This window comes from Chlamydotis macqueenii, chromosome Z (assembly GCF_036417535.1).
Source record: "Chlamydotis macqueenii isolate bChlMac1 chromosome Z, bChlMac1.mat, whole genome shotgun sequence".
NCBI lineage: Eukaryota > Metazoa > Chordata > Aves > Otidiformes > Otididae > Chlamydotis > Chlamydotis macqueenii.
The window spans coordinates 7,992,455-8,219,703 of NC_141593.1; the positions used below are offsets into that span (position 1 = coordinate 7,992,455).

The window sequence follows — 227,249 nt, forward strand, 5'->3', positions numbered from 1 at the left end:
GGAATGGCTCTGCTGTCATTTGGGATTTCCTTTAGCTGCTCTGTGCCTACTGTAGGAGGAAGCACAAAAATACAGATCCCCCAGGCAGATCTTGCAGTCTGGGTGAGGACAGCAGCAGCACCCAGGGGAGAAAATCTGGGAATGGGACAATTTGAAGTCACTTGGGAGATGGTGGACACCTCACTTTGGGGCATTTTTCCTTTGATTTGTCTTTTAAACAATCTGAGGGAGTGTACCCAAGACTTGTGGTACTTATTATGAAAGGGATGGAGACAAAAGGGAAACCATCTTCAGGTGATCATAACAATATCAGGTCTCTGTGTCCATAGGAGAAACAGCTGCGCAGGCTGGGACTCTCCTGTCCCCAAAACATATCCATGGGAAAGGTTATGGTAGACCCTCCAAAATTACAAGGGGCAGAGTGTGGTTCGATAGGAAAGGACCACTCATCATCTTCTCCACCATGAGGATGAGGGCATCAAAAAAACTAGCAGGTGACAGGATCAAAACAAACCAAAGGACATTATTCTGCATCCAAACAAGTCATTAGGCTGGGCAGCTGTTTGCCACAGGATATTGCAAATGCTTAAAATGAACCCAGCTTCAAAAATAACTAAACAAATTCATGGGAGAAAAATCTACTGAAGACTATTAAATACAAGGACACCTCTGACTCAGGGAGTCCGAGTCACAAAAAAAAATGTTGGGGGTCAAGGAAATATTCTGGGGAAGTATCACTTGTCCTTACACCCTTCCAAGGGTGGACTTCCATGAAGAGAGGTGCACAGCTAGACAGGCCATTGGGGGAAACATCTATATTTAAGAATATAGAAGCACCCAGTGCTGAAATACGGCGTCAATTGTGATAAGTTTCTTACCCACCTGCAAGAAGCTGCCCCAAGACCTCACTGCTGTGCAAAGCATCTCTTGGAGGCATGGGCTCTAGGGGGGGACATGTGGCACCCAGCAGGTGCGGAAAGGAGATAGCGCCCAGCGGGACCTGTGCCCACAGGTTCCTGTAGATAGGGCAATGGTGGGGAAATCACTCGGTGCGGTGCCTTGATAGAGCACCAGCTGCTGGCTCTCGAGCCGAGAAACCAAGCCTGAAGGCCATGAGATAAGGTGAGGGCAGAGGGAAACCAGCCCATAACACAGCAGTGAGAATTTCCAAATCTCCTTTTTTGTCCCTGTGATGCAGGAAAACAAGATCAAAAAGGAAAATATTCAAAGAAATTAATACATGTGTGAGCAGGCACACCCCAGCTGGTCTGCCCCAGACCCAGCTGTGGGGTCAGGCTCTGAAGGGGTGAGCAGGGCACGGCATGCGCAACATCCTCATGGTCTTCATGACCAGGATGCCCTGAGAGCTGGATGGTGAAAGGACTGGTAAGAGCTGGATTCAGAGCCATCCCAACAGATGGTAGCACCTTTCCATTTTTTGGGCTGCTCTCACATCTGTGTCTGTGAAAGAGACAAGTCCGTTGCCCCCAAAACAGCCTCCAAGTCTTCAAGTTATCCATTACCCCCATATTTACTGTGCATCCACTGAATGGAAAGAGCACCATCTTCACACCAAGGGCTTTGCAAAGCGTTACCATCCCTCTCTCTGTGTGCAGAGTGCCTCCCATGAAGCCAGTGTCAGCATCAGCAGAGAGCCTTGAGGTCTTGGGCCTGTCTCTGCAGCCATCTCTAACGCCAATACAATGCTGCTGGCCACATCACCAACCAGATGCCCACAAAACACAGTCCATAAGTGAGAAGCCTCTTGTTTTCTCCTGCTTTTCCAAGCCTTTGGAAATGCCTCCAAGGATAAGAGCAGCCAGGAGTGTCACATGTTATATATATTCCTGTGTTCTGTGTTCTGAGTGCCCCAGATAAAATATTACATGAATGTTTTTTATTATTTATTAATCATCAGAATATTAAGAGTAACAGCAGAGTATTTTCATTGTGCTCCTTTATCATATCCTCAGGCAGCTTTCACAAATTTTTAGACAGCAAGTGGATGTGAAAGAAGCATATATGTATATATATTTCAGATATATGTGGAAGACGTGATGTTGATGAGTGTAAACAAAAAGGACGGTAGCGCAGCAGAATGAAAAGGACAATATTTTCACATATATGAAAAAAAAAACCACAGAAAAATGCTGTATGATCAAGTCAAGCTTGGAAATGGCTCTGGAAGGAACAGCTTTATGCTGTTAGAGGACAAGCTAGGCAAAATACTATTAAACCCTCCTTTCTAATTTATTTTTCTCATAAGTGAACAAGTAAATGAAAATATGTCTCACTCCAGGGAAAAACTCTGCATTTCTGAAGCTGCGCATGTGTTCTGCTGTCGAGGGAAGGATCTGAGTGCCCTGGCAATGCTCACCAGTGCTGCACTTAAAGAAAAAAATAAAAGAGACAAATATATTAAAAATGGATGCTGACAGAAAACACACTTGAGATGGAGAAAAGCTTTTATCCCAGTTGTGCAGCCTTCATGGTATTTTGGCTGCTTCTTTGCTAAGAGAAGGATTCACTCCCTGTAAGGTGCTTGCTGCGTCCTCCTGCTCCCATTTTGCAGCCCCTGCTCCAAACCTTTTCCCTGTGGAGGAAGATGCTTTCAGGCCTCCAGCCCACAGGGCTTCCCTGCTTTGCTGCACTCACCCCCCTCTCACTCCAGAGGGGCAGGAGGAAGAAGGAAATGGATAAAACTTGCCCTTTTTTGTCCTTCCTGCCAGCTGCCAAGTGCATTCACGTTTATTTTCTTCCCCAGGGCAAAAGCAAGGAAAGGCCCCTTGATTATCTCAGAGATATGGAGAGCACAAACCAGGCGGGACCAGGACAGGGCTGCAGCCACCTCACCAGCTGAATGCCTCCCCTGCAGCACCAGTGAATGTGTCGCCCTCTCCCACCCGTTTCCCACCCCCTACCAAAGATAAGAACAAGAGCATTTTAATTTAAAGCACTGCGCAAAAGAGGGTCCAGGTGCAAAGGCTTGGGTTGGCTCTCCTACACTTCTGGACCCTCAGGACATCCATGCAAAGACAAAACAAACCCATTTGTGATAAAAAGTGAAGCCAACGTGGCTTCACTAAGGGCAAATCCTGCCTGGCAAATTTGGTGGCCTTCTGCGACCAGGTTACAGCGTTGGTGGATAAGGGAAGAGCAACTGATGTTGTCTACTTGGACTTCTGCAAAGCATTTAACACTGTCCACATGACATCCTTGTCTCTACACTGGAGAGACTGGGATTTGACGGATGGACCACTCGGTGGATAAGGGATGCCCATGGCAGGGGGGTTGGAACTAGATAATCTTTAAAGTCCCTTCCAATCCAAGCCATTCTATGATTCTAAAATCCACAGCTGATAGTTTGGAAAGCATCAGAGCCTTCACCTTTAAAATTGGGATTCTTCTGCAGAGGGGACTGGCCCTGATGCACAGGAAGTGTGCCATGTGATGCTGGCTCCCTTTTCATTCTGTCAGCCCTTGAATTAACAGCCAAGCTTCAGAGAAGAGGAATAACCCATCCTACAGGCCAGGCAGAGGATGCTGAGATGGGCTAGACGAGACAAGGATATGAGATGTGCCAAACTCACCGCGCATTGAGAGCTTCAAGTTGGTGCGGCCAAGGGGTTTCCTGCAGGATGGAAAAGCATGGGGGGTAATTAATGGAAATCTCCTGGCAGGTAAACAAGTCTGGAGGAGACTTACCTTCCCCCGGGGGCAGCTGTAGATGAGGACTGAGATTTTGGCACAGCAAGGCACTGAGGCACAGCACCTACAGGGCACAGCCACCCTCTGCCCCATACACAGTTCCCCAGGGACCCTCTCACAGGGCTGAGCCCTCCAGCCACAAAAACAGGGCAGGGACCTAACTGGCATTGCCCCAAGGACTACAACAGGGTGCTGGTGCAGCAAAGGGGACCAGCGAGGAGTGGCTGGAGGGGACATGGGTGCAGGGGAACTGGTGGGGCGAAGGGATGGAGCTTCAACCTCCAGCTATTGCCTCCTGAGCCCTTGTCCCTGCAGTCTGGTGTTGAGGTGCCTGTGCCTCCATGGGCCTCCCATCTCCAGGAGGACATGTGAGCACTGCTCTCCCACATGGACAACGCTGGAGGGTTTCGGCCTTGTGAGATCAGAACAGTAGTTTTCTCATTGTTTTTTCCCAAACCCTTTAAAAGCTCTTCCCAAATTTCCACAGGATGGTAAGCACCGGGGTGGAGGTGGCTGCGCTGCTCAGTGCATTCAGGCCAAGCACTGAGGCTTCTCCAAACTTGTTCACCTGTCTGGAAAATTTGCATTAATTAGCCTCCTGTTGATTCAGGCCCCTGCAGGAAAGTTCAGCCTCCTCCTCACCACGCCACGCTGGGGCACACAGAGCAGTTAGCAGGGCCAGCGCAATGGTCTTCCCCTCTATCCAGCCCAGGGCTGCTTCACACCCACCGCAGTGTGGTTTCCAGAGCTTGTAGCCTATCTGTGCATACAGATGACTGAGACATTGCAGCTACCACTTGAACCCTGCAAGTATGTTTTTTTCAGAAGAACTTCTCATTGCCAGAGGAGGTTTAGATTGAATATCAGGAAAAATTTCTTCACTGAAAGGGTTGTCAAGCATTGGAACAGGGTGCCCACGGAAGAGGCTGAGTCACCATCCCTGGAGGTATTTAAAATAGGTGTAGGTGTGGTGCTTGGGGACGTGGTTTAGTGGGACTGGGCAGTGTTAGGTTTATGGTTGGACTTGATGATCATAAAGTTCTTTTCCAACATAAATGATTCTATGATTTTTATAGGAAGCTGGAGGCTCCGAGGGAACATCTGCCCCATCCCCTCCCTGGACCTTCTCACCCAAAGGAGTCTCTGATGTTCAGCCACCCAAGCCTGTTGCCTGTGGCCAGAGCTTGGTGCTTACACTGCAGTTCGGTTTCCTTCCTCTGAATGCGTTCAAATTTGTTGTGGGAAGAGTCATGAAAAGGCCAATTTCAGCCTCAGCAAGACACGGTCCAGCTCAACTAACTTGGCCCTCCCTGTTTCCTAATGGAAGCTCTTCCTTGTGGTCAGTTTTCAAGGCCCTGTCCTTCCTGTGCATCTTCAGCTAAGCCTAGCTGGCCGCGCATTTTAATGGAGCTACTGGCAGAAGATGAGCGCATCGCTGCTGGAGACCAGCCCATGGAGGCCACCAGAGTTAGGGCAGTGAGTGAGAGTGCTTGTAAGCTCAGCTGATAGCAGCTGATGAAGTGAAAGGTCTCATCCCAGCATGGATCATGGTATTGATGTGCAGCCAGTCCCTGAACCAGGAGCGATGTGAGACCCAGAAGAGCTTCCCCCTCCCCGTCATTTGCCTTCTGCAAAATGCTGTCCTTTCTCCTCCATGTGGCTTCTGCCTAAATACAAGGAGCTGGCTGCTCTGAAAATAAAATCAGACTCTGATGGACCCACTCAGAGGTGCACCAGACAGCTGCTCTGTGGGCTCCTGTTCCCCCACACCACTGCCAGTGCCTGCCTAACCCAGATGGCTCATCCCCAGGCACAGGGACAGCCAGGAGTCCCTGCTTGATGGTCACCCATTCTCAAGGGAAGGACAGTCCTGCAGAGCTGACACTGCAGCAGAGGTGAAGGTGAAGCACCAGGGACATCAGGTTAGGCTGGTGCCTCTCCCAGAGGGCAGCCAGGGTCGTACGCCAGCTTGTGCCAGTTATCCTGATGGCCACACCATCTCAGCCACACTGTAATACTTGAGACAGAGATGTCCTGTGCAGCAAGAATTACCTAAATTGCCAGCCCCCAACACAGAAACTATTGCTGGGACCAAACTATATGGATATCTCAGTTACATCCCCATCAATAAAGCAGTACGCCCCCCCAGATTGCTGCTTTAGAGGGTGAAAATGGTCACTTCAGGCTTCCACAGAAATAACATCAGGAGCCTCTGAGGACCACAGCACATAGCACCGCTGCTGTGTGCAGCTGGAGGACTGTCCCCATAGCTGGCAGGTTGAACAGGCTCAGATATTTCTGCCCAGTGAGCCCAGAACAGGAGGTGTGAGATGACCGGAACAGCTGGTTACACAAACTCTTTGGAAATGCAAACCACTGTCTGACAGGTGGAAGGTCACAGCCGTCACCCTCCCCAGGCCCTGGAATCACAGCTGAAATAGCATTGTAATGCGCTTATAATTTATTCATCAGCTGAATGAGAGCAGCAGCAGGCATTTTGATGGCACTCTTTTATCAAACCCCTGCGATGGACTTTATCCACTTTAAAAGAGCAAACTAGAGTAGGAAGGAAAAAAAAACTTCATTCAAATTTAAACAAGCAGGGAAAAGGGCAAATCAAAATAAGGTTAAAAACACCTCCACTAAAGATATTTTTCTCTTCATTTTTCTTTTGCTTTGTTCTGAATCTTCCAAACTTTGCATTTCTCTGCCAGTGGCTACTTTGATGCAAGAGGCTCCTGTTAACCCAGATACTGCTGACTGATGCTCAAAAGCATCTTTTCATCCCTGTGATGAGTCCTGCCTGAGGATCGGCTTGCCCCATTTTTAGGTGAAAGAGAGCCAGAAGGTGAATTGTGGACAGACTTTTATTCTCAAAGATTCACAGTTGCTTCCCTTGGGTACTCAGATGCTCTGCTCCCCAGATATCAGAGGACTCTTGAAGGCCCGTTCTCTTTTTTGGGAGGTGAGAATCAACCCATGCAGTAATACTGCGTTGCTCACGTAGGCAGCAGAGCAGATAATTGCACTTTGATTTCCCTCGTTAAATGCTCGGGGAGTTTTGGGGGGAAATCTTTCCTTGGCAATAAGTGACTGGGCTGAGATCCATCACCGTGATCCTTGTCTGCCCTTGGGTCTGGGACTGAGGTATCCCGTGTAAATAAAAGAAGTAACACCAGATTCTTCTGTTGCTGGTTCCTCTGGGGCTGGGAAACCAGCCTGCAAAGCACCAAGTGCTGTTTCCCCTCGGCCCACGGGCAGCGTGTGCTGCTGCGGTGGGAATGATGAGCTGCCAACACCAGTAACAGCCTTGGCTGGAGATCTGCATCCAGGCTGGGCAACAATGCTCCGGGAAGGAGCTGGAGGAAATAATCCTGGCCACTGTCTCTATCTTCCATATCCCCATAGTGGTCTGGACAAGAAGAAACGGGATGAGACTCGGGGGTAGGGGGGCACCTAACAGGGTGGTGAGCTCAGCCCAGAGACATGTTGACCTAGGAGCAAGCAGATCTCTTCTTTTGGCACTCTGAAGGACAAATATTAAAGAACTTGTTGGGCAAATATGTCTTGGGCTGCTTAGGATAAGCAGATACTTCCTTGGGGCAAGAGAGCACTGAGGTAGATCTGCCCTGCCTCAGTACAGCCCAAGGAATAGCTGTCAGTGGTTTGAGTTACAAGGGGCTCATGGGGGGGGGCGGGGGGGCGGCTGTAAGCTGAGCAGAGCTCCTACCCCCTGCCTCATCTTCTTCATCACAGGAGCAGCATCTGACGTGCTGGTGTTCAAGTCCAGCCCAGAGTCCCCAGGATCCCTGATGATGCCTCACCAGAGCAGGGGAGCAGCGAGGAGGCAGCAGGAGAGGAGATGGTATCATCTTTTAGCCCAGGCAAGTCCTGTTTCTTAGAAGAAGGAGCAGATGTCTCATCTTTTGAGCCACTCAGGCAAGAAATTGGCTAAAGTGCCAAAGAATATCATGTAAGATGATCCTGCCTCAAGAATGGAGTCACACAGGTGGAATCTGCCCCATCTTCCCACCTCTTTTCCTCTCTCTCTGCCAGCTCATGGGGCAGTAACCTTCTAGTGTGACACTGAGACAGCGTTTCCATTTTCAAAGCTTCTGCTGTTGCTAAGCAGAGGAGTTAACTCTCCATTTGTCATCCTCCATGAACACGGCTCACAGGAAGGAGGAAAGAGAAGAGGAAGAGAGTTATTAAAAATAGATTACGAGAACAAAGCAGAAAGGACTTGAAGAGAAGTTTTCATCTCAGATTTACATAAGGTGCCAGTGGCATCATAAGGTCCAGTTTACAGAGGCAAGTTCCACTGCTAGGGGCTGGATTATTGGCAGATGTGGCCTTCTCCTCTCCTGGGGAGACTTCCCCTTCCTGGAGCCACGTGTTCCTATGCCAGACCATATTTCTTGTTCTCTGAGCCCAGAGAACAAACTGATTCATTCAGGTGAAAAATAAAAAATGGAGATCAAGAAGAAAAAGCATGGTTTGTGGCTGAGCACAGCCCATGGAGAGCCCTCCTTGCCGGCAGCCAGTGACCGTCCATGGGAGAGCAGCTAAAGGAGGCAGAGGACAAGGCTTCATCCTTTCTTTGCGATATATTGGAGCTGATTAGGGGGGAGAAATGCCATATGATAAATCAAAAAGTTACATCAGCCTCAGGGCAGCCTGGGCCAGGGGAAGGGGACACCAGGCAGAGCAGCTGAGTTTCCTCGGAGCACGGGCAGAAATGCAGGCAGGAGCCTCCAAAGGGGCTGCCCAGGCTTCAAAGGGCTTTGTTGCCTCCCTGGTTTCTATTTTCTGTGAGCAGTGGATGTTTTTGTAGGAGAGGAAAAAAAAAAAAAGTTCAGGGGAAAAAGACCAATATTCTATCTAAAAGCAGGCCTGATGGAAAAATTTCAGCCTGCCCTATTGAATACACCAGGGCTTTCTTTACTTTCTGCCTTGCATGATTACCTCTTTGGTTAGCATTCGAGACAGGCAGCAGGCGGAGATAAGTCCTGAATAGCTCCAAACTTTGCTTCTCCCATCTCTGCCAGCGTTCGGCTGGCTCAGACGAAGCCTGTGCTGGAGGCTGGCTGCAAGGAAAGGTGTTTCGATTACCATAGAAATAGGGGCAGCGCAATCTCAAAAGGGCTTAGGCTCCCGCACATTGAATCAACACAACATTTTCCTCCGAGTCTGAGCAAAGCCCTGTTTCACTAGCAAGCTGGGATGCCGCATTAAGGGAGCGGAGCAGGCAGGGCTTTGCTGGCTGACATCAAGGAGGAAGGTCACAGCATGGCCCTCCAGGTTGTATGCATTATTAGACTCATTAGCAACAAAAATGGGCATGTGGAGGGGCAGCTGGAAGTGGGTGCTGAGGCTGAGGCGTTTGGGAATGATGGTGGCCATAACATTAAACCTGACCGTTTGGGAGGTGAGGATGGAGGTGTGAATGGGACTGATAGGGTTTGTGGAGCAGGGAGCAGTGATGAGGCATGGGCAGCTGGGACTGGGCTGTTGGGTTTGGGAAGGGCTGGGATGAAGACAAAACCTCATTGCTGACCCCTGTGACAGGGCCTGGTGGAATGGGGTGGGTGGAGGTAAAGCACTTTCTCTCTCCAGAAGAAGCACTGGTGGGAGCATCGTGTCTGGAACCCTCCCAGGTGTGGCCCAGATGTTAAGGCACTGAAAAAGGTGGCCAAACCCAATGGTGATGGAAGTACCTGCCACCTAGGAAGCCTGGCACCAAAGTCAGAGCTTGGCTCCCACCCACGTGTCCTGCCAGTCAACTTGATCCTGTATTGACAAAACATTACATCTGTCAACCCAAGACATAAATAAGAACATGGATCTGAGCTCCCACCAGAAAACACTCCCAGCTGCCGAGTAGCTCCTCCAACAAACAGCATTTCAGTCATGTCAAGCTAGAGTATTTAGAATAATGGAATAATTTAGGTTCGAAAAGACCTTTAAGACCACCGAGTCCAACTGAGGATAGCCTTGGAAGCAGTCGCAAGCCCTGGACCAGGTACCAGTGCTGGTTCTGCAGCACCTTTGGAGGAGGTGATGGGGGCTTTCTTGAGGAGACAGGGGGATGGCAAGTGGAGCAGTCACACTCGCCATGCTCACTGCTGGGCCAACAGCAAATTTGTCTTGGTAACAGCTGGTGCTTGGGGAAAACCATCTGCCTCCTGCTCTGTTCCCTGTGTGAGAGTCTGGAGAAGGAGCCAAGAGACTTCTAGGTCCATGTGCAGCGCAGGCCACCCCAGCCACACTTGGAGGCCACTCCCTCCACCAATGCAGGGAACTCCTGCTGTCGGTCCCGTGCCTTCGGGAATGTCCATGGCTCTGGAAAAGGTAGGAGACAGGTGTAACGCTCCCCCTCCACCATGGGGCTCTCATCAAGATGGGAAAGCAGTGAGAGGTGACGGAGGCAAGCACAAGAAGGTTAAAGTTAGATAAGGATGTAGGGATGATGGGGCATCTATTTTAAAACAGAAGGAGGTAGATTCAGATTAGATATTATGAAAAGAATTTTTACAGTGAGGGTGGTGGAACACTGGCACAGGTTGCTCAGAGAGGTGGTGGATGCCCCATCCCTGGAAACATTCAAGGCCAGGTTGGACGGGGCTCTGAGCAACCTGATCTGGTTGGAGATGTCGCTGCTTCTTGCAGGGGGGCTGGACTGGATGGGCTTTAAAGGTCCCTTCCAACCCAAACTGTTCTATAATCATCCAACCTGATTGGATGTAATAAGGGCCTCTGGGAGGTGGACTGAGCCCTGCCACATGCAGAAGGATGAAATGCCAAGCAGAAATGGGTTAAGATATCTCAAACAGGTGGTGTCTGATGAATCCCATTCCTTTCTATGTGGTACCTGTGGTACTCTTGTTATTGTCTAAATAAACATCCAGCCCATCTGAATGTCGATAAGTTGTTGGACTGAGCAGTGAGTCCCACAGTCTACTGGAATAAGTATTCCTGGTCACTGGTCCCTATTTCCTGGACAGTCCTTGATGACTCTCCCCTTGTTCTTGCTGTCGTTGATCACTTTATTCATTTAATCCCTAAAGTGAACCTTCCTCAGTCCCTCAGCAGCATCTCAGGGCTTTTACCATTTCAGCCCTGGGCTCCATGTAATCCAACAGATACATACTAAGGCATTACATGATTTTCACTATTAATTCATCCACAAATTTTATTTGACAGCACGTCCGCAGGCAACAGAGGTTTCCTTCAAATAACTCTGACATTTTGAGGGACATGGCAATTAATGCAGAACTCATCACAGCCTATTAGTTGTTTAAATTATTCCTGTTAAAACCACATTAATTCTTTAATTCAAGCAACACCATTGGCTTTGCGCTGTCGGGGCTGTTATGTCCTCATTATTTCCTCTCTCCTGGCTGAGATAAGATGTCCAGCTTGCAGTGACATCCGCGCTGGGTATTTCTCAAGCGTCTGGGTGGTCCCCTGTGCTGACGGGCAGGTGCGTGCGTGAACGTTCCCAGAAGCAAAACCCAGATTTGCACCATCTGGGGCTGCGCTGTGGTGTTTATCCTGCCCCCCGGGTAATCGCTTTGTTCTTTTTCTTTATTTATTTATTTTTGTAAGGAATTATATTTACGTTGTTCATTAAAGAGGTGCTAAGGAGTAAGCGCTTGCTGAGGCTCGCAGGTACCTCGCTGCCTCTGCATAAGTTTTTCTCCCTCAACTGGATTGGGGAAGGGGAGAAGGGACCGAAATGGCATTTTCTGCCTCTAGCACCTCTTACATCCACGAGAAGGCAACACCTGTGGGACGGGGGTAACTCCCTGTTCCTCTCCTACTGCTGCTTGGGGGGCTGCTGCAGGGATTTTAGGGGGCCCGGGGTCCTGCAAGGTCGCTCCTCAAAACCATCTTTTGTACAAAACCGGCCATTTTTTGACCGTGGGTGCCTGCCCGTGCAGCAGCGTTCCCTTCCGCGCCCACCCGCGACCCCCGCAGCGCAGCCCAGCCCACGGCATCCCCTCCTCCCCGCCCCCTTTCCTCGCGAAGGCAGCGTGGCCCCTTTAAGGCCGCCGTGAGGGGCGGGGCTTTACCGTGCGGCGGGGCGGGGCTTTACCGTGCGGCGGGGCGGGGCGCGGCGCAGCGCGCTGAGGTCAGCGGCGAGCGGGCGCCGTCACAAAAGGAAGTGGCGGCAGCGGCGGCGGCGGCCGTGAACGCGGGGAGGGGCGGGGGCCCGCGGGGCAGCGCGGCAGCGGCAGCGCGGGGAGCCGGCGGCGGCGGGTGGGCGGCGGCGGGGGCCGCGCCATGGCCCAGCAGCAGATGAGCAGCTCGCAGAAGGCGCTGATGCTGGAGCTGAAGTCGCTGCAGGAGGAGCCGGTGGAGGGCTTCCGCATCACCCTGGTCGACGAGTCCGACCTCTACAACTGGGAGGTGGCGATCTTCGGGCCCCCCAACACCCTCTACGAGGGCGGATACTTCAAGGTACGGCCTTCCCTCCACCCCGCCGGCCGAACGGGCCTCCCGCCGCCGCCGCCGCCGCCGCGGTGGTCCCGGGGAGCCGCCGCCGGGGCCTGCGCGCCCGCCTCGCCCGCCGGGCCTCTTTGTCGGGCTCGGAGGGGCCCCGGTGGGGCGGGGGGGGGCCGCGGCTGCTGTCAGGGGGTCGGGGCCCGCGGAGGGGGGGGGACCTCCCCTCCCTTCGCCCTCGGGGTGCGCGCTGGGGAGAGGGGGCCGCGCCGCGGCCGTCTCCGTTCTCTTCTTTCCTCGTTTTAACCGCAGAGGAAGGCAGGGAGCTCACGGCAGGGTGCAGATTCTTCCCTTCCACCCCGAGTGGTCCGCGTGGCTCCGGTCTCTGTGGATTTGTTTCAAAGGAAGGGGCTTCCCAGCCTTCCCCGAATCTCTTCGCTCGTCGTGCAGGAGCATCCTGTGTGGGATGACTAATTCAGGATAAAGGCTGTGTTTTCCTCAAAACTTCATGGTGCTTCAGGGCCGTTTTTAGTTGGGTTTTTTTGGTTTTTTTTTTTTTTTTTTTCCCCCCCTCCTGTTGTCCTTTTCTACCTCTCCAAACTTGTGGAGGGCAGCCTTCAAAGGGCTACAGCAACACTTAACTGGTGAAGGTAGATAAATCTTTCAGTTCCTCTCTCGGCCTTCCTGTTAACCCAAACAAACTTTTGTGGTTGTTAGTTCCCTTCTTGTAACTACAGTAAACAAGAAATCTGGCACTGCTTTCCCTGAAAGGATCTGCAGGTAGTAGACTTACATTCTCAAGACAACTGGAGGAGGAGGAGGAATTGCATGTTTTTCTTAAAAGAAGCAGTTAAAAAACCTTGTTGCCAGCAGAAGACTTGTTGCATTGGGCCTGCCCCTTTGCATTTGATGTCCACTTGGTCTCTGGCAAAATATTGTTCTCTTCAGCTTGCATCTCCCCAGAGTTATCGTTTTAGTAGTGACTCTGGTATCTCCCATTTGATGCCCTTTGGCTTCTATCAAACTGAAAAAAAAAAAGAGGATGATCTCTTTGCTTGGCTAACTTGCATCTTCAGTGCTCCTTGACCTCTCTGGGTCAAGGTTTGAGAGCTTTGTTCCACAAAATGAAAATAACCTGTAGCTTGGGGAATAATGGATTTGAGTCACGTTCAGTTTGGCCTCATTATTTTGAAGGAAGGGAAGACTTTGGCACAAGGCTCGCCTTTTGTAATGAGTTGGCTGGCTTACTCATGTAGGTGTGATAGGTGTATTCTTAGACTCACCTCCATTATTACTTATTCAGGAAGTCACTCTAGTCTTTAGTTGGCAGCTGGGTCATTTTTACATCCAAATGGTTTGGCGACCTCTTCCTGCACTTACGTTAGTCATCTGTTTTTTTCAGAGAAATCACAGTGGGTCAAAATATGGTTGGTTGGTCAGGGAGCTCTCTGGACTGTATGTTTGTAATTGTTCCTGGAAAGAAGCTGAAGCTGGCTGTGAAATAATCCGATCTTGTAGATCTAGGCAAGGTTGCCAGTTGCCTTACCTCAGTAATATGAATGTGCTGTTTGATGTCCTTGAACTGTTTGTTGTGCTTTTCTTCTAATTTTTTTTTTCTGAAAAATGCTTATTTTGAGAGTGGGAGACCACAGTCTCTTGATACCTTCACCCCTCTACAGCACAGGGTTTCCCTTCCAGCAGCATGGCTGAAGTCTGCCGTATGTCGTTCCTGTCTCATCTTTCCTCCATGAGAAGCTGTGCATGGTGGTCTTCTGTTTTGGCAGCATTTGATCTTTCGCTGTGCATCCAAAATTCTCAGCCACTGGAAAAAGTGGTCTTAGACCCTTCATTCTGTCCCTAGGGAAAAGGAGTCCTGTTGGCCTGAGAAGTGATGTTCTTGGCTTTCTTTGTATTGGGCCTTCAGGCAAACCTTTAGATGTGTTAGACTTGGCTTACTGAATTGTTTAGAGATAAAGTTAGTAGCCTAAACTTTATTTGGTGGGGTAAATTCTGTAATATATTTCCAGTATATGCAAGGTGAGGACTAGTTCAGATCAGCATCTGATTTATTTTCCAGGTTTCTTGGCGAGATGAAATACCTAGTTCCATCTTGTCTTGTATTTTTAGGTTCCTAAGATGAGGTAAGGAGGATTAGAAATATGCACTCACAGGATGTAACTTTTTTAAACTTTGTGGCAATGAGAGTTTGGGAATTTTCTTCCACTTGAGGTATGGTTTGAGGGTAGGAACTAGAGGGAAAGTACAAAGGTTTCTAGTTAAGCTGAAGTATAAATATTTTGAGGAAAATCTGTGTTTAATGTGACCTTAATAAAGTATTAGTGGTGGTTGGTTGGGAATCCAAATGCTTGACTTGTGCTCATGGAGCTCTTGGAGCTGGTAACATCAGCTTTTGGCACCTTGTTTATTCTTGGAGAAATACGACCTTTCTCTGGGCTGTTGAACTAGCTGAATAAACTGAAATGAGGAAAGTGCTCTCTTTGCACCTCCTTGACAGGAGCTACTGCTGTTAAAAGCTAGTTCAACATTTCAACGGATTCTGGTTTCAGTTGCTAATCCTGTAACTCTAGTATTTGATAAATTAAAGCAGAAAACAAGTCCCACTGAATATTTGTTTAAATTATAGGTTATCAATACTTTAGTAGTGGCTGTAATAAAGTCAGAGACTTCTTAAAAACTCATGCATGGTATCTAAGCATATTTTTATCAGCTAGTATAGCGTGCTCAGATCTGCTGCAGTACTTCCATTGCCTAGGACCTCCGAGCTAGAAGGAAAAGGCTGCAGCCTTGAGAAGTGACCACTTTGTGAAGAGCAGCTTGTATCAGTGAGGGAGAGGAGCAGTCCTGAGCTGCAAGCCCTCCCTTTGCAGTCAGCTAAAGGTGCACTTCTGCAGTGGAGGCTGTCACGAGTCCGGGTGTTTCTGCATGGCTGTCCTCATCCCTGCCAATCTTTGCCGTCTCTAGTGACTTTACGTAGGTATTCAGTATGAACTGGAATCATCTTCTGGGCGGCTCTTTGTTTGAATTCCAGATTACCATGCCCAAGGAAGGAGTTGAGCTGTTCTATGGACTGATTACCTCCTGTTCCTTGCTCGCAAGGGAAAAGTAGCTCAGGGACAGTGATGTTAAGTCCTCGGAAGAGGTCCAGTGATAAGAGAAGATGTCTATCCCTCAACTACTCTCAGCAAGAAATTGACTTATGTTCTGGCAGAATTTGTGTTGGGCTACAGATATTTGACTGCAATAAGTGGACTTGGTTTCTGGTCCCTGGCTCATTCAGGGCTTGTTTAAGGGTGAAAAGTAGGTAGACATTTTGTGACTATGATGTTGATTTCCTCACAGCTAATTCAGTTCTTGAGTTTTTTTCAAGTGAAAAGAGGGAAGATTTTTCTCAGAATGAAATGCTTTGTGTCCTGGTCATAGATAGTGCCAGTTGCTTCTTTCTTAGCGCAGCCAGGTAGGACATGGTGTGACAAGACAGGTCTTTACATCAGACTGCACTAGGCTGTGTGGTACTTCTGAATTGCTCTGGAGATGATGGGAATGTGTTTTTCTGGTTTTGCAGGCAGTATCTGAGCAGAAGAGAACCAGATCACGCTGTAGTCTGCAGAACTGCATGTGAGCAGTTCGATACCACCTTTATGACACAGGCAGCTTCTTTTGAGAGAGTTCTTCGCTACATGGCAGGAGAACTTCTTCACTTTTGATTTTGGCAGCTCATACTTAAATGTGGACTACCACAACAGAAGTTATTAAGCTATAACCTGGTGATGACGGGATGCTAGTTGAGAGAGAGTTCAGTGGCTGAGGGTTGTGTGTGGTGAAAGTTCCACCATCTCAGTTGACCATTAGTTTGTTTCTCTGTCTACCTTGAAGTCCAGTGTCTTACTTTGACGCTTGGGCCTTCGGAGCGTGGCAGTTGATAGTGCTCTGCCCAACGCCTTGATCAAGCAATGTTTTCAGGACGCTTGCAGAACTGCTAGAAGATGCTTCCTGGTGGCTTACTCAAAGCTTTCTGTATTTAGTGCAATTGCACCTTAGCATCACAGCTTTTCATGGTTTTTAAAAAAGGAAATGCTTCTTATTTTTATAGTTGAATGATATTCTTATGCTGGGAGCTAACCTTTCAGAGAAGGTGCAAATGAGAAATTATACTAATAGAAACTTTATTACTAAACAGATAGTACTGCCCAGCAGCATGGTTTGACCAACTCTGCTGTGTCGAGAAACATGTTTAATGTAGAGCAAGAGTCAATATTAAAAGCTTCTTCAGAGGTGATTTAGGCTGGGTAGATGATAATAAGTACACCTAACGTGAAAGGAAACAAGAAAAATTAACTGCATTGTTACAGTTGCTATTTGATAGTTCTTAGGGCAATTTATTTCATAAAGTATTTCTGCAACTTGAAGGAGCAAGTCTTGACATATAAGTTGGAGGAGGGGGGAAAAAAAAGGCATTATGCTTAGTTTTTTCAAGTAATTTGGGGGCTAAATACTTGTCAAGGTATTGTTTTCCTTGCTTTTTGTAGCTTATTAACTGTGTGCTGTTTAGAGTTCTGTATTGTTGGATCTCAGCTTCTTCAAAGTGATTTGTTCTGATTTCAAAGCAATTTGCAATATGAGGGAAAAACTTTTTTCAGAGCAGGAAATCAATATGGAACTTATTTATGGATGACTGGTGGCAAGAATCAGCACCATGTTTAAAAGTTTGATATTGTAGGCTACTTCTCAGAAATATTAAAATTAAGCAAATAGAAGTTTCTTAATGTGGTGGTTTAGCCCAAGTCACCACACAGTTTCTCACCCTCCTCCTCCCCAGTTGGATGGAGGAGAGAAATTCGGGGAAAAAAGGAAAACTTGTGTGTTGAGATGAAGACAGTTTACTAGAATAACAAAGGAAAACTGAAATAATAACAACAGAATATAAGGATACTAAAATATAGAAGATTAACAAGGAACCTGAGGAATCTAAGGGTGCACAAGTCCATGGGACCTGATGAAATCCATCCGCGGGTCCTGAGGGAACTGACGGGTGAAGTTGCCAAGCCACTGGCTATCGTATTTGAGAAGTCGTGGCAGTGTGGTGAGGTCCCTGATGACTGGAAGAGAGGGAACATAACCCCAATTTTTAAAAAGGGGAACAAGGAAGACCTGGGCAACTGCAGGCCGGTCAGCCTCCCCTCTGTGCCTGGCAAGGTCATGGAGCAGATTGTTCCGGAAACCATGCTAAGGCACATGGAGAGCAAGGAGGTGGTTGGTGACAGCCAGCATGGCTTCACCAAGGGCAGATTGTGCCTGACCAATTTGGTGGCCTTCTATGACGGGGTGACAGCATCGGTGGACAAGGGACGAGGAATGGATATCATCGACCTGGACTTGTGCAAAGCTTTTGACACTGTCCCGCATGACATCCCTCTCTGTAAACTAGAGAGACATGGGTTTGATGGACGGACCACTCGGTGGGTAAGGAGTTGGCTGGATGGCTGCACTCAGAGAGTGGTGGTCAATGGCTCGATGTCCATGTGGAGACCGGTCACGAGTGGCGTCCCTCAGGGGTCCATGTTGGGCCCAGCCCTGTTCATCATCTTTGTCGGCGACATGGACAGTGGGATAGAGTGCACCCTCAGCAAGTTCGCTGATGACACCAAGCTGTGTGGTGCCGTTGACACGCTGGAAGGGAGGGAAGCCATCCAGAGGGACCTTGACAGGCGGGAAAGGTGGGCGTGTGCCATCCTCATGAAGTTCAACCAGGCCAAGTGCAAGGTCCTGCACCTTGGTCATGGCAATCCCAGGCACAAATCCAGGCTGGGCAGAGAATGGATTGAGAGCAGCCCTGAGGAGAAGGACTTGGGAGTGCTGGTGGATGAGAAGCTCAACATGAGCAGGCAATGTGCCCTTGTGGCCCAGAAGGCCAACCACATCCTGGGCCACATCAAGAGAAGCGTGGCCAGCGGGTGGAGGGAGGTGATTCTCCCCCTCTACTCTGCCCTGCTGAGACCCCACCTGGAGTACTGTGTCCAGTTCTGGAGCCCCCAGCACAAGAAGGACATGGACCAGTTGGAGAAGGTCCAGAGGAGGGCCACAAAGATGATAAAAGGGCTGGAGCACCTCTCTTATGAGGACAGGCTGAGAGTTGGGGCTGTTCAGCCTGGAGAAGAGGAGGCTCCGGGGAGGCCTTATAGCGGTCTTCCAGTACCTCAAGGGGCCTACAAGAAAGATGGGGAGAGGCTGTTTAGTAGGGCCTGTTGCAATAGGCCGAGGGGTAATGGTTTTAAAATAGAGGGGGGTAGATTCAGGTTGGAAATTAGGAAAAAATTTTTTACAATGCAAGTTACAGAACACTGGCACAGGTTGCCCAGAAAGGTGGTGGAGGCCCCATCTCTGGAAGCGTTCAAGGCCAGGCTGGATGAGGCTCTGAGCAACCTGACCTAGTCAGGGATGTCCCTGCTCCTTGCAGGGGGGTTGGACTAGATTACCTTTGAAGGTCCCTTCCAACCCTAACCATTCTATGATTCTAACAATGCATGATTTCTCACCACCCAATGTCCCAATGACTGATCCAGCCCGTCCTGAGCAGCGATCACAGAAACGAAACCAAGCAGCAAGCAGACAAGTGAAAGCGAGCCTGCAAGGTAGAGGGAATGATGCCAGTGAGCAAGAGAGGTACAAGATGGAGAAAATGGGTGCCCTCTCCATGGGCAACTCCCTACTTGTCATAAACATCACTGAGCATGATGTTTATTGCATGGAATACTCTCTTTGGCCAGTTTGGGTCAATTTTTCTGTCTGTCTTTCTCCCAGCTTCCTGCACCTGAACGTTAGTGAGACCTGGAAAGCCAGACAGTGCCCTTGGTCTCATTAGCAACAACTCATATCATCAGGGTGTTTTATCAACGTTCTTCACATCCTAAATCCAGAACACACTGGCTACTGAGAACAAATTTAACTCCACCCCTGCCAAAACCAGGACACTTAAGCACTTGGAGTTATGTAACTGTAGAACATTTAACTCCACAAAAATATTCCTTGGTGCCAAGGAAAAAACACGTGGTACTCTCAGCACAAAAGCTGCCTTCTGCAGGCCTTTGTGTTGCAAGGTGCTGGAGAGCTTCTCTCTGTACTTAGTCTTCTATCTTTGTTGCCTTTAGGTATCATTGATGCTGATAAATAGAGATTTGATGCAGCAAAGGGATTCAGAACTGCAGGTGAATAGAGCCTGGAGTTGTTTGCTCTGGGTCTGAAGAGCTCTGGTTCAGAACATGCTGTCTCCAAAGTGAAAGAGCTGCTAAGCTGTCTGCAGGCAGGGAGGCATGAAACTTCTGATGTTGTTTCACTGATCATAAGCACACCTTCTATACGCCTCTGCTGTTGCATATAGTTTTTTGGATGGCTCCCTCTCTAGGCCTCCAGAACCCCCCAGACAACTCACCCAGCCTGTAGCTTGTTTTGGATAACCGCTTAGCCTCAGCAGGCAATGGGCAAGGTAATGATGGTAGCCAGCTCCTGATCCTTTTCCTAGGGCTCTTCTGATCCAGTGTGTATACTAAGAAGTACAGATAGTGATTTCCAGTTCTGATACTGTCTGAAAATACAAGGTCATGTGCAATTAGGTCCTGTTGGGTGGCAGGAGGAGAGCTGTAGCAAAGCGCACTTCTGCCTTTGGAATGAAAATAGAAGGGGAAGGCTTTCCATTTGGAAAGATCGAGCACTATTGATTTGCATAATTTTTCCATTGTTTGGCTCTGTTTCCATGAGTTTGTGCAGAATGATCCTTGGATAAGGTAAAAGATCACACTTTTTTTTTTTCTTGGAAAACAATGCAAAGAACTGTGCCTCTTGAAATTTCTTGCCTGTTTGTTCAAAAGACAGTAACTAAATCATGTAGCTAGCTATAGATGTGGTTCATATTATATGAATTAGTGGAAGTTTTGACTCTGTAGTGTTAGAGTGGTTTTTTTTTGTGTGTGTGTAAATCCTTAAGATCTCCAGTGTTGCAGTGATGTTATGCCAGTGTTTGAGTGTGCGACCACATCTGTAACTTCTCAAAAGCTCAAACATGTTTTTACCTCCCTGCTTCTGAAGTCATGCTTACACTGCCTGGTGTTTGATGTACTGATATGTCCATACTGCATATCTTCTCTTAAATAGCACTCTAGGTCTACTGTGTGATGCTCATTTTGCATCTAGAGGGTATGAAATGTCAGGTAAAAAAAGACTGAAGAAGCTTAACTGATCTTTGACATGCAGTTTAGCTGTGTAGTTTTATGGCCATCATCAGGTGTTCGTTGTAATGAATAGTATGGACTAAATTGTGGAGATTTTATGTTTAATGTTTAACAGTTTAAGTTGGAAATACATCAGTGTTACAGATGGACTGCAGTGCGGATGCACTAGAGGTTATGTGACTCGTTATAAGAGGACCTGCTATATTATTTGAGCTGCATGTGATCAGATGTGTGCATGCACATATGCACGTGCACAAAATTAGCTTGCTATTTCCAGAGTGCCACTTCATTTTTAAAACCTTAGTGTTTTACATAGCTTTATGAGTTAGAGGAACTGCAGTTAGTCTTACTAAGCTTTTATGGTAGTGAGTTACTGAGAATGTCTCATCTCCAGTTTAATAGTAATAACTTTGGCATTGTGTACCCTTCTCTGAAGCACTACTAGCCAAGATGAGCCTAAGTGATTGATTGCAAGTCTCCACACTTTCTGAAATAGTCAAAATCTTTAAGTATTTGCCCAAAGTGACCCACAAATAGGGGGGAAAAAAAAAAAAGATAAAGCTACTGAATTGGGGTACATGTAGGATATTTTGGAATCTTGCTTGACTTGAAGAAATGTGACCTTAAGACTTCCTGATGCTTGTTTTTTTTTTTTTAATTGAGGGTATGACCTGGAGAACAAGGGGAATGTAAAAGAGCTGTCTTAAGTGGGTGGCACTTTCCAATATCATAATATTTGTGATTAACAGAGAAGGCTGCCTGGCAGGCAGGCTGTGTTTTACTCCTTGAGGCATGACATGATGTGTTCCAATTGATCTGTTTTGTTGTCTTAAAATTATGCAAATAATTTAGAAATTCAGGTAAAGGGCTTTTGCCTGAGAGATGAAACTTAAGTTGATAGCAGCAGGAGCATGTTTGCAATAGCTATGTGACTTCCCCAAGTTAAGATATGTATCCTAGTTAAAGTATTTAAAACATATGTTTTAATGTTCATAGTTACAAAATATTTGGAGGGATTAAGATGCGTAACCCTTTGCCAGAGTATTGGAGCAGTGTAAGGACCAGTGTTTAGCCAGTTGTGCCACTTGGGTCAGTTCTTGTGTGATAGACACTTGTCCATTGTGCAAAAATTCCTTTTAAATGGATCCTTAGACATGTCTACAGCTGGAAGCCTTTGGCTGTCAGACCTAGGCAAAGGCTGAAATAAGATTCTCTTTTGCAGCACCCTCTTTGGCCTTATCAAAGCAAAAGCCGTGCAATGGAGTAGCTTTGACTTACCGTACATCCTACGAAGGCACATTTGTTCTTGCATAAGTCTGCTTGTGTAGGCCTCTAATTCATGGCTGTAAACTATACTGGTGTGCAAGTATTTGCTTATCTTGGCTAGAATAACTATCTCTAAAAGCACTCACCTTTATTAAAAGAATGGGCTGCTTATAATGTATTGAAGAATGGGCTTCTTACAATGTATTGAAGAAAACTGAATTTCATCTCTGCTCCCAATGACTCCTCTTGCAGAATAGTAACCATACCCACACTTAGTAGCTGAATGCCTTTCAGTGGTGCATTAAGCAGTATAACTTGAGAGGTTAACATCTCTTCTGTACCTTTCAAGTGTATTGTAGCTATTATCTCAATCCCTTCTAATTTGTCATTCATGTGGTAACAAAATGCCCATATCCAAATGTTTCAGATAAAGGTGTGTGGCACTTTTTGGGTAAGGTGGAAAGAAAAGGCCTTGTCTGTTCTTAATGATATTGCCACTTCAGAGAGATCTCTGCCTAACCTCATTTTTTTGTTGTTGTTGTTGTGGCCGTGTTACTCAACGCTAAGCAAAAAAGGCATTGAGGCTCAACTCTTGAAAACTTAATGTTCAAATTCAGTAGATGATGGTAATGTTTCTTCTCCTCTTCTAAGTAAGTGTCAAGTTGCTGTTTCTTGAGACAATCACAGTCATGTTTAAATGATTCTCTATAGAGGACCTGTTGTCACTTTTTTTTTGAAAGTTCTAAATGAAACTAGACGTCTTATATTGCTGTATGATCTTTATTGGAGCATATAAAAATGAAAGTTTTGAGACCAACATATGGAATTATTTCCATTTCTCAGTGTCTGCCAGAAACCTGAAAGCTTATGTGCTTCAAAATTTGACTAATATGCTTTCTGTGAAATTTAACTGATTTTTTTTTTTTTCTTCCCCCCCCAGCTGGTAGCAGTCTTTCATTTGTGTGGAGGAAGCTTGGCTGCCTTTGGCCTGAAATACAGCAATACCAGCACTTCTGAGGGAAGCTGGATAGGTGGGGTAGACTCACTGAGGCTGTGAACAATTTAGGCTTTTACATTCTGGAATTGGCTGGATTATTTTTGAAAATTTATTAATCCTGAAGTTTGTTTTGACCCTTGGAGGTTTATGGGCAGGCTCATTTGGAGCTAAAGACCAGCTTTGGCTGGGTCATTGTGGCATGTTACTCTGGAAATCTATTGTACATGGTCATAATAGCTGAGAGTTCATGGTCTTGAACCCATATGATCCATTGGCTATTTTCCACTTGGAAAGAGATCATAGTTGTGTTGGCTGCTACTACGGAGGGATGGGGTAAGAAGGCTGCTGGTCATGGCCACTTTCTTCTGAATGTTACGGATAAGTCTGGCTTCTAGTGCTGTTAGAGGTGATAATCTGATTTCACTGATTTGAAGCAGTCTGCTTAATGTTCAGCTTGGACACCATATTTTGCCTGCAAGGGATGATGAAGTAATGTGCTGGCAGCTGACAAAAGCTATGAAAAGCCATGCTGCTTAGCGGCAATGTCCATGGAGACCAGACCTAGGCTGGCTGCTGTAGGTGTGTGCTGCCTACCTTAGCTGGGGAGCTTCCTGCTGGGAGTTGTAGGTGTGTTGTGAAGTGGTGGGTCAGGTCAGGTTGGGGTAAGGGTAGTGAGTAATCATCCCAGAGCATGGCATTGCGTGTTCCCAGGCCTCAGTGGGGTGCAGTGAAATGTCACAGTGGCATATTTTCAGCAATCTTTGGCGCGTGCACCATACTTGAGATTTTGCCTGCTGTCCAAGTAGGTAATGCCACATGCTGTGAGGTCAGTTCTTTGCAATGGCAGGGGCATGGAGGAAGGTTCTAGTATGCTTGGCCACAAAAGACCTGTCATTGTGGTGCCACCAGGCAACTTCATCTGTCTTGGAGGCTCTGGGAATCCAAGCCCATCTCAAATGTCTCTGTATTCCTTCATCTCTTTTCCTGTACTCGACTGACTGTACTTCGGGGCATGACTGAGGGCTGATGTAAGGTCACCATGTGTGACCTGATTAGAGCTTCTGGTGTCTCAGCCTTGTTCTGTTTCATCCTCCCCTCTGCAGCCATCAACTTTGAGCGTGTGAATGACTTTCACCTATTTCCAAGAGAACAGTAATTTTTGACCTGCCTGCTTCTAACCAGTAGTTCTAAGATGGCTAATTTCTGCTACTGAAACGAAAGTAAGCTTACTGGTGATGCTAGGGAGAGCCTGTGAGTTATACTTTAGCAAATCTGGCAAAGCTCTGGGTGGAGGGTGGTGGACAGAAAGACACTCTTCAGACGTTGGTACCTGCATCAGTTCTGTCTTTAGCTCTTCTGTGCACCAGTTTATTTGGGATCTCCTAGCTCGTTTGGTTTTTTTTAGTGTGTATTAGTTCATAGCTGGGATTATAAGTAAGTTTTGGGGGTTTTTCTTCCCTTCTTTTATTAAGTATAGAGCAGTGGTGACTTCTGTACTCTAGAAAGCAGAATAGATGCAGTATGTTTCCTGGAACAAACTCTGTATCAATTGTGGTTTTTGCATTGTTGTCCTCTAAACTCTATTCTAATCTTTCTATTAAAAAAATACTATGAAGGAGGCGTTTTGTGACAGATGAACATGATGATGGCACTGGCAAGGAGATTCCTTATTCTTGGAAAGGACTTCAGTTTTGTTAGACTGCTTCTGTGTGATACATAACTTGTACAACTGTAGTAATGCAGAAAAACGGGATGACAAAACTTGGGCTGAGCCTTGGTTGGTGTGTTGAATTTTGATCTTAATTTGTCAATTAATAACTAATGATGTCAACCTGAAATAAGAGAGTTATGGGAAATCAGCTTCTAAGAAAGGCCTGTGTCTGTTACTAGATGCTTTTATAGCTAACCAAACATTGTCTTCTGCTAGGTAGCAGCCAACAAACTTTTTTTGGTACGTGTTTAGTTGAGCTTTGTTTGGTAAAGCTATTAAATATTGCTGTCACATTTACTCTGAACATGAATTGCTGTGATCCGATGTTAGACTGGGTGAACAGGATGCACAGTCCAGAATTCATCATCCATTAGGCTCTTTGTGTGGGTGAAGCGTGGCTCTTGTCGAGAATAGTCTGCGGATGCTACACAAACAGGATGAGAGAGCCAGTGCAATGCATTGTTCCGCATCTGCTGGTAAATGTAAGAGGTGCTCATCTGAAGGACACAGGGCCAGGATCGGAAGAGTCGTGTAGAAGTGTGAGGGGTTTGTACAGCTTTGAATGTAAGGTAGGGCCAAAATGTTCCTTGACAACTGTAAGAGGCAGTATAATTTAGTGAACAGGATAGGAACTAAAAGTCTTCTAACTGTAATGGGCTCATAGTCCTGATCCTGGAAAAATTAACATTTTCATGTAAAATGAGTGTATCTTATAATAGTGTGGTTGACTAAATCTGTAGGTAGAAAGCATTTTGCTTTTTATAAATAGCACATGGGAAAGCTTTCTTCCAAAACAAATTCAACTTGTATGTTTACAAGTACAGTATTTAAATTTGGAGTAGCTGAAGACATCATCAAGTGAATGGCTTTCAGGCTGCTTAAGCACAAAAGCAAAGAGATTTTTGGAATAAGAACTTCTACTTCTCCCTGGTTTTTAAAAATAAAAACCTGAACAGTTTCCTGAAGTGCCTCAGCACAGATCCTGATGTACTGACAAGTCACAACTCCTCTGCACAGACTTTGTCCGTGAGGCAGCTGCAGCAGTTCTTGAAGAGCAAAAAATAAAGCTGGGGTTGTGTAACTTAACCTGGGGGAGGAGGGGGACATTCCTGGTGTTGAAGAGAAAGCCATCAAGTCAAGGCCTGGGTATGTAGGCTTGCTGGGGGAGATGCATGCTATGCAGACTTCACAAATAATTCTTAGAGCGTCTTGGAGAGAATCTGGGTAAACTTCTTGTTGGAGGAGGGCAAAGCTATGCCTTGGCTGCCTCACTGTTTGAAATGTCAGAGGGATCTGCACTAATTTCAGAGCAACCCAGCTTTTTTACCTCCCACCTCTGGGATTTCTTTCTTGTACTGTCTTAATTGCTTCAGTTCCTGTGCTCTTCTACTGCAGCTGCCCCAGGTCTTCTCTCCTGTGCTTTGAAGATTAGGTTCAAAATAAAGCCTCTCGGCACAGTGAAACCAGCGTGCGGGATTTGATGGCAAGTATGGAAGTGTGAAGTGGCTTGCAGCGCTATAGCATGGCCAGGGAAAGAGCCCGGCATGGCCCTTTGTGGAGCCAGCCTGTTCACAGGGCGAGATTTGGTTCTAGGAAGTTAAGATGAGGTTTAGGGTATATTACTGACGTACCTCTGAGTTCTGTTGTGCTTGTCACCCCAAGTGCAATTACCTAGGCTATGCCACAACACTGCGCTTAAAAGACATGGGCAGAAAGCCAGATTCTACGCTTAGCAAGCACTTTAAATAGAAAACTACTGCGCTACTGACCTGCAGGTACCTTTGGTTTTTATAAGGAAAGCTACTGGTTTCTAACTGCTGGAGGCTTCTTTGCTTTAGTTATAAATGCATTGATAAATGCTGTTGTATAACACATTCGCTGAAATAATGTTTGGTCACAGCTCAGTGTGATTGCCATGTAGAGTTTGAGTTTCAGGCAGAGTATAAAGTCTTTTCCTGCTCTAGTTGTTAACCTTGTATTAATAGATGAGGTGAAAGGAACACTCAGGGCTGTCTCCAATGACACTGTTAACCATGGCAAGCCACCAAGGTTCACTGTACTAAACCGTTGAGATAAACACTATAAAATTAAGTATGTCTGCATTGCAGCAGTGTCATACTCGACCTGTCTTAAGCACAGTAGTGGTCTGGTAGCGACAGCACGATATTTAACACCAGTTGTGAGTTGACCCAGCTTACAAGTTGGTTTTGCAGCCCATGCTTAATCCCACGTTGCCATGGTTAGGCTGCTGCTGCAATCCACGCTAATGGATGCAAAGCTGGTACAGTTGCAGCTGTAAATCTGTAAGTCACAGCAATGAGGGCCATGTAGACATAAGCTTGGGAAGCTGCTCTTCTATGACTTCAAATGCTGACAGTACAAAAGATGCTGGTAGCTTTGGTGGTAGAACTTAACCAAACATGGCTTAACTGTTGCTGTTGGCTTACTCTTTATTTTGTAAGGTGTAAATCCGGATCAAAGCTCTTGTTGTGACGCCTTCTTTTTTGTATCTAACAAAGATGGATTGGGGGAAGGAGAGTGCTCTGCAGGGTCTTATTTCCCTACTTTTACTGTTGTGAAACTCCTGGAAACGGTATTAGATCTTCTGAGGACTTTGCTGCTTGCAGAGCACAGCTGAATTGGCCACTGGGTTTTGTGCCTGCCACAACAGGAGAGTCTGACAGCTTAAGCTTCACTTAGTTAAACATGCATATAGCTATGGGGATTATTTACTTACTAATTTCTTTGTGGAAGTTCTGTGATTTTTTTTTTCATAAGAGACCTATATGGGCATGCATTTCAAGGCCTAGCTGAGTTTGATAAGTATTACAAGAAATATTGAGTCACACTCTGCTTCTCTTGGTAACAGAAAAAAAAATAGGAGACTTCAGTGAGTTACTGAAAGTGACAGCATAGACGTGCATAAACCTGATTTGGATGTATAACTCTGTAATTGCATCTTCCCCTTTATCGCCTCAGTGCCTTGGAATTTATGCTATCGAACTTCTCTCAGCTTTACACGAAACCTCACTTCTAAGGGTATAATTAAAACAAATCTGTTCCTATTGAAGGAACTTGAGATTCTTAGGATAGAAAATCTCAAAGGCTACTAAAAAATTTAAAAAAAAAAAAAAGTCGGACTTCAAAATGAGTGTTTCTGGCAGCTGATTTCCTAGAAGTCATGGTGAACGGAAGGGAAGCCCAAGATAGATGAGCTGAGGTGCTGGTGTTGATGAAGTGGTTGTCTTGGTAACTGTAGTCACTTAAATATCTCTAGGAAAATAGCTAGCAAATGTTAAGATTGAGAAATGGTGGTGGGTTGTCAGAGGAACCAGAAGCAATGAGCAGCTTGAGGGAATTGATTCGACTGCAATAGGAAGTCGCTGTTTACAGTGGTGGGATCCTTCAGTGATACAACCCTGATGGTTCTCCTGTAATGACAGTGTATCTGGCAGCCCTCTTGCTGCATAAAGAAAGACCCTTGGGGAGAAACACTGACCTCGGAGGGTATATTCATTCCCAAAAAAGTGGCAGGTGAATGTGGTGTGAATTCAGATACTACTGGAGTGCTTTTTCTTGCAGCTGTGCTGTTTGGTGTTGTCTTACAAATATTGCAGCAAAACCCAGTGCAAAATAAACCCTGCATGCAAGCAGATATATGCATGAGAATTGTATTCCATGTCACAGCTAAATTGTGGAAGCTGCAACTGTGTCAGGGATTGTTTTAGGTCCTTGTAGCACTTATTGTGGTGAAAAATTGAGACATCTTAACCATGTGTGTTTTGCTAATTGTGACTGCGTGTGCTGTTTTGTGGTTCTGTAGGTAAAACTAGTAAGTTTTAATCTTTTCCTTTCCTTATGGAGCACTTAATTTTTTCACCTTGGCACACAAAACAAACCCCAGAGAAAGCCCGATTGAATAAAACAAGTGAAGTTTGAGCCAATTGTTTCCTGCTGCCACAAGCATATTTATAACTGCCAACTATGACAGGTATTTCTACAGGCACTGAATCTTAAGCAGAACACCAGGTCCTCGGAGAAGATTCAGAAGACTAAACGTACACTTTCTGCCTCTTGTCTAATAGCTGGTTTCTGAGCTTCTCGTTGTGTAGTAGCTTGTGAGAAGCTGTAGTCAAAAGTCTTGTTCAAATGGCAGTGGAAAACTTACTTCTTGCTGCAAAGAGCAGTAAGTGGTGAAAACTGGTGGTAGGGTGAAACTCCTATCACACTTTTTTTTTTTAAGAAAAAATCCTACCCTACAGATATAGGAACAGTCACTATATGTATGTATTTTATTTTTTTTACCTGTGTATTTAAAAGCTACCGGCTCTACTTGTAGTGGTCGGGATCCTAGGCAGATTTGATGTTTTGATGATGCAGATCCAGTTGGCACTTCAGTTAATTTACAGCTTCCATCATTTGACCAGCTATTTCTGCTTAGCCACATTTTTCAGCACAGGTGAAATCACTTCTAACTTTCTCTACTAGCAATGTAAGCCAGTGTTACAGTTAATAGTTGATTGGACTTCTGAAGCTTTGCCAAATGAGAGGGAAGTTTTCCTTGGCGAGTGACATCAGCTTCTGCAGTATGGAAATGCTAAAGTGAAAAATTACGGTCCCTAGTGTAATGCAGATACTGTAGGGTTTGGGGTTTGTTTTTTTTTTTTGGCAGGTAATGCAGGGTTTTTTATTCATGAGTAGCTTTTGCTGAAGGAGCAATGGCAAAACCTATTTAGGTTTTTCCCTCTTTCTGACTTACAAGCTTTTAACCTGTCTTGCATCTCCTCTGACCCTTCAAGGTGTTCTTGCACTCATTTCAGATACAGAACTTCAGAGTTTTTAAGGCTTCTGAAACCATCTAACATCATGATCAACAGATTAAAGTTCACAAATCACCTCTGGAAGTAGTGGTACATTTTATGAATATTTCCTATCATGGCTGAAGAATACTTAATAAAACAGTGATGGAATATGGGATGAAACCTGGGTCACCTGATGTGAACTCTTTGAATTCTGTTCTAATAGTGAGCTGCTCTGCTGTTTGGATCTGTTCATAAATCTTAGAATGGTTTGGGTTGGCAGGGACCTTTCAAGGTCATCCAGTCCAACCCCCCTGCAAGGAGCAGGGACATCTCCAACCAGATCAGGTTGCTCAGAGCCTCATCCGACCTGGCCTTGAATGTTTCCAGGGATGGGGCTTCCACCACCTCTCTGGGCAACCTGTTCTGGTGTTTCACCACCTTTATAATAAATCTTGTTATTCTTTTTTATTTTGACTTTCACTATTTTAACGGCTAAAAGTTCCAAAAAGGTCTGGTACAATCAAAACCACCCTCGTGTCAAAATGAAGCTTGATATAGGGAGCTTTGTAAATTAGGCACATGAATAGTCTATGTTTTCTGAAGAAAGCATATGATAGCTGACACTTCAGCTGGAAATGACTTGGTCTGAATCCCTCTATTTCATGGGGCTGATGGCAGATTAAGCTGCTCTTTGTAGATGCAAGGAAAGGCAGGCTGCTAAAAATATTTGGTTTCTGCACATCTTTAATTGCTCTGTCAGACTTGTACTGGACCAAAAGCTTGGAGTCCGAGGTATGAGATCAAAGTGGTTAAACTCTCTAGAAGGAGTGAGTAGCCCTACCACCAGTGACAAACCTTCTTCTCAATGGAGAAGGATCTCAATTGTCTTGATCTATTTTAGGACAGGATGTGGCAAGCCTGTTGTTAGAGACTTGTTTTTTCTCTCGCTTCAGGTAGTAGCTAGTTGCTGAAATCGGAGAATTGCTTACTTGAGGGTTTTATTGTGATGGTCTGGGTCTTTCATTGTAATGATCTGGCCTTGAGGGTGAGTCACATCAACTTCTATGACTGAAATGTCTCAATTCTAGTTTAATGATGCAGGCATTCATTAATATAAACCTGCTAAAGTTTGGCCTGAGTTGCTTTTATTCCAAGATAAATGTAATATACAGTTGAACAAGCTCAGTAAAACTTGAACCTGAGCAAGTGAAATCTAGTTTTTGTTATTTGTAAGCTGATATTTGCAATGTAGCTAACAGTTGCTAGAACAATGGGCATGGTTTCTACTGCTCTACACTAAGCAAAACAATCAGAAAGAACAATTTATCTATGATATAGTGGCTGACTCATGCCACAAGGCTTGGTATTCCTTTAATCCTTTTATAAACTGTTTTATCCTAGCTAATGTAATTGTGGATGTTCTTATTACCCATATAATGCCTAATCCCTTTTGAGTTCTACTAAACTGTTGGCCTTAATGTTGCTTAGCAATAATTATCAAAAATACAGGTAGTTTGTGTACTGTTTAACTCTCGATCAAGCCTTTTTACAGTTTTGTTTGTGCTGACCTGTTCCACTTTTCTGTTGGTAGTACTTCCAGTGCTGAGCAGTGAGTGGGAACTCGTTCAGATGAATGCTCACATCAGCCTGATTGCCAGTCCTGAGCCTGGATCTTTTCTTAAGCTTGTCTTCAAAGCTCTTGCGTTGTGTTCCCACTTGACATGGCAGGCTTTTAAGAGTGCTTGATATACTCCATACTTTGGAAAGGAGTCTTTTTTAGGAAGCTTCACATTCACAAAGAAAACAAAGCATCTGTGTCCCTTTTTATGCAAAGTTCTGGGTTGTATTTCTGGGTCCCATTCTGCTACTTTCAGTTTAATCATGCTCTTCTTACACATAGCTGTGATAAAGAAGGAATGGTAGCTGGGGTTCAGACATTTTGGAGGTCTCATCTGGAGATTGTTTAGCTTTGCTAGGATACTGGGGAAACTTTCACTTTGTTATTTTGATTCCTTATTCTTCCTTCCTCAGATGCATTTGTTCTAGGCAAGTTTGGTTGTTCAAGGCCAAAGTTCTACTTAAAGAATAATACAGCCTTCTTAAATAATCCCTGCTGTGCTTTTGTTGCTATATTTTTATGCCATATGATCTTGCCTTGCCATGCGATCACAGTTTTAGAGCAATCTGTGGTAAGTAGGGTGAATAAGTAAAACTGCAGAGGTGCCTGAAGTTTCAACAAATTCAGTATAGAATAGTGATGTCAAGGGCCACCCCAATTTTAAGTGCCCAGCTTTGTAGTGGGACTTGGAGGGGTTCTGCCATCTCTTGTCAAGGCAAAAATGTGCCCTCTTCAGGGCTTTGGCTAGTGCAAGAAATTTAATTTGTGGCACTCAGTCAAAAGTACTGGTCAACCTTGGCTTATTGCTTGGAGATGTGTTCAGTTCCCTCTTCATCCTGAAGAAACTAAACCCATATCCTCTGCGTTTTTTTGGGCTAACGTAGTCATCAGTCAGTAAGTTTATACTGGGGAATCCTTCCTTCCCCTTGTTGAAACTTTTGCCTCCTGGGCTGGGCAGTGGGGTAGGGCCAAAACCCAGCTGGCAGTGAGGGAAGGTGCCTCTAGCCTAAGGTACTCAGCTGGAAGGAGGGATTGCTGCTGTTTATCAGCTCACTTTTCATGTGAAATATTTATAATACTGACAGCTTTTTCCAAGCTTTGTGCTCTGAGCAGTCGGGCTCCTTTTGTTTCCTGGCTTGGGCTTTTGCATTCCTGTCTGGGCAGTGGCCTGAAGCCAAGGGAGAGCTGGAGAGCGGTGCTTAATGCCCTTTAGGGTAGGGCATCCACCCAGAAGGCGGAGGATGCAAGTTAAAGTGCCTGTGCCTTTGGGCTAAGTGCCCCAGTGCCAGCTGACTGAATAAAGTGTCCCAATTTTAGCATGGTTTTTTTTTTCATTGTTGGTGGGTTTTTTTTTTGTTTTGTTTTTGGGGTTTTTTTTTTGTTTTTTGTTTTTTGTTTTTTTTTTTGAAAATAGGACAATCATCTGAATCAAATGCCTAGTAAAAGTGGTCATGTACAGGGTTTCAGGCTGAGTCAGCCTCATCCACACACCTGCATGTAACCCGGTGTTCAGTGTTCAGGACATGGCAGGGCATTTCCTTTCTTGTCAGTTCTGTTGGGCAGGCACTACTGAGAAGGAACATTCGGGGAATCCTGGGTTTAGACCCAGGGTTGGCATCCCTGAGTCAACACTGACTCCTGAGATGCACTTTGCAAGTACCAAACTTGTCATGGTCACCCATGCAATGCTTATTGTGTGGCTCCTGTTCTAGCAGTGTCCAGAAACTCAAAGGACAGATAAGCTACTTGTAAGTAGCTATTAGTTAGTCTCTTCTGCAGAGTGCAGGATCCTATTTTTCCTGTTTAAACTTCTGTTCTTACCTTTTTGGAGGACACTTCTGTTACATATGGGGTAAGGAGGTAGCCTTAGCTAGTTCCTCTTCTCTGCTCAGTGGCTAGTAATGTGTTTATGGGAGAAATGACAACATGACTTTAAAATCCATCCTTATAAACACTTTGTCATTAGCTGACTTTTTAACATGTTCTTAGGTTTTTTTCCAGTGAAACTTTCTTATTAGTTTAGTGTAGTCAGTTGTCTCTTGGATGAAGCTATGATTTTAAAGGCATCACTTCACACTGGAAGCAACTTTAATGTCCTATGATAACATGTACAGGAATGTCAGCTCAGTCGCTGTTTAATTTGCAAATTGAAAATCTTGCTGTTGTGGCTTTTTGTGTTAAACTGCTGAACTGTAAGGATAATGAGCTAGCGATGCAGACTTTCATGATCGTTAATCTGATATTGCACTGGCTGTGCTTAAAGCTAACTGTTCGCAGTAAAAAAAGCAAATGAGCTATGTGTTACCTTAGATATAATTAGATATGCTGCTTTGTATGTTTATTTTGGAGATTAGAGCAGAAGCATAAAAAACCCCTGTGATATAGACTGCAATGCCCAGTGCAGAAGTGATCGTACAATTAATGTGAGCTCTACAGCACATATGGCTTAGTGCACAGTATGGGTTACCCTGCTTTGGGTTTGCTGAGAAATTTTTTTTTTCCCCTCCTAATAGGAGAATGGCTGTATTTTACTCCTGATGGCTGCAGCCAGTACAATGGCCCTACGTGAAATATGAAATCTGCTGTCCACAGACATAGTACCCTGAAAGGCCAGGCAACTTTGCAGCAAACACGAGGGAGCCTGTGCTGCGTATATCACTGCTTGGATAATCCTGAGGTCACTTGCTCACCATCCAGTTCCTCAGTTTTCCCTCTGAAGATGATCAAGACTGAGCATGAAAAGCTGTCTTCTAATGTGCTCTTAATATAGGCTGTAAACAGCCATTGTGTTCAACCTTTGTATCTTGAAAAGATGACATGACTTCGCTATCAACACTAAACAATAGTTAATTATGTAGATGTCTTCTAGATATTTGTTTTGAAACACTTTGAAGCCATAAAATATACTGTATCTGCAGCGAAGCTGCCAGTATATTTGCTGGGCCCGGCCCTGTTCAACATCTTTGTCGGCGACATGGACAGTGGGATAGAGTGCACCCTCAGCAAGTTCGCCGATGACACCAAGTTGTGTGGTGCCGTTGACATGCTGGAAGGGAGGGATGCCATCCAGAGGGACCTTGACAGGCTGGAGAGGTGGGCCTGTGCCAACCTCATGAAGTTCAACCAGGCCAAGTGCAAGGTCCTGCACCTGGGTCGTGGCAATCCCAGGCACAAATACAGGCTGGGCGGGGATTGGATCGAGAGCAGCCCTGAGGAGAAAGACCTGGGAGTGTTGATAGACGAGAGGTTCAACATGAGTGGGCAATGCGCCCTTGTGGCCCAGAAGGCCAACCGCATCCTGGGCTGCTTCAACAGGAGCGTGGCCAGCAGGTCGAGGGAGGTGATTCTCCCCCTCTACTCTGCCCTGGTGAGACCCCACCTGGAGTCCTGTGTCCAGTTCTGGAGCCCCCAACATGAGAAGGACATGGACCAGTTGGAGAGGGTCCAGAGGAGGGCCACGAAGATGATAAAAGGGCTGGAGCACCTCTCTTATGAGGACGGGCTGAGAGAGCTGGAGCTGTTCAGCCTGGAGAAGAGGAGGCTCCGGGGAGGCCTTATAGCGGTCTTCCAGTACCTCAAGGGGGCCTACAAGAAAGATGGGGAGAAGCTGTTTAGTAGGGCCTGTTGCAATAGGACGAGGGGTAATGGTTTTAAAATAGAGGGGGGTAGATTTAGATTGGAAATTAGGAAAAAATTTTTTACGATGCGAGTTATAGAGCACTGGCACAGGTTGCCCGGAAAGTTGGTGGAGGCCCCATTCCTGGAAACATTCAAGGCCAGGCTGGATGAGGCTCTGAGCAACCTGATCTGGTTGGAGATGTCCCTGCTCCTTGGAGGGGGGTTGGACTGGATGACCTTGAAAGGTCCCTTCCAACCCAAACCATTCTATGATTCTGTGGTTCTATGATTCTAGCACAAGAGTTGTCTTGCCAGTGGGAGAAAGAACTTTTTCCTACAAAGCCCAAATAGACTCAGGTTTTTGGTTGGCAGGTTTTTTTTTTTGTGTGTTTTCATTGAAAGTATCTGGAACTGACTTTGTAGCTAGTGATCCAGTGTTAGTTTCAGCATCTGATTCTTTTTCTGCTTTCATACAGTGATACTTCGAATGATGCCCTGTTGGGAAGAGGCTAACTGAAAATATTGCAGAGTAACTTGAGCAGCAAACCCAATGGTACTCAAATGAGGCTAACCTCTGTCTAACAAGAACCAAGGAGCATATTTTGAAACTTGTCTCCTTTTGCGGGCTGCAGTCGGTGCTGGTGGTGTATTTTAAGGGTGAGATGTGTTACTGCTTGTGTAATGTCCAGTACAGTGAGGCTGTGACTGCCTAGGTGCTCTCAAACCTGCAAAGCTAACCCAGCCCACAAACGCAATGAGGGGTTTGTGGCTGCTAATGATCTGCAAAAATGATGGTTATTGTACAGCTTGTGGTATGCAAATAAGTAAATTAGAGCTCTCTCGAAAGCCCAGCATACTCTGTAGGGTAACGATGGGTGCTTTTTTTTTTCTGCTCTAACTAGGCTGTGTAAGAGCTGGCTTCTGGTGAACACTTGCTTCTTCCACTCTCCCAAAAAAGTTAAACACGGGATGTTAATGACACGCTCTGTAAAGATACATGTGCTGCTAAAGCCGTAATTTTAATTTACATTGTAAATCAGGTGATCACTAAGTCTAGTCAAAAATTGCTGGCTTGGCTATCTTTATCACTAAACAAGCAAGTAAGTCACTAATTCAGCTTGCTTAGATTATTTTTGCCTGCTGCCATCCCCCTGCACTACAGCTGCCAAGGTAGTACTCAGGTATTAGGATGTAAAAGGAAAGAAAACTTTGGCTGTGTTTTTTTTTCTTCCCAGAGTAGAAAAGTACTGATAGAGTATATGTATGCATGCATGTGTGCAGTTTTCAGATTATCAACAGATTATTAACACTTAAACCCACGGCTGACAGTAGAGTTTTCTACTAGGAAAGGTAATAGGCAGGATTTCAGTAGTAGCCAAAGGCTCCTGGTTGAGATTTTCTCCTGCACGTGCACTCCCACACTTACTGAAAGAACCAAGTGGCTGCTTTGTCTGAGTGTGTCCTGCTTAAACTGTTGACATTTAATTACAGAAATAAAGGTCTAAGTGGTCACTTCTTGCAAAGTAAACCATTTAAGTTAAAAATTAAGGACTTTCTGGCAGTTTGTTACCTGGCTGCATAAATGGTGATGCCAGCTATGGTACCAGGAGGGGTGGGAGGAGGCACCTCTGCTGTGATTGTGCTGACTTTTCTTCTTGCTTAGGGCTCATGGTGTTTGGATGCTAAGGTATTTATTTAGGATTTATCAGACATGTAGTTGAGTGTAGGAAGTAGGAAACAACAGTTGATGCACTTTCAGTTTTTGGGGATTCAAATGGCAATGAAAATGCTGCCCACACTGTCATTATTCATCTGGTTCTTAATAATCTGTCTGACATAGTAATTCTGATTGCTGCTTGTGTCGTAATGTGACACCACGTTCACTGTGGTGCTTGACCGGGACCCTGAGCTGTCCTGCTCAGTGTCAAACTGATGAGCTGCTCTTACAATACCTGCGAGACCTCACTTTTTTTTTTTTTAAAGGCTATACGTTGAAACAAGCTCTCAGACTGTTTTGGCATTGAGCTTCCAGTGCTTTGCAGTTTCCCTTAGCAGTTGGTACACTGCAGCTGTTCTGCACAGGCATAACTGTACACATGAGCATCGTAATAGCTGCTACTTCAAGTGTCTGTAGCGGTGGAGAGAAGCCATGTTGGTAGTGAGCAGGCTTGATACTGAGAAAAGGTATGTGATGTTCTTTAAAGATAGCTGGGGAAGGAGGACATCTTCATTAACGGAAAAAATACAGACACAAGTTCAGATTTCTAGGGATATTTTGAACTTAGTTCAATAGCAGTTTACCAGGTAGTGGTGCAGAGACTTTCTACCATTGTTTCTCCTGGGCCACTGTAACAAAGCTTACAAGGTTGCTGCTTCCTCGTTGCAAATACCTTCTTGGAATTGAAATATCTCTCCTCAACTGAGAGGTCAAAGCCACATCTTTAGTCTCCTTTTAAAACTAGTTTTTACCTCTGCACACCATCTAGTACCCCTTGAGCTTCCTCAGTGCTTCTATGAGTTCACTGTAACATTTTCTGCCACTTTAAAAATGCCTCTGCACTGTTGACAGGCTCTTCATGCTACAGCACAGTGAAGTTGACTGCATGGAAAATTAGCTTGAAAGAATCTGCAGATCTGGTTTTGGCACTAATATGAGGTTACTTGCAAACAATTGATACTTGAATTAAACTGTCGTATTTTAATTTGTTGTCCTTCCTAATACTGATTTATGCACTAAATCACAATTGCTTATGCCTGCGCAGTCCCCTGTTTTGTTACTGCCTGGTAGGGTTTTTTTTGTGTATTTTGATGAGGAGGAACAGAGCAATGAAATAAAGGCTTTGGATATGGTTTGGCCATCCCTTGTAAATGAATGTAGCATTTGTGCGAACAATTAGCAGCACATGCAGATGAGATGCTGAAAGTAATGTGTAGAGCGGCAGCGTGTCCCCCAGAGATGGACATTAGAGGATCACCTGTGGTCTCGCGAGCATTCTGATTGAGAATACCACAATGCAGCTTATACTCCTGATCTTTCCTGTATGCGATGTAACTTCACTGAATTTCCCAGTTGACCTTGTGAATCTTAATTTCCCCTGCAGCAAAATTTTATTTTGCGTTATAACAGTTTGATAAGTACCACTTGAACTGTGTAGCACACTGAAAAATAATACTGGATTAAATACAGCTTTCTGAGAAGAATCCAGGAGTCTAAATGCTGACTTCTGGAGTGTGGGTAGTTGGTTTGGTGTCTTCTCTTCTGTACAGACAGATAAATGCTTCAAGGCTGTGAAGTAACAGCCTAAACTGGCGCACACAGTACTTGAAGTAAATTTGGATTTTTAGAGTATTCTAGGCCATTTAGCCTATTCTAGAAGCTGGAGACCTAATTGTTTAATTGGTAGAGACCAGGGCTGTTAGGACATTGAAATTACAAACTAGATACCACCAGGTAGGAAGCCTTCCAGCTGATGCTTTTTGCTTGCATTTTGGTGAAGGACTAAATGTGTTTAGTGAAGTTAAGGAAGTTTTCTTGAGTCAGATGACCCAGAGGTGGCTGGGGTGATGCCAAGGAAGGGAACTGAGTGACCATCTAGCTTGGGATACCCTGGCATCTCGTGCTCCGTTACTTCATTAGGTGTCCCTGTGCAAGTGAGCTAGGTTTTACACTGATGTCTCTGCAAATCTCATCTAGTAAGTGTCTGACCTGGCCAAAATATTTCTGACTTGGGAGTGCCCTGACTCCCTAGAGATAACCATGCTTCTCCGTGTGCAGTTCATGCTCCAGATTCTGGAGAGGAGCTGCTGCTCTGCTTTGTTAACTCTACTTAACAGTTGCAGAAATGCTGGTTATTAGAGCTGGGTTGCAGACATTTTTGCCATAGTACACAACTTGAACCAAGCAGCTGCAGCTGGTTTCCTGGGATACCAGAGCAGAAGCCACAAATGCACAGATGATGTTCCCCTTTCGGTCTTGGATTCGTTGACTGGGTTGTGAGAGTGTTGTGAGAGAACCTCACATTGCAGGTTTGTTCAGAGTGTACGGTACTTGGAAAGGATTAGCAAAATCAATATTATGTAATTTATTTTGTGGCACATGAAGTTGAAGATTAGTGATGCAGTCAAAGGCAGGCATCTTTTATCATTCACTCTGGTTTCTATGGTAGATGCAGATCATCTACTTGAGTAGCTCTCAAGTATCCATGGTAGGAAGGTTAAAGATTCCTGACAACACTGTATATTAGGGTAAGTGTTGTCTGTCTTAAAATGAGACAAAAGGAATAACTTGTCAAGCATTCTAATATTTTTTGATACTTGGATGAGTTGTATGCTGTTTTACTTCAGTACTGGTGCTGAAATTGAGCAAGCTTTGACCTGAGCTCTTCAAATGCTGGGAATATCAAAAGGTCCCTTGAAGAAAAGTGATCTTTTTTAGAGGTTCTCTCTTCACATAGTGAATACTGAACAGTAACCTTCAGAACAAAACTTGCATGCTTCCTGTAGGAAGAATTTGTAGGAAATCTCTTGCCATTTGTGGTGGTAATTGAGGGGTGGAGGGGATGACTTGTGCAAGCTTCAAAGCATAGCATGCTAATTTGGAACTGTGTTGAGTGTCTTGAATTGCAGACTGTTTGAGAGACAGACCCTTACTCTGCTGCTAAAACCTAGTTTGGTTAGAACGCAAATATTTAATGTTGATGAAACTGATAATGGACTGAAGTCCTTCAGCAGCAGTGTGGCAGAGAGATGAGGAGACTGAGCATCAAGGAATTTCTAGATGAAGGTACCCTGTTTGGGAGGGGGAGATCTGTGGTGAGAAAGGTGAGGTTTTTTTCACGTCCTCTGGTTCTGAATCTAACTTGAAACGAGAACATATGTCACTGATGTCACAGGTACTATATGTGGATTCTGATGCTTTCTGTGATAGTAATGGGCTTTGATTTCCTCTCCTGAACTCACATGGCAGTGCTAAGTGAGCTGTCTTGCTCTCCAACAGGTTTCAGAAAGCACTAACATCTGCTGACCTAATTGATGCCAAAGGTGATAATTAAGCTTTCTAAAAAGCTCCGAAGGCAGTCCTATTGGAGTAGGTATTCATGACTGTACTAATAGGTGGGTGCTAAGTGGGAGTTAAAAAGGGATTCTCTTACTTTTGTGTGATTGCTTGGCTGTTGCTCTGCAGGGGAGAAGAGCTCCTCTGTTACTGCAGAGCACCTTTGTAGTAGGGAGATGTTCATATTGAAATACAGGCATTGCATCTGGGTGTGTTCAGGTGCACTAAAGTGTGTTTTAAAAAAGTAGGGGATTGCAGTTTTATTTTTGTACTTCCAATAAATTTGTCTGTTTGTAAGATCAGTTTGTCTGTTTATAAGAGCAGAGTGAAGATTTTCTTTAAAATTAACAAGTTCAAGATGGTAGGACTTGTGGGAACATTAAAATGAATGCTAATGACGTTGCTTGTCCGTGAGTCTGGTGCATAGGAAAAGACGCTGCGTTAACGTGTGCCATTTTATTGAACCACTCTGTCCTTTAAGGTATGAGAGTTGTTGAATTTGAGGTATTTGGCATTTAAAAAAGCAAGCTTGTTGGCCTTAAGCTTTGAGTAGCATGATGTAAACTGCTTTCAGTAGGATGGTTAAAGGCCAAGTAGTTTTGAACATCTGCAGGATATTCTGTTTTGCACCAGAAGCAACAGTATTGAATATAAATCAGTATAATCCTGAGGAGGCAGCAGTAATTTTAAGGGTCAGATATGCAGAGGTCTTCAGAGACAGTTGTGCTGCTTGGTTGAGCTGTTTGTGTGCCTGATGCAGAAGATGTGTGGTGGCATGGCCAAGGTTTCTGGCTGTTGATCCTTCTTAATGATAGGCATGAAAGTGTATCTTACACTGATCACCCAAAATCCTGCCTCGGTATACTCTGTAGGCGTTGGTGGGTGTGTTCTGAAGAGGTGCATAATCTTTGTTTCACGGAGCGAGTTCATGATTGGAGGGATGTGGACTCAAATGGTACTGATCTGTGAAATGCACAACCCTTTGGGTACAGCAAGGAAGGCTCTTGGACCGGATACTCCTCGGACTGCCTTCAGTGCCAGTGAAGGTTACTGCTGTTGCAGTCTCTGGTGAAGACTGTTTGTCTTAGCTGAAAATGCCTTTCCTTAGATGCTATGAAAAGTGGGACAAGGTAGAGCAGGAGGGACTGAGCAGTGATTCTAGTGAGTAATACTGAATGTCCAAGAATGGAAACAGAAGGAGCTCTGTGGGTTTTTTTTTTCCTGGGAAAGTGCTTGGAATGAGTTCCTGCAGTTCTCCCACACGCCACCACCCTTGTCGTACAGGTACTTCCCCCACATGTTGCTCTTTGCAATATGACAGGGTGCATTACCCGAGATGTTTTTGTGAGCTGTTATGTTCCATTATTGCCCCTTGTATGGCTTCAGTTTGAAAAGTATCTAGCCGTATGTATAGTATAAAGCTTTTCTTAGACTAAGATTTCCAGCTGTTCCTGTACAGAAACACAGCTGAGAGAATGCAAAATAAAGCAGCGAGAGGAAAACCGTTCACTCTTCTTGGTCACCTTGCAGTGTTCTCCCATCCCAGTCAATACCGTCATCTCCCCCAAAATCTGCCAACACTTACAGAGCTCTTAAATGCACATCATTGCATGTTTGCTCCACAGTAGCATCTTAAGGGTTTTTTTTGGGGGGAAATGAGTTCCGTGCAGGAATATAGTTGTAACTAGGTAAAAGCATAGCTTTGTAGGCTGCATAGGAGGGAAATAAATTGTGTTTGAGTTCCAGTCAATTCACAGTATAGTTTTCAGACAGATCTAACACAGCTGTGTGGTTTATTATATTTATAGTTTTAATAATATATGATGATGCTTAGCTTTTTATTTATTATTTATTAGACAGAGAATGCCTTGAGGGCTATACTTCTTATTTCATGATATCTGGGTCTTCTAAAGCAAATGCTGCCAATTGGCAGTTACTGTAACATACTGATCACACGTAGGTGGTGTTTAAGTCAGTTTGCAAGCAACCAGATAACTTCTGGTAGTATTTGAAAACAGAAATGAACATCAGTTCTGTTAATTATTTGATTTGGGGGAAATTTTAGCTTGCATATCAGATGGAGTCATAAGGAAGGACGACAGAGACCTACAGTTGTCAGACAAATCTTTCAGCTGCTAGAAACCAAATGTCTGAACTACTTTGACAGTGTGTAGTCTGCAATTGTTGCTTCAAAGTGCTGAAGCAGCATTAACTTTTTCAATGTCTCAAGCTTTTAACAACCAAAAAAACTTGGCTGCTTTGTTCGGTACCTGATGCCAGATGAGCCTTTAAGTCCTCCACTTCTTTAGGGGCTCTGACTGGAACCTAAATGATATGTGAGTGGATGCAGGCAAATCGCCAAATGTGGGGTTTTTTGCTTTTCTCTTATGCTAGGCTAAAGAAAGCAGTATTAATACTTATCAAAAAGTGTAATGTTTCCGGGCTTCCTGAAAGAGTGAAACTAGCTTTCCACTTTTTATGTGCCATGTCAGTGTGGCTGCGACAGGTCATGAGATTGGAGAAACCGCACAGTTAATGATACCTGCTCTCACGTTTACCAAATGGAGTGCAAACAGAACTGCTTCCAGTTGATACTGTCAAGCAAAGTTCATATTCTGGACAAGTCATTTTCCAGCGGCAAAACACTCTCCAGTCTTAGGGCAGTATCTTCCATAGATACCAATGTAAAATTACTCAAAGGATGTGTTTCTGCAGTGCAAATCTTCAACATTCTTACCTTCTGTGTATGTAGACACAATTTATTTAAAAATAATGATCTAGCTGTGTCAGTATGTAACTTGGTGCCAAAATCAGGTACAGACACTGCTCCCTGTTCTAGGAAACTTTCAGAAGTCTTTGTTCAGTTTATGTGCTAAGTGTTCTCTATAAGCTGAAGAGGACCAGAAACAAGCTGGTTTGTTCCCTTGTTGAATCAAGGCAAGTTAGAACTTCTAGGCAGAGCTCTGTTTAAATCATCCTGCTTGGTTCCAAATGTGTGTGGCTTTCAGATGCCGGTCGCTGGTAACCTGACTAGGAGTAATACATCTGTAGGCTAGTGTGAATACCAGCAAGGCTGTGAGCTGATACTCGAGCGTGTTAGTTTACAATCACATCTACTTTGTCACCACTAGAGGCTCCTCCAAGTCATGCTTTGGATAAGTTTCTGTGTCAGGAAGCGGCTCATGCTCTAAGTAGCATGCAGATGTCTGAATCTGTTAGCGTAACACTACTTTACAAGCAATGAATTAATATTTTAAATCAAGATCAGTCGTACTCCTGATGGTATGGTTGAACCTGAATCATCAATTTGAGATAGTTACTGGTCATTAACCAACTGATGAACTTTAAAACAATGTTGACTGGAAGCTTGTGGTGTTGCCTGCTAGTAACTGGAAAAAACAAGCATGAAATTACTTGCAATGAGGAGTGTGTAAATAATTTTCTTATAACATCAACATATTTTATCCCATCATAGATAGGGCTATAATTACCAACACAAATTATTTTAGAGTACAGATACTTCCATGTATGTCTGGGGTAGGTTTCCCATGACAGGGCTGTACTTATGCTTTTATTCCCAAAACACTGCCAACTTTTGCTGCAAACTGATTATTACTGCGTCGTAATTTGATAGAGAGTAGGCATCTTGCATCAGGTGCAGTGTGTCAGAGATACAGGCTCTGATCAAACAGCTTAGCAGCATTAAGACTAAGTTTTAAAGAATTAATCTTCTAAGATGGGAAAGATTATCATCATGGGATCATGGCTAGCATACAAACATGGGTGAATTTTCTGTTCCCTGCTATTCCTGGGTTTTGGCTTGTTCCATATATAAGCAAGCAAGTCATGTGCTCAGATTTTAGGTTTTTGCAGATGTATGGGCATGATTTTTCTCTAAACGGAGTAAGATAATCCTGTTCCTAAACTGAACATGTGTATTCTGCAGTTTTTGATCGTGGCGGTGCACTAGACCACTATACTGGAGCTCTTGGGAAAACAGCTTGCATATTTTGTAGATTAAGTATCAGTAATCTCTAGTCAGATACTCACATGTGATGATCCTATTTAGAAAGTGGAGGAGCTTTTACATGAGCCTTTGCAGGAGGGCAACATGATTTCTTTCTGTAGAGGCTTCAAAATAAGATGCTGTGTGGCTACTGGTGTACATATGAAGTCCTGTCAGAAGATTATTTATCTGTTTCTCCAGCCCTCAGCTAGTGTTTTTAAGCTTCAGGACCTTAAAAGGGAGGGTTAAAGCAGAAAAATAACTTGCTCAAAATTCACCAGAAGGTAGATATCAGAAGGATCTAAGTAGAAAGTGATGTCTCAGTGTAAAACTTGCTGCTTTGGTTTGTGTTTTTTGTTTTTTTTTTTTTTTTCTTGAGGTATCACCTGTTCATATGAATCTCCATAGCCATAGATGCAGCACCTCTTGCAAGAGCTCTTACAGTCATTCTACTACTGCAGTTCATCTTGTTGCACAACCCAAACTGCTCTGGTTTTTTTTGTGTTGTTCCCCCCCCCCCCCCCCCCCCCCCCGCTGTTTTGTTTGGAGGCTTTTCTTCATCCACACTCCAGTTCTCACTAGAAGCAGACTGTCCATCTCCCATAGATCTTGTCTTTTCTCTGGTGTGCCACTTAGGGGAGGTTGCTTATCTGTCACATAAATTTCTTCTGAAGTTAAGTCAGATATGCCACTTCAAATCAAGAATAAGATCTATCACATGCTTAAATAGAAAGAAAAATCAAATGAGTGTTATTTTCCCTGCAGTTCCTTTCTTGGTACTGATAGGCAATACTGCTTAGTGTTAAAGCTATTTAAGCGTTGCTTTCAGTCACACAGTTGTACAGGTTTCCTCTGACTTACCTACAAGATCCAACCTTCTGTGTCCCAACGATGAGATCTCTTGCCTGTATTCTCATCTTACATCTGTCTCATTAAATTTCTGTCTTGACCTTGAAATCCTCTTGATCTGCTGTAGTCTGAATGGTTCTTCCTGACTGCTACTCTTACCCTGTATGCCTTCAAACTTAATGTAAATGGTTACAATTTATTAGATTCTAGCTTGAATTTCAAGGATGTTCGTTTGTGTACCAAGCTTAGCGCGATTGAACTGGTTCTGCATTTATCTGAACTATAAAGGGCACCTTTAAATATCTCTCTGCTGCACTGCAGATGAATCAAGCTGCTTTGCACCCTTTTGCTGGCCCTTTCAGGAGATATTTCAGCAAACTGAGGGTTCTGGCTTTATCTAGATGTCATATTAGTCATTGACATGGCAACTAGTTGGAACATAGGTAGAGATATCAATGCTAGCTTTCACTTCAGTGTTGTAGTCTCTCTTGTGTATCCATCTGGCCTGAAAGCTGTCTTTTTAAGCACTGTGTATTAACAATCATCAAGAACAACCATTTTGTAGATGCCTCTTGTGTAGCCATGTGTAATTACTTTTTAAATGGAGGGAGGTGATCTGCAGGAGATGAGGACTGTATGTGAGGGGACATGTTCTTCAGTAACTGTTTCCTTGGGGCCACATTGGGTGTATAAGGTCTATGTGATACCCAACACAAGGCAACTTGAGATGTGGTTCAAACAACAGCAGTACTTCAGGGCCACTGAAAGCCAAAGCAGTTGAGTATCTTGTCCTTGCGACTACAGCAGCAGTGCTGTCTGATCTGCTTTTTAAAAAAAAATTTTAAGTAGACTTTAGTGTAAGAGCTAGTCATCTGCTTGGTGTAATGCAGCTGTTACACACGTGTTTGCAGGAGCTGGTACTGGGGCAGGTTTGGGCTGGCAGCTGCTGCTTTTACCCCCCAGCCCAAGCGACAGTACTCTGTTCTGTGAGAAGCAGCAGCTTCATACTCGGCAGGCCTCAGTGATATGCTTCTGTTTTGATTTTTTTTTTTTTGTCTTAAGATGGATGTCTGTGTTTTGAAGTAATTAAATGAATTAAACATATAATTTGAACTAGGCTTCTGTTCCTTAGCAGGTCAAAGAACAAATCGAGACTATAGCACTTCAGTAATACTGTGGAATTTAGAATCATAGAATAGAATCATTTGGAGGAGTTGTTGTGTTTTGAAAAAGTAAATGTGCGATCTGAGCTAGGATTCATCTTTAATTCTCATCCCTTGTGGTGCAGTTTACTGTCAACCAAGTTGTTGCTGCTAGTGAGTAAAGCTACACTGATTGTAATGCTCTGAGCTCCAAATCATCTCAAGCACAAGGCAGGGGTGAAAAGAGGTAGAGAATGACAGAGTGGTGAATACCTCTTGAATTTGGCTCCTCACTAGCAAACAAAAAAAAAAGACAAACCCAAAACCTATTACTGTAGGATGGGTATGTATCAGCTAATGCACTTATTTTTAGCTTAAACTTTAAACTTTATCTGTTTGAAGCGGCCTGTGATAATGGAGCTGACAGGTTCATCATTATGCAGGAATGTGAAAATACACTTCTGTGTCTCAAACACAGGCTTCTCGCTAGCGAGTGCCTGCTGACAGAGTGCTGGTTCCTGCAGTGAACTGGAGGATGCTGGGCAGGGAGACAGCCTGCATGGGTGTATCAGTCCTCACTGGCTCATACAGGATTATAGACACTTGCACACTGGAGCTGTGTGTACTAAACCTGTATCAGCATTGGATTGTAAATCTAGACCAATACAATGCTGATCGTGTCTCCGCACTAGGAGATGGTGCTGCTGTGTTTTGCTCTTTGGTCGCAAGTGGTACAGCGCAGCAGGCTGACTTACTACTGCTGAGTAAGTGTTACCTGCATCTACCTAGTTTTACTGCTTGTGAGCAGCTCCAAACAGGAGGGTTCATGATCAGTGGCAGGAAAATAAGTAGCAGGGCTGCATAAGTGCTTAGTTGGCTTCTGTGTGGCAGCCAGCATAGGTGAGATTTCAACTGCAATTCCTAGGTGCTGCCATTTGGTTTCTAGAGACCTGCATCCCTTCTTTAAATAAAGGCTGGTATGCTAGCTTGAGAAGTCTTGTCAGAAGAACTGCTGCCTGTCTTGCTGAGAAAGGCGAAGTTGTGTAACACTGCAGCACAGTGCTGTGGTTTACACTTACAGTGCTATAAATATTCCTTTCCCCTTGCTGCTTATGAAAGAGGTGACTGCATCAAGACCTGCCCTGTGTTTTTAGCAGAACATGTGACTGGCTGTCCCTTGAGGAGAGCTTTCCTCTTGCATCCAGCCTAGCTTGCATATGAAGAGAATCAAGGCAATTAGTCATTCACTGACTCATGAATGGTGCTTGTTCAAAGAATTGTCTAAAAATAGCTAAAACATGCTGAAGGAAAGGGTGTTCATATATTGAGCTAGCTTAGACATATCTTCACTCAGCAGATGCAAGTGGTATGGCTTGCTTCACCAAATGAAGTTATCTGCTGTGTTTTGGTAAGTATGCAAATGGGGGAATGAATAGGTGACTCCATAGAAACCACGCCAAGCCTGATGCGAAATGCTGCAAAACCAGGATATGCTTTGGTCATGATTACTTGAATTTGAGAAAACTGAACTATAGAAATGACCAGGATAAGTCTGAAGTATAGCCTACTGTTCCATGCTCAACTGTTCCATAGACATGCTTCAAGAACATACATTACTTACCCAAGTCATGAAAGTTCAAAATGGATGCTGAAGATGTGGTAGGCTAATGCAGCTCTTAATAAAAGAGACAATCTTCTGTACCCTGAAGCCTGGCAAGTGGAGGCAGGTGCCTGGAGTCTCAATCCCTGTACATACTTAGCAGGAGGACTTCCAGCCATGATGCCAGTAATGTAGCGTGATACTTTGAATAAGCAGCTTCAAATATTCCCGCCACTGCATTAGTGAAGCTGTTGTTATTTTCGCAAATAGTAGATTATTTTTTTCTGAAGTGAACACCGACTGTTTCTAGAGCAGCTACATTAATGTTGGAGCTCTAGCAGTTCAGGTACCAGCATCCTCATTTATACCTGCAGTAGGGCTATTTCGTGTGCCAGCTTCTCCTCTAAAGTGGAGACCTAAAAGGGGAGAGGTTTGATTTGGAGTAAACTTCAGGTGCAGTATTGCCAAGTATCTTTGGCTCCTTCAGCAAGTATTAGACGCTATAAGGAGACTTTATTTTCACACATTTGAAATTATTCTTCCTATTCTGTCAAACGCGGAAGTCAGTGTGTTTGTACAGATATAAATAAGAAGTGAGTAATCTGTTTCTGCCCGGAAAATAGTCGCACAGACTAGCCTTTCTGCATAACACACACTCACTGAGTCTGACTTCAAGCCATGCAACTCATGTACAGTCTGTGGGCAATCAGAAGGCATCACATCCAAGAGCACAATCTCAACACGACGCCTTCAATGGTGGCAGAAATCTCACATCTGGCCTGTCACAATTACTAATATATTCAATCTTAATTTTTTTACTCTTAAAAGCAGGCCTGATCCTGGCGTAAAGGTTGAAGTGGGAGTGGAATCTAGTAATATTTCAGCATGGGAATTCCTGGGAAAATACGGAAACCTCAGTATGATGTCAGCTTTCTCACATGGAAATCTGAAACGACTTTAGTCCTCAACTGCTGTGGTCAAAACTCAGTAAAGCTGTTGGGCCAGCAGCTTGTGCTACAGAAGAACAACAAGTAGTTCTGTTTGGTGTTAGATCTTATACAGATGCTGGAAGTTGCCTTTTCGGTGATGAGGTGGCAGACAAATGCAAAAACTGAGTTAAAATGGAGAGGTTATGGAAGAAGTACTTGGATGGCTCAGGTTGCCACCATTTCCAACTCAATATCTCTCACTACAACTCCTGCAGTTGTTGCAGTGATGTTTTCTGTAGTGTTGTAAAGTCAAACTGATGTTAAAAGTAGTGGAAGTGAACCTGGCAGCTGATGGCCTAACATAGGTGAGTGCTCCTGTAGTCTGTTCCTTCGCCTGATCTTTGAGGGCACTGACCTGCAGCTTTGGGAAAAAAAATTGTCAAAGTGTTACAGTCTTGGGGATTTATACTAAGGAGTTCAGAAGTCTGGCCTTGTCTGGAAGTGCTCTTGCTTTGCTGTTACCAGCGTGGGACATAGAGCCAAGGCAGGAAAAATATCTGTCAAACCATGGGCATTGAAGGACTGACTTGTGCACAGCTGGAGATGGGCGCCTGGCCCTGTGCTGGTGGGGCTGTGCTCAGTTGTGTGACCAGGGAGTGGAACAGCCTCCAGAGCATTCAGGTGCCCTGTGGCCAAGGGAAACTTCTTATTCGCCTTCCAGCCTGTCCCCAGCTTTCTGTCCTCAGAAAGCTCTCCAGATGTGAGGGTTTACAGCTGCCCTGTCTGAAGCTGGATGATCTCTGGCTCAGGAGCACTGACAAAGAGTGTTTTTAACCAGAGCCAAAGTGGTTGTTGCATGGTTGAGGCTAAACGACACTGTTAGCTGGGCAGTACCGTGGACTGTCCCTGCAGTAAAACCTACTGCAAGAAGGAAATATCTTCTCTAACTGCTGAATTGCTTGAGATCCTAAACACAGCTGACTTGTGCAGGATAACTCAGTCACTAACTGAGAAGCAGCTGCCAAGAGCAGTTATCATCATGAAGGCTAAAACCTCCAGACTGAACTTCTAGGTTATCAAAGGGAGACAATACCAAAAAAAAAACCAAACCCAAAAATCAACAAAACAAAACCAACACAAAATCCTTTTGTTTCTTTTGAGTAATGTTAGAAGAAGATGGCTCGGCTTCCAGCACTGCTTGTTCTAACACTGTTCAGAGCAGTTTTGTTTACTTGGATTCCTTGTGAGATGGCCCAGGCCAACAGCAATGTGAATGTGCAAGATCGCAGGAGCTTGGGTGCAAACCAGCTGAACAGGGCTGTGGTGAATCTCCTCTCATAATTCAGCTCAACCCTGGTTTCATGTCTGTTGTTAGTCCTGATTTCAGATCTAAGGAGCAAAAAACTAACATGTGGGTCAAAGCCCTTTCTTTAAAGGTGTAATTCTAACTTTAACTGTTGTATCACAGACTTTCTGCCTTAGTCAAAGTTGAGTGGCTTAACAACAGGCGTAGCTTTATGAACGGAGAAACACTTAACGATATCCTGTTAAAAGAAGTGTCAGCAAAAGGAAACCCAGTTTTCAGCAGAGGAGTCTTCCACTGGAAGTGACAGCTTTTAGTAATGCCCCAGATAGCTAAGTTAGGAAGTGTGTATGAGAGATGATTTAGTGTGAAGCAAGAATGGGTTCCTGCCTGTCAAACCAGTCTCTGATTTTGTAAGTTAACCTCACTTCTTGATTCATCTTTCCCCTGCTGACTTATGACTCTATTTTCTTTCTTGTTTAGAAGCTTAATGTCTTTTTTTTTTTTTTTTTTTAATGAGATCTATTTCACTCTTCACATTCAGGTCTTCCTGATTTTTAAATTCCTTCTGAAACAGTGCAGGTAACACAGAATATAAGGGGCCTATGGCTGTTAGTGTTCCTATGGCCATTGCAGCAGCCGGCGAGTTTTCAAGACTTGCATGAATTAACTCACCTGGTCACTCATTCTAATTTGGATCAGAGATGTGATCCTTGCTCTCTAAAATCATAATGAATGTCGGTAAGCAGTGATATGGTGCTGCTGGGAAATGAGGCCATTACTGGGACTAAATTACCAGGCTACTGCCCAGCTCTGCTGCAAGAGATGGCTTGGGTCCAAAGTCGTAATACCTGGAGCTGAAATAACAACGTTTTACTTTGTCACATAGTTGACAATGTGGTGTGGCTAGCTTTAATGCTGCTTTACAGGTTCTGAACCCGGATGATACCAAGGTGCTTTAAATCTAATTGATGTGAGGAACAGGCTGCTAGTATTTATGGCTGACCTCTACTGAACACATTTTCTGGTGCATGGTATTTAATACAGCTTGCGCTAATCCAGGCTTAATGTGGAAGAGGAAAATCCATTAGATGAATGGTATAAATGCTTGATGCGCTAGAAGCAGTAAAGGGTATTTTGTGGGATTAGATACTAACACTTAACCCAGCAGTTAATTCCTGTTCTTGCTGGCTTTCCTGTATGTTAAATGTAGTTAGCAGTGTGCTGGCAGGAGGCATTCATTAGGCGTGCAGCTACGGGAAGTGATGATGTGCACAGCGAGGAGCCTGGTTATGCCTCTTAGAAAGAAAAATGAGGAGGCCTTGTGCTGTCTGCAAGTGCTGTATCTCTTGCTGGGGCAGGGTGGGTTATCTGTAGGAGACCTTGGTGGTACCAACACATAGAGTCAGTAGGAGCTTGTCTGTGGGCTGGCTGTAGCAGATAATTATAGAAATACAGAAAATATTTTTTAAAAAAATCAAATACTTCCTTTGTATCCGGACTTAAGTACAGTTTTCAAAGGATGCTCAGTTTCACTGGTGCTGCACTTTCATAGGGCTTGCATTAAGCTTGTGGTGCTTTAAAATAAAAATTAACTTTAACTGGCACTTCCAGAAACACCAAGCAGCTGCTTATGTTCCATTGGCTGCTGTAAGAGTTGCTGGTGCTCTTGATTTCCCCAAATCGGGTCAGTTGTGATGCTGGTGGCTTTCCAGGAAATGTGTGCTCTTCCCCCCACTGCCTTTCTGCAGTGGGCAGATAGGATGGATTCGTTGTTCCTGTCCTTGCTGCCTAAACATCAGGGATCTAGGTTTTTGTCAGCTGAGAGAAGAAATCAGTGTCAGACTACAGAAGTGTCATATGCACCTAGGCTGGAATAAATACTAAATTTCTAGATGGCTGAAGCTAGGAGGGAGTCCTGCCTCTGTTGGTGCTCGCCACCAAGAGGGAGATGGTGATAGTATGTAAGTGTCAAGTCAAGTGCATGGCAAGATCTCCAGAAGCAAAGTTGCTGTAGTAGTTATCTGTAGTGACTGGAGTGAGACTTCATTCAGTGGTTGGTAGAAACATTAGGTTTGTACTTTCAGTCAAATAACATGGTGTCTAGTAATACTATTTTTCTGGCATACATAGATTTCACTATGGCTTTGCCTTTCCGGAACAGAAGAAAAGTAGCAAACCTGAAGTGCAGTCACTAATGAGGATGCCAGGGAGCAAGGCAGTAAAATATGGAACAAATTGGCTCTGCTAGTAGCAGTGTTCTCATAATGTGTTGTGGTGTAACTTAGAGGTTCAAGTTCTTGTGCACTAGCTGTAATGCCTAAAGGACTGAATCTTCTGCCAGGCCTATTCAATGTAACATCAGAGGAGTTCATTCTTTTTCTAAGAACTACAAATATGACTGGTTATAAATTGGGGAAGGGCTGATGGCTGTGGTCTCCACCTTCCTCGCTACTGAGTTTGTTCAGTGGTGTCAAAGAGCCATAGCAAGCAGGCAGCTAAAATCGGGACACTGAAATAGGATCACTTCTGTTCAGTTGAAGCTCAGGTAGATGAGTCAAGCACATGATGAATGAAGTAACCTTTGGGTACTTGCAGGTGGGGGACTGAGCTGTATCGTTAGTCCTCCTAAATCAGTTTGTCTGGCTATAACTGAGCTAACAACAAGCTGCCCTAAACCTCTGCCACTCCCTAGTACCTAGCAGCCTGGCTGAGCTTGCCAGAAATAGGCTCAGATAGCAGACTTTGCCTTACATCAGTGAAACTGAGGGAAGAAACCTTTCTGTGAGGTCTATTTAAAAATTAAGTTTATTGCCTAATCCTATCTTTCTCTCTTTTAGAATTGGACTTTTAGTGAAAAAACTGACCTATAATTGTGGCTGTTGCTGCATCTTTGCAAGCACTCTTGCAGCTTGTCTTGGAAATTCTTGGTTTGCTTAACCCACTCAAACTCAAATAGCGTTCAGTGAGAGGAGAGTGGGTTTGTGTAATTTCCCATAGTTTCTCTTACAGAAGAGACGCGGAGTAATTCTCTGAGACTTGTTTCTAATGCCCTGGAGAAGTGCTTAGTTTCACTTTTCAAATTCTGGATGATCTCAACTTAGGGACCTGAAAGCGATGTGGTTTTTTGTTGTTGTTTGGAAAAAAAAAATCCCTGTGGGGATGTGGGGTTTCCTAGTTCAGTGGCTTTTGGCTCTGAAGTCAGGTTTGTAGAGAAGCTTCACTTGCTTTGTGCTCCAGTACAGCATCTCAATGTGCTGAACACTTGCAGGCTTGTTAGAAATGGCTTATCAACAAGTAATGTGATTCTGATTTCTCTAAATATGTGACTGGTTACAGGCAAGCTTGGGTCTCAGTTGCCTCCACATGAGAAGAAAAGATTTTTCATAATTTCTCTCCAGTTGTGTTTTCTGGTGCCAGAGCTCAAGAGACATCATTCATGTGGCAGAACACCAACTTTATTTAATTCCGTAGTGACTTTTATTGCAGGCCAGCAGATAGCCCTTTTCTATTAAAGAGCTGCGGCTGCAAAACAGGATGTAGAGGTTTTGAACAGTCTTCTAGGGTCTACAGCTTCTGCATGAGTCTGCATCACATTTAGAGACCATAACTGGTGCTCCAGGCTCAGCCTTTGCAGTGGTGGTCTTGAGACAAAACCCTCGGGGACAGACAATTTGAGAGCAGAGGGTTTTTACTGAGACGAATGAGAACTGCGCCCTTAGCTCCATGACCGTGTGTGTGGGATATAAACATGGTAATGCTGGTACGCTATTGGCAGTATGCTTTTTTTGGTCACCTAGAAACTATACCTTTGTAGAAGACAGGTTCTGCCAAGGAATCTTGTAGCTAGCTCAACCCTGAGTTTTGTGGTCCCTTCCAGTTTTAATCTCAGGCCTTGGGCTGTTTTATGTCTTAGATCTCATGAAACTGCATGTAAGCACAGGGATGGGCTTTCTTGGGAAAACCCCGGTGATCTAGAGGAGCGTGCAGCTACGTGATGCAAGCATTTGAGCTAAAGTGAATCTGCTCTGCCCTGGGTAAATCTCTGCTCTGCTCCCAGTGCAGGATGGCACATCACAGAGCCAGGCATGTCCTTGCTGCAGCAGCCGCTCTCTTCTGCAGTGCTGTGGTGACAAGAGGCATTCGCTTGCTGCTCTTGGAGCAATGCCATTCGTGTAACTGACCTTAAACTGTGGGCTGGGGTTGTTTAAGCAGATCATAAATCTTTTAGCTGAGAGCATGCCATGCAAACAACTGCAGGGTGAGGACTGAGTGCTGCTGTAACATCCCCACATACAGTCTGTGTCATGAACTGACACGTGCAGAACGTAAAGCCACGTGAGCTGCTGAATTTGTTTCATAAAGGTTAACGAAAAACCTTCTTCTCTTGGCTACCTGGCACTCTGGCCCCATAAAACTTGGATTGCAAGGCAAAAGCGTATGCCAATCTATAAGTAAAACTGTAGCCAGGTACTTAATTGCTCAGTAATCCAGTTTGTTTGGTTACCTGCTGCTGTATCTGGGAATAAAACTTCCCATAGTTTGTCCTGTTGAACCAGGTTAACACTCTGTCCAGGAGGTGATGTTGGACGCTGGAGCAGAAGGAGATGACCTGGGATTCTGTTCGCACTGTATGCATCTTGCTTCTGGGGTATCTTAATGTGTTCTCAGTTGCACATGAGCCTGGCTGTGGTGCAGGGGCCAGGAGAGGCTTCTCTGGAGATCCCACACTAGACTGTTGGTCAGACTTTTTTGGTGAGTTGAGCAGTGCTAAGGGAAGGGTTTGTGCTCCACAGTGCAGCAAGCAGTGTCCAAGTCCCTCTTTCAGAAGGGGAGTGGTTTTGGCACTTAATCAGCCCAGATTCAGCCCTCTTTCCTAGTGCCTGGCTTTTCTGACTGCTGTGAGCAGCAGAACAGCACAGAGAAGTTAATATCCAGTGTTGGGATCTCTGCAGTCATCTCACAGCTCTGAGACAGTTGTGGGTCTTGCCCCACAGCTGGCTGCTGACCTCGGAGGCACTGGAAGGTGATGTTTACTGTCATCACCCGTCGATGTCTGGTTCATCAAGTTGCACTGATTTATTAAGCAGACACAGATGGTATTCTGACTTGGGAAATGCTTGTGGTGATGAGAAATGTAGTATTAGGAGGGCAGGTAGATGGACCAACTTAACTCTCGCACAAAAAAAGGCAAAGAAGCTTTGTGTCTCACTAGAGCAAGTATCTAACTTTTTTTTTCCCACACAGAATAATTAAAATATTTGCATTGGCAAATGTAAAACAGATCTGTTCACGTTAGGAAACATTTTTAGCCTGCTTCTGAACCCAGAAAGACAGCAGTATTATATTGAGTTCCAGCTTTTCAAATCTATTTTACCTTGTTTAACAACTGTTGTTGGATAGTGCTTCTTGAATTAGGATGTGATAGGTACCTTTTGACTTGTTTTCTGATCCTTAGCAGCCCAGGTCAGTCCTGATGTTTACATTTTTCTTGTTCAGTTTGTGTTTTGGTCATAAGAAATTGCATAGAGTTACACTGTGGGGCCACATGGGCACTAGTATATAAAATGAACAATTTAATGGCCTTTATCAAATTATGTTTTCTGGTTTTTCAGCGTTGATTGTTGATCTTTTTTTTTCTGTTCTGTTTGGTAACGAAAATATTTTTCTTTTTTCCAGGCTCACATTAAATTTCCTATTGACTATCCATATTCACCACCTACCTTCAGATTCCTGACCAAAATGTGGCACCCTAACATTTATGAGGTAAGGTGTTTTTTAAATAATTTTTTCTCAGGCATGTGAGAAGGCTTTCTACTTCCTTAAACTTCTGGAAATACTGGAGGTACTAAATGTCTCTAGCCATAACTAAAGTGATTAGCTGTTGGTATTAAACATCAGGGTCATGGTTGAACAGTTAAATCTAAATGTTGTAGGAAATGCTGCTGTTGTAGGCAGAGATAGGGTTGTTCTCATACCTGCAAGTGCAGCAGGCACCCCCAGCTGAAGTGCCACACCACAAGTGTTGGCAGTTCTGGGGGATTCTTAGATCAAGGGTTGTGTGTTGGGTTTTAATCTACTGTGATACTTAGGCAACTAGTTGCTGGTTTGTGCGCAGTTTAAGTACACTTATTTTGGGTATATCCTACAACATTGTGTGCTGAGAGAAGAAGAAGTAATGGAAAACAGTCTTCTGCAGCCGTCAGCCTACAAATGAAGGGATTTGGATTTAGGGTGCTCCAACTGCAGAAAGGACCAGAGCTGGGCTTGAGTCCAGCTTCGGGAGGCGTCATACACAGCCCAGTCACCCTGGGACCGGATTGAACAGATCCCTCTGGACTTGATGGCCGCTGGCCACTTTGAAGTGTCCCTTAGTTCAGTGCATAGAATCATAGAATCATAGAATGGTTAGGGTTGGAAGGGACCTTCAAAGGTCATCTAGTCCAACCCCCCTGCAAGGAGCAGGGACATCCCTGACTAGGTCAGGTTGCTCAGAGCCTCATCCAGCCTGGCCTTGAATGTTTCCAGGGATGGGGCCTCCACCACCTTTCTGGGCAACCTGTTCCAGGGTTCTATAACTCGCATCGTAAAAGATTTTTTCCTAATTTCTAATCTAAATCTACCCCCCTCTATTTTAAAACCATGTATGGGTCGTGTTCAGCAGTTAATGCTGTGGGCTGTCAAGTCCATAACTGGATCATGGTACAACTACCTAGCAGGTCTAGAACGAGAATGACTTTATAGCAATCAGTTCAAAATTAGCAAATTTCAGAGCGCTGTATTTGAAAGCTGAAGGCCTGTTTTGGCTCAAAGCTTGACTTTTAGTGGAGGCCAGTCAAATGCTTGCTAAACTTCTGGATATCCTAGACAAGTGTCAGCCTGCTAGGACTACTGGTTGAATAATTTGAAGAGCTAAAGGCCTTTCAAAATATTCCTGTTAGTGCAGCTCTGTCATCTTATCACAGATCTTCCTATGAGAGATTCTGTAGGCTTCCTTTGGGCCCCACTTCAAAACAGGAATGTCACTTTTCTTCCTTGCTGTGAACAAATAATGGCTTCACTTTGATGCCTTAGGCTTGGAAAGCCCTTCTCTAACAAGTTGTTGCTGCTAAATGTCCAGCCTGGAATGAACACGCTTCAAATGTCGTGGTGAAGACCACACTGATGGTGTAGTAATAAATCGCCAAATTTTGGACTTGGCACAGAATCTTGCATGTAGCCAAGGGTGATGTTTCTCTGTAAGACTCTATTTCAGTTACATGGGAGTCTGATCTATAAATAAAGGCAACTTGGAGACCTGCAGATTATATTGTGGATGTTGATTCTGAATCCAGAAATTCTCATGCAGGAGGCGAGTGGGAAATGGTTACCAAAATGGTATGTACAAAATGAGTCTTGGAAAGGACCTCTCCTAGTCCTGGTGGGAAAGATAAAAAACTTGTTCTAGAAACAACTGAAGGTAGGAGGAGAAACTAACCCAGAACTTGATGGGTGTATTTTGGGGTTACTCTTCAAATACTCCAGCTCTCAGCTTTGTACTTTGTTTGTAGCAGTACTTCTTGGAGCTGAGGGAATCTGAAGCAGCTTGCAGACTGTTTTGGAAACAACATTTAAGCAATGAAGATGAAGCACTGGGATAACTCCAAATGAAACTGAGAATAGATCATCAAAGGGCTTGAGGTTTGAGGCTGTGTCAGGAGGAGGGGAAAAAAAATCTCTCCATGTAAGAAGAAAATAAAGTAGCAGTGTACAGGATCTGTGTGGGACCAGATGGAGAGGTTGAGTCTGATGTTCCAGTTCTGAGCAATGAGACTTGAGCAACTTGTGTTTTTTCCCCATCTCCAGTTTACTTGGGTCAGCTAGTTGAATTGTGGTAAAGCTGCATTCACTTGTTTTTTTTTTAATGACATAACACTTCTCAGTCGTAATGGAAGTACAGGCTTTTTCCTGTTGGCAGACGATACCCAATCGTTCTTGTTTTGTCTTTTAAAAACTTACATAGGGAAAGGCTCTCGCCTTGACTGCAGTGATCCCTAAAACCTTGTGCTGGTCTCATCGGGCCCCATGACACCTTTACCCTTCCAGACTTGTAACACTGATTGTTGCAAGAGGAAAACTTAGAATAGAATGCAAGAATACTTCTCACACAATGCAAGAAAACTTCTCACATCCTTGCTTCTTTCCACACCTTCATACTGTGAAATATCTGCTTATCCACATGCTGCTGACCTGATTGTTTGGGGAACTTCCTCCAAGTGCTGTGATGCTTTCTCCTGGCCACCAGCACTACATTCTCCCAGGAGGTGGTTAAAGGAAAAACTGGATAAACTCATGGAAACAATTAAAAAACCCAATTGTTTTGTTGGGTTTTTTTTTAACATAATCTAGCATTAGTAAGGTTAACTTCACCTTAAAATGATACTAAAAAATATTTCTAGATTGCACAAGCCTGTTGGAGTCCCAAAAATGAAACTGTCTTGTTATGGCAATCTGTTCCAGAAGCTCCAGGTGCTATGTTGCTGTGTGTAGTGGTGTTATTGACAAAAACATGCTTCAAAATGATGAGGGCCTGCTAGATTAGCATGCCTGGCAGGGTTAATGAGCTACTGAAATCTGGGTACTGATCACAAGCCTCCAGTATTGAAGTAGGATCTCGTTTGGCTATGAAACAAATGTCACTGTTAATCAAGGTGAGTTGAAATATTTGGGAGGCCCTTCAGGTGAGCTGCTGCTATCTGTAGCTGTGATCACTGGCTTGGGCTCAAAGGCACAGATGCTATCGCTGTGAGCAGCACTGCTTTGTGCTCTGGCTTCTGTGTGACAAGCAGCGTTGTGGAGGTTCCTCGGGACACAGCTGAAGACCGGGTGTGTGGGGAGCTGCCAGCCTGCAGTGTCAAACAGAACTGATCCACAGCTTCTCTCTTGTTCCTGTCATCAACCTCTGTGCCTTGGGTCAGGGTGGCAAAGGACAGTGTGAGTGCTGCCCGTCAGCTGGGGCTATGGCACCTGAAGGTGTGGGGCTGCCTCTGGGAGCTTGTAGGTCATCCCAGCAGCTGGCTGCAAGAGGCAGCAAGCCAGGAGGGGCCCACAGAGGCCAACATCTGCTGGCCAGCCTGAGGCCCCACCTGCACCTTCACCCTGTCTTGCAGTAAGGCAACTGGGTCCCCACGAGCCCCAGGAGGGTATTGGCTGTGGTGAATATTGCTGTGGCACTCCTGCAAAGTAATCATGTTAGAGTGCTGTTGCTGATGGAGAAATAAGTTTACAGGCTTCTTAAAGTGTTTATAAATGGTCGGCATTATGGAGCTTTAAATCTACGTTCGGCTGTAACCCTGGTGAGTAAAACACAGATTGAGGATTACGGGGCTGTATGGCTTCCATGTGCTACCAAAATATTCTTGCATGCTGGAAGGGATTTTCAGTGAAACCTTCAGAGAGTACCTCCTGCTTTTTCACCTGATACTTCAAGCAGCTGTGTCCTAGGGGAGCAGTGTAATCCTGCCCCGCACTGTCTGCTCAACCTTCTTGTGTCCCAGGAGAAGCGTTATTTTGATACCTGAGCTAGCAAAGAGTGCAAAACCCTTCAATTAAAAAATTCCTGTAGCTAAACTCAGCTACCACGGGGAACAAAAAAAATTTTTTTAACCCCTGCTTTAGATCTCCTGTGGCTAAATCTTATTTCCATCACTGTGACAGTACTTGCTACCTAAAGACCATTTAGTTTTATGTGACTTTATTACTAGCTTTGCTTGCTTTGCTACATTCTTTAAACTTCTTGACTTGACATTGTTTTGTACAAGTTTGCAGACTAACCCTGTTTAGCAAGGGAAACTTAGACTGTATAAATGGAGTAGACCTGGAAGGAATTGAGAACCATTTCCAGTTCTTGCATATTTCTCCTGGCACTGGGGGTGTTCATATCACCAAGGTTAAACTGCTAAGAACATAGCCAGAGCAGTGGAGTTGAGTCGTCAGACCACTGTCCTAAGCCAGGCAATACTGAATTTTTGTTTCTGTCTTGCAGAATGGAGATGTATGTATTTCAATTCTTCACCCACCTGTAGATGACCCACAGAGCGGAGAGCTGCCATCTGAGAGGTGGAACCCTACCCAAAATGTCAGGTAACTGTGAATCTGATCTACAAAGGTGACCTCAAAGGCCTATCATCTCTCTCCAAAACTAAAGCCTGTGTTGGGAAAGGTTCGGAAGGGAATTTAAGACTTTGGAGGCTTTCAGGCTTAAATTGAGCGGGAACCAGACTTACCAAGCTGTCTGAAGATACTGGAGTGCTGTGTGTCCTGATGCCAGGCTAACAATGTGGAGACTTCTGTCCTGTTCTCGGGGTTTCATGCTTTTAAAGCAAGTTCTCAAATGTTTTAGCCTTTCCTAGTCCATGTTATCTTACGCTTAGGTTTTTCAAACTGCTGCAAGATCCCACTAGCAGTGAGGAACATTTCTGAGTATTCAGGCCCGGTAGCAGTAACTTTGTGTAATCCTACCTACTGTTTGCCTTGCACTATTTGTCTCTGTCTCCTGTCCTGCAGTGTGGTATCTTCAGCAGTTAGCCAGGTAGTTTTCTGCCTGCCAAAAAGCTGAAGGATCACTGAGTACCAGAGGCTTTCAAGGCTAACCCCTTTTTTGAAACACCAGCTGAATTTCATTCTCATCACAAGATGCTGCCAGTAAAGAACTGAAAACTTTTACCAAGTAGCAGCTCAGTGTTGTGTGCCGCAGCAGTAGTGAGTGACGTAGTGGAAAAACCTTGAAGTAAGGTACTTCCTGTTCTCGCTTCTTATTTGGGTAATGAATCAGGTTAAAGTTAAAATAAATGCCTGTAGATTTTTAACATATCATAAGGGAATTGTGCTTGCTTTCAGGGTGATTTATTAGATGTTGATTGCCCAGCTTGAAATGTCAGTTATTTATTTATAAACCCAGCTGGGGATCTCAGCACACCTGAGGTAGTGCACTGTTTTGAAGAGGGTTATCTGATAGTTTGACTCAGCTTTCATCTGACTTGGCTTCGTGAAATTCATTTGATAAGAGCCTTTGTCAAAGCACAGATCTAGCAAGGGGGATTTATTGGATTCTTGACCCTTGGAATGGGATTATAACACACACACACACTGCAAAGTGCTGAACCGGAACTAACGTGGCAGGAGACTAGAAATTGTAGCGGTCAGCAAATTATAACAACTGATGTTCCTCCTGGAGCATGCTACTTCAAGGTTAAAAAGGCTCAAGAGAAATGGTGTGTCTTAACTTTGTGAAGTTGTGAAGGGCTGGCAGTCTGACCTTCTGAGCTTGAGGTAAACGTTATCCGATCCCTCTGTACCAAGTACAAGCGAGTATGAAACAGCCTCTCATAAAGTTCTAGTTCAGATTTTTAAAAAGGAAAGAAGAGCTTAAGTATTAAGTTACATTCACCTGTCCCTCTGCTCACGTGGCTATTAAACTGTTTTTTCATACGTCTGATACGGTTTGGACTAGATGACAAGCCTCAGCTAATTGTTAGGAAACAGCTTTGGGCATTAATTATTTCTATCACAGACATATTTTGAGTACTTCATTTTATACAACCCTAAAGATTGACATGAAACTTCTCATGGTGCTAGTTTTTAGATTTCCACTCTCCCTGACCACGGTGCAGGTTTTGGTGCTTACTCTCTTGGAACACGTTGGGCTTAAGGGTGACATTTGGGGAGAACATTCCTCAGCTGTATCAGCAAGTGGAATAAAACTTGTTCTTAACTGCTACCCTGCTATGAGCATCACCTGTTGAGCTCGGTGCTGACGGAAATGCACCCTGCTGAGGTCCCATCTGGCTTTGCAGGGCTCCAGAGTGTCAGACAGGAGGCAACAGGGCTGAAGGTGTGGGAGGGGAGCATGCTTCTTGTCATGAGCGGCATGTGTAACGTAGGGCTTGTCTTCAGCTGCTGAGTTTTGTAAATCCTGCTGAGTATAGACTGTTTACTACAAAGGACTGTGGTTGAAGTATCTGCAGGGGGAATGTCATTCTTAACTTTGAGAGCACTTGTGCTTCTGCCTCTAATGGTGTCAAGCATGCCTGTTAATTTTTTTTAAACACAGTCAGTATGGACTTTCCCATCACTCAGAGCCAGGTAAGGCCGGTATAAGTGAATATGGCAAACATACAGCAAGATGTGAAGGAATGCAGCTGTGATGTGTGTGGCAGAGGACACCACTTTTTCCCAGGTCCCATAAAGCTGAGGAAGTGATGGCAATGTAAACACTTAAAACAAAGTGGCGTGGTAGCTGACAAGCTCCCTGTTCCCCATAATGGGGTGAAGACATGTAAAAAAGCAGGATTAAAATCTCTACTTGTCATGGAGACAACTTGTGTGAAGCAGCATGCTGGAACAACCTTGCCCAAGGGAGAAACAGATCCCTGACAGTATTGCAGAGGGTCAGGCTGTAGCCAGTCTGGTGCTGTTTGTATCTCATGCTGAGGATGTTTTCTGTCACATATGGTTCAGCTTTTTTTTGTGATTTTGGTCCTGTCAGATCCCATGTGCTGGCTTGCCTTCTTGTTAGTCTACCTTGTTCACCGACCTACTGGGGGTACACCTTGTACCTTACCCACAGTAGCAGGGTTTGAGTCAGGGCAGGCTCTCCAGCTCGTAAGGTGCAGGCAGTGATGGAGCTGATAGAACATGCTAGTTGGAAATGAAAAATGTGGAAAGTGTCACCTCTAATAAACTGTTGCCTTGGTGCATTTAAGTAGCTTTACCGTGACTTCGGAGTCTGGGGCACCAAAGTGGCAGTCATTTTCTCATCACTTTGATGGAAGTGTGGTAGAGCAGATGCTAAATCCAGACACAAATTCCTGTCCTTGACCTTCCCTAGACTTTGCTTGCTGTGTGGTAAAGCTGCTGTGATGATGCAGGAGCTGATGTGCTGGCTTTACAGCCTGTTTGCTGAGAAACAAAGGCTTTTAAAAGAATTCTTGTGATGAAGTAGAAGATTCTCTCTTCTACCCATCATTCTAGTCTGACCAGACAGTTTTGTTTTTTTTTCCAGAGCTGCTATTCTCTTTTCCTCCTGAATCATATAGTTTGGAAAAGGAACTGTAGAATATTCTCCTAATAGCTGTGCTGAACAGTCTGGCCAGGCACAACTGTTTAGTTTCAAAATCTTTCAAGAAACTCAGCATCCAAATGACCAAGCACTTCCAGGAAATGTATCCCAGATACAGGATCTGGTAGATGTGCCCATAAATCAATGCAAGTACAGCTGGGGCTGGAGTCTCCTTTAATCAAGTTCTGCAAAGCAGTTGCTATGTACTGCTGTATTTCAAGGCTTATTCCTTGTCTTTTGTTTGTGTATTTTTGTTCTTCCCTTCTACTTAAATTGAAAGCTGTTGCCAGCAGGACCACCTCGGACACGTGAAGCCAGGTGGCTGGCTGCGTGGAGCTGCCTGATGTGACTCGCTGTTGAGTTTTGTGCTGGTTGTGGCACTGTGTGAGGAGCGAAGGGCTGAATCTCTGAAGTGCAAAGGGTTGTAGAAAATGCAAGAGAAGAGTCTGGATGAGGGAGGTAGTGTTTGTCCCTGGTAAATGCCAGCAGAGTGGGACAGCTAGCAGTTCTGTGCTGCTGCTAGAAATCCAGGAAGGTGCTCTGTCTGCTGGGGGTTGTGTGTCTGGTTCCTGCTGGATTTGCTGAGAACCAGCAGCTGAACCCTGCTGGGCCCTTGGCAGGTTGCCTGGGTATCAGAAAACATCTGCTGCTGCCTTCCCCTTGCTGTCCTCGTGTACTGTTACGGCAGCCTTAGCTGTGCAGGGGCTGAGGAGAGGAGAGACCTGGCCACAGCTCTGACCTCCCAACACCCAGTGGGGCAGGGAAGGCAGCGTGGCCTCATCTGATGATTTTGGGTCCTAGTGGACCTCCTCCCTACGCAGGGGGCAGGTGGAAAGGCTTGTTTTCTGATGGGAGGCCAAATATCACCAGGAACAGGCTCACCAAGCAGGTTTCCAGCCGTGCACCATCCATGGGTGGCATGGACAAGCTGAGTTCAGGTCTGATCCAAGCTTTAGCTGCCACCTCTTCCCAAGAATGTGCACAAACACTGTGATCTGTAGTCATTTTAGGTCTTGGAGATTTGTATTGCATCACCTTCCCTGCCCCGATGGCCAGGGTTCATAAATGTCTGCTCTTACTTCAGCTATTATCCTTAGCTTAAGTTTTGACTTGAAACAAGTTTGTGATGCATCACGTAAAGAAGTTGTTGGCATCCAGAATCCCTGAATGCCTGAGCTCTGACTCTGCTGTTGTGATTACCTTTTTCAGGACTATCTTACTGAGCGTAATCTCATTGCTTAATGAGCCCAACACATTCTCTCCTGCCAATGTGGATGCATCAGTCATGTTCAGGAAATGGAGGGACAGTAAAGGAAAAGACAAGGAGTATGCTGAAATCATAAGGTAAGCTTTGTCATGTGTGATGCTGTGCTACCAGCCTCCTGCTTTGAATCCTATGAAATAAGCTGCTTGCAGAATTTGCTGAAACCAGCTTCTCACTGTCCTTGTTTCTTTGGAAATGAATTTTACAGTCTTATTCCAGGCGCACACTTCTGGTCCCTCTAGGTTTTTCAGCACACAGAAGCAGTGCAGACTTCTGGAGCAGGGGGACTGGGATGATCTGTCCTTGAATTGTTCTTTTTTTTCTTCAGACTAATCTGGCATGATGCTCTGCAAAACCTATTGGCTCCTAGTAACTCCTAGTTGAAGTCCCCACTTGCCTTTGAGCACTGCCTGCGTTGCTTGGGATGTAATTCAAACTGACTGCATCCGACTAATTCTGTGCTTAATGCACTCATGAATCATAACCGTGTCCCTCCAATTTGGAGGAATATCAGGGGGATCTGGCAAGCATTTGCTTCCAGCTAATCAAACCCAGCTTTGTACTGTTCAGTCTCGCTGAGAAGTTCATGGTTCATCAGGTGCTGTAGGGAGATGATGTGAACTTGAGCCAGGGTTGCTGTAGAGCAGCGGTGGGTGGTGGGCAGCTCATAGTGCAGTGGGACCACTGTCCTGCTTGCCTGGGGCAAGACCACATCTGCATTGACTCTGCCAGCTGGGTATGCAGGGTATAGCCCTGGTTGGAGCCACACAGGACAGCCAGTTGCTGACCTGAGCTGTGCAAAGAGCCTTGCTGGGAGGTTCTTGGTGCCCTCCGGCTCCCTTGGCTTCAGTGGAGCTGGATGTACTCCATAAACAGAGTGTGGCAGACTGATGGGCAGGTGGGGGTGAAGGGGCAGGCTGCCATCTGCTCCCCTCCCTGCTGGGAGGCAGCAGCCAGAGCCTGTCCTGGGGTGATGGGAAACACTTGTCCCCTGCCAGCCCCAGGCAGCGCTGGGGTTATGGCTGCGTCTGGGTGTGCAGACACATGCTCTGACTGCTCTTTGCCTCCAGTGGGAGCTCACAGCTGCCGAATGCTTGTGGGAATTGCAGTTTTGAGCACACTGGAGCAGAGTCATCAGAGTCAGTCAGTCATCTCAGGAAATCCCTGACCATCCCTTCTGTAGCAAACATAGCGAAATTTGCTGTGAGCTCTGGCAGGTCTCTAATGCAGAGTCCTATCGAAGAACTAATTTCATATGTTGCTGAGAGCATCTGTGCTGCAAACACCCTTGGAGCGCTCCCAAGCCCTGGGGCTGCAGGAACTAAATCAGTTTCTAGTGCTGCTCATGGTGCTTCAGCCAAACATTGGCTCTGCTGACTCTGAGCTGCCCGGAGGGCTGGGCTGGGGCTGGCTGGGAGGTGGGGATTTGGGCCACGCTGCTGCTGGCACACAGCCTTGCTCACGTTACTGTGTTGTCCTCCCCGCAGGAAACAGGTTTTGGCTACCAAAGCCGAGGCAGAGAAGGATGGCGTGAAGGTCCCCACTACGCTGGCAGAGTACTGCATCAAAACTAAAGTGCCTTCCAATGACAACAGTTCAGATTTGCTTTATGACGACTTGTATGATGATGACATTGACGATGAAGATGAGGAGGAGGAGGATGCCGACTGTTACGATGATGATGATTCTGGCAATGAGGAGTCGTGACCTGCTCCCTCAACGCCCCTGTACTGCCCTGCCGACTCAGGCCAGAAGGGAGCAGCGGTAACCTAGCAGCAGTCCAGCAAAAAAGTAGGGGGGGGGGATCAAAAAAAAAAACTGTCTCCTGCTGTCTCCTGTTGTATGGATCTGTTTGCTCCTTTTTTTATGGACCTCTTAGAGACCCTCCACAGAATGTCTGAATTCTTGCATTCTTAACCCTTTCATCACTGTATTATGATTTCTTTTTAAAAAAGAAACTCCCCTTTTCACTTCTCTACAAAACCCTCCCAGCGAAACAGGTTTGCTTGCGTTTAGATTCTTGAATTAAATACAGTCTTGCATCGAGGTGTTTAATGTATTTAAAGCTGGAACAAACCCATTGGAAGCTGGGTTTTCGGGAGCTCAAGTGCTGCATTTACTGGGAAGAAAAAAAAAAATCCACACAAAGCAAATTGCCAAGGTTTAGCTGCTCCATTTACAATAATAGCGTGTGTACATTCATTTAGCCTTGTGGTGGTGGCTTTTCCTTTATAAGGTGCGGGGTGGAGAGTGTAAAGCTACTGTGTGTTGAGCTTGATGGGATGTCACTGAAAGGTACAGTATTCCTTTTCAGCCTGCTCAAGTTAGGAAACAGCTGGCCCCTGGAGCCCCAGAGGGCACAATCAGCTTTGTCTCTGAAAAAGGCTTGTGATATGAACCCTAAAATAAATACTGAAGACTTCACATCTGTACAACTGAGCTCTGGGTTGCTATTTTTTTTTTAAGACTAAATTTGAGTTAAAAAAGTTCAGTTTAGCTGTGCTGCTAAGATCTGCTGCCAGCTGCCCCTCTTGAGAAGGAGGAGGGCAGACATGCGTCCCGCTGCCCAGCGGGCCAGCATTTACCCTGAACTTTTTGGCAGCGGGAGAGACTGATAGCCCCTTGCCCCAGTGCTTGCTAGCAACCCTTGCTTCCTGCAGCCCCAATCCAGTGCTGGCCTGAGCCTTCTTCCTGTTGCTTACCTAGGTCAGGCGTTGGTAAATGCAGCTCTGCTGCAGCGCTGTGGGCTCTGCGGAGTGGACAGAAGCCAGAGCTGCCTTTGGTCCCTGCCCGAGACAGCCAGGCTGTCCCTGTCACCGCGGTGGCTGCTGTGGCTGGGGCGCAGGGGAGCGGGCATGCGTGTGTGCTGGGCTCTCCCCTGCCTGCCTGGCTGGGGCACGGGTGAGTGTGTGCAGCCCCACAGGAGCTGTACCCCACAGGGGTACACAGCGCGCTCAGGCTGGAAGAGACGGCCAGCGGCAGTTTGACAGACTATTTAGCAGCATGCTTCAACTGGTGCACTGAGCTTGACCTCCTGCATGTTTTTGGGAGTTCTTGGCAGAGCTTAGGGCCCTCCCACGTGGGCGGGGGGGGATCCTGCATGCTGTTCTCTGCAGAACCCTCTTCCTCAGTCCCTCAGCACCCTCACCCCATTGCAATGTGCTCTTCTTGTTTGGCTGTGGTGCAGTGGCCTGAATTCGCCTTTCGCATGATCCCTTGATCAGCAGCCAGCCCTGCCCTCCCGCGCTGAGCCCTGGCACCTCCAGGAGCAGATGTGAGGCGCTGGCCCTGCTTGGGCGGGACCCTCCATTCCCACAGGTACGGAGGCAGTTACCCTGGTAAGAGCTGCAGGCTGGGGCATTTGTTTATGCCTTCCCTTGGTGTATCTCAGGGTTTTCAATGGTACGTCACCAGCTGCGGTCCCTCGAGGGGTGCTTTGGTGGGAGTAAGCTTTGTTCTGCAGCTCGGTGGCTGCGTCCTGGGGTGATGAGACTGAGCAAGCTGAAAGCCTGCTGTGTGGAGGGAGAGGAGGGGAAGGCAGCTCCTGGGGAGGGGAGGAAGGCTGGTGGGGCTCTGAAGTGAGCGAAGTGTTTTAAAAAGGTGACTTGGCTGGGATTTGCTGCAGCAGGAGCAGTGCCTGCTCCCCTGCCCCAGGGAGTGCTGGTGGTGCATCCCTCTGTGGAGCAAAGGCAGCCCGAGTGGTGACACCTTGTCCCACAGTGCTCCCCGCAACCATCTGCCTTCCTGCTGCATGTTACCTGGGGAGGCAGCTGGACCCCTCCCAAACTGTCCCATACGGGCTGCTTCAGCTCATCCTTCCAGCAAGGCGTGACTCAGCCCCTGGTGCTTTTTGGAGCCGGCAGCGGGGCTCCGAGGCATCTAGTGATGCTGTGGGGCACCCCAGCTTCACTCCAGCCCTGCAAGGGCTGTGCTGGTGTTGGCAAAGGCGTCCCTGGGCCTCCTGGCTGCAGGACTGGTCTCAGGGATCCACCGGGATGGGGACAGCAACCTCCAGCTTTCGGGGGGCTGCTGGGGGGCGAAGGAGCGGAGTATGGCGATGCTGGCTGTGCTGATGGCTTGGTTGGAAATGAGGATACTGCATCTTTCAGGATTTTCCGTGTACTTTTGACCGTCTTCACTGTATACTCTCCAGTGACTTGTATTTTCAAGCTTGGTGTTGTAAGATGCATTATCATGACTCTTCTGTTGCCCTTTTCTAAAGACGAAAAGCAACCTATTTTGAGAGCTCCCACATTAACCAGACTAATTTTTCTTCCCCACTATCCTGTGCAGTGTCATTGCTTGTTGACTTGCTGGTTTCCTTTTTTGAGATACAAACTGAAGTATGGGGTTGGTTTTCTGGGTTAGCGGTTCGGGTTTTTTTGTTTTGTTTTGGGTTTTTTTTTTTTTTGAAACTATTTAAGAGATTGCAGAAAAATGTTTACCTGCTCTGTGTATTCTGTTTTTTTTTCTTAACCCTTTTCTCCTATCTCAGCCAATATTAGTGTTTACATTTGCAACTACAAGCCCCTTCAAATGCAGTTTTCAACCATTCTGAAACCAGCAGGGTACACTAGATTTCTTAGTAGTTTTCTTAGCTAAAATCCCAGATGTTTTCCTTTTTTTTTTTTTCTTTAGTATATTTTACCAGAAAGAATTAACTGATGCATTTTGTGTTGTCTTCCTCTTCAGTAGTTATATTTTGTCTTTTCTGCACATCTGTCTACTAATAAAAATGTGAAATGAAAATAGCCCTGTACTGTTACTGCCCTGTTACTTGAGCTGCTCTATTTGCATGGGTTATTTAAAGCTTGGAAAAACAGCTGTTCACAAGTTCAGTGCTGCTCCTGTATCAATGCCTACACATAGACATAAATATCTATAGGGTTATTGGAAAATAAAGCTGCTGTTTGACAGCTGCCTGGCTGAACCCAAGACTAAAGAATGAGCTGATGTAGAGAAGTACTTCAGCAAAAGTCCGTGGGCCTTGCTGTTTATTTTTCCTAAGTCAGGAAGAGGGGAGAGCAAAGGGAAGAGGGTTCATGGTCTCAGAGGACAGCAGCACATTGCTACTGGGGTGGTGCTGGTGTTGGTTCCCTGTCAGGGCAGGAGCAAGGGTTTGGGGGAGCTTTCTTGCTGGGACAGGGGCTTTGACCTCATACAGGAGGCTGGCAGAGGAATTGAGGTCATCACTGCCAGGTCATCAGGGTGCTTGCCCTGCCTGGCTCATGCTGTTCCCTGCAAGCTCAAGAGATGAGAGTTTTGTTTTTGCTATGTCTCTGCTGCAGTCAAGCTATAAGTAGCAGGACAAGTGTACAGGGTTGCACTTGCTGCACTTGGCATGGTTTGCAGTGCAGCAACTGCTGAGTCAAATGTGGTTGTGGTCTGCATGCTTCTGCTTCACAGCCATGGTGGAGGAATGCTGATGGCATTTCACAGCTGCCTTCCCCCAGGAGTCTCTGTTTTGGGAAATGTGACTGAGGGAAATGATGCTGTTGGACTTTCTGAGGTGGATCAGGCTGGGCTGTCCCTCCGGCCTTGCTCCTGCAGTGCTGGGCAGCCAGTAGCAGCTTCATCCAGCAGCAGGAGTGGTGTCACAGGCAGGGCAAATGCTCCAGCACTGGGTAAACCTGGCTGCCACTTGTGCAGGGTGTGATGTGTTGGGTTTTTTTTCTTTAACACTCCCCCCCGCCTTTCCTTGAGAGTTGAATATGGATGAGCAACCTTGGCTCCACCCCCAGACTCTGGAACAGGGCACTTGCAAGGAAATGGCTGCAGGAGAGCCCTGCTGGAGCCAGCGGCATGAGGAAAGGGGGAAGATCCAGCTGCTTCTGCACCCTGACACACACAAGCAAGGGCTGACCTGCAGCAGTGGGGCAGCACTGGAGTTTTATAAACAAGAAATAAAGTGTGTGAACATGGCTTGGGAGAGGTTTATTTTTCAAAAAGGATGGTTCCTGTGAGGCAGCAGCTCTGCCTGTGGGTAGAGGAGGTGCCATTGCTGTAAGCCCTGGGGCTCAGCTGCTGGTGCAGCCCTAGTACAAGCTGGCACTAAGGTGCCAGCCTGCAGAAACGTGTTTGCCCTCTGTGACAGTCAGACCCCAAAGCTGGGGCTGCCAGGAGCTTGCAGCAGCTGCTGACATGTGACCAGTATCAAAGCTCGAGCCAGAGCAGGGTTTGTTTTGCGCTGCTCAGATGTAGAAGGGCAGGGTGACGTGCTGCAAGCTTCCAAGCCAACAGGGTCTCACCAAACCTGAGAGCTGGTTGAAATTGTGACTCTAAGACAGACAAGTGGCTCAAGCGGTTCTCATAGTATAGACAGATGATTTTTTTTTCCTTTCTTCCTTGTGAGTCTTTAAGCAGAATTGGAAGCGAGGAAAGAAAAGTAAAAAACAAACAAACAAAAAAAAAAAAAAAAACACCCCACCAACCACAATGCCCCCCCCCCCACTCACCTGCTGCATGGCTATGTACAGCTTCACATTTACTCACCCCACCCAGCAAGCAGGTGGTGACAGCTGGCATGGCTTCACTACGGGCAGACAGTCCCTGACCAATTTGGTGGCCTTTTATGAGGGGGTTTACAGCCTCAATGGAGTGCACCCTCAGCAAGTTTGCCGAAGACACCAAGCTGTGTGGTGCCGTTGACACGCTGGAAAAGAGGGAAGCCATCCAGAGGAACCTTGACAGGCTGGAGAGGTGGGCCCGTGCCAACCTCATGAAGTTCAACCAGGCCAAGTGCAAGGTCCTGCACCTGGGTCATGGCAATCCCAGGCACAAATACAGGCTGGGCGGGGAATGGATGGAGAGCAGCCCCGAGGAGAAGGACTTGGGAGTCATGCTGGGTAAGAAGCATGTGCTTGCAGCCCAGCAAGCCAACTGCATCCTAGGCTGCACCAAGACGAGCATGGCCAGCAGGCTGAGGGAGATAAACATGTTCTGGTGAGACCCCACCTGCATTGAGTTCTGGAGCCCCCAACATAAGGAGGACATGGACCAGTTCGAGAGGGTCCAGAGGAGGCCACGAAGATGATCGGAGGGCTGGGGCACCTCTGCTGTGAGGACAGGCTGAGGGAGTTGGGGCTGTTCAGTCTGGAGAAGAGAAGGCAGTGGAACAGGTTGCCCGGAGAGATGGTGGATGCCCCAGCCCTGGAAACGTTCAAGGCCAGGCTGGATGAGGCTCTGAGCAACCGGATCTGGTTGGAGATGTCCCAGCTCCTTGCAGGGGGACTGGACTGGATGGCCTTTAAAGGTCCCACCATTCTACGACACCAGAGGCAGAGGGCTGATGCTTATGGCAGGAGTCAGGGGGCTGTGTGAGACCCTGTCCCTGCTGCAGGTGCCTGTGAGCTCTCAGCACCAGGTGCACTCACCTTTGTCACGGTATTCTGCATCCCCTGCAGACCCATCTGCTGCTCTTGCCCTCACAGCTCAGCTTTTGTTGCAGGAGCAGGTGAAAAGGGAAAGGCTGTAAAAGCAAAACTGCTCCTGGAGCCTTTGAAAATGCAGACAAACACCAGTGATACGCTCAGATCTTTATTAGGTGGGAGAAGGGCTGAAAAGAAATTCAACTCCTAAAACATTCACTGCACTGGTGCAGGACAAGAAGGACCAGGAGTTGCCTCCAGGGTCTTACTTTTGAAAAAGAGTGAGGAGGGACACGTGAAGTTTCCATCCAGTAGCTCTCTCGTTCCTTGGCAGGGTGGCTCAGGGCAAAAAACAAGTACAAGACACAGCTTATATTTTTATTTAAGAAACCACTACATAGTTTCTGCCTCTAATGATGCAAAGGAGGTTCCAGGACACACTGAGCCATCTGAAGTCTCTTGCTAGGGAAACAAAAAAAAACCAACCCCACAAACAGAAAATAAACCCCCTTTTTTTTTTTTTCTTTATTATGCAAAACTTGAAAAATATAAAGGTGAGGCTGCAGCTCAGGGCCACAGTGACCCAACTGCCCACAAGAGTTTATCTTCCACAGCAAGAGGGAGGGAGGAGATGAAAGAAACAGGAAGGACCACAAAATATTTTTTTTCTTTCTTTTTCTCTTTAAAGTAATAGCTCTACTGGGGGCAGAAATCAAACCAACAGGACACATCTTGAATCTTTTTTGGGGGGAGGAGGCAGGCCTCCTTATTTGCCTGAATTTAGAACTGCATTAAATAAATGGGCTCCAGCTCGAAAAAAAAATGGCACAGTTTGTCTTTGACAGAGTTATAAAGCCCATAGAGCTTAAAAAAACAAGGAAGGATGCCCTGGTACAGATGGGAAATGAATAATTAGTTTTCCTTCAAAGAAAATAAAACAGGCTGCAAGATGCAGAAAACCACATTTAGGCTCTATTACATTTACAAATACATACATAAATATATTACATACAACAGCAACTCAAAGAGGAAGCGGGCGAGTCACACAGAGAGGATGGCTGGCTGGCTGCAGTTCTCCCCGCACAGACATTTGGCTGAGCAGTTACTTCTTCTGATAATTCCAGGAATGGGCTTCGGCTTTTTCTCTTTTTTTTTTTTTTTCCCCCCTCTTTCTCCTCCTCCTCTCATTTCATTCTTTCCCCCCTCCCCGGTTTCAGATTTAGTTTGTCCAGTATGGAGAAGTGCCATAGGCGGTTTTGGTAGCCTGAGACTTTTGCTGCATGGTGCTGGGTTGGTTGCGTTGACCAGATCCACCCTAGAAATAAGAAAAGGAGACAGGAACATCAGCGCTCCCAGGAAAACAAGCCCATGTGAGCATCATCAGAAGAGCTGCCACCCCCAGGGACAGCCCTGACACCCACCAACGCAGCAGTGCTTCCCCTGAACAGGTCTGCTTCTGCTCTGCAACACCTCCACATCTCACAATCCAGGACGAACGGCCAGAGAGACACCAAGCAGGAGCGCAGGGATGCACCATCCCACCCCCTCGCCCCTCCAAGACAGGTTCAAGCACAAGGAAGGAGAGGAGCAGGACTGGGGACAGCAAAGGAACTCTCAAGGTGTATGGAGGCGGTGCGCCAGCCAAGGATGTCACACCCTGGGAGAGAGAAGTAATTTCCTATTTCTGGTCTCTAAGGCAGAACACTTTTTTTTCAGGGAACAGTTATAGTGAGGAGAGGAAACACACAGGCTGGTGAAACCAGATCAGACAGCAGAGTCAACATGCAAGCTGCAAGGGGATGCTTGGTATTTTCCCCCAGAGTTACCAGCACTCACATCCTGCTCTCCTGTCACAGTCAGGGGACAGCAGCACCTGCCTCAACTTCACACCTCACAGCCCACCTCTCCACACCCCACCCACATCAGGATGGCCTTTTCACAGAATCACAGGCTGGCTTGGTCACCATTCCAGTAAAAAAGTGTTTCCCGATATTGAGAGGGAACCTCCTGCAATTCAGTTTGTGCCCATTGCCTCTGTCCCTGTCACTAGGCACCACTAGGCACTGGCTCCATCCCCTTTACACCCTCCCGTCAAGTATTTATATACATTGGTGAGATCCCCCGCCGAGCCTGCTGTTTTCCAGGCTGAACTATCCCAGCTCTCCCAGCCTCTCCTCATAGGAGAGAAGCTCCAGTTCCTTCATCATCCTTGTGGCCCTTTGCTGGACTCTATCCAGTATGCCCATGTCTCTTGTACTGGGGAGCCCAGAACTGGACACGGGACTCCAGCTGTGGCCTCACCAGTGCTGAGCAGAGGTGAAGGATCATCTCCCTCAGCCTGCTGGCAATACTGTGCCTAATGCAGCCCAGGACACCGCTGGCCTTCTTGGTGGCAACGGCACGTTGCTGGCTCACGGTCACCAGGACGCCCAGGGCCTTTTCTGCCCAGCTGCTTTGGCCCATAGCATATACTGGTGCATAGGGTTGTTTCTCCCCAGGGGCAGGACTTTGCACTTCCCCTTGCTGAACTTCATGAGGTTCCCTCCCCAAGATGGTCAACGGCATTGAGTCTGTCAGTCTGCAATCATTGTCAAGGCCCTCTCCCAATAAGCAAATCAAATGCCAGAGGGAAGCACAAACCCCCAAGAGCTTGCTGCGATGTAGCTGGGCACAATCTGCCCTCGGGCATGCTGCAGAGGCAGAAGGCGCCAACTCACCTGCCCATCTTGCTGAAGATGGTGATGCAGCATCTGGGAATGAGGCTGCTGATGCGCAGGCAGGATATGGAGAAACGGGGCTGGAGCATAACCCGGGGCAGCACCAGGGTTCAGGGGCCCAGTCGATCCGAGAGCAGACGGCAGGCTGAAAGGAGGCGGTGTGCCAGCATGGAATCCCTGCTTGTCAAACGTCTGTATGGGAGGCGAGGGGGACGGCATCAGAGACTGGTGTGAGCGGCCCCACGGTGACCAGACAAGAACAAGACTGGCCCAAACACATCACCTGAACCTTTCACCAACTCCATGAGCAAGCCAAGTCACATCAAATACCTGCACGCACTTCAGCAGGTAGTTTCAGCTCCTGTTCTCACCCATATTTCTGCACCAATGCCTCCAACATTTTATTTTATTTTCACAGCTACTGTGTTTCATTATTTCCCGGACCTCTTTTTACTCAGTAGGACATGGGATGGCCACAGCTGCCTGAAATCAGTCCTTCACACATTGTCGTGCCATCACACTTCATTTGGACCCCGGACACAGCACGCGTGGACAGTGTAGAGCACTACACCTATGCCAGCAGCTGCTGCCAGAAGCTGGCATGGCAGAAGTGGTGGGACAGAGGTGAGACTCCTCTCCAACAGCAAACAGCCAGCATAAGAAATGCCACAGCCTGCTGATCTTGAGACCAACTGGCCTGGGAACAGCCCCAGCACTCCGCAGGAGCAGCTATCAGCCCAGCCTCAGGCCATGAGGGAGGAGGGTCCAGCATTGCTCACCTGAGTCTTGTTATAGACTGAGCCACTGATATCAGGCACACCTGTGTTACTTGAGGTCACAGAAACACCTGGAAAACAAAAGAAGCCACCAACAATGAGAAAGTCAAACACCACATGCCCTGCTGTTGCTGCTGCCAGCCCAGCAGGCTTCTCCATGTTCTCAGACCCACAGCACCCCCACACAGGAAGAGAAGAAAGGGCTCGGTTCCTCACTGCTGCTGCAAAGCAGGAAACTCACCCGCGGGGATAAATCACCCACATCCACGATCCAGCAGTTACCACTTGGATTCAAATGCACTTCACCAGGCAGCAGCTGGCTGCCCTGAACACTCTTTTAAGCTCACGAAAAGGCCAGCTTTTCCCTAGCATTAGGGATGCATTTGGCTCTAGCGCAGCATTCAAGAGCTTTCCAGTAGTGAGCTAGGAGACTCAGCATCTGCTACACATCTGAGCCCTTACCCTCTCACGCGCTGCAGAAGGGTGAGGTCTGCAAGGCTCCTCTGCCCAAAGAGAAAGAGCATCACTGATTCAGGCTGGCTTCTACCTGGACTGGCTGGTGCCACAATAGGCTCAGAAACACTCTCTTATCTGTGAGGTAACTCTCAAACCAGCTACTTAGTCACACTTTTATACGGACTGGCTCTAATAACTTCACTTGGATCAGAATAAAACCAGCTTTGAACCTTTGGCTCATCCAGTGAATCAGGCGACTTGATTCAGAGGGTGTGCACTGCTCTAAGGTTGTACCCATCCTAGGGTATTGCTCTTTTTTGGATTGCTCCTCCACAGAAGAGAGTGTGATCAGGTCTTGGCTGAAGACAGTCCAGTTGGTGTTTCAAATGCACAGCGAATGCTTGGAATTTGCTTAAGCCCAAGGATGAACTAGTTAGTGCTAAGCAGTTCAGTATACATTTCTCAGGTCTAACCAGCATGTGCAGAAGAAAGCTTTCAAATAAGCTTTATAATTTTTTCAACCTTTAGGGTCAAGAAGGAAACACTTCCAGGCATGAAAGAATGCAACAAGTTACGGGGTGTACAGACAGCAGCTGAAACAACAGCCCAAAGATGGGTGAAATGCCCTGCTCGCTCCTAACACATGGCTATCTCAGGTGCCTACCAACACACTCAAAATCATGTCATCATTTGGCAGAGGACCATTTCAGTAGCAGCAGCCAACTGCTTAGGCTTCAAAAACACGGCACTGCTGCATGACCATTGCTCTTCAGCAAAGGAAACTCTAGCAAAGGTAAAAGCTCACCACTTCTCCCATGTGTAACTGTGGACAAAGCTGTGCACCAGCCACACAAATCTTTATGCAAAGTTCAGCCATGAGGTTCAGAGGGAATACCTGGGCCATTAAAAAAGCATTTTGTATACGGGAGATGGAGAAACAGCGTGGACTGTGACCCTGTTTAGAGCTGGCTGCTGTGCTGACTGCACAGCACTGGCAATACTGGGAGTTTGCCCTACTAAATCCCACTCGAGCACCTTCAAGTCTCATGTGTTACCTTTCCCAGGTCCAGTGCCAGCAGATTTGTTTTGTGCTTGAGATGACCCACTGTAGCCTCCTTTGCTGTAATCTCCAGCTGCCGTTCCCTGCGTTAAGTCATCATAGCCTGCTGGTGTGTACAAGACAAGGTGTTACAGTGTGCAAGCAGCTCTGCAGATGCCCACGTGAAAAGCCTGGTGGTAAGCATACCTGTTCCATAGCCGTGTTGCCCATAGCCACTCGCTTGCTGGAAAGGAGTCGACGCGGTGTTCAGGTTGACTCCATGCTGTTTAGCAGATGCTGGGGGTACCTGGACAAAGGAAGGGAACAAAAGGCACCGTTCACTGGGGAATGGCACTCAAAGCACAAGCACCCTCTGCCATCTAGTGGGGAAGGCATTTCCACCTCACACTGGAAATTTAATCCGGAGCTGGGAGCACTGGGACTTCCAGCAGTAACTTGCTGTAGTGGATTTCTGCAAGCCCCAAGTTTTCTGCTAGAGCCGCCTCTCTGATTGCAGTGCAATGCTGTCTCGGAACAGGCTGCGTATTTCTTTCATACGCTCACTCTAAACAGCACATTCTTACCCACAAACCCAAGAAGGAGCAACCACAGTGCTCTCCCTCCAGAATCAAACTGAACTCCCAACTGCTGCCTGAGGCTGTTTCATAAAACACACTCCTACAGGGCCTTAAAATTGACTTATCTACCCTTCTGCCTGGAGGATCCCCCTCTTACCAAATAACATTCTTACTCCTGAGACTACCAGCGCTGCTCTCTGACTCAATGGAGTTTCCTCCATCCTCAGAAGATTTCCTAGGCACTCTCAGCTTGCTGACTCAGCTCTGGGCCTCCCTTTGACTCCCCAGAGACTGGTAAGGGCTTTCAGGAACACTGAGTCCATGAGCTGCAGCTGTCTGCTATGTACAGTAACCTGTGCAGGAGTCCATGTGTTCTAGCCTTTTAGATTTCCTGTTTTCTTCAGGAATGGATTGCAGCTATGTTCTCACGCTTGCACGTTTTTGGGAGATCCCTTGCAGAGTTGGGAAGATAACACTACTCCATTCTTTTGAAATCCCACCTGCAGTACTGCATCCAGCTCTGAGGTCCCCAGGACAAGATAGGCATGGACCTGTTGGAGCAGGGCCAGAGGAGGCCACAAAAATGATCAGAGGGCTGGAGCACCTCTCTTATGAAGAAAGACTGAGAGAGTTGGGGCTGTTCAGCCTGGAAAAGAGAAGGCTCCAGGGAGACCTTAGACCAGCCTTTTAATACTTAAAGGGGGCTTACAAGAAGAAAATATTTTTACCATGCCCTGTAGTGATAGGACAAAGGGCAATGGTTTTAAATTGAAAAGGGGGTCAAGGGGCAGGTTTAGATTGGACATAAGGAAGAAATTTTTTTATGACAAGGGTCGTGAGACACTGGAACAGGTTGCCCAGAGATATTGTGGGCACCTCATCACTGGAAGTGTTCAAGGTCAGGCTGGATGGGGCTTTGAGCAGTCTGATCTAGTGAAAGATGCTCCTGCCCATGACAGGGGAAGTTGGACTAGATGATCTTTGAAGGTGCCTTCCAACCCAAACTATCTTGTAATTCCAAGACGTAGAAGGTTTAGACTGGAGGGAGTGAAATCAGAGAAGCATGGAAGGAGGGGTTACAGTTTAGCCTGTCACACTTACAAACATGGTTGGCCCATACTGGAACGCACTGGGTACACCGGGCACACCAGCGTAATAAGGTAACCCAGTGTAGCTGTACCCTGGGGGCAGAGTCGGGTTGAGGAAGGGCTGCTGAGTCGTATGGTGAGTCTGCGTCTGGTTCTGCTGCGGCTGGGCGAGTGTGGTAGCAGGAGCAGGGGAGGCAGAATCCCCACGGCCAAATTTTGCTACATCACCTGCGAAAGAGAGAACTAATCAGAAAAGCTATCAAAGCTACTCCAGAAGTGATGGATTCAAAGGATTCAAATCCTTTGAATACAAGCAGACAACTACAGAAGAGAGCACATCCTACACTTGGAAGCCTGCAGTTGTTCATGGGAAGCGCTCTCCTGGTCTTTGTTCCTGACGGCCACAGGAACATTGCCTGTTTGCGGCACAGAACTTCGTGCCATGACTAATCCATTGACAAAATGGAGATACCAATACTTACCTATCTCACGCAGTCTGAACAGCTTCATCACTATCAGATCATTGCAATAAAACATGCTAAAAGCAGAAGTATGGTAAATAGCCAAAGAGCCAATGGTTGCTGGGTTAAGGTGTGACTCTCCTGGAGGTTAAACTGATTAGCTAAGCTTCACTGGGCTGAAAGCAAGTTAGGATTTACAGGCAGTGATGGGCATATTTTTGTCAATGTCTGTTTATTCGTCAAGCATGACTAGTTAGATATCTGATTCCTCACACCACCAAAGTTCTGGAGACAGTAGCTGAAGGCCAGGAAAGCAAGGCTTGCATCGCAGACCACCTTATTGAAGAAGTAGGAAGGGAAATTTCGTTATTAACTCAAAAGTAGCCTCCCAAGAGAAGTGATTACGAAGCAGAAACCTCCCGAACACTTGCATTTTTCTGGCAGCCTACAGAGCAGCATGTTCACATGTTTTTTTAGGGTGCTGACATATATGAATCACATCTCTCTCATTCTCATTGTTGGTTACCAAGAAGTATGACAACACTCAATACTGGCATTACAGGATTTATAATACCTATGGCTACAGTTTTAAGCTGTAATCAGATGGTAGTGGAAGAAAACCACTGGCTGAAAATCCTTGATGGCATTAATGCCATCTTTGCATGATGATAACTGAAGAGGAAGAGCAGGAATGAGGAATGGCTTCGTAGACCCCATGCTTTTGGGAATGGAGTCCATAAGATTTGAGGGGGGCGGGGTGAAGGGACAGCATGCTAGATTTGGCTCCTACTAGGAACGCACAAGTGCTAAAATGGCAATAATGAGGTACAGGGAGCTGCTGAGAGGGGTCTATTCCAGGGCCAAAAAAGTAAAATAAGCCAGTCGAATTTCAAGAAGAATCATTAAGCTATGGAATATTTTTAGCACCTGTGCATTGTTGGGAAGGGCATCAGATGACACTGTCGTTTACATTCGTAACAATTTTGCACTTATTCTCAAAGGCTATTCAACTTAGTCTCAGAAGTTGTCACGTATGAATTACTGACCAAAACCATTAAGAAACATCAGTGTCAGAGTTGAAAGGGAGATACTTGCTTGTGTTTTACTTGTTTGGACTGATGGGTTTAACTGCTTACAGAAGGGAAAAATGATTGCTCTTTCAAGCAACAGCAGGATGACCTGCATTTAGAAACCAGCACATCTCACTCACCGTCCTCATTTTTAAATAGCACTCACCTGAGTATGGGTTGTTAGCAAGGCTCCCATCTCTGCCTGTCAAGGTTGCAGGAGCAGGGAATGTAATTCCATAGTAATCCTTGGAAAGAAACAATATCATTTATTAACAGTTGAAACTGTAACAGAGCTGGACAGCTCTGATGAGCCCTGTATCATATGCATAAGAAAATTTAAAAAGGAAGAACTAAAGGAAGTTTGGGCAGAAGTTGACCTTATCGCCTACAGCAGAGCTGAAGATTTACCTGGATTCTCAACTTCCAAACAAACCTACTTTTTAGATATGTTAAATATTATATACAAATACTTCATCTCTTAATGGTAAGTTAAAGGCAATGACTAAATACTTTCCCCTCCAAACTGGCAACTCTCAACAGTCATCTTCCAGCAACACTACACCTGGAAGAGCAACAGATCACCAGGGACCAAAGACCTGGGGTCAGATCAGGACTGTAATTGCTATGTGGATGTACCGTAAAAGTATTACCCTTGTACCATGCCTGTTTTCTAAGTGGAAAAGTCAGCTAGGAAAACAGCACAAACACTTTAAAAAAAGGGGGGGGAAGAAAAATATTTACTATCTGATGACTGGAAAACTTATTTATACTACGTTACAGGAGACTTCAGATCAGTAGTCTCCAAAGTAGCTTGCGTGTCATAGTTTAGCCCCACTCAGGACGAGTTGACACAGTCTCTTCCACTCCTCCACCCTCCGAGGGAACAGGGAGAGATAATATAAGAAAAAGGCCTGAGGTTTGAGATAAGGACAGGGAGAGACATTACAGTTACCGTTACGGGTAAAACAGACTTGACTTGGGGAAAACTATTTGTTTATTATTAAAACCAAAGCAGGATAATGAGACAGAGAACAAGATAACCTCCCTCCACCCTTCCCTCTTCCCAGGCTTAACATTACCTCTAACTCCTTCCCCGCCCTGAGCAGCACAGGGGAGAAGAGGGAATGGAGATTGCAGTCAGTTCATCACACGTTGTTTCACGCCGCTGCTTCGTCATCAGGGGAAGAACTCCTCACATTCCTCCCCTGCTCCAGCGTGGGGTCCCTCCCACGGGCTGCAGTCCTTTGTGAAACTGCTCCGGCATGGGTCGTCTCTTCCACGGGGTGCAGTCCCTCCCAAACAGCTGCCCCAGCGTGGGCCCTCCACGGGCCACAGCTTCAGTCCGCATCCGCCTGCCCCGGTGTGGGGTCCTCCCCGGGCTGCAGGGGGATCTCTGCTCCTCCGTGGGCCTCCATGGGCTGCAGGGGCACAGCCGGCCTCACCATGGGCTGCACCACGGGCTGCAGGGGAATCTCTGCCGGGAGCAGCGTTACTGCTGTCCCTCCTTCTGCACTGACCTTGGTGTCTGCAGCCGTTCCTCTCACCAGAAATTCTTCACAACCGGCTCAGGCAGACGCCTCTCAGGTTCTCTTCACACCTCCTCTCCTCTCCACTTCTTGCAGCCGGGCCGGGCCGAGTTGGGCCCAGTCGGCCGCCCGGCGGGAGGCCAGAGGGTGAGGGCTGCAAGGCCCACAAGGCTCACGCCTCCCCCTCTCTGGCCCTGCTTCTGCTTCTTTACTCTTTTTTTTTTTTTTTTTTTTTTTGGTTATTTTTCCCTTCTTAAATACGTTATCATAAAGGAGTTATCACTGTCACAAATTGGCTCGGCCCTGCCCAGCAGTGTGTCCACCCTAGGCCTGGCCGAGTCCACTGGACAAAGGGGAAACTTCTAGAAGCTCCTTCCAGAAGCTGCCACCGTAGCCCCCCTTCAACTAAATAAAACCAGGACAGTGCACAAGGCAATCTACTGGGATGCATGAGGAAACTGTTTTTGGTATAACTAATAAATAAAATTTTAAAAAATTAAAATAAGTATTTGTTTAACCTTTCTCTCACCCTTTTTCATTTTATTTTTGTGTATGTTTTATAACATATGTTATTAGTACAGTAGTATATGTATAAATTTAGAAATAAAAATACATTGTGAGCAAATGCTCACAAATGTTTTTACTGATGGAGTGTGTGATCCAAAGAGGTGGAGACCACTGCCTTAGGTCATTCTTCCAGGTCCTTTACAGGAAGGCAAGACAGTCCTCACCCTAGAAAGCTTGCACTCCGAGACGACAGGAGATGTCAGCAAAACAAAGTAGCATTTTGTCTTCAGTTTGGGAGAAAAAGAGAAAAAAGTTTGCCCTTCCCTCTCTGGTTGAACTCCACATGTGGGGCTTTTTTTCCTCCTAATTCTCATGGTTTACTCCTCACTACATCCAATCCATTGGAAGTTAATGCTTTAATCACTAACATATCCATTTTCACACATTCTCCACCACTGGAAAAACATCCTCCTCCTTCACACTCCTCTCTGCAAATTCCCCAGCACCTCAAATGTTTTCTCTGAGTTGACAGCGCCTTCCACCTTGCTGCATTTCTGAGCATGACACCCGTTTCATAGAATCATAGAATCATAGAATGGTTAGGGTTGGAAGGGACCTTCAAAGGTCATCTAGTCCAACCCCCCTGCAAGGAGCAGGGACATCCCTGACTAGGTCAGGTTGCTCAGAGCCTCATCCAGCCTGGCCTTGAATGTTTCCAGAGATGGGGCCTCCACCACCTTTCTGGGCCACCTGTTCCAGTGTTCTATAACTTGCATCGTAAAAAATTTTTTCCTAATTTCTAATCTAAATCTACCCCCCTCTATTTTAAAACCATTACCTCTCGTCCTATCACAACAGGCCCTACTAAACAGCCTTTCCCCATCTTTCTTGTAGGCCCCCTTGAGGTACTGGAAGACCGCTATCAGGTCTCCCCGGAGCCTTCTCTTCTGCAGGCTGAACAGCCCCAACTCTCTCAGCCTGTCCTCATAGGAAAGGAGCTCCAGCCCTCTTACCATCTTCGTGGCCCTTCTCTGGACCTTCTCCAACTGGTCCATGTCCTTCTTGTGTTGGGGGCTCCAGAACTGGACACAGGACTCCAGGTGGTTTCCTACACCCAGTCCTCCATGACTGAGCATGAAATAACCCAGCAAAGATTTAGTATTGCAGCCACCTTCTGTAACATGAAATGGTGCCATATTTCATCATCCTTTCCTTCTCAGGTAATCCCATGTTATCAACTCTGGCATGAATCACTTAACAAAACACAACCAAATTCACATTAAAAGTCTTAGCCAGGCTACTCAAAAGCAGTGCTCCTGTCTCTTTTTGAGGAAAATGCCACAAAAAGCAGGTTTGGAGAAGAGATCTGAACAGGATTTAGTGGACATGAACTGGAACTGACACACTAGCATTTCCCCCTATATATAAACTGGACAAAATATATCCAAATTCACATAAGAACAAAGTCTAAGGATTGCAGTTATTCCCCCTGTCTCTCAGGTAGCGGAAAACACAGTGCTGAATATCCCTATCCCACACACCTGTGCAGATACACATTAAAAAAAAAATCAGAAAATACGAGCACAAGTCAGTTATCTTTGCACTTCATGCCCACCCATGGGAAAACATGCAGAAGAGGCAGTCTGCTTTTCAAACAAAACGGGTATTTCCTGACCAACAGAAGTCATGCAGGAAAAGATGCCCAAAGTCAAAACTGAAATGCCAGGAATAGACTCAAAAAGCGAGAAAGGAAAGGACTGAAAAACGTTAAGTGATCTGACGTAATAGATTTAAGCTGCTCGCTAGGTACCACACACACCAGCTAAAACATTTGTAAAATCTCTGCTGCACAGACAGCTTGCAACAGACCAACAGGAAAGATAGCATATCCCGATGTAATACACCGCAAAATAATAAACATAGTGAGATTCTTTACATCATCGACATATATATTAAGAAATTGAGTTAAACTAGGAAAGAACTCCCTCTTACACCGCAGGGGAAACTCCTTCTCGCTGTATCAGCAGCCACTGGTACCTCTGGCTGCTGGAAGCTTCCCAGGAAGCAGTGATAACACGCACTTGGGACTCTGCCCCACTTTCACTTTCTAGATGTAAGCAGACTGGGTCATCAAAGACAAATATTCCCACTAGCTCCTGCCTCCCAAACACCACGCTGCCCAATTTCTACAATAAACCCAAAACACAACAAAAACCCACAAAATCTAGAAATCACAATCATTGATGAAAAATCCTTTGTGACATTTATGCATTTATTTTTAAATATCAGTGAGCTCAGGATAAATAACTTGGGGGGGTGGGAGGATGAGAGATGACCACAAAAGTATTCTGCAAGATGTTTGCAGAGAGAGGAAAAACTCTCCACGAATAAAGCTGCAGATGCTATAGAGAAAGGGGAAAAAAAAAAAAAAAAAAAAAAGGACTGACAAACTAAAAATATTGGTCAATAAGAAACAAAGGAAAACATGCATTAACTCATATAAACAAATATTATCAAAGCATTAAAAAAGAAGAATAGATGTTGGTAGGTAGAGGAACTTGCAAATAAAAAGGAAGAAAGGCAACTCACAAAAGAGAGAAAAGAAACCCTGAAATGCACCCCCAGCACAGCTGCCCCAAAAGCCTCCGCTGCCATGTTTTCACATCTCCCCCGGAGCCACAGAGGAGCTGGGCTCTCCCTGCACCTCGACAGCAGCCCTGGGAAAAAAACAGCTCCTCTTCCGTACGGCAGGGCCACCTCCTGCTCACACTTTGACAAGCACAACAAAAGGCTCCAGGAGAAAGTAAACAGAAAGCAAAACTGAAAATGGAAACAGGGAAATTCTGTCTAGATGATGATGATGATGAAAGGAAAGCCGGCGCACCGCATAAAGGCGCTCGGCCACCCAGCAGCACCCCAACCACAGCGCCCACCCGCACCAAGCCCGACTAGGCTCCTGCCCGGCACGGCTCAGGCACCACAGGCGGCTCCACCATGCCTGCGCCCGCAACCCCACAGCCCCGCCTGACGCACTGCGCACCAACCCTCCTGCTCCTCCTCACCGCTCTCGCCACCGCCCTCGCCTGCCACCACCTGCGGCCCCGCCACGACACCTTCCCCTGGGACAGCCTCCAGCTCCTCCAGGCCATGGCTCCCAGCCCGCCACAGCCCTGCCAACGCCACCACGCGCCCTTCCTCTTCCCCAACACCCTCCTCCACAACAACCACCCGCAGCAAGCCGCCGCCACCGCCCTGCGCATCCTCCAGCACCTCTTCGCCACCCTCAGCAGCCCCAACACCCCGCAACACTGGGACCACCACGCACGGCATCACCTCCTCAACAACATCCAGCATTACATTGACCACCTGGAGCACTGTGTGCCAGCCAACGGCATGCTCTTCAAAAGGCAAGGCCCACGCAACCTGGTGCTCACCATCAACAAGTACTTCAGGGACATCCAGCACTTCCTCCACGCCCACAACCACAGCGCCTGCGCCTGGGACCACGTCCGCCTACAAGCTCGCATCTGCTTCCAACATATGGACACACTCATACGGCAAATGAAGAGCCGAGCTGCTCCTGCCCTCGGTCAAACCTACCCGCGCCGAAGGCCCATCCTCAGTCAACGCCAGCGGGCACAGATCGAGCAGAGGCAGGAGCAGTCTGGGCTGGGATTGCTCAGCACTGCTCACACCTTCTCCAGCCAGGAGCCTGGGCTGACGAGGAAATCGGCATGACTGCGGTGAGGCCAGATCCAGGCTGCGGCACAGCTTGTGCACCCACACCGCAGCCACACCTTCGCTGGAAAGGAAGGAGGAGGAACTTGCTATGCTGCATGCACATAGACAGCTGGGAGGCAATGGGGAGAGGGCTAATATTTATTACTCATGGCGTTATCCAGCCTGTCCAGACTGCAGCCTCCCCGGATGGAGGGGAAGGTCTCCATGGACACCACAGGACTCTCACGCCAATGACTATTTATCACAGAGCTCTATTTATTTATTTATTTATATTGCAGACCGTCCACTTATTTATTTATTTATTAACTTGTTGGAAATAAAGACTTTTTGCAAAAACAGAAGAAAAAAGAAAAGAGGTGGTCATCATGTATGTACTTGACAGGCAAAGACAGGGGCTCTGCATGTCACCAGGGATGAGTTTCCCTCCTGCAGCCCGTCCCACCGATGCCTCCTGCCCCAGTTGAAGGCTTTGGATAGCCGGCCACTCTCAGGGACCCACCACGGTCCTTCAAGCCCACAGGCATCTCCTGCCACTGCCAGACCCTCAGAGCACGCACTCACCCAGGTGATATGATACTTGCCCTGCCTGCTCCTCCTTTCCCACCACCCACCCTCCTCTCCCTTCCCAATCCTCTCCCACTGCTGAGACACGAAAGCCACCTCCATACCACCACCCCACCACAAACAACCATTCAGCAATGCATGCGATTGAAGTAGGGTGGCATGGACAAGGTGCACCTCAAAGAGATAAGCAGGGGGCCCACCAAGGTTTGTGGAGATTTGGAGAAGGAACAGTACCCCAGTGCTACCAACCCTGCACAAGAAACAATAAAAAGCCACGAAAACCACAGAACATGCCCAGGACCGCTCACTGCTCTCCTACAACCATGACAACTGGCCCCAGATGTTCCTGCCTGTGCTCACACACCAGTGACCAAGGGGAACTGCCTCACTACATAGAGTACATGGGCCTAGGCCTTCTTCATCCCATCCTTGGCAAACAAAAAGATACATCCCCCAAACACCACCACCCAACATGGTCCAAACCAACCAGCACAGAGCAGCACAGCATTCTCCATGAAGGAAACTGCCCACCCATCACCAGCACCAGCTGCTCCTTCGCCCCTGAATGACCACTCCAAAAATATCTGCCCTGGGTGTTTTGCCCTTCAAAGATAAACCTGAGCAAGATAGCACAGAAGTTCAGCAGCTTTGGCCTCCTCCTGGAGGGGACAACAAGGTTGTTCTCCATGCTCCACCACCTCCACCACCACATCACTGCAAGGACACTGCTCTGTGCAAACACAAATGGCAACTTGCCATGAAGCAGAAGAGTGAGAAAACAAGTAGGACCAAATATATTCAGATACACAGCAGGATCCCTTCAAGATGCAACTTCCAGGTTGTACTACAGTCCTTCTGATGTTCCTTCTAACCAGAAATGCCCTGTGACTCCAAGCAGGGGGGGGATCTCATTGGCTCTGTCTTCTCTGAAGTGGCTGAAGAAACCAAACCCTCCCCAGCCATAACCACAGAGGAGGAGAGGTAATGACACAAGCTGGAACATGGGGGAAATCAAACACGAAAGAATAAACACATTATCTTTACCATGAAGGCAATACAACATCAGAAGAGAGCTAAGGGAGGTTGTGGGATGTCCATTCCTGGAGATATATCCAAAAGCATCACTGGGTAAGGCCACTGACACCACTTAACCTCAGCAACAGATTGCATGTGGGACCACCAGAGCAAGAGAGATCACTGGAAACAATTTAAAAAATGGAAGAAAAATGATGCACAAACAGCGATAACAAAAAAACACAGCGAGAGAAATCGACAAGTTCCAGTAGTATGAGGGCATAACGTAAGACACATGCGTTTCATCATGCAAACAATGAAAACTGAATGGAATGGAAAAATTTCAATGGAAAATTTGAATTGTTTGTAGAAGATATTTTCCTCTGCACAGCACAATGAGACAGCACTCACAAAAACTTCCTGAACAGGAAAAAAAAAAGGCAAAAATTATCCTATGCAAACATATTTTTGGCAGGGTTTCCTTCATTGTTCAATAAGCAACAGCTTCAACAAGGCTTCTTATGCACCATCACAATGAGGTTCAAACCAAGGAAAGGGAAGCAGAGAGACTGTAGAAGTTTAAACATTAAGTGCTGAATTGCTTAGAGCCAAAGCAACCTCCTCAAAGGACATCCAGACTTAGAGAGCTCCTGAGACTGCTAAGAAATACATCACTTCATAAATCTCACAAAGTAAAAAAAGAAAATATGGAGTCATATGAAAACAAAGATGACAAACATACCGAAAGTAGAAAAACCACAACCAATATAAGAGCATTACATAGGGAAAACAAACTTGGGCAGGAAAGGAAATTCAGTAAATGAGAACATGCACGAGAGCTAGTACAGGAAGGAAAAGAGAAACCACAGGGAAAAAAAAAAAAAAAAAGAAAAAAAAAGAAAAAAAGAGAGCACAACTGCCTCATGTATTCCTCATCCGGGACTTTCATATCTCCCATTAAACCACAAAACTCAACACAGATTAAAAAAAGCTTCCCACCAATGAACAACAAGAAAAGCACTGTCATTCCCTTCCAATGCACAAGCACTCCAGAAATGCACTGTCATAAGATTACCACAGACAGACACCAAAAGTAAAAACCACAATCGGAACTGTAACCTTCCTACGCACCAACCATGCACAGCAAGCCGCCAAAACCACTCTGAGCATCCTCCAGCACTTATGCACCACTTTCTCTCTGCAGAACCTCTGCCAGCCTTTCCCCATCCTCACCACAACCACCTCCCTGGCCCTTGTCTCCTCAACATTCTCCGCCTTCCACCTCTACTTGAGACTGACAGGCGGTCAGTTCTGCAAGCGGGTCGCTACAAGGAACACACGCACCTCCTGGAGCCGCTCCAGAGGAGGGCCACACACACCAGCAGAGGGATGGAACGCCTCTCCTCTAAGCCAAGCCTGAGAGAGTTGGCCCGATTCAGCCTGGAGAAGAGAAGGCTCCACGGACACCGTCTGGTGCCCTTGCGCATAAGAAACGCGGCCTACAACAAAGACGGGAACCGACTTTGTCACAGGCTCTGCACTGACAGCACAACGCGTAACCGTTTTAAACAAGACGACGGTAGAATCCTAGAACGGTTTGGGCTGGAAGGGACCTTCAAAGGTCATCCAGTCCAACCCCCCTGCAAGGAGCAGGGACATCTCCAACCGCATCAGCTTGCTCAGAGCCTTGTCCAACCCAGCCTTGAATGTTGCCGGGGATGAGGCATCTCTGGGCAACCTCTTCCAGTGTTCTGCTACCCTCATTCTAAAACCTTTTCTCCTAATATCTAATGCACCTGGACACCGAGCCACTGACCACCGCTCTCTGAGCGCGGCCAGCCAGCCAATTCCCTATCCACCAAGTGGTCCATCCATCAAATCCATGTCTCTCCAAGATCTCCAAGAGACAAGGATGTCGCGCGGGACAGTGTCAAATGCCTTGCACAAGTCCAGGTGGATGACGTCAGTTGCTTGTCCCTTGTCCACTGATGCTGTAACCCTCTCACACAAGGCCACCAAACTAGTCAGGCACCATCTGCCCTTACTCAAGCCATGCTGGCTCTCACCAGTCACCTCCTTGCTCTCCATCTGCCTCAGCACGGTTTCCAGGAGAATCTGCTCCAGGACCTCGCCACACACAGAGGGGAGCCTGACCACACTGTAGCTCCTCACGCCTTCCTTCTTCCCCTGTTTAAAAACAGGGGTTACCTTACCCCTCTTACACTCCTCGCAAACCTCACCACACTGCCACGACTTCTCAAATACAACGCCCAGCGGCTTGGCCACTTCGTCCACCAGTTTCCTCACGACCTGTGCACGCATCTCATCGGGTCCCATGGTCTTGTGCACCGTCAGGCTCCTCACACATTCCCGAACCTTCTCCTCTTCTGCTGCACTCATAGCTTCTTCATTTGCCCCGTCCCTCATTGTGCCTTCCACAACTTGGCTGCCGTGACTACAGCCCTTCTCCGGGAAGACTCAGGTCAAAAAGGCACTAAGCACCGCAGCCTCCTCCATGTCGCGGGTAACCAGGACACACGTTGCCTTCCGCAGAGGGACTACATTCTCCCTCAACCTCCTTTTGTCCCCAACGGACCTCTACAAGCTTTTCTTCTTGCCCATCATGTCCCTGGCCAGAATCAATGCCATCAGGGCTTGAGCCTCCCTTTCCTCATCACTGGCCGCTCGCACAACCTCTCTGTAATCCTCACACCTTACCTGTCCGCGCTTCCACCCTCTCTAGCCTTCCTGCTTTATTCTCACGAGGTCCAGGAGCTGCTTCTTCAGCCACACAGGCCTCCTGACATCTTTGCCCAACTTCCTCTCCGTTGGGATGCATCGCTCCTGAGCTTGGAGGAGCTGCTCATTGAACATCAAACAGCTTTCCTGGGCCCCTCTTCCCTACACGGCTGCATCCCATGGCACTTGGCCCACGAGATCCCTGAACAAGCCGAAGCCTGCCCTCCTCAAGTCCAGGCCAGAGACCTGCTGTGCAGTCTCCTCACTGCCCCAAACGTCTCCAACTCAGCCATCTCATGGTCACTGCAGACACAGCTGCCCTTGACTTCCACATTTCCCACCAGACGCTCCCTCTTGCTCAGAATGAGCTCCAGCGTGCCACTCCTCCTCGTTGCCTCCTCTACCACTTGCAGGAGGAAGTCACAGAATCATAGAATGGTTAGAGTTGGACGGGACCTTCAAAGGTCATCTAGTCCAATCCCTCTGCAAGGAGCAGGGACATCCCCAACTAGATTAGGTTACTCAGAGCCTCATCCAACCTGGCCTTGAACGTTTCCAGGGATGGGGCTTCCACCACCTCTCTGGGCAACCTGTGCCAGTGTTCTACAACCCTCATTGTAAAAAAGTTTTTCCTAATGTCCAATCTGAATCTACCCCCCTCTATTTTAAAACCATTACCTCTCGTCCTATTGCAACAGGCCCTACTGAACAGCCTCTCCCCATCTTTCTTGTAGGCCCCCTTGAGCTACTGGAAGACCGCTATAAGGCCTCCCCGGAGCCTCCTCTTCTCCAGGCTGAACAGCCCCAACTCTCAGCCTGTCCTCATAAGAGAGGTGCTCCAGCCCTATGATCATCTTCGTGGCCCTCCTCTGGACCTTTTCCAGCTGGTCCATGTCCTTCTTGTGTTGGGGGCTCCAGAACTGGACACAGGACTCCAGGTGGGGTCTCACCAGGGCAGAGTAGAGGGGGAGAATCACCTCCCTCCACCTGCTGGCCATGCTCCTCTTGATGCAGCCCAGGATGCGGTTGGCCTTCTGGGCCGCAAGGGCGCATTGCCAGCTCATGTTGAGCTTCTCGTCCACCATCACTCCCAAGTCCTTCTCCTCAGGGCTGCTCTCAATCCATTCCCCGCCCAGCCTGTATGTGTGCCTGGGATTGCCATGACCCAGGTGCAGGACCTTGCACTTGGCCTGGTTCATGCACTTCATGAGGATGGCACACGCCCACCTCTCCAGCCTGTCAAGGTCCCTCTGGATGGCTTCCCTCCCTTCCAGCGTGTCGATGGCACCACACGACTTGATGTCATCGGTGAACTTGCTGAGGGCGCTATCTATCCCACTGTTCATTTCGCCGACAAAGATGCTAAACAGGGCCGGGCCAAACACGGACCCCTGAGGGACGCCACTCGTGACCGGTCTCCACATGAACATTGAGCCGTTGACCACCTCTCTCTGAGTGCAGCCATCCAGCCAACTCCTTATTCACCAAGTGGTCCGTCCATCAAACCCATGTCTCCCTAGTTTAGAGAGAAGGATGTTGTGCGGGACAGTGTCAAAAGCTTTGCACAAGTCCAGGTAGATGGTATCCATTCCTCGTCCCTTGTCCACCGATGCTGTCACCCCGTCATAGAAGGCCACCAAATTGGTCAGGCACGATCTGCCCTTGGTGAAGCCATGTTGGCTGTCACCAACCACCTCCTTGCTCTTCATGTGCCTTAGCATGGTTTCCGGAACAATCTGCTCCATGACCTTGCCAGGCACAGAGGGGAGGCTGACTGGCCTGGAGTTGCCTGGGTCTTCCTTGTTCCCCTTTTTAAAAATTGGGGTTATGTTCCCTCTCTTCCAGTCATCGGGGACCTCACCAGAACGCCATGACTTCTCAAATACAGTCGCCAGTGGCTTGGCAACTTCATCCGCCAGTTCCCTCAGGACCCGCGGATGGATCTCATCAGGTCCCATGGACTTGCGCACCTTTACGTTCCTCAGATGTTCCTGAACCTGCTCTTTGAGCACAGAGGGCAGTTCTTCATCATCGCAGTCCCTGCTTCCACCTTCTACAGCTTGGGTGGTGGGACAAGAACTCTTGTCTCTGAAGACGGAGGCAAAAAAGTCATTGGGCACTCAGCCTTCTCCATGTCCCGGGTAAACAGGACACCAGTTTCCTTCCGGAGGGGGCCTACATTTTCCTTGGACTTTCTTTTGTCCCCTACATACCCATACAAGCTCTTCTTGTTGCTTTTTATATCCCTGGCCAGATTCACTTCCGTCAGGGCTTCAGCCTTCCTCACCCGATCGCTGGCCACTCGCACAGCCTCTTTGTAGTCCTCCCAGGCTACCTGAATCCGTTTCCACCCTCTATAGGCTTCCTTCTTTACTTTCAGTTGGTCCAGGAGCTCCTTGCTCATCCACGCCGGCCTCCTGGCCTTTTTGCCCGACTTGTTCTTCGTCAGGATGCACCTCTGCTGGGCTTGGAGGAGGTGCGCCTTGAATGTGGACCAACTTTCCTGGGCCCCTCTTCCCTCCAGGGCCGCCTCCCATGGCACTTGGCCCATCAGGTCCCTGAAGAGGCCAAAGGCCGCCTTCTTGAAGTCTAGGGCAGAGAGCTTGCCATGTAGTTTCCTTCCTGCCCCGTGGATCTTGAACTCCACCGTGTCGTGGTCGCTGCAGCCAAGGCTGTCCTTCAGTTTCACAACCACCACCAGCCCCTCCCTGTTGGTGAGCACAAGGTCAAGCATGGCACCCCTCCCTGTCAGCTCCTCTATCGCCTGCAGGAAGAAGTTGTCATCCACGCATTCCAGGAACCTCCTAGACTGCCTGTGCCCTGCCGTGTTGCCCCTCCAACAGATGTCAGGGTGGTTGAAGTCCCCCATGAGAACCAGAGCCTGTGACCGTGAGGCTGCTCCTATCTGGCTATAGAGTGCCTCGTTTGCTCTGTCCTCCTGGCCAGGCGGCCTGTAACAGACCCCCACCCTGTCCCTACCTTTCCTCTGATCTTGACCTGTAAGCTCCCTCTCAGCTATTTTTCCCTCCCCAGCAGGACCTCCACTCACTCCAGCCAGATGCTGACTTAAGTCATCATCCACGCATTCCAGGAACCTCCTGGATTGCCTCTGCCCTGCTCTCTTGACCCTCCACAGATGTCAGGTTGCTTCAAGTCCCCCATGACAACCAGGGCTTGGCACTGCGAGGCTGCTCCTAGCTGCCCGCAGACGGCCTTGTCCGCTCCGTCCTCCTGGACAGGTGGCCTGTAGTAAACACCCACTGGGATGTCCCCTGGCCCTGCCTTTCCTCCTGACCCGGAACATATCAGCTCCTCCTCCACCCCCGACGTGGAACTCCACGCATTTCAGCTGGTTCCTGACACACACAGCGACGTCCACTCCTCTTCTCCCCTGCCTCGCGTTCCTAAAGACCCTCCATCCCTCCATCCAAACGCTCCAGTCATCCTCCATCCCAACACGCCCCCGTGACGCCAACAAGCTCAGAGCTCTGTGCGTCTGCACACATCTCTGCTCTCCAGCTCTTCCTGGTGATTCCCCACGCTACCAGCGTTGCCGTAGACCCACTAAGCCGGGCATCCGGCTGCAGCAACAGGAATCCACACCGGACACAGAGAAGACATTTCTTACCAGCAGCCTGCTGAAACGCTGCAACACGTGGCCCACACAGGTGCTCCACACCCCAGCCCTGAAAACATTCAAGGCCACCTTGCACGGCACTCGCAGCAACCTCACCTTGCTGAAGACGGCCCCGCTCATCGCTGCCCGGGTGGGCCACATGACCTGTAAAGTTCTCTCCCTACCCAAACCATTCCACGACTCTGCGAAGCACAGCCACGGCACAGATCCCTTTCCTTAGCCTGCCTTCGGCACCCTTGCCACTTCCACCATCTCTCACGACAGACGTTGTTCTTGCACTGCTTGGAAACACCTCGCAGCACCACCTCTTCCAGCCCAACACGCACAAGCTCCAGCCATGAACCTCCAACATCAGACACCTCCTGCAGCGACACCACCTACGCATGACACAAGCAACCTGCACGTCTTCCCGCTCCAACCACAGCACCCACCAACGCAACCTTGCCTGATGAGCCTGTGGCCCGCAGCCTGACACCACCACCACGCACACCTTGCCCCTGCTCCAAAAGCTTTCACAGCTCCACACCCACATCACCTGCCTCAGCTCCCCCTCCACAGGGTTCCCCCACAACCCTCCTTCTCCCCACGCAGGGGCTCCGGACAGCCCAAACGCAGCACCCTCCGCCCACAGGGGACACTTTCTGCTTTGCTCTCCTCCACCGCAGCCAACGAGCCACGGAAAACACTACAACACTCCTGCTACACGGCCACACGCGGGGGACCACAGCCAGGGACCCAACGCAGCACCAGGACAACCACCAAGACCATTCCCTTTCTGCTCTTCCTTTCTCCTCAAGCCTTTCCTCCTGCCTCGCTTCCCCACTCTCCTCAGCTCCAAACCGCTTCACATCTCAACCGCCTGCACCCGCAGACACCTCCTCGCAACACGACGCCACCCAAAGCCCTTGCTCCACCAAGGGGCTCCCCAGCCTCTCCAAAGCGACATCACTCCACAACCCTGCCCACTGCCAAAACGCAACACCCGCCAGCGGCCAAACGCACGCCAGCCACAAGCCAAACAAAAACCGACCACAACCAGCACCGCCGCGCGCCCGCCGCAAAAGACACTTGCCCACGAAGGGAAACTTCAGCTGCAGGCAAGAGCCACCACAGCTCGCCCCGCAGCCAACAGGGAAACCCTGACACACCTCCCCGACACAGCTGCCCCCAGCACTTTCGCATCCCCCGCTCAACCGCTACCGCCAGCCTCCCCACAACACACCGCCACCACACCACCGCCCTCCCCACGCACGGACACCCCACCAACGCACTTCCCCACCACCACCACAGCCACCACACAAAAATGAAAACCCACGCCGGAAACTCGCCGCAACCTGAAAGCGACAAAGGGAAAGCCGCCGCAACGCATAAAGGCGCTCGGCCGCCCGACACCACCCCAACCACAGCGCCCACCCGCACCGCCAACGAGCCTCACCGGCCTCCTGCCCAGCACCGCTCACGCACCACACGCGGCTCCACCATGCCTGCGCCCGCAACCCCACAGCCCCGCCTGACGCACCGCGCACCAACCCTCCTGCTCCTCCTCACCGCTCTCGCCACCGCCCTCGCCTGCCACCACCTGCGGCCCCGCCACGACACCTTCCCCTGGGACAGCCTCCAGCTCCTCCAGGCCATGGCTCCCAGCCCGCCACAGCCCTGCCAACGCCACCACGCGCCCTTCCTCTTCCCCAACACCCTCCTCCACAACAACCACCCGCAGCAAGCCGCCACCACCGCCCTGCGCATCCTCCAGCACCTCTTCGCCACCCTCAGCAGCCCCAACACTCCGCAACACTGGGACCACCACGCACGGCATCACCTCCTCAACAACATCCAGGACTACATCCACCACCTGGAGCACTGTGTGCCAGCCAACGGCACGCTCTTCAAAAGGCAAGGCCCACGCAACCTGCTGCTCACCATCAACAAGTACTTCAGGGACATCCAGCACTTCCTCCACGCCCACAACCACAGCGCCTGCGCCTGGGACCACGTCCGCCTACAAGCTCACGACTGCTTCCAGCACCTCCACAACCTCACCCGCACCATGCGCCACTAGCCCAACGGCCACCAACGGCCCGCACGGCCCCACGCCCACGCCACCGCCTGCGGCCTCAGGACTCCCCCGGCCCGTGCCAAGCGCTGCTGCCACAGCGGACAACGGCCTGGCACCCTCAGCCTCTGCTGACGGCTCCTCTATTTATTGCACCGTGCCTATTTATTGCCACAACCGCCTTCACCTATTTATTCCCCTATTTATTCCACACTCAATAAAGACCTCTTGCAAAAACTGTTCCCGTGCCTCTTCTCTCACAAGCGCAGACGCCGGCCTCGGCGCTGGCGGGAAGCCGCCTCCGCTCAGCACCTTCTCCAAAACCATTACTCCTCGTCTTATCTCAACAGGCCCTACTGAACAGCCTCTCCCCATCTTTCTTGTAGGCCCCCTTGAGCTACTGGAAGACCGCTATAAGGCCTCCCGGAGCCTCCTCTTCTCCAGGCTGAACAGCCCCAACTCTCAGCCTGTCCTCATAAGAGAGGTGCTCCAGCCCTATGATCATCTTCGTGGCCCTCCTCTGGACCTTTTCCAGCTGGTCCATGTCCTTCTTGTGTTGGGGGCTCCAGAACTGGACACAGGACTCCAGGTGGGGTCTCACCAGGGCAGAGTAGAGGGGCAGAATCACCTCCCTCCACCTGCTGGCCACACTTCTCTTGATGCAGCCCAGGATGTGGTTGGCCTTCTGGGCCGCAAGGGAACATTGCTGGCTCATGTTGAGCTTCTTGTCCACCACCACTCCCAAGTTCTTCTCCTCAGGGCTGCTCTCCATCCATTCCCCGCCCAGCCTGTATGTGTGCCTGGGATTGCCATGACCCAGGTGCAGGACCTTGCACTTGGCCTGGTTGAGCTTCATGAGGATGGCACACGCCCACCTCTCCAGCCTGTCAAGGTCCCTCTGGATGGCTCCCCTCCCTTCCAGCGTGTCAACAGCACCACACAGCTTGGTGTCTTCGGCAAACTGGCTGAGGGTGCACTCTATCCCACTGTCCATGTCGCCGACAAAGATGATGAACAGGGCCGGGCCCAACATGGACCCCTGAGGGATGCCACTCGTGACCGGTCTCCACATGAACATTGAGCCATTGACCACCTCTCTCTGAGTGCGGCCGTCCAGCCAACTCCTTACCCACCGAGTGGTCCGTCCATCAAACCCATGTCTCTCTAGTTTACAGAGAAGGATGTTGTGCGGGACAGTGTCAAAAGCTTTGCACAAGTCCAGGTAGATGATATCCATTCCTCGTCCCTTGTCCACCGATGCTGTCACCCCGTCATAGAAGGCCACCAAATTGGTCAGGCACGATCTGCCCTTGGTGAAGCCATGCTGGCTGTCACCAACCACCTCCTTGCTCTTCATGTGCCTTAGCATGGTTTCCGGAACAATCTGCTCCATGACCTTGCCAGGCACAGAGGGGAGGCTGACTGGCCTGGAGTTGCCCAGGTCTTCCTTGTTCCCCTTTTTAAAAATTGGGGTTATGTTCCCTCTCTTCCAGTCATCAGGGACCTCACCACACTGCCATGACTTCTCAAATACAGTCGCCAGTGGCTTGGCAACTTCATCCGCCAGTTCCCTCAGGACCCGCGGATGGATCTCATCAGGTCCCATGGACTTGCGCACCTTTACGTTCCTCAGATGTTCCTGAACCTGCTCTTTGAGCACAGTGGGCAATTCTTCATTCTCCCAGTTCCTGCTTGTGCCTTCTACAGCTTGGGTGGTGGGACAAGAGCCCTTATCGGTGAAGACGGAGGCAAAAAAGTCATTGAGTACCTCAGCCTTCTCCATGTCCCGGGTAAACAGGACACCAGTTTCCTTCCAGAGGGGGCCTACATTTTCCTTGGACTTTCTTTTGTCCCCTACATACCCATACAAGCTCTTCTTGTTGCTTTTTATATCCCTGGCCAGATTCACTTCTGTCAGGGCTTCAGCCTTCCTCACCCGATCGCTGGCCACTCGCACAGCCTCTTTGTAGTCCTCCCAGGCTACCTGTCTCCGCTTCCACCCTCTACAGGCTTCCTTCTTTACTTTCAGTTGGTCCAGGAGCTCCTTGCTCATCCACGCCGGCCTCCTGGCCTTTTTGCCCGACTTGTTCTTCGTCAGGATGCACCTCTGCTGAGCTTGGAGGAGGTGCTCCTTGAATGTGGACCAACTTTCCTGGGCCCCTCTTCCCTCCAGGGCCGCCTCCCATGGCACTTGGCCCATCAGGTCCCTGAAGAGGCCAAGGGCCGCCTTCTTGAAGTCTAGGGCAGAGAGCTTGCCGTGTAGTTTCCTTCCTGCCCCATGGATCTTGAACTCCACCGTGTCGTGGTGGCAGCAGCCAAGGCTGTCCTTCAGTTTCACAACCACCACCAGCCCCTCCCTGTTGGTGAGCACAAGGTCGAGCATGGCACTCCTCCCTGTCGACTCCTCTATCGCCTGCAGGAAGAAGTTGTCGTCCACGCATTCCAGGAACCTCCTGGACTGCCTGCGCCCTGCCGTGTTGCCCCTCCAACAGATGTCAGGGTGGTTGAAGTCCCCCATGAGGACCAGGGCTCGTGACCATGAGGCTGCTCCTATCTGGCTATAGAGCGCTTCGTCTGCTCTGTCCTCCTGGCCTGGCGGCCTGTGACATCCCCACAGTAACGTCCCCGGTGCGTCCCCGTCCTCTAATCTTGACCCGTAAGCTCTCTGTCAGCTCCTCCTCCATCCCCAGGCAGAGCTCCACGCACTCCAGCCCGCTGCTGACGTAAGTTGTCATCCACGCATTCCAGGGACCTCCTGGATTGCCTCTGCCCTGCTCTCTTGCCTCTCCACAGATGTCGGGGTGCTTCAAGTCCACCATGACGACCAGGGCTTGGCACTGCGAGGCTGCTCCTAGCTGCCCGCAGACGGCCTTGTCCGCTCCATCCTCCTGGACAGGTGGCCTGTAGTAAACACCCACTGGGATGTCCCCTGGCCCTGCTCTGCCTTTCCTCCTGACCCAGAACCTATCAGCTCCTCCTCCACCCCCGACGTGGAACTCCACGCATTCCAGCTGGTTCCTGACACACACAGCGACGTCCACTCCTCCTCTCCCCTGCCTCGCCTTCCTAAAGACCCTCCCATCCCTCCATCCAAATGCTCCAGTCATCCTCCATCCCAACACGCCCCCGTGACGCCAGCAAGCTCAGAGCCCTGCACGTCTGCACACATCTCTGCTCTCCAGTTCTTCCTGGTGATTCCCCATGCTACCAGCGTTGCCGTAGACCCACTAAGCCGGGCATCCAGCTGCAGCAACAGGAATCCGCACCAGACACAGAGAAGACATTTCTTACCAGCAGCCTGCTGAAACGCTGCAACACGTGGCCCACACAGGTGCTCCACGCCCCAGCCCTGAAAACATTCAAGGCCACCTTGCACGGCGCTCGCAGCAACCTCACCTTGCTGAAGACGGCCCCGCTCATCGCTGCCCGGGTGGGCCACATGACCTGTAAAGTTCTCTCCCTACCCAAACCATTCCACGACTCTGCGAAGCACAGCCACGGCACAGATCCCTTTCCTTAGCCTGCCTTCGGCACCCTTGCCACTTCCACCATCTCTCACGACAGACGTTGTTCTTGCACTGCTTGGAAACACCTCGCAGCACCACCTCTTCCAGCCCAACACGCACAAGCTCCAGCCATGAACCTCCAACATCAGACACCTCCTGCAGCGACACCACCTACGCATGACACAAGCAACCTGCACGTCTTCCCGCTCCAACCACAGCACCCACCAACGCAACCTTGCCTGACGAGCCTGTGGCCCGCAGCCTGACACCACCACCACGCACACCTTGCCCCTGCTCCAAAAGCTTTCACAGCTCCACACCCACATCACCTGCCTCAGCTCCCCCTCCACAGGGCTCCCCCACAACCCTCCTTCTCCCCACGCAGGGGCTCCGGACAGCCCAAACGCAGCACCCTCCGCCCACAGGGGACACTTTCTGCTTTGCTCTCCAGCCACCGCAGCCAACGAGCCACGGAAAACACTACAACACTCCTGCTACACGGCCACACGCGGGGGACCACAGCCAGGGACCCAACGCAGCACCAGGACAACCACCAAGACCATTCCCTTTCTGCTCTTCCTTTCTCCTCAAGCCTTTCCTCCTGCCTCGCTTCCCCACTCTCCTCAGCTCCAAACCGCTTCACATCTCAACCGCCTGCACCCGCAGACACCTCCTCGCAACACGACGCCACCCAAAGCCCTTGCTCCACCAAGGGGCTCCCCAGCCTCTCCAAAGCGACATCACTCCACAACCCTGCCCACTGCCAAAACGCAACACCCGCCAGCGGCCAAACGCACGCCAGCCACAAGCCAAACAAAAACCGACCACAACCAGCACCGCCGCGCGCCCGCCGCAAAAGACACTTGCCCACGAAGGGAAACTTCAGCTGCAGGCAAGAGCCACCACAGCTCGCCCCGCAGCCAACAGGGAAACCCTGACACACCTCCCCGACACAGCTGCCCCCAGCACTTTCGCATCCCCCGCTCAACCGCTACCGCCAGCCTCCCCACAACACACCGCCACCACACCACCGCCCTCCCCACGCACGGACACCCCACCAACGCACTTCCCCACCACCACCACAGCCACCACACAAAAATGAAAACCCACGCCGGAAACTCGCCGCAACCTGAAAGCGACAAAGGGAAAGCCGCCGCAACGCATAAAGGCGCTCGGCCGCCCGACACCACCCCAACCACAGCGCCCACCCGCACCGCCAACGAGCCTCACCGGCCTCCTGCCCAGCACCGCTCACGCACCACACGCGGCTCCACCATGCCTGCGCCCGCAACCCCACAGCCCCGCCTGACGCACCGCGCACCAACCCTCCTGCTCCTCCTCACCGCTCTCGCCACCGCCCTCGCCTGCCACCACCTGCGGCCCCGCCACGACACCTTCCCCTGGGACAGCCTCCAGCTCCTCCAGGCCATGGCTCCCAGCCCGCCACAGCCCTGCCAATGCCACCACGCGCCCTTCCTCTTCCCCAACACCCTCCTCCACAACAACCACCCGCAGCAAGCCGCCACCACCGCCCTGCGCATCCTCCAGCACCTCTTCGCCACCCTCAGCAGCCCCAACACTCCGCAACACTGGGACCACCACGCACGGCATCACCTCCTCAACAACATCCAGGACTACATCCACCACCTGGAGCACTGTGTGCCAGCCAACGGCACGCTCTTCAAAAGGCAAGGCCCACGCAACCTGCTGCTCACCATCAACAAGTACTTCAGGGACATCCAGCACTTCCTCCACGCCCACAACCACAGCGCCTGCGCCTGGGACCACGTCCGCCTACAAGCTCACGACTGCTTCCAGCACCTCCACAACCTCACCCGCACCATGCGCCACTAGCCCAACGGCCACCAACGGCCCGCACGGCCCCACGCCCACGCCACCGCCTGCGGCCTCAGGACTCCCCCAGCCCGTGCCAAGCGCTGCTGCCACAGCGGACAACGGCCTGGCACCCTCAGCCTCTGCTGACGGCTCCTCTATTTATTGCACCGTGCCTATTTATTGCCACAACCGCCTTCACCTATTTATTCCCCTATTTATTCCACACTCAATAAAGACCTCTTGCAAAAACTGTGCCCGTGCCTCTTCTCTCACAAGCGCAGACGCCGGCCTCGGCGCTGGCGGGAAGCCGCCTCCGCTCAGCACCTTCTCCAAAACCATTACTCCTCGTCTTATCTCAACAGGCCCTACTGAACAGCCTCTCCCCATCTTTCTTGTAGGCCCCCTTGAGCTACTGGAAGACCGCTATAAGGCCTCCCCGGAGCCTCCTCTTCTCCAGGCTGAACAGCCCCAACTCTCAGCCTGTCCTCATAAGAGAGGTGCTCCAGCCCTATGATCATCTTCGTGGCCCTCCTCTGGACCTTTTCCAGCTGGTCCATGTCCTTCTTGTGTTGGGGGCTCCAGAACTGGACACAGGACTCCAGGTGGGGTCTCACCAGGGCAGAGTAGAGGGGGAGAATCACCTCCCTCCACCTGCTGGCCACGCTTCTCTTGATGCAGCCCAGGATGTGGTTGGCCTTCTGGGCCGCAAGGGAACATTGCTGGCTCATGTTGAGCTTCTTGTCCACCACCACTCCCAAGTTCTTCTCCTCAGGGCTGCTCTCCATCCATTCCCCGCCCAGCCTGTATGTGTGCCTGGGATTGCCATGACCCAGGTGCAGGACCTTGCACTTGGCCTGGTTGAGCTTCATGAGGATGGCACACGCCCACCTCTCCAGCCTGTCAAGGTCCCTCTGGATGGCTCCCCTCCCTTCCAGCGTGTCAACAGCACCACACAGCTTGGTGTCTTCGGCAAACTGGCTGAGGGTGCACTCTATCCCACTGTCCATGTCGCCGACAAAGATGATGAACAGGGCCGGGCCCAACATGGACCCCTGAGGGATGCCACTCGTGACCGGTCTCCACATGAACATTGAGCCATTGACCACCTCTCTCTGAGTGCGGCCGTCCAGCCAACTCCTTACCCACCGAGTGGTCCGTCCATCAAACCCATGTCTCTCTAGTTTACAGAGAAGGATGTTGTGCGGGACAGTGTCAAAAGCTTTGCACAAGTCCAGGTAGATGATATCCATTCCTCGTCCCTTGTCCACCGATGCTGTCACCCCGTCATAGAAGGCCACCAAATTGGTCAGGCACGATCTGCCCTTGGTGAAGCCATGCTGGCTGTCACCAACCACCTCCTTGCTCTTCATGTGCCTTAGCATGGTTTCCGGAACAATCTGCTCCATGACCTTGCCAGGCACAGAGGGGAGGCTGACTGGCCTGGAGTTGCCCAGGTCTTCCTTGTTCCCCTTTTTAAAAATTGGGGTTATGTTCCCTCTCTTCCAGTCATCAGGGACCTCACCACACTGCCATGACTTCTCAAATACAGTCGCCAGTGGCTTGGCAACTTCATCCGCCAGTTCCCTCAGGACCCGCGGATGGATCTCATCAGGTCCCATGGACTTGCGCACCTTTACGTTCCTCAGATGTTCCTGAACCTGCTCTTTGAGCACAGTGGGCAATTCTTCATTCTCCCAGTTCCTGCTTGTGCCTTCTACAGCTTGGGTGGTGGGACAAGAGCCCTTATCGGTGAAGACGGAGGCAAAAAAGTCATTGAGTACCTCAGCCTTCTCCATGTCCCGGGTAAACAGGACACCAGTTTCCTTCCAGAGGGGGCCTACATTTTCCTTGGACTTTCTTTTGTCCCCTACATACCCATACAAGCTCTTCTTGTTGCTTTTTATATCCCTGGCCAGATTAACTTCTGTCAGGGCTTCAGCCTTCCTCACCCGATCGCTGGCCACTCGCACAGCCTCTTTGTAGTCCTCCCAGGCTACCTGTCTCCGCTTCCACCCTCTACAGGCTTCCTTCTTTACTTTCAGTTGGTCCAGGAGCTCCTTGCTCATCCACGCCGGCCTCCTGGCCTTTTTGCCCGACTTGTTCTTCGTCAGGATGCACCTCTGCTGAGCTTGGAGGAGGTGCTCCTTGGATGTGGACCAACTTTCCTGGGCCCCTCTTCCCTCCAGGGCCGCCTCCCATGGCACTTGGCCCATCAGGTCCCTGAAGAGGCCAAAGGCCGCCTTCTTGAAGTCTAGGGCAGAGAGCTTGCCGTGTAGTTTCCTTCCTGCCCCATGGATCTTGAACTCCACCGTGTCGTGGTGGCAGCAGCCAAGGCTGTCCTTCAGTTTCACAACCACCACCAGCCCCTCCCTGTTGGTGAGCACAAGGTCGAGCATGGCACTCCTCCCTGTCGACTCCTCTATCGCCTGCAGGAAGAAGTTGTCGTCCACGCATTCCAGGAACCTCCTGGACTGCCTGCGCCCTGCCGTGTTGCCCCTCCAACAGATGTCAGGGTGGTTGAAGTCCCCCATGAGGACCAGGGCTTGTGACCATGAGGCTGCTCCTATCTGGCTATAGAGCGCTTCGTCTGCTCTGTCCTCCTGGCCTGGCGGCCTGTGACATCCCCACAGTAACGTCCCCGGTGCGTCCCCGTCCTCTAATCTTGACCCGTAAGCTCTCTGTCAGCTCCTCCTCCATCCCCAGGCAGAGCTCCACGCACTCCAGCCCGCTGCTGACGTAAGTTGTCATCCACGCATTCCAGGGACCTCCTGGATTGCCTCTGCCCTGCTCTCTTGCCTCTCCACAGATGTCGGGGTGCTTCAAGTCCACCATGACGACCAGGGCTTGGCACTGCGAGGCTGCTCCTAGCTGCCCGCAGACGGCCTTGTCCGCTCCATCCTCCTGGACAGGTGGCCTGTAGTAAACACCCACTGGGATGTCCCCTGGCCCTGCTCTGCCTTTCCTCCTGACCCAGAACCTATCAGCTCCTCCTCCACCCCCGACGTGGAACTCCACGCATTCCAGCTGGTTCCTGACACACACAGCGACGTCCACTCCTCCTCTCCCCTGCCTCGCCTTCCTAAAGACCCTCCCATCCCTCCATCCAAACGCTCCAGTCATCCTCCATCCCAACACGCCCCCGTGACGCCAGCAAGCTCAGAGCCCTGCACGTCTGCACACATCTCTGCTCTCCAGCTCTTCCTGGTGATTCCCCATGCTACCAGCGTTGCCGTAGACCCACTAAGCCGGGCATCCAGCTGCAGCAACAGGAATCCGCACCAGACACAGAGAAGACATTTCTTACCAGCAGCCTGCTGAAACGCTGCAACACGTGGCCCACACAGGTGCTCCACGCCCCAGCCCTGAAAACATTCAAGGCCACCTTGCACGGCGCTCGCAGCAACCTCACCTTGCTGAAGACGGCCCCGCTCATCGCTGCCCGGGTGGGCCACATGACCTGTAAAGTTCTCTCCCTACCCAAACCATTCCACGACTCTGCGAAGCACAGCCACGGCACAGATCCCTTTCCTTAGCCTGCCTTCGGCACCCTTGCCACTTCCACCATCTCTCACGACAGACGTTGTTCTTGCACTGCTTGGAAACACCTCGCAGCACCACCTCTTCCAGCCCAACACGCACAAGCTCCAGCCATGAACCTCCAACATCAGACACCTCCTGCAGCGACACCACCTACGCATGACACAAGCAACCTGCACGTCTTCCCGCTCCAACCACAGCACCCACCAACGCAACCTTGCCTGACGAGCCTGTGGCCCGCAGCCTGACACCACCACCACGCACACCTTGCCCCTGCTCCAAAAGCTTTCACAGCTCCACACCCACATCACCTGCCTCAGCTCCCCCTCCACAGGGCTCCCCCACAACCCTCCTTCTCCCCACGCAGGGGCTCCGGACAGCCCAAACGCAGCACCCTCCGCCCACAGGGGACACTTTCTGCTTTGCTCTCCAGCCACCGCAGCCAACGAGCCACGGAAAACACTACAACACTCCTGCTACACGGCCACACGCGGGGGACCACAGCCAGGGACCCAACGCAGCACCAGGACAACCACCAAGACCATTCCCTTTCTGCTCTTCCTTTCTCCTCAAGCCTTTCCTCCTGCCTCGCTTCCCCACTCTCCTCAGCTCCAAACCGCTTCACATCTCAACCGCCTGCACCCGCAGACACCTCCTCGCAACACGACGCCACCCAAAGCCCTTGCTCCACCAAGGGGCTCCCCAGCCTCTCCAAAGCGACATCACTCCACAACCCTGCCCACTGCCAAAACGCAACACCCGCCAGCGGCCAAACGCACGCCAGCCACAAGCCAAACAAAAACCGACCACAACCAGCACCGCCGCGCGCCCGCCGCAAAAGACACTTGCCCACGAAGGGAAACTTCAGCTGCAGGCAAGAGCCACCACAGCTCGCCCCGCAGCCAACAGGGAAACCCTGACACACCTCCCCGACACAGCTGCCCCCAGCACTTTCGCATCCCCCGCTCAACCGCTACCGCCAGCCTCCCCACAACACACCGCCACCACACCACCGCCCTCCCCACGCACGGACACCCCACCAACGCACTTCCCCACCACCACCACAGCCACCACACAAAAATGAAAACCCACGCCGGAAACTCGCCGCAACCTGAAAGCGACAAAGGGAAAGCCGCCGCAACGCATAAAGGCGCTCGGCCGCCCGACACCACCCCAACCACAGCGCCCACCCGCACCGCCAACGAGCCTCACCGGCCTCCTGCCCAGCACCGCTAACGCACCACACGCGGCTCCACCATGCCTGCGCCCGCAACCCCACAGCCCCGCCTGACGCACCGCGCACCAACCCTCCTGCTCCTCCTCACCGCTCTCGCCACCGCCCTCGCCTGCCACCACCTGCGGCCCCGCCACGACACCTTCCCCTGGGACAGCCTCCAGCTCCTCCAGGCCATGGCTCCCAGCCCGCCACAGCCCTGCCAACGCCACCACGCGCCCTTCCTCTTCCCCAACACCCTCCTCCACAACAACCACCCGCAGCAAGCCGCCACCACCGCCCTGCGCATCCTCCAGCACCTCTTCGCCACCCTCAGCAGCCCCAACACTCCGCAACACTGGGACCACCACGCACGGCATCACCTCCTCAACAACATCCAGGACTACATCCACCACCTGGAGCACTGTGTGCCAGCCAACGGCACGCTCTTCAAAAGGCAAGGCCCACGCAACCTGCTGCTCACCATCAACAAGTACTTCAGGGACATCCAGCACTTCCTCCACGCCCACAACCACAGCGCCTGCGCCTGGGACCAGGTCCGCCTACAAGCTCACGACTGCTTCCAGCACCTCCACAACCTCACCCGCACCATGCGCCACTAGCCCAACGGCCACCAACGGCCCGCACGGCCCCACGCCCACGCCACCGCCTGCGGCCTCAGGACTCCCCCGGCCCGTGCCAAGCGCTGCTGCCACAGCGGACAATGGCCTGGCACCCTCAGCCTCCGCTGACGGCTCCTCTATTTATTGCACCGTGCCTATTTATTGCCACAACCGCCTTCACCTATTTATTCCCCTATTTATTCCACACTCAATAAAGACCTCTTGCAAAAACTGTGCCCGTGCCTCTTCTCTCACAAGCGCAGACGCCGGCCTCGGCGCTGGCGGGAAGCCGCCTCCGCTCAGCACCTTCTCCAAAACCATTACTCCTCGTCCTATCTCAACAGGCCCTACTGAACAGCCTCTCCCCATCTTTCTTGTAGGCCCCCTTGAGCTACTGGAAGACCGCTATAAGGCCTCCCCGGAGCCTCCTCTTCTCCAGGCTGAACAGCCCCAACTCTCAGCCTGTCCTCATAAGAGAGGTGCTCCAGCCCTATGATCATCTTCGTGGCCCTCCTCTGGACCTTTTCCAGCTGGTCCATGTCCTTCTTGTGTTGGGGGCTCCAGAACTGGACACAGGACTCCAGGTGGGGTCTCACCAGGGCAGAGTAGAGGGGGAGAATCACCTCCCTCCACCTGCTGGCCACGCTTCTCTTGATGCAGCCCAGGATGTGGTTGGCCTTCTGGGCCGCAAGGGAATATTGCTGGCTCATGTTGAGCTTCTTGTCCACCACCACTCCCAAGTTCTTCTCCTCAGGGCTGCTCTCCATCCATTCCCCGCCCAGCCTGTATGTGTGCCTGGGATTGCCATGACCCAGGTGCAGGACCTTGCACTTGGCCTGGTTGAGCTTCATGAGGATGGCACACGCCCACCTCTCCAGCCTGTCAAGGTCCCTCTGGATGGCTCCCCTCCCTTCCAGCGTGTCAACGGCACCACACAGCTTGGTGTCTTCGGCAAACTGGCTGAGGGTGCACTCTATCCCACTGTCCATGTCGCCGACAAAGATGATGAACAGGGCCGGGCCCAACACGGACCCCTGAGGGACGCCACTCGTGACCGGTCTCCACATGAACATTGAGCCATTGACCACCTCTCTCTGAGTGCGGCCGTCCAGCCAACTCCTTACCCACCGAGTGGTCCGTCCATCAAACCCATGTCTCTCTAGTTTACAGAGAAGGATGTTGTGCGGGACAGTGTCAAAAGCTTTGCACAAGTCCAGGTAGATGATATCCATTCCTCGTCCCTTGTCCACCGATGCTGTCACCCCGTCATAGAAGGCCACCAAATTGGTCAGGCACGATCTGCCCTTGGTGAAGCCATGCTGGCTGTCACCAACCACCTCCTTGCTCTTCATGTGCCTTAGCATGGTTTCCGGAACAATCTGCTCCATGACCTTGCCAGGCACAGAGGGGAGGCTGACTGGCCTGGAGTTGCCCGGGTCTTCCTTGTTCCCCTTTTTAAAAATTGGGGTTATGTTCCCTCTCTTCCAGTCATCAGGGACCTCACCACACTGCCATGACTTCTCAAATACAGTCGCCAGTGGCTTGGCAACTTCATCCGCCAGTTCCCTCAGGACCCGCGGATGGATCTCATCAGGTCCCATGGACTTGCGCACCTTTACGTTCCTCAGATGTTCCTGAACCTGCTCTTTGAGCACAGTGGGCAATTCTTCATTCTCCCAGTTCCTGCTTGTGCCTTCTACAGCTTGGGTGGTGGGACAAGAGCCCTTATCGGTGAAGACGGAGGCAAAAAAGTCATTGAGTACCTCAGCCTTCTCCATGTCCCGGGTAAACAGGACACCAGTTTCCTTCCAGAGGGGGCCTACATTTTCCTTGGACTTTCTTTTGTCCCCTACATACCCATACAAGCTCTTCTTGTTGCTTTTTATATCCCTGGCCAGATTCACTTCTGTCAGGGCTTCAGCCTTCCTCACCCGATCGCTGGCCACTCGCACAGCCTCTTTGTAGTCCTCCCAGGCTACCTGTCTCCGCTTCCACCCTCTACAGGCTTCCTTCTTTACTTTCAGTTGGTCCAGGAGCTCCTTGCTCATCCACGCCGGCCTCCTGGCCTTTTTGCCCGACTTGTTCTTCGTCAGGATGCACCTCTGCTGGGCTTGGAGGAGGTGCTCCTTGGATGTGGACCAACTTTCCTGGGCCCCTCTTCCCTCCAGGGCCGCCTCCCATGGCACTTGGCCCATCAGGTCCCTGAAGAGGCCAAGGGCCGCCTTCTTGAAGTCTAGGGCAGAGAGCTTGCCGTGTAGTTTCCTTCCTGCCCCATGGATCTTGAACTCCACCGTGTCGTGGTGGCAGCAGCCAAGGCTGTCCTTCAGTTTCACATCCACCACCAGCCCCTCCCTGTTGGTGAGCACAAGGTCGAGCATGGCACTCCTCCCTGTCGACTCCTCTATCGCCTGCAGGAAGAAGTTGTCGTCCACGCATTCCAGGAACCTCCTGGACTGCCTGCGCCCTGCCATGTTGCCCCTCCAACAGATGTCAGGGTGGTTGAAGTCCCCCATGAGGACCAGGGCTCGTGACCATGAGGCTGCTCCTATCTGGCTATAGAGCGCTTCGTCTGCTCTGTCCTCCTGGCCTGGCGGCCTGTGACATCCCCACAGTAACGTCCCCGGTCCGTCCCCGTCCTCTAATCTTGACCCGTAAGCTCTCTGTCGGCTCCTCCTCCATCCCCAGGCAGAGCTCCACGCACTCCAGCCCGCTGCTGACGTAAGTTGTCATCCACGCATTCCAGGGACCTCCTGGATTGCCTCTGCCCTGCTCTCTTGCCTCTCCACAGATGTCGGGGTGCTTCAAGTCCACCATGACGACCAGGGCTTGGCACTGCGAGGCTGCTCCTAGCTGCCCGCAGACGGCCTTGTCCGCTCCGTCCTCCTGGACAGGTGGCCTGTAGTAAACACCCACTGGGATGTCCCCTGGCCCTGCTCTGCCTTTCCTCCTGACCCAGAACCTATCAGCTCCTCCTCCACCCCCGACGTGGAACTCCACGCATTTCAGCTGGTTCCTGACACACACAGCGACGTCCACTCCTCCTCTTCCTTTCTTGCCTTCCTAAAGACCCTCCATCCCTCCATCCAAACGCTCCAGTCATCCTCCATCCCAACACGCCCCCGTGACGCCAGCAAGCTCAGAGCCCTGCACGTCTGCACACATCTCTGCTCTCCAGCTCTTCCTGGGGATTCCCCATGCTACCAGCGTTGCCGTAGACCCACTAAGCCGGGCATCCAGCTGCAGCAACAGGAATCCGCACCAGACACAGAGAAGACATTTCTTACCAGCAGCCTGCTGAAACGCTGCAACACGTGGCCCACACAGGTGCTCCACGCCCCAGCCCTGAAAACATTCAAGGCCACCTTGCACGGCGCTCGCAGCAACCTACCGTTGCTGAAGACGGCCCCGCTCATCGCTGCCCGGGTGGGCCACATGACCTGTAAAGTTCTCTCCCTACCCAAACCATTCCACGACTCTGCGAAGCACAGCCACGGCACAGATCCCTTTCCTTAGCCTGCCTTCGGCACCCTTGCCACTTCCACCATCTCTCACGACAGACGTTGTTCTTGCACTGCTTGGAAACACCTCGCAGCACCACCTCTTCCAGCCCAACACGCACAAGCTCCAGCCATGAACCTCCAACATCAGACACCTCCTGCAGCGACACCACCTACGCATGACACAAGCAACCTGCACGTCTTCCCGCTCCAACCACAGCACCCACCAACGCAACCTTGCCTGACGAGCCTGTGGCCCGCAGCCCGACACCACCACCACACACACCTTGCCCCTGCTCCAAAAACTTTCACAGCTCCACACCCACATCACCTGCCTCAGCTCCCCCTCCACAGGGCTCCCCCACAACCCTCCTTCTCCCCACGCAGGGGCTCCGGACAGCCCAAACGCAGCACCCTCCGCCCACAGGGGACACTTTCTGCTTTGCTCTCCAGCCACCGCAGCCAACGAGCCACGGAAAACACTACAACACTCCTGCTACACGGCCACACGCGGGGGACCACAGCCAGGGACCCAACGCAGCACCAGGACAACCACCAAGACCATTCCCTTTCTGCTCTTCCTTTCTCCTCAAGCCTTTCCTCCTGCCTCGCTTCCCCACTCTCCTCAGCTCCAAACCGCTTCACATCTCAACCGCCTGCACCCGCAGACACCTCCTCGCAACACGACGCCACCCAAAGCCCTTGCTCCACCAAGGGGCTCCCCAGCCTCTCCAAAGCGACATCACTCCACAACCCTGCCCACTGCCAAAACGCAACACCCGCCAGCGGCCAAACGCACGCCAGCCACAAGCCAAACAAAAACCGACCACAACCAGCACCGCCGCGCGCCCGCCGCAAAAGACACTTGCCCACGAAGGGAAACTTCAGCTGCAGGCAAGAGCCACCACAGCTCGCCCCGCAGCCAACAGGGAAACCCTGACACACCTCCCCGACACAGCTGCCCCCAGCACTTTCGCATCCCCCGCTCAACCGCTACCGCCAGCCTCCCCACAACACACCGCCACCACACCACCGCCCTCCCCACGCACGGACACCCCACCAACGCACTTCCCCACCACCACCACAGCCACCACACAAAAATGAAAACCCACGCCGGAAACTCGCCGCAACCTGAAAGCGACAAAGGGAAAGCCGCCGCAACGCATAAAGGCGCTCGGCCGCCCGACACCACCCCAACCACAGCGCCCACCCGCACCGCCAACGAGCCTCACCGGCCTCCTGCCCAGCACCGCTCACGCACCACACGCGGCTCCACCATGCCTGCGCCCGCAACCCCACAGCCCCGCCTGACGCACCGCGCACCAACCCTCCTGCTCCTCCTCACCGCTCTCGCCACCGCCCTCGCCTGCCACCACCTGCGGCCCCGCCACGACACCTTCCCCTGGGACAGCCTCCAGCTCCTCCAGGCCATGGCTCCCAGCCCGCCACAGCCCTGCCAACGCCACCACGCGCCCTTCCTCTTCCCCAACACCCTCCTCCACAACAACCACCCGCAGCAAGCCGCCACCACCGCCCTGCGCATCCTCCAGCACCTCTTCGCCACCCTCAGCAGCCCCAACACTCCGCAACACTGGGACCACCACGCACGGCATCACCTCCTCAACAACATCCAGGACTACATCCACCACCTGGAGCACTGTGTGCCAGCCAACGGCACGCTCTTCAAAAGGCAAGGCCCACGCAACCTGCTGCTCACCATCAACAAGTACTTCAGGGACATCCAGCACTTCCTCCACGCCCACAACCACAGCGCCTGCGCCTGGGACCAGGTCCGCCTACAAGCTCACGACTGCTTCCAGCACCTCCACAACCTCACCCGCACCATGCGCCACTAGCCCAACGGCCACCAACGGCCCGCACGGCCCCACGCCCACGCCACCGCCTGCGGCCTCAGGACTCCCCCGGCCCGTGCCAAGCGCTGCTGCCACAGCGGACAACGGCCTGGCACCCTCAGCCTCCGCTGACGGCTCCTCTATTTATTGCACCGTGCCTATTTATTGCCACAACCGCCTTCACCTATTTATTCCCCTATTTATTCCACACTCAATAAAGACCTCTTGCAAAAACTGTGCCCATGCCTCTTCTCTCACAAGCGCAGACGCCGGCCTCGGCGCTGGCGGGAAGCCGCCTCCGCTCAGCACCTTCTCCAAAACCATTACTCCTCGTCCTATCTCAACAGGCCCTACTGAACAGCCTCTCCCCATCTTTCTTGTAGGCCCCCTTGAGCTACTGGAAGACCGCTATAAGGCCTCCCCGGAGCCTCCTCTTCTCCAGGCTGAACAGCCCCAACTCTCAGCCTGTCCTCATAAGAGAGGTGCTCCAGCCCTATGATCATCTTCGTGGCCCTCCTCTGGACCTTTTCCAGCTGGTCCATGTCCTTCTTGTGTTGGGGGCTCCAGAACTGGACACAGGACTCCAGGTGGGGTCTCACCAGGGCAGAGTAGAGGGGGAGAATCACCTCCCTCCACCTGCTGGCCACGCTTCTCTTGATGCAGCCCAGGATGTGGTTGGCCTTCTGGGCCGCAAGGGAATATTGCTGGCTCATGTTGAGCTTCTTGTCCACCACCACTCCCAAGTTCTTCTCCTCAGGGCTGCTCTCCATCCATTCCCCGCCCAGCCTGTATGTGTGCCTGGGATTGCCATGACCCAGGTGCAGGACCTTGCACTTGGCCTGGTTGAGCTTCATGAGGATGGCACACGCCCACCTCTCCAGCCTGTCAAGGTCCCTCTGGATGGCTCCCCTCCCTTCCAGCGTGTCAACGGCACCACACAGCTTGGTGTCTTCGGCAAACTGGCTGAGGGTGCACTCTATCCCACTGTCCATGTCGCCGACAAAGATGATGAACAGGGCCGGGCCCAACACGGACCCCTGAGGGACGCCACTCGTGACCGGTCTCCACATGAACATTGAGCCATTGACCACCTCTCTCTGAGTGCGGCCGTCCAGCCAACTCCTTACCCACCGAGTGGTCCGTCCATCAAACCCATGTCTCTCTAGTTTACAGAGAAGGATGTTGTGCGGGACAGTGTCAAAAGCTTTGCACAAGTCCAGGTAGATGATATCCATTCCTCGTCCCTTGTCCACCAATGCTGTCACCCCGTCATAGAAGGCCACCAAATTGGTCAGGCACGATCTGCCCTTGGTGAAGCCATGCTGGCTGTCACCAACCACCTCCTTGCTCTTCATGTGCCTTAGCATGGTTTCCGGAACAATCTGCTCCATGACCTTGCCAGGCACAGAGGGGAGGCTGACTGGCCTGGAGTTGCCCGGGTCTTCCTTGTTCCCCTTTTTAAAAATTGGGGTTATGTTCCCTCTCTTCCAGTCATCAGGGACCTCACCACACTGCCATGACTTCTCAAATACAGTCGCCAGTGGCTTGGCAACTTCATCCGCCAGTTCCCTCAGGACCCGCGGATGGATCTCATCAGGTCCCATGGACTTGCGCACCTTTACGTTCCTCAGATGTTCCTGAACCTGCTCTTTGAGCACAGTGGGCAGTTCTTCATTCTCCCAGTTCCTGCTTGTGCCTTCTACAGCTTGGGTGGTGGGACAAGAGCCCTTATCGGTGAAGACGGAGGCAAAAAAGTCATTGAGTACCTCAGCCTTCTCCATGTCCCGGGTAAACAGGACACCAGTTTCCTTCCAGAGGGGGCCTACATTTTCCTTGGACTTTCTTTTGTCCCCTACATACCCATACAAGCTCTTCTTGTTGCTTTTTATATCCCTGGCCAGATTAACTTCTGTCAGGGCTTCAGCCTTCCTCACCCGATCGCTGGCCACTCGCACAGCCTCTTTGTAGTCCTCCCAGGCTACCTGTCTCCGCTTCCACCCTCTACAGGCTTCCTTCTTTACTTTCAGTTGGTCCAGGAGCTCCTTGCTCATCCACGCCGGCCTCCTGGCCTTTTTGCCCGACTTGTTCTTCGTCAGGATGCACCTCTGCTGGGCTTGGAGGAGGTGCTCCTTGGATGTGGACCAACTTTCCTGGGCCCCTCTTCCCTCCAGGGCCGCCTCCCATGGCACTTGGCCCATCAGGTCCCTGAAGAGGCCAAGGGCCGCCTTCTTGAAGTCTAGGGCAGAGAGCTTGCCGTGTAGTTTCCTTCCTGCCCCATGGATCTTGAACTCCACCGTGTCGTGGTGGCAGCAGCCAAGGCTGTCCTTCAGTTTCACATCCACCACCAGCCCCTCCCTGTTGGTGAGCACAAGGTCGAGCATGGCACTCCTCCCTGTCGACTCCTCTATCGCCTGCAGGAAGAAGTTGTCGTCCACGCATTCCAGGAACCTCCTGGACTGCCTGCGCCCTGCCGTGTTGCCCCTCCAACAGATGTCAGGGTGGTTGAAGTCCCCCATGAGGACCAGGGCTCGTGACCATGAGGCTGCTCCTATCTGGCTATAGAGCGCTTCGTCTGCTCTGTCCTCCTGGCCTGGCGGCCTGTGACATCCCCACAGTAACGTCCCCGGTGCGTCCCCGTCCTCTAATCTTGACCCGTAAGCTCTCTGTCGGCTCCTCCTCCATCCCCAGGCAGAGCTCCACGCACTCCAGCCCGCTGCTGACGTAAGTTGTCATCCACGCATTCCAGGGACCTCCTGGATTGCCTCTGCCCTGCTCTCTTGCCTCTCCACAGATGTCGGGGTGCTTCAAGTCCACCATGACGACCAGGGCTTGGCACTGCGAGGCTGCTCCTAGCTGCCCGCAGACGGCCTTGTCCGCTCCGTCCTCCTGGACAGGTGGCCTGTAGTAAACACCCACTGGGATGTCCCCTGGCCCTGCTCTGCCTTTCCTCCTGACCCAGAACCTATCAGCTCCTCCTCCACCCCCGACGTGGAACTCCACGCATTTCAGCTGGTTCCTGACACACACAGCGACGTCCACTCCTCCTCTTCCTTTCTTGCCTTCCTAAAGACCCTCCATCCCTCCATCCAAACGCTCCAGTCATCCTCCATCCCAACACGCCCCCGTCACGCCAGCAAGCTCAGAGCCCTGCACGTCTGCACACATCTCTGCTCTCCAGCTCTTCCTGGGGATTCCCCATGCTACCAGCGTTGCCGTAGACCCACTAAGCCGGGCATCCGGCTGCAGCAACAGGAATCCACACCAGACACAGAGAAGACATTTCTTACCAGCAGCCTGCTGAAACGCTGCAACACGTGGCCCACACAGGTGCCCCACGCCCCAGCCCTGAAAACATTCAAGGCCACCTTGCACGGCGCTCGCAGCAACCTCACCTTGCTGAAGACGGCCCCGCTCATCGCTGCCCGGGTGGGCCACATGACCTGTAAAGTTCTCTCCCTACCCAAACCATTCCACGACTCTGCGAAGCACAGCCACGGCACAGATCCCTTTCCTTAGCCTGCCTTCGGCACCCTTGCCACTTCCACCATCTCTCACGACAGACGTTGTTCTTGCACTGCTTGGAAACACCTCGCAGCACCACCTCTTCCAGCCCAACACGCACAAGCTCCAGCCATGAACCTCCAACATCAGACACCTCCTGCAGCGACACCACCTACGCATGACACAAGCAACCTGCACGTCTTCCCGCTCCAACCACAGCACCCACCAACGCAACCTTGCCTGACGAGCCTGTGGCCCGCAGCCTGACACCACCACCACGCACACCTTGCCCCTGCTCCAAAAGCTTTCACAGCTCCACACCCACATCACCTGCCTCAGCTCCCCCTCCACAGGGTTCCCCCACAACCCTCCTTCTCCCCACGCAGGGGCTCCGGACAGCCCAAACGCAGCACCCTCCGCCCACAGGGGACACTTTCTGCTTTGCTCTCCTCCACCGCAGCCAACGAGCCACGGAAAACACTACAACACTCCTGCTACACGGCCACACGCGGGGGACCACAGCCAGGGACCCAACGCAGCACCAGGACAACCACCAAGACCATTCCCTTTCTGCTCTTCCTTTCTCCTCAAGCCTTTCCTCCTGCCTCGCTTCCCCACTCTCCTCAGCTCCAAACCGCTTCACATCTCAACCGCCTGCACCCGCAGACACCTCCTCGCAACACGACGCCACCCAAAGCCCTTGCTCCACCAAGGGGCTCCCCAGCCTCTCCAAAGCGACATCACTCCACAACCCTGCCCACTGCCAAAACGCAACACCCGCCAGCGGCCAAACGCACGCCAGCCACAAGCCAAACAAAAACCGACCACAACCAGCACCGCCGCGCGCCCGCCGCAAAAGACACTTGCCCACGAAGGGAAACTTCAGCTGCAGGCAAGAGCCACCACAGCTCGCCCCGCAGCCAACAGGGAAACCCTGACACACCTCCCCGACACAGCTGCCCCCAGCACTTTCGCATCCCCCGCTCAACCGCTACCGCCAGCCTCCCCACAACACACCGCCACCACACCACCGCCCTCCCCACGCACGGACACCCCACCAACGCACTTCCCCACCACCACCACAGCCACCACACAAAAATGAAAACCCACGCCGGAAACTCGCCGCAACCTGAAAGCGACAAAGGGAAAGCCGCCGCAACGCATAAAGGCGCTCGGCCGCCCGACACCACCCCAACCACAGCGCCCACCCGCACCGCCAACGAGCCTCACCGGCCTCCTGCCCAGCACCGCTCACGCACCACACGCGGCTCCACCATGCCTGCGCCCGCAACCCCACAGCCCCGCCTGACGCACCGCGCACCAACCCTCCTGCTCCTCCTCACCGCTCTCGCCACCGCCCTCGCCTGCCACCACCTGCGGCCCCGCCACGACACCTTCCCCTGGGACAGCCTCCAGCTCCTCCAGGCCATGGCTCCCAGCCCGCCACAGCCCTGCCAACGCCACCACGCGCCCTTCCTCTTCCCCAACACCCTCCTCCACAACAACCACCCGCAGCAAGCCGCCACCACCGCCCTGCGCATCCTCCAGCACCTCTTCGCCACCCTCAGCAGCCCCAACACTCCGCAACACTGGGACCACCACGCACGGCATCACCTCCTCAACAACATCCAGGACTACATCCACCACCTGGAGCACTGTGTGCCAGCCAACGGCACGCTCTTCAAAAGGCAAGGCCCACGCAACCTGCTGCTCACCATCAACAAGTACTTCAGGGACATCCAGCACTTCCTCCACGCCCACAACCACAGCGCCTGCGCCTGGGACCAGGTCCGCCTACAAGCTCACGACTGCTTCCAGCACCTCCACAACCTCACCCGCACCATGCGCCACTAGCCCAACGGCCACCAACGGCCCGCACGGCCCCACGCCCACGCCACCGCCTGCGGCCTCAGGACTCCCCCGGCCCGTGCCAAGCGCTGCTGCCACAGCGGACAACGGCCTGGCACCCTCAGCCTCCGCTGACGGCTCCTCTATTTATTGCACCGTGCCTATTTATTGCCACAACCGCCTTCACCTATTTATTCCCCTATTTATTCCACACTCAATAAAGACCTCTTGCAAAAACTGTGCCCGTGCCTCTTCTCTCACAAGCGCAGACGCCGGCCTCGGCGCTGGCGGGAAGCCGCCTCCGCTCAGCACCTTCTCCAAAACCATTACTCCTCGTCCTATCTCAACAGGCCCTACTGAACAGCCTCTCCCCATCTTTCTTGTAGGCCCCCTTGAGCTACTGGAAGACCGCTATAAGGCCTCCCCGGAGCCTCCTCTTCTCCAGGCTGAACAGCCCCAACTCTCAGCCTGTCCTCATAAGAGAGGTGCTCCAGCCCTATGATCATCTTCGTGGCCCTCCTCTGGACCTTTTCCAGCTGGTCCATGTCCTTCTTGTGTTGGGGGCTCCAGAACTGGACACAGGACTCCAGGTGGGGTCTCACCAGGGCAGAGTAGAGGGGGAGAATCACCTCCCTCCACCTGCTGGCCACGCTTCTCTTGATGCAGCCCAGGATGTGGTTGGCCTTCTGGGCCGCAAGGGAATATTGCTGGCTCATGTTGAGCTTCTTGTCCACCACCACTCCCAAGTTCTTCTCCTCAGGGCTGCTCTCCATCCATTCCCCGCCCAGCCTGTATGTGTGCCTGGGATTGCCATGACCCAGGTGCAGGACCTTGCACTTGGCCTGGTTGAGCTTCATGAGGATGGCACACGCCCACCTCTCCAGCCTGTCAAGGTCCCTCTGGATGGCTCCCCTCCCTTCCAGCGTGTCAACGGCACCACACAGCTTGGTGTCTTCGGCAAACTGGCTGAGGGTGCACTCTATCCCACTGTCCATGTCGCCGACAAAGATGATGAACAGGGCCGGGCCCAACACGGACCCCTGAGGGACGCCACTCGTGACCGGTCTCCACATGAACATTGAGCCATTGACCACCTCTCTCTGAGTGCGGCCGTCCAGCCAACTCCTTACCCACCGAGTGGTCCGTCCATCAAACCCATGTCTCTCTAGTTTACAGAGAAGGATGTTGTGCGGGACAGTGTCAAAAGCTTTGCACAAGTCCAGGTAGATGATATCCATTCCTCGTCCCTTGTCCACCGATGCTGTCACCCCGTCATAGAAGGCCACCAAATTGGTCAGGCACGATCTGCCCTTGGTGAAGCCATGCTGGCTGTCACCAACCACCTCCTTGCTCTTCATGTGCCTTAGCATGGTTTCCGGAACAATCTGCTCCATGACCTTGCCAGGCACAGAGGGGAGGCTGACTGGCCTGGAGTTGCCCGGGTCTTCCTTGTTCCCCTTTTTAAAAATTGGGGTTATGTTCCCTCTCTTCCAGTCATCAGGGACCTCACCACACTGCCATGACTTCTCAAATACAGTCGCCAGTGGCTTGGCAACTTCATCCGCCAGTTCCCTCAGGACCCGCGGATGGATCTCATCAGGTCCCATGGACTTGCGCACCTTTACGTTCCTCAGATGTTCCTGAACCTGCTCTTTGAGCACAGTGGGCAGTTCTTCATTCTCCCAGTTCCTGCTTGTGCCTTCTACAGCTTGGGTGGTGGGACAAGAGCCCTTATCGGTGAAGACGGAGGCAAAAAAGTCATTGAGTACCTCAGCCTTCTCCATGTCCCGGGTAAACAGGACACCAGTTTCCTTCCAGAGGGGGCCTACATTTTCCTTGGACTTTCTTTTGTCCCCTACATACCCATACAAGCTCTTCTTGTTGCTTTTTATATCCCTGGCCAGATTAACTTCTGTCAGGGCTTCAGCCTTCCTCACCCGATCGCTGGCCACTCGCACAGCCTCTTTGTAGTCCTCCCAGGCTACCTGTCTCCGCTTCCACCCTCTACAGGCTTCCTTCTTTACTTTCAGTTGGTCCAGGAGCTCCTTGCTCATCCACGCCGGCCTCCTGGCCTTTTTGCCCGACTTGTTCTTCGTCAGGATGCACCTCTGCTGGGCTTGGAGGAGGTGCTCCTTGGATGTGGACCAACTTTCCTGGGCCCCTCTTCCCTCCAGGGCCGCCTCCCATGGCACTTGGCCCATCAGGTCCCTGAAGAGGCCAAAGGCCGCCTTCTTGAAGTCTAGGGCAGAGAGCTTGCCGTGTAGTTTCCTTCCTGCCCCATGGATCTTGAACTCCACCGTGTCGTGGTGGCAGCAGCCAAGGCTGTCCTTCAGTTTCACATCCACCACCAGCCCCTCCCTGTTGGTGAGCACAAGGTCGAGCATGGCACTCCTCCCTGTCGACTCCTCTATCGCCTGCAGGAAGAAGTTGTCGTCCATGCATTCCAGGAACCTCCTGGACTGCCTGCGCCCTGCCGTGTTGCCCCTCCAACAGATGTCAGGGTGGTTGAAGTCCCCCATGAGGACCAGGGCTCGTGACCATGAGGCTGCTCCTATCTGGCTATAGAGCGCTTCGTCTGCTCTGTCCTCCTGGCCTGGCGGCCTGTGACATCCCCACAGTAACGTCCCCGGTCCGTCCCCGTCCTCTAATCTTGACCCGTAAGCTCTCTGTCGGCTCCTCCTCCATCCCCAGGCAGAGCTCCACGCACTCCAGCCCGCTGCTGACGTAAGTTGTCATCCACGCATTCCAGGGACCTCCTGGATTGCCTCTGCCCTGCTCTCTTGCCTCTCCACAGATGTCGGGGTGCTTCAAGTCCACCATGACGACCAGGGCTTGGCACTGCGAGGCTGCTCCTAGCTGCCCGCAGACGGCCTTGTCCGCTCCGTCCTCCTGGACAGGTGGCCTGTAGTAAACACCCACTGGGATGTCCCCTGGCCCTGCTCTGCCTTTCCTCCTGACCCAGAACCTATCAGCTCCTCCTCCACCCCCGACGTGGAACTCCACGCATTTCAGCTGGTTCCTGACACACACAGCGACGTCCACTCCTCCTCTTCCTTTCTTGCCTTCCTAAAGACCCTCCATCCCTCCATCCAAACGCTCCAGTCATCCTCCATCCCAACACGCCCCCGTCACGCCAGCAAGCTCAGAGCCCTGCACATCTGCACACATCTCTGCTCTCCAGTTCTTCCTGGTGATTCCCCATGCTACCAGCGTTGCCGTAGACCCACTAAGCCGGGCATCCGGCTGCAGCAACAGGAATCCACACCAGACACAGAGAAGACATTTCTTACCAGCAGCCTGCTGAAACGCTGCAACACGTGGCCCACACAGGTGCTCCACGCCCCAGCCCTGAAAACATTCAAGGCCACCTTGCACGGCGCTCGCAGCAACCTACCGTTGCTGAAGACGGCCCCGCTCATCGCTGCCCGGGTGGGCCACATGACCTGTAAAGTTCTCTCCCTACCCAAACCATTCCACGACTCTGCGAAGCACAGCCACGGCACAGATCCCTTTCCTTAGCCTGCCTTCGGCACCCTTGCCACTTCCACCATCTCTCACGACAGACGTTGATCTTGCACTGCTTGGAAACACCTCGCAGCACCACCTCTTCCAGCCCAACACGCACAAGCTCCAGCCATGAACCTCCAACATCAGACACCTCCTGCAGCGACACCACCTACGCATGACACAAGCAACCTGCACGTCTTCCCGCTCCAACCACAGCACCCACCAACGCAACCTTGCCTGACGAGCCTGTGGCCCGCAGCCTGACACCACCACCACGCACACCTTGCCCCTGCTCCAAAAGCTTTCACAGCTCCACACCCACATCACCTGCCTCAGCTCCCCCTCCACAGGGCTCCCCCACAACCCTCCTTCTCCCCACGCAGGGGCTCCGGACAGCCCAAACGCAGCACCCTCCGCCCACAGGGGACACTTTCTGCTTTGCTCTCCAGCCACCGCAGCCAACGAGCCACGGAAAACACTACAACACTCCTGCTACACGGCCACACGCGGGGGACCACAGCCAGGGACCCAACGCAGCACCAGGACAACCACCAAGACCATTCCCTTTCTGCTCTTCCTTTCTCCTCAAGCCTTTCCTCCTGCCTCGCTTCCCCACTCTCCTCAGCTCCAAACCGCTTCACATCTCAACCGCCTGCACCCGCAGACACCTCCTCGCAACACGACGCCACCCAAAGCCCTTGCTCCACCAAGGGGCTCCCCAGCCTCTCCAAAGCGACATCACTCCACAACCCTGCCCACTGCCAAAACGCAACACCCGCCAGCGGCCAAACGCACGCCAGCCACAAGCCAAACAAAAACCGACCACAACCAGCACCGCCGCGCGCCCGCCGCAAAAGACACTTGCCCACGAAGGGAAACTTCAGCTGCAGGCAAGAGCCACCACAGCTCGCCCCGCAGCCAACAGGGAAACCCTGACACACCTCCCCGACACAGCTGCCCCCAGCACTTTCGCATCCCCCGCTCAACCGCTACCGCCAGCCTCCCCACAACACACCGCCACCACACCACCGCCCTCCCCACGCACGGACACCCCACCAACGCACTTCCCCACCACCACCACAGCCACCACACAAAAATGAAAACCCACGCCGGAAACTCGCCGCAACCTGAAAGCGACAAAGGGAAAGCCGCCGCAACGCATAAAGGCGCTCGGCCGCCCGACACCACCCCAACCACAGCGCCCACCCGCACCGCCAACGAGCCTCACCGGCCTCCTGCCCAGCACCGCTCACGCACCACACGCGGCTCCACCATGCCTGCGCCCGCAACCCCACAGCCCCGCCTGACGCACCGCGCACCAACCCTCCTGCTCCTCCTCACCGCTCTCGCCACCGCCCTCGCCTGCCACCACCTGCGGCCCCGCCACGACACCTTCCCCTGGGACAGCCTCCAGCTCCTCCAGGCCATGGCTCCCAGCCCGCCACAGCCCTGCCAACGCCACCACGCGCCCTTCCTCTTCCCCAACACCCTCCTCCACAACAACCACCCGCAGCAAGCCGCCACCACCGCCCTGCGCATCCTCCAGCACCTCTTCGCCACCCTCAGCAGCCCCAACACTCCGCAACACTGGGACCACCACGCACGGCATCACCTCCTCAACAACATCCAGGACTACATCCACCACCTGGAGCACTGTGTGCCAGCCAACGGCACGCTCTTCAAAAGGCAAGGCCCACGCAACCTGCTGCTCACCATCAACAAGTACTTCAGGGACATCCAGCACTTCCTCCACGCCCACAACCACAGCGCCTGCGCCTGGGACCACGTCCGCCTACAAGCTCACGACTGCTTCCAGCACCTCCACAACCTCACCCGCACCATGCGCCACTAGCCCAACGGCCACCAACGGCCCGCACGGCCCCACGCCCACGCCACCGCCTGCGGCCTCAGGACTCCCCCGGCCCGTGCCAAGCGCTGCTGCCACAGCGGACAACGGCCTGGCACCCTCAGCCTCCGCTGACGGCTCCTCTATTTATTGCACCGTGCCTATTTATTGCCACAACCGCCTTCACCTATTTATTCCCCTATTTATTCCACACTCAATAAAGACCTCTTGCAAAAACTGTGCCCGTGCCTCTTCTCTCACAAGCGCAGACGCCGGCCTCGGCGCTGGCGGGAAGCCGCCTCCGCTCAGCACCTTCTCCAAGCCCTGCTCCAAACAGGGCTCTGCACGGCCCGGGCACGCTCTCCTCTTTCCCACCTCCCCAAGCACGCGCTCTCCTCCATCTCTCTGCAGAACCTCTGCCAGCCTTTCCCCATCCTCACCACAACCACCTCCCTGGCCCTTGTCTCCTCAACATTCTGCACCTTCCACCTCTACTTGAGACTGACAGGCGGTCAGTTCTGCAAGCGGGTCGCTACAAGGAACACACGCACCTCCTGGAGCCGCTCCAGAGGAGGGCCACACACACCAGCAGAGGGATGGAACGCCTCTCCTCTACACCGGCCTCGGTGCACGTGGGAAGCCGCCTCCGCTCAGCACCTTTTCCAAGCCCCGCTCCAAAAGCTTTCAGAGGCAGAGACATCTCTCTTGTCCTTCTTGGAAACACCTTGCAGTAACATTATTCTAGGGAAACACATGCATGGTACAAATCCTTACATTTTCTCCTCTTCAGTATTACTCTTGAACTTCATGGATATATTTTTTTTCTCCATATGCTTTACTATATTTATTTTTGTTTAAGTCACACTCATTGATTTTTTTTCCACTGTATTTGCTTCCACAGAAATGCAAAAGCCCTCAGAAATTCTCATCTCTTTACCTCATCAGAACCAACCCTGCCCACCGATACACATGCTTTGCACCAGCCCTTGCATGGCCCTGTGGTACAGATACATGGAAAAAATCAGTCCTGGCCAGAGAGCAACAAAATACTGAGTAACGCACAGCAAGCACAGGCTGGTAACAGTTGAACTGCACTCCTAGAAAACATTTTATTCCCTACTAATGTAACTGTATATTAGGCTTGCTTTGCAAAGTTCTGGCAGTGAGGGGCTACTGGGGTGGTTTTTGTAAGAAGCTGTCAGAAGCTTCTCCTGTATTTGACAGAGCCAACACTAGCTAGCTCCAGAGCAGTCCCGTGCCATTGGCCAAGGCCGAGCCTATCAGTGACAGTGGTAACGCATCTGTAATTATCTATTTAACAAGGGGGAAAAATTCTAATGCAGATCAGCCATCCAGTAAGAGGAGTGAGAATATGTGAAAGATGCAGCTCTGCAGACACCAAGGTCAGTGTAGAAGGAGGGACAGCAGTAACGCTGCTCCCGGCAGAGATTCCCCTGCAGCCCGTGGTGCAGCCCATGGTGAGGCCGGCTGTGCCCCTGCAGCCCATGGAGCCCCACGGAGGAGCAGAGATCCCCCTGCAGCCCGGGGAGGACCCCACACCGGGGCAGGCGGATGCCTGAAGGAGGCTGTGGACCCATGGGAAGCTCACACTGAAGCAAGCATAAAGAGGACCCATGCTGGAGTAGGTTTGTTGGCAAGACTTGTGACCCCGTGGGGAACCACGCCGGAGCAGTTTGTGAAGAATTGTGGCCCATGGGAAAGATTCTCGTTGGAGAAGTTTGTGGAGGACTGTCTCCCATGGGAACAGTGAGAGGAGGAAGAAGCAGCAGAGATGTGTGATGAACTGATTGCAACCGCCAATTCCCCATCCCCCTGCACCACATACGGGGAGGAGGTAGAGAAAATCAAGAGCAAAATTGAGCATAGGGAGAAGGAAGGGGTGGGGGAAAGTGTTTTTAAAATTTGGTTTTATTTCTTATTTTCATATTCTGATTTGATTGGCAAGAAATTAAATTAATTTCCCCAAGCCAAGTCTGGTTTGCCCGTGACAGTAATTGCTGAGTGATCTCTCCCTGTCCTATATAGATCCATGAGCCGTTCATTGTATTTTTTTTCTGTCCTTTGTCTAGCTGAAGGGGGGAGTGATAGAGTGGCTTAGTAGGCACCTGGCATTCAGACAGGGTCAACCCACCACACGATGTCATACTGTTGCTACAACAATTACAAATTCCTCCACTCAAAAGCAAAGAGCACACTGGCAGTTACAGAATTTGCAGATGGGAAAATGCATGATGCAACAGTTGCTCTATCTCAATTTACACCATCTAGAGAAATTGTTTGTGGATATTTATAAGAAACAGAATATAGAACATAAGCTCTTAATCACCATTAAATGAACCAATTTGTGTTGCACACATTGACGATAACTTGTTTAAAATTAAATAAACCAAGCCATTTACTTACCATTGGCAGCCTGGATTGAAGCATCTGGAGATCATCATAACCATAAATCTGCTTGAAGACAGATAAAAATACAACATAATTATAACACTTTTCTCTGACGCTGACCAATTTGGTGCTTTAAACAGAGTTTGACCTAGGTCCACTCTATTTTAAAGGTGTACAGTTATACATTGCACTGTGCCATCATGGTGCACCATAGCATTTTAAGGCTAGTAGAGCTAAGCTTAAAATGGCTTGTCACTCTGATGGTGTTTCTTGGTGACTGTGAGAAGGTTTCTTGGTCCTGTGAGAAGAGTCTGACTGTCCCATCTTCAATGTCATTTTCACCAATGCATCATTCATCAACTTGTGAAAAATCTACAGGGCATTCAGATTTGGGAGTAAGAGCACCAACTGCCTTTGCTGCAATCTTTACTTCTGAGAATAGCAGGATTTAAGATTTCATGGCTAGAACACAAAGCAACCTACGGTATCCCCTTGCATTCAGTGTGATACAGAAAAACCATTAGAATAAAGTTTCTGATTCAAAAAACAGATAACCAAAAATACATTGATCCTAGTCAGACCTCAAAAATCTCAGTCTTTACAAGCAGGAGAGATAGGACACATGTCACATTTAAATCATTACTATAGTAAAACTATTCAAAGTACAGAAACCTGCATGAGTCTAATTTTACTCAAAGGGCCTAAAACCTGATACGACTGAAAACCATAGCAACACATATGTTCAGCTTCAACAGCAGCCAAATCAGGTCTGTACCAACAGTTTTGCAGTTTGTTAGCAGCAGTAAACCCCCAATGAATGTATTTCATATATTCTTCAACATTTGGAACAAGAATTCCAGGTGCAACATGTGCCAACAGAAATGCCTTGGCACAGACAGCAGCAGGTCTGGAGGGCCCATTTGCACCAAGGGTTAAGCAATCAAGGACAGGAACAATTAAATTGCTTACTGGGTAGGCTGGCAGAAGTCCTCCAGGTCCCACAATATACTGGTTATGCAACAAGGGTGGTACACCTTGGGGAAGGTTTGGGGGAGCTTTGCCTGTGAAATCAAAATACAGACACTTTAACAAGCCTTTAGAAAAGAAAAGGCTTCAGCATTGAGACAAGATAGCTCACAAGCCCTGGTGGCTGCACTGTCATAGTTTGTAAAGAGCACAACTATGAAGAAGAATTTTATGCTGATTGATGAAAATGCTCAAAACAGCCTGAAGAGTTTAGCCATGCCTCAAGGAAAGGAAAGCACAGGCTGCTTAAGACTGCAATCAATCCCCTCAGAGACCAGTCTGATTTTGTCATTTACATTGTCCAAAAGAATTACAGAAACTTCTCCTTTCTTCAGTCCTCTACCGATGGAAAAATCTAGGCATTGTTCTCAATCTAAGGGCAGAAACTCTCTCCTTTCATTTTCTGTTCTGTCAACACATTCCCCCTTACAGCCAGCAATAGACTGGAAAGCACTAAATGCTGCTAGCATACTTTTTGTGGTGACTTATTGCAGCTGAGAATAGCAAAGAGAAGAAGATTGAAATAGTTTCAGTTGCCTCCATGAAGCAGTGCTAGGAAGCAGAAGAGTAAAAAAAATGCACTTGGGCCAGTCATCAGACACCTCATGTAAAAAAGGTATGGTAATTTGAAATGAGGAATCCTTCTGTAAGTTTGATCTTAATATTTAAACCATTCATTTCCCTTCACAGGATTTCCTTTTAGCAGTTCAGGTTGATTAGAGAAACAAGAGAAAACTTAGCATTGCTCCCACTTCAGTGCAAGAAGGCTCCCCACTTTCCCTCTCTGTGGACCCATTTCTGAAGTGCTATTTGCTGTAGAATGACCCAGACATCTGACACTTTTTTTCCTTTCTGTAGATGTGGCAGTAGAGAGGTGTATATGATAATGATGACATTGGAGTATATTTTGAGAGTGCCAAATGAATTCAAGTCACAGAGGAGGCTGAAATTAAAGCTAATGTGAACTCACAGCCAAGAGCTGATCACAACCTGGAAAACAAACTGGGCAAATCTCCTAGCCCAAAACTTCCAAAGTCAGAACTTCTCTGGTGTCTATTTACAAAGCTCTTCGGGGATGGAATGTGCTACAGAAATGCCACATAACAACCTAACAAACATTTCAAATACACAAAACCAGGCAATTTTATTTTACGAGCCAGCAAATAAAGCATGCTGAAAATGCTAGTCAAGAGTGTGGATTTCTTAGTGTAGTTACGGCTGTCGAGATGCTCAACTGACGGCCCTGCTGACTGAAGTCCTCTGTCTATCCAAGTGATCCATTAATATTGCGAACCTGAAGACACTAAGGGAGCTGCCCGTGTGCTAGCAGCTGGTATAGACACACTGGTAACGCTCAGGCCAAGGCTGTTTGTAGTGTTCATACTGCTTGCCATGCTGACAACTGAAGAGGTGGTGCTAGTGGCTGAGGTTGAAGCAGTTGAAAAGGTTGTTGAGGGCTGGAGTGAAGTTGTGTTCTCAACACTTGTGTGCTAGAAAGGACACAAAAAGAATGAGGATCACAGAGCAAATAAACCACAGTGGAAGAAGCTGGGGAAAAAAAAATTAAAAATCCAACAATATTTTAAGTAACAGGAGCACATGCAAAAGATATGCAACTAAGTTGCATGCTTGTGATTTTTAAGTATTCAATGAAAACTATTTCACAAGAGTTAATTCAAACCGCTGCATCATCACAAAATTATACCACAGTAACTATAATGTCCCTCCACTGCATTATTTCTTGCCCTTTGCTTGTATGCTCTGTTAAGCTAGTACTTCTTATGTTAAACAAACTCATATATTCTTCCAAAGGACAGTATTTGTTTTCAAAATACAGGACACTGCTATTGTGATTTCCTCAATGCACTTGTGGAATTTAAAAGATTAAAACTGTAGTGCCCTATAACAGAGCCAATGTGGAAAACTCAAATGCAGACCAGATGTATTACGCAAATACATAAGGATAAAGCAGTTCCTCATTCAAATACAGCACAATATAGTGTCTTCGCTGTAAGGTGATCACATTTGAAAAACAGTCATCAATACACAGAAGCCAAAACTACTCTGACAACAGAAAAGGCCATTTGGATAAGTGTGAATTTTTAAGTGACATATTCAGCAGGGATGCAGTATTACAAACCAAAACACAAGCATAAAGAAAAACAGTAATCTACCTGCATACCCAGACTGGGATTTTACAGAAGTACCCCACCACAGAATAAGGCAGTGTCTCTCTCATTTGTGCAACCTCATCTAGAGCACTGTGTTCAGTAATATTTGCCTTGTTATCTCAAATCCACTAAATACACAGGTGGCAACAATGTCAAATGGTAAACTGGAAAATCATCTGTCACAAGGCATTTGTCATGATATGTACCATTCCATCACCTGCATTTTGCCAGCTAACTGCTCCAGTGAAGACTGCTAACAGTCCACATTTGGAGCAGCTTCAGACAAACACTTCTAAAGACATTTTTTAAAATACGTTTGTTCAGTAAATTCTTTCTTTATTCCATGCTCCCCTGCTGGCACGAAAATTTTCTCTGTAGTTATGTGACTAGCAAGTCTCTGTAACAGCAATTCCTTATTTAGTACAGATCTCAAGTGTTAGACTTTTTTACCACCACAGGGCTAGCAGGTCCTTAGAGTACCGAGACACAACGAACTTTAAGAGAGGGTCTTAATCACCAGACAAATTGACTATAAGCCAAACATCTGTTGAAATGCAAATATGACTTACTGTATGTGACGTGCTTGAAGACAACACTGAGGCAGGGGAGAGGCTGCTTTGATGACTGGAAAGGGAGCTAGAAAGAAATTGCAAAGAATCAATGAAAAAAATAATTTTTCCTTTAACTATTTTTCACATATGTATATCTACACACATATATACAAACACAGAGTAGGTAGTAGGATATTAAAGAATAAAAATGGTAGGGGTGTGTATACACATGTGCACAAACAGCAGCATAATAGTTAAAGAAAAAATGTCTATAAGAGTGTGCATATATAAGTACACGTAAACACATGCATATATATATATAAGTGTGTGTATCTACACACACACTTCTACAGGCATTTTTTCTTTAACTAATATCCTACTACCTTTTAATGAAAAAAAAAAGGAAAAAAAAGAAGTACAGAGACAACTATTACTAACAAGAAACATCCAAAACATCATTAATTTGTATTTATAAATTTACTAGATTTTTAGAAAAACTCAAGTTGCTTCAAGAATTATGTAACAATGACTCCCAGGCACATGAAGCCCAAAACCAGAAGATGGTTCACATAACAACCAACTTGTTTCTAACTCCTTCCCTGAGCAGCTGCTGCTGCCTCTCACAGGGCACAGGTATTAATCAGGTGAGGCAGTGCTTTGGTTTGACTCACTATGGTATTTCTTACATTTTAACCTGCATAATATTAACTCTACCAATTAGAACTACAAGGTATTTGCCCCATAACTCTGCCAAAAGCCCTAACACACTCTCAAAAAAAAAAAAAAAAAAAAATCAACAACCCCGTAAATGGAGAACATCTGCGAAAGTTCCAAAATCATCCATACTGCTACAGAATCTGGCAATTTAATCAAGGCCAGTTCATATCACTACATTGCACCAAAATACATTTCCTCTTTGAAACGATGAGTCAGAACTATCAGTTCAGTTTTATATATACACTGTACAATATGAAAATAAAGAATCCTCTGCAGAAAAGCATCTGCAGATAACTTTGTTTCAGGAAGCAACTCTGCTTTACCACTGCCTTTTTTCCCTAGCTGACCAGGCCTCTGAACTCTTGGCAGCAACAGTAGCACCGACATTCACCTGTAATCCAAAGATCTTTAAATGTCTCCCTGAAAGGCGACTGAAATTGGTTCTCAAACACTTACACTGACAAAAGTTATACCTTACATTCAAGATCAAGAATGTAACTTAGAGTACAGTACGAAATAAACAGAATGAACACTGATCAAAAAGTCATTAAAAACATGCATGGTTTGATCTCAAGCAGCCCCTCCTCATGTGAAATTAGAAGCAAGAGAGATCCTAACCATAATAAATATGGAAACAGCCACAAGAAAATACAGCAGTTTTCATAACAAAGCTGTAGGTTAAATTATATGCCCTAATTTAAGGGTAAACACTTCTGGCAGCTCTTCAAGGTATGGGACCACGATAAATCTTGGCAGTTTCATAGATTAATTTTACTTTGATTCTTTAAACCAGTTCTCCATCTGCAGGAACTACAATAAGAGCACTTCAGGCAGCAAGGAAATAAATAGTTCAGTCCAACATACCGTTTTAAACCATGCCCTCGCCCACGCTCCCTAGCTGTTCTAATAAGCCTTAATTCACCATCTGACCTATGTCAGAGACACAGACAAGAGCTGCCAGCACAACCAAGTCAACATGCTTGGAGTTTAGGCATCATCTTTTCACAGCACTTGGTATCTGCCCAATAGCATCAACCTCCTAAATAAAATTTCAACCAATTTCAGCAAGCAAATGTGGGGAGATGATGTTTCCAGTTTGAGTGGAATAATTGATGTTATTTGACATACTTATTTTATTCAACAGAAAACACTAGTGTATTAAAAGAGAATCAACCATCACCTACCTGTGGAACAGGAAAAAAAAACTAAAACAATATCCCATCTACTTAGTTTCTTACATTAACAAATACAGTACAAATATAAGTATTAAACAGGTAACTCGTACAGTATAGCCTCAGGACGTCACCTGCCTGAGGATGAAACTCAAGTAACAGGCACTGAAAAAATCAGACAGATGGTGTAAGTGACCTAAGCCGTGCTGAATGCACTTCCATGAACATCAGTCTGGTATTTCAAAGTGTCTTTAGGAAATGACTTAGAAAAAGGAAAAAATTCACAGTGTCTCTGGAATTTTTTCAATTTTTTAATTTTAAGAAATACATATATAAATGAAACTACTGTATTTCAAAATTAGCCAGGAAGTAAACTGTTATGGAATTATTTCAAACATACAGCACTAAACAAACAGCAGGCACTGTGGACAAAGTAGGGAAAACAAATGAGAGGAATCAATTTAGCTGGCATGACTGAAATAAGAGTCCCTTGAAACACAAAGTTGTTTATACACCACAAAAACTTGAGGGCAGCAGCTGCTCTATCGTTAAGTGGCACTGTTCCCTTCTGAATTGCGCTCCTAATGGTAGTTAATGTCAGAAAAGGGAACCCTAGCAGCTGATAGCCCCCTTATGCTATCACCCTCACGTTTGCCCTTTCCACAAAATTGAACTCCTTTCAGTTTACCACAACTCCTACCGTACCTGCTTAACTGGGAAAGCGAGCTGCTGGCCAAATCACTGGACTGAGGCAAGCTGGGCAATGCTGCCACGTGCTGCGATGCTGAAGGCAGAAGCGAAGCAGTGGTGGATACCACGCTAGGCAGAGAACCAGCAGAAGGTATTGAGGGAGAAGGCTCTGTCTTCGGCGCTGGAACTGATGAAGTAGCTGCAACGAGTTAAACAGAGGCATTCAAAAACAAATTCCAGCATACCCGACATCCCAGCCTGGATTCAGGAACACAGTATTGCTCTCCCTCTGGTTTACAAAAACCTCACCATTAAGAACCAGTAAGAGTATCAAACAACCTGACTATTAAGGAAAATTCAAACAGCAACAGAACTATCATTTTTCCCTTTAAGATCTTTACCTACAATAGATTTACAATTTTCACTGCTACATGTGTAGTGAACTCCATCCAGTCTTGTGAACTTCACTTCCCACTATGTGAATAACTAGCTTTTGCTCACAAGTCAATCCTCATTTTAAAATTCCTTCCATTTGGTTCTGCAAAAGTAATCTGTGCTTTTCAAGGCACTGTACAAATCTGCTTTTACCTACAGCTCTGTTTCTTCATTCCAATCTACACGGAACCTTTGATGATTGAGACTTAGATCACTGCAGTACAAGGGCACATAAAACTTATCAGGAATACTCAGTCAAATACGTAATGCAGGAGAACAAAAGATGCTACAATAAAAGGCCACAATTGAGCATAGCATTAAGTATTTTTAATGGCTAAAGAGTTGTCAAATATTGACTTACTTCATTTGACCTAGAAGTAAACAGGTCAAGTGTTGAAAGTGTTGAGCTTTAGTATTACTTTTTAGGCTACACAGAGTAAAATGTGTTTACCGTAGATGTGCCTTTCCAAAGGCTCACTACAGTATAAGACACTGATACTGGCCAACATAATTTTCAGCTGTTTCTAAGCTTATTTCTTGTCCTGTAAATATAATGCAATAAAACTCAGAGATAGAGTTGAGCCCTGCCTTCTGCTGGGCCATCACACCCAAGACCACTACCCAGTGGATCATCAGTAACATGCAATGCATGTGAAGACAGTTTGAGAATGGTCACCAAAAGTCAGGTACATGCTTGGAAGTTACACATCTCAGTTTGCTCACATTATTGGTTTGGTTTCCTCACTAACCAACTCAAGTCAGGTTGCTGGACTGGGTGCTATGCAAACACAAATCAAGAGGTCTTGGCCTTGGCAATAAGTATGAGAGTAACTGACAACAAAGAAGGAAACTCAAGTGACAAACAGAAACAGTTATGAAGGCAGCAACTATATCACCTGATACCTCCTGTCAAGATTCATGTACAAATAAGTAAACAACATTAATAACTGGGGAAAGGCTGTTTAGTAGGGCCTGTTGTGATAGGACGAGGGGTAATGGTTTTAAAATAGAGGGGGGTAGATTTAGATTAGAAATTAGGAAAAAAATTTTTACGATGCGAGTTATAGAACACTGGAACAGGTGGCCCAGAAAGGTGGTGGAGGCCCCATCCCTGGAAACGTTCAAGGCCAGGCTGGATGAGGCTCTGAGCAACCTGATCTAGTCAGGGATGTCCCTGCTCCTTGCAGGGGGGTTGGACTAGATGACCTTTGAAGGTCCCTTCCAACCCTAACTATTCTATGATTCTATTTAGAACTCTCACTTAGAGCAGGGTTCCCTTCTTGAAGTAAAAGTAGATATCCTCAATAAAAGGGACAGAGTCACCATCTTCATTAAGACCCCTTACAAGATGCCTGAACACACAAAAAAGATGGGGATAAATTCTTTAGCAGGGCCTGTTGTGATAGGATGAGGGGTAATGGTTTTAAAATAGAGGGAGGTAGATTCAGACTAGATGTTAGGAAAAAATTTTTTACACTGAGGGTGGTGGAACACGAACAGGTTGCCCAGAGAGGTGGTGGATGCCCCATCCCTGGAAACATTCAAGGCCAGGCTGGATGAGGCTCTGAGCACCTGATCTGGTTGGAGATGTCCCTGCTCCTTGCAGGGGGGTTGGAGTGGATGGCCTTTAAAGGTCGCTTCCAACCCAAACCATTCTATGATTCTATGAAAAGATGATGTGCAAGACAAAGAAAACCACAAGACAAGTAGGATAGTCAGAATTATAACACACCAGTCATGCTTTGAACTAAGGGTTTAAGGAGCTTGAGATCTGGATATTAAAGGACAACAGTAGCAAAGATGAGAGATTAACAACTAGGAATATTATCATCACATACAGAAGGGAAAAGGTCAGCACTTCAAATACTAAGAAAAAAGAATTTCAAAACAGTTTGGATGCATGAAATAGATACACGGAACAAGACTGACTCCCAGTTTATGTGCTTGAGATACAGGAAAAATGAAAAGTGTTCTCAAAAAAGAACTGGCACAGAAAAAGGGACTAATAAAGCTGTTAGAAAAATATTAGGAATTCTCAGATCTTTGTTTCCATAGCAAAAAGACAAGACCTGTAGTGACACCCAAGGGCGTTGGACTACATGACCTTTGATGGTCCCTTCCAACCCTAACCATTCTATGATTCTATGAATTTCATAAATTGTTTACTAATTCTGTACAGGAGAATCAGAAAGTTTTCCACTTGAAAGGTTGTCTTTATATATAACAATCTTTTAAGTGGTAATTGTTTGGGCGTATACACTCCTCCTGCGCATTTAAATTGTAGTTAGCACTAACAAAACACTGTTTACAGGTCTGAATATTCAACTTCTTTCTACTCAGAAGTAAAAAAAAGTCTGCCCTACTATTGACCTACCTGAAGAAATTGAAGAGGAGGATAGACCTAAAATTGAAGTGTTAGAACTCCAAAAGTGTTAATTCACACTGCTGCCCTTGAAACTTCCACAGAGAAGCACATGAAGGTCAGAAGAGTTAATAGTATACTTTAATTATTTTAAGTCCAGAAAGAGCGCTGTTAGGGGTGCTACAAGTGAAATATCACAGTAGAAACAGGCCAAGATGAAGATAACAGTAAGGCCTGTATCAGAGCCAGTACTGTGTTTTCTTCACTGCAAGGCAGCAAGTTACCCAGCAGAGGGAGCATGTTAGTCACTCTTATTCCCACCAGGCTTGTAACAAGAAGTACCTCTATATACAGTGAGAGAGGTACATTCAAAGAGTGGGAGTTTGTTTGATTACAGCTAAATTGCAGCCTCCCAACTGAGAACTGGAAAAATTGCTAAGAAATTTTGTATTCATTTTTAATTTTATATTATATATCAAATAGTTTTTGGCAGATAAATTCAAAAGGAAAAGCAGGAGCAAAGTAACTTCTCTACTTCTAAGATTGCTTAGATTTATAGGGCTGCTTTCGTACTTCAGTTGTAGTCAAGAAGCAAGCAGTATATCCTATGCAAGTACAGAATAAACTCAAATGGATCAGCCAAAAATTAGTCATTAAAAACAATATAAAACCTTAAACCAGATGTTACTGCTAGACTTGTGTGCAAAGCAAGTAGTAAGGAAAGTCCTGCGCACAACCAAGCTTTGTAAACTTACTGTCAAGAGTGGCCTGTGTTCTAATACTGCTGTGCCCATTCTGTAAGCAAAGGAGAAAAGAATGAATAAATAATGTCAGAAGTATATTACATTTTAAAACTGAATCACACATTGAACATGCTTCATGCAAAATTCTATATTCAGTCTAAATTGAAAGACAAAAAAGGTAGAAAAGTAACTTTTTACTGCCTCTAGCAAAACCACATAATAGTTGTCTCAAGTGCAAGGTGACCTTAACATACAGATTCCCATACACTGCCCATACTACACCCATCAGCAGGAGACCTTCCCATGTACTGTATATAACATAAACCTCAGGCGCACATCAATATGAAAGAAAGAACTGCATTAACATATAGGAAATGGTTGTGCTTTTGATCTAATGCAACTCACAATTTTAACTATCCAAGTTACACAGAGACGCCAATTTTTTTCCATTGAAAGATAAGACTTGAGAAGCACCAGTTGTTTTTTGGATAACGCTGGAGTACAGAAGTGGACAGTCTACGCTTGATCCTCACCAGTACATACGAGCTAGTGCAGAAGACAAGTGTGACTGAGCCATTACATAACAAAGGCCAGAAGTAAATAAACTTACAAACTCTCACAGTTTCCTTAAATATTTAATAAATTCTCTTAAAACAAACCTACATTCCATATATAAAGAGAGTAGGCGCTTTTGAGTCTCCCGAGATACAATCTCTCTGTCCTAGATTAGACCTCTCACTATGCTTTTTAAAATATGGAACTATTTCCCAAAGGTCTTTAAATCCAACAAAAGAGTAATGCCGGAGGGGCCACAAACAGTTTGGGATCCATTTTAGCTACCATATAAATTTAATATTTGGATATTTGGATAAAAACTGTCAAGTTTTTGGATAAAATATTTGGATAAAAACTGTCAAGTTGTGGCAAAATACCATTACTTACATTTACATACAGAGACAGTTTCTTTTTTAAAAGCCAAGTTTCAGGGAAGGAAACTCAAGTACAATGTTAAGTGTTACTAAGAAAAAAAGGTCAAACAGCAATTTAAAATGACAGAACCCATAAAATTAATGGCACTTATATTCCAAATATAGTATGGCCAAAAACAGCTACACAACAGGAAAAGCAAAACCAAACAACAAGGTGGGCTTAGGAATCAAAAGTGCCGCTTAGCTTGGTTAACAGTATTAACATAGCAGAGTAATACAAGTCTAACATAGATAAGAACATTTCACCTTTTTCAGGTCTAAATTCTGAAATCCACTCACCGTAACTGCAACAGGGGTTGATTCAGACGGAGCCAAGGAGCTTTGGTATGCTATTCTACTATGCACAGAAGTCTGGTCATATGAGGAAGTTGTCATTACTGGGCTAGTGCTCTGGGACGAGCAGGTCAGACTAGAAGAAGTAATGGCAGAGCTTGTGTAGGTGGACTCCTGTACTGTATTGGATATTGGCAAAGAGGTATTCAAAGGATCACTGGAGAAAGTAAAAATCAATTATCACCTTGGTAAACATCTCAAACACCTTCATGAAAATATCAGCTCCTATACAGACATCTATAACCACCTTAAACATGCAGTCAAATCTACATTATTTATACTAGAAAATCTAATAATGAAAAAAATATATAGTTTTGCTTTGGTCCCCAGTAATCACTGCTTCAAAACGATCAGCTGCTCTAAGCAACATTCACCTTCCTCCTGTCAGCCCAACCAAAACAAGGAGTTTACACACCACCACTTTGTAGTTATGTTACTTCCACCTTCTCAAAGCGTCGATTAATGATCATAATCTCTCTTTTTTAAACAACTAGATCCATCAAGTCTGGTATACAATGAGAAACACTCAGTCTCTTTTTACAATGAAATTCTAATGTTACAGGCACAGTCTAAAAGAATGAACTATGCAAAGAGGAAAAAATACATTAAAATAGGCAAGTTTTTTGCTGTCTAAACAGCTTAAAACATTTATAGAACTAGTAATGAATGTGAAAGTTCACTTTTACTAGTATTTCTGAATTAACTTCAGGAAGCTTTTTACTGACACCAATTTTTTAATAACTAAGGAAGAAAAACATCGGTTACTGGTATGTTGCCGTTCATCATTAGCTATTTTAGCACTTCAGTAAGAGCTGCAGCATACTGAAAGCCTGGCTGCTTTTCTCATTCCACAGGAGTATCAGATCTGTAATCTGGTGCCAATCTACTAACATACATACATGGTACAAGGGTCTTCTCTCTTGGATCAAAAGCATAAAAATTCAGGTTGTGAAGTACAAACACTTCAACAAATTTGAAAATCAGGACAATTAAAAATGATAAAGCAATTCTGTAAAGGGTAGCTTATCAAAGTTATTTTCATTCATGTCATCTCCATCACATCGACTCATCATTCAGGGAGATTTTTATTGTCATTAGAAAATAAATTTCTCTTTTAAGATGCCATCCACAGAAAACAGTCATCCTGTTCCCCCTCACATTACATGGTAACTATGCTTTAATACTTTTGGCAGATTTGACCTCCTAAAGATAAGTAAGAATGCACAAGGGGAACTCATACGTACTTTATAGATTTTGAGTACAAGCTATTGTTGGTCGCCTGGCTGGTATTCTCACTGCTTGAAGTTGATCCAAACTCTGGGAGTGCAGGCTCTGATCCAAACTCCAGAGCTCCAAACTGAACATTTAACCCTGTCACATCCGCTGATCCAGGCATCTCCACTGCAGAGGCAGGAATCTTAAAGCAGGAAAAAAAAGCCATAATTTTTTTGCATGCACTCTCTGTATTAAAGGTATTAGTAACTGAACACCCTTTCCTCCCTTAACTACAGGCTACTTCTGCTAACTAGATCTGCGACAACCCTCCAGCTTACATCACCTAAGTTAACTACATTGTTATAACCTGAAATTAATTCATTGATTCTGTGCCCTGATCTGGAGTTGAAAGAGTAAGCCATACTATTCTACAATACCCAAGTGTCATCCATGTCCATCCTCCTTCAGCCAACATTCATCTTGTGGCTACTAAGTCCACACAAAATCACTCAGCAACAGTCATTTTCCACACAGAGCAATCCGATATGTGCTTGGAAAAGACATCACTACATTTTGAACTTTAAAAACTTCCCAGCTTAGAATTTCCTGCTTTATAAACAAGAAATACACCATGGTCTTTGCTCTCCTTCTCCCTAGCAGCTTACATATAGAACAGAGTCACAGAATCATTTAGTTTGGAAAAGACCTTTAAGATCATCAAAACCTAACACTGTCAAGTCCACCACTAAACCATGTACCTAAGCACCACACCTACACCTCTTTTAAAAACCTCCAGGGGTAGTGACTCCACCAGTTCCCTGGGCAGCCTGATCCAATGCTTGACAACCCTTTCAGTGAAGAAGTTTTTCCTCATACCCAATCTAAACCTCCCCTGGCACAACTTGAGGCCATTTCCTCTTCCCTCTTGTCCTTTCACTTGTTATCCCAGAGAAGAGATCAACACCCACCTCACTACAATCTCCTGTCAGGTAGTTGTAGAGAGCAATAAAGTCTCCCCTCAGCCTCCTTTCCTCCAGGCTAAGCAATCCCAGTTCCTTCAGTCGCTCCTTGTAAGGCTTGTGCTCTAGACCCTGCACCAGCTTTGCTGCTCTTCTTTGGAAGCACTTGTAGTGAAGGGCCCAAAACTGAATACAGTATTAAAGGTGCAGCCTTACCAGTGCTGAATACAGAGGGACGATAACCTCCCTAGTCCTGCTGGCCACACTACTTCTGACACAAGCTTTTGTTACGTTTATATGTTTACTAAGGACAAGCCACCACTCAATTACCCACCTTGGATGCTGGAGTTATCCTCCGTTTTGGTGGTTTTATTTGTTTCTGCTGGGTTTGATGGGCAGTCACTGCCTGATTATCCATAGATATAGTGGGGAGCTGTAACATTTTGCTAACAGCTGTAGCGGTGTCTACTGGTGATGGTTCGCGGAGTTTTACCTGGGAGGAGAAGGACTCCAGCCCAGGAGGAGGAACAGGAACTGCCTGCGTTTGTTGTTGCTGTCGCTGGGTCAGCTGGCTCAGAACTGGGGATGGTTCAGGCTGGGATTTAAAGTCTGGTCAGTGTCGAGAAAAAAGAAGTATAAAAATTAAAGCATTAAACTCTGCTCTTCACACTTCTACTCTTTATGAAAGAATCTGAGTGACTTGACACACTCAACAGTCATGATTTTACAGTGTATGCAAGTCCCTTTCAGATGTCACACCAGTTTCACATTGAACATCACCACTGCAATAACAAGGCCAATATTTTATATTCTCTGAATAAACAGTTGTGGGCAAGCACTATTTAGCTTTCTTCAAAAATATGAAAATAAACCTATCTGTACAGTCACATAATGTTATCACATATTAAGTCTCAAAAACTGTTACGGATTATTTTAATCATACACTAAGTTCCACTGCAAATAACTGTGCCCATACATAGTGATTTCTTCCAAGAGATCTGCAGTTGCAGTTTAGAGGTATTATGAGCTAGGATTTCCTGCCCCTACAAAGGAGATATTAAGCACAAATAGGAAGTCATCAACCATCTCAATCTGGCTGAAAGTCAAGATATGCTGGACATCGACAGTTTTTTTTCCCAAGCCTTCCCCATTCATATTTTTCAGACACTAAAAGCCAGGGAGTGCTCAGAGCACTGGTCAACCACAACAGATTCACAGCATTTGCACTGCGAAGGTTTTTTTATTCAGTTGGTAAAGTGAATTTGAAAGCAACTTAAAATTTATGTAAGCATTTTTTCAGAATTGCTGCGTGTAAAAGATTATAACTGCTATCAAATTGCGTGCTTATCTATCTGAAAACATATACACATACACATGAGATAGACAGAAAAGCTATCACTTTTCACAGCGAGAATACATTAGGGACTACACTGCAAGAAAACAAGTTTGTGTCACTTTCAGTGTTTCTACTAATTTTACTCAATTAATTAAAAATTCCATACAATTACCAATAGACAAAATGGGTAACCTGCATCACTCTCAGCACTAGGAAAAGAATGCTGAGATGTGATGCATATTATGAAAAAATTACACAGTACTCAAACTTCATGTAATGGTTGGAAGAGAAAAAACTAGGGAAAAAGACAAAATACAGTACAACATTATACTCAGCTAGAAGTAGCACAGGTGCAATGAAAATAAGTATTTTTCCAGGATTTGTTGAGAAACAAAGTCACATCAAAGTTCCACTTCAGTATTCAAGCACATTAAATCAAAGATGTCATTACATGAAGGCTCAACTTCTAAAGATGCAATAATGACATTTATGGGTAGGCTTAAGTCTATCAAAACTTAGTCTGTGATACACTCACAATGTCTGCTACTAGCAAGTAAGTGTAACTCTTACAGTGTTGTAACCAAATGTATTATTAGCATTATATTTTTTAGAAAAAGTCTTTCATTAAGGCCATTTAAATCTGTCATTGGTATAAAGAAATATTACAGGCTAACAGAGAAAGAAAGAGAAAGCCGTATCAAAGCACTTACCAAACTGACTAAGGACTGAGGACTGAGTAATGGGTGGTTTTAGATCCCAGGATGATGTGGTAGTTGTGGTAGTGCTGGTAGAGCTACTGTTGTTTTGTTGAGAGTTAAACTGACCCAATCCCGGAGATTTCAATTGGTCCAAGATTTGGGATCCAGTAGAGTTTGCCAATTTAGAGGATCCGAGTTCTCCAAAGCCAGAACAAAGTACTGCAGACTACCAAAAGACAAAAAAGAAGAGGGTAAGGAGTGTAGTTAAGTATTTCATAAACAATTTGAATCATAGGGTCAATGACTACAGTTGCTATTTGGCAGCAACTAAAACCTCTTCAGCCCTAGACTACTAATAAATGACCAACAGAAAATTCAGCAGTTGTAGCATATGGCCAGATATTCTCTAGTTATCACTGACACAACTTCCACCACTGTGATTGCAACAATACTGATATACTTGAATTCACGCATCTTGAAATAGCATATATTTACTAATAGTTGAATTGATTTTCAGAGAATAAATATAAGCGTCCAATTTCAAGTCCTTATAATTGATCCAGAAATAGTCAGGTTTCCACAAAAAGCAGACATGTGCTTGGAAATAACACATCATAGTTTTCTGGCATAGAACTCTTCACTATAAACAAATTATTTTATCCTAAATCAGCATGCAGTAAACACATCTGCTCTCTACTCAAAAATTAAAACAAGTACTTCATGTAAACTGAGAAACAACTACTTAGCAAAACCAGAAAAAAGTAATCCCTTTTTGTGTGTGTGTAAATGGAAGGAATGGAATTCTTAATTCCATTCCTTCAACATTTGCAACCTGAATTTTACAAATACTGAAACATTTAATGAAATTACCACACTGGAAAAGTTGTTTAACCTGAAATAGTTACTCATGAAGAATATTTAGAAAGTATAAGATAATTTTACCAGACTTTGAGGAGTATAAGAGTTTACAGCACTGGAGCTGCCAGTTCCTGATGCCATCTGGGTGCTGTGCTGAGAATTAGTGAAGACTAGGGCTTGACCAAAGGTCTGCTGCTGGGGAGCCTCAAATGAGTTGCTTTCTGTCTCTTGGGCAGAAGTCACAGGCTTTTGAAGCAGTGTTACCAAATCAATGCTGTAAGAAAAAGCAAAGTTTGGCTGGAATAAACATGATGATTAGGCTGCACTGAAACTGAAGAAGGCACTAACAACACTAAACCTGCCATGATGGCAATAGAATTATTACTGATTAAGAGTCTTTTCAAATATCGTTGTCTGCCATACAAAAAGAGGTAGAACAGAGGTTTTACCCAGAAAGTAACATTCTGTTAGCTGAGACCTGCCACCACAGTTACAATTTAAATTATTTTTGCATTCTTTTCAAACATTATCGGATTTATGACATCATGTATCATATAAATAACCTATATGGTTAATATAACCAAGTAACAGGAGACAAGTCATAAAAGATAGATTATATTCAGGTAGATTCTGCCTGCAGCTCACTATATATATATTAATAATCCACATTCTCTGTATATCAATCAATCCCTTTAAAAAGAGCAAAGGACGAAAGTTCTACCTCTGTACAGGGTGGATATGAGGACAGTAAAGAATAAAGTCACATATGCAGCAATTGAATGAATATATGATGACATGGAAGTCACAAGTCCAGTAGAAATAAAAGCTAAGTTTGTCAGATAGTAGCCACATATCTGAAATTACTCAACCACAAATACCTGAGCAGGATGAGAAAAATTAATTTTCTTACATTTAGCATGGCTTACTAACCCCTACTATATGTTTAGCACAGGTTTATTGAAGGAAAAACAAAGCATTCAGACAATAAGAGACATCTACTCCAAAAATTCTGACTTAAGTTTATCCTAAATATATTTCAGGCTTGGGCTGAAAAGCTGCTTCCAGCACTTTCAATGGCAAAGATTTCTTAGTGCCCAAATCTTTCTTACTGCAAGTAAAAAAACAAAACAAAAAAACAACAAAACAACCCACCATCAAAATCCCCCAAACAAATCCAAAAACCAGAACACCAGTATTTGTGTTGATGAACTACAATATTTTCTAACATAATTTGAGGGACATCCACTGGAAAAATATTTGCATCAGAACAATGAACACCTGAGCATATCACCTTTAAGAAGGAAAGGGATATAAAGTGTAGACCAACTGACACCATGCCTCCTCCAGATCACATTCATGTTATAAGGAGAATTTTGCTGCAGTCTGGAGAACAGCAGTACAGCTGCACCAAGATGACTTGGACCTTTAGGCCACCCGGTTTTCAGATCTCTTGTTATCCAACTACCAAAGTCCTCATCACACAACTTTAACCTGCTCTCCTGGAACCTCAGGCTAACACAGGCAACTGACTCCACATCATCATCGACCAGGCATTTGGTGAAGCTGAAGGCAAGCAAAGGAGGGCAGCAAATGCCACATTTTTGACTCTCTATCCGAACTCTGTATCATCAGCTCAGGTAAGTAATTGTGATGCTTGCCAGAAAATTCACCTTCTTGACAAGGCAAGATTTTCTGTTAACGTATCTGTCAATGCACTATGTTTTGAACATTTTCTGCATCTACAGGGGCCAGTTCTCCATTTTCTGGACAACAAATCCAGAGCTTCCTTTTCAACAGCAGTAAACTTTTATTTCCAGTTACTTTTGTTCCTGCGTGTAAGCAGTCCCTGTGCAGAAGACAGGGTCTTCTCAGTACTATGCTTGTGGATTTGGCAAGTTTGGCTCCACAGCCACAGTCATTAATAAGTAAATGTTCTGGTTTTGTTTAGTAAGGGGGGCCTAAGGTGCTAGCTTCTGTAAGAAGCTGCTGGAAGTTGTTTCCCCTTTGTTCAGTGGACTCGGCCAGGCCTAGGGTGGACCTGCGGCTGGCCAAGGCCGAGCCGATTGGTAGCAGAATGTCCCGTGATAACGCCTCTGCGATAACGTATTTAAGAAGGGGAAAAAGGAGGAAAAAAAAAAAAAAAAAAAAAAAAAAAAAAGGGAGAGAAGATGTGAAGCAGCTGAGTAGGCGCAGAGAGGGGGAGGCGCGAGTCTTGTGGGCCTTGCAGCCCTCACCCTCTGGCCTCCCGCCGGGCAGCCAACTGGGCCCAACTCGGCCCAGCCCGGCTGCAGGAAGTGGAGAGGAGAGGAGATGTGAATGAGATGTAAAAGGGATCATGAGAGGTGTCTGCCAACCTCTTGAGAGGAGCAGCTGCAGACGCCAAGGTCAGTGCAGAAGGAGGGACAGCAGTAACGCTGCTCCCGGCAGAGATTCCCCTGCAGCCCGTGGTGCAGCCCATGGTGAGGCCGGCTGTGCCCCTGCAGCCCATGGAGGCCCACGGAGGAGCAGAGATCCCCCTGCAGCCCGGGGAGGACCCCACGCCGGGGCAGGCAGAGGCCTGAAGGAGGCTGTGGCCCGTGGAGGGCCCGCTGGGACAGCCGCTCCGGAGGGACTGCACCCCATGGAAAAAAGACCCACACCGGAGCAGTTTCACGAAGGACTGTGGCCCGTGGGAGGGACCCCAGGCTGGAGCAGGGGAGGAATGTGAGGAGTTCTTCCCCCGACGATGAAGCAGCGGCATGAAACAACGCGTGATGAACTGACCGCAACCCCCATTCCCTCTTCCCCCCTGTGCCGCTCGGGAGGGGAGAAGGCAGTAGAGATAACGTTAAGCCCGGGAAGAGGGAGGGGTGGGGGGAGGTTATCTTGTTCCCTGTGTCATTCTCCTGATAGTTTTAGAAATAAATGAATAGTTTTCCCCAAAGTTGAGTCTGTTTTGCCCATGATGGTAACTTGAAGGATTTCTTCCCATCCTTATCTCAAACCTTGAGCCGTTTTTCCTTATATCATCTCCCCCTATTCTCTCGGAGGGTGGGGGGAGCGAGAGAGAGACTGCGTAGTCTGGTCCCAATGGGGGCTGAACTACGACAGTAACCCAGGAACCCATGAAACTAACGATTTGCAAGCAAGGCTTTCCCAATTTCAAAAATTAGGTTGACCAATCTCTCACCAGGGCTGCCCTGTGTTTTATTCAACATTTTACACATGCAAGCAACATTGCTTCACCAAGCAGGTTTTTAAGGTATAGGGCAATGGTGGAAGAAAAGCTTACCTTTGCCCAGGAGTCACATGATTCTCAGTTGGAACAGAGGAAGCCGTGAAGACTTTTGTTTCAGAAAGCTGAAAAAGAGTGGTGGGGGAAGATATTTTAATCATACACATGCTCCCACTTCACTGCTGCAACATCTGCAGAAATTCCATCTTGGCCATGCACATTCAGATAAAAGTAAAGTCAAACTACCATTCCAACCAGTTATGCTGCAGCTCTGCTTAGAAAGACACCACCATGTAGTCAAACTTCAGCAAAGTCTTCTCCACAGAATCAAGTACCAATTTAATTAAAGAGTTAGGGAATCCGATCTACTGAACACACACAAAGGTATACCAATGTAACTACATCAGTTTGGACAATAGCTTAACTGAAAAATATACCAGTAGAAACTAATTAATTATTCTGGTTTAGCTCCAGTCACCACACAGTTTCTCTCTCACCCTCTCCTTCTCCAGTGGGACAGGGGACAGAATTGGGAAGAAAGGAAAACTTGTGGGTTGAGATTAAGACAGTTTACTAAAACAGCAAAGGAAAACTACAACAACAACAAAATATAAGGATATTAAAATATACAAAAGGAACGATGCACAATTTCTCACCACCTGATGTCCCAATGACCAATATAGCCTGTCCTGAGCAGGAATCATGGAAACAAAACCAAGCAGCAAGCGAAAGAGCAAAAAGGGAGCTGGCAAGGTAGAGGGAACAATGCCAGTCAAAGAGAGAGGGATGGATACCAGGAAGGCAGATACCCACCCTGGCCAACCCCCACTTATATACTGAGCATGACCTTTATTGCATGGATCATTCTCTTTGGCCAGTTTGGGTCAATTATTCTGTCTGTCTTTTTCCCAGCTTCCTGCACCCGCACATTAGTGGGACCTGAAAAGCCGGACAGTGTCCTTTGTCTCATTAGCAACAACTCATATCATCAGGGTGTTTTATCAACATTCTTCACACACAAAATCCAAAACACACTGGCTACTGAGAGGAAAATTAACTCCATCCCTGCTGAAACCAGGACGCTAGCGTGAGAGCTGATGTATCACCACTGTAAAGATACCTTGTGCAGACATGATTTAGGACTCGATAGAGCAGCTCTGATAAAACTTGTTGCAGACATCTTAACACATTGCATTGCTCCCTTTCACTCATTTAATGTATCTCTGTGTTTTACATTTCAGCTCACATCACCAGCGGAGGCAGGTTTGCACTCGGGTATGTAATTGCTTACACTAGTATAACCAGTGAGACTATCCAGAGCAGAAAAACTGTACTGCTTTCACCACGCTGTTACAATAAAGACAGGTAGCTGGGAAGGGACGGGGGCGGGGGGTGCTGGTTGGTTGGGGTTTTGGTGGGAAAGGGGGTGATTTTGGTTTGTAAGGTTTGGTTTGCTTGTTTGCTGATTTTTGTGCTTTGATTTGGGTTTTTTTTTTTTTTTTGCTTGTTTGTTTTTTCAAAGCTTCTCTTTTTTAAAAATAGTAGTTAAACAGCTACAGCTTCCTAGGGCTAATTCATTTCTATTGACAGGAATACTTGCAAACCAGAACAGGTCTTCAGCTAGTACAGGTTAGGTTATAGATAAAGATAGAATGGTTATGTTTTAAATTAAATTAGCACAAAATCACTCTTAACTACTTTGGTGTAGCTTTGTATTTAGACTAAGGAATAACTGACCTATTCAAACACACACAAAGGATCTCTTTAAAATGTGCCATTTCAATACAGCTCTTCCAGGAAATTATACATTTTTACTTGCATACATTGCTAGCAGCCCAGTTTAAAGGACATCCTGGACATTAGCCAATTTAATCTGCCATCCCACGGGCAGCCCTACTGAAAACACGTATGTCCCTGAACACGGCCATCTGACTGGGATTCTCCTATGAAACACTGTTGACTTAAGTAGGACGCAGAAGGGCTGACTGGGAGCAATCACTTACCACTCAGAGGCAAAGTTAAAATGTTCGATGTACTCTCCTAGCACCCACTTATACGTAGCACACTGTGTCATGAAAAAATGAGTACCACTACAGTTCTTCCCTCTATTTCTTTCTCTTCCCTTGCTGCCAATACAACGTACTTTAATCCTATTTTTCTGGAACACAACTCTATCCTGTGCATAATACTGCCAGACTGCAACTGTATATACTGACCAAGACAAAGAAAGAAGACTCAGCTCAAGCATATTTCCAATTAAAAAGGCTGTTCCTCTATTGTTCAGCCCTTTCCCCTAGCCCAGTACGTGTTATTTTAGAACAATGCCTACTGTACTTTTTGTAGTGTTATGAGACTGCTGCATTATATGGCACAAGGAGGTCAGCTAATGGCAGAAGCAGCAGTCAAGGTCTGTACTCCCTTGGTTAAACATTAAAATTATTTGTAATGTCAACAGTTTCTTGCGCTCACATAAGCCAGGATAAGACTAACTGTGGCCAAAACACCGATGACTCTTGAAAACTAAGCAAATCAAGGAGCCTTAGGATGTTTGTGACAACACAATAGCATGCTTGACATATGAGAGGAAATGTTCTCAAGTGAACCAGCGTGCAAAACAAAAGTCTCCAGCTACCAGCTCAGCCACACCAAAGTTTACACTACACCCTGAGGTAAACTCACTGCCACAAGCTCCAATCAAGCACCTAATTCAGAAATCTGCTGGGATTACGGTATTTGTCAAAACACATACTTTGTGCAGCAGTAGCTGAAAACTTTTATTACATAGATGTATTTAGTATTTCTTAGAAGTAGTACTATCAGCTCCTAACAAGGTTATTTAAGCTCACCATACACTACATTCACAAATCTTTCCCTGAGGCTCTGGCATCTTCCCAGAACTGAATGAACCGTCATGAACCATTTGAAAATGCTGGCCTCACAAGGGTATTTCTTCCATCTGCAGTGAAGTGCCTCTGCTTTTCAGCTCCTGTTCCTATGATAAAAATCATTCTCCAATCACCAAACAGACAATTTATTTTAACAACTAGCTAACAGCTCCTATGGCGAGTTGATAGGTGAGGAAAACAGGAAAATACACTCCAGCATCCTCACAAAAACTCAACATCAACAAATCAGAAATAACAAAACCTTATTACTGTTTGGATACGAAGTACTGAAGTTAAAGTAATTAAAAACAAATTCTCAGGCTGCTTCTGGTAAAGGAAACACTCCCACTGAAATGCATTTTTTCCTTTTCTTTTTTTTTTTTTTTAAGTGTTGCTGTTGTTTCAAATAAAAACAATGACTAACAGTATCATACAGAAAATGTTTGCCTTCATCCACTTTCCAGCAATTTGTATACATTCCATTCCTCCCCTTCTGATAGTTTCTATAGTTAATTTTCTTTAGCCAGGAGAATATGATCACAATAGTAACAGGACAATCCAGAGCCATCTACAGTACCTCAACATTTGTCTGGTCCTTCCTTGGCCATGCCCTGAATACCCCTTTAACAAAATACAACCTCCTATTTTCACTGCAAGTAGTTTCCACTCTATGTAAGAGCACGCTTACAACCTATTTTACTTGTTCAATACTCACTAGTATAGATAAATACTGCAGGACTATTAGATCTCAAAAATCTAATCCTTCTCAGATCAAACAACATTAAATTTCACTTACCTGCTTGTAACTTCTATCTGACTAGAGACAGTAAATTTAAACAAAAATATTATTCAGAAAAACACCTAGTCTTTATCTATAGACAACAAATACATCAGCCTCCTTGGCTGTTCTAATCATTATCTTCAATTGTTTATTATACATTTAATGCACAGCTTCATTTTCCACCCATAAGTTCATATTCTGCCTTCCATCTGCTAGACTAAAACCACAACCCATTATACACTAATAAAGTAACATTTTCAGATTCAGCAAACTAAAAATCTCCTCAGTCTCAAGCACCTCTTCTATCAGTAAATAATTTCCAGCTATTTTTCATAACTTTTGTTTCGTACAAGTATTGAATAATTGGATGCAGTACTTCAGAATCAAGTTCAGGCGAGTCCACATATAGAAATACAAATCAAGAATGATTAAGAGACAGGGAAAAGTGCCTACAGGCAAAAAGACTACAATAGCTTTTTTGCCACAGTACCCAGCCCTTTAAGAGATCATGCTGAGCTGTTTTTTTTTAATCTTCCACTACAATCCTGAAAATTTTTCAGTTGTTGCTTTCCAGAAAACAGCCCCTTTTTCTGAAGGTGTGCCCTTATTCCTATAAAACAAACGGGCACTTGGCTACATTAAAGCATTTTGTATTGGAACAGGTGAAGTCTAGCAGATGTCCAGATTTCTCTGCATGATTAGCTTGCTTTTAATCGCCATTCCAAATTTTTTTTTTATTTCTCCAACATTTTATTAGTAGTGATTTTATTTTTACTTCCAAATCATTAATAAAGACACCAGATGGCATCTAGCCTGGGACTGGATTTCTTTACAGCCCTCCTAGAAATGCTGATGTTTGGTAACGGTCCTCCTGCAAAAAATTAATTTGCTGAAATTTGCAAGGTAGATTTTAATCCACTTAATGTATTTTGTGATAGCATGTAATTATTTTTAGAGCAAGAGATGTAGATCAAATTTCTTACAAGGACATACTCTATCTTCACAGACAACTTGTAGTTTACTTAAAGATTAAGATCAGATTTCTTTGAAGTGGACCTATTTTCTACTACAATTAATGGCACAGCTGCATTCTTATGCTTCTATTTTTAAATCAGACAATTCAATTTTTCCTTTATTTTTCCCCCAGGCATGTTTTCAGCTAATTTGCCTACAGTTCTGCATTTCATTCACTCTTTCTGAACATCAGCACATGAATGACTTTCTCCCAGATTACAGGGATTTTTCCAGCACTCTAAAATCTATAAAAATTAACAATAAGCTAGAGATTTCATCTGCTGCTCTTTCAAGATTCATGTGCACATTACTCAGGTTTAATTATTATTTTTAAAAAATTCCATACCTAGTCAGTATTGCTCAGCACCCCTCCTGTACTACAAATGCTCTATTGTACCAGCAGGGGTGGTACCAAACAGGGGTGAGAAACAAGGCCAGAAGTTTTCACTATCGTTAGCCCACTTCTAGCATATACTGCAGAAATAGAGGACAGGTTTAAAAAGATGCCAGCTTTTGATGGCAGTAACTGATACAGGAAGTCTAGAAATCTTAGAGTTTCTTTTAAATTTTCTTGAAAGACATAGCCCCCTCACTAGGTAAGGACAGAGTTTTCATATCTGCTCTAACAACACATTCACATATTTCTAGGGATAACACAGACAGGTCACTCTACAGGAGGCAGCAAAAGGGATGATGACTTCTGAGAATCTCTTACTCTTCTGAAGACAAACATGAAATAACGGATGTTGCTATAAAAGATGAAAAACTTCTTAAAAGCTAGGTTTTCCTTTCCACATTTCTTGCTATTTCATTTGTTTTCTGGGCTGCTTAAGCTTTAATACAATAACTGAAAACTTGAAATCACAAATATGATTATGACATGTGACAATGACAAATTTGAACATTTTGCAGACATGAAGACACCTCTTGTCTGATAAAGAATGAGAACCAAAGTTATTTTAGTACTTTAGACAACACATAGAATTATAGAATGGTTAGGGTTGGAAGGAACCTTTAAAGGCCATCCAGTCCAACCCTCCTGCAAGAAGCAGCGACGTCTCCAACCAGATCAGGTTGCTCAGAGCCCCGTCCAACCTGGCCTGGAATGTTTCCAGGGATAGGGCTTGCCTCTCTGGGCAACCTGTGCCAGTGTTCCACCACTCTCATAGTAAAAAAAAAAAAAAATTCCTACTATCTGATCTAAATCTACCTCCGCCTATTTTGAAAACATTACTCCTTGTCCTGTCACAAGAGGCCCTACTGAAGAGTTTTTCCTCGTCTTTCCCATAGGCCCCCTTTAGGTACTGGAAGGCTGCTATAAGGCCTCCCCCCTGGAGCCTTCTCTTCTCCAGACTGAACAGCCCCAACTCTCTCAGCCTGTCCTCATAGCAAAGGTGCTCCAGCCCTCTGATCACCTTCATGGCCTCCTCTGCCCCCTCTCCAACTGGTCCATGTCCTTCTTATGTTGGGGGCTCCAGAGCTGGATGCAGTATTGCAGGTGGGGTCTCACCAGAGTGGAGTAGAGGGGGATAATGATGAGACACCATGATGAAACAATAGGAATGAAGCAATTAAGTGCCAACTTCAGCATACTACTAGCTCCTTTTTTTAATATTATGAACATGAAGTGGACTAAGTGGCACAATTATGCAGATTTCACACAAAAAGCATCAAATGAGGAGTCTAAAGTTGACAGTAAGCTTCAGTGCTTAATTACATAAAAGTTTTGTTATAGTATGGCTTTAAGTTCCTGCACAATAGCATGGGGAAGTATGCAGTCAACATCCATCAGCATTAAGCAGTGGAGAACTAACTCACAGATACTAAATTTGGGATAAAACTTAATTTTACTATGCATTGTTCACCCAGCAAAATAAATTAATATTTCTTGATTCAATTTTATTTAAAACATAAGCTTGTCCAAATATCTCTATATATTTTAAACAGAAATAACAGCAAGAAACACAGTAAGAAATACCACTGCATGCACACAGCAAAGTATTACTTTGAACATTTAGTTTTTGAAGACAACACAGAAACTCTGAAAATAAGCAATAGGTCTATCCAACAAGGTACACTTACATCTTCATTCCAGTCTTCCGCTGTCCATTCTTCTATTGAGTTTTTCCACGCTCCTATTGTAATTTGAGGAAGGAAAGAAAACAGTCACAAGCTAAAAGCACAATGTTGTATTTCAACCCTTCTGCTTCATAAGCAATCCTATTTTCATTACTAGTGGAATACAAAGTGAGGAGATGGTGGCTGGAAACATGGGAAGCTCTAGAAAATTGGTCTGCAAATTTAGAAGTTCCGGAGGTTTTGGGTTCTTTTTTTCCCCCTCTTTAATTTCTGATCTCAGGAATTTCTTAGCCACTATGGTACCAGACATAATTTGCATGAACACATGTCTGCAACCAGTGATTAATCCCAAACACTGGAAGAACTTCCTCCTATGTCCCCAACGACAGTGAGAGGTTACTCAGCCCTCCCATGGGATCTCCCAGCTTCATGCACAAATTCATACAGAGCCTGAACAAAACACAACCACAACATCTGCTCCAAAATCCATAATCCTGCTTTTCAACATATGCAAACCCCAGACCCAAGCTATACCTCTGGAGGCTCCTTTCCAACCTGTTAACTCTCTCCTCAGAGCAGAACAACGCAAATCCCTTCCCTGATGGAGCAATTTTAATTTAAAACATACATAATTCATATAATGGCAGCAGAAGAGTCAATAAGCTTCCATTGTAGCTACAAAACTCATCTTCCTGTAACTTGTGGCAGAGCTTATTTGGCAAACTTTGGAGAACAGCATGCAGTCCACAGCATGTGGCAATACAAGACTACAGGAAACGATGCTACAGAGGCAAAAACCTGATACCTTCTACAGGAAACAGTAGGCACAGACATGCAAGAGCAATAAATGGACTGAAGGCCTTGCCCACCAGCACAAGCATAGGGAAGGTTAACCCAGCAACAATCAGAGCTTTCATTTAAACTACATAACCACAAGCAGAGAAAACACCAGCAGTAAAGTTCCTGCTACCACCACATTCAATCAAGTACAAAAGCAAAAGATCTACTGTTTTAATAATCTCCTTTTACTTAACCAGGAACCCTCTGAGAGACATTCATTCTGAAACAAGCCCCCTGAAGAAAGCACAAAATCCAGTTTGTACTAATGCCATCACTGCATTAGCGCATTCTTTTGTACACCTTTACAAAGCAGCATCTTGGGCAGCGGAGGGTCGAATGGCACTAATGTAGTGAGGCAAAAAGGCCTACCATGAAGATACACACATAGAGGGGAAGAGAGAGGGGGTTTATACCTTGGAATCCAAAATCATTTGGCAGGTCTTGAGCAAGGTAACATCCGCTCTGTGTTGGCTCTGTGGAGCAATACAGAGTTGCCTGAAGCATCTTGTGCTCACATTTTACCAAACAGCCCCTAACCAGGAGGTTTCTAAACGCTGCAAAATATCAAAGCACTTGAAAAAAATCTAATAATCATATTTGAGCACAGCAAAATTACTAGACCACCTTAATTTCTAGACTAATCCATACATTTTCACAGAAATTTTGGAAAGGAGGAAAAGCCCAATGAGCAGCAGTATTTAGAGAAACAGCTGGTTTTCCTTCCCTTTGCCTGACCAGCCCAGGATTCCTTCCTCTGATATTTCTTATTTAAAGAAATATATTCTAGCACTTGCCCTGCTTAAATTTATCTCTCATCACATAGAGCAAGACCTGCCTATGTAAAAGACAAACATTGTGTTGGTGTCAGAACTCTGATAACACAGCTCGAAGTCCACTAGAAAAAAAAAAAAACAAAAAAACCAAAACCGAGAAGAGCTCAGACAAATCAAGCACAATTCTTGAGTTTTCCCACCACCTCTGGGAGACTGAACCTGTCTGAAATAATACTTGGTATAATCTCCTGACATTTAATTTAAACATTTATCTGTTGCTCCTACTTAGCAACACATACTGTGCATTTATTCCTTTTAAATACTGAACACAGCCCTTCACCCTGTTACTAGTTTACCCAAGCTACTGAGTTCCTTATTGTTGTTTATTAACACTCTACCTTCCCAACTCAATCCTTCCAGCCTCAACTGCTCTTCTCTGCATCACATCCACCTTCCTCCTGCGGATAGGATTCTAAGTCTGATCTTGCCCCAAGTATATCAAGTTCCTTTTAGTCTAAAATCCACCTGGGCATTATTGCAACTCTATATATCCTCTTCCCAACCTTTACCCCCATGCCTTGCAAAGCATCACAATTTAAGAGTTCTCTTTTTTCCCACTGAAATTATGCTTTGTGTTTTCAAGGATCCTTGTCATACCAACTTCAACCTAGACAGCTATTTGTGACTCTTTCCTGTTTCCCTTTGTGGTAAGTCCAGCTTTAGAAAGTTATAAAGCAAATAACAAAAATACAGTATACATTTTAAGTCTTCACCTATTTTCCTATAGTTCCTCAGTTCCTGTCACATTACTTGATTTTTTTTTCCTTTCCTTCTAATTTCCAAGCTACACAATTCCCTTCTTGCTCTTTGACAGTTACACTGTAATTTATTTTCTCTTTCTTGTCATTCTTCAGTTTCAGACTCATTTAAGGTTGCTCATAAACAAGATAATAATGAACGAAGATTTTCTTCGTATGAAACTGAAAGTAGAGGTATCAGTAAATAACCAGAATACAGTAACACCGCCAACACAATTTATTTACAAGAACCGCTGCGATTTGTTGTTCAGGATCTCTCACTGTCTTGTATATCACAAGAAAGGTAAGAGACTGAACACTCAGCATACCGAAGAAAATATCAATCCCGCTCTTCAAGTTTACTCCCTTTCAGATGAGGACTGGTAATTTGGCTCTCTCCTACCTGTCCCTTCTCTTTGTCTTTCAGTTGTACATTACTTCTACAAAAATAAGGATGTAGGAAACCGATGCTGAATTATTTGGAATACAATTACACTTAAATGTTACAAACCATTACAGATTCGCCCTTCACTTTTTTTTTTTATTTCAGCCAACAATGCTATATTTTACCTCCATAGAACCAGCTACCTTTTCTAAAGAATTACATGATGGTGCACCTAGAAACGCCTTTCATTCAGGCTGCTGAGATTCCTCTGTCACTTGCAACAATTCAGGACAAGAGGGTCCAGATCACTTTCAGAACACATGTTGGGGACAACTACATTTTGGAAACAAATAGTGTATTTCTTTTTATTTGAAAATGTTGATCTTGGTCCTTTCCCAGCACTGGCTTAAAGAGCAAATACTTAGTAAATACTTAGCTCTCCATACAGAGTTTATATTTGCATGATGTCTTTAGAAAACATTTTGATAAATAAATTGGTTTTGTTTCTCCAGGTAGTTGCCCAGGTATCTCCTTTTTAGTGTAACTGCAGAAGAAAGACACTAGTTTTCCAAGTAGCTAGTATGAGTTAACTTTCTTTCCTTTCTTTTGGGATTAAAGAATAAATGAGACTGGATAATGAGGAATAAAAAGAGGTATTTCCATCCTGCTTTTCCTCTACGTATACTCTTATGTGACATCTTTCATTAGCCCAGTGCAGGCTTTATGGATTTCCATCCATATACATCACTGTCATTCACATCATCAATAACTCCACATCGGTAACTTACTTATTACTGGGACTGTTGATATGTAACTAACATAATAGCACTGCAAATTAAGGAAGAAAAAAAAAAAAGAAAATGAATATTTATAAGCCAAATCAACAGCTCAACATTGTACAACCTGCTTGCAGCCCCACACTTTGTCTGGCACTGCTTCTCCCTACCTCTGCCTTAATCTTCCTTCCCAGTACTCTAGCTTCTACTTTAAAACTACTATCTTAGCTGCAGTCTCCTCTAATAATCCTCAAGCCACTTTCCATCACAAGGTTGAAAGTGCTTCCCACTTGGGCAAAACGAAGTGTTTCAAACTTAAAGCCTACTCTTTTTAAAGAAATTTCTTTCTTTTGGGTCAGGGATTATTTCTGACTTTTCTACAACTTGTCTAAAGAAGAAACCCTGTAAAGTAAAACTCTCTACCTGTAGGCATAGACATTTTTGTTTTGTCAGTTATGGTGCCTTTTCCATCTGCACTAGAAGTAAAATAAGATTAGCAGCAAGATGGTACTTAGTACCCCAAAAAAACTTTCACACTTAAGTAGTTTACTTTAAATTTCCATCAGACAAATGATTTTGCAGAAAGTCCCCACACTGATACTCACTCACTCATTCATACCCCTAAGAACCATTAATCTGATGAGGCCAGGGGAAAACTCCAAGTGCTTTCTCTCACCTTCTCCATACCCCACCTCGCAACTTTCCATACGTGCCTCAAGTTGTGTTACTGAAGCTCAGTACAGTTCTCTGTGGCACGTGCAGAGCTTAACCAGCCAAACTGCACTTGGCGTCCAAACAGAAGTTCCCCACGTCAACTAGTACACTGTTTTTCCACCAGTTTGAATAGATTTCCTCAGCAACAAATCCCTTAAGTAAACACATTTTTTACAGTAATCTTTTTAGCCACACCAACCTACTCTTACTCCTAGGTAGAATTCTTCCGTTATTGAAGACTGGGGATATGCCTACAATGAATAGACGTTGCCATAGGGGAGGTTGTGACTCTCCCAGTGTTAGCAGGGAGGGTCACAAAACATTTAAGTTCACTTGGGAAGCGGAGCACAAGTCAAAGTTGTTCGTAAGCCACAGCCTTACAGTTGCATTCATTAATAACTAACCAGTGAATTTTCTACCTCTGGTTTAGTCTCCTCATGCCTTTCTTGCATGTCTTCTTTCTTTAGTCAGTTAACCTCATTGCTTCTGCAATACTTGTGACAATGTACCCTGCCCTCTGCTCCCATATAGCAAACAGCAGTATCAGTATTCTTAGGGGAATTTTCAAGTCATTAAGTGTCCTTCTAACTCATTATCTGACAAACTTATTTGAAAAACTAACATGAGTAAAAGGCGCACTTCTGTTTGCGCTGTAGCACCAAGTCACTTCAAAAGTAACTCCTTGGAAAGATGCCATATTTGGCAAAAGAGCTCCCTTTCAGTAACCATTAATATACTCAGGGCCACTCTCCCACACTGGACTAGAAGGCACTCAGAGTACCTAATAAGCCTTCCTAAACTCTGAGCCCGTTTTGTCTTCTGTGGTTAAGTGGAAAATGGCTTGTATGAAGTTTAGAAAGCTGCATCTCAAGTGGCTCACTGCAGAGCTCAGTGGAGCATATGCTGGCCTCAAGTATCAGTCTCTTCCTTCCACACTTGACACAGGAGTCAATGAAAAATCATCCAAGTAGACTCCAGCAATGAAGAGATCAGAAGAGTTACCCTTTGCTGGGGTTAAAAAAAAAAAATCTCTCCCATCACTAAGTGGTTCCCAAGTGTTAACAATAACATACATAAAGTTCTCTGTCCTCACACATTTCCCTTTTCTTCATCTCCTGTCACAGAATCTGGGAAGCAGCAAGGTATCCTGTTTACCCAAACACAGACAAGCAGGTCATAGTCTTTATTTCTGAATCACCACAAGACCACTATTAAGTGGTTCCTTTCCAAACTATGTCTGCCTCTTGCCTTTAAGCCAGAAGTGCATACTTCACCCTTGAAACTTTATACAGAAACACATAGCTGCCTCTGTCTTCAGACAGGCAGACTGCTCTTTTGGCTTCCATTGAAGTGCCTACTTGTGCTTCAGTTAATAATTCTTCTCTTCAGAAGTGGAAGATCTTGGAAGTCTCCTGCAGCCCAGAGACTCACATCCTTATATTCCAGCGTTGCACACGTGGGGCTTCCAAAGCCATCCCAGTGTCACTAAGTGGATTCATATTTGTAAACAGTTTTTCCTTCCTTTTTCTTCTAGTGAATACCTATGTGAAATAGATATTCACACTCTATTGCCCAGTGCCTGTGGACCAATCACTTTTAGTAGGACTTACACTCCTTAACTACATGAGCTGAGCTCTTAAGTACTACTTAAGATATCTAAAGTGTTCTTCACATACAAGGTTCGTCCAATAACTCTTGAACTTCCTTTGTCTCTCAAGGGACTGTTAGTACTAAACCAAAAAAATTGCAACTTGCCTTTCCTTCATTCTAACCAGAGAGTCACACAGGCTACATGTGCTCTGCACATTAGTAGAAGTTAAGCTATAAAAATGAACTAAAATCTGTGTTATGTGAGATGTATTCACATTTTCAGAAGTTAACTGAACACTAACAGAATGGTTATTTTAACCACAATTTGTTACAGGTCTTCATTCCAATCCTTCCACTTCTTGAAGCATCTTACCAGTTCCATCATCTGCATCATTCTGACCAGACTCCCAAATCTCTGATTTTGTCCCAAAGCCATCAGAGGCAGAAGACTCCGTATAGTCTGCAGGGTTAAATGTCCTAGAGTTTTAAAAGTTAAGAAATGGAAGAGAACACATGGGTCATTCAATGAACACAAGTGTCACCATTTTTAGTTGCTGTTGTATTAGATTTAACATCTCGATTTCCACATAATTTATCTTGATAGATTTTCATTTCAAAAGAATTTTTTCCTCTATGAGTAGACACAGACAAAAAAGGGAGAAAAGAGAAAAGAAGTACGAGGAGAAAAAAAGTGAGGAGATTGGGAAAAAAAATACTGTAGAGAAACTGAACCAAAACAACTCCTGAAAAAGCAGTTAACAGCATAACTATTCATTCCAGACATATAAAGCATTAGTTTATACGCACAACAATAAGCACCTCTGAGCTGACAGTTTCTCAGCAGGTGGCTGACTGATGAGAAACAAGTATCGTGTCCTTTCAGAGTACGAGACCTGTGCAGGGCAGGACTCAGAACATCAGTAAGATTATTTCAGAATGCACTCCTGAAACTAATGCCCAAACATACAGATGCAGCTAAAAGGTGAAAAAAAGATCATTGAAGAAAAATCACTTTTCAGTTTAGCATCTAGAAGTATGAACAAGAAGGAGAAACAGAATGAGCCTTTCGTTCATCATGGCATCACTGATACTACATGAAATGTCATTAAAGGCAAACATGAATGAAAGTAAGGGAGGCTACACCTATGAAGCAAGTTATTCCAACAAAACTGAGAACAAACTTTAGAGCTGCTTAGTAACTTCTTTTGATTCTGTTTTAGGGTCCATGTATGTCCAAACAGCTAAAGCACAAAACTTCAAAAATAGGAGGAAGTTAATAGTGGCTAGTCTCTTTAGTTTTATATAGAACTTGTACGTTCTACATTACACCAAAACAAATAAATTTTTACATTGACCTAGGACTATGGGCACCACACAGAACTTTCAGCCTCCTAGGCACTATGTGGCTGCTACTGATTGGTGCAAACAGTTTCTCCAAGTTTGAGATATTGAGTGAATTTACATAAGGTTTGTACAGGTGTGTCTAGTTAGAAATACTGGATTAAGACAAAAATAATCCAGTAATCCTCTAACAGATCTATCAATTTTTGCATCCATATTGGTTTATCAAAAAAACAGCAATACGTGCAGTGGCAATATTATTGTCAGTTAATATTGCCACTGAGTTTGATCCTTGCCAAAATTTGTGCTCTGCATGTTTCTTACCCCATGCCTTGGGCTGAAAACCTCCCCGCTCCTCTCCCTCTGCCACGTCCAAACCCTAGGAGAGAAAACACCATTTAACAGCAACAGCAGAGGAGCCACCCATCGCTAGTCTGTCACATTAGAAAATACTATGGTTGAAGAAGAAAATTACCATAGTTAAAGCTAGATATATTTATTTCCCAAATTTCCTCACAGGAGAATTTGTCTCCCTAACACATGTAAGTAAGCCACAGTTCATCTGAGACTACATGTTTCAGTAGGACTTGCAATTTGTTGCTCTCTTTTCTCTATCTAGTGAAGCAGCTCCAAATACCAAGAAAAGGACTTACCTAAAGACCCATCCCACGTGAGACTGCTATTACCAAATCATTAGATGTTGTTCAAAATTTCATCCCTACTTTTCTCACTCTTGCTTAAGATGCTCTAGAATCCCAGCCTCCTTGCATACCCTGATCTCTCAAGAAATTCCCTGTCACTCCTTGTCTGTGAGGAGAAAGTTTAAATACTCCAGTTGTTTCCTCCTCTGACTCACCTTACCTGTCCACCCCTACCCGCCCGTGCTTTAGCCAACCTGCAACCACACATTCCTTCTGTTTCTCCCTTAATCATAGTTACTGGCATGAAAATCACCCAATTCAATTTACTCAAACAACTTCCTTGTTATCACGGACACTAATATTCATTTCTCTTTTAACAACAACAAATATTTGTTGCCTCCAATTTTCACTACCCGTCTCAGTTTACAAGCTTCTTGATACAGTGAATGGCTTAAATCTTTGCATGTTGTATAGTGCCAACAAGGTATGAAGATTTTTGTATTACTTAACCATCTATAACGCACACATCTATGTAACTGTTAGAAACTATTTCTTACATGCAGTATATTTCTACAAAGATTTCTTTTTTTCCATTTTTAGGACCTCAGTATCTGAGGCTTTTCCAGTTTGTTGGTTTTTCCACAGAAGAATATTAATACTGTTTTGTATTATAAGAACAGGAGGAGGTCAAGAGCTGCAGACGGAGAACAAAGCAACTCTTATTTTAACAGCAAAATGATGTGATAACTTTAAGTCACCAAGCTACTACACCTTTACTAGAGCAAAAAATTTGGAATTCCAAGTCACCAATACACTGCTTGTCCAAACGTCAGAATTACCTACAAAAGGCTGTTCAAATTTCTATCCAAACTATCCCTTATTTTCAGGGGACCATTTAAGAGTAAGAGCAGTGCCTCTAGGACACGGTAAAACCAGCTTAGGAAGTTTGTATTTTAATGACTTTCCTTTCCCTCCCCTCACCACTCATGCTTACCTCTGCCCTAGTTCACTGTCCAAGTTTTAAAAGACATTTCTGAACCTCTAAAATATCTACTAACTACATTTCCGAGGACTTCTTAGAAGTATTAAAATAGCAGGATAGCTTCATCCACATTTTGATGAATGAGCTGTACCCATACCCTATTCCAGATGACAACGGCTAGCACAACAGGCCCTGCTAAAGAGTTTCTCTCTGTCTCTCCTATCAGCCCCCTTGAGGTACTGAAAGGCCACTATCAGGTCTCCCCAGAGCCTTCTCTTCCCCAGGCTGAACAGCCCCAACTCTCTCAGCCTGTCCTCACAGCAGAGGTTCTCAAGCCCTCTGAATATCTTCGTGGCCTCCTCTAGACCCTCTCCAACTGGCCCATGTCCTTCTTATGTTGAACGCCCCAGAACTGGACACAGTACTGCAGGTGGGGTCTCACCAGAGTGGAGTAGAGGGGCAGAATCCACTCCCTCGACCTGCTGGCCACACTTATTTAGATAAAGCCCACCATGCAGATGGCCTTCTGGGCCGCAAGTGCCCATTGCCGGCTCACATCCAGCTTTTCATCCACTAGCACCCTCAAGTCCTTCTCGGCAGAGTTGCTCGCATTGCCTTCATTCCGCAGCCTGTATTGACAGCAGAGGTTGCCACGACCCATGTTCAGGACCTTGCACTTGGCATGCTTAAACTTGAGATTTCCATGGGCCCACCACTGCAGCCTGACAAGGTCCCTCTGGATGGCATCCCTCCCCTCCAGCGCATCAACCTCACCACACAGCTTGATGTCATCGGCAAACATGCTGAGGGTGCCCTCTATCCCACTGTCCCTGTTGCTGACAAAGACGTTAAAAAAGGCCAGGCCCACACCTGACGAACGTGACTCCACTTGGACATCGAGCTGTTGACACAACTCTCTGAGTACAGCCATTCAGCCAATTCTCTATCTACTCTGCAGCCAGCAAGTCGGCTTTGTCAGGGGCCCAGCTCAAGTGTCTCTAAACCAATGCACGCAGCATGGGGAATAAACAGGAAGAGCTGGAGATGCCTGCACATGAGCAGGCTACCACCCATCAGAGACAAGATGGAACAACTCGTACGACTGGAGGGGTATAGGCTTTTTAGAAAGGAGAGGAAGGGGAGACGAGGAGGGGGTGTCGCTCTCTACATCAGCAACCAGCTGGAGTGCGTGGAGCTCTGCCTGGGGATGATGGAGGAGCTGACAGAGAGCTTACGGGTCAAGATTAGAGGACGGGGACAGACCGGGGACGTTGCGGTGGGGGTCTGTTACAGGCCGCCTGGCCAGGAGGACAGAGCAAACGAGGCACTCTATAGCCAGATAGGAGCAGCCTCACGGTCACAGGCTCTAGTTCTCATGGGGGACTTCAACCACCCTGACATCTGTTGGAGGGGCAACACGGCAGGACACATGCAGTCTAGGAGGTTCCTGGAATGTGTGGACGACAACTTCCTCCTGCAGGCGATAGAGGAGCTGACAGGGAGGGGTGCCATGCTCGACCTTGTGCTCACCAACAGGGAGGGGCTGGTGGTGGATGTGAAACTGAAGGACAGCCTTGGCTGCTGCCACCACGACATTGTGGAGTTCAAGATCCACAGGGCAGCAAGGAAACTACATGGCAAGCTCTCTGCCCTAGACTTCAAGAAGGCGGCCTTCGGCCTCTTCAGGGACCTGATGGGCCAAGTGCCATGGGAGGCGGCCCTGGAGGGAAGAGGGGCCCAGGAAAGTTGGTCCACATCCAAGGAGCACCTCCTCCAAGCCCAGCAGAGGTGCATCCTGACGAAGAACAAGTCAGGCGAAAAAGCCAGGAGGCCCGCATGGATGAGCAAGGAGCTCCTGGACCAACTGAAAGTGAAGAAGGAAGCCTATAGAAGGTAGAAGCAGAGCCAGGTAGCCTGGGAGGACTACAACGAGGATATGCGAGTAGCCAGCGATCGGGTGAGGAAGGCTGAAGCCCTGACAGAAGTTAATCTGGCCAGGGATATAAAAAAAAAAAAAAAAATCAAGAAGAGCTTGTATAGGTATGTAGGGGACAAAAGAAAGTCCAAGGAAAATGTAGGCCCTCTCTGGAAGGAAACCGGTGTCCTGTTTACCCGGGACATGGAGAAGGCTGAGTGCTCAATGACTTTTTTGCCTCCGTCTTCACCGATAAGGGCTCTTGTCCCACCACCCAAGCTGTAGAAGGCACAAGCAAAGACTGTGAGGATGAAGAACTGCCCACTGTACTCAAAGAGCAGGTTCAGGAACATCTGAGGAACGTAAAGGTGCACAAGTCCATGGGACCCGATGAGATCCATCCGCGGGTCCTGAGGGAACTGGCGGATGAAGTTGCCAAGCCACTGGCCATCATATTTGAGAAGTCATGGCGGTCTGGTGACGTCCCTGATGACTGGAAGAGAGGGAACATAACCCCAATTTTTAAAAAGGGGAACAAGGAAGACCCGGGCAACTCCAAGCCGGTCAGCCTCCCCTCTGTGCCTGGCAAGGTCATGGAGCAGATTGTTCTGGAAACCATGCTAAGGCACATGAAGAGCAAGGAGGTGGTTGGTGACAGCCAACATGGCTTCACCAAGGGCAGATCGTGCCTGACCAATTTGGTGGCCTTCTATGACGGGGTGACAGCATCGGTGGACAAGGGACGAGGAATGGATATCATCTACCTGGACTTGTGCAAAGCTTTTGACACTGTCCAGCACAACATCCTTCTCTGTAAACTAGGGAGACATGGGTTTGATGGACAGACGACTCGGTGAATAAGGAGTTGGCTGGATGGCCGCACTCAGAGAGTGCGGTGGACATCAACGGCTCGATGTCCATGTGGAGACCAGTCATGAGTGGCGTCCCTCAGGGGTCCCTGTTGGGCCCGACCCTGTTCAGCATCTTTGTCGGCGACATGGACAGTGGGATAGAGTGCACCCTCAGCAAGTTCACCAACAAAACCAAGCTGTGTGGTGCTGTTGACACGCTGGAAGGGAGGGATGCCATCCAGAGGGACCTTGACAGGCTCGAGAGGTGGGCCCATACCATCCTCATGAAGTTCAACCAGGCCAAGTGCAAGGTCCTGCACCTGGGTCATGGCAATCCCAGGCACAAATACTGACTGGGTAGAGAATGGATGGAGAGCAGCCCTGAGGAGAAGGACTTGGGAGTGCTGGTGAACGAGAAGCTCAACATGAGCCAGCAATGCGCCCTTGCGGCCCAGAAGGCCAACCACATCCTGGGCTGCATCAAGAGGAACGTGGCCAGAGGCTGAGGGAGGTGATTCTCCCCCTCTACTCTGCCCTGGTGAGACACCACCTGGAGTCCTGTGTCCAGTTCTGGAGCCCCCAACATAAGAAGGATGTGGACCAGTTGGAGAAGGTCCAGACGAGGGCCACAAAGATGGTAAGAGGGCTGGAGCTCCTTTCCTATGAGGACAGGCTGAGAGTTGGGGCTGTTCAGCCTGGAGAAGAGGAGGCTCCGGGGAGGCCTTATAGCGGTCTTCCAGTACCTCAAGGGGGCCTACAAGAAAGATGGGGAGAGGCTGTTCAGTAGGGCCTGTTGCAATAGGACGAGGGGTAATGGTTTTAAAATAGAGAGAGGTAGATTCAGATTGGACATTAGGAAAAAATTTTTTACAATGAGGGTGGTAGAGCACTGGCACAGGTTGCCCAGAGAGGTGGTGGAAGCCCCATCCCTGGAAACGTTCAAGGCCAGGCTGGTGAGGCTCTGAGCAACCTGATCTAATCGGGGATGTCCCTTGCAGGGAGGTTGGACTAGATGACCTTTGAAGGTCCCTTCCAACTCTAACCTTTCTATGATTCTATGATTCTGACTGAGTGGTCTATGTGTCAAATCCACACCTCTCCGGTTTAGACAAGGATGTCATGTGGGACAGCGTCAAATGCTTTCCACAAGCCCAGGCAGATGACATCGGTTGCTCATCCCTTATCTGCCAATGCTGTGAGGCTGTCATAGAAGGTCATCAAATTGGTCAGGCACAATTTGCCCTTACTGAAGTCATGCTGGCTGTCACCAGTCACCTCCTTGCTTTCCACGTGCCTTAGCATGGTTTCCAGAATGATCTTTATTTCCCCTTATAAAAATGGGAATTAGTTTCCCCTGTTCCAGTCATCATCCTCTTTTCTAGTTGCATCATCAAATGAAAAAAAACATTCTAATGAAGACAAAAGGGAAGCACTTAACCAGTGAGGGTGCAGAAAGCACTAAATTCAAACTATAAAAGACACTCACAAAGTACTAATGCAAAATATGGGACAGTGAGTACTCACCACTGAAAGACCACCCTAACTTCAACACAGAATCTCATACATCATGGTCATTAATGTAAGATGTCAGTGAGAAGGACTGATACTCTCTTTGACACAACCAGATCACTATTTTATTCTTAAATTTTCACACTAAGGAAGTTAATTCTCTCAGCTGCCAAAATTAAAATATGGCCTTAGAAGACCAGGCCTTCTCATTGTTTTAACATAGAGAAGTTAGTCGTGATGCAGCTATGTATTTGCAAACTTACAGTGCTTTTTAACAGTGACTAAATGGTCAGTGATCAAATGAGGTTTCACACTGCATTTCAGAGCAGGGACCCAAATTCGAAGCATGCAATTCCACAGTAACTTAAAGCTATTAAAATATAAACTATTATGACGGAAGTCTTCCTCACCAGTGATCACAAGCTCTGCTCTCTTTCCTGCACTGGGAGGTTTGCACTTAGCAGTGAGTGCATACAAAACTATCATCAGAAAACAAAATTATTAGTTCACTGTTGAGCTCTCCAAACCAGTTCCCTGCTTCTTAAATACCAGAAAACTAGTCACCTTTACACCCGGAAAAGCCACCAAAAAACATGTGTTGTCCCCAGCTATCATGCTACCTGCCCACTTTTTTCTTTACTGGCTTGATTAGTTTTAAACTTAGATCAAACTTCTGATACAGTTCAAATGCATCAGGAGGGAGACAGGCCCTATTCCTCCCAGCACTAATGCCAGTTTATGCTTGTCATGTAAAAACCATAGCTTTAACACTACCCTAAAAAGATGTGTATATATGGTTTAGATTGCAACAGTCAAAGTGTACAAAATATTTTTTTTTCCCTGTGGTAATTCACAATCAGCAATTCTTCTATCAATATTTTTACCTGTCCCCAAAAAGAGAACAAGTGGCTTGGTAGCAGGTCATTAAATCTTCTAGTCAGTCTAAAGGAAGACGTTTTCTTAGAGTCAATCAGGACATTGAGCACAATAGCAAATGACAGATATCAGTTAAAGAACAAAATTACTGCCCTACCTCATATAAACCATTATAACATTTCTTGACATTCCTTTTAAACTTGGATATACAAACAACAGATTCAAGTATCCAGGCACCTTTGCTTACTCATTCCTGTTCCAGGAAACCAGGACTGGGGAGTTAAGTTTAAAGCTGATTTTGGTCAACATTCTTGCTACTATCCCTATCCAACAGCATTTTCAACAATGAACTATTTAAAACATGATTTTGTTTCCTCTAACATTGTAATTCTGTTCAAGTGTGTATTGTTAGGCTTTTTTTCCTGCTCTCCAGCCCATCTCCCTCAGTTGACTAGGTTCACATTGATATCCATGAATGAAATTTTTATGAAATTTACATGAATAACTTTTTATTAAATTTTCAATTAGGCAAGGATAATGAATATTTTGTGAAACAGAAATTGACTTAAGCAAGCCAAGTTCCTCAGTCTAAACAACGCATACTCTGCTAAACACTATATCCTTGAAAAGAAACTGAGAGACTGATAGAAAAGAAACATCTTTCCCCAGAAGGCACCAAAAGCTGGCTGATTGTCAAAGAAGCATGAAGTAAGCAAGGATCTGCATGGGCAAGAGAGAACCAAGATAAGAAAGAGCAACATGGCAGACATGGCCCTGAAAAAGCAGAATGATGCTGTAAAATCTGCCAGAACAAAGAAACACCAAGACAGGCTCAAGGAGAGCAGACCTGCTGAAGAAGCCCAAACAGATAAGAAGGGACCCGGAGCCTGAAAACATTTATTAAACCAACCTTGCACGTGCATAACATTGAGAAAGGTTGTGACAGGTCAACAAAATTCCACTAATTAGCATCCTCAAAGTGAACTCTCTCATTATAACATGAAAACCACATCCCTAGTGCTAAAATCACCCCCTCCTCAGGTAAAGACCCCTACTCACTGAGCATGCAGAGTAAATTTAAGGAGTACTGTATCTTTAAACTAACATAGGAAAAGAACTAACCAACTGCAGTTAAGTGGGTGTGACCAAAAGGTGGAACTGTTATTCTGAATTGTATAAATACGTAAGGCAATTGTAAGCAGGTGTGCTAGCTTTGTGGATTTACCACCTAGCACCCATCTCCGTGCAGAAATGAAATAAACAAATACCTCTGCTCTGTGTGTAAGACTGGTGCACTGCACATCGGGTAAACGAACCCAGATTTGGGAAAACATTAACCATCACTTAATCAATTTACATTTTTCTTCTCTGAAATGAATTTTAGAGAAGTCAACACTTACACCCAGGCAGGTGGTGTGATTTTCCGTTTGCACTAAAACCCATTGGGAGTTCAAAACACTCACAGTCACACAATCACGTCTTCACTCTTGTACCATCCAAGTATGGAGAAAAACATTTATCTCATTCACAACATTTCTTCTCCCAAAACAAAACACACACTATATGGGAGCATAAGAAAAGTGTGTAGTATCACACTTCGAGTGGGCTATTAACTTAATAGCCTATTCTGTAGAAAATCCAATTAGCTGAGCTTGCAGACCTAAATCCTTCCACTGCAACACAGGCACTTTATTTCAAAACTCAGATTTTCACACTGACAGGTTTAAATTAGATGAAAACACTTTAAGCTTAAGAAGGAGGCCTAAGAACAGCTGAAAGAAAATGGAAATACAGACTGGAAGGGCAGGCAACACCCTAAGTTTGTTCTTATCTCTGACCACACAGTAACTGAATAGCTCAGGTCTCTGCTCTGGAAATGCAGAGCCAGCCATCCTCCCAGCAGACACTAACGTGATGGAGGCCTAAGCCTTATGAAGAGATAAGGAGGCTAAGTATAGAAAGTTTGTATTCTAGATATTCCGTACTACCAAAACAAACACTGAAGTTATATTTACTAATTCAGATCACTTATGTCTTACTAGTCACCATAAAGCTAGAAGCATTGGATCAGTTTTATATACTGGATGTACTCCAATAATCATTTTTAGAATCACACGCAGAAAAACTTTAAACTCTAAAGTTATGTTTAAAGTAAAATACATAACTTATGTTAAAGCTAAGTTCCAGTTAATCTCAAAAAAAAAAAAACCAAACAAACAAAAAACCCACAAAAAAAAAACCCCAACATGACACACACAGCTTCTTTACCAATGCAGAACCAACTACAGCAAAACTAAACGGACTTCAGATTGTGACCTCCAGAAGGCCTGCTCCACATTCATGTTTTAGAAAAACCAACATCCTTTCTAGTTCTGGCAAAGGAAATTCAAAATATATCATGTGCCAACTGTGCTAAGCTTTTAAAACAAGAAAACGTTTAGGCATGTAATTCTGGTTACAGAAGGTCAATTTTTTTCAAGGATAGCATAGTTCTATCTAAAAAATATTTAAAACAAGAGATCAAAAATACAAGCTGGACTATAATCAGATATTTACAAAAAGGGTAAGCTGCTTTTCTTTCTTACACAGCCAGCAGGAAAAAAACCCCAGATTTTGAAAGCCTCCTTGTCACGCTGTTTGTCCAAAATGAACCCATGATGTTTTGCTAGAAAAAAAAAATTCCCTATCAGCATCCACATTTATGGCATGCTTATGCTGCTCTGGAAGAATGAAGAGAAAGAGAATGGAGGAACAGAAGTAAAAGCAATAAATTCATTTTTACTTTGCCAGTTAGGATAATTGCAACATCTGAATCTGTAACAATTTCTATGTTCAATCAAGTCCAAAAGTCCATCTACCTGCTATCCCATTACCAGCTATGGTCAATTAGCTTTCTGGGGAAGAGTACAAGAAGTGAAACTGCAATGCAGTTTCTCTGGACACTCTACTGCTCTTCACCTATTTGTGGCTCAGACTTCCTCAGCCAAAGATAATAACCCTCAGTGTTTTTCCCTTGTCTTGTTGTGGTTCTTTTTTAGGATTAAATTGTCAAGTCTCCCTGTGTGCAAATTCTCAGAACGCACAACACCTCACTGAAAGGAATTCCTCAGGTTAACTTTACATATGAAGAACCACCTCCATAAGTTCATTTTGAACCTGTAACCTAACAATTGCATTTTCATTTAACATTCCCTCACTTATATACTTGCTTGGAGTGATCAATTGATATCCCACACTACCTTCTCTGCAAAAATGTATAGATCTGTACCACACACCCACACTCAGCCTTCTCTTTTGCAAGTGGAGAAGTCCTAGTCTGCCTGTTCCTCAGACTTCAAAAATGCAGTCTTCCCAGTACCTTCAAAAGTCTTTTCCAGCTCCTCCACATACTTTTCAATATGTAGTGGAAGACAGTGGGAGAAACAGACCTGTACTTAAAATTTAAGATCTCTGATCAGTACAAAAAAAGTAGCATTAAAAAAAAATTGTGCCTCTCAATTTGTATGTAACTCTGCAACTGATTAAAACACAGATGAGGAAACGTTTCCACAGATGACAATTTGAAAAACACAACCATCTTCCTCCATATTTCCTCCAGGAGATTCCATTCCAGACAGTTACAAATCCTTGCAATACTAACACACAAATAAAATCACTTTGATGCAACTACTAGCCATCACTATTATAGTATTTTTTACATCTAAATTAAGCTCATTCAAGAAATTCAGTTCTGAAAAAAAAAAAAAAAGACTGATGGGAAGGCCAACTTATAAAAAGAAATTCCTTGACTTCTTTCCAAGATAAAGTTCACACTCTCAGCTCAGCCAGCAAAGACGAAGGGCAGAGCAATTCCAGCTGGGATGTGTCCTGAAACACATCCTGTGATGCATTTTTGCTTTCTGTTAATCAGTCAATAACACATATCTACTTCCATTCCCTGACTTCCTCCATACCAGCAACCAGTGGTGTTTGTACACTGAATACCTATACCCTATAAAGTTGCAAGGAATGTCACACAGTCATTAACAGAAGATCTACTGCACAAGGAAGCTAGTGCCTACAGCACCAAGGCTGAAATGCTCAGTATCAGGGTTTTTCCCTCCTCGGTAAACAGCACATTATCACCCCAGTGTCAATCCCATTTCTGCTATTTTCAGTGCATATCATTTCTTAAAATTAGGCTGTTCTACAGCGAAGCAGTAATACGATGGCCCAGCAAATCTTCCCCTAGAGCGCCGTCAGTAAGATAACTCCAGCCTGAGAAGGTAGCTTAAAATAGAGGGAGTGCGTTGCTCAGACATTAGCTGACCCATAATTTTGCATCCAATGCACTGTGAGTCCTACACACAGACACTCTGCATAAAACATTTCTAAAAAAAGGGTTCTGTGGTGATTACCAGCAATTTATTTACTCTCTACTGAAGTACTTTACCCTACATTTGACTATTCTGTGTAACAGAAAAGAAAGACTACTAAACGAAATGGCACAAAGCTTTTTTTCATTATTTCTACTAATATTGAAAGAAGGAAGTCTATGCATCCCTGAATACAGAGAAGTGAATGACACAGCTTTATACAACTCCCTGCAGATTTCAAGGGCTTGCGTTATAAAATTAAATTAGGTATTTCCTGCCACAGAATACACACACTTATAATATAATGATCCTGAAGTCGTTCAACAGGTTTATCACAGACAGCTGAGAACACTTCATTAAGATACTTTGCTCACATGAATGTAGTGTCTAACACATTTGGTAGAAAGATACAGTGATACTATGCATGCTAAGCCAGTGAACAGAAATTGGTTGAAGTTGTTCCTATTTCTTCAGTCAGATACGTCCGTTTGATCTGATGATTAAGTGATTGAGACATATGATATTCATCTAGAGAGCTATGGTCCTGACAACAAAAGCAGTGTATTGTTCATAAGGCTACAAAGCAGAAAAATAGACTGCATTAACCTCTAAGTTTCACCCAACAATTTATTTTAAATCCTACCTTTATAATTTGAGCAGAAAGGATTATTTTATAAAACAAGTACTGGAAGACTTACATTCCATCTATTAACAGTATTGATATACCAAAAACTGTAGCTGTGAACTACACCACATCCTCCCCTGCAAAGTTACCTGTCTGCACACACCATTTGGTATTTGCAGATTCACAGGCACAAGCAAGTCATCCTTGCAAACCTCTGGAAGCTGCATGTCTTTGCATCTTTCCACTCCTTCAAGATGCAGATCTGGAGACAACAAACTTGGATGTGCCTGTCTTTGAATGCTTCGCTACTGGATATTCCAAAGAGAAGAGAGTTCTTTGAAAGTAGAATTTTTCTTGAGACAGACCTTACCTATTAAGTACAATAGCTCTCCTATGTGCTTTATCAATTTAACTCATTTAATACCCACTTTCCCACACAATTTAGGCTGTACCTAGGTTGCTCATTTTCATTCCTCTTCCTCTAAGAAAAAATAAGCCTCTTTCCAGTCCAACCTGTGAAAATCCAAACCAACTAAACATCCCTTGATACCATATCAAATCCATTATCAACATCTTTCCTATTTCTTATACAGGATAGGACTGGAGCTGTACCTAAGACTCTGTAGCATTCCTTTGCCACAGTTCTCATCAATTCCTTCTCTTGCCAAAATGCCTTTAAGGTGGCGTGTACTTTCTCTGACTGCATACTGAAAACAGAAGGCAAGCCTGACAAGCGGATCTACCCCAAAGAAACAGCACAAGTATACACCAAATCCCTCCCTGAGAGTCTTGCAGCTGGAATCTTGTACTCTCCTGCTGCCAAGGTACATCCTGAGGAGCACAGTGCACTCCCACTTACAGAAGGCTGGCAAGAGTTGATCTGGGAAAACAGCTCCCCATAGCCATAGCACACCAGCCTGCTACACAGGAAATTATCACAAAGGTGATCTGTGTCAATTCTTTTAAGTTTTTCTGAGACCAAGACAAAACAAGGGGTAAGGGAGGGGCATGTACCTAAATTAAAGGTGGCTGAAGTGCTTATGGAATCAAAAGATAGCCAACAAATGCTTACGAAGAAGCGTTTAAAGAAATAAATATGATAGTTCCATCTCAGGACATGAAATCAGTGCCAGTCCCACACCAATGCCACCATCTCACCTCTCCCACGGCCACGCTTCCCACGGTCTGAAGGCCTGTCTCCTTGATTGTTGTCCACTCCATTCTCTTCAGCTCTAACTGTAGAGAGAGGACAACTTAAGGGAAGTTTTAGAGACTCACACATGAGACAATATATTCGTCTACTTAACCTGAACCTCCAAAGAAAAGGTAAGATTTTAAAGTCAATAGATCTCAGTCAGCTCTCTTTGGGGGCCTAGCTACAAGGAAGTTACGTTTACTCTGCATTGGACAATTACGAACCAAAATATCTAATAAGTGGGAAATGTCCCTCAGCAGATATACTTCTGGTTTTGGGAAAAAAAAAAAATAAACAGCGACAACAACAAAAAAAAGTAGTGCAGTGTTCAGTAGCCTACACGATTAAAATTAATTATGGCCTCACCTCTTTAATGAGGTAGGAAATACAGCTGCCTCATACTACGCTTCCTTGACAATACGCTGGGTGAAAACAGTGAAAGAATGAGCGATAACCAAGAACACCAGCTCTTCTCCTGTCTGCCCATACCATGTTCCTGTAGAACCAGGGAAACTTAAAAGAACTCTCCCTTGTATTTACATCAGAAGAATGACGACTGGGTGAAGGTGAGGCATTAGGAAAGCACTGCAACTTCACTATATTATGGAAAACTCCTGAGGAGGTACTCTGAAAGATGGCTGGCTCCTTGAAGGGAGAAAAAAATAACAACAAAACTGGCCACTTAAAACACGCTGAGATTTTGTACTACACAGCTTCTCCTAATGGCAGCCACAAAATCATTAACGCTTGGACATAAAGCTAGGAAGAGAACAACAAGATTTGTTAACCATCTGAAAAATCTTTAATTCCAGTCTACAAAAAGAGATGAGCAGCATCCGGCTCTGGTAAAAATTTTGCCACTCACTTTCCTTTTGATGGATCAAATTTCCATTTTTTCTAAGCATAGGTGCAAGTTTTATTAATATTTTTTTCTATCTTGATGTTGCTTTGTTCTACAAAGGTTCACTATGTCTTCATGGGCACAATATTTGAATATATTCCAATAATGAATTAGAAGAGTTGGCTAATATTGTAAGTATTTTTCTTGCTTTTAAGTGAAAAGCTAAACATTGTTTTAATTCTGGTTTCTCTGCTCATCTGTCAGTGTTGTGTACTGCCCTTACAGGCAATATATACAGCTTTGATACTGTAGATAAAACTTGAAAAGAAAAAAAAAAAAACGATGTGCATTCAATGGTAATCTACTGTGATTCTACCTAACCTGGAAACAGTTGTTTACTTTTGTACAATGTATTACTGCATCTGTATAAACTGTAGCAAAGTTTTTAAATGTTTTAACTCACAAAGAATTTTCTCTGTTGTAGAAACTCACCTTTGGTTGACTTATGTGAGTAATATATGCTAGAGATTAATAATGATCCCAGTCATTTCATTCCCCTTATGAGAAGATGAGAACATCTTCAGGTTCTCCCACTCATAAAAGGAGATGGAGTCAAAGCTGGATAATTTTTTCATTAAAAGAAACAAAAAAGTGTATCAGCTGTGCATCGACATACTTGCTCTCAAGCAGTCTTACAAAGAGTTAATTCTAAAACTTACATAAAGAATAGCAATTTGGACAAGATCAACTAATCAAAAAAGGATAGACATTTAAATTAAATTGAGTGTCCCTGAGCAAGCACAGACCATCCCAAAACCAAATCACATAGACATATCAAGTATACTTGTGACACAAACAAGTCAGGATCCCTTCAGCACTGAGCTGTAGCTCAGACAGACTTTACTCCATTAAGCGTTTGCTCTTAACTCAGCCATTTTCAGCTGCAAGGAAAGTGTCAGAATCTTTAAAATTGAACCCCTATACGTACACTCTCGGCCACGGCTGCCTCCTCTTCCCCGTCTGTTTGAACTTCCCCGTCCACGACTCACTTCTCTGTCCCCTCGTTTTTCTCTGTTCTCTTTGTTTTCTGAACTTTCCTTTCCAAGGCTTTTCTTCTTCCCCCCTACAGTCTCCCAAGAAGTCTGTTTGGATTTAATAGAATTAGATACAAAAGTCAAAAAGGAAGAGACAGCTGTCAATGAATATTTGCACCTCACATCCCTCCATCTTGGGGGGGGAGGGGGGGGCGCAGGGGCAGACACACGACACCTAACCACATTTGCATAACATCTCTTCCGTAATATCTTACAAATTACACTGGTACAAAGGGAAACTCAGGCTATGTTTTTGGGAAGAGATGAGAAAGAAACAAGTTCTAGAAGTTGGATTGTTTTATGGAATGTGAGAAGTCCAAATATTTCTGGCCATAAAGGACTTTTACTAGTTCAAGGAAGCCTAGACACAACCACAACACAGAAAATCTGCAAAATAAGCAACAGTTTTCCTCTCAACTACCTTCATAAATCTAGAAATGGAGCATCCAGAGCTCTTTTTCTCCCAAGGAAATGAAAAAATGCTTACAAGCATCACTGACATGAGACTGACGAAAATAAGCAGGTGGCCTAAGGTGGGGGTGGGGGGGAGTGGAGAAAAACCATTATCCAGACATACTAGAATTCAAGCATCAAGAGACAGAATGGCAGAACAACAACTTGGGAAAACTGGAGCCATGATAAGTCAGACCATTCTCTCTTAACAGCTACAGCTCATCACACAGAGCAAAATACAGGAAAAAAATATGTCTGAACAAGACGAAGGACCAAGGTCCAAACATCAGGCTTCAGCTTTAACATTAAACTCCATGTTTGAAATAAATTCAGGGATTGTAGTGGCTCTATAGAAGTATCTGTAGGAGCTGAAAATAAAATGACTAGAACACTTGCTAAGAATAGCCCAGCACCTCGTATATTATGCAATTGCATGGTTAGTCTATTGAGCCATAGTTGCAAAGCAAACAAGAAGAAAGGTACTATTTGCAAACTATTAAGATGGCAGATAGGCTTATATGTATGTCCCCACCTCTAGAAACTTATAGTTTAGGGAAGGTATTTAAGCAGGAAATTTGCATATGCAAATAAGGTGCCATTAACTGTGAAGCACTAAAGCCGTTACCTCTGACAGGCATCTGCATAAACCAAAAAAGGCTGGCTATTCATATTTTGAGGTCCTGTCCTATCTCTTCTCAATTCTGACAACAGAAACTCAGAAGCCGTCATGAGGCAGGCAATGACCAGCTAGTCCAAGCTGCCCAGAATTGGGAAAACTAATGCTACTGAGAAAGCAGGTAACAAAGTAGTTTATAAGTGCAAAACCAATGTTTCAGTGTCTCCTTTGAGAGAATAAGTACTAAGAGAATGGTTACTCTCTCTCATTTCTTGACATAGTATAGGTGAAAAAGAAGGCTGAAATCACTTTTCAATATCATTTCTAGTATACAAGACTACCCTGCCACAAGCCAACTTAGGTGAGGCACAGACAGTATGGATCAGAAGTACAAAACTATGCATTTCAGCAACACCATGTTATTTGTGTGACAGTAAAATGTTTCCTCCAGTAACTACAATATGGCCTCACCTGCTGTGGCCCATGTAACTGTATTACACACTGAAACACTCCTAGAGCTTTAGAGAAGGAGAAAAAATAACTGCACTGACAACTGAAGAACCAAGTCTATACAGTTCAAAACGCACTACTATTTCACTGATGGGCATGCTGTCAAAACATCTTTGACCATTTTTAGAAATACTCAGAACTGGATGATCTTGCAAAGCTTACTAAGGAAAGGCTGCTTCCTCTTAAGGCTTTACATGAGTTAGGAAGGATCAGTAAAAGGACAACTATGAAAGCATCAGATCCATGCTCTCCCACAATATAACTTTGAGGAAAGCCTTGAGAAGTTGGGCATATCCTTTAAGAGAGAGGATAGTGCTACCTCTGGGTATGACAATTCACCACAGACTATCAAAGCCGTCTGTTTTTGTAAGAGAACAAACTGATTACAATTTCAGCTGAGAGATGCCTGAGGCAATTCAAGTGACAGTTGTGGGCCTGACCTTCGAAAATAAGTAACAGACGCCTCCTTGCTGGCCTGATCTTAGATAGAAAGAATAATAATCTGAAAGGTCCCCTTTGTTCTATCTTCAAAGGTTTAGGAAGTAAAACATGATCAAGCATAAAATGGATCCTGTAGGAAGTTAAATGAATAGAAGTCTTGAGCAAAGAAACATGCCTTCTCTACTCTCATTCACAAGCCTCTTTCAAAAGCCAGACTGTCACAACTGTGGCAAGCAAAAAGTCTTCATTGTGATTAAGTCACACAGCATAAAGTCTTAAAGATCACGGCATTAAAAAAAAAAAAAGGAAAAAAAAAAGACAGAACTAGCAGAGCTGCCTGAGTATCAAAGAAATTATAAATAGACATTCAGCTATGACTCCTTGCTCTTCCAATTCTTCAAATTGGATACACATATCTTCTTCCAAATTAGGTAAAAAACCCCCGAACTTTTAGTGCATCAAAGCAGAGCAAAACTAGAAAAAGAGATTTGGGAATCTGCATTCAGAACTAGTAGTAACTGCTTCCAACCTTATATCAAATCCATGATTAAACTGTTCTGGAGTATACTGGCCTTAAAACAAACCTCTCAGGTCAGAGGCCCACAAACTTTAATAAAGAAGAACAAATTTCTCCATGCCCTTCAATTAATACACCTTTCTACTTCAGCCTTCGAAGTTCCCTGTGTTTTTTTCTACTTTGTCTATGGAGAGCAGGGGGTTCAGAGGGACTTGTCAAAGGAGCAGCACATTTGGGTATGTTACTTCTAACTGATGAATGAGTTCAGAAAGTTTCTTTCATGTCACAATCACTTAAAACAACTTGCTAAAGTAAGAAAGCATTTAACATTATCTATCAAAAGGAAAACTATTTTCAACTAGAAAATGGCAAGTATGAGATGTACAAGAGAACACAAAACCAGCACACTACCAACACATATTGAATCAAGGTGAGATGCTCCCTCCTACTTCCAATTTGCCAGCTTGCTCAGTATTGTGTACTTCTGCGTTTTGGATTACCTCAACTCTGCTAAATGAAAATGGGAGAAAAGAAAGTCCCCGCAGTCAGAACAGTATGTGCCCCAGAATTTTTTGGGGGGGTGGGAGTTTCCTCATTAACAATAAGCCAGAGTACACATCCTGACAAATCACAGGAAATACTGAACATTCAGCATTGAGAAAGGAAGTCCAGGTTTCTTTCCCAATTTAGATGAGATGGAATCTAGTTTACTGCCTCAAATAAATTGTAAGAAGGCTGTTCAGCAAAAACTTCAACCGCAGCAAGACATATTTTCCTGATATCTAAAGATTTAAAAAAAAAATGCTCCCTGCAACATTCTAAGTTACATTATTTCTTGTTATATACACGTTGTTTAGTCTCCTCTTTGTGTTTTTCAATGAAGGCATGCAAATGAGCAACACAGTGAAAAAAGCAAATACTTGCTGCATCCTCCTCCGCCATTAGTAGCACTGTTAATGTAACCTCCAGATGTGGAAATCTCCTCCAAGTGCAATACTGGCAATGCACACCTACAGAAGTTGCACAACTTAAAATATCTGCCTGCCCTTTAGGTTTATATAGATTGTCCTTTGTGGCAAACATTTGGCCTCAGGTCTCCAGGTTGTGGAGGTGCTACAGAGTAACTACAAACACGGCAGCACAAAACAGGCCCATGAGTGACAGAGTACTGCGTTCTGCTGTAAAGTTAAAATTGCTGCATGCAAATGAAAGCCTCTGCAAGAGATCAGCTGAACACCCACAATATTTTCACGTTTCAGCCTACTCTAAGGTATGTATGCAACAGAGAAGCTGCCCTGGTCTTCATATCCTTCAAACAATTTGAACGGAGACATGGAAATCAAAAGCTTCCAAAATACAGCTTTCCCAATCATTTCTTAGAAGTAGAAAGATGAAGCAAAAGGAGGAGTTGTTTAATATGGAAGTAAAACCTTACCGTGTCTGAACTTCCTTCCAGCAGTATGTTGATTGCTCTGTTCACATCCCCGTTACAATCATGTAGTGCCACTATGCACTCATCCTGGTTTTTCCCCGTCACTTCCATAAGCTGGCAGTAAAAGTCAGACATGTTAAAATATCTAAATTATCATCACAAGAAAATAAGAGTTAGTACCACCACAGATTCCAATAAAGTGCATAGCTGCAGTGTCAGAGCAAACCAAAATCCTAAATAAAGGTATCTGCATTTTACAGATCTGCTTGGGATTCAAACAAGAGACAGGATGAAACACAAATTAAATGGTAATCAAGAAAGCACTCTTTCACATTTTTTTTTCCTTTATGCTTGCAGTAAATGCTGTCACTCAAGAGACAGCAGTATATAAGAGCAGGATAGCTCCAGTATTGTCGTCCTCTCTTCCTCCCCATCAAACATCCCCCTCTTTATCCCACTGTGCAAGAACAGACATAAGGTGAGTCACAACACAGAACAGATCCATCTGGAAAAACACCCAGACTAAGAAAAAGGTTATTTTTCAGCCAGATCAGCTCCCTTGATCCATTTCAGTATAAGGCCACACAAAAGGCATAGGCGACGGCTGCTTAGGAGATCTAGTACTGAATTTATGCTCCGTGGACCTGCAGTGCACATCCTGAGGAGTGGGGAATGGAAATAATCAGTCTGTCATGGGATATCCAGCAACTTCACCCAAAGGAAAAAAACAAATACGAGCGGGAAATACATATACATAATGTAAAATACTGGAGAATTCCTATGCTGAACGTCATTCTTATCCTTCCCACAAGCAGAGCTACAGGCATTAGTGACGAGTGGCTTCAGGAAGTACAAGACTTCACTTCTGGCACAGCAACAGAACAAGTTTATAACAACAACAACAACAAACACTTCAGAGGAGGTTTTACAAAGCAGAAGAAATCAAGAAATCTGCTCCCCTGACGCATTAATGCATTCACGCTAATTCTTCTCTCCTGGGTGTACACCTAGGTTCCTTGTGAGTTGTGATGTGTTCACTAGGACAAAATCACCACAACAGGGAAACGGATTCTCAGCACTGCTGAATTAACGGTCTTAGCTATAACTAGGTAATGGAAGCTTGAACACCCACATTCAAGACTCAGCACAGTAGAGGAAATCATGTGAGATTTCATTTTTACAGTGTGACTCTATGATTTTAATGCATATACAGATCTGGGAGGTCAGATTATTTTTAAATAACACTTCAATTCACCTTCAAGCGATGACTAGATTTTAACTTTTCCTTAAAAAGAGCCAAGATATTAGCAAACTCAATTTACACAGGTGACATTTTTCCCACGTGCATGTACAGGTGGACAAGCTGAATGCACTCCTTATTCCAACAACCATTACACATCAGGACCATACTAGAGAGAGACATCAGCACAGATTAGTTTTATCTTAAAGGTTTGTCTACAAAGAAAATACACCGAACTAACTATACGGCCAGAGCTATATTTTCACACAGTTTCTCACACAGACTTTACAGTGTAGTAAGAGTACCTTTTCCTAGTTAAACTTATGTCCTCATGAAAAACGTTTCATCTAAATCAGAAACAGATGGTCCAGCTCCAAAATGCAAGTCAGCTTTGGAGCACCTTATTGCAGGGGAGAAAAACTCTGTACCATAAGAAACATACTTGTTTCACTTTATCTTCAAAATCTGCATCATTCTTATCGTAGATCATCTGAGCAAGGCGAATCTGTTCTGCAGTTGCCTGAAAAATGCAAACATCCAATAAAGTAAACAAAAGGTAAAAATACATTTTTTAAAAGTATCTTTGAGCGTCACTGTACTTTTCTCCCCACTTTCTCAAAAAAAAAAAACCCACATACACAACAAGCACAGAGGTGCTATGAGGAAGGAATTAACATATCCTCTATGCCCATTTTATAGTGAAAAAGTTAGCCAGGACAGAAGCAATTTCAACATGTTCTAATGTGTTTGAATGACAGTTAAAGGTCACCACAAAGACAAGAAAACCATATAATAAAATAGAATGTACTGCAGAAGGCTACACTTCGATATTATTACTCTGACACATTTATTTAGTATCTACCATTGCAGAGTTAGAGTTTTATAATAACAAATGGGCAATGGTATTTCTAATTTAACCACATCTCTGATGATTCCTGCTCACATCATGTTCCATGACTCTCCCAACAACAACCTGACTCTGTATCTTTATGAGCACTTTAAAAGCGACAGACTCATGCCTCAAGATTTTTGCTCATGAACAGCTGTGCTTATTTTCTTTATCTTGTCATGGTTTAACCCTAGTCAGCAATGGAGTACCACACAGCCACTTGCTCACTCTCCCTATCTCAGCAGGACAGGGGAAAGAATCAGGAAGAAACTTGTGGGTTGATACAAAGACTGTTTACTCGGATAGCAAAGGAACACGACAATAAAAATGAAATATAGAGATAATAAGATATACAAAAGTAATGATGCACAATTTCTCACCATCTGAGAACTTATACAACCCATCCCAAGCAGTGATCACAGAAACAAAACCATAAAGCAATCCCAAAACAATTCCAAGCAGCGAAAGAAAGAGACTGCTGCTCAGCTGTGAACTCCCATTTATATACTGAGCATGGCATCTATGGTGTAGAATACTCTCTTTGGCCAGTCTGGGTCAACTGTACTGACTATACTCCTCCCAGCTTCTTGCACCTGCACATTAGCAAAACCTTGGAAGCTGAGAAAAGTCCTTGATCTCTTTAGCAATAACTGACAATATCAGTGTATTATCAACGTTCTTCACATACCAAATCCCATACTAAATCCAAATCACAATAGCTACTGGGAAGAACATTAGCTTCATACCAGCTGAAACCAGGACACAAGCAAATACCGGTCTCTGAAAATTGTTAAAGGATCTTGTTACTGATGAAATATTTGGTGCTTCTGTAACATTTCTGGACCACAAATCCATGCTGGTAACCTCTCTGCCCTAGACTTCAGGAAGGCGGACTTTGGCCTCTTCAGGGAACTGATGGGCCAACTGCCATGGGAGGTGGCCCTGGAGGGAAGAGGGGCCCAGGAAAGTTGGTCCACATCCAAGGAGCACCTCCTCCAAGCTCAGCAGAAGTGCATCCCGGTGAAAAACAAGTCAGGCAAAAAGGCCAGGAGGCCTGCGTGGATGAGCAAGGAGCTCCTGGACCAACTGAAAGTGAAAAAGGAAGCCTATAGAGGGTGGAAGTGGGGACAGGTAGCCTGGGAGGACTACAAAGAGGCTGCGCGAGTGGCCAGGGATAAGGTAAGGAAGGCCAAAGCCCTGGCAGAACTGAATCTGGCCAGGGATATAAAATGTAACAAGAAGAGCTTTTATAGGTACGTAGGGGACAAAAGAAAGTCCAGGGAAAATGTAGGCCCCCTCCAGAAGGGAACCAGTGTCCTGGTTACCCAGGACATGATAAAGGCTGAGGTTCTCAATTACTTTTTTGCCTCCGTCTTCACCGACAAGAGTTCCTGTCCCACCACCCAAGCTGTAGAAGGCACAAGCAGGGACTGCGAGAATGAAGAACCGCCCATTGCACTCGAAGACCAGGTTCAGGAACATCTGAGGAACTTAAAGGTGCACAAGTCCATGGGACCTGATGAGATCCATCCGCGGGTCCTGAGGGAACTGGCGGATGAAGTTGCCAAGCCACTGGCTATCGTATTTGAGAAGTCATCGTGGTCTGGTGAGGTCCCCGATGACTGGAAGAGAGGGAACATAACCCCAGTTTTTAAAAAGGGGAATAAGGAAGACCCAGGTAACTCCAGGCCGGTCAGCCTCACCTCTGTGCCTGGCAAGGTCATGGAGCAGATTCTCCTGGAAACCATGCTAAGGCACATGGAGAGCAAGGAGGTGGTTGGTGACAGCCAGGATGGCTTCACCAAGGGCAGATCGTGCCTGACCAATTTGGTGGCCTTCTATGACACGGTGACAGCATCAGTGGACAAGGGACGAGCAACGGATATCATCTACCTGGACTTGTGCAAAGCTTTTGACACTGTCCCGCATGACATCCTTCTCTCTAAACTAGAGAGAAATGGGTTTGATGGACAGACCACTTGGTGGATAAGGAGTTGGCTGGATGGCCGCACTCAGAGAAAGGTGGTCAACGGCTCGATGTCCAAGTGGAGACTGGTCACAAGTGGCATCCCTCAGGGGTCCGTGTTGGGCCCGGCCCTGTTCAACATCTTTGTCGGCAACATGGACACTGGGATAGAGTGCACCCTCAGCAAGTTCGCCGATGACACCAAGCTGTGTAGTGCCGTCGACACGCTGGAAGGGAGGGAAGCCATCCAGAGGGACCTTGACAGGCTGGAGAGGTGGGCGCGTGCCATCCTCATGAAGTTCAACCAGGCCAAGTGCAAGGTCCTGCACCTGGGTCATGGCAATCCCAGGCACAAATACAGGCTGGGCGGGGAATGGATGGAGAGCAGCCATGAGGAGAAGGACTTGGGAGTGCTGGTGGATGAGAAGCTCAACATGAGCAGACAATGTTCCCTTGCGGCCCAGAAGGCCAACCGCGTCCTGGGCTGCATCAAGAGAAGCCTGGCCAGCAGGTCGAGGGAGGTGATTCTCCCCCTCTACTCTGCCCTGGTGAGACCCCACCTGCAGTACTGTGTCCAGTTCTGGAGCCCCCAGCACAGGAAGGACATGGACCAGTTGGAGAAGGTCCAGAGGAGGGCCACAAAGATGATCAGAGGGCTGGAGCACCTCTCTTATGAGGACAGGCTGAGAGAGTTGGGGTTGTTCAGCCTGGAGAAGAGGAGGCTCCGGGGAGACCTGATAACGGTCTCCCAGTACCTCAAGGGGGGCCTACAAGAAAGATGGGGAGAGGCTGTTTAGTAGGGCCTGTTGTGATAGGACGAGGGGTAATGGTTTTAAAATAGAGGGGGGTAGATTTAGATTGGAAATTAGGAAAAAATTTTTTACGATGTGAGTTATAGAACACTGGAACAGGTTGCCCAGAGAGGTGGTGGAGGCCCCATCCCTGGAAACGTTCAAGGCCAGGCTGGATGAGGCTCTGAGCAACCTGATCTGGTTGGGGATGTCCCTGCTCCTTGCAGGGGTTTGGACTAGATGACCTTTGAAGGTCCCTTCCAACACTAACCATTCTATGATTCTATGATTCTCAAAAAGCTAAAAGACTGAAATGGATGGATATAGTAATCCGACATAAATAGAAATAGGCAATGGCTGCCCCAGAGAGAAAACAACTCAAGAACACTAGTGTCCCATCATACAGGCCACGCTTCATCCTGTGGCATTTGCAGCCTACTTGAACTGCACTCCGTCGAAAATATCAAAGATAACTCTATGTTACATGATCCTGGACCTAATTTGATTTCTGCACAAACATAAGAGGCTTCCATCTCACGCTAGAGAAGGCTGATATTGGATAGAGTCAGGACCCAAAATGTGAGTTATTGTGCTGTGGAAGACCCTCATCGAAAAAGGGACCACCTCATTTACTGAAATTCTTGATGGAAAGCATTCATCCTTTTGCCGATTGAATCTTGACCTTTCGAAGTCTCACTTCACAGGATATCTCACAAGTTCAGATTTTATCAGCCTTAAACTGCTTCGTTTTTGGAGTTTAGCACAAATACAAGTTCTAGAGGAGGTCGCCAAGTGTAAATGCTCAGAGAGTCTAAAAATTACTCTACCTTATACCATCAGCTGCTTATTTTCTGAGAAGTTACTGCAGCTGTTCAGTTCCTTGAGGGAAGCAACATTTGCTCTGCTCATAGGCGACATTCCAAGATAATTAGCGTTCGTAACAGACTTAAGTACTCCGTGCTACTTCGTATTTTCAAAGATCCATGGTGACAGCTTCATACGTCAATCAGTAACACAGAGAGACTGCTCTGGAATTCCTCGTGCCAGTCCTGGTGCGACCCTGCATGAAAGTCTCCCAGTCAGTGCAGCACTCTGTGTGATGGAGCTTGCTCTTCATGTCTGCTGAGAGCTCAGCAGAGAGCAAAAACAAAAAGTCTGCTGGTTTCAGGAATTAAGCCTTGTTGATTCCTTTTCTTGCTCCGACTTCAGCCTCCTCAGGCCCACTGCACCCTTTAAGCTAGGGAAATTATTTCCTTTAAAGATATTCAGAGTAAAAACATTCAGATAATATAATTTCTGTAGAGACACGACGGCATATTTGACCAGAAACAGGAAGCCATTAAGATTCACTTATTCCAACTTCTTTTCAAGTCCACATTAGAAGACAAAAATGTACCAATTTTGTAACAATATCGAATGTGTGACAGTATCTTCAGTTTTCCTGTGTAAGCAGAAAGCTTGTAGAAACAAGTAGGTGCAATACCGCTAATATTGCAGTGGATCAGTCCCAGACGTAACTGAAGATTTAGAAATTAAAAAAAAAACAACAACAAAACCTTACAAGATGTGTTTACTACTGTCCTGTTTCAGTTGGGTTGGAGTTAATGTTCTTCCCAGTAGCTACTGTAATTTGGATTTAGTATGGGATTTGGTATGTTAAGAACATTGATAATACACTGATGTTGTCAGTTATTGCTAAAGAGATCAAGGACTTTTCTCAGCTTCCAAGGTTTTGCTAATGTGCAGGTGCAAGAAGCTGGGAGGAGTATAGTCAGTACAGTTGACCCAAACTGGCCAAAGAGAGTATATGCTCAGTATATAAGTGGGAGTTGACCAGTGGGCAGCTCTCTCACTCTCTCAAGATTGCTCTCCGTTCTGTTCTGCAATCGCTGCTCAGGATGGGCTGTATCAGTCATCGAGTGGTAAGAAATTGTGCATTGTTTGTTTTGTATATTTTATTTTCCCTGTATTTTTTATTGTTATCATTATTAAAATGTGTGGTTATTATTATCCCTTCCTTTGCTGTCCTAGTAAACTGAGTTTATCTTAACCTATGAGTTTTCCAGATTCTCTCCCTCATGCCCCCGGGGCAGGTAAGTGAGCAGCTGCGTGGTACCTGGTTGCAGCCTAGGGTTAAACCACAACTACACAAACACCAAATCAGTGTCACAAAAACTTTGGGTTTTTTTTCCCAGCCAGTGATTCTTCTTCATTTTTAAGGCACTACTGTCACAAGTAACATTGTAGCATCCCATAAAAGAGTATAATTAAGTTTTAATTGCAACTAAGAAAACAGTAGCATCTTAAGACAGCTAAAACTTTACGCAATCTTACAAGATTGCCACTCTTTGTGGCATAACAGAGTGAAAGAAATTTTTAACAGCTTCGAACTACCACAAAACAGAAGTGTGTAAACCACAAAACTGACAGTAATAGGCCTAGATCTTACAATAAAATGGTATATTTATTACCCAGAAGCAATGCAAAAGAACTGCAATGTAAATTCTTAAATAACTTAAATGAAGACCGATGTGATATTATGACAATGAAATCTCAATTTGGGGAAGCAACATTATCCTACATTCAGAAAAATGAATCAGTGGTGATTAAACAGTAAAATCCCACGTTTCTGCTGATCCGTAAAACCTGAATAATCAGTAAGGTCCATCTGATATCTAAACAATAAAAAATATGGTGCACTAAAATATAATTGCTATGTATTAAATAACCATCTTTTCCACTGAATTGACCAAACTAGTATCTATTATGCAAGAAGTAGAATAAGTGGACAAAAATGCAGAAAAAGGTCTGTAAGACTTAATGCTTAAAATCAATGAATCACATCAGCTGGAAAGGTCCTCCAGTGCTAATGTAAACTCCCACCGAGAGCACGTTCCATCAGAGGAGCTGCCTGGGGCCAGACAAAGATCGCATCTCCTCTCTAATCCATGACCATGTTGATGATAATTTTTTTCCTTTTAACAGCTGGAATTTCCAGTGTTCCAACTTGTGCCATTGTCTCTCTGAGAAGGGTCTGATTTCACCTTTTCTATACCCTTTCATGAGACATCTGAATAGAAGAGACGACTCTGCCTTGCCTTCTTAGGGCTGAACAAATTAATTTCCCTCAGCCATCACCCATTTATCCTACACTCCAGCCTCTGAACCATCTTCACAGCTCTTCGCTGGACTTGCTCCCATCCGCCAACATCTGTCTTGTGCCAGGGAACCCAAAACTGGGCAGAGTACTTCACTGCTGTCTTGCAAATGTCAAAAAGGGGAAATCACCATTTCTGTCAACCTGCTCACTATACTTCTGCAGCCTTACTTGTTATAAAATAAAAACAAATTCAACCTCATCAGTTGAAAGTCACTTTCTAAATCAACACATAAGTATGAATCACAACTACCCAAAATGCTGCAACACAAGGAGATGATAAGGGCTCGAGCTCACATAATTAATACTGTACAAAACAGAACAAGAGCCTCTCCATGTTAAAGATCAGTCTAGAAAACAATAAAAGACAATTTCCCAGGGGAGCATCTCTAGATTGATGTACTCTGAACTGAGGCAATTCCTGAAGTGAGTCCAATTTTGAGAAGTATCTGACAAGACAATAGTGAGTTGCTAGGAGCAGAGATATTTTGCACTCTCTGTAACCCAGACAAGCACACAATCTAACTACTCTGCTAATGAGAATCAAGACAATGGTGTCAGAGCTTAATTTCAATCTTACAGATACTCAAAATAATTTCAGTCCACTAGTGGACAACCACGTTCATTTCACTTTGTGAGGACACTGCACCAGAAGTTTTGGATTTTGTGACTTGCAGATATGACTAATCATGCTGTAGAACACAGCACACACCTAACGAAGCTTTTCCCACCCACCCAAATTCCTCTATTGATGAGAAATTTTCTAGTGGCAGGAGGCTGGCATTTGGAAGAGCTGAGATCTGAGGATACTGAGGTCACCGGACAGAAATCCTGACACAGGCATAGAGAACTCCTCACTGACGGGAAATGTTGCTGAAGAACACGAAGCTCCTTTAGAGACAAGAGTACAGGAACAACTTAATGCTGGGCTGGATTACTGAGCAATTAAAGCAAGATATCAAATATACTCTTCCAAAATAAACCATGATTTTTCCTCTCAACTTTTCTCAGTTTTTACTGACTTAGAGAATAAATTAGTATCATTACATGCTCACTTTCAACTCAAAGAAGATTATATAGTATCACATACCTGTACTACTTGTTTCTGTGGCTGTGTTGGCTGTGTGGTTGAAATTTGCGTTTTGTCCCGAGTGCCCCGGGTACGTTCACTGCCCACCGAAGTCATCATATACAGTATATACAAAACAATGTATGTACAAAATAGAAAATCTGAAAGGGGAGAAAGAAAAAAAAAAAAAAGAGCACGAGTTAAGGCCAGTACTGATTCAATACCCAGATAATACACAAATGCAACAGCTTGAGCTCTTCCTGTCTTTACCACAAACTCTACATGGAGACCCCTGAGAAAGCAGCTTTAATATACTATTATTGGATTTATCGCAGTCTTTACAGTAAAGGGGGAAATGCAGAGGAAAAAAAGCATTTTTGTCAGCTGACTGTGATCTGTCTAGATCTATATTTCCAGATGACATCTAATCTCACAGCTTTTTCCAGTTATTTAACATATAGAGTTTTCTACCTGCTATTTTGATGACATTTCAGCTCCAGTCATATCACTCAAATTTCTGTAGTACCTACTGTCTTGTTTTGATGCCTGAAATTTAACCACTCTCATACGCTAACACAAAAATCATATTCAGAAACTAGGCAGTTCCTCTCTTCCCTATTATCAAACTGTATTCCTACACATATACGAAGGTCGTGGCCAACGCCCACTACTTCTCACCTCTCATATATAAGAGAAATTATGATCCTTGCCTTTAAAGCCAGCCTCTGTAGCCAGTATTCTTGTTTTGTTCTCTCTAATAATTACAGAAATTATTTACAAAACTACCTATTACCCTGCTTTAAACATACATTTGTTGTACGACAACAAAGAAACTGAAAAGAAAACCCAAGTCTGACACACTCATCAGTGCTATCCCATTTATGGCAGTCAGCTTTCATTCTCTTTCATCCTCTAGTATTAGAATTACTTTGAAACAAGAAATGTATTATTCCCATTGTATTTCTACAGCATCTAACACAAGGTTAACTGATGAGTATGGTTTATAGTAGCTACGATACCTGGAAACAGATCTCTCAACTGCTCAGCACAGTCATGGTCAACTGCCTGGTTTCTGTCCCCATGACACTAGGAAGTAAAACTGCAAATTCAGGGAACTAAGGACAACCTGTAAACAGTGCACCTCGGCAGAAGATGTGCAAACAAGCAGCAAAGCACTTTCACTGCAGCCCCAATGCATGAATGTGCCGCAGCACACAACTTGTCAGAGCAGAAGCTTTGGTGCAAGCTGTCTATCATGGTGTTCAATGCGCAATAACGCTCAGATGAAAACTGAGTAAACTGCTGTGACTGCACGGAGGAGGAGGTGTTCAATATCCAACTGGTCACTAGCATTGACAAGTAACGGGTACTCAACAATTAAAGTTGTAATGAAATGCTTCAGTTTAAACATTGATTCATGATGCTCAGGAGCCTCATCTATAAACAGAAAGATAATTAACCCCATTATCATTTAAATATCTTCTTCACTTTAGAAATACATTTTTGTTGGCCAAAACTAAACCCTGACATTGAATTTCTTTATGTGTTAGAGCATTCGATAAAGTCTGAAGAGAAAGTATATTTCCATGAACTCTTACATATTTAACAAGAAAAGGCCTGCCTTTCCCAGGAACTGACTGTAGCATGAGCTGAACTGGAACAATGTGTTTCTCCAGCTTCATTAATGTATTTACCAAAGCCAATCTGTCTCCCAGTCTCTTAAGACAGTCTAACTTCGTTGTCTTCCAAGCCCCAGAACACACAGACCTTCAGGGCACTGCACTTGATACCCATGACTCCAATACAGTCATAACAGAAGTTACCCAAGCTCGTGACAACGTGGCTCCTGATAATGTGTTCTATGGAAAACAAAACATTAAGTGGAGACACTCTGAACAGCAAGTTCAACACCTATCGCTGACCATCCGGTTACGGCTGTCCACTTATATTTTTAATTCATTATGGACAGTCTTCAGTTCAGTTTGCAGTAGAAATTACTTTTGCTTTTTGTCTTAAAATGTGCTTTATAAGCCTTGCTGTCTTGACTGCCAATGTTTGAAAATTAACTTAAAATTTATATACACTGATGTTAGCCTTTGAGTTGTTTGGGGTTTTTTTTTTTTGGCTTTTTTTGTTTGTTTGTTTTTTCTAGTATCAGTCAGCTCATCATGATTTGAACCTAGCACAATAATTAATGGAAAAAAGCCCTAAACACAGAATATGACAGATAGCACTAACTTCTCTAAAAAAGAGTTTCAAATGTGATTGTCTGGCATTAACCCATTGTGATTTAAGATATGCTGAGAAATTACAACTCCATTGGGTCGCAATCTGTTCATAATTTCTGAATTAACATCATGTTTACACAGATTCCAGTACCTAGAAATTCTGACATACATTTGACTGCTAATTTCTCCAATTTCACCAAATCTACTCAAAATATTGCAATCCATGTTTCAAACACCACAGCAGTGCACATACTTTAAAACAAAGAGGTTTCCATTTGTTAGTAAAATACACACTGAACTAGAGCCTACCCTTCTTATAGCCAGGCAATCTATGGTACCTGAAGAGGATTGTGTCTTTTCTTCCTCTCCTAAGACATATTTTATATTGTCTCTGTGCTACAGTTCTTTAAGCCATATTTGTTTTTCAGGATGAAAGGATACTTCAAGGAAAAATGCAGGCACACAAATGCTTGAAACACTCCTGAGGAACAAAGTGGCACAACAAGATCAGTCTGCTGGTGGGAACAGAGCCCAAACAACCTCAACAGTATAACGGGATCTTTAAAGAAGATCCTCATCTTGCTGACCACGCAGCCCAAGAGCAGCACAATTTGGCAACAGGTCCAAAGAACAAAACGAGTGAAGGCAAAAGCCTCTTTCTGGCAGTGGTACAGATTTGGCACTTGCTTCAGACAGGTGTGGAAACACACCCTCAGCTTGACATTCCCCATCAAGACAGCATGGGCATGTTACAATTTCAGACACAATCCAGTCTTCTTAAAAGAACTGGCAGCTTGATACAAAAAGAATATTCCTTTAGTTGTCCTTTTAGTTGTCTCCCACTATCCAGAGGCAGCATCCAGACAGAGCAACCAGCCCAGCCTCAGCACGCACAAGCAGCAGCTGAAGGGCTCAGCTCATCACTGATGGTGCTCTGACCACAGAAACATTGCACCTCCCTGGCACAGGGATGCCTTCACCATGCTGGGCTGAGGCTTCACACCCTACCACACCTACTCTTCAGAGTACAAAAGCAGCAGGCAGAAGGGAAGTAGATAGCCACTGCCTTCAAATTACCATAGTGACTACAATTTTGAATGTTAAGTGGGATATTACTAATTAATAAGATTGGGCTGAACAAGAACATTTCCTTGCTTGCAAGGCAGCTTCTTATTCTCTCCAATTCCTCATATTAAAGTCTGTTTGGTAGGCTGTTGTCATAGCAATAAGTAGGATATCACAAACTGATGAACTTAATTTTAACTGCAGATCAAATGAGGAAAGAAGATTTGAGACTGGAAGACAACTCTTAATTAAAATCTGTTTAATAAAGATTAAAAAAAAAAATTCAGACAAGCAGATGTTTCAGTTTCCATGTCAGGGTCTCCCTCAGTGCAAAAGTCCCTCATCAGCAGTTAATAATTCACCTTGTAGACACACTAGAACTCTAGTAAGTAGCCAAAACATCTGTATTTTGAAGATATAGATATGCACTAAATGAAACAGAATCCTGGAGCACTAGCAAAGAAGGAGGACAGAGCACTGAAGAAAAAAAATGAAGTTCCCAAAATTGTGTGTAAGGGTGGTCACACTTTCTTTCATGACAATAAAAGACAAAAGTACAAGATTGCTGTAAACCTTTTATTTACTGATATAATCAAGTACCTCCAGAGGAAGGTTGTCTTTACTTCTGCTTTAAAAAAACACAACAAAAACTCCGAGCGAAACAAAAAAAACCCTTGTTCAGTAGCTAAGAAAATTGTTCACTTCAAGTATGTTCAGCTTCTCAAGCACTAAGGAATTCAAATTTCAGCACTTCCTCATAAAGTAAATAACTAGACTTAAAAATGGAAAGCAACAGACGCATTTAGGAGGAAAATCATCCCATATCTCAATGTTTTGCTTGTTTTAGTGTTTCTGTCTGTACAGCAAGTTTAGCCCAAGGACCTACACTACATCAGCACATACAGTATTCCATAATAAACCATCACGAGACTGGTGATCAAATAGCAACAATCATTCTAGTTTCCAAAAGTGGTACCTAAGTATGGTCTCTCACTGCCCAGCTTTCCCAAAGAGACCAAATCCCACTCCCTCCCAAAGTCTCCACACCATAAGTCTTGTTCAACACATTTAGTTGGGTTTTTGCTCTGAATTTTAGAAGGGAGAGAAAAAGGCAAAGAGTCTCAACACCTTTAAAAACCTACTTTTTGTGTATTAACACAAAAAGTAGGTTTTTAAAGTTATTATAATGCTTCCTTTGATCTCCTGTTCAACTTTCCTTTGGCAAGAAATCTAGTCCTTTTAGACTCAAGATGTCAGAAAAGCTAGAGATACACAGAATACAAATTGACTTGACAGGGTGGCAAGCCCTACAAGACACAGTAAATCTGTTGCTGAACTTCCAGGGACAGACCATGCAGTGCAATATCATCTGACTTTCAAGAATCCTTCTGAAATTAAATATTCACTTCCATCAGCTGAACAAAGCATTCACAGTTTCAATTCTTTTCCTGAAGCAGTCTCAAAAAAGTTATTTTCTTGACTCTCTGGACAAGACGCTGTGATCAAGAACACTGCACAGAAATCTCTGAACACCTTGAAAGTGTGATTGCTTTTTTATACTCTAATCTCAAAGCTACTCAGTCAAAGATTTCTCACAATGACAGGGATGGGAAAAGGCTGCAGGACATAGCTTCATGATGGCATGACCACTGTATGTGTACACTGAGTCTAGATTTTACTGCTATGGCAGTGGTATAACATGAACACAAGGACAAAATTACGTCTGCAAAGCACCAATGCAATGCATTTCCCTCAAGTGCTGTTGTGTGAAGAATCTCACCACCTTTATCACTGCTTGAAAGCAGAAAAGAGTTTGCAAGAGTCAGAAGTTCCTCAGGAGCAGCACTGATTACTCGGTGTCTGTACTGCCCCAAATCAACAACACTGAACCTGAGCTTATGGACCCTGGGAGGATTCATATCTCATCTTACCATCTTCTACAGTAAATAGGAAGAATACTGATGGCCAGAACTAGACCTGCATCACTCACAGGCCAACACAGAATAGAGAAATTGTACTGTTTGTTTGCTCTCATGTGCTACCAAGAAACAAGGACTCCTGGGAGTGGCAAGAGTACCAGCACAAACGCATCGACTAACACATATGCTTCCAGTCGTGTTAGTAAAGCATACTGAATAAACAAGTGAATACTCTTACCCACCTTTCAATACTCCACCCACTGAGCTGGTAGTTGAAATTATTATTCTGCCAAGTCAATCTATAATTAGCTAAGAACACATCCCAATCTACTGAAATCAATAACTTCTCATTATAACAAAAAAAAAAAAAAAAGTTAATTTCAAGGGACTGGTACTCCTAAGCAAACGTTACACAAAAGGAAGACAAAGAAATATACAAATATGTCTTACAAACAAAAGAAAAGACAGTATCATTTTGGAAGGGAAAGAAGAGCTCATCTTCAAAAGACTGGAATTAGGCAAAAGCTGAACAAATATCCAGAGTCCCCTTCAAAAGCATGATGTGGAAGGGTGTTCTGGTTTCGGCTGGGTTGGAGCTAATTTTCTTCCCAGTCGCTGCTGTGATTTGGATTTAGTATGGGATTTGGTATATGAAGACTGTTGATAATACACTGATGTTATGAGTTGTTGCTAAGAGACCAAGACTTTTTTTCAGCTTCCTAGGTTTTGTTAACATGCAGGTGCAGGAAGCTGGGAGAGGTATAGCCCGTACAGTTGACCCAAACTGGCCAAAGAAAGTATTCCATACCAAAGATGGTATGCTCAGTGTTTAAGTGGTGACTGGCTGGTGGGCAGATCTCTCTTTCCCACCCCCCACCCCACTCTTGGGATCGTTCCGAGATCACTCTCTGTTCCATTCCACGATAGCCGCTCAGGATGGATCATGTTGGTCATCAGGTCATTAAGTGATGAAAAATTGTGTATTGTTTGTTTTGTGTATCCCATGATTACTGATATTAATATCATTATAATTTTTAATATATATACTATCAGTAGTATTACCTCTTCCTTTGCTGTCTTAGTAAACTGTTTTTATCTCAACCCATGAGATTTCCTTTCTTTCTAATTCTCTCTTCCATTCCTGCCAGGGAGGGGGAGGGTAAGCAAATGGTTGTGTGGTACTTAGTTGCCAACAGGGATTAAATCACAATAAAGGGAGACTGAACAGTGCATGCTTTCCACTAGAAGAACAGGTTTCAACTATGAAAGTTAAATAATATCATTAACATTATCATTAAAAAAAATATTGTAATCTTACACTATCTTTGCTATTATCCCAATGTCAGTTGTACATTTCAGCATATACTGGTGATTATCCTAGCTTTAATCAAAATCTGCCAATAACACCAAATAAGCAAGCACTTCTTTATAAATATTCAAACTCCAGAGGCAGCAAGTGCCCTTATTCATACAGAAATTTCTGAAGGAGGAATCTACATTTCCCCCAATTCAACTTTCACTGGTATTAAAAAAAAAGGTAAAACAATGGCACTAAAATTAGAGAAGCCTAACCAACTTCCATCTTGGGCTTGATCTTTCACACAACTAAGGCAACCTTCAGACTGCTAAAAACCAGGCTAGTAAGATCCACCCAGCTCTGCTGCTGTCACAAGACAACATTCCCGAGTGACTCTGGACAATCAAAAGGCAGTGAATGTCCTAGAAGATTCAGAGGACTGGACCTGATGTTTCAGACATCAATACCTACAAAGTCACTATTCACATCTTTTGCTGACTTTCTGCAGTAACACCACCATTTTAGATAGCAACCAGCTGGACTTCAACATATGAAAAGAATAAAGTCTTGCTCCCTGTCCTAACTGATTATAAGCCCCACATTTGCAAGGACTTGCAAAACGTACTAGTTACAAGCAATTATCATTGATTGTAATGAAACTTTAAGTAACAGAGACTCAGACTAACTGCATGTTATTATCTAAGTGCTGCTCATGGCTATCAGAATTAAATTATCTTACTAGACCATAATGCAGACCAGACCACAGTTGTTGCCATGAACTAAACAAACAAACAAAAAAAAAAATTACAAAACACACAAAAAAAACCAAACAAAAAAACCCCACCACACTTCAGTGGTCCACATAGAAATATAATACACAGAACACAGGCACTTTCTTTGAGAAGCAGTGATCATGGGGATCCTGTGAGGAAGAGGCAACAGCATTTTGAAGCAAGCAACATTTTGAAGTTCCTTCTGCTGAGGAATATTTTAAGGAAAGCTCTGTCCTGTCCTGATAGTTTAAGACCTGAAGGAAAAATTAAATACATGCTTTGACGGAAGGACTTCCATTTCTTGCCCTTTGTCACAGAAAAGGCTTTTCTTAGGCGAGCTCTCTCTAAAAGCCACCAAAGAAAAAGAGAGAATGTATTCCCATCCCTGACCACATCCTATGCTGTCCTGAACTGTCAATATCAGGTTAGGAAGCATATAGAGACCACAGTAGCTCAGAGGTGGTTCCTGGTACTTGCACAGCCACGCACACACTGTTTCCTCTTGCTACATGAGGAAAGGAACACCTCCATTTTCAAGTGCTCTACTCTCTTATTTTCTAGCCGAAGGAGATAAAATACTAGCTAAGTCAATAAAGAGTATACTCGCTGCTTACTCCATCACTGCTATATTCAGTGGTGAAGAACCATCACTATTACAAATCTTCTCTTCATAGGTGTTTCCCTGGGTTTGTCCCCCTCAAAAAAATGCAGCAATCAACAAAGAAAAACAGAAAAGGTAACACTCTCAGTGTTTTCCCTCCTCAGGTTTCCTGAGTAGCATCCAGTGAAAGGGTACTACAGTGTCTGCAACTTCCAACAAAGCAGCAGCTAGCAGAACTACAGCCTAGTCACCCTCTGCAATAAATACTTAGATGGAATTATACACTGCACTAACTAGGAGGCTTGTAAAAAACATTAACTAGTACTTCACAAAAGTAAAGGTTTATTGTGGCTGACAAAAAAAAAAAAAAAAACACCGAAAGAACCACTGAACTAGCAGGTTTTTCAGGGAAAATCATTACCCTCTGCAGCCAGAACTAACAAAGCCTTTGCTGAAGTCACACACAAGTTGAGGATAGCTGAACAGAGTTCGGGACAAAAACTTCTTACTGGAGTTTTAGTTCCCATTTGGGACCTGGTTGCATAGTCATTTAAAGTTCAATCCATAGTGCAGGTAGAATTCAAACAGTTGATTCCATTAAAATCAAGTTTGAGCTCACATCTAATACCACACAACCATGAACCGTCACCAGAAATAATATTCCTGCTCCCCTGCTCCTTAACCACATAACACTGCTACTTCCCTTCAATCAGACTAACAATCCTGCAGCTGCAGAGGGAGTCAGTTCAGTGAGCTGACCCAAGAGTAAATTAAACCCTCTAAAACAAAACAATGAGCCAGTTGAATAAGCTTATCGAGTGGAAAACTATGTGGCTATACAACTGCTGAATCTGACACGAGGGATAGGGATCAAGTTCATGAGGAAAGGGGGAACTTGCATTTCAGCAGCCATGCATCATTATAACATAGGTAAAATGTGAGGTTTCACGTTTTGTCTTCCTGGGATCCAGTATAGCAAGATTTGGTCCTCTGCACACAACAAAAACAAACAAAAAAAAATATAAAGAGCTATGTAAGCATTTTAAAAGTAAAACACTCCCAGGAACAGTCTCTGCCAGCAGAGTGACCTTGAATGTATATCAATGTATGGCAGCATACATAATCTTTTGATCACAAGTGGGAAAATAGAAACTTGTATCACCTTTTCTGAGGAACACTCCTTAATGACCAGGCTCTTCGATACCTGTTAGCATTCAGTAACTTGCAGTGAAGAATACACTTATAAAAATTCGGAGGTGCTTCTATCCAAACAAGACAAGGCTATAATCAACCAACATTTGGATAGCCTGACTAACACTGCTTATGATGGACAATACAGTCCTCCTCTCCAGCCACAGAAGTATCTGTCTACATTCAGTTTCAGGCATTAGAGACTCAAATTACCCTAAAGCAATTTAGCCAGCAAAAGCAATCTTTAACAATTTTGGATACACAACTAAATATTCAATGTTTTTGCTGGTCATCTTTGAATTTCACTTTCAAAGGAAAAATACACTTAAACATCCACCTTTTCCCTATGAGAAGCCCCATCTTGAGAAGGCTTGCTCTCTCTGCCAGCTCATTAAAACTCACTGCAGTTCCTCTGAGAGAAAAAGGAGGAAATACAGGCAGACTCATCCAGGAAGACAGGACAGGACAGGCTTAGAAGTTCTTCAGATGGCTCCCTCCACCAGAAAAATCACAAGGCAAAGCCTTTGCAGACTGCAATGATTTGCGTAGCTTTCCAGTCTATCCCTCTATGAACTTGAAGGTCATCTAGAAGCCTGGGTGAGCTCAGGGCATGCAAACACACACACAAATACGTAGGTGAGGAAATAGCTGCAGACTACGAACTGAACAAGTTATAGATGTTCTCTTCAAAGAATACATGGAAGGACATATGATCTCAGGTCACATTCTGCTTAAGCTACCAATATTACAAGGAGGGAGGGAAGAAAAAAATAAAAAAAAAGCATCTCAGGTAAGACTGAAGTACACCACTAAAGCTGCACAGGACTTACGACCTTCCTGTATTAACTGTGATCAACTTGCGATCAAAATCACTATTCCTCACACCTCTAGTGACAGTATCAGCAGGATACTTTCAAAACAATTTAAGTTTGGGCCATGTCTGTACATACAAGTCACAACCATAAGACACAACAGTTAAAAAAAACAGTGGATCAACCCCCTAAGAATCTTACCATTACAATCAACAGCTACTGTACCTACAAGATGAGTAATTCACGTAACACCCTGCCCAAGAAAAAAAAAATAAAGCTGTTACATAACAAAAAAAAAACTTTAAAAAAAAAACTTATTAGGAAAGCTAATCCAGATTAAACTGGTACCAAAACAAAAAAAAGATGCTGAACTGTAGCAAGAGCAGGGGAAAAAAAAAAAAGTACGGGGAACTGTCAGCTTCGGCTATTAAACTGCAGAAATGCATATTTCAGCTGTTCGCTCTTACACCCCATATCTAAACAGCCCCTAAAATTAATTGCTGTTTACAGAGAAGAAGATTCAAGTTGAAACCCAGGTACTCCAAATGACAGAAAGAAATAGCTAACACAAGCTGGGAGCCACACAGCCAAGACGTAGGAATTCACTTCGAGCAGAGTTCTTGTAAACAAGGTGGCAGATGTGAAGCCGCACTAGACATCGGACATCTCCCTACCAGACCATGAACACACTCAGGGCTCGTGCTCTCCCTGCCCCCTCTGGCTCCCTCCCACGTCGATCAAATGAGGTCTCCTGGAATGGCTTCCAAAGGAATTCTTTGAATAGAAACAGATACAAGCAATTGGACTAAAAATAGTCGAGCCAGAGCCGACACATTCGTGACGTTCTCACACTGGCGGAAATACACTCAATTGCATCAAAAAAAAGAGGGCACCTCATTAATTCACACTAGAACTGACAACCATTAAAAAAGTTTCCCAGGGGAGGATTAATTCAGACTTGCGACACTCATCAGATTACATTACAACACTCACAACAAAAAGTAACAGTTAAATTACAAGCCACAAGTGATATAAAAGCAAATGCACTAAGTAATCAGTAAAGCTATATCTAAAAAATGTCCAGAAAACCTCATTATATCAGATTTTTTATTTTACCTTCAGAGTTTTGGAAGCAACACCAAAGAGCTTGGGTATCATTCCTGCATCTGTACAGAGCCCTGCTCCTTGAACTAGAAACTGAGGGAAGACAACCAGTAGAGACCACTGCTTGTGATATGCTTAGATATTCAGAAAAACATAAAAAAACAGGAGTCTTGCTGAAAAAAAACCTCTTTTAAATAAAGTTAAATACTCTAGAACATCTTTCTATAATTTTCCCCCAGATTATGCTATTTCTCAAGATTTATCTTAGAAAATCTGGAGGAGAATTCACCAAAAAAAAAAAAAAAACACCTCAATTTTTTTTCACCATGACATAGATGACTGAATATTAAAGTTACAGAAGGAGGAAAAGAAGCAATAGTTTGTAAGGCAGTATTAAAGGTTTCCTTCCTTCACAATCTTATGCTTTTACTGTGCATAAAATTTTGATGAAAACTCACACCTATTTGGGTCAGTTTAGCTTTCCAAAATGAAACATTATGAGAAGCTGAGTCCTTTATCAAACTTATTGTCAGGTGCTCAGAGACAAGCAGCCACAGAAACAGCATCAAGAACTGAAAGCCATAAGAGATCATTTTTACCCCTCTGACACCTCTGAATTACTCCTTCTACAGTCACAACCATTGTCAGCATTTTGTCTAGCTTCAAAGTGGGTTTTATTAGATTCCTTTGATGCTAATCCTCATCTTGACCTGCTTGTGTCAGAAAACTTGGTTTTACCCCAAGCCTTCCCACTTGATTTTGAGTACCATTTTCCTCATGATCACAACTTCTTAAGTTGGTGTCACATGTAAATTCACTCACTCTTGTTCTGTCATTCTAGAAGTTTATGTGAGGTTAGGTCTATCTGATCTACACCAAAATGATACCAAACTATCCAAAGAGATGAACTATTAACAAACTTTACAACTTCAAACACGTAACATGCTAGAAAGGAGCAAGTAAATAAAGAGCCCTCCACACAGAAATGAAATCTAAAAGCAGGAATAAAGTAATCCAGACTGTTCTCATGTGTTTAATATTTAAAAAGCAAAATTAATTTAATCTCCCACTTCTTAGTTAAGTTTCTTAACCTTTTTAAAGAAGATACCAGAGACAGCTATTCATATATGATGTCAAATTCCCCAAAGTTTTACTGCATTTAATTCAATATTTATTTTCCGTCCAGCATAAATGGGGGGGTGAATCACCCATAGGCTTCTAAGACCCACAGACACTGTTCCAAGCCCCCATCTTTACCATGTTCTACAAGTCCAGACTGATTGAAATGTTACTTGACTGCCACACCTTCTGTCTCTGTTAGGAGGCTGTCACTCTCCTCCACCATTTCTTTCCAAGCCAGATAAGCTTATATAAAATTGAAGAAAAGCGTAAAGAATCATTAAGGAAAGATCGGGTTTGTGATCACCTTAGGAACAACCTGAACATACAGAAGTCTACAGGACCTGACAAGATGGATCCCAGAGTTCTGAGTGAACTGCCTGATGAAGTTTGCCAAGTCACACTCATTATATTTGAGAAGTCGTGGCAGGCAGCTGAAGTTCCAGGTGTCCAGAAAAAGGGAAACATTGCACGCATTTTTAAAAATGCTTCACCTCTCTGCCTGGGAAGATCACGGAACAGATCCTCCTAGAAACCATGCTAAGCCACGTGGAGGACATGAAGCTGATTCGAGATAGCCACCATGGCTTCACCAAGGGCAAGACCTGCCAGACCAACCTAGTGGCCTTCTGTGACGGAGTGACTCCTTCAGTAGTGTGATGGTTTAGCCTGAGTTACCACACAGTTTCTTGCTCACCCTCCCCCTCAGGATCGGGGACAGAATTGGGAAGAAAGGAAAATTTGTGGGTTGAGATGAAGACAGTTTACTAAAACAGCAAAGGAAAGCTACAACAACAACAGAATATAAGGATATTAAAATATACAAAAGGAACGATGCACAATTTCTCACCACCCAATGTCCCAATGACCAATACAGCCCATCCCGAGCAGCGATCACGGAAACAAAACCAAGCAAGGGAGCAAAAAGGGAGCTGGCAAGGTAGAGGGAACGATGCCAGCAAACGAGAGAGGGATGGATGCCAGAAAGGCAGATACCCACCCTGGCCAACCCCCACTTATATACTGAGCATGATGTTTATGGCATGGAATACTCTCTTTGGCCAGTTTGGGTCAATTATTCTGTCTGTCTTTCTCCCAGCTTCCTGCACCCGCACATTAGTGAGACTGGGAAAGCCGGACAGTGCCCTTGGTCTCGTTAACAACAACTCAGTGTTTATCAACATTCTTCACACACAAAATCCAAAACACACTGGCTACTGAGAAGAAAATCAACCCCATTCCTGCTGAAACCAGGACAGTAGGCAAGGGAAGAGCTACAGACATAGTCTATTTGGACTTCTGTACAGGCCTCTGACCTGGACCCCAACAACATCCTTCTCTCTAAATATTAGAGATATGGGTTTGATGGATGCACTGTTCGATGGATGAGGAATTAGTTGGATGGTCACAATCAGAGAGTAGTGGCCAACGGCTCAATGTCCAGATGGAGATCAGTGACAAGAGGTGTCCCTCAAGGGTACGTACTGGAGACATTCAATACCTTCTTCAATGACACAAACAGTGGGATAGAGTACACCGTTGGCAAGTTTGCAGATGGCACCAAGCTGAGCAACACCAAGCACAGCTGACATGCCTGAGGCACGGGATGCCATCCAGAGAGACCAGGACAAGCTTGAGAAGTGGGCCCATGTGGACATCATGAGGTTCAACAAGGCCAAGTCCAAAGTCCTGTACATGGGTCAGGGCAACCCCTGGTTTCAGTGCAGGCTGGAGCATAAAGGGATTGACAACAGCCCTGCTGAGAAGGACTTGGGGGTACTGGTGGATGAAAAGCTGGACATGAGCAGGCCACGTGCACTTGCAGCCCAGAAAGCCAACAGCATCCTGGGCTGCATCAAAAGAAGTGTGGCCAGCAGGTCGATGAAGGGGATTCTCCTCCTCTACTTCGCCCTCATGAGACCCCACCGGAGTACTGCATCTAGCTCTGGAGTCCCCAACACAAGAAAGACCTCTTGGAGCCACACACCCCAGCAGAGAAATAGAATGCCCCTCCTCTAAAGAAAGGCTGAGAGAGTTGGGCTTATTCAGCCTGGAGAAGAGAAGGATCCACGGAGACCTTCTGGTGCCCTTTCCCTACAGAAAGAGGGCCTACAAGAAAGACAGGGACAGACTTTCTCATAGGGCTTGCACCGACAGGACAACAGGTAACCGTTTTAAACAAAAAGAAAGTACATTCACACCAGATACAGAGAAGTAATTTTGTACCAGCAGCCTGGTGAAACACTGCAACAGGTTGCCCACAAAGGTGCTCCATGCCCCACCCCTGCAAACATTCAAGGCCACCTTGGATGAGGCCTGCAGCTACCTCACCTGGGTGAAGATGGCCCTGCTCATCACTGGGTGGGTGGGCCAGATAACCTTTAAAGGTCCCTTTCAATCCAAACCATTCTATGATTGTATGCTTTTTTTTTTTGAAGTTCACAAAATCTGAATGAGCACGTAAAGTTTTTCTTCAAATCTTCCTTCCTTTTGATAGACCATTACAAAATTCCTTTTCACAAAAATTTGTTCACTTATTTTCTTAAAGCTCACATTCTCTTTTAAACATATTTTTGCATTCTACCTAGTTATTCCTTACCATGTTGAGCTAACCTAACAGCTCGTTATTCCACAGAAGTATGCCGGGTTTATATACTGCAAAAGGCAATACTAAAATGCCTAAGCAGAAAATCTGCTTCTAAAACATCCCAAGAAGATATTAGTCACTTGTCTATTTTACATTAGTCTCGAACACCAAGCACTCTGTACCAAGCTGAAGTTACTCTCTTTAAAAAAAAAAAAAAAAAAGGCTCTTATACCCTTGACATCTTAGTTTCTGAAACAGCTAGCTGATTTATATTAATTGCAGCACCTCAAACCTAGTACACCTGTGAATTCTGAGAGTGCACGTGGAATACACATTTTGCTAACTGCAGTGTTTTACCCTAACAACAGCATTAAAATATTACAGGTATCAGCTTTAGAGATCATACTGTACCTATAAAAACTTCACTGAACAAATTGTTTGGCACTGACGATTTTTAAAACCATTTCAGCAGATGTGTTGTAAATATCAATTTTCTCCAAGGAAACCAAAAAGTTGCATGTATACAGAAGTCAAGTAAAGCATGAGCAAGGGATAACCAAGATAAAAATATTACAAGTTTTTAAAATTGCTTTACAAACTTAAGCTACAGCTTTTTAATCACAATAATAATTTCCAGTCATTTATAACATGTTATGTAAAAATTCTAGCACAACAGGAGACTATTAAGCACACTTGCTGTAAAAGTCAAGATGACACTGTAAATAAATTGAGAAACCAACAGCAGGCAAGTTTAAAATGCAGAACAGTATAATGTTTTAAATGTGTTTTCAATTTAACACACAAAGACTGTTTTTCAAGTTCAATTAGTACACTGCCTAAAACTTGGCTTTTTAAAAACTACTAAGAACCATCTGATTCACTAGAATAAAGTGAAAATAAAATCATAAAAAAGGAAAATGCAACTGCCATTCTACATGCCTCCTCTGATAAAAGCACAAAGTCCACGACACATATACAGTTAAGAGGGCAGCATTTACCCAAAGCTGTAATCAGCAAAAGTAAACTGCTAAAACGTTGCTCACTGTTTCACCTCCAAGACACTGAAAATTGCAGTTCTGCCAGGCTTTTGGGTGTTTCTATGAAAGTGTACAAGTCTCATCTAAGTAAGTACTGTCCTTTTGAGGCCCCCATTTTCTAATGTCTAAAATTTGAAAAACCATACTTACCAACCCCATTGCTGTGCTCTAAAACTCTAAGGCAGAATGTGTTAGCATGACCTTAGTTTTGATATCCCAAAAGAACCTTGCCATGAAGTCTGAGTTTTTGAGATTTGTCATCACAGAAGTTACTGTGAGATCACAACTACATTACAGGAATTTCTTTGGAGAATCAAATGCAGACGGATAGAATGGGATAAACCAGCTCTCAACATACTGCATTTAAACGTTGCTGAGTATATATATGACTGCTGAGAACAGCAACTTCAAGAAGCAGAATTTTTACTTCCACTTATTAATGAAAGTCCACTTGAAGAGTTACAAATACATCCAAGCAAAACATTTTGTGTTCTTTTCAGATTTTTTTTTTTTGCCAGAGAATAAAGAAAGGGAAGGAAAAAGCATGTTTAAACAGATTATCTCATTCACAAAGTCAGAGACATAACTTCCCTTAGAACCACATCTAAGTTCTCAGATGTTACATACACAATGAATAACACCCAGAAAATTCCCAGAACACAAAGCAAGAAGAGTAACACTTTCTGTATCAGAAATGATCAGTTAGACTTTAACACATATTCTAATCTGGCAGCACATTTGAGAACAGGAACCTTTGTTCAACTGAATTACCACAATTCCTATCAATTTTTTTTTTTTAAAAAAAGGAATAAAACAAAGAGTTGAAGGAATGCAATGACATTAAGTGAGAAGAAAAACTAGAATTAAACCTATTAAGTTTAAAAGAAGTCAAACTTACACTCTAACGTGAATACACAAAAGGCTGTAATTTTACTTCACATGTAACTAAAAATAAATAAATCTTTATCTGGAGCTCACTTATCAACAGAGATTTTAACATGACTGAAATGCAAGTTGTTGTTTAAGAGTTAGAAGTACACTGATATAAATCTAAAATTCTCAAGCTGTAAACAAGTATTTCTTTGGCTGAACTCTTCCAGAGCTTTAGTTAGATATCCAATTGCTGTAAAAGAAAGTCTAAGTTCCAGAAACATGATAATGTTTTGGTTAACCTTGAGACTCTTGGAGCTGTGATGTTTTGGATTTTAAAACAATAGAAAAATATTCAAAGCATCTTCCTTAAGATAACCTTTTAGGGAACTTTTTTTTTTTTTAATCAGGTCTGGTGCTTAATAAAAATCTTAATTTTATACAGTTTTTGGAAAAGTAAATTGAGGGCATCTTTCCACTTTCTCTTTTTTTTTTAAGTACAAATTTGTACAATTTTAAAAATACTAACAATTTCTGAAAAAGAGGGGTGGAGGCTAAACACTGTAGGCCAGTATTTCAACAAGCTTTCATATGACCCAGAAGCTGAACTGCTTGGAAGGTCAATTCACAACAAGTCCTGGAAGAGCTAAGCATACTACTTCTCCCAACCTGGTCTTCAAGATTTCGAGAAAGCAGAGCTCCACATCTCTCTAGTCAGTTATAAATATTATACTACTATAATATATCACCCAAACATATATTTGGATAAACCAACCTAGTGTAAAGCTTTATTTTCAGTCTCTTACATGTTGTCTTCAGCTGAATGTTTTTAGACTTTAACTATAATAAGTAGAGTACATTTTAGTAAAGTTTAGCACAGTTTGAGCTATACTTATGTGAGGACACTTCAACTGGCAGAGAAATTGAAATGTCTAAAGCTGAGATTTTTCAGGAAATGTAAAACGTGGTAATAGTCTAATTTTATTCAATAAAAGGACGAAGCGAATCTCTAAACAGAGCTAACTTTCCCCATCAGTGCCATAAGAGAGCTTATCCCCTTCTCCTTCAATATTTCTCCCTTAAAAAAGAACAAAGTCACTATCACAAAAAAACTTTCACAGTATTTCACAGTATGCCTGTTCATATGTAAACTTCTGGGGAAAAAGACAAGTTGTCAATGTTGCACTACACGTACCTATAAATGCAGAACAAAAACATAGGAAAAATAGAATGCAAAACTACCTCGCAGCTTTCCAGTTTGCATTACTGAAGCCCCAGCCACTACACACTAACAGAGCAACACCAGTTCAAAAGACTGAAATACAGTCAGTGTCAAATAATTCACCACACAGATTTAATAGTCAAAAGGGATGTGGAGAACAGAGACTCCTTCCTCCCCCAGTATTCCACCAGGGCCCATCGTTCCCAGCTTTACTTCATTACTCAGTTTCAGTGCAGTGCATCAAAGCAGGAATTTTGTTTGTTTATTTCTAAAGATACACTTAAGGTTCCCCAACATTAACGACTTGATGTTTGATGCTATGAGCCAGACTTCGGATAATTTGAACAAACAAATCAAAGTAGTAATCCATCATATCAGTGATTAAGAAGAATATCAAACTCTTCCTTGCTTTCTTCTCCACCCCAAACCTGTCTTGTAACTATCCCCAAGTCACATCCTCCTCTGCTGCTCAACAAGCAACTCATTCTGCCCTTCTCCCTCTACATGCTGCATTAAGACCTGTCTGTTGAGTCAAGGAGAGAATGCAAAGAACATGTTAACAAACAATGGTAACTTTTCTCCCAGTCGGAAGTAGAGGAAGAGTTGCATGTCAGCTTTTCTATCAGGGTCTGTTAATAAAGGGGACCTACAACCATAAAACCAGTTCCTGGCCACCCACCACTCCTTAACAAAGCCCTAGTGAGGAAAACAATGCCAACTCCAGTTGCTAAACTCTCATTTGTTCTCTCCTACATTCAGCTCCAATCTCAAAGAGCTACTCGTTTTTAGCTAGATGGAAAATGTTTTAGTTACCACAATCTGACTCAATGTTCAAAACCTGCTTGTTCTGGTCTGCAAGGCAAGACGTGTCATTCAATACATTTTCGTGCTTAATTTTTGCCTAGATATTAAAACCAACTGAAAAGGGATGTTTCTGAGGTTTCTCGCCTATCATATTTTATAATAGGTAGGCCATTTCACAACTAGGTGAAACGCTCAGGACACCTTCTGTTGATCACTTATTTTAATGGATTTTTTTACTGAGAAGGAATACAAAGTTACACATTTTCACTTCCCTCTCTCCCGTGACTGAAGTACTCAAAAGCACTCCCTAGCAATCAACAGAATCAGCAAGGGAGATAAGTCATATAAATATTTGAGGTAGGTTTCCCAGCAAAAACTAAATCTGATGCTTCATTTCAGGGGATTGTACTAAAAGCACTTCTCAGATTCAATACCCCTAACCATGAAGTAATTTGAACCATCTGACTTAACTTTTGTCTACAGTTGTAAGGGTCCTGGGCATGTGGGGGAAGAAGGTTTATTTGCAAGAATAGGAAAAACAGGCTGATCCAGTTCACTTCTATTTTACTGAAAGTAAATTACTCTAGTAGAAGTAGCACAATTCCACAAAGTTTTGACTTTACTCATTAAAAAGTACTTTTAAAAATAAGTTTGATGCACATAGCTTCATAAAACGAACTGCTCAGTATGCAGAAGTACAATAAGAACTCAGCCTAACTTCTTCTAAACGCTGTATGTACTTTAAACCATCATTTACAATCCACACGATTCCTAGGCAGAACACACACCTGGGAAATTTTATCACTATCAGACAATAAAATGTTTGACCTCTTTCTTCTCTCACAGAACTGCTGAATTACAGTCTTCAGTTCAGCTAGAGTTGAGACAGCCAATTACTCCTTGTTTGCAAGCACAGAAATTATTTGGATTTGAAATATGCATCTTGCTGCATTTTCACAGCACTGTATCTAAACACGTATCCCAAACCACCCACTTCTCTACCTATCAAAAGTCATGAATTACTGTTACCATCACCCCTACTACATTCAATCCTTAACCCATCTCCTTCTCAAACACACGTAAGAACGTATGGTCTTGAGTTTGCCTCAAAGGACTACAAATTTGACTATGTCAAGTAGTTTAAACTAGAGAAGTAAGCTTTGGGGGTGGGGAGTGTGCACCTCATCAATAGCTGAAGGGAAAGTGCACAGACATAGCTCAGGCTCCTTTCAGTGGTGTGCAGTGACAGAATGAGAGGCAATGGTCACAGTTCGAAAAACAGGAGGCTGCATCTGAGCATCAGAATTTTTTTTTTTTTTACCATGAGCGTGACCGAGCACTGGCACAGGCTTCCCAGTGAGGTAGTAGGGTCTCCATCCTTGGAGATATTCAAAAGATGTCCAGACACTGTCCTAGGCAACCTGCTGTAGGTGGTCCTGCTTGAGCAGGGGGAGACAAGATGACCTCCAGAGGTCCCTGGCAGCCTCAGTCAGTCTGTGATTAAGTGTAGCAAAAAGGAATGGAAGTCCTGTAACAGAAAAGCTGTTATCAAAAATGCCCCACAATGTCATTAGGGACAACTCTACAGCTCTAGCATTTCCGGTCAGGTAGTCGCATAAAGAAAACCAAATGAATGCCTATCTTCAATTAAATCAGGCAGGGCAAAAGTTCACTGGGACTTCAAACGAGCAACATCAACAGTAATGGTAAACAACGAAAACTGGTGTACAGGTATAGAGTTGCAAAGAGTTTTATACTTGCAGCCATAACAGAGAACTATTCAAGAAAGATAATACGCATCTTCTCCTAAGACGCAAAGAAAAGTTCCTGGGCATGGCTGCTATCTGGACATCAAGAACCGGCAGAGAAACCCAACAGGTTGAGGATGCATACCAGAAGCCACAAGATTTTGTCAAACACTTAAAAAAAAACCCCTACTTTTGCATACTCATTAACTTGCCTTCACCAAGCTCATAACACTATTTCAGTCTTTCTCTAAACTGAATTTCAGACAGCAACCCCTTGGTACACTCACTTCATGTTCAAAACACTCAGAAATTCATTCAGTAGCTAATAAAAGAAAGTGAAGCACAAGACCAGGAAAGTGCAGTACTTCTCCCTCTCATCACATTTAGCCACCTAAAGTTAACATCAGCAACTTAGGCCCCTCTTACGTCAGTCTCAAAATGGATCACAAGTCAGTGATGTGGAGACACGTGACTGAAAGCTGAAATAAAAGCCCATAAACAGAAGACATCCGTCCCTCAGGGTACAACTTACCAAAAGCATGGACCAGAATTTCTCAAGTACAATATACTATGTACAGCTCCACAGCAGAGCAGGGCTTGGCACTAGGATTTCTTTCACATTCTTGTTGCCGAAACTTCATGTAAGATAACATGTAAGTTTGAAAAAAAATCGAGAAAAAATGTAAATGTAGGGAAAAAAAAAAGAAATCAGCAATAGCCTTCAAATAGAGGGAAACATGGACAATATGATAATAGCAGATATTGGCCAAGTGTTTACCATAAAATAGCCATGATCCAGTTAACATTTAAAAGCAAATAGAAAGAGGAAATAAAAAAGCTTTCAGAAACTATATGCTTCGTTCCATATTATTATATCCACCATCCTCAAAACACTTAACAAAACAAATACAGGAGGAAAAAAAAAAAACAAACCCACAAAGATCCTTTTATTTCCTCAATTTGATCTCTAAAGTATCATTCTACTTCCAGAAACAGTATTTTAGTCATAAGAAATACAACTGAAATGTTGGAGATTAAATCTACGTCACACAGTAAATCTGCAAAAAGACTTCCTCTCTCTCCAGTCAATCATTAAAAATATTTAGGAATATGATTGTAGCTACTGAATTCAAATTTTACACCTTCAAGCACAGGGCTGCCTGACAGACTAAGGCAGAATTTTTCTTCTTCTCCCATTAAACTAAGTTTAAAACAAAGTCCAACCTGACGATTCAAATCTGGAGGTTAAGACAGTATTTACATTTTCTTGATTTAACTTTGCATTCAAACATGAAATGATTCTGTTTAACCGGCATCTTCCATAGATCCAGAATAAACTTTGTTTCCTCTATGATAAAGCAAAAAAGCAAAACCATAAAGTTCACCATTGGAATACTACTTCGGGCAAACCTCATGTCACGAGAAAGATCAAAGCTCTCTCAATATAGGAAACATATCATTGTTTTTAATGCTAAATGCTACACTCAGCCAGGTTAAGGATTCCTCCAAACTAATCTGCTGGAAGACTGATTTAAGGAGCTGGGGAAGGAGAGGAAGAAAGCTTGACAAGTTTATCTCCAAAAGAAGCCACAGTATCTTACAGCTTTCACAAAGCCAGCTGGACACAAAATAAAAAAAATTAAAAAAATAAAAAAAAAAAAAGAGGATTTCAAGAGAACTGAGAGTAGAAACAACTTCAACCAAGGGAACTGCACAAAGTTGTTCACACAACCTATCTCGTAAGTTTTACGGTCTATAGAGAACATAAACAATATGCTCAGCAAAATAGTTATGATGCAGTAAAAGTAAGCTTAGCAAGCCATGAGATCTTAGGCATCAGCCTGCACCACCTCTAATCTCTCTGTCTTTAGTCCCTGTTGACCCTTTGCAGCATGGACAAGTAGTGGAGGGGAAAGGGCTGAAGGTACTACACCTGTGAAACAGACTGCAGGAGCACCAGGTGGGTGGGAGATTCCAACAAACTGGCCATTTAAACAGCCAAAATTAAGGAGTGTGGACTTTCGTGTCAGAGTAAAACAGATAAACCCTTTGTACAATTTTTGTAAAATATGAACCTTAAATAACTGCAAAGGAGCTACTTCACAACCACTCATCTCAGCTCTGAGAGCATAACCTGTTTAGAGAAGTCATATGAAAATCAGTACAAGTCCAAACTAGGTCTTCTCTGAAGAGCAAAGAGGGCACAATGAGACACAAATGAGCAGACTGTATCAGGAAAAAAAAAACAAAATTCAACAAAAAACTCCCAGAGAATAACAACACTGAAGTGTATATTACTTGTATTTCCCCTAGCACCTTCCATTCAACAGTTCTGAAGTATACAAACACAACACTGAGTTTCTTTAATCTGTGATCTCACAAAGTGGACAAGTCACTTGGCTCCTCTTTTACCAAAGAGAAACCAAGCGCAGAACATAGGTCTCCGGAGTCCTGCTCATGTGCTTAAACCAAGTAAGAAACAAAGATAAATGAAAAGATTAATAAAAGATATAAACTTGCATTCCTATTCTTTCATGAAGAACTCGTTCCAAGTACTGGTACTAAACACTACTGAAATTGCAAGTAAATATTACCATTAATAGTAATACTATTAATACTAATTATTAACAGAGTGATACATACACTTCTCAAGCACTATTAATCAGCATTCTATTATGCTATCATGAGTATCACTAGGGGGACACCAGCAACAAATACAAAACATACCAAAAAATGGCATTCTATGAGGAAAGCGTCACAAAATAAAACTCCATGGAAGGAATATAAAACATGAAAAATCTGCTTCAAAGTTCTAAAATAGTAGCTTAAAAATTTGAAGAACTTAAAATAAAATTAAAAAAAAATAATACCCTCTAGTAACAGGCAAGACTTTTTTGTTGGGTTTTCTCTTAGTTTCCTTAGATTTTAGTGGCAAGCCTGTAACTCCAAAGTCTCCTCGAATGGTCAAATCCTTTTGCAAGTCATGGCACCAGCAGCATTTTTGAGGACTGGTCAAAACAATGCAAGTGAAATAGTCTAAATTTTGTAAATTTCCATACCTTTGTTTTATTAAAATCAATAAACTGATAAAACTGCAACTAGAACAAAGCAGAACAGAGCTTGCCCAGTTCTCACTCCTCCTTCCCTCCTTTAAGTTACCAAGATTGTTGAGGTTATAAACACAAAAGCTGGCTCATTTTCCAGACTGTGCATCAAAATTGGTTTACACCAGTTAATCCAGTTTCTCCATACAACCCTCCAGGACTCCCAAAACATCATTAATGATGCAAAGTGATTTAGCCTTGCCTGCTTTCAAGTTACCTATTGTAAGGTTAAAAATAAATTCTTTAAACAAGTTGGGTCAAACCACCACAGAGAGATCAGGCCCAGGTATAAATACTGAGTCAGTCAGGTAGGAATCCAAACCCAGATTCCACCAGAGAACGTGATACAACCACAGGAATTGCTAAAAGGGCCTGGTAAATATTAAAAAAGCACAGCCTCAGAAGGCCGTCGCTGCTGTTTGTTGTGAAGGGCTCCGTTTCAACGGCAAGCGCTGCTCCTCCAGGCCTGCACATCCTCCCCCTCCCTTCCCTTCACACGCATCCAGCTCCAATTTCTCTCTCTGAAAAAAACAGCTGCTCTCACGCCAGGACAGCCCCTCCATTTCACCAGCCACCACTGCACCAGAGGCTACTGCCTTGATCTGCTGCTGTATTATAAGCGTACAGCATTTACTCAAATTGAGACAGTTAGGGACCAATCGCTGCTCGGTAGCTACACATGAAGCACGCTAGCCCTCGTGAGCTTCCCCTTACGTAGCTCCACACCAAACCCAAAGTTTCTGTTCCACAAGACTGCACGTTCCTTTGAACACAAACCAACAGGGCTCTGCACATCCACGCTCCTGATGTTAACACACCTACCAGAGAGAAGCTTCAAACCAGGTTCACCCTGAGTGGCTCCCAGGTGGCATTCAACAGTACTGCAGACATTTCAGCACATATTTTTAAACCTATTTCACATCACAGAGTCCAGATCCTTCCCATCAGGCTCAAAGGTGCACCAGATCCCTTTCTACATCCAGTTTCTTGCAGAAGGCTTTCTACCAGTTCACTTTCCTACTGTAATTTTCTTTAGCAACAACAGCAAACACAGAAGAGCTTTTTTTTTGTTTTCAAACGCAACATAAGCCAGTCCAATAGCAAAACCCACCCCTTACTTCCAATTCTCAGCAACCACACATAACTGGGGGTGAGGAACGACTAAGTAGAGGAGGTTAACAGAGAGAAGGGCACACTCATCACCATGTCCTCAAGTAACCTACTGTTGCTGCCTAGATGTTATTGTCAGTGAATTCTGGAGCTGTGACCGTGACACGGCCACCCTACCCTCCCCCACTGGCAAGGGAGCACCCGGGAAGGAGATGGGGAAAGACAACATGGAAGTAAAGCCCTACACAAGGCACAAATCAATAGTTTATTCACCCACTTGTTCCCTTCCCGTGCTGCCAGCGCTCCTTTGGCCTGATCTGAGGTTAGGAAGGGGCTCAAAGGCACGCCCCCCTCCACCAGCCCTGCTTCTCCTCTGAAGGGTCCAACTGCCACCCTCCATTCCTCATACCTCCCTGCTGACAGAGCCAGGAGAAGCTCAAATCCATTAGGAAAGCAAACCCCCCCCCCACCCCCGCCATAAGGAGAGGAGAAGCAAGGAGGATGGGGTGTAGGACCCTCCCTCCCCAGAACGGAAGCGGGCGGAGAACTAACCCACCTCTCCCAGCACCCACCGGGGGTCAGGTCGGTTGCCCCCCTCTCCCGGGCCAAAAGCCAAAGCTGGAGCAGGGCGGGAGCTGCCCGCAACCGCGGCCTACTACCCGCGCCTCTGAGGAGGGGCCGAGAGAGGCGGGAGCAGGGGGGGGGGGGGGGGGGGGAGGTGGGCTGCAATCTAGGGCAGGGCGAAGCTTCCCCCCGGGCGGCCGTCAGGAAAAGTAGGGCAGAGCCAACCCCCTTCTCTCCTCCCCAACCCCTCTGCGGCCGGGAAGGGGTGGCCCTGGCAGACACCCGCCGCCGGACAAAAGCTCCCAGTGGGACGAGGAACCGGCCCCGGGATGGGCCCGTCGCTCCCCCCGCCGCCCTCCGGCGGCGGGGGGAGCGACGGGCCCATCCCGGGGCCTCTGAAGGAGCAACCGCCGCCCCCAGACCGTTGGGCGCGCGGGCGGTCGAGGGAGGGGGACACGCGGCGGCGGCGGCGCCCCCCCCCTCCTCCTCCTCCTCCTCCTCCTCCCCCCCCGGCAACCCCGCACCCGCCCCGCGCGCGGTACCTGCCCAGCGTGCTCACAAAGCAGCAGCGGCGCTCACTATTGTCACGTCACCGCCTCTCGCTCCCCGTCTTCTTCTTCTTCTTCTTCTTGTTCTTCTTTTTATTTTCTTCTTCTTCTTCTTCTTCTCCTCCTCCTCCTCCTCCTCCTCCTCCTCCTCCCCCCTCCTCCTCCTCCTCCTCCACGCGCGCGCGAGGCCGCTCCCGGCACCACGTGAGCAGGGCGGGGCGGGAAGCCGGCCTCTTTCCCTGCCCCTCTCACGTGACCAGGGCCACGCCCCTTTCCCCGACACACACGCGCGCGCGCGTGGCGGAAGGGGGCGGTTGGCTCCGCCCACGCATGCCCAGAGGCGGCGGCGGCGGTGGCGGCGGCTGGGGAGAGCGGAAGGGTTCAAGGCCGGCGGGGCTTTTCCCCGCCCTCGGTCACCGGCTGCAGGCCGCGGGAAGGTCCCCGTGGAGCTAGGGTCGCTCCGCGGAGGGGTTGACGCGCCGGCGGAGCCTCCGCGGGAAAGGCTCGTAAGGGAACGGGCGGCCCCGCCGTCTGTCAGGCCGCGGGGAGGCAGAGGCCCGCGGCCGTGGCGGGGTGGGTTTAGGGAGAAGGTGAACGTTCGGAGCCGTGGGTCTCTTCCTCTCTCGCTGGCCGAAGGAGCGGTTCGAACCAGGCCCTGTTTTTATTTCTTTAGGTCTTCTTATTTTAAGGTGGTTTTTATTTCCTGCCCTGTAGGGTTTTGGCAGGACTGATTATGAGTGGTTTTTGTCGCAGGCTATTGCCAGTTTACCATTCGGTGCCTCAAGCCTGGACAACGTTCAGGCTCAGCCAACATGGGTTCTAGGCTTTTTAGAGCTCCCTTTTTCCTTCTCTACTTACTGTTCTGGGGGCTTCGTCCTAGACCTGTTTGATATCCCAGTGACTACGGAATCAAAAGGCTTCTTCACGTTCTCTCTCTGCAGTTCCTGAGACCAAAGCCTGAGCACTCAGGAAATTTGAACCAATTCTGCACTTACATTAAAGTGAATGAATCTGCTGCCTTCTACTGGTTTTAAAATAGAAGGAGGTAGATTCAAACTGGACATCAGGAAGACATTTCTATGGTGAGGATAGTGGAACACTGGAGCTGGTTGCCAGAGAGGTGGTGGAAGCCCCATCCCTGGAAACGTTCAAGGCCAGGCTGGATGAGGCTCTGAGCAACCTGATCTGGTTGGAGATGTCCCTGCTCCTTGCAGGGGGGTTCTACTGGATGACCTTTAAAGGTCCCTTCCAACCCTAACTATTCTATGATTCGTTGATTAATTTCTTTTTAGGGTCACTCTCTTTTGCTAGGCTGGACACAAGGTGGAAGCCCACTGATTTGGAGGAATCCCAGGACAAAGGATAGCTGCACCACAAGAGGAAAAGGGCAAGGAGAGTATGCTGGGGAATAACGGAGAACGGCAAGGGGCTGGCACAGCAGAAATGTGTCAGACCACTTCATGCAGCTTCTGGTGACCGAAACTGAACGTGACAGGATGGATGGCAAGAAAGGAAAGTTGCTTGACTCCCCAAGAAGAGGAGTTTCATGTTGTGAGCCAGGAAAAAAAAAAAAAAAACGGAACTTTTTTGCTTCATGGTTTTTCCTGCTGTATGTTTCACTCGTTCTGTACAGCACCTCTGGTTGCCTAAAGAGTAGCGGGGGTACCCTTCTGGCATCCCCTCTTTGTAAGCCTTGTCATTTTAACACAGGGCTCGCTTAACCTATGTGGAAATTGGTCCCTGCTCAGTGCTCTGCTGCGCAGGCAGGGTTGGTGAAGGTGATGGGGCACCAGATAGCAAACTGTTCAGCCCCTGCTGCCTCCAGTGATATCTCCCATGGTTTTTGACCTTTTCTGCGGTCTTATTTCCTTTACTGCTGCTTGCTCATCCCCTCTTCCTTGACCTCATACTCTCCACATAAGTACAGAGGGCATCGAATCTCATTTTACCCTAAGCAATATCTGAAAATTAATCAGTGTTGTTCATGCTTCTGCCTTCTCTGCTTAGACAGATTTCAGCAGCCTGTGTCCTGGACTGACCTTGGTTTTTATTACATAGATGGGCCGGAGCTACAAGAGATCCTGCTGCTTGGAAGCAGCAACACTTCCCTATTCCCATCTTTTCCCAGTAATACAGAGCGTCCTTTAGAGCCAAATTGTAATTCAGACCAAACGGTGCACAGGTAGTGTTGATTTTCTTGATGCAGCTGTTGATACTTTGTTACTGTTGGGGAGAGGAAATTAATTATAACTCTAAACAAAGTTTCACAAGCTTTGTGACAAACACGTCTGTGGCTCTGTAATCTGTGCAGATTTAATCAGTATTATTAGCATTGTTTTATCATGACTTGGCAATCCTTTGCTAATCATGATGGATATTTGATGTGGAGCAGACAACAAAGGCTGAGAGCTCTTGGGATGCTGTAGTCAGATGGTGTAGTGCCAGCTGGAGTGTGTCTCCAAATATCACACAGAATCCAGCCCAGGAGCACGTGGAATAGGAGAAAATTAAACAAGGATACCAGGACAAGAGCGGTGTAGACTCCTCTCTGTTGTACACAGAGTAAATATAAATGAGAAAAAGGCATATTTCACTGCCAAAGCTCCTGGAGGCGAGCTAAAGGAATAAATGGATGGGAGGCTTGGGGTCACATACCCTCGATCCAAATACTTGGTACATCGGCTTGGAGAAGAGACCCTGCACTAAACACAGCAAAGGTCTGACCAGGCTAGTCAGGCAAATTCCGCCTATTGCCTATGTCAGGACTTTATCTGCTGTTACAAGGATTTGCGACCTTCTTAGTTTTCCAGCCACTAAAGAATAACCCCATGCAGATGCAAATCCCCCCGGGCACTATGTTTAAACTTACTTCAGGATTGCTTTTGTCAGTCATCTACTGCAGATTTCTTAAATAGCCTGCAGTCCATGTACCGCAGGCTGGAAGCCACTGTTCTGACGCCTTGACAGTCCACTTGCCAGTCATATTTGGGAGCAGGAGGAAACCACTTGTGTTAAGAATATCACCCTGTTCCTGGTTCAGAGGTCTGCTCTCCTTTTTTTGTTACAGACAAGAAATGAAAACTATGTGTTCTTCACAGGCTTGTGCTACAGTGTATCTTCCCCCTTGCTAATGCTCTCTTCTACTTTCCCCGCTACCAACCCTTGCCCGTCAGACTCGTTGGACAATTAATCCAACTGAGCTGAAGTTCAGAACAGTTTTTCACAATTTAGGCTGAAGTTTTTCTTTTCTTTGTTTTTTTTTTTTCCCCCCAGTTACATCACTTGGTCCAATAAAAATACTGCTCTTCTCTGCAGTCTGTTTTTACAGTCTTAAGCCATGACACCTGCATCAACAGCACTACCTTTCTCCAAAAGATGCTTCAGTAGCCTCAGAGAGACAACATAATCCAGTCGTACCCAGACTCTGTAAGGGAGAGGCTCTGCACAAAGAAAACAAGCTTGACTTTCAGGTTTGAGTTGAGTTTGCAGTGAATTAGAAGTTCTCTCTAGTTGCAGCAGAACAATTGAAAATCTTGGCTGCAGAGTGGGGTTGTCTCAAGAGATGTTACCCTTGGGTGTACCAGGGATTGCTGTTGCATTTAGACTTGGGGTGAAACTCATAAAAATGCTGTCTGGACATGGAATCCGATGCATTAGATTGTGTTGATATGCATGCAGAAGTGAGGCTTCAGCAACGTTTGTACTTGAAAGGTTGCCATTTCAGTTGTGGAAGCAAGCCTTTCTGGTGTAGATGCCATTCATTGATTCACGGCATTGAAGGCAGGAAGGGTAATGATATCATTGTGTCTAGCCTTCATACAGCCCAGGCCATTAAAATTCCCGACATCTACAAGCTGCATTAGCCTCTCATGTCTCAGCATTATCCTGGGAATTCATGTTGGACTGCTTGATCATCCTTTAGAGTCAGTGCGTGCCTGGAGACAGACCCTCTTCTGTAGGTGCCCCTGCAGCCCTTGGTCCAAGTTTTCCCACGTTGTAATTTGACTGTATGAAAAAGTGATGTATTTTCATGTGACCAGAATGTGAAATGGCTCTGTACAACCAAGTTGTACAGTGTCTAAACCCCACTGTTATTTTCCATTCCTTCAACATTTTTTCACAAAGCATTTTACCTGTGGTGACTTTGTACTTATTTCCAGATTGCTGAGACTGTTCAACACATCTGAGCCTGATGTTGGTCCTGCAGAACCTCAGTATAAACACCTGTTTCAGGGAGGATGTTGGCAGTTGTTAATCTGTGTAGTGCATGCTCTGCTAATGGTGAGTGCTGAGTTTGTTCTGTCGTACTCCCTGATTTAATTCTGTGACATGCCCACTGTTACCTTTACCAGCCAAACAATCTTTACAAATTAAATAGGCTTTTGTTAAACAGACTTATTTTCCACACAATCCTGTTGCCTGGCATTAGCTGTATATCTAGTCTTGAATTCTGTGTTAATCAAGTCCCGTGTCAGTTTTCCATTATTTTGCCTGTCACATCAAGGAAAGTAGTCTGCAGGTATCTGGTCATCCCTCTGTGCCCTGCTCAAAGAGTGGCATGTTTCCAGCCTCTTAAAATTCCAAAGATTAAAATTATCTCCATGAAGCCAGAAGTTTCACTGGCCAGCTCTTCTAGAACTTGTAGCAGGGGTGGTGCGAGGTTTGACTAGATGGTTGTTAAAGGTCCCTTCCAACCCACAGGTCCCTTCTGACCCAAACCATTCTGTATTTCTATGAATTCTTGGGTGTAGACACCTCAGAGCTGATGATAGAAAACCATTTCTGACTGTCAAATGTCACTTCCCACTAAGTCCATAAGCTAACAACCAGCTATTTCTTCAGTCCCACTGTGTCACTACTAGAGCATCCTGCTTCCTAGTGGAACAAAAAGCAGGTATTTTTTTAACACTTCTATGTTTATAATCATCTGTTAGTGCTTTTAAATCTGCCTACAAGTGGGCCAATACGATTGCTAGGAATTGTTCTGTAAGAGGCTGACAGTTCTTGGAAGCAAAAAAATCCTTTTGCTGGTATAGCTTATACCAGAATAAATGTAGAGGAATTTATTTCGTCTGTTTCTTTTCTAATTTAAGTCACAAACAACTCTAAGTATATCAGCCAGAGACACCAGTTGTTTACATGCAGAACTAGTTAATTCTGGGATGCCTGATTAGCTCAGCTAATCAGTGTGCTGTAAATGCATAGCTAATTCAGTTACTGAGCTGCGTAGACATCCTCATGCCCCGCTAGAGACTTTTAAAGATCCTTGCACCGTGTTGAACAGTGCCTCCTACAGTGCTTACACAGCATTTGCCTTTATTAGCTGGATTTTAACAGGCCTAGTGGAATCTCAGCCCTGCCTTGCTCGAGATTATGTTCCTGTAACTGATTCGTAATAATCTAATAGTGTTGTCAAGTGGAAACTGGCTGTTGCACCGTTTGCTGTTTTCCCCCAGATTTCATCTTAGGATAAATTACAAGCATTTTTTATCCTGCGATGCATTTTAGGAGAATGTTTTGAACAGCATGTCCAAGGATATTTGCCAACTCTGGTTAAATGTCAGTCATCTGCTTTAAATTATAAAATAGCTGTTTGTAGATGCAGGAACTGGCAATGGCAGGAACAAATCAGTGAGCTTGGGAGACCTTGGGGAACTACAGGCTGGTCAGCCTCCCCTCAAGTCCCTGCGAAGGTCATAGAGAAAATAGTACTGCAAGCCAAACATACTGAGGTCAAGAAAGTGACTGGGAGCAGTCAGCACAGATTTACACTGGGGAAGTCACACCTGACCAACCTGATCACCTTCTGCAGTGAAAGGACTGCCTTAGTAGATTGGGGGGGCGGGGGGAACGGGATGATGCTCACTTTGACTTTAGCAAAGCTTTCGACCTATGACAGGCTCACAGACAAATTGGTAAGTACAGATGAGGTATGTGGACAGTGAGAAGGATTGACAACTGGCTGAACTGCTGGGTTCAAGAGGTTGTGATCACTGGCACAAAGTCCAGCTGGAGGCTAGTCACTGGTGGTGTACCCTGTGTCCTGGGGCGAATACTGTTGAATGTCTTAATTAATGACTAGAACAGTGGGACAGAGTGCAGCTTCAGCAAGTTCACAGATGGCACAAAACTGGGAGGAGTGGCTGATGCACCAGATGGTTGTGGTGCCATTCAGAAGGACCTCAACAGGCTGGACAGATGGGCCAACAGGAATTTCATGAAGTTCGACAAAGGGAAATGTGAAGTTATGCACCTGGGGAGAATAAACCCATACACTAGTGTTGGCTGAGGCCAGCTATCTGGAAAGCAGCTTGTCAGAGAAGGACCAGGAAGTCCTAGAGGACAAGTGGAACATGAACCAGCCATGTGCTCTAGCATCGAAGGCTAACAACATCCCAGGCAAGATTAGGAAGAGTGCTGCCAGCAGATCAAGGGAGGTGATCCTTCCTCTCCTCTTCTCAGTTCAGCACCAGTGAGACAGATCTGCAATGCTGTGTCCACTTCTGGGCTCCACAGTGCAAGGAAGACATGGGCATACTGGTGGGAGTTGTCGTGGTTTAACCCCGGTCAGCAACCAAGTACTACACAGCCGCTCGCTCCCCCTCCCCAGGGGCATGGGAGAGAGAATGGTGAAGAAAGGAAAACTCATGGGTTGAGATAAAAAAACGTTTACTAGGACATCAAAGGGAGAGATAATAATAATAATGGAATGTACAAAATGAGTGATGCACAATTTCTTACCACACAATGACCCAACGACTGACACAGCCCATCCCTAGCAGTGATCACAGAACAGAACCAAGCACAATCTTGGAATGATCCAGAGTGGAGAAAGAGCAAGCAAGCCTTGCCCACCAGCCACGCACACCATATATACTGAGCATGACATCTGTGGTGCGGAATACTTCCTTTGGCCAGTTTGGGTCAGCTGTACTGGCTGTACTGCTCCCAGGTTCTTGCACCTGCACATTAGCAAAACCTGGGAAGCTGAGAAAAATCCTTGTTCTCTTAGCAACAGCTGTAACATCAGTGTATTATCAACAGTCTTCACATACCAAATCCCATACTAAATCCAAATCACAGCAACTACTGGGGAGAAAATTAGCTCCAACCCAGCCAAAACCAGGACAGAGTCCAGTGAAGGGTCACAGAGATGATTAAGAGACTGCAGTACCTGACATACAGGTACAGGCTGAGAAAGCTGGGATTGTTTAGCCTGGAGAAGCAAAGGCTCAAGGGGATCCTATCAGTCCCTTACCTCATGGGAGTGACTAAAGAAGATCAAGTTAGACTTTCCAGTGGTCTATGACAATGGACAAATTGAAAAACAAAAAAAAATTCAGTTTAAACATAAAATGTTTTTTTACTGTGAGGGTGGTCAAACATTGGCACAGGTTGCCCAGAGAGGTTGTGGATTCTCTGTCCTTGGAGAGTCTCAAAATCTGACTGGACATGGTCCTGAGTAGCTTGCCCTAGCTGACCCTGCTTTGAGCAGAGAGTTGGACTAGGTGATCTCCAAAAGTCCCTTTTAACCTCAACCATTCTGTCATTGAGAGAGTACAGGAACCCAGCATTTGGGGATATGACTTGACCTCTGACCATTTCTTATTCCAAGAGTGTGTTACTAAATTGAGAAGGAAAGGTGACAGGGGAATCCAAGTCACATGAACTAGACTTTTCCCTGTAGTCACTTTCTGTTGCTCTGTGCAAAATGTTCAAGTACTGGATGTTTCCTTTCCCCCAAGCAAAGCTGAGCAGCCCGGAGTGGAGGATTAAAAGCTTTCCAAAAAACCAAATGCACTCCAAGTACAACAGCAGCAGCTTACTGTATATATACCAAGATAACAGGGAAAATACTTTTTTTTTTTTGGCATCAAAAAATTAAAAAGGTAAAGTTGGCTTCCTGCAATTAACAGAAAAGGGATTCATCCATAAATGCACATGACAAGTCATCATTACTCCTAGAATTTCTTTTCTGGAAGGGAAAAAAGGTTTCTGTGAAGTGGTTTTATCAGAGAGCAAGATCAGAAGTTGCTGTAGCTTAACAGGTCTCTGCTGGCATCCTCGCTGGCCCAGCTGCTGCATGGTGTCCCGCAGCCCTCAGTGGCAGGAAGCAGGCTGCCACCACAGCAAGTGAGGAAATGGATCCTGCTTTCCCAGGTGTTTTCCTTAGTGTTGACCAACCATGCCTCACTCTCTTGGCTCCAAGACTCTTTTAGGGCTCATAGACACAGAGAGATTAGCCAGCATTGCTCCCTAGGTGAATACTTCCCTAGAAGCCAGCAGCTATGCGGGGAGGAGTTTTACAGCAACAGTGCCAGTGTGTGTCTCCTCAAAGGCAACCTTAAACCTAGTCACATCCTTTCCAGTTGTCTAGAATGTCTGAGATTTCTATGGAAGATGAGTCTGTGCATGTCTAACATGCAACACACACGAGGCACTGCAGTGGGTCTGTGGAGAGGGGAAACCCCTGCAACAGTGAAACTTTTGACAACACAGGGAAAAAAAACACAGGCACCAGTTAGAGGGGCTACAAATCTTTCTGCTGAGACTTCAGCATCTTTGGAACGTGACATCACTCTGTTTTTGTCTTTGGCATAAACAGCCGAAGCAACTGTCTAGCTGACCTTTTGACCGCAGCTCTGAACTTAAGGCCTGTGACTTCTTTCCTACCTCTCCCAGCTTGTGGTATACCTTAATGAAGAGGGAAAGGTAAGACCCTCCATGCAGGGTGGTACTTTGGAGCAGCAGATCAGTAGCTCACAAATGCCATGTTGGCAACATGGTCCCTTGAGCCTTGCAGGGGGCTGACTATTGTGGTTTAACACCAGCCAGCAACTAAGCACCACACAGCTGCTTACTCACTCCCCCTGCTGAGATGGAGGAGAGAACTGGAATAGTAAAAGTGAGAAAACTTGTGGGTTGAGGTAAAGATGCTTAAACAGGAAAACCAAAAGCCACGCACCCAGGCAAAACAAAAGAAGGAATTCATTCACTAGTTCCCATCAGCAGGCGGGTGTTCAGCCATCCCCAGGAAAGCAGGGCTTCATCATGCGTAATGGTTATTTGGGAAGACAAATGCTGTAACTCTGAATGTCCCCTTCTTCCTTCTTCTTTCCCCAGCTTTATAGGCTGAGGATGATGTCATATGGTATGGAATATCTCTCTGGTCAGTTGGGGTCAGCTGTCCCGGCTGTGTCTCCTCTCAGCTTCTTGTGCACCCCTAGCCTACTCGCTGATGCGGTGAGAAGCAGAAAAGGCCTTGACTCTGTGTAAGCACTGCTCAGCAGTAACTAAAACGTCCCTGAATTATCAACACTGTTTTCAGCACAAATCCAAAACATAGCCCCATACCAGCTACTGTGAAGAAAATGAACTCTGTGCCAGCCAAAACCAGGACACTGACATTTGTTCTTCCAAATAAAGAGGCTTTGGGGGACCAAGACAGTTGTGAGACAAAGCACAAAGATTCTCGTTTTCTAATACACTGTGAACTGCCACACTAAAATGGGCTGCCATTGCCCAAATAACAGTTCAAGCACTGTCTTCCTGTCATCTCTCAATTTATTAATTCATTTACTGGACCTTGCACTGCAAAAGACTGTCCTGATCCTCCATCCAGAAGCAAACAGGGTGAGTACAGTTATGGCTAGGAAGAACTAACAGAACCAACATGAAGCTATTCCTACTGTGCTTGTCTTGGTTTGGTGTCTTGGTTCGGCAATGGCGGTGCCACCAGCTGGCAAGAGCTGAGATTCCAAGTCACAAGGATCAGAAAGAAAATACACCCAAGAAAGGAAGTGATGACAGCCAAGCAAACTTGCAGCAGCTGGGCTGGGAGTTGGAGGCAGGCAGCAGATTGAGTGTTGAAAGGGATAACACGCGCAGCCACCATCTTTGTAGTGTGCAGTTGATAGCAGCATAGACCTGCTGCAGGCTCCAGGCCAAGGAGTGCAATGGATCTCATCTTGGTACCACAGCCAGAAATTACGATGGCCACACACAGACATGCCAAGCACAGGACAGAAAGCACTGAGGAAGGCTGGACTGTTCAGTATAAGAAGTGAAGGCCACGGTCATGAAACAGCTAAAAATCTTTTCCAACAAAAAGAGATGAGCTGCCCCACAGAAGGGAACAAACTGCTTCATCTGCACAGTGAACGGGAAAGCAAGGGGACCTGCAACACAGACAATGGCACAAAATAGGTGAATGCTAGAATTAGTTGGTGGGGAAGAGTTTGGATTCTTTATTGCTGAGGTTTAAGCTGAACGCACATCTAGGAGGAACACAATGAGTACTGACTGTGTTAGTACTTCCTGAGGTCCACAGCCGTACCCAATCATTTTTAGTCCTGCATGTCAGCTAACATGGAGCATCCAGTGCAGGTGGGGAGTTAGTAACCCTCATTGCCAAAGCTCTTCCTATAGCTTAAAGTAACTGTCCCTCCACCGTCCTCTCGCTTTCTTATGAGGCTTAGGAGCAGAAACCAAAGCATCAGGCTGGCAGGGGACCCATTCTGTGTTAAGGAGGAGTAGTAGCAAGCGTGGCTGTCTAGGAATAGAGTATAGCTCACGAGCAGTTCAGCTCCAGCTTCCACACTGAGAGGCTGACACCAGCTCATCGAAATCTATGGCTGTGACAGGAGGCAGCCAGGAGCCAGTTGTACTGTTACTGGTGCCTTCTAGCCTCATCCCACCACACATCTAACCCATCATCTCCTGCATGTCTCCAGGGCCAGGGATAGTTTGGGGTTTTTTTTTGCATCTCACAGCTCCCAGTTTTGGTATAAGGCTCAGTAGGATGACAGTATAGTATTCATAGAATCACAGAATGGTTAGGGTTGGAAGGGACCTTTAAAGGCCATCCAGTCCAACCAACCTGCAAGGAGCAGGGACATCTCCAACCAGATCAGGTTGCTCAGAGCCTCATCCAGCCTGGCCTTGAATGTTTCCAGGGATGGGGCATCCACCACCTCCCTGGGCAACCTGGGACAGTGTTCCACCACCCTCACTGCAAAACTTTTTTTCCTAATACCTAATCTGAATCTACCTCCCTCTATTTTAAAAGCATTACGCCTCATTCTATCACAACAGTACCCTCTAAAGAGTTTCTCCCCATCTCTCCTACAAGCCCCTTTTAGGTACTGGAAGGCCGCTATCAGGTCTCCCCGGAGCCTCCTCTTCTCCAGGCTGAACAGCCCCAACACTCTCAGCCTGTCCTCATAGGAAAGGTGCTCCAGCCCTCTGATCATCTTCGTGGCCACCTCTGGACTCATTCCAACAGGTCCACATCCTTCTTATGTTGGGGGCTCCAGAGGAGAACGCAGTACTGCAGGTGGGGTCTTACCAGAGCAGAGTAGGAGCAGAATCCCCTCCCTCGACCTGCTGGCCATGCTTTTTTTGACACAGCCCAGGACGTGGTTGGCCTTTTGGTCTGTGAGAGCACATTGCTGGCTCATGTTGAGCTTCTCATCCACCAGCACACCCAAGTCCTTCTCCTCAGGGCTGCTCTCAATCCACTCTGCCCAGCCTGGATTTGTGCTTGAGATTGCCCCGACCCACATGCAGGACCTTGCACTTGGCCTGGCTGAACTTCATGATGTTGGCACGGGCCCACCTCTCCAGCCTGTCAAGGTTCCTTTGGATGGCATCTTTTCCCTCCAGTGCGTTGTTGGCAAACTTGCTGCTGGTGCACTTGATCCCACTGTCCATGTCACCGACAAAGATGTTAAACAGGGCCAGTCCCCATACCAGCCCCTGAGCAACGCCACTTGTCACTGGTCTCCACTGGGACATCAAGCTGTTGACCACAGCTCTCTGAGTGCAGCCATCCAGCCAATTCCCTATCCACTGAGTGGTCCGCCTGTCAAACCCATGTCTCTCCAGTTTAGACAAGGATGTCATGCAGGACAGTGTCAAATGCTTTCCACAAGTCCAGGTAGATGATGTCAGTTGCTCATCCCTTATCCACTGATGCTGTAACTCCTTTTTAGGCAGCCACCAAGTTGGTCAGGCACCATCTGCCCTTGGTGAAGCCATGTTGGCTGTCACCAGTCACCTCCTTGCTTTCCGTGTGCCTTAGAATGGTTTCCAGGAGAATCTGCTCCATGACCTTGCCAGGCACAGAGGAAGACTGACTGACCTGTAGTTGTCCAGGTCTTCCTTGTTTCCCTTTTTAAAAATGCGAGTTATGTTACCCGTTTTCTTGTCAGCAGGAACTTCACCAGGCTGCCACAACTTCTCAAATATGATGGCCAGTGGCTTGGCAATTTCATCTGCCAGTTCCCTCAGGACCCACGGATGCATCTCATCAGGTCCCGTGGACTTGTGCACCTTCAGGCTCCTTAGATGTTCCCAAACCTGCTTTTAGACATTCTAACAGGCATTCACATGCCTTTTAGACTCTTCTTTTCCTCTTTTGGCATCCACAAGTGTCAGTAATACCTACTGCAGCACTACAGGGAGCTGAGATGGTGCAGCTGGACCCGTGGTCTCACATAGCTTGCATACAAAGCTGCAGTTTGTCCATGACCATGGAAACTAGCACCTCAGCGTAAGGCCAAGCGTGAAGAAGATGGGGATGCAGGAACTACTTTTAGGCACATGATTTTAACCTCCAACATAAAGTTTAGATCTCCTAAGGACATTCCTCCTCTCCAAAAAATAACCTTCCCAATTCTAGGCATGGAAAAAGAGGCAGGGAAATAGGACAGCTGGACAGAGACCTCACTCTCCTGTACAATGAAAGTACAGTTGGAGATCTAGTTCTACAGATGCAGTTTCAGTATGTAAGGTCTTCCTGAAACCCTCAGTCCTATACCTAACTGTCTACCTATACGTGCCTGTACTGTCCAACACTTTTAAGAGGTATTTCCTTAGAAAAATGAAGTGGTTGAAAGGAAACTCTTGCCTCAGAACAAGCGAAGTACCAGAAGAAAAGAAAATGTTTTGAACAGTGTAACAGTTCCAACTCTGCCATTAGATACATTTCCTATGGAAGCAAGGAGTATTACTGCAGCTGTACAGAGAACAGGACTGATGTTTAAGCTATGAAAAACAAGGGTAAGCTGAGAACCAGCCCTTGGAATATCAATCCATTCACTGGTGAAGGAAAAACAACAGTTCACTTTATTTCTTTTGAATCAGTCATGTCAACACAGAGGCTGGACAGTTACAGGGAGAAACCCAGCCCCATGTGCTCCCAAACTGCCCTGGATTTACTTGCAGTGGGATGATTAGCCAATAAAGGAAACCATCAGCCAAGCCAACACACTATACAAATACATTTTATTTAGAGATACCCACAGTAAGATGCACAATACTTTTTGTTCACCAATTTTCAGATCACACAACTTCAAGTAGTGGAAAAACCAAACTGCAGTTAATTACAATTATCTATATAACAAGGCAGTAGTAAAAGATCCATTTGTCAGACTACAGCGTGACTGACGATACTGAGGCAAGAATGTACAGATCTAGGTATTTTAAAAGTGCATGGGTCATTGCCACATACACTAACATGCTTTTTCAAAAGCAACATCTTTCTGGCATGTGAACACAGTAATCCGGTTAATGCAAGATGGAAAATTAGGCTCTTAATTTGATCTGGATATGTATCTATTAACAGTTTTCCTCCCAACAGCAAATTACGAGTTATTTGTGAGTGACACATGGAAAGCAATCTCTAAAAATCACTGTTACATTGTCCATGTAGTCAAGCAACACACAGATGAGCTAAAATGATCAGTTCCGGCCTACACCTTCACAGATCTTCTACCGCAGTCGTCTTCAGCAGAGTCCAGAGTACTTGATTGTATTTAGCAAGCTGGCAGAAGAGCTGTAATCCAAGATCCGAGCTCTTGCACCACACTATGTTCTTCCACAAGAGAAATTTCAATCCTCAAATTTCATAAACCCCATGTTCCACCTCCAAGCACATCAACTGCTGGGTTTACTTTTAAACTCCCATCTGAGAAAGCAGCTGCATTGGTTTAAAGTTTTATTTAAAACACATGGAACCTGGACTTTTCTCTCCAGTATCTGTCTCAAACCAAAGAAGTTCAGCAGGTTACACTGCTCAATGCAATCCTCATTTTGCTTTTAAATAGGGATCGTGCTGTATGGTGCTTGGGAAAGACCAGCAAGGACTGTTGTGTGGATGATTACATTTAAGAGCAAGAAACACATTATATCAGTCTTCAGTTAAACTTCTTCCATTGCAAACAGAGAGAGAGAGACTGACTTTTGTATTATAGTTGAGAGGCACATTTTGCATTGATGAACAGAGAACCCCAGTTTACATTGCAATTTTCTGTGGATTAGAACACAAACCTCCTGTTAAAGCAATTTTTTTTTAAAAAGAAACAAAATACCTCAGTCACTGTTCTTCTGTTTAAAATTCTTGAACTGCTCCCCTGTCTATTTTATGCTTAGATACCTTTCCACTTGTGTGTATGCAGCTGCTTTTCCTCACTAAAACTTGAGTAAGAGATCGTTGTTTCCGTGACCTTGAAAGCAGACAAATAATTCTGATGCCTCACAGGATAGGCCCCTATACCACGTTCAGGAAAGTCAGTAAGATTTCGTACAAGTGCATTGAATCCCAAAATAAACGACGAGAAAAATAAGTCACTAAATTGAAATAGTCAGCAGTATGCGAATCAACTCCTTCATGGAGCAGGAATGAGTTTGGAACATTGCCTTTCAGACTGAAAGGGGGATACTAGTCCAAGGAGATATCCAGGGCTGAGTGTAATGAATAGGGAGAGTGTGAGCAAGGCCCCAGCTTAGCAAGCTACTGCCTAGGCCAGGTGCACAGAACTGGTACCTGAACTACTAAGCTGATAGAGGACAGGGACCTTGCTCTAGTCCCAGCAGGTAGAGTGTGGCAAGATGGGAGCAAGGCCAAGTCAAGGGGCTGAGAATGGAGACACGGCATTTTGAAAAAGAGTGACAGAGCCTGTTAGAAGTTACTTATCCACACCATGTTGTAATGGTCCCAGAATCACACCTGCACTGTGAGAGAAGCCCAGGGCAGCCAACTGAAACTGTAAATCCCAGCTGGCCTCTTGCACCCCTGCATGTACAGCTCATGCTGATTCAACAAGCAACCAGGTGGAGGGAGCTGCAGACAAGGTCCTTTCACTCCATCATCCCAGCAGGAAACACATGGAGGTGGCTGGTGGCTGGCCGCTGTAAAGCACACTAGTTGTAGTCAATCATGAACAGAGAGAAGTGCATTGGTTACTTTGAGTGATGAGAGGGAGAGTGAGTGACCACTGAGGAAGCTGGTTCTTCCCCATGACATCTTCACATCTCATCTGAAGAGAGATGATCAGCAGTTTTGCAAGCTCTGAGAGCAACTAATCTGCAGTTGTTTAAGCATAAGGCATGACGGAGCAAACTATCAAGGCTTTCATTGCTCAAACACTCCATTACCAGCTCATCTCTGAGCGCAGCCAGCCTTTGACATGACTGCTGGCCAAAGCTCATTGTAATAACTTTTGCCTTTTGAGCATAGGGTAAGAATTCAGCTCAGATAACTACTATAGCACATTTTTTTCATAATCCAACAAATATGCAAAAGACAAAAAAAAAAAAAGTGGAGAAAACCTTCAAATGGGATCAAGTCAGGAGAAAGTCAGTGAAGTACCCTTGTGGTTTTGCCCTCAATGAAATACTTAGTTATGACATGAAGTAGTAGTCAAAGATGCCAGGTCTCTGATTGACTAAACCACCACTGCTCAGTTTAACAAACACACTGGGTGCAGATACAGGGCACCTCCACTTTCTAATCTGCTGACATCCACTGTACAACACAGAGGCAAGAAAATTTCTGCTTTTGTAGACTGTGTAGGAGTGGAGTCTCCACTTCGATGGCAGCCAGCCAGCCACCGAAGTGTATGGTAAAAGCACAGAGTGGTCTTTCTACAGTGGTCTATAGGTTTTCTTTTTATTATGACTCAGTATTTTTCA

The 227,249-nt window shown here is 46.0% G+C and overlaps 9 protein-coding genes, 1 long non-coding RNA gene and 1 other non-coding gene across 16 annotated transcripts; 9 read left to right on the top strand and 2 right to left on the bottom strand.

Moving 5' to 3' along the window:
• Window positions 1-11,965: 11,965 nt before the first annotated feature.
• On the top strand, window positions 11,966-66,092 carry UBE2R2 (ubiquitin conjugating enzyme E2 R2). 2 transcript variants are annotated; one of them, XM_086770146.1, is made up of 6 exons: window positions 11,966-12,171; window positions 54,970-55,056; window positions 59,315-59,412; window positions 63,599-63,733; window positions 63,982-64,022; window positions 65,141-65,333. In XM_086770146.1, the coding sequence occupies exons 1-6, from the start codon at window positions 11,995-11,997 to the stop codon at window positions 65,185-65,187; spliced, it is 585 nt and encodes a 194-aa protein (XP_086626272.1). In that variant the 5' UTR covers window positions 11,966-11,994; the 3' UTR covers window positions 65,188-65,333. The 2 variants fall into 2 exon arrangements, with proteins under 2 accessions (XP_086626272.1, XP_086626271.1); XM_086770145.1 differs by lacking the exon at window positions 63,982-64,022 and having other exon boundaries at window positions 11,970-12,171; window positions 65,141-66,092.
• A 5,292-nt stretch (window positions 66,093-71,384) lies between these two features.
• Window positions 71,385-211,369, bottom strand: UBAP2 (ubiquitin associated protein 2). Of its 5 annotated transcripts, none has more exons than XM_086769829.1 (29): window positions 211,269-211,369; window positions 185,593-185,732; window positions 178,142-178,219; window positions 176,463-176,573; window positions 172,385-172,538; window positions 170,519-170,596; window positions 157,931-157,985; window positions 156,639-156,742; window positions 151,644-151,703; window positions 150,394-150,446; window positions 143,689-143,756; window positions 140,502-140,691; window positions 139,572-139,785; window positions 137,860-138,134; window positions 136,596-136,768; window positions 135,298-135,508; window positions 134,042-134,081; window positions 130,505-130,688; window positions 127,929-127,995; window positions 126,483-126,678; window positions 125,132-125,223; window positions 124,178-124,225; window positions 79,372-79,450; window positions 77,688-77,902; window positions 76,216-76,315; window positions 76,025-76,132; window positions 74,517-74,584; window positions 73,738-73,929; window positions 71,385-72,335 (listed from the first exon to the last, which is right to left on the bottom strand). In XM_086769829.1, exons 2-29 carry the CDS (start codon window positions 185,689-185,691, stop codon window positions 72,240-72,242), a joined length of 3,408 nt encoding a protein of 1,135 aa, XP_086625955.1. In that variant the 5' UTR covers window positions 185,692-185,732; window positions 211,269-211,369; the 3' UTR covers window positions 71,385-72,239. The 5 variants fall into 5 exon arrangements, with proteins under 5 accessions (XP_086625955.1, XP_086625954.1, XP_086625958.1 ...); XM_086769828.1 differs by having other exon boundaries at window positions 124,178-124,228; XM_086769832.1 differs by lacking the exon at window positions 151,644-151,703.
• Window positions 84,233-84,976, top strand: LOC104475033 (interferon). The gene has a single exon (XM_010124638.2). It carries the CDS (start codon window positions 84,233-84,235, stop codon window positions 84,974-84,976), a length of 744 nt encoding a protein of 247 aa, XP_010122940.2.
• On the top strand, window positions 94,414-95,014 carry LOC147596233 (interferon-like). Its single transcript, XM_086770712.1, has one exon. The coding sequence runs from the start codon at window positions 94,414-94,416 to the stop codon at window positions 94,990-94,992; it is 579 nt and encodes a 192-aa protein (XP_086626838.1). The 3' UTR covers window positions 94,993-95,014.
• LOC147596234 (interferon-like) lies at window positions 99,768-100,346 on the top strand. The gene has a single exon (XM_086770718.1). It carries the CDS (start codon window positions 99,768-99,770, stop codon window positions 100,344-100,346), a length of 579 nt encoding a protein of 192 aa, XP_086626844.1.
• On the top strand, window positions 105,123-105,701 carry LOC147596235 (interferon-like). Its single transcript, XM_086770728.1, has one exon. It carries the CDS (start codon window positions 105,123-105,125, stop codon window positions 105,699-105,701), a length of 579 nt encoding a protein of 192 aa, XP_086626854.1.
• Window positions 110,476-111,054, top strand: LOC147596236 (interferon-like). Its single transcript, XM_086770727.1, has one exon. The coding sequence runs from the start codon at window positions 110,476-110,478 to the stop codon at window positions 111,052-111,054; it is 579 nt and encodes a 192-aa protein (XP_086626853.1).
• Window positions 115,828-116,406, top strand: LOC147596237 (interferon-like). Its single transcript, XM_086770726.1, has one exon. The coding sequence runs from the start codon at window positions 115,828-115,830 to the stop codon at window positions 116,404-116,406; it is 579 nt and encodes a 192-aa protein (XP_086626852.1).
• Window positions 121,181-121,840, top strand: LOC147596238 (interferon-like). The gene has a single exon (XM_086770714.1). It carries the CDS (start codon window positions 121,181-121,183, stop codon window positions 121,757-121,759), a length of 579 nt encoding a protein of 192 aa, XP_086626840.1. The 3' UTR covers window positions 121,760-121,840.
• Window positions 137,064-137,145, bottom strand: LOC147596239 (small nucleolar RNA SNORD121A). The gene has a single exon (XR_015261535.1). It is a non-coding gene; the product is annotated as a small nucleolar RNA SNORD121A (small nucleolar RNA).
• A 301-nt stretch (window positions 211,370-211,670) lies between the features above and the next one.
• Window positions 211,671-215,668, top strand: LOC147596240 (uncharacterized). The gene is made up of 2 exons (XR_015261386.1): window positions 211,671-214,744; window positions 215,435-215,668. It is a non-coding gene; the product is annotated as an uncharacterized LOC147596240 (long non-coding RNA).
• Window positions 215,669-227,249: the final 11,581 nt, after the last annotated feature.

What these genes read in the sequence shown, in the direction of transcription:
- LOC147596238 (XM_086770714.1), top strand. Translation starts at nt 121,181, where the DNA reads ATGCCTGCGCCCGCAACCCCACAGCCCCGCCTGACGCACCGCGCACCA.
- LOC104475033 (XM_010124638.2), top strand. Translation starts at nt 84,233, where the DNA reads ATGCCTGCGCCCGCAACCCCACAGCCCCGCCTGACGCACTGCGCACCA.
- LOC147596236 (XM_086770727.1), top strand. Translation starts at nt 110,476, where the DNA reads ATGCCTGCGCCCGCAACCCCACAGCCCCGCCTGACGCACCGCGCACCA.
- LOC147596233 (XM_086770712.1), top strand. Translation starts at nt 94,414, where the DNA reads ATGCCTGCGCCCGCAACCCCACAGCCCCGCCTGACGCACCGCGCACCA.
- LOC147596234 (XM_086770718.1), top strand. Translation starts at nt 99,768, where the DNA reads ATGCCTGCGCCCGCAACCCCACAGCCCCGCCTGACGCACCGCGCACCA.
- UBAP2 (XM_086769828.1), bottom strand. Translation starts at nt 185,691, where the DNA reads ATGATGACTTCGGTGGGCAGTGAACGTACCCGGGGCACTCGGGACAAA. An exon ending in CTCAGTCCTTAGTCAGTTTG is followed by an intron (nt 138,135 to 139,571) that starts GTAAGTGCTTTG and finishes GACACTGACCAG; the next exon opens with ACTTTAAATCCCAGCCTGAA. An exon ending in CAGTCTATAACAAGACTCAG is followed by an intron (nt 73,930 to 74,516) that starts GTGAGCAATGCT and finishes CCTCCCATACAG; the next exon opens with ACGTTTGACAAGCAGGGATT.
- LOC147596235 (XM_086770728.1), top strand. Translation starts at nt 105,123, where the DNA reads ATGCCTGCGCCCGCAACCCCACAGCCCCGCCTGACGCACCGCGCACCA.
- LOC147596237 (XM_086770726.1), top strand. Translation starts at nt 115,828, where the DNA reads ATGCCTGCGCCCGCAACCCCACAGCCCCGCCTGACGCACCGCGCACCA.
- UBE2R2 (XM_086770145.1), top strand. Translation starts at nt 11,995, where the DNA reads ATGGCCCAGCAGCAGATGAGCAGCTCGCAGAAGGCGCTGATGCTGGAG. An exon ending in ACGAGGGCGGATACTTCAAG is followed by an intron (nt 12,172 to 54,969) that starts GTACGGCCTTCC and finishes TCTTTTTTCCAG; the next exon opens with GCTCACATTAAATTTCCTAT. An exon ending in GAGTATGCTGAAATCATAAG is followed by an intron (nt 63,734 to 65,140) that starts GTAAGCTTTGTC and finishes TCCTCCCCGCAG; the next exon opens with GAAACAGGTTTTGGCTACCA.